General features: G+C 24.1%; 3 protein-coding genes across 3 annotated transcripts; 2 read left to right on the forward strand and 1 right to left on the reverse strand.

The window, feature by feature from the left end:
- The first annotated feature begins 23,900 nt into the window (after window positions 1-23,900).
- LOC145841156 (zinc finger BED domain-containing protein 5-like) lies at window positions 23,901-24,664 on the forward strand. Its single transcript, XM_082948527.1, has 2 exons — window positions 23,901-24,135; window positions 24,252-24,664. Exons 1-2 carry the CDS (start codon window positions 23,901-23,903, stop codon window positions 24,662-24,664), a joined length of 648 nt encoding a protein of 215 aa, XP_082804653.1.
- A 33-nt stretch (window positions 24,665-24,697) lies between these two features.
- LOC145841158 (protein FAM200A-like) lies at window positions 24,698-25,027 on the forward strand. The gene has a single exon (XM_082948528.1). The coding sequence runs from the start codon at window positions 24,698-24,700 to the stop codon at window positions 25,025-25,027; it is 330 nt and encodes a 109-aa protein (XP_082804654.1).
- Window positions 25,028-279,782: 254,755 nt separating this feature from the next.
- LOC145841159 (sentrin-specific protease 1-like) lies at window positions 279,783-280,127 on the reverse strand. The gene has a single exon (XM_082948529.1). It carries the CDS (start codon window positions 280,125-280,127, stop codon window positions 279,783-279,785), a length of 345 nt encoding a protein of 114 aa, XP_082804655.1.
- Window positions 280,128-288,358: the final 8,231 nt, after the last annotated feature.

Consider the following 288,358-nt stretch of genomic DNA (forward strand, 5'->3'; position numbering starts at 1 on the left):
TCTACTACTCTAGCCTTATCAGTATTTGTGGAGTTTACACAACTTTTTTTGATAAAGGTAATGCTGTTTGTGGAGTGTTGTTAGATCTAAGTAAGGTATTTGACTGTGTAGACAGAGAAATTTTATTAAACAAGTTGGAATATTATGGAATTAGGGGGAAGATGCTTAAATTTTTAAAATCGTATCTCACTGAAAGAAAACAATTTGTAGATTTTGTAGGGTACACATCAACTTGTGAAAGTATCAAAGCAGGAGTGCCACAAGGTTTGGTTTTTAGGACCCTTGTTCTTTCTGGTGTACATAAATAACTTACAAAATAATACAACACTAAAAATCATAAACTTTGCTGATGATACTTTGTTATATACAACATTTAAGAAAAACACCCATAAAAAAGATGATGAATACCTAAACTTCCAATTAAAAAACGTATCAAGATGGTTAATGGACAACAGGCTTAGACTAAATGTAAATAAAACAAGATACATGCTCTTCCACTCCGGCGATTAATATTTGAAAAAACATTAACTTAGATATAAAAATTGGTAATTCAAATATATCAAAGGTAAATAATTATAAATATTTGGGTCTTACAATTGACAGTAATCTTAATTGGTCTAACCATATTAAAACATTAAAAACAAAATTATTAAAGACAATAGATATTTTATACAAAACACAGTACTATTTAAATCAAAACTCTTTGTATTACTTTTTTAACTCACTTCTTATGAGTCATGTTAGATATGGATTACTTGTTGGGGTAGAGCAAGCAGAACCAAAATTTCTGAGATCAATAAACTTATAAATAGAGCTGTAATGTGCATACATTTTAAAAGTTGGAATGAAAATATTAGTAGTATAAAAATATCAAAAAAAAATTTAGTTGTTGAAAACAAGTTTTGGTATAAGTTAGGAGTCTTTATGTACAAATTCAAAAAAAGAATGTTGCCTGTTAATTTCAATCCGTACTTTACAACTTTAAACAAGATTCACAACCATTCAACAAGATTTTCAGAGACAAATTACTTTTTTCCTTGAGTAAATAGTCTTTACGGTTCTAAGTCCTTGTCATATCTTGGATGTAAGGTATGGGAGGAAATTCCAAAAAGCTTAAAAGAACAAAACTATCTTATAGCATTGCAATCTGGACTGAAAAATGTATTGCTCAGAAATCAATCAGACAAAAGTCAATCTTAATTTTCAGTTTTCAATAGTATCACATAAAATGATTTCTTAGTTATTATGTTTTACTCTCTATTTATTTCTTTTTCCTGTTTTTTGAAAAAAATCAATGGCAGCTGTGTTGGCTGGGTGTGAGCAGAGTTTATTTGGTTTCGGGTATAGTTTTTGAACAAGCAGTTTTTATTTACTAACTTATTTTTTTCTTTATGTGAGGTTTTAATTAAGTATGATAATTATTTTTAGTTATTTATTACTATTTTTTAAATGTTTTAAAATAATTCTCGAGTTTGTTTTAAAATATAAAGGTTTTTGAACAGGTATAGTTGAAACTTATTTTGTTTGTTTTTATTTCTAAGTGAGATTTATTAACTAATTTTTTATTTACTTAAGTAGTTGTTAAGTTTTTTTCTAATTTTTTGTTTTTTTTTAAACACATTTAGTTTTATAAAAAGAAAATATGTTAGTTATAGCATTTTCACTACTTCTCCCTTTTTGTTCTATTATTGACCTTTTTATTGCATTTTTAAGGGTTGCTCTTGTAAAGAGGGCAACAAGAAAAATGTGAACGTACATGATCATAAAAATTGAAATCTTTGGGAGGAGACTGTGTGGTGCCCATGGTAGACTATGATTTTCATGCTTAATATTGGCAGTAATGGGTTTAAAAAAGGGTGCATAACATTTTTTTTTCCTTTAAGGATTAATTTCTTTAATTAGTTTAAGAAAAAAAATCATACATTTTACTTAAAATTAGATTTTACCAAAGTTTTTAATAAAGCTAATCAAAGTTATTTATACATATATGGTGTGAGGCTCGATGACCGAAAGGTCTTTCTCCACACCAATCAATTGACCATAGTTGTGAGCGTTCACTTTTTTCTTTCTTTCTTTCTTTCTTGTTAACATTTAAAAAGTTTCTGGTACCTTAACATTGACCACAGTTTTCCAATTGTGTCATAAAAATCATTTATTTTTGCTTTTAATTCAACTTTTCCGTTTCTCTAGCCTGAAACTTCAAATATTCAATAAAATTTTGTTTAGTAATTAAAAAAAAAATAGTATGGTGACATTGGAAATTTTCTGAGATCAATGTTTCACAATCAAAACTCACTGGTTGATACATAAATAAGAAAAAGTGAAAAGTTATAGGTTTTTGAATATTAGGTAAAGTAATTGTTAAGCTACTAAGAAAAACTCTATTAAATAAGATCAACTTTTAACAAACACTCTGGAGTGTAGACCCCTTTTGGCTTTAATTCCTGTTTGTTTATAAAGTATGTAGTAAACAAAAAAAAATATATATAAAATTGAAAATTAGTGTATTAGTAGTACTATAAAGGCCATAGCATAGCTGGTCAAAAAAAAAACTATTGAAGCTTATATAAAAGCTTGAAGTGTAAACTACTGGCCAGTTGTTAAAAAATTAAAAAATTTTTTGAAAAAAAAATACCAATAAAAATTGAGTATTAGTTTCATTGTTAATTTTTCTTAAATTTTATCTTTTTATTTTCAAGTCATTGTATTTCTCTGTAACTATAAGTTTTGTATCTAGCTATTTTCTTTTAGAATAAGATTATGAGACTTTTGTAGTTATCTTAAAAAAAGTATATTTAAATTTCAAATTTAATGAGTCAAACTGTCTTTTATACTGTATTTCTCATGATCAAATATTTGACATATTTTTTAATTTTCAACATAAGTATATATTTTAAAATAGCTAACAATAATATTGAAAATAGTTTAAAATTCTCTTCCTGCTATGACATGCAAGTCTATAACAATGTTTTTTTGTTGTTTCTTTTTAGTCTTGCAGATTTATGAAATTTTTAAACTAGCTTTATCGCTGGTTTATCTAATTACTTATGTTAAATCAAAACATGACTCGTTTTTGATTTAAAAACAGATTGATTTGTAACATTCTTTAGTATTAATATTCTATTTTCTAACTTGTTGATTATTTAACCTTTAGAAATTTGAACAATTTATACATATAAAGTAGTATAAGTTACTTAATTGAATGAATAGTTATTGTTTATAATTCAAAAAGCACATATATAAAGAAAATTATGACAATGTTCTTCAGCAATTTTGTTTTACTAAAGAAAAAACTTTAACATTTTACTCTGAAATACTCAAAATGAAATCAGAAAAACATATTAGAAATTTTTGAAAAACATCGATCACCTTGTAGTGAATTACTATTGCTGTTTTTAAAAAGAGTATTTCTCTTATATAAAGAGCTCTAAAATTTTAGCAACCTATCATACTTAAGTTATAAATCTAGTAAACTTATATAAATTAATATAATTCTAAATTAATGTGTGTTGCTTTATTTTAAATTATTAGAGAAAAATTGTTTAATTGTCAAGTTAATCAAAGAAAAAAATTCCGCTAAAATATCTCCTGATAAAAAGATGAAAGTTCTAAAGGAATCAAAAAGTTTAAAGTGTGATGTTTGCTGGAAAATATTTTCATGTAAATCAAAATTAATAAGTCATTACAGAACACATACAGGAGAGAAACCTTTTAATTGTCAAGTTTGTGATAAAAAGTTTTCACAAAAAGGTACACTAGTTCGACATCAAGCTACTCATACAGGAGAAAAATATTTTGCTTGTCAAACTTGTGATAAAAAGTTTGCACATAACAGTAACTTAGTTCGTCATCAAGCTACACATACAGGAGAAAAACCTTTTGCTTGTAAAATTTGTGATAAAAAAATTTCACAAAAAGCTACATTAGTTGAACATCAAGCTACTCACAGTGATGCTAGATATTTCAAATGTTCTTATTGCAAACAAGGTAGATATTTTAAAACAAAGAAAGCTTTACACTTACATATGGTCTACCATTATGAGCCTAAATTTTCTTGTAGCCAATGTGACTATAAGTGTCACACTAAATCTAATTTATCAAGACATGCAAAGATCCATGCCAAAAAGTCTTAAGGTTATTTACATTAGTTTTTGTAAACAAACTGTAACTCTGTAATAACTTGTTTATACAAAGGTAAATAACTGTCAGCTTGAAATATATTGTATATGTCTTTGAGAAAGTATTGTAACATTCTTTTAATTTTTGTTTATCACTAGTATTTTATAATAAAATTTTTATTTTTTTCATAAAATTTAAAGAAAACAAACAAGCTTTTATAAACTAATGCAAATGAGTATGATTGCTTTCAAAATTATGTATTATTATAATTTAAATTAACATATAATGTAGTTAATACTTTTATTTTATTTGTGCTGATAACTTCCTCATATTACTCCTTGATTTTTTTTAGCTAAACTGTTATATTATTTTAGATGTAGTTATACTTCTCATGTTTAAACTGTGCTACATGTAATTACGTTTTGTACATTATTACAAATTAATTTCTTAATACTCAATTAATGTTTTTTTTGCGAATTCACTTGGTTGATTTTTAAAACTATGGTTTGTTTCTAAACAAAAGTATATTGTATGAACTTAAGAGTTTAGATGTTAAGTTTTAAATTAATGATGTATACAAATCATATCAAGTTTTTGTATTTCATTTTAAAATACTAAATTAATTCAGCTAAAACTATAAACTTGTTTCTGATACAAAAATTCCACCACTGGTTAAGTTTTTTATTGCATAGGATTTTGTTTTTTATCTTTTTGTATTCAATTTATCTATTACTTGACAAACACCTCTTTTTTTAACATATATACCAGTCCATTTTCTATGGATGAAGCAGTATATTAACTCGAATAACTATTTGCTCAAACATAATATAAAATTTTCAAAATATGTACAAATAAGTCTTTTGCTGAACATTTAAAATTTTTTAAAACATATTTGGTTCTAATTTATCAATCTTTATCACAGTTTTTATTACTTAAACTACCTTTATTTGATTTTTTTTATTTAAAATAATTTGTATTGAATTATATTTCAAAGGATAATAAAAAGTTTATTAATTATTTAAAAATTGTTTTAAAATACTCAATTTAAATCTTACTTTTATCATAAAAAAAGTTGAACAAAATTCGACTTTATATAGTGATAACACTTATAAAATATTTTATTTTCAGTTTATTTTTTAATAATACTTAAAATGGTTGATTGTTTCATTTTAAAAGTGAAGTATTTTAATTTTGTTTAGTTTTCCAGGTAGTTTATATATACAAATTTCTATTTAAGTAACTTCAAACAAGTCTGTGAAATATTAGATTGAATTGCAATACTAGTTTGATGGAAGCTAAAAGTGAAGTTTCGCTTAGTTATGAATGTTAGTAACTATGTATTATTTTAACAGGATATTTTTTAACATAGTTATATTTTTATAGTTTAAATTTTTACTCATATTTAAAGCTGAATAACTTCAAAGTAAAAGTAATAGTTGAAAAATAATCCATATATTTAATTGCTGTTGTATAAAATTTTTTGACATTAATTTATGTTGGCCTATTGAAAAATATATATATTTAAAATTGTAAAATCTGTAACATACTAACTCAATTTTATACTCCTAAAAAACATTTTTACTTAACTAAAGTGCTAGTTCTAGATTAAGAAAGGTTTTGTTTCAGGTGTTAGATTGCAATAGTTGTATGAGTAAACTTTTGTACACTATTCTTTGTATGGTCGTATCTAAGTTTAATGAAAGATGTTACAAAGATAAATTTTACTTTTAGTTTAACTTATCTTGCTTTACCTTTAACCCTAACCTTAAACTTTTAAAACAGTTAAAAAGATACAAGCTGAAAGAAATCACTTCAAAACTCTGGTTGAAAAGTTACAGATTGAAAAGCACCAACTAATTATTTCGAACATAAATCTTTCAAATAAAGTCAAGTTTCTAGAAGAAAATCAAAAATCAAAATTTATTTTGTAAGTTTAGATTTTTTAAGTATTTATTATTGAGAAATAAACTTATATTAATGCTTTATCTTAAAAATATAGATATATATGTTTAAAAAAATTATTAATGACAATGGAGCTAACTGAACAAATAAATAATATAAGCTTAGCTTTTTTATTCCAGGAAAAGCTCTGACAAAGAAGATAAAATTCAATTTGTACCAGATCAAGTTACATTTTTATCCAATGATGTTGAATTTATACAAAACAGTAGTAATTATCCTGTTCTCAGAAAAAGTAAGTTAAAAAAGTTAAAATACTTGAACTTATTAATAAATAAAGTTCTGAAATAATATAAGGTATACATATAAATACACATATAAACACACATATAACATGAAAACTGATATAAAATTAATTGAGCTATAGTTTAATTATGTTACATCTTCTCCAGCTAATTTTAAGCTTTCTTCCTTTTTATTATTTCTATTACCGTACCTTGGAATACTCCATATTCAAGCTTTCCTGCATTGGTATTTTTAACCTACACAAGGCAGTGACGCCTTATTTTCAATGGGGACTGAAGAAGCAGGAATTTGCTCACTGAACTCATCTCTGTCAATCTCACCTGTTTCATTGGTATTGACGTCTTTAAAGTATTCTGTAATCTTAACAGGAAACTCAGCATGTTGATGACGTTTATTGCCCTTAGTTGAGCTGGGTACATTTTTCTGCCAGCCATTGAAAATTTTTGTTTCAAAATTTGTTGAGACTGGGTTATAAAACCTTAGAAACCTCCTGTTTCTACGCGTCAGTCTCTGTAAGCCATTAATTCTTACTACAAACTGATCATGTGGAAGCACATCCATCTCAACTCATGTCCCATTTACGCTAATGGGCACCACCTTGGTACTGCAGTAAACATCTACTGCTAACATACAGAGATTGCAACTTCAAAGCATTATGCTTGATCGCTTCTGTGCATTTGTAACAAATCTTGTACTTACTGCCTCTAATTGTTTACGTCCTTGTCTTCATACAAGACGCACAGCAGGGTAGGAAATTTAGTGTGTTATGTTTAAAGATGCAAAACCATTTCGCAGCTGATATCCACAAGGTCTTAAACTTTAAGGCACTCTACTCTGTCCTTGTAAAGTATAACTCCATCTCTTAAGTTTAATGCACCATCATATCTAAAATATGCTGACAAAGATTTATAGTGTTTTAAATTCTTCACTACACTTAAAAATCCTTTAAAGTACTTATGACTTTTTCACACATTGATATTATTTCAAATATCTCTAAGTAGGCTAAGAGTTGCTTTTTATTTTATTGTAAAATTCAAATTAGTTTTTGGGATGAGGGTACAAAGTTGGAAGGCTCAATAGGCTTCTTATAAAAGGACCAAAGTAAAAATGCAAAAAAAAGACTATTTCATTAAACATTTTCTCCTACAGTTTACTGCTAAGCTTGTAACTAATGTTCTGTTGTTTAAATTGAATAACTTGCTTATCTACTATTGTTTAAATTTCAGATTTTTTTGTAAACCTCCAAGATTTTTTAACTTGGTAATAGTTTTTGAAACAAATTTAAGTGAATTTCTACATAATGGAAATCATAGTTGAAAATTTGCTAACTAATATAAGTTAGTATTTTTATATGCTTAAGTCAATAATATTTGAGTAATACTTATATTTCTACAACTTGTTTAGTTCAATTTATTATAGACCGTTTGTTCTATTTTTTTTATATTTCCATATTAAAAAGTTTAGTTAAAATTATGTACACATAGATTGTGTTTTTTTATAAGCATAGATTTATAAAAAGATTTTGTTAAAATTTATACTTGTAAATAGAACAACTAAGAAAACATTAGTATTTTTTACAAATTTTCTTAAAACTTCTAAACTCTAAAACCTCTAAAACTTTAAATTTTCAAAACGGTTTTAAAAATTTGAATTATTAACATTTAAATCAGTAAATCTTAAATGCCACTGGTATAAATATATTTTAATTGTTTAGATACTTACAGAAAAAGAACTTATTTGTCAAGTTTGTCATAAAAAATGTTTTGCCAGATATTCTCTTAATCAACACATGAAAGTTCAAGATGATTTTAAAAACTATAAGTGTGATGTTTGATTGAAAGTATTTTCATACAGATCGTTGTTTACAAGACATTACAGAACACGTACTGGAGAAAAACATTTTGTTTGTCAAATATATGACTGAAAGTTGGCCTTAAAAGTAATTAAGTTTAACCTCAATAAACAAGATTTACTAAACATTTATTGTAACTGTAGAGCTTACAATACTATTACTTGTTTAAATTGTTATGAAAATTTTGAAGTGACCAACTTTTTGACATAATTATATTTCCTGCGTTCCTTTACAAAAATACTACGCGTCACCTTGCTTTGAATAGGTTAATAAATAAAATAATTTGAAATTAAATAAAAATTTAAGTATAATTTTTACACAAAACATAAGCTTGTATGTTTGCAACACTTGAGTCTTTTCTATAAAACTTAATCAAACAAAGAAAACTTGATGATAATTAGGGTTTTTTAATTTTGAAGCCCAAGTCATGACAATAAACTATACATTGATTCAAACAGTCAAAACTTTTAGCGTTTGATATGTGTGAAACATTACTTAGGTAAAACCAATGCATTTCTAGAGATAAAATAAGTTGAATTAACAAAACAGTTCACTTGAAAGTTGACACAAACCAAATTTTAAATCGCAAATATTTACTGTAGTTTATCTGATATATTTAACATTGTTTAACTAAAAGTCAGTTATTTCATGAAACATCTTTTAGAATTTTTAAAATTATTTTTTTTTATACATATATTTTGAAATAAGCATTATTATAATATTTAAAGTTTATAGATTTATGGAGATATTTTATAATATTTACACAAAAATTAATCACACAGTTAGTATTTTTTAAGTTTAATATAACAGTTTATGTTCCTGAATATTGTTATAACGTAAAAAAAATGTTTTAAGATTGCTAAATTTTTATAAGAAGATTTTATAAATTGCTACACTAAAATACTAACAAGTAAGAGAAAATACTATAAAAAATTTTACTTTAGTGTGAAAGTATTGATTTTAGATTTGTAAATATAAAGTTCAGTTTATTTGTTTACTTTCGCTTGAAGTTAAAGCAGCTAAAAACTGTTAACAATGTTCCGTTTATACGACAGCTCAACTTTAAATATTTAACTGCAAAGCGTAACGCTGTTAAACCAATATGTGCAAAAACAATTTTTATATAATTAAAAAAATAGTTTAAAATTTAACCAACCTTTAAAGCTTTCAAAGACAAAATCTGCAGCCCGCGAGCTCCTTTTCAGGGGAAAATTTATATTTTTAAAACAACAAAAATTAAGTAGTTTATAATAAATACTTACAGTTAGGCTCTTAATTTTATAAATACTTTTTTATATTGCTCTACTTTTGCTTAGTTAAACATATTTTTTATATAAAATGATAGTATTTTACTGATTAATATAAATTTATCTAAGTAAACTCAAAGATGTTTTTCTAAAAAGTGCGGCCCACGACTAGTTTTTCTAGGAAAATTGGCACGCGAGCTACAAAAGGCTGCCAACCTCTGGTTTAGAGCATGGTTTCCACAGTAGGCCAAATGGCTCCTAAGTGGGCCATGACAAAAACTCAGCGGGCTATGTGCAGCAAAGTAGCCAAAGGGGGGCATGAATAGTTAAGGAGCTACACGGGGGCAATGAGGTATTTATTTGAAACTTACACTGTATATTTTAGAGCTGTTTAAAAAATAAAAAAAAGTCTTAGGTATTTATAATAATAATTTTTAAACCTACACTACATATTCTGTAGTTGTTTATAAAAATCAAAAAAAAAAATTAGGTATTTGATGGTAGTTTTTTGAGTAATCTTGTTGAAGGGGCCAATAGCTTTTTAATTTTTTTAAAAGGGAGTCATTTGAAAAAAAGTTTAGAAAACCCTAGTTTAGAGTATACTGAGTTAATGTTTAAACATTTTAACAATTATAAGTCAAACACTACGTCTTATACTAAAGCTGTGTTTGTATTTAGATTAAAAAAATGGTAACTTTATTGATATTATTAACTTTTAAAATACTGACTATATTATTTTTAATAATTTTTACTTAAGAATAAATAACTTACATCTGATGAGCATTCAAAAAATGACAGGTAATTTTTTATATTGTTAACTTTTTGCTCAATTATTACAATTTTGTGCAAACAGCAAAGTGGTCTATTCGCCTATATAGTTTATTAGGCTAACTCTTAAAACTTTTACGGCTTATATAAAATCAACATTACTTTTTTATATCTTTTTTCCATTTCGTATCAACTTAGTACACAGTAATTACTTTTAGTTATTTTATAAAAGTTAGGAAGTAAACAAAAGGCTGCTGCTTCCATTTTACTGAATTACTTAAACAAAAACCAAGCTGTAAAAAATAAAATATATTTTATTATGATAAAATTCTGAGTATAACTTTAGAACATAGAACAGCATTAAATATACTAAATTAAACGAACACAAAGGTACTTTTGCAAAAAGAAAAATTTTCACGCGGAGACAACATTGCACGAGGGTAAAAAATTGCACGAAGACGATTTTGCACCGTAAATCATTTTTGCAAGATTTACAATTTTGCACGGAGGATAATTTTTGAACGAGAGAAAAAAACAGAAGAAGTATATATGAAAAACAAACTAGATGATAAATTAATGAAAAACAACTAATGACCGAGGGTAAGGTTAGGGGTAACAGTTATAGTAAAAAAAAAAGAGAAATATAAAAAATAAATTCATTAAAAGAAATTAACAAAAAAAAACAAGGTACTGACCAAGAGTAACAGAGATAGTAAAAAAATATAATTAAAAAGATTTAAAAATTAATTAATAGAATAAAATGAGCAAACGACCGAAGGTAAGTGTTAAGGGTAACAGTGATACTAAAAAAAAGTAAAATAAATAGATTTAATCTGTGAAAAAACGTCTCCGTGCAAAATTGTCTGCTCATGCAAAAGTGTCTTCATGTAAAAGTGTCTTTGTATTAAAGTATATTTTTGCAGTTTTGTCCCCTCATGCAATTTTGACAGCTACACACTTTTAAAGTAGGTGAGAAAGTTATCTGAGTAAACCTGATATTAATTTTTAAACTAATATTTAAGTAGACTGTAAAGTTTTAGATATATTGAGAACACAAATAAAATACGTTAGCCATAAGAAGTATTTTACACAGATAAATACCGTACGAAAATGAAGACTTAAGGGAAAATCAAAATGAAAATCTACATAACAAACCTACTATAGTTTCAACCATAGTTGCTATAAATTGTCTGAGACTTTTACTTGAACTTGACGGATAGATAGAAAAAAAAATATTTTAAGTTTTACGATATTTTACTTCTCAGGACAATTTTGGAGGTGAAATTATTTTAAACTTTTAGGCCAAAATTTATTTATTATTATACAATTTAAATTAATTTATATACATTTAAAAAACTTATATAACTTATATATAAGGGAAATCTTAATACGAGTTATGAAATCAATTGAAAACAAACATTTTATCACAAAATATATTTTATTAACATTAAGAAAAAAGCCTAACCTTCGATGTTAAGCAAATTTACACTTGTAATTTTCATTATAATGTGAGAAGCTGAGTCTTTTTTAAAAACTAATTAGTAGATTAAAAAACTTCAAGTTTTTAAAAAACCTAAAAATAAAACAAAAGTGAGAATATTTAACTATAAATAAAAAATAAAAACCAAATATTTAAGCACTGCATATTCTTAAATGTTATTACTAAATAAGTTTCAGAAAAATTTTAAAGCCGATAAACAAGAGTTAAATTTAAGTTAAAAAAATTAATTAAAAAAGTTATTACAAGTTTAACAATACTATTAACCTCTACTTTAAATAAAAATAATTATCTAATAATAGCTTATTGATACCATTAAGTACAAGTTTTACAAATTAGTTGCTTATCTTTAACAAAATTCTATCAGTACAATAGAAATTAAAAGTTAAGTAAAAGTAGTACAATTGTACTATTATAGGAAATTTTTTGAACATATTTATAATTTTACTTGCTATTCTCTAAATTTTGGATTAGTTTAAGCTTATTAAATACTATACTGACTAAAATACAGTATTATGATTGCAGCTTTCAATTCAACTTTGGACTAAAAGCGTTTAATTACGGTCATTACTTTTAAGCAAAAAAAAAAAAAAGATCTCACGCGAAACGCTTCTTGTGACGTAACTATTAAAATGCGATAAAATATCTTACAGAGTGCATATATAAATAAACTGGTTTATATTACACTATTATGGTCTTTCACCACATTTTTGTTTTCACATTTTAAAGCTGTTGTAAATGCAGTTATATATATCATACAAAGTAGGACTTTGTATTGTAAAATTTATAAATTTTGGAAACAATTTATTTCTTGTCTGGTTTACTTAATAAAAAATATTTTTATTCGGTCTTTATTAATGTTAAGCAATTCCAAAACTAATGTTTACTTTTTTAGTTATTTTTACATTGACAGCTTTATTTGTTGAGTTCATAATTGAAAATAAAAACAGAGTAGTTTTTTTCAATCATTAGAAAAATACTTTTCAGTATCTATTAATAAAATTTTATAATTAAACAAGATTTAAAAGTTTTCATTCAGTTATTTAATAAAGTAAACTATAAAATATTATAGTTGATTTACAAAAGTGTGAAAAAAACTTTTTTTAAAAACTTTAATCCATAAACTTAAAAATTATTTTCACTCTACGATACTTTCTTAATTATTACAAGTAGAATTTTTTATTGCGAACAAATAAAAATATGTTTTTTTTTAAACCTAAAAATGTGTTTTATAGTTTAAAACAATTAATTTAATTTTAAAATTTAGGTAGTATTAATCTTAACACTAAACTTTTAGGTACACCGGTGGCTTTGTTTACTACTTTTTAGCTGTGTTTCACCGTTTTAATAAAAAAAAAAACTATTATTTATTTTTAAGAACACTTTCATCCGATTAGAACTGGCGTCTGACCATTACTACTGATAAAGTATTAAAAAAAATTATTGTTCAAACGTCACGTGAATTATTAAAATATTTTTTTTATTGATAAAACAGTTGTTATATTGTTTTTTAATAGCTGACTTCTATGTTTTTTTAAGAATAAATTATGATAAGATCTTTAATTATATATAACAAGACTGTTTTAAATTTTATTAAATATGAATAGCTTTACAAAATGTATAAAAAACAAGCAAAAACAATTAAATAAAGACCATAGTTAAAAAAAGTTTATTATCGATATCCGGCCGACGATTACTCTACCTGTGTTAACTCAAACTTTCTGTACGTGAAACTACTTAAAGTTTATTAAATTTATGTTTACATTGATGATAGTTTATGAATAGTTATGAAATTTAAAAGTTCTTGTACATAATGAAAATATAAATTTTTTTTGTATTATCTCGTATAAGATTTTTAGAAATAGTTGCTGAAAAACTTATTTTTTTTGTATGATTCTTGCAATATTTAAGGACTGTTTTATCATTCAAATAAAATAAACCGTTTTTAAACATTAACTTAAATAACTAGGTAATATGTTTTATTTATGGAAAAGCTCTCAAACCACAAAGACATTTATACCTGAGAAAAAAAATTAAACTAAATTTTGTGAAATAAAAAACTTTTATTATTTATGAAGAATATTTAATTGTACCACAAATTAAAATACATCAACTAAAACAGAAATAGAAAACATTAAACGTATAAAACTTTATAAGAAATAGTTTTACTTTTTTTTTTAATTAATATTTTTTTATGCTTTTAATAACTAATATAAATAATAATAAGCAAACAAATTTAAAACTAAATCAAGTTAATATCTTTACAAACTTAAATTTTTTATGTTATTTAAAGGACAAGTATAAAAAACTAAACTATTTCAATAACTTTAGCTTTAGTATTTTCAAGAAAAATAAACTTTTTATTTTTTTAATATATAACTTGTCTCATTCATAAAAATGTATAAAAGTATAAAACAGTTAAATTAATATTCAAAAACTAAATAAGCTTTGTAATGTCTATGTTTTTATACTAAATTTGTTATTTTAAGATTAAACTAAGTATATAAATTTTTTAAAAACATAAATAATTATAATTAATTTAAAAGAATATGAGTTTTGTTCTATATATTCTTTCCGTATAAAATAAAAATAACTTTATACAAATTATTTTTTACTTTGTTTTCAAGCAATGAGACTTTTCATGTTTTGACAAATTCCCTTTTTTATCAGCTTTAAAAACACAATGACTGCAAGAAATTGTAGGTTCATAATGAAAGACTTGGTGTTTGCTTAATTGTTTTTAGTTTTGAAACATCGACCTTCTGGACAAATGGAACATTTGTAATTTCTAACATAACTGTGAGTAGCTTGATAATGATCTAGGTTACTTTTTCGTGTAAACTTTTAATCACAAACTTGACAAGCTGTAACAAAATTAACATTTTATTTTAACATTTTTAAGCGTGTGGATAAATATGGAACTTTTTGTAACAATAAATGCATTTGATAAGTTTTCTCAAAACTATTTTCCTAATTCCCAAAAAACATTGTTTGTTTTTTCAAAGGAGTTAATTTATTTTTAAAAGAATACGTAAGTAATTGTCCTTTAAATAATGTTCTTTAAACACGTTAGATTTAAGAACTAATTTTTTCATGTGTGTTTAACTGTAGTTTTAGTAAAGCGTGATTTAGTTATAATGTATCTTTGCGTTTTTTTAGTTTATGTAAATAAAAAATAAGTTTTGTTTCGATTGTTGTATTAATCTACTTTACTATTCCCTATTAGCCCTTAAAAACTTCTATTGACGAAATAAAGCAAATGGTTTTGAACTACTGTGAATTGCTTGATCTTTTAGAGCAGCAAATCTTAGCAGGTGACCGTAGGCTAATGGCTAAGTCTGAATAATATGTTGTTAAACTGATCGAGTAAATTGCAGTCATAAACGATGCAACTTGGGTCATTAGAGCAGAACTTATAAGCTTGCATCTAGACCACGATGAACTACTTCAACGATTGCAACCCGTGTTTGTAGCAAAGCAGAAAATTGTGGTTCCACAGTCAGTGAGTGTGAATGTGGAAATAAAAGTGACACGTTATGCGGAAGAAGCAATAAAATACGTGATGCTTGCAACTGTAGGCGACGACGACATTAGAAGAGAAGTTCTTAGAAATGAAAACATTTTGTCTAGATTGTCAGTTGATACAACTTCCTTTTTTGGAAGCAAGGAAATGGGTAGGCATGTAAAAGAGAACTCACGTACTGTATCAGCGGTATCTTCCTTTCAACGTCAAAAAAGCAAAGGTTCAATGAAGGAGATAGGTCTTAGTATGTCTAGGGTTTTTAAAAGTTTTTTTTCTAATAAAAAATAGAAACTCGTAATGTAAACCTTGCAAAAATTGCTTGTGGTGCAACCGGTCAAGAAGGTTATATGCTGTTCAAACCCAAGATAATAATGCTGTTCAAACCCAAAATGATAGTTACTGTTTTATGGATCAGGATACCCAGATAATGTCATTACGTGCTAATGAAGCGAATTATGTTGAACAATACTATATTTAACAATAAAATTTTCATTAAGCCAAATCCTCAGACAATTCAAAGTTGAAATGTATATGAAGAAGTTTAAATCTTTTTGTGAGAAATGTATATATATATTCTTAATTGTTTTCTTTACATTTATTTAAAAAAGGCGAAGCAAGTTTATATGAAAATTTAGGGTTTTTTATTGTAACTTCGAAGAAAAGGCGACATTTATAGATAGACACAATATGAATAAATTCGCTGAAATTAATAATAAGTTTGGTATATACGTTAAAGTTATCTTTTTAGTTATTAACAAGCAAAGCAACAAAGGGTTGATTATGTCGATTCGATCATCAGACGACAAGCTTTCGGTAGACTGAGACCGGTTTCGTCCTTATTAGGAATCAGAAAATGCAAATGCTTACGTCACTTAATTACAAGCAAATGATTACTTTATGTGAAAGCGTGATAAACTGTTTATAGAACGACGGACTATAAGTTTTTCGGTTGTGAGTGACTTATAAGTCCTGATAAGGACTAAACTGGTCTCAGTCTACCGAAAGCTTGTGGTCTAATGATTGAATTGACCAATCCTTTGTTAAACTTGAGCTTGTCTCACGGCAAACGAAAGTCCAGGCTTCTGCTCTGCAGACTTTCACCGTTGTTTAACTAGAGTTAAGACTATATAAAAGTATTGTGAACTCTAAAGAGTTAGTACCAATAGTACATAGTTTGTTTGAATTTTCCACAAACTATAGAACTAAAGAAGACCACGATGAATTACTAGTTTGTGGGAATAAAATACATAGAAATTGTCTTAAGTATACAAATAATCTTTTTATAAAAAAGCGTATTAAAACAACAAACTTATTTTGTTTATGAAGAAACTTCCAACAAAGCAACAGATTGTTTATAAGAATTTAAAGAGCAAACTAGTGTTACAAAACTAAAATTTAAACATTCTTTTATAATGAGTGTATTGTAAAATGGTCGTCAAATTCTATAACTTGTCTTTGTTGCAGAAAGAACTTAGTATTTTGATAATAAACAGACTAAAATATTTTTTTATGTTGAAATTTTGTTAATCATTAAATTTGGTTTTGTAAAAATGCTGCTAATGTTGCGTAGTTTTGTCATTCCTTTAATGTAAAGTTACATAATCAGCTTTTATAGTTCAAAAAACATTTCAACTTAGTTCTTATGGATTAGAATAAAAGTAAAAGAATATAATTGCTACAGCAATTACTTTGACGATTTTACATTTTTATTTACATTTACAATGTGATAAAATTGTAACTAATACTCGTGAAAAACTTTTATTTATGTTAGAAACACATATTTTACCAAGAATTTATTTAGATTATGAATAAGTAAAACAAAATTAGAAACAAGTAAGAAGAGTTAGTGTTTTCAAACTAAATTAATTTAATTTTTTTAACTAGTTTATTGTTAAAAAATTTATATAAAATCTTACAAAAAAAGATTAAATAGTATACACTTCTGTATTAGTATTTCACAACTAGCTACATTAATGGTTTATTAAGTAAATAAAACAACAAAAACAAAATTTTTGTTTAACATGATTTTTTAAGTTGGTGTTCTTCATACGATAAAAATATTTAGTAATCATTTAATTTTCTATTAAAAGTATAGTAAAACATTCATATATCATATACATTGTAACTTTCCTTTTTCAATGGAAGAAAATAGATTATTAACTTATTTATACATTTAAAAACTACTTTAATACTCTTTAAAACTCTTTAAAAGATTAATTATTCATGTTTTAGCTATCTTAAAATAATCGTTTAGTTTATAACTAAAAACAAAAATTGTATTTGTAACTATTTTAACGCATTTAATATTACTATAAAAGCCTCAAATGTGGCTTCTGAAATTGCTAGGTTTACTCATTAATTAATTCCTACTGAAACAAATAATATATATTATGTTAAAACAATCTAATCTGAGTATTATTTAAAAATAATTTACAATTTAATACTTTACATAATCTTAATTTAATCTTAATTAGCATCGGAAAAATTAAAAGTAAAGAATACTTAACAACTAAATTTTAACTTCTTATTCTAGTAATAGTACTTTCTTTAAACCTATATTGTACTTAAAGTAATTAATTTTAATTTTAACACACAGTTAATTTACAAAGTAAAATGTTTTTTATCTTATTTAACAACAAATAAATTTAGAATAACCTAAAAAACAATTAAGATTTAGAAAAACGTATTTTTTATAACTACTTCCTTTAAACTAAAAAATACTAAAAATTACTAAGTTAGTTCAGATACTTAAATAAAAGTATTAATAAGTTAATTTTATGAGAACAAATTGAAAATTATTATATAATGCTGGTTTAAACGTGTTTTAATTAAATACATTAAAATATGATATGCTTTTAAATTTGTATTATGTTCTACTTTTTTTGTTATTTAGTATTAGCAATCCGTAGTTCTTTAAACAAAACTAAAACAATTCTTAATTTTGTAAATACTTTTGGTATTTGCGGTTTTAAATTAGGTCTTTATTATAAGTATTTAGTCTTTAAAAAGTTTAAACCTAACCGCTTAATTGGTTTTTAAGTTTGATATATATACAAATGTTGCAAAAGTTTAGTAGCTAAAAAAAGAGAAGAATGAACACTGAAGAAACTACAGAATTTAATGGCATTAAAAACAGTTTTAAAATAATAGAAACGACGGTTAAGTCTTTTGAAAAAAAAATCAATATACTTTTCCATGATCATTTTAATTATTTAAATTCACTGGCCTCAAATATTTCTTACGATGTTGATGACACTGAAATTTTGAAGTCTAAGTTTGACCGTCATTTGAAATGTTATAAAAGTTTTTGTAAGAAATATTCAAAATTTATCATTTTTACAGAGGCTTGCTTATCACTTTCTTTAGAAGATAAAACAGATTTAAACGAAAAGATGGATTTTGTTTTTAATTATAAAGAAAGTTATGAAATTATAAATAGACATAAAATACACGAGTTCGTCAAAATACTTGATAACTATGGTAAAAGTGCTGTAGTTAATTTTTTTATTACTATTGAATATGAAGAAGATTATGGAAAATTTAAAAATGCTATGAATGAACTAAGTGAAAAACTAAAAAAAGATTGTGTAGACTCTAGTGAATTAAACGAATTAAAACCACTAGTAAAACAATTAGTTGATACTTTTTCTACTTATAAAATTATGAAACGCAGCGATAAGTTAAGAGTCTATGGAACCACTTTAAAAAACAAACAAAAAAGGTTAACAAAAAAATATTTATACCAGTGTGTGTTTAAACAACAAACCAATTTTGTTTATGAGGGAATTCCAAATCAAGCAAATGATTGCGCTGTGTGTTTAGAAGAGTTCAAAAATGGAACTAATGTAACAAAGCTGAAATGTGGACATTTATTTTGCAGTGAATGCATTGTAAAGTGGTTGTCAAATTCTATAATTTGCCCTTATTGCAGGCAGAACCCAAGATTTTGATGTTAATAGAGCTGAAATATAACTTGTACTCAGCAAGTTTTTGTTCAGTAGTTTATTCTATTTTGTTAAAATAGTTCTAATGTATCTTAGATTTACCTTTGTTCTGTAATAAAGTAAAAAAAAAATGTTTTTAATTTAAAAAATTAATCGAGTTTTTATATATTAAAGCAAACGTTTATGTTAAAATACTAAAATAATATAAAAGTCTTGAATTTTTTAAACTTTTAATACCTTAACGTACGTTAACAGCAATATGTTACTTCAGGTTTTATTTAAAACTACCACATAAAATGTCCTAAGTTTTTATGTAGACTATAACCAACTAAAATATTAATAAAATAAAAGGATAACTTACAAGCGCAATTGAGAAAACTATGTATAAAACAATTTAATGAAATATGTAAGAAAACTCGTTGACAACTAATTTTGCAGCATAATCAATACTTACAATTAAAATGTTTATAAAAACTTTTGCACTTAACTTTAAGAAATGTTGATATGTGAAGTTCATGATGATTGTTCCTTGAAGTTTGTAACTTTTTTAAAACGGCGACTAGAATTTTTGATATTTAAAAATATATTTTTAAAATGAAAATGCTAACTAAATACGGCAGCTTCAAAATGAAGTAAGTTTTGGAAAAAAAGTAAATTGGGTTGCTGTTTGTGACGTAATTAAAAACAAGTGTCGTCAGAATATTCTAAAACTACAAGCGTCTAAAAGACTACGTTTTACTTAAAGTACCTCAAGTTTAAAAATTTTTTATAAATATATACATTCAACAGCTGATAAACTTGTGTTTGACTCTTCAAAATGTTTTTTAAGGGTTTATTTTACTATGGCAACAGTACAACACTCGTATATATATGTAGATGTAATAGCTTATCATTTAATTGCATAATTTCGCATAGTGTTTTTTGAACCTATAGAGATTTTTTTATGTATAAAATAATACTGCTTTACGACATAAACTTAACTATTTTTAAACTTTAATAAATTAGTTTAGTGTTTTAAAAATCTTACAAAAGTACATTTGTCAGAAATAAATCTAAATTAGTTTTAAAAATTTAGAATGTTTACTACTTACTTGAAACTAGAATTTAATTTTAACTGTGGCTCTAAGGTATTTTTGGTTATGTAAAAGTTTACTTATTTATCTTTTTACTTAAACATTTTATTAAAAATATATAAACGTATAATTTTAAGATATTTGTTTTTAATACAATATTAATAAAACAAATAGGTTGGCTTTCATTTGATTAAAAATAGTATTTTACCAATAAAAGATGTTAGCTGTAAACTAAACCGCTCGACCAGTAACAACTGTTCATATGAAGTTATGCAATCTGGTTTTGTCATTATTAGGACTTATCAGGTAGACATATTCACTATGAACATTGTATCAGTCAAAAGGAAACTTGCGTAAATGTCTTCGCAATAAAAAAAAATTAATCGTTAGTAGCTTTATACCATTATTTAAAGTAAATATTTTTATAAACTACAAACAGTATCATTATTTTCAAAATTATTTTAACGATATAGTTTTAAAGTTTTATAAAAGGATATTTGTTGTTAAAAACCTTGAAGTTGATACTAAAATAGAACATTTTACAAATGTTTTTTCCCCTTTTTTATGTAAATTTTAAGTTTAAGTTACCCAAGTTTTGATGACTTGGTCCTATGTAGGACAATTAATTTACTTTTATAAAAAATGAATTATGTTATAAACGTTTAAAGTTGCAACAAGTAAGAAGAAAATCACCATAAAGAGCGAAAACAAGTTTTGTAGTGCTTTAGTATATACGCAAATTAATAAAAAGTTTTAAAATGTTTGTAACGGTTTATCAAAATTTTATCTTATTTGTAAAACTAGTATTTTTCTTTGAGTATAAATTTATTATTTACGAGTAAAAATTGAGATAAGGAAATCTACTTACTTTTTAAAAGTCGCTAGGAATTTTCCTTGTAAAATAATTTTATAAATACTTTATAAAAACAATTTTTATGCTTTTTGAAGTATGTGTTAAACTTTAAATGTAATAACGGAATGCATAAAAAAAGCAAAATTAGTTGTCAAAATGAGACCATGATTTACTTAAGTCATGCAAAGTAAAATTATTGTACTATTTTTAGACAAGTTTTTCGTAGCAGTGAATGCGATGAAAGTTTTAAAATATTTGAAAAAAATATTTTTAACAAAATACAATTACAAAAAAAAGTTGCTTATCATAATAAAATATCTTTATGCTTATATAATACAATTTTATTTAAAGATGTTGAGATTGTTTCTAATTTAACCAATATTCTAACTATGTTCTACTTCAACTGTTCTTTTAGTTCCTTTGAGGTTGATTTTGTCAATGGCGGAGCCTCACCAACACAAGCTAGCAAGGTTTTGTAACTTATTACTTGAACCAGTACTAAGTCATTATTCACGTTTTATTGTTTAAAGATTATTTTGAAGTAAATAAGGTGATTAGGAATATTAATCCGGAAAACACATTCTTATCCTCATTTGATGTGAAAAACTCATTACAAATGTACCATTGGATGAGGTTATACAATTTTGTAATAAAGTGTTATACAGCTTAAGAAAACTAAGATAAAGTTAATGAATATAGTTACAAGTGGTATCCAGTTTAACTTTGAAAACGAAATTTACATATAAATAGACGAAGTGGTTAATGGGTCTCCTCTTGGACCAACTCTCTCTTATATCTTTATTGAACACTTAGAGTCTAATTTGGTTGATGAGTTATCGTCCCAAGTTCTTTACCTAAGTAAAATGGATTATTGTCTAGTAATTTCACAAACCAAGAAAATTAACGAGATTTTCCTTTTAGTCAAACGTGTTACGAGAAAAACTTTCAATCACGAAGGACATAGAAATCAACAACCAAATTCATTTTAATTACAAAACGTAAAGCGAAATTCCTTACTAGTATGTATAAAAGCCTTCTTTTACCGAAAAATATTACCATTTTCAATATTTTTGTACCTGAGTAAGAAAAATAAATCTGATAAGAACTTTATACTATCGGCCTTGTAAGAAGTATTATCAAGAATTGCTTCATACTGAAAGAAAAAATATTAAGGAGATTCTAGTGGGTAATGGTAATCCAATAAAGCTGATAAAAAAAGTCATAAAATCACATGATGACAACCATAGGAAGCTTAAATTTTTTGGACCAGATAAATTTACTGCGGTTCTTAAACTACCATAATTGTCACGTTTATTTAGAAGAAGCTGCAAGAACTAACACAGTCAACTTATAACCAAGTATAGCCTAAAGCAGTGCTTCTGAAATGCGGTTCCGCGGAACCCTAGGGTTCCGCGAAGACTCTCAGGGGTTTCGCAAGGCGTTTCGAAATTTAAAAAAGAAATTTAAAAAAAAAAACATAAATCATAAAATTTCAAAAAAAGTGGAACACATACAATTAAAAACATATGTATTTATAGCATTAACTGATCTGCTTAGTGTGTATCTAGCGGTAGGAATTTTAATGGGCATTCATTATTAATAGGTGTCCTGGTTGCGCAAATTTTTGCAAATTTTTTAAATTTCTATATTTAGTGAAGTCATGAAAATACTGGTATTATCACTAAAGCAAATAATGTAGGAGCAATCAAAACAAATTCTAAATGTTTACACAATAAAACGAAATAAAAAATCTTTATCAGAAACTTATTTCTGGTATATTATATTGTCTCAAATGCTGTAAAAATGTTTAAAAAGATGTCTATTAGCTTGATTAAAAATTTAATATGTTTAAAAGCTTATTTTTTGCTAGAAAAAAAATACTATAATTTTAAAAAAATCTGGCCAGACCTATAAAATTTTAACAGAAGCTGAGTTTGAAATAGTTTTTTAGACTAACATAATAAAAAGAAATACTCTAATTTAAAAAAGTTATGGCCAGGTCTTAGAAATTTTAACAAAAATTGAGTTTGAAATTATTTTTTTAATTTACATGATAAAAATGTTTAAATGTCTATGTGTTAGCCAAGTTTTAAAGTTTGTTATTTAAGTCTTATGTGCTTTTTCTCTTTAAATATTATAACTCAATGATATTTTTTTTGATACTCATTTATAACAAAACACCTAAAGAAAACGACAAAAAACTTTTAATATTCAAAAAATTATATTATTTTTTAGTTGATGATTTTAAAATAAAAAGTATAAAATAATGATTTGCTTAATCAAGGTTGTTTTTTTATGTAATTTTAGTTGTAACATTTTTGTTTGTTGAAACATTACTGTTGGTTTAAATTAATGCCAAAAAACACTTCTTAATTTTTACTTTTATTATTAAAAGTTGTTATCTTTTTTAAAATTCAAGCTTCTGATATATATTTAGGACATAGAGGGGTCCATGATTATTATTTACAAAAAATAACATTGATTCTTATATGAAAGCTTTAAGTATAAACTACAGGCCAGTTTTTATAGAATTTAAAAATTCATTTAAGTTATGAGAAATTGTAATTTTTGTTAAAAGTTTCCAATACAAACGTATGGAACGTACATATTTCAAAGTCAATTTTCTCGAAAATTTAAAAATGTGTTTATGAATTTTTACGCTGTTTATTAAGGTTTACTTTTTCTACCTTGGTCAAAACCAACTTTTAAAAATTCGATATTTTAAGTTTTATAATCAGTGTTACAAGTATTCTTATTTTGAAATAACCAAATGGAATGTTTTACTTTTTTCAGACTTTATTTTACATACTTATTTAGCATGTCTAAATTTTTCAAAAGAAAGTATGACGATAGTGAAGATGTTGGTAGAAGTTCATCTAAAGGTAAAACTAGTAAGTTTAATGATGTGTATCTGCAGTATGGTTTTGTGGTGATTGAAAGTGGAGGAGAACAGAAAGGTCAATGTTTTGAAGTTCGTTGTAACAAAGTGTTGGCGAACTCATCATTAGCACCAGCTAAGTTGAGAAGGCACCAAGGTGCATTACATAAGGACAGTAAGTCTAAAAAGTTAAACTATTTTAAAAAGAAGGCACATGCCTTATTCTTGCAAAAGAATGCTTTGAAATCATCCATCAACCCTTCCATCTCAATTTTAAAGGCAAGTTATAAGGGAGCATTCTAATTGGGATATGCAAGAAGGCTTTCACTATTGCTAAGGAGTTTGCCCTTTCTTTCCTTATTGATCTGTGCAAGGAGGTTGCGTCAAAACCAGTTGTTAAAAAAATTAGAACAATTCCTCTGTCTAATGACACCATCCAATCCAGGGTCATGGAGATGGTTAGTGATACAGAGGATCAACTACTGGAGAAACTAAGAGCCAGTCTATTTTATGCTGTGCAACTAGACGAGACCACTGACGTAAGCGGCAAAGCCATGTTACTCGTTTTTGTTAGATATTGTGGGCAGGAAGGGCTCAACGAAGGTATATTATTTTGTGGAGAATTACCCACAAAAACAACTTCTGTTGAAGTAATGAAATGTGTCGAAAATTATTTCATCAGCAAGGTTTTAGAGTGGAATTAATGTGTCGGCATTTGTACTGACGGTGCAGCGTCTATGACTGGGTCCAAAAATGGTGTAGTGAGGAAAATGAAGGATAAAGCAGTTGAAGCTAAATGGATACATTGTTTTTTACATAGAGAAAATTTGGCAACAAAACATCTTTCTTCTTGTTTACAAGAAGTTCTCTCAGCGTCGATTAAAACTGTTAATTTCATAAAGAAAAGTGACACAGAGGCCAGATGTTTCAAAGACCTTTGTAAAGGTTTAGATGCTGACCATCTGCGACTTCTTTATCACAACGAAGTTCGCTGGCTATCGAAGGCGCGGACACTGGTTCGTCTCGTTGAATTAAAGAAGCAGGTGTTCACCTTTTTTAAAGATTAAGGCTCAGAATTAGTGAAGTTCTTTGAAGATGGTGCTTTTTTAGCCAGGCTAGCTTATCTCACCGATATTTTCGAAGAACTAAACGCTATGCAAGGGAAACAAAATTCCATTTTTGTCATGACAGACAAGATTGAGGTGTTTAAAAATAGAATTAACTTTTTGAAGAAAAAGGTTAGCAATGGTAATTTTGTTTCACCGGTTTGAAACCATGAAAAATGCATAGAATTCAACTTCTCTGACGAAATATACAACTACCTTGATCTTTTGTCTATAAAGTTCCAACATTATTTTCCTGAAGATGTTCGCATCATAAATTTATGGATTTTGAATAATTTTATGTGTGATATTGCTTCAGAAAAAGTGAATCTTCCTACAGATACAGAAAACGAATTGCTGCAACTATCTGAAGATAGCAATTTAAAATTAAGTTTCAAAGGAAAGGAGCTTTTAGATTTTTGGATATGTGCAATTTCAGAGTACACCGTCTTAGCAAAGCGTGCAGTAAATTTTCTTTTACCATTCACTACCACTTATCTTTGCGAGTCTGGCTTTTCGCATGTAACAAATATTAAAAAGAAGTAAAGGAACTTTATTCTAACTCTAACCTTATCTGTCTGTTTCCGTCTCAGTCTAACCAAAATCCAGCCGCGCTTACAATTAACATGGTTATTGCTAAGAGACAAGTTAAAGTTTTGCACTAGATGTTTTTTAATCGTTTTTCGTTAGGCATCTTACCCGGTTAATACAGTAATCTATTAAATCGATTAGGTTCATGTTCATTTCGTTAATGTTTGTAGCTCTCATTTTGTTTTTATTATGCAAAGAAACATTTTTATGACGCTGCGATTAATCATGTTTGTTTTCGTTTATTTATTATAGAATCATAAAATACCTATTGCCTCTGGCACACTTTGAGTTTTACTCAACTTAATACTATTTCAATTGGTATGATTCCTTGAAATGATATAGTTTTGCTAAAACATTCGTTTTTCACTTGTAAAATCAAATTTGGGATTCCGCAGAAAAGTTTTTTTTTGAAAAGGGTTCCGCCACTACAAAAAGGTTCAGAAGCACTGGCCTAAAGTTATGGTTTTTTCATCGCAGTTGTTAGATTAAAACTAATGGATTCAATATCCTACCTTGATAAAAGTTGTGTTATTTACAAACTTAATTGCTTCTATAGAAGATGTTTTTTGGGAAAAATTTAGACATCTAAAAATAAAAGTGAATTAACATATACCTAAATGTGTATTAAGCTTTGTAAAAGAAAAGACTAATTAGGAGACAAAAACTGTTATAAATGCGTCAAGAATATCTTCAAAAGCAGAACATCTGATTAATAACGTCGCTTTTGCAAACAACTGTGACTTATCGAGATTTAAGGTTATTAACATTTGTACAAATTCCATTGAATTGGTTATATTTGAAGCAATCTCAATATTTTTAAAATATCTAAACTTATGAAATTTCAATAAACTAAAAATATGCATATTTTAATTAAACTTTCTGATTTTAAAACAAAAAATACCTATTTTTTGATTGTAATTTTTTTAGTATACTATAACTATTTTTTATTGTATACTCACTAATTTTTCTTTACTAGTCAAAGGAAATAGATTATAAAGCAATTGTTAATTTTAATAACCTTTAATTAAGTTCATTTGAGCTCATACAGATTGCCTTTAACAATGTTTTGACTTAATTGAAAAAAAGTACTTATAAGTATTAATATTTTAAATCATTAAATGTTTATATTCAATTTTGAAAAATCTAAAGTTCCTATGTTAAAACTAGTTTTATGCTAAATGGTAGATTAACTCACAGAATCTAGTTATTTCCAGTTGAAACAGGTAAATAAGTATTGTTATTGAAATAAGGCTTATCTTAAATAGCTTTTTACATAAGTAACAAATTAATATTTTTAATAATCGTTAACTTAATTTAAATAGCAGTGGATAAAATTTAAATTAATGAAAACAAAATACTAAAACTTTAGCTTCTTAGTCTTATAAGAGTAATTATAATAGTTCATATAATGTTGAGTATAATTAACTTCCATACAGCTACTTAATACTATTTTATAAAATTATAAGCTATTTAGTCTTATAAACACAAGCAAGTAAAGTAGACTAACTACGCTCGTTTATTAACTACAAGTTATTATATAACAACATAAATATTGTTAATAATTATGTTGTTATATCTCAAACTGTCTTAATAAGGATTTTATATTCTGTTGTGTTCTTTCTGATAATAAGAACTTTTCATTGATAGTTCTTAACAAAATTATTCAACAATAAAAGCCATAGTTTTTACATTTTTTGATATATGTAACAGTCTTCGGACTCTATAAGAAGTACTTAATGTTAAAACATTAAACGTAGTTACTTAATTTATTTAAAAAAATTGGTATTAGTAGAAATAAGTTTACTGAAGTTTGACAAAAAAAAATTAAAGCATGAACAGCATAGAAACTGATGAATTTAATGGTATTAAAAACGTTTCTGAAGGCATAAAATATACATTAAACTCTTTTGAAAAGAAAATTAAAGATATATTTTATAAATCTTTGACCTTTTAAATTTACTGGCATACTATATTTTTTTAAATGTTGGAGATAATAAAATTTTGGAAGCGAATCTTAAAAATTACGTGCAAAAGTATAAGACTTTTTGTAATAAATATGCAAAATTAATAGCTTTTAAAAAATTGTCTGCGTTTCTATCACAAGAAGATAACACAAACTTGAATAAAGACATAGAATTTGTCTTTAAGTATGAAGAAAATGTTGAGATTATAGATAAACACAAATTAAACAAAATCGTCGAAGCGATAAGCAAATATGGTAGAAGTGTTCAAGTTATATATGTGTTTACTATTGAAGCCATCAAAGATTTTGAAAAATTTAAAAATATTGTGATTGAACTAAATGAAAAATGGTCAAAAATCTTGTAGACAATTAGTAAAATAAATAAATTAAGAAAGATAATAAAAGAACTAATCGATTCTTGTTCTAATCACAAATTTTTGGATTACTTCAAAGATTTAGCAAAATTTGGAAACACTTTAAATGACAAAAGTTTAAAGTATATAAAAAGGTACTCACACAAATGTGTATTTGAACAACTAACAAATTTTGTTTATGAGGGAACTGCATATCAAGTAAAGGATTGCGCTGTGTGTTTAGAAGAATTTAAAAACGGAACTAATGTTACAAAACTAAAATGTAGACATTTACATTTTAGTTAATGCATTAAAAATTGCTGTCAAATTCTATAATTTGCTCCTGTTGCAGACAGCATCCAGAGTTTTAATCATCATAAAACTAAAATACATAAAACTATATTCTGTAAAATTTTATTTAGTAGTGTTATTGGTTGTCTTAAAGCAGTTCTTAAGTTGGGCATACCTATTATCTACTTGAGTAATTTGTTAGCTTTTTATAGTTATTAAATAATAAACTTAAATGAGCAGCTTAATGAGTTTAAACTAGTATTATAATCTACAATTTTTTTTAAGTTTTTATAACTTACGCAAAAAACTTAAACTATTTTCAAGCCTAAGAATTTTAAATGTAGCTAGTGTAAAAGTTAAACTAAATTAATGTTCAATTAAATTTTTTACGTTATTTTGTAAGTTATTGCATATTATTTTAATACGATAAAGCATGTATTAAATAAGAAAGAGAATTAATGCTATAGGTCTTTGATGTTTATAAAATATTAAACTTCAGGAAGATAGTCACGTAGACTTAAAATAAAACAGTTAATTAGTAGAATATTTCTAATTTATAACAAAATAAACGAAAAGGATTTATTAGCATTATTACGTTTGAAGTTGTAATACATTTAAAGCAAAATACTAAACACTTTTAGTTATTAATTTGGTGAAATAAAAAAAACAATTAGCGTATTTAACGAAAAACTTACAAAAAAAAAAATTGAAAACCAAAAAAAGTTTGCTAACATTAATATCTTTTTTAAGTTAATAAAATTAAACTAGTTTCTTAAATTGATGAATATTTAACACTATTAAAATAAAGCATAAAGCTAAAGTAAGTAAGTAAAAGTTTTGTGAAAATCAGGGATCGGAAGGCAGTTGGTGCTCGCGGGCCAGATTTCAAGTTTCCAAAATCCTAGCGGGCCGCAGTTTTAGTTTTAGTGACATTTTAATAATGTTTCGGTTTTAGTCTCACTAGAGATAGTTTTACTTTTATTAACTTTATTACTTTTATTGACTATTAGCTACTCATAGAATGTATATTAAAATATAAACATCTATGGGAACAAATTTTACATTGTATAATATACTTAAGTCTTTATAAAATATGTACTTTCTTAAACAATTAATAATCTATTTTTTATTATTTTACTTACGTCTCAATTCGCTATAAAAACCAAGCTTGAAAAACTTTAATTGGCAACTTTTATACACTATTTTACATTATAAACTACCTTTTTATACTTTTGAAGATATTAATTTTTGAAAATAACTTAAGCGTCTTTTGCACTGTATAGAAAAATCATTAATTAGTTAATTAAACAAAAATAATACCTATTTATAATGTAGATAAGCTAAATAAAAATTTTAAACATAATTCTTGCTCGAATATTCTTAAACACCTTATTAGTAATAAATTAGTCTTTTACTAGTTGCTACTTTAAAACCAAAAATGTCTGAGTTATAATAAAAGTTAAAACAGCTAAAACTTTTCTGTTAATCAATCTATACTATATATTAATCTAGGTGGTAATATATTTTTATATATACCGAATATACTGATGCTAAATTTGAAATTTTTATACAAATACTCTTATATCTATTTATGTTTCATATAATTGCTACATTAAGTTGAATATACATGTTTCGTGTTTGTTTTTTAAGATAAAATTTTTCTATAACGTTCTTTTATACCACAGCTGTAAAATCTACGCGCTTTTGATTGGCTAAATTTTTACTTCTATTTGTTATAGGCTTTAATTTAAAAATCTTTTTTGTCTGATTTATATGTTACATGTTTTAGTAAAGTGTTATAGGGGTGAAAATTTAGATTTAAAGTTTTATGCAAAACTTCTTAGGGAAGGGGGTTTAGGTGTTATTAATGAATGGCTGCATTATACTTAACCTCGTTCACATAGGATACTTTTTGTTAAGTGTGACATTTTTACTGATTATATTTAATACAATTTTTATACTAAACATACTGATCAATAACATACTTCGTTCTAGGATTATATATATATATATATATATATATATTTCTTAATACTTTGAAAAAAATAATGTTTATTGACTTAAAAAGTCATATTCAAGTAATTTTTAGTATTCAAATAAATTTGAAATGAGAACCATTTTTTGTATTAGTTATCATATTAATGTTTTATTTTTAGTTTAGAATTGTAAATACTATGACTTTTTACGATAAAATAGTCACACTTTAAGTATGTACAAATTTGGTTAATAAAGAGTTTCAAAACCATTAGATATAAGAAGCTCTAATTAAAGCAACTTTTCTTTAAAAAAGATTACAGTTGACTACGAAATCAGGCCGAATGATAAACATATTCTGTACAAGAATATGTATTATACAACAACTAAGTTGTTCTAATTAAGAATCTTTTGTGTATTAGTTCAATTTAAACTTTTGATACATAGTTTCAAACCAAGCTAATTTATTACTTACAAACTTGAAAGAAGTTATTGGTAAGTTACAAGCTGAAAGAAATCACTTCAAAAATCCCCTTTTTTTATTAAGTTGTAAATACTAAACATTTAGCTATAATGTTTCTTCTAAAATTTGATTTCGAACTTTGGCTAATAAAAAAGTCCCTAATTTGATGCTTTTAATTCATCATTTGAAATATGACGACGACTTTATTAAATTAGGAATCTTAAATAAAGCTTACATTACGTCGAAAATTATGTATGTGCATACTTATTTTATACCTAAATTTTTTGCTTAAAAAAAAAGGTTTAAATCTGTTAATGGCTTAAACAATGCTGTTTAAGCACTGTTTAAATGACACTTAATATCTATATTTAATAATTTAAAATACTCAGTAAAGTAGTCAAACTGTTTAAACATTGCGTTTAATCAAAAGATTGTTTAAATTATTATTAATTTCAGTTCATTTAAAAATATTATTAATACAATTGCTTTATACTTCTAGTTACATACAGACAAAATAAACATTTATAAATTCGTTTTATTTTCTTATATTTATAAGAAAAATTATTTAATAGTTTGATACTTTTATGTACGGTAGATCTAGATAAGAATGAGTGCTGAAACTGTCCTCTTAAAATAAATATGCATATTATTTTTTTCTTTGTTTTTATAATAATACCTTTGTTTCAAAAAAAATTCAAAAAAAGTTTTTTAATAAATTAAATTTATTTTAAATTTTTTTATTCATGCATATAGAGAAAAAAACTATTGATAACTAACTTTAGGCAATTTATAATAATATTTCTCATTACAGTATAGTTTAGGTGTCTTAACTAAACATGCATAACATTTCTTTCCTGCGAATTTAATAGGTTCTTCTGACCATTCATTTTTGTCCGTGTCGTATGTTATCATCTTACCTTTGTATTCTTTCATCAAAAAATTCATCATGTGAATTCTATTTCCTAGCGAAAACGCTTTGCAGCCGTACAAATTACCAGAAGGGCGTTTAATCGAAACAAACTTTCGGCTAAGACCGTCGAATACCTCAAAGTTTTTATAACTAATCACGTACATTTTGTTTTTTACAGTTACTACATCGTGACAGTGGTGAGTGTTAATCATGTTTGGCATCTTAGACCATTCATCAGCTACGTGGTTATAAGCTTCAACAGTGTTTAGATTACCAAATCCTTCCCCGTAACCTCCTGACACAACAATTTTTCCTTCGAAGACTGTGCAAGCAGCACAGCTTCTAGACTCTTTCATGCTCGCCATTTCCTTTTCATTGTAGAGGAAGTCCTTGGTGTCAAAATAAGTGCAATTGTTCAACATATTGTTGGTGATTTCTCTCTCGAAAGCATCCATGCCCCCGAGATTGTAAACCTTGTCGATGAAAGAGCAAACGCAAAAATCTTGCCGCTTTTTTAAGTAGGCCACGTTATTCCATCGATCAGTGGAAAGTGAATATTTTTTGAGGGCAATGACATAATCACGTTTACGAATGTAACTTGCAAGTACAAAAATTTCCCCTTTTGCAGTACACAGCTCCCATAAGTGCATCTAAAAAGGCACCTTTAAAATAAGGAAGCCTTTTACAACTTTTCATATTACTAGCATCAACCATCACACTTCCTATGAGTTCTGTTGTGTTCCTTTGATTTTTTCTACAACTACTTCCAGAAAATACTATATCAAATGAGTTTTGACTGCAGTATCTATTGTTCATAGATCGACTGGAGATGTTAATATTTTTCTTATTCTTTAAAGCTTCATTTACTATTGCAATGCATCCATTATTAGCTTTAAAAAATGAAGTTTCTTCCAAGATTAACTTTAAAGCGTGGTCTGACAACAAATTGAGACGTACTTTTAACAAGAGATCTTTTGCAAACTGTTTTCTTCCGTTGCTGTTAAAATCAATCCACATTTCAAGTGCTTTCAAGACCTCGAGTTCAGAACTTATGTGCAGCTCTGAGCTTGCAAGTATTTTCTTTATAAGTGAGACATCCAACTCTAAAAACATGCGGGTAGCGCAAACCATTGCAAAACAACGTTCTATGTAGCGCATTGTAAGTTTACAGAGGTTTGGCAGTTTGAAAATGTTAGCCAAACAATAGTAAGTTGCTACATTGTTTAAATTCAAATTACTTTCAATTTGACCTCTAGTTTTTCTTTCAAGATGTCTGAAGAAAAGGCCGTTTATTTTTAAAGACTTTATGCTCTGTTGGTTTGTCTTGCCATCTAAAAAACAATTACAGCTCTAATCAAAAAGTTTTAATTACAAGTACATTCTTAAGATAATTAAGAAATGATAATAAACTTTATTTATTTAGTTTTATAATTTTTTTTTTTTTTAATCTAAAGGTGATCTATTTTTTATTTTATTTAACTTTAAAACAATGTTGAGTAGACAATGACGAAAGCTAAGAATTTGTATGTGTATTAATTTTTTTACTTGTCTCCTTAAGGTTTTTCCAGTCTTCTGAACTTCTTATACCCCTTAAAAGGATTGCTTGACATTCATTTCTAAAATATATTTTTGCTCTTTCATCACAATTGAGTAATTTACTTTTACTTGATTCCAATTTGTCACTCATTTTACTACTTATAAGTCGTTTTATATTTGCAGCCCCCTCAATATCTAGAAAGATCTTGTACTGCTATTAGTATTATTTAAGCTGAAAAATAAAATAAGTTTATTTTATTAATTGTAATTAAATATACTTTACACGATACAAACATCATTGAATTTCATATGTGAGTTTTGTGCATGAATAAGTTATTTTATTTTTAGCAGTATCTGTAAATTGGATAAACTAAGCTTTTTTTGTTCTAGTTGTAGGCTACTATACCCTAAAAAATATGTAAAACAAAATATTTAAGAAATTTGGAAAACCTAAAAAAATTGAATAAACGAGGGGCAACCCTGCATTTAGTTTAGGTGGTTGTTGTTTTTTTTTTGTTTAGTTTATGCAAAAATCTTTAAATTTATAAATTCATTTTTACAATGACTATAACAAATTAAATTTACATGTATTCATTTATACAACTTAACTGTTTAGTGTAAGTTAGCTAGGTTTAAGGATAGTGATAAACTGTAAAATTCGCATAACACAATTATCTAAGTAAAAGAAAATCTAAGTAGTTAAACTAAAATGGTAATTTTTGAGTAAGTTTGAAAAACTATTAAAACTGAAATTGCTCAGGTGAGTTATTTATTTCTTAAAGTCAGATTAATTTTAAGTTTTACATTGATGCGACAAAAATGTAAGAAATATGTGTCTAATGAAGTTATCTAAAATATACGAAAATATATTTATCAAAAAATCAACAAAAAAATCGCTCTGTAATATATAACTTTACTTAATTTTCCCAGAAAACAATTAATTTTCTATTATTAATAGTTATTTTAACTTCAGTAAATCAAACAAAACTGTTTTAATGCTTTTCAGAATGTTAATTTTGTTTAGTAACATAAATAAAATAACAAATAAAGTAAGGAACAATATTTTGAAATAAGTTTTTAATTTTTATTACGTTATGAAAGAAATTTTCAAAATTTTTAAATTTAATCTCAACTCAAATCTAAGTTAAAATAAAATTTAATACAACAAAAATGTTTCTTTCAATAAATTTTAAACATATCGTGAACAAAAAATTTTATTAAAAAACAGCAATTATCATGTTTCAAAAATAAAATGGCAAACTAAAAAAAAAATCAAACTTACAAAAAAAAATCATAACAAACCACATACAAAACTGAAAAAACAAAAATTACATTCAATTAACAAAAAAAAATCAAATAAGTGTAATATCTTAAATTTAAGCTGTCTGCTTATATACTGTAATTATTTTATAACATTTTAGTTCTTCAAACCATCCTAAAGGTTTCTTAGGTTTAATTGTTTTAGACAGCAATTAAATATAGTAAATATTTTATAATTAAGAAATATTTAAAATTTGTTATAAATTAAAAAAAAAATTATACTTATTTATTTAAATATTTTTTCAACTTTCAACAGTTTGGTTACTACTAATGCGTAGTACTAAAACTATAAAAAAATCAAAACTAAAATTTTAAGCTAATGCGTTTTCAATTTTAGTCACTAACTTTTACAAAAGAAGTACTAAACTAGGTAAATTTTACTTAGCATCTTGTTTATAAATCATTACTTTGTTCATAATTATTAACCAAAAAATTTATAAAATGTTTACAGAAAAATCAAACTTTTTTTTTTATAACTATTTGATTTTCTGTATGAGTTTATATAACTATTCTTTTTTTAGTAAACACTTATAGTTATTTGTCTTGATTAGAAAAGATTGCTCAATAAACTAAAATGTAAGAAGCTTCTATAAATCAAGCAATATTTTTAGTTAAAACAAACAACTATATTGCAAGGCTCTCAATATAGATTGAGCCACCTTTAATTAAATAAAACAACTTTGGCAGTTTGTAAACACTTGAAATTACGACGCAATAACTATCTATATAATTCTAAATTTGATTTATTAGACAAAATTACAGTCTTTAAACTTTTTTATCATAAAAAAAATTCTGGTTCATGTTGTAAGTTAACACAATCACATAATAATAGATGAGTAAGAAATTAAACTGCTTAAGTATTACCTAATATAGAAGAAACCTACTTAAAGTGAAAATTAAGAAAAAGTACAAATCATAATGTGCATTAAAAAAATTAGTTTGTTTTAACTTGTCATGTTTTTTATTGTAATTAAACATCTGTTTTTTTACATACTAGAAAGAAAAAATTAACAAAGTTATTATTTAAAAATAAGATGGTAATTTTAATCTCATTAGTTTGAACTGATTTAAAACCAAGGTAAATTAATATTTAAGAAAACTATTATAACAACTAAAAACTATAATTTATTTAGAACTGTATATAAAAACAAAAGATTTACTAATAATTTCATTTCAAAAGATATTTAAGTTTTTTGTTAAGTTATCAGATGTTATCAGTAGGCCAACATTATTTTAACAAAAACTTAAACAATAGTTAGACACTAACTATAAAGATGAAGGTTTTGTAAAAAACTTTTCATACTTTCTATAAATTTTAATAATACCTTATTACAAGAGAATCACACAGAGATTAAGGGTTACTTAACTTATTAAACAGTTGTAATGTACTTTAAACCTATATTTGAAGCTATAATAAACAGCTAATAACAATAAACTAACAAATAGTGATATCAATTAGTACTAGAGCTTCTCAATATAAAACTAAACATTAACTATTACATTAATTAATTAAAAGAATTGATAGTTATTCAAAAACTTACTACTAAACGTATAAAAATTGTTAGAATTCCTGGTTTTTTCAGGTTTTTTTTAGTTATTTTGTTCAAAACTCCAGGTTTTTAAACCTTTTTTTTTTGCCTTAGTTGTAAAATTCCAGGTTTTTCAAGGTTTCCAGGTAAAGTGGCAATCCTGTGAATGATAAAAAAATTAACATAATATTTAAAAGGTATGGATATTATTACACTAAAATTATTAATACTACTCATCATAAGTAAATCCTACCTTATTTTATTACTATCTTTTAGTCAGAGTTTTTGCAACTTTTTTTTTAAATGGCCCTCTTTATAGAAATTAAAAAGCTATGGCCTCCTTCAGCAAGATAGCTTAAAAAACACCTAACACCTCATGTTATGACCTCTTGGCCCCCCTGTGGCCCATTTTTGGAGACCATTTTAAAAAGAATAATTTTTATTCTATTTGACTTCATACAAATCTGATAAAAAAGTTTGATCAATGAAATTCTTATAAAAAAGATCCAAATAACATTATTACAAAATATTAGCTACTTTTATTAATAACTTGGAACAAATAAATCTATATAAAAACTTATGTTTTAGTGAAAAATACCTTAAATCTTTAACTAATATGAACTATAAAATGTTAAAGAACAATAAAACAATTAAATATAATAATAATTTTTATACTTATACCATGGAAATACACCAACAAACTTGCATGCAGTTTTTTGCTAAATTCTAAAGGTCTAAATTTTAGTGTTAAGGTCTTATACGAAAACTCTATTTCTAATGGTAATGCTTTTATTAATTGATACACGTCTGGTACTCCTTTATCAACCCTTTTGATACACGTCTGAGATACTTGTGTTCTGGTTGACTGATTTTATTACATTTAGCAGTTAAACATTCAGCATTGTAAGAATTGAAAAGCTTATGAAAGATGCTTTTTATTACATAGTTCAAAAAATCAATATAACTAAATAATTATTATAAAGGGTGAAATTTTGGAATCGCATCAAAATTGCACAAAGAAAAAATTGCAAGATTGGACTATATAACACAAAGACAGTTTTGCATACAATTTTGCACGGAGGGTTGTTTTTGCACGATAGTAAATAAAATAAAGTATTTATAGAAAAACAAAATTGAATAAAAACAAGCGATAGATTAATAAAAAAAAACAAAACGAAAAAAAGCTTCCGATCGAAGGTAATGGTTATGTGAAAAAAAAAAATAAAAACAATAATTTAACCTGTGCAAATATGTTTACTCGTGCAAAATTTTATTTATGCAATTTTATCCCCTCGTGAAGTAGTATTTTCGTGTAATTTTGTGTCGTCGTGAAAATTTCACAGCCATGAATAAAAAAAATTATTCTTTAAAGTTTAATGAAAGAACAAGTTAGTCTGAGTTGTTTAAAAAATCAAACTAGCATGGGTCAGCCTGACGGCAAAGTGTGTCCACAGTATCAGGTAACTTTTTTATAGTTATTGGTAGTCACAACAAATTAATTGTTTATAAATTTGTCACTGAGGATTCTTTATAAACCTTAAATTCTATAAAAATTAACTTTAATTTTTCTAAATAATATTCAAACTATACTGAAGTATAATTACAGTAAAAATACTTAATTCAAGTTGTATATTTCATTTTCATTTATGCTGTAGTAATTTTTTTATTCTAAGCTTAATATACAACGATTCACAATTATGTTAAGTGTTTTAATAAAATACATTAGACTTTTCTAAAAACTACAATTCAGTTTGAAAGTATTAGTTTTCAAATATACTTGTTTTTTTTTATTGTAATCCAGAACAAATTCTACAAATGTTTTACATTGTTGTCACATCAAGTAAATTTAAAAATAATCTGACTTTTAGAAATCAATAACTTAAATGAACAATATCAGTTTTAGTAACTTTTCAAAACTACTCAAAAATTACTATTTTTGTTAAACTACAATGAATTATTCTTTAACTAGGTAATTGTGTTATGCCAATTTTACAATTTCTCACTATCCTTAAACTTAGCTAGCTTGCACTGAACACTTAAGTTGTATAAATGAATATATGTAAAATTATCTTTTTATAATTATTGTAAAAATAAAATTATAAATTCAAAGATTTCTGCAAAAACTAAACAAAAAAAAAAAAAACAACAACCACCGAAACTAAATGCAGGTTTGCCACTCGTTTAATCAAATTTTTTTTCAGGTTGTTCAAATTTTTTTATGTATTTAAATGTAAACATTTTTGGGTCTATTATTAGTTTAAAGTTAAGCTTAAGGTAAGAAACTGTGTTAAATAATATAAAAACATTGAAAAGATACTGTAAAGCTACTATATGTTTTTTACTAAAAAAAAATTTTTGATGATGACAATTTTTTTACTTATATGATAGATTTTTTGAGTCAAATCAAAATTTAACCACTGAATATGTGAAAAATTGATAGAATTCCAGGTTTTTCCAGATTTTTTTTTTCAAAATTTCACAAATTCAAGGTTTTTCCAGTTTTTTTGCCTAATTTGTCAAATTCCAGGTCTTAAAAGGTTTTTTCAAGGTTTCCAGGTAAAGTGGCGACCCTGTAAATGATTAAAAAAATTAACATAATATTTTAAAATATGTGTATTATTACACTTAATTTATTGATACTATCGTCATAAGTAAATCCTATCTTATTTTATTATTATCTTTTAAATCAGGGTTTCCACAACTTTTTCCAAATGACCCCTTTTATAGAAATTAAAAAAGCTATGGCCTCCTTCAGCAAGATTACTTAAAAACACCCAACAACTCTCGGCCCCCCTGTGGCCCATTTTGGGAAATTTTGACATAAATAATAGTATATGTTAAGTTTAATTCATACAAATCTGTTGAGACAGCTTGAACAATGAATCTGTTATATTATAGATCCAAAACCACTACTACAACATATTAGCTATTATTTTTCTATACCTTAGAACAAATAAAACTGTATAAAAAGTTAAGTTAAAGTGAAAAATACTTTGAAACTTAAATTAACATGAACTAAAAAGGTTAAAGAACTCTAAACAATCAATTATAATATCAATTCTTATACTTAAACCACAAAAATACACTAACAACCTTGCATGCAGTTTTTTGCTAAATTGTAAAGGTCTAAATTTTAGTCTTAACGTGTTGTACAAAAACTCTATTTCTAATTATAATACCTATATTAATGAATACACGTCTGAGATACTTGTGTTCTGGTTAACTGATTTTGTTACACTCAGCATTTAAGCATTCAACATTCAAGCATTTATAAAGCTTATGAAAGATACATTTTACTACATAGTTCGAAAAAATCAATATGACTAAATAATTACTATTCGAGATAAAATATTGGAAACGCGTCAAAATTGTACAAAGACAAGATTACGCGAAAAAAATTTTGCACCAATGGTCAATTTTGCACGATAGTTAAAAAAGAAAAGAAAAAAGGAAAAAATAACTAAAAGATAGATTAAAAAAGAAATAGATACCGATTGAATGTAATGGTTTTGTGTAACACTGTAAAAAATAATAATTTAACCTGTGCAAATATGTCTCCGTGCAAAATTGTCTATCCGTGCAAAACTGATCATGCGTGCAATTTTATCCCCTCGTGAAGAAGTATCTTCTTGTATTTTTGTGCCCTCGTGCAAATTTGACAGCCACCTGAAAATTTTGTTTTGAATACTGAAATCCTACTAAAAAGTTAAGTATCGATGAGTTTTATATAACCATTTTCGTATAATGTTTTATTTATGATTGAGGGAAAAAACGTTGCGGTAGTTTATTTACATTTTAGTTACCAGATTTCTAAAAGTAAATCGCAAATAAGTACTCAAGCATGATATTTCCGTTTGAAACATGCTTTTGTTTTATTTTCAACATTAATGAAAATTCTGCTCCTATTTATAGATAGACGAAGTAAAATTAGTTTACATAAAAGTTTACAAAGAGTATTAAAAACCTAACAGTGAAGTTCTTGCTGGAAAATATTTTAACTTCTCATTCTAAGCTAAGAAACTTTTATTGAATATGATTTTTTAACTGAAATAATTTTGCTCTACCTTAAACCATTATATGTTAAAATATATAATTGTTTAAGAAGTTTAAAATATACTTTAAATGTTAAAAGTAATGAATATGATTTTAACTTAAATTTACTGAAAATTAAGTTGGTAAAATAGAAACGTTATTTTTTTCTTAAACTTGATATAAAAACTTTAACTTCATACCTTTTTTTAATGAATTAATACTTTAAATATTCATGTATAGGATATATTAACACTCTAACTATATTTTTGTTTTTTTTATTTACTATCCTAAACAAATATTACTTACATATATTTTTCCACAAGTATTTATTATTTTTATGTTATTCTTAAGCTATTTTACTTCACAGAACGCAACAATAGTTATTATTTCATGACTAAGTTTCTCAACTAAAGATTTATATCAAATTAGTTGATAGTTTTATTTTCTGCCTAAAACAATAGCAAACTGCTTGTTGAAATTTTTTTAAATTATCTATTTAAATTGATTTTTTTTTTACATATTTTTAGTTTAGCAAAATAATTTCGTAGTTACTGGAAGATAATTTTAAAATAAGTGTTGGTTATTTTTGAATTATTTTCACTAGTTTAGAATTAAAACATGTTTCACCAATATCTGAAAATAAAACAAGCTTTTATTATAAACTTTGCCAGCTAATATTTTATGGAGTAAACTTTAAACACGAACTAGTAACAGTCATTTTTCTATTATTAATCAAACATGCTATGATAAAGAAAATTTTATCCATACACAAGAACAAAAGTTATTAAACATATAAGTTATTGTACTCCTTTTTTAGTTGACTCACTCATTACAACAACATTGTGACCGGCAAGCACAAAAACCACTCCTTTCAAACAAACAGCTTTGAAAAATGGTCGATCTTCATTTATTGAAGGAAGGCAATTTAAATATTTTTCAATTTGTTTTTATCAATTTTTTAACCAGTTCTTTCTATAATTTAGGTGAGTTTTTAAACAGCCACAACATATTAGTATGTTTAATTTATTGTTGCTATAATACCTTCTTGATTTGCGCTGTAATGAGTCTTCTAAGAAGACTTTTCTCATCGATAAAGTTTTTTTCTTTACGTTAACACACTCATTTTTACATTAAAAAAAGAATTATTTTTCAATCGATGTTTTAAGATATTTTGTGACAACAACTTAAGATGTACTTTTAGCAACAATTGTTTTGCATATTTAAAACGTTCTTCAGTATTGTATATCAACCAAGTATTTACTGCTTCAAATACTACGATTTTTGAGTGAATTTTAATTCAGAACTTTCAAGTACCTTTTGAACAAGACTAAAATCTATATGTAAAAAGACTATAAATTCAGCTAGCATTTTGAAACAACGTTCTATTTACCTCAAAATAAAATAATAGTTAGGTAACACTAGTTTAGTTGTAATGTCTAGCTAAACTGTAGAAAGTAAAAATAATCTCAGTAGCTATTAGTCTTGTTTTTGATGTGTTGGCTTATTTTATTTTTTTTTCTAAGAGTTTCAGTTTATTTAGTTTTAAAGCTGATAAAAATACTCTTTATTTTACTGTCCCATCGTGAATGAAGACAAATATTAAGGTAAATTTTGTATAAAGACATAATAAATATTAGGTTTGTACATACATTTAAAAATTAAAAACAGCTAATTTTTTTTTTTACTTGATTAGAATTTTATTTCTTATTCTAAAAATTAAAGATTAAATTTAAAACGCGCGGGCCTGATCCGGCTCGCTAACTCAATTTTCTGAAGTAATTTTTATGCTAATACTAATTTTTAAATTGTTGTTTTAACTATTAAAAAAATTTATTGAATAAAATAACAAACTTGAGAATTTTACTGGGAAATTTGACTTACTGACTAAAAATGTGGCCTATCTTAAGATAATTTAATTTCGTTCAAGAAAACGTATTACTAACAACAAGTTAATCCTAAATTCTGTTATTGTGTTAAGGATGGTAAGCCACTTATATAAGTTTAGTTTTATATAATAAATGAATATTAAGTTTTTTTCGCACATAAATCTTTATTAAAAACGTACATATCTTAACACTAAGTTTAAGTATAACTTGTTTTGATAGTTTTAGTTTAAACTTTTATAATCTAATTGAAATAAGAACTTTATTAAACAGTTAAAAACATTATTAAGTTATTTTTTACTTATTTATAAATTATAATTATTTTTATTAAAAACTGATAGTTTCAATTAAAATTATGATAAGGTACACAATTTAAAAAATATTATTAATAACATTTTTTAAAATTACTCGTTTTACTTTTCTTTATAATTGCATCGTGCAATAAAAAGTATTTATAGGCTCTTTGCTATGATTTTAAGCAAAAACAATATTTTTTTTACATGTACTGCAACCACAGTTGCCAGAATTTTATAGCTGTTTTTGCCCTTATATAATTTTTAATGAAAACTTGACATACAAAATATTTTAACCGTTTGGTATCTCCCAAGAGCAAAGTTTGACTTACTTTGAATATCAATGAATGCTTAGCTTACTATTAAAAAGTTATAGTATAGTGCTTTTCTCACAAATTTAAAGTTTATGAAAGTAAACTTTTTCATTACTAAATACTTAAACTAAAGCCTTTGCATCAGAGCAGAGCAAATTCCTATAGTGTTTTTTAGGTGATTGAAAAGCTACTTTCAAAAATTAAAATTTTTTGTTTATAAAACTAATAATTATTTCTAAATGGAGAATTTTGTGAGTTCGCACATTCAGTTAAATGTGCAAGTTATGAGTTTGCACTGCTGCTTAAGTTTGCATTTTAAGAAATTGTGTTAATAGTATTTTTTCTTTTTTTTTTGCTAAGTAAATTAAACTTGAAAACTTTTTTTTAAATGTAGTTATTTTTAATTCATTAACTTCTATTTAATATACTTGAACGAAATATATTTAAAAACATTATGATACAATGCAAAAATTACATTAACATTAAATGGTCTAATCAACAAAAACCATTCGCTAGTTTTAGCGATATTTTAAAACTAAATTTATATAAGTAATGAATACTTAGGCTTATAAAAACAAAAAAAATCCCTAAATACTTTTGTTTCTTTATTAAAAACTTACCTTATTTGTAAAATATATTGCATTCAATGTTTACATTTTTATCAATACCTAAAATATTTTATACTACCTTAAACATTTAAAAGCTCTCAGTAAAAAAAATTAGGCTTTTTCATAGTTAACATTATTATAACATGTGAAAGTCATGAAAAAGCTTTAAATGGTTAACTTTGAAAAAAAATGTAAACTAACCCTATAGACAGAAAAATATATTTAAAAACAACAGTATACATAGAAGAACTTTTATTTAAATTTAAGCTGGTCTTATAATATTTTTTTGTTCATCATAACAATGAAAAATATAAGGATTAAAGCTATTGAAAAAATATACTTTTATTAGTACTTGTTAAAACTGAATCATAGAAAATAGAATTTCCGATTTACGGTTATTTTTTATTGATTATTTTTTATATTTGTAAAAAAATTCAAATGGTATAAGTTGATCTACAAAAAACGCTTTAAAAAAGACTAATAAAAACTAAAGCTTTTTTACAAATAAAAACAAAGAAAAAGTAAATGTCAATATAGTAACTGAAAAAGTTAAGAAACAGTTTATTATTTGTAACTTAGCAAAACTAAAAGTGTGAATACACCCTAAAAACAGTAAAATCTATTAAACAATGAAAGATACATAAAAGCTTTATTTTTAATTTGAAGCTGGTCTTATAATCCTTTATGTTCATCATAAAAATGAGAAAACTTATGGATTAAAGCTATTTTAAAAATTACTTACATTGGTATTTATTAAAATTATAAAAAAAAAATATGTTATTTACATTTTTGTTCTAATAGTTTTATGTCATTAACTAAGTGAAAATAAAAAAAAATCAAACAACATCAGTAAATATACTTTGAAATGTAAAAAAGTTGATTAAGAATAGTATCTACACTGGTAATCATAATAGTTAAATTCTAATCAAAATGTAGAGCTTAAAATTACCCATTTAAAAATTCAATTAAAAACTTTCAGTCTGTAATAAAAAATACTAACTTTTATCCATACTTTTAAAAATAAATAAAATCGATGGGAAGATATAGCTTAAAATACTTTGTACACTCATATAAAATTGAATATCAAAAACTACAAGATTAATTAAAAGATTACACACTTAACCTCCAATGTACAAGGTAAAAAGTGTAATTAGTTTAAAGCTTTCATATATTACCAATGATGATACAAAAAAAAACAGAGATTAAAAAAAAAACAAATTTAATATTAAATGTTTTAAAACATTACATGAGCTTACTTATATACAATAATTAACAATAAGGTATGTTCCTTTAATCTAATTAATTTAAAATTTACTACACAACATTTTTAATCATATAGTATATATGAATTCTGTATTAAAAGTTTCTTCTGAGATAAGAAAAATTAAACTAAATGTTTCAAATAACTTACTACAACTTTCAAATAAGCTTTAAAAAGCATTTTATATTGCAAGCTTGAGTAACTTTGTTTGTTCTACACAAATATGAAAATCAATTAAAACAAAGCATTTTGAAATAAATTTTTAAACATAAACTTAGTTAAACTTAGTTTAATAAAAATAAGTATAAAAAAACACTAAATAATAACCTTTTTGTCGATATTAAAGTTGACTTAAAAAGTAAAGAAACTTTTAATGCAATCAAAAACTAAATTGCTTTAAACAGTTACTTTTTTTTAGAGTCACCTACTTCTTTAAAAAACTTAAAGTAGCATCAAAGTTAAAAGAAAATTCACACAAGAAGGAACTTTCTTTTGAAAATCTTACCTTTTCAACATAAAACTCGTTAAATGTTATATGTTTGATTTGTTATTAACATGTAGAAAACAAAAACAGCAAAAATATTTTTTTTTGTTCAATTTAAAGTAGATTAACACACTCTTATAGTTTAATACAACAAAAAAATAGAATTAAACAGGAGATTTTAAGCACATTTTAAGTATTTGTAGTTTTATCACTCACAGTTTTTTTTTTCTAAAAAGTTAAACTTAATTTATTTTTAAACAAAGAACATGTTCCTCTATTGTTTTATCATTTTATTAGAATTATAGTTTTATCAATCACTGATTTGTGTAAAAATCTTAACAATTAGATAAAGTATTGTTTTTTAACTTAAAATGTGCTTAAAATCTCCTGTTTAATTCTATTTTTTTGTTGTATTAAACTATAAGAGTGTGTTAATCTACTTTAAATTGAACAAAATACTTTATCTATTTGTTAAGATTTTTACACAAATCAGTGATTGATAAAACTATAATTCTAATAAAATGATAAAACAATAGAGGAACATATTCTTTGTTTTAAAATAAATTAAGTTTAACTTTAAAAAAAAAACTGTGAGTGATAAAACTACAAATATGCACTAAACCAATTAATAAAAAACATCTCTAAAAAGTTTTCATTTCTTAAAAACTCAGATGAAATAAAGCATTAAGAACATACTATTTCAATATATCAAGTATACCTAGCTCTGAAGTTTGTGATTTTACATTTATATCTTAATAGAGATTGCTAAACTTCTAGGAAACACAACAACTTGTTCATAATAATACATACTGTTATCTTCAATTACAAGACATGTATAAAGGTAATCTAACTTTTTTTACAGAGTTTAAAATTTCAGCTTAACCATTTAAAAATGCTTTTAGCATTGAAACATATTCTATTAAAACAAGTTTCAAACCTTTTGAATTATATTATTTGGTAGTTGAAGCATCTAATGTGGGTCTGCTGTTTTTTGAATTGAACTTTCAATTTCGGACAAAGAAGCTAATTTGAGGTTTCTATCCAACCGCTTTCATTGGTAGTATTTTTCATATCAACCTACAGAATATAAAAAGTAATTATGCTCCCTTTAATATATATACTTGTTATGAAAAGTGCATGAACAAGGGCATTCAAGTAGACCAACTAAAGTCAAAAATAAAAGTCAAGCTATATACAATTTATTCATATAATTTTAGATTTTGTGATTAAAGAGATTTTTATAATAATGTTTAAATGTTCGAGATGACCAACAGAACTAGAATTGACTATTTTCTAAAATTATTTCATAAGAAAACCGTTACAATTTATATGTATAATTTTCGTAACTTGTTTTACTTAATTTGCTTTAAACAACTTTTACTGCTTTTTAATTTAGGGTAAATTTACAATTTATAATAACAAGCGTTTTTTGTAAAAAAAACTGTTACTTGGTTAAACCCATTCATATTACATAAGACTCTAAAAATAATATTCAAAATGATGACAAATAAATAAAAATTATTTATAGTATTATTACAAATTTAGAAATTAAAAACTGAAAAATTAAATGAAAAATTAAAACATTTCTACTAAATAACTAGAAGAACTTAATTAAAATCTAAAAAAAATAACTCATTACAAGCAGAACCAATATTACATAATGTTAATAAATTTGGTATGTAAAAAATAGTTACAACTTTTGGATGCTTACCAAAATAGCTGATTTCGCCAGCCTTAATAGTAGCCTTGTCAACAAAAAAGGGAATTATAAGTCATCTCCAGTTTTCTTTTTGAGTAATCCTTGCACATGGGCCAAAGGTCATGTTTTATTACAGCTGTGCACTCGGTACGCTTCAAACGAGCAACTCGTACTTTATCATCAAAAATTTAAGCAAGCAGCTGTTTATGCCCAGTATTGCCTCAAGCATCTTAGCTTGAGTTGTAACATTTATGACAGCTATTGTGAATGATGAGGGAGCCGGGTGTAGATTTGTTTTTAAGCTTCCACTACAAATAATTGATTGTAACTTAATAGTAATCATAATTTCAGAAATCTACTCAAATTCTCTTTATTAAAATTTAAAAAGTCATACTACAATAACTTTTGTGACAAAGTCTTATAAGCCAAAAAAAAATCAGTAATTTTAAAAAATGATCTTTGAACTTTTTTCAAGTATACTTATAATTTAGTTAATTTAAATTTAACTTACTTTTTTGAATTTAGTTTTTATATTCTAAGTTTAATTAATTTTGTGTTTACAAATTAAGCAAAAATTACAAGTGTTACATAAATAAGTTACAAAAATATTTTTAGAGTACTTCAAAGTTTTTGTAGGGTGAGGTTTGATTTACATTAAAATTTTGATAAATAAAAATTTATTTATGTCGAATGAACATTCATAGTTAATAACACCATATTACAGAAAGCGCATTTAACTAACGCAGTTTTACAAATGTACAAAAAATAACTTTACATAATAGTTATACTTTTATGAAATGTTTTTAGCTCAAATTAATTTAAACTACTATTTGTTAAATGCTGGCTACTTATAGCATGGTGCATTAGAGTAAAACTTTTAGTATTTCGGTAATATTTAAAACCCATCAATTATTTTGTAAAAATAAATAAATTACATATATAATCTGTCCATACTATTTATATGTTTTGTTTATGTCTCTACAGTTTATTGTTATGTTTATTATATTCTATAACTTTTACTTAAAAAAATAAGTGAACAAACTAAAAAGCATCTAGAAATTTATCAAACTATACAAATATCTGCTGAAAAATATGCATGCAGTTATAAAAATTAAAACAAAACTTTCATGCTCATGCATTTCTCTTTTATCAACATTCATTTCATATAAACCTGCTTGCTTTTGATGTAACAATCAAATTAAAAAAAAAATCAAGAATTTAAACAAATTGTAACATTTCATAGCATAATATTTGTTTCAAATCAACCTGCTTGCTTTTGATGTATCAATTATTTTTTCTTTAAAAAAATTTTGTTTTTTTTATTAAAGAATTTAACAAGTATAACAACAAAAACAACATGCAATTCATAAACAACTTTAACAGGGAAGCTGAATAATGACATATTTGATATCCGTTCTGAATACATTAAGGCAGCTTCTTTATCTTTAGTACTAGAATATTATAAAGTATAAGTAGTTAAAGTGTAAATTAATATATACACATGTAATGTAACTAGCAAATGTCAGTGTTTAATATATGGTAAAAACAGATTTAACACAGGAATATATACAAATTAAAAATTTATTTAAATAAAAATTAAATACAAAACTTTGTAATAAATATTTTTCAGTATAAATGTTTTTATGTTTGACTAATAAACTATTAGATATGAACATAAATAAAAAAATTTAAGTAGTTACTAAACAAATCTTTGAAAATAATAAACAATAAGTTTTTTTTAACTATCTGTTTATCTTGTAACTATCTATATATGAGTAACTACAAAAATTAGCTAAATAACTTTTTTAAGTTGTTTTTTAACAACATTTATAGCCTTGCAAACAAATGATTTTTTAACTCTGATTGCAAAACTACTTTAATATTGGTTTTCACAATCATTCAAAATTAAATTGAAAGAAACTTTAACTACAGAACTAGAAAAGATCATTTGAAAAAAAAAGGACATCAGCTACATATTAAAAAAAAAGAATCACAAAAAATTAACCTGTTCAAAATAAATTTCTTCAAGGTTAGACATCTCTGCAGCAATTTCACATACATTTTCATTGGATTGTGGTGGTTGATCATAAATAGAAGAAGTTCCAATTTTATTAAGATCATCTTCATTCATTATAAAGTTGTGGCAGCATGTACCTTTATATCTTACTACACTTCTGTAGTAACATATACAATTTTAATTAATAACAACTTTGTATAACAATTTTTGATCAGGAAACTTACTTAATCATCAAATTGAGTTTAGCAACTCAATATCCATGCGATTTTGTAAACGATTTTTTGAAACTCCCATTTGGCTGAACAATCTTTCAATTGCAGCATTTGAATGTGGTAATGTAAAGAGCTTTAGGGCAAATTTAGCAAGGTGTTTGTAAGAGCTTGTTTCTCTTTCAGTCAAAATTTAACTCCACTTATTTCATCTAGTAGTATTTAATAATTTCTTAAACTACTAGTACATAGTAAATAAAATGTAGTTTTCTTATATTTTAATAGGAATAAAACATAATGAGTATCTAGTTAAATTAACAATTCTATTTATAGTATTTAACTAAGTTTATTAAAAATGATGCTCTAGAAAATAAATAAACATGATAAGTGACAACCTGTTGCTTCATGAAATTCAGCAGACAAGAAGGACCATTCATTTTCAATGATGTCACGCTCTTGTTGTGAAGTCATATTCTTGACTATTTCATTGTTTAACAATGGACTAATATCAGGCCGAGGAAGCTTAAATACCTATTTTTTACAGTTTAGATCAATATAATTTACAGCTAAATTGTACTAAAAACTAAAAAATGCTCACTTTAATTAGTATTGAGATACTTTTAATTAAGTCCAAACACTTAGGAATACGAGCTTTAAGTTCTTTGACGAGGCTCATAACGTACAACTTGCAAGTAGATCTGATCTATTAATATTCAAATACTTAAGAAACAATATTTTTGTTAAAACTTGCTTGTAAAACAATATGCACACTAAACTAAAAATAGGTTGAAAAACCTGGGAATCTAGAGCTAACCCTAAATGTAATTAGCTGTTAATGTTGAAAAACAATAAAATACTTCACTTTAGAAAACAACAAATGCAAACTACTCTATTCTGCTGGACTACAAATAATTTTGTTATTTCTCGCTCTGCAGGTTGTCTTAGACTTATAGTTGGCCTTAGTTAATTATTAAAAACTAAGTTTGTTAAAGTCAACAATACTTTTAAGGTGGAGTAAAGAAGAATTTTTAAAAATGAACTACTTTTAACTAACCTTATATAAAATTAGCAAAAATGGAGCTATGTCTTGGTTTATATTATTCAAACAAAAGTTTATTGATGAAAACATTTTTAACTGTACTCTATGACTACAAAACTTATTTATTTGTTTTACCTGATGCAGGATCAACATAAATAAACTCAAGGTCCCTTATGCATGTCTCAAGTTGGCTATAAAGGCTCAAAGGAACTATCTCTTCTGATTGAAGAACTTTATTGCACTTATTGACCTTCAAAATACACATATTAAAATAAACTCTGCATTATATTTATTGTTTTTAAATATTCACTTACTTTTTGTAGAATAAGCAGCAGAAAAGAAATGTAGATAAATACCTCTGTATTATTTAGTAAGCTGGCTATTCTATTTGCTTGGGAGCATCTTTCTGTCTCACAAAACTGTTTAAAATTTTTAGTTAATTACAATGTTTTAAATTAAAAAAAAAAAAAACTTGAATGTTTGAAAGCCTTGTTAAATTTATAAACCTCTTCAAAAAACAACTTAAGGTCACTCCAGTACTCAATCAATCTTTGGCTAGCCTCATAAATACTGAGCCAGCGAGTTGACCCAGGAGATATGAGACGTTTGGGAATTCCTCCATGTATCCTTTAGTAATTTTTTTCATATAAAACCCGCCTGTGTGGTGAGCTGGAGAACCAGTTGTATATACTGGATACCAGATCATGAACCTATTATTAAATTAAAGTATTTATATGTATAGCTTTAAAATGTATTTATGTTTAAAATTTAACAAAAAATATGTAACACAATTTTCTAAAGTGTTTAAAATATATTTAGTTGTGAAAAATAAAGCAGCTTAAGTTTTACATTTTATAATAATAAAACAAAACCTCTAAGGGCAAAAAGTTCAGGGCTGACTTTTCACAAGCGTTTTGTATCCCATGGTTGCAGCAATTTATTTGAACCAGGTGTTTGTATTTAGATTTCAAAATTGCATGCAGCCCATTTTGTGTTCCAACCATGGAGGCCGCTCTGTCTGAACCTGATATTAATATAAATGAAGCAAACAGAAACCATGGTTTTATAAAACACTGAATTTAGTTAATAATAATTATAATATCTATTGTTTGATAACGTGTTTTTTCATTAATTTAGTGCTAATATCACAAGGTTACAATTATATTTAGATAAGAAGTTTAACATATTACTATTAGAAATTTAGATTAAGTTTTATTACTATTTAAAAAATTTATAAACAGACAAAGATATAGTAAGATTAATTTACATTCAAACAGTCACACTTACATATGCCAATAAGATTTTCTAGTCTTAGACTATTAATTTTTAGAACGTCTTCAACAGCTTGGGCCATTGCCCGCCCTGTTCCATTTTCTAGATATTTTAAACATAAAATGTGGATTTTAGATTTTTTTCTTTTAAGCTGATGTATCTGATAGCAATACCTAAAATATTTTAATCATTAATTTTTTACTTTTGACTAAAAACTTTTTAAACCAGGAATTTTCAAAATAGGCAACATTGACCCGTGGAGCAAGCATTAACCCTTGGAGTAGGAGGTAAATAATTTGAAAAGGGGTGACTGTTTTAAATTTTTTGTTAAGTTGGGAATTATAAAAAAGAGTTTATAAACTCAGATTTAAACTAATAACTATATAGATAATTTTATATTTTTTAAAGCTAACCAAAGTAGCTGTTGCGACCAGCCTTATCTGTAGCTTCATCAACAAAAATTGAAAAAGGTCTACAGCCAATATCTTCTAACAGTTATTTTTTGCACATTGGCATGAGATCGCTCTTCACAACCACAGTGCATTTTGTTCTTGCAAGATGTGCAGACTGAACGTCCTCATGCCTTAAACAATTTTTTAAACACTTTACCAGGCATGTGCTAGTTGCCATGTTTCCATGTATAGCAAGATGCATGGCAATTCTAGCTTCTATTACAGATGTTTGCAAACACTGTGTAACTGATGTTGAAGAAGTAGAAGGAACCTGTTACAGATGTATTAAGATTTCTTTAAGCAGAAACTTGAAGTATATAAAGACTTTTTTTAATTGGGTCAATTTTTTTTTCCTTGCAACACAGAAATTTAAAGTATACAATTTTTGTATTTAAAAAACAGCAAACGTCAATTTTTGTGATTTAAGAACTGGGCTTTCTAACGCCTTAATGAAAAAGATATGTTAATTTAATATTAAAATATTGTAACAATTTGTTAAAAAATTTCACTTTAAATTTTATATTAGACATTTAACAAAAAATAACTTATTTTTATAAGTGATAAACATTAATTAATGAATATTTTTTTTCAAAAAGTGTTCCTTATATTTAAATATTTAATTATGTTTTTAGTGGTGTACAAAGTGGAACAATAATTATATAACATCTAGATACATCATCTAATCAACTAACATTTGCTAAGTGCTTGGCAGATTTTGCATGAGTTTTTAAGCAATGTGATTTTGCTCTAAGGCGTTTCATGCAAAACTTACATTTTGCAAAATAAATGCTTGTGGGATCCGGTAAAATCCAACCTAGGATGAAAAATAAGTAGAATATGTATATAAAATTTAAATATAGTCAATAATTAAAATTACTTTTAAACTCTGGATTACTTTTCCATTTATTGGAAAATTTTTGCTTTTTAATCCAGCTAGGATCACTTATTTGTACAGTTATCATGTTCCAACTAAAATGAGCTAAAACAAAATAACACTGTAGTTAGTACAAAATATTTAAATTTATATTTAATTTAATCATGATTATTATAGGTTTTAAAGTATAAAATATTAAATTCTACAAATGAGTGGGTCACTAGTTTTTGAGAATTTTCTTCCAGATAATGAAAGTACACAGTCTATTTTTAAACTAAAGTTAAGGTTAAAAACTGTGTTAAGTAGTAAAACATCATTAAAAAGATACTGAGCTACTTCAAATGTGTTAAAAAAAAATTATGAGAGATTCTTCATGTCAAACCAAAATTTTACTACTTAATATGTAAAAATTGTTAACAATTACAGGTTTTCTAGTAATTTGTTTTGAATATTCAAGGTTTTTCCAGGATTCTAGATTTTTTTACCACTCTGTCAAAAGTTTATCTTTATGTTTTACATAATTTCTATAATAATTCATTAGTTGGGTATGTTGTACATTCCATACCACTTGTTAAAATATTTATATTAAACAGGGTAGCCAGTGATTTTTAAAAATTTTCTTCCTGGTTATCTGATTTCGTTCTACATTTTAGTTTTTAAGTACAAGTTTAGTTGTTTTTTCAAGTATAAAATTAAACTGAAGGTAAAAAAATAATGAAAAGATACTATACAGCTACTTGATATAAATGGGTTTTTTATTAAACAAAAATATGAAAAATATTTAAACATAATATCAGTATATAATAGTTCATTTTATAAAGAACTTGTTTAAATTTTTAGTTTAAAATTCAAGGTAAAATGGGGAACTAAATAAGTTTTCTTTTAAAAATTTTTGAGAAAATTTTATAAAGTGTGTTGTACCTTTATAATCAAATTGAAAATTATTTTAAAAAACAGTGTAAAATTAAGTGCAGGAGCACAAATATAGAAAATCAATATAGTATGACAAAGTGTTAGTAGCCTCCTAAAACAGATCAAACTTATTTTTAGTCTGGAACTATTTAAAAAATCATCCAAGTAAATTGTATATATAAAAATATAACAACTAGTCCAACACTATGCAAAATAATTAAATCTATTGTTTCAATCAATATTTTCAAATCACCATATAAAACAACAAACCGAACAAAACAGTTGCAAATGTTTCAAAATGACATTTAAAAATCAAGAAACGATTTTTGTAATTTTTTTGAAAATATTTTAAGGGCATATAATCATAAAACACTTTATTTCACAATTTGATATTATTTTATATCTTTTTACTAAGCTACATAATGCTTTTTACAGCTTTTAAAAATTCAAAATAATTTTTGAGATATAGCCAGTCAAAGTAAGAGGTAAAAATAGGTTCCTTACAGGAGTTGCAGACTAAAACTGCAAAAATAGGCTATTTCACTAAAAATTTATCTTCTCCTACGTTTTTTGAGATTAGTTATTTTAAAAATCTGGGCCAGAGAGAACCTTGTATACACTAAACACATTTAATTTTGATTATAAAAACTAAAATGTGCAATATTGTATCTACAGGTAGAATTTAAAAAACAAATTTACCACTTCTGTATCAAAACAGATCCTTTCTATTTTTTTTTATAAAAATATCCTTTAAAGACTATCCTTTTAAAACAGTTAATATTTTATAATCTTAAACTAATTTATCTACCAAAAATTCAACTTCACAAACTTCATACAAATTTTGTCTTGAATATAAGTCCATTAGCAACCAGAGAAAAAGCACATTTTCAATTTATAACTTAAAATTTATTAAAAAAAGAAAAAGAAAACATGTGAAGCTCACAACTAAGGTCGATGGATTGGTGTGCAGAAGGACCTTTCAGTCATGGGCTGCGCACCATTTGCTTGTGACTAATACTTTGAGCTAAATTTAAAAACAATAATAAGTAAAAAATAAATAAAAAACTTAACAACTATTTATACATACAATAAAAACAATGGTAAGCACTTTTTTTAACCCATTATTGCCAATATTGACCATGGAAACTATAGTCTACCATGGGCCCCACACACACTGTCTCCTACCCTAGATTTTGATTTTTACATCATTTAAATTTTACTTTTCCCTTTCTACAAGAGCAACCAAAAAAATGCAATAAATAACTCAAAAATAAATAAAAGGAAAGAATTGGTAAATTCACTACAATAAAATATTTAGTATAATCATAATACTTAAGAGCACTATGTATTTTAAATATTGTCTAGAAAAGTTTTGTATATGTATGTAGGTAAAAATTTTAAATATTTGCTTAACTGTTTTATTGATTTGTAAACTTGTTTTATTAAATAAAACAATTAACATGTCCAACCAGCATAAAGTTTGTTTTAATTTAAGTAAATTAAATGAAAAACGTAACAAAATGTTTAAGTGCAAAAAAGAGTTAAAAAATTTACTTTTTCACATTGCTTATGTTTATTTATAGGCCAATATTCAAGAAGTTTTAGTTTGAAGTTTATAAAGTTAATTTTTAAGATATAATATGTATAAAATGAAATATAAATATCAAAAGGAATAGACATTTTTTAACTAATATACTATGAATTGAGCTGTTTGATTTTTTTCTATATGGTGAATAACCATCAGCCTCAAACTCTACTCCTTATTTTATTCGAACAATGAAATTATTTTAACTAGCTTAAACTAAACCAAAGTCTTTTCAGCCTTAAAACTTCCAGCCTCAAAAATGAAAAATTTTGCAACTTTTTCGAATGATTTTATTCACATACTCAATTCCTTGACAACCAACTTTTTTACATGATTTTAAGTGCTGACAATTATCAAGGCTCATTGTTCACAAGTAAAGTGTGCTTTTAAGTGAGCCTTCTTTATAAAAAAAAACAAAGGCAACAATTTTTACCGATTGCTAATAAATTACCAAAAAAATATACTAAATTATTTATATATCAAATTTATAATCAATTTTTTATTATTGTAATAAATTATTACCAAATTATTACTTTTTAAATAGTAAGTACTTTATTTTTAAGTATACCGATATACAGCATAAACATTTCAATTAAAAAACTGTATAAACAATGAACTTCACCGCACGATCAACAACAACAGCATCCGAGACAATCCTACGACCGGTTTCGTTCTAATTAGGACTCATCAGGTAGGAATAGTCGCGAGAAACTGCTGTTGTGATCTTACCAAGCGGGCTTTAGTACGAAGAACTGAAGCGACCGTTTGTGGGTAAAGTCCGAAAAATTGACGCAGGCAAATCTTCACAGCCCAACGTCTTAGACATTGTCAGCTTAATGTGAGATTTTACTCTCCACGCTCGTTTTATCAGTTTTAGCCAATATTTATTTCGGCCATCGTCAACAAGTTGAGATGTTTTATGCCATCGAAAATAAACAATGAATTTCACTGCAGAGATGCCATAACTTAAGTACTATGAGCTCGTCATGCTCGAAGAAACCGGTAACTAGAGTAAAATGAGTTATGAGAAAGTAGTTACATAAAGCTTCAAAAAAACTTGATACAATTGAAGTTTTCGCTACTTGTAAACTGCAAGTTTTGGAATACAAAAAAGTTTATAAACAAATACTGACTTGTTAAGTAGAGGTCTATTAACTTATTTACTTAGATTTATTTTACAAATATAACTTTAAAATTAAGTAAAATATATATTTTTTATTGTATGTTACTTTTTTAAATCTTGATTAAATGATTCGTGAAACATGAATGCAAACTGTTTTTTAAATACGCTATTTTTTAATAAATTTATGGACTACAACACATATTGACATGCAAAAATTTCTATTTAAAGCAAACAGTTTTATTGCATAACTTAATATCAAAAATTTAAATTTATCTAGCAGTCTAATTAATTTAATTTTAACCAGTTGGTAAGCTTAGTTAAAAAGTATAAATTAAAAATACTTACGATAAAATGCAATTAAAACTTTTATTTTGAACTTCAAAATATAAAATTACGTTCAATAGTTTAATAAACTATACTTTAAAATAATTGAAGCTCTAGGACACAGAAATAAGAAAAAAAATTTTTGTATCAACTGCAAAATTTATAAACGTTTCAACTTTTAGAAACTTAAGTTTTTAGAATAACCAACAAAGACTATTATAGTTGATCAAAAAAATTACTTAATAATAGCATTATTTTAATTTTTTGCCAACTTTTGTAATGTGTTTTTGTTTATCATATAAATGAAAAACATTTACATTACAGCTTTGAAATTTCGTGCTTTCAATCATACTTATAAATAAAAATCAATCTATAAAACAATTTTTTAAGGTAAATAATTTAAAAGGTTTCATAAAACAAATTAATTAAATAAATCAAAAACGATTAAGCTGTAATTTTATTATTAAACTTAATCGAAGTAAGAAAAAAATATTAAAATTGAAATTGGTGAAAAAAAATTGTTGTGTATAAACCATTCAAGAGCAAAATTAAAATATAGCTTGATTTTGAAACGGAAACAAAATTTAACACAAAACTGGATAGTTATGTAAAAAATAAACTGTTTATTCCTATTTCTCCTAGTTTAAAACAGTTGTTTGTTCTGTTAAAAACAGTGGCGACTCGTGTCTTTTTGTTAGGATTTAGCATGGTCAAGTAAAAAATATCCTAGTTTAATACATTAAGATGAAACTCATAATGGTTTTATAAAGAAAAAGCAAGTTAAGAAATAAACAATTTTTATTTTTCAAGCAAAACTTTCTTGAACATACTAAATTGAATACATCTTAATTAAAACATAAACAAATAAATACATTGAAAAATATTTTTCATGACTTTATATATGAATTTTTAATAATACGCTAAATTTATTTAAAAGTATTTTAATACACGTAAAAATGAAAAAAAATTCAAATGAAGCAAATAAATTATTAGGCTACTAAACATTGTTATAATCATACAGCTTATAAAATAAAAAAATATCATAGATTGAGAAAACAATCTTAGGAATAAATATAACTTAAATTCAAGAACAAAATAAGTATGATTGTGCAAAGTTAACACTATAATACTTTTTACAAACAAATTGAAACTAACATATGTTTCTAAAACCCATAAATCTTTAATTTAGTCTAAAACATTTTTGTTTATATAGTATGTATAAATTATTTTTTGTTAAATACTTTTTTTCGGAGATAAAAAAAAATCAAATTACATGTTATAAATAGTTTACTACCATCCAGTTTCAAAATGAATTAAAAAACTAAGCTTTTAAAAGCATTTTATTAACTATAAGCTTGTTAGAAATTGGTTTATATTACTTAATTATGAAAATCAATCAAAGTTGAACATTAAAAAATCAATGAATGTTTAAACAAACAAAATTTAAGTAGCTATATTTTGGTAAAAATAATGAGAAAAATAAACATCAGTAATAACTTTTTGTAGATATAAAGTTGACTTAAAATGTAAAGAAACTTTTAAAGCAGTTAAAAAAAAACTGCTTTAAACAGTAACTTTTATTTTAAGACACTTAATTTATTTTCAGAAGTTAAAAGTAGCATTCAAAATTGAAAAAATAACACAAGAAGAATACTTAACTGAGATTTTGTTTTAAAATATCTACCTTCTGGACAAACAGAACATTTGAAACTTCTAACATCACTGTGAGTAGCTTGATGTTGAACTAATGTACTTTTTAGTGCAAATTTTCTATTACAAATTTGACAAGCAAATGGTTTTTCTCCAGTATGTGTTCTGTAATGTCTTTTAAACAGTGATTTATCAGAAAATACTTTTTTACAAACATCACACTTGAAACTTTTTGATACGTCATGAATTTTCATGTGTTGATTAAGAGATTGTTTGTTGGAGTACTTTCTATAACAAACTTTGCAATTAAACTGTTTTTCTGTTAGAATGTTTATTTAAAAAAATCAAGAATTAAAAACTAAACATTATGGTTAATACTTATCAGCTTTAATAGATTAAGTAGTCTTAGGTTCAAAACATTATGGAAATATTATCAAAAATTAACTTCTGAGTAAGTTGTGTAATTCAATATATAAACGAAGACAAATAAGTATGATTATAATAATTTAAATATGTGAGTCTTAACTATAAAAGAGAATAAAGTTAGAACTTGTAAGATATAAAAAAAAACTTGATTAAAGAAAACGTATCAAAAATTAATTTAAACACTTACTAAAAAATTTGGAAGAGCTACCAACTTGATCATTAAGGTTGTTCAACTTTTTATTTACAACTTCGGACATGGTACAATCTAAAAAAAATATTCTTTGTGAAGTTTTTTATTATAATAAAGTTAAAATATTTTATGTTACCTCTTTTTTGTAAATCTGAACTAATAATTTGAGGTTTATGCATATTTAGTGAACTTTTGTCTTTAGTTTGAACATTTTTCAGGGATACATTAAAATTATCAATTTTCAGAGATGAACTTACACCTATAGTATAACTTTAGCTTTTTTTGAAGATAAGTTACTGTGAACTAAAGTTAGTATTCAAATATTTAGTAAACAATTTCTTCTTCTAATCTAAATAAAACTGCGCTAACATAAATTAAAGTATCAATAGCAAGTTTAGGAACTTACTGTTTTCACAATTTACTGATTTATTATTACATTGTACAGCATCATTAGATACAAATTTAACTTGGACTGAATTAACTTCATTCTTGTCTTTGTCTTTAGAAGTTTTTCTAGAATGAACAGAACAAGTATAAAAATCATATTAATTAACTAGTGTTTGGATAGCTTTACAAAATCAACAATACCACTTTTCTAAAAATTTAAGTTTAAATATAAAATATGTTTACTTTTAAACAACAATAGCAGAACAAATTTAAACTTACGAAATAGATTTTATATTTTCTTCCAAACAATCAACCTTAATTGACAACATTTCATTTGATTGAATTAACTGTTCCTTTTCGATCAGTAATTTTTCTACTTTGGTTTTGAAATAATTTCTTTCATATTGCAATTTTTCAATTATTTCTTTCAGATTGACAAGTAGTAAATTAGCTTTGTTTAAAACATCTAAGAAAGATTTAACTTGAATAAATACAAGTATTTTCTTTTATTTCTTTTTTAAGTTTATATCTTTCTTTTTCTCTTACTTACAGTTGCTTAAGTTACACAGTTACTTTTAAGGGAACGTGTCAAAACTACCCGGATAAACTAAATTGCACGAACAAAAAATTTCACAAAGATACTTTTGCAATAAGACAAACTTGCACGCGGGGACAAAACACGAAAACGTTTTTGCACCGTAGATTAATTTTGCACGAGTTACAATTTTGAATGGAGGGTCATTTTTGCACGAGAGTAAAAAAACATAAAATTATATATAGAAAGTAAACTAGAAGAAAAGTTAATAAAAAAATAAAATGAAAAAAAAACTAATGACCGAGGGTAAAGGTTAGGGGTAACAGTGATAGTAAAAAATAAATGAAATGAAATAAACAAAAAAAAAAAGTTAATAACTAAGGTTAAGGGGTAAAAAAGATAGTAAAATTAATTAACAAAAAATAAGAAAATCAAAAATTAATTAATAAAAAAATAAGTAACCGAGCTAGGGTAAGGGTTAGGGGTAACAGTGATAATTATTTTTTCTTTAAAGAAATAAGATTAATCTGTGCAAAAACGTCTCTGGCAAAATTGTCTGCTCGTGCAAAGTGTCTTTGTGCAATTTAATCTTTGTGCAGTTTTATCCCTTTATGTCAAAGTGTCTTCGTATAAAAGTATCTTCGTGCAATTTTGTCCCCTCGTACAATTTTATACGGTCGTGCAAATTTGACAGTTACCCACTTTTAAAGTAGGTGAGAAAGTTATCTGAATAAACCTAAGATTAAGTTTTGAACTAATATTTAACTAGACTGTAAAGTTTTTAATATATTGAGATACAAATAAAACACGTTAGCCATAAAAACATATTTTGCAAAGATAAATACCAGTAAAGACTTAAGGAAAAATTGAAACGAAAATCAACATAACAAACATACTATAGTTTCAACCATAGTTGCTATAAATTGTCTGAATTTCTTACTTATTACTTAAACTTGACAGATAATAATAAGAATTTTTTTAATGTTAAATTTAGCGATATTTTAGTTTTCAGGATACTTTTGGCGGTAAAATTTTTTAAAAACTTTTAGGCCAGAATTTACTTGTTTTTTATCTTAAAATTTAAACTAGTTTATATAAATTTAAAAAACTTATAATTTTATACATAAAATAAGGCTTAATACGAGTCTAAAAATAAACTATAAGCTAACATTGTATCACAAAATCCATTTACAAACATTGTATAAAACTACCTAACCTTCAGTACTAACCAAACTTTCACTTTTATTTTCCATTCTAATATGAGTAGTTGAATCTATTTCAAAAACTAATTAGTAGATATAAATACTTTAAGTATACACAAATTCTGAAAATTAAACAAAAGTGAGAATATTTAACTATAAATAAAAAGTAAAAACTAAACATTTGAGCACTATGTATTCTTAAACGTTATTACTAATCAAGTTTCAGAACAATGTTAAAGCCGATAAACAAGAGTTAAATTTTTAAATTACAAAACTCAGTTTAAAACAATATTTACAAGCATAACAATACTATTAACCTCTACTTTAAATATAAATGTTAATCTCATAATAGCTATTGATACAACTGAGTTAGAGTTTTTCAAATTAGTTGCTTATTTTTGACAAAATTTTATCCGAAACAATGAAAATCAAAATTTAAGTAAAAGTAGTACAATGGAAATTTGTAAAACTTAATTAAAAAAAAGTTTTAACAAGTTAATACACATTTAGCTGGAGCTAATAGAAAATGTTTTCCATTTGTTTAAAATATGTTGTAGATTTTTTTTCATGCTATGACCGATAAAAATTTTAACAAAGTAGTGTTAGTGTTCATAAATAAGTTACAGGTGTTATAAAATACAAACATCTTTATTCAAAGTTTAAACATAAGACACATAAATACTTACAACTAAAGAAAAGTTAAAACTGTTATTTACAGATCTAATTTTAAAGTAAGAAATAAACTGTATGTTTTGACAATAGTTATTAAAAGCAAAAAATTCTTTTTACAATCAAGAAAAATACATAATTTAGTTTTATATACATTGAATAACAATTTAAAACAATTTCTAAATACGAAACTTCTATTTAAAGGTAGTAAATTTTATTGTTTACAGTTATACGGAACTTTAAATTCAAAATTCTATCTATAACTACAATAAAAACAATATATTAAATATTTTTACAGTCTACACTTCATATCTGTAATTTATATTAAACAAAACAATTGACTAAAGCAAAAGTAATGACAATCCAGTATTGCTTATTCATTAATTTTTTCGTGCTTCAATAAACCATATGTTGTATAACTTTTATGATCACAATAATTACAAAAATATCTAAGTTCAAATTAAATTTCATATGTTGACTTAACTGATATTTTGTTTTAAGTCTACCTTCTGGGCAAATACAACATTTGTAACTTCTAACATCACTACGAGTAGCTTGATGTTGAACTAATGCAAACTTACGTGAAATTTTTTTGCTACAAATTTGACAAGCAAAAGGTTTTCTCCAGTATGAGTTCTGTAATGTCTTGTTAGCAATGAATTGCTCAGAAATACTTTCAAACAAACATCACACTTGAACTTTTTCGAATTATTTTGTAGGTTTATTTTTTGGTTCAATAATTTATCATTAGAAAATTGATTATGACTAACTTGAAGCTGTTTTTCTGTAAGTGTTAAACAATAAACACTGACATAACAAAAACAAGTATGCAGATATGATAAGTTAGAGCTACTGTTTTAATCTAAGTAGTAAGAATTTATTTAATATATAGAATATTCTAAACAGATTGTTCTTTTTTATTTTTAAAAACTAATAAAGCTCTTTACAGACAAGTTTCCAATTTTTAAAAGTTGAATAAACAAATATTAAAATTTAAGTAACTTTTAATATGTTTGATAGCACTGTATTCATAAATAACACAATATAATATGACGATAAATGTATAACCTTTCAGATTTTTATTGAAATTAATAAAACAAAATGTACTAACTATAGATGTAAAAATTATTGGTTACAAATGTAAAAAAAGATATACTTAACTAAGTCAAAAAATAATATTCTAAAAATGTACTTGTTATGAAGAAAATATTCACTATTACTAGATTTAGAAGAGCTTCTAATTTGGTCACTTAATTTTTTTAAATTTTCTATCTTGGTATAGTTGTTTTGTATATTCTAAAAATAAATTTATTTTTTTAAATATTGTAAGACCAAGTAGAAGTATTGAATTTTTGAACACTGATTTTCTAATTAAAAATTTTATCAGTACTCCTTGAAATTATATCTTTAACAAAAGTTGTCATAAGCATTATTAAATTTCAAAACTCTTAGTACGACGAAAAATATATATAGCACTACTACGTTAGTTTTTAGTGATAAATATCCCATTTTTTTAATTTGTTTACAACTTACTGCTTGTAAAAATAACATTTTTATCGATATGTTAAACAAGTTTAACATTAGTAGATGAAAATTCCCGTTTACCTGATTTAGATTGATTGTTGTACAAATTCTGCCTAAACATATTTCAAAATACTTATTAAATGAATTATATTTATAATGTTTTAAGGTAAATGTAATTGTTTATAATCCAAAATCTACACTATTATTTTAAAGGAATTACATAATTTAAAATGAAAACAAAATTATTTACAAAAAACTAAACTGACGTTTTTTTTTTTGTAATTCATTTTGTAAGGAACAAACTTTGTTTGCAAGACTTATATTTGAAATAACTAGTTTTTTCTTTTCAGACTGTAGTTTTTCTAGTTGAGTTTTAAAGTATTTTTTTTTAGTTTGCAATTTTTCAATTTCTTCTTTTAAATTGACAAGTAGTGAATTAGCTTGATTTGAAACAACTACAAAAATAAAATTAATTACACAATAATTAACTTAAGTCATTCTTAAACTTCATGTTTATACATTGTTGCATTTCATTAAAAGTCAACACATTTTTTTAAGTTATAAAAACTAACTACTGAAACTAATTTGTTAGTAAAATAAAAACCATATATTCTTTTATTAGTAATTTTTTTTATAAATTTTAAGAAAAATTCGTACAAGGCAAAGAACAGTTCTTCAAATACTTTTATATAATTTATTAGGCTACTTAAAAAAAACCATAGTTTTAATTAATTCGAAAAATATATTCAAACTAGTAATCATTTAACTGAAATTACTTCGAGTTTTTAAAATTCAAATAACATGTCACAAGCAGGGTTCGTGCGCGAATTTTTTTTCATTTAGCCTGACTGAGACCAATATAGCCTGACATTATTTTTAAGTAAGGAAAATTCCTTTTGGAAGTCATTTTAGGTATTGGGGGTCTTGAATAGTACTGTTGTAGTCTCCGACTTCAATCAGTTTTATCTTAAAAATATTTTAAGCTTTAAAAATCTGCAAAAATCAACTCATAGCTTCGTTACAACTCAATAAAATAAGACTAATTTTGAAAAAAGTGATTGACTCCCCCCCTATGCCCTTAACAAATTCAGTGATAAGTTTTAAAATAAGTGTTTTATCTAGTCTATCACTAGTGTAATAATTTAATATATATTACTAAACACAACTTTTTAAAATAATTGAGCACTAAGTAAAAACATTATAACCAGAAGATAAAATGAAATTCAAATTCCAACAAAACAGTTAAGTTGTTGAACTAAACTGTAATGTTTAAACTGCATTTTTTTATGAATTTCCATAATTATAACATATATAATCTACTCAAAACAAAATAATAAAGATTCTTAAATTTTTTTTAGAGATTCAACAAAAGGTTTTAAGCATTTATTTTCACAAATACTGACTGTTTATATCTTTAACAACTAAATATTTATTTAGAAATGAATTTACAACTCAGTTTAATCTTAAAAAGATTTCTCAATTTTCTTTATCAAAAAGTTTAAGCATTTTTACAGAGAAAAACTGAGATTTTAAAGTTTTTAAATAAAAATACTGATCTAGCCTGACGTTTTTCAACTTTTTTCAAAAAAACTGATTTAGCCTGACGCGCACGAACCCTGCTAGAGCTTTATCAAACAAAGTATATCAATTACTTTAACACAAGTATATTTGAAATTGTTTTAAACAAATTAAGAAACAAAGCAATTATCTTTACCATATTGGCTTTTAAACTCCATTTTGATGATAAATAGTGTTAAATTCTATTTAAAATTTTAACCTACTTGAATAGAAGCTTTTAAATATTAATTTAAACAAAAAAACACACAATCTTCTTTCAAGAAAAACCCTGAATTATAATTTTTTTTTAACTTTAAGAATATTTTAAAAATAATAGTAGGTTTTAATTGTGCAAATAAATTGAAACTAAAAACAACTTCTACCGTTCATTACAACGAGAAAGAAATATTAATCAAATAAATTGTATTTGAACAATCAGTAAAAAATACAAACACCAAATATAAGGCATAAATGATAACCTTTTGTACAACATAACAACTAATGTTTTTTTTAAAGCCAAGTTTGATTTGGTTCTCTCAAGCTTAATTATTGAACTACATAATAAAAAGAGAGTAAGTAAAAAAAAAACACAATCAATATTTTTGAATAAAACTAACTGTGTATTGTCAAAACCATTCATATAAAATTTAAGTGATTTAAAAACTGTAGCAAAAGTTGTTTTAATTATAACCACATATAACTTACTTCAATAACATATTTTTTCTCACACATACAAATTTACAACATAAGCAGTAGGTAAATTTCTAAGAATTTTTAAACAGAATAGATTTATTAAACTATAGTTTAATACAACTAAGCAAGGGAAACCTATAAAAATTCCAAAAATTTTTACTGATGAAGGACGGTTGTCCGAAATTAATTTGAAGAAAACGTGCAATAAACTGGTAGATTTTTAAACCATCGTTAATTTATTTTTGTATTTACTGATGCAGGGGAAAAAAATCACCAGTAAAAACAATTGACTTGTGTCCTGGACCGATTTGCGAATTATTTATAAATCTATAAAAATTCCGAAATAAATTCAGTAGTTCAGCTAAATGTTTTTTATTGTATCTGTATTTTTTACCTTAGAAGTTATAGTAACAGAAAACAAAATCAAAATAAAAACATAAAACTGAAATAAGTGTTCTTAATTTCTTATAATTCATAAAACGTTTATTTAACATTAATATATGAAATTTTATTAGCTTCTAGCTTCATTTAATCTTAAATATACATATTGACACAAAAAGTTGTTAATTCGTCTGCGTAAAATGAGATTTTTATGTAGTGATAAATTACTTTTGTGTGAGCTTTATAACCACATTGACTGCAAGAAAATTTAGGTTCATAATGATAAACCATGTGAAGACTTAACTGAATTTTTGTTTTGAAATATCTACCTTCTGGACAAATAGAACATTTGAAATTCCTAACATCACTGTGAGTAGCTTGATGTTCAACTAGTGTAAATTTATGTGAAAACTTTTTATAACATAATTGAAAAGCAAATAGTTTTTCTCCAGTATATGTTCTGTAATGTCTTGTAAAGGTATATTTGCTAGAAAAAACTTTCAAACAAACATCACAGTTGAAAACTTTTGATTCGTCATGAACTTTTATCATTTGATTAAGATAAGATTTGGAGGAGTATTTTATATGACAAAATTGACAATTAAATTGTTTTTCTGCAAGTATATACACTTTTTGATTAAATACAATAATTTCAAATGCAACAAAAACTTTATTTTATTAAAGTTCAGAATACTAAGTATAAGATTTGAACCCTAATAAGATAAGTGGTAAAATTTTTTAAAGTTTTGAAAACACACATTTGTCTCCTTTTATAAAAACATCAGCAAAAATTTAATTAAATATAACTTAACTAAACAAGGATGTCAGTAAAATGTTACAAATATCATGAATATAACTCTACAAAACTATATATATGTGTATTTTATGATAAATTATTCTAAAAATACCAAGTTACACATTTTAAATCAAATTTAAATAAAAAAGTAAAAAGCAACAAAACACTTAAAGACTACACACGTATCTTAAATGATTTAAAAAATAAGTTTAAGACTGTTTTGTAAACAAAGTAAGAAAACAAAACTCACCATAAGATTTAGAGAAGCTACCAACCTGATCCTTAAACTTTTGTAATTTTTTATCTTTCACTTAAAATTTGGTGCAATCTAAACAATCAATTGTCAGTAAGATAACTTGTTAAAAATGTTATTTTTACTTTAATGTTCCTTACTTGTTTTCTTTTTTTGAAAAACGTTCATTATACATGTACTATTTTCCTCAGTTTTTACGTCTTTTAAGGAATTGTTAAGCTGACAAATTTTCTTACAAGCAGTTGAAATTAAACCTATAAAAAATAAGAACGTAAATTGGAACTAAATTAAAAAACCACTACATATATCTAGTTTTTTTCAAATATAAACTTGTTTTGAGATAAAATTAACAACCATTTCCCTCCAAAGTATTTTTTAATATAAAATAAAATAACTTACAATTTTAGTATTTACAGATTTATCAGTATTAATATATTTTCCCTTATTTACAACACATTCAACAATACTAGATAAAGATTCAACTTGACCTGAATTAGCTTGATTGTTGTTTTTATCCTTATAATTTTTGTTAAAAAAAAATAATACTATACTTCACTGTCAACTGTTGAAATTAATACAACATCAGCAACCAACACCAACAAATTTGAAGTTTTTTAACTTGAATTTTGAAGTAATTTCTTTTAGCTTGTAACCTACCAATTACTTCTTTAAGATTAATAAGTAATATATTTGCTTGGTTTGAAACATCTGTAAAATATATTTTTTTTAAATGTTTACTTATTCGAAAAAACAAGTGTAAGTATTACTTGTTATAACAAATTAAAGAAATAATAAATAATAAAAAAACAACTCAATTGATAAAAATTTAATTCTGCTAACCTTCATTAAAAGGCAAACTTTCACATGTGACATCCATTATATAAAGATTCTGTCTTTTATTTTGAAAACTTTTTGAAAATTTTTTCAAAAATCTCTAAGTGTAAACAAAACCTAAAATTAAATTATACTAACAGCTGGAATAATTTTATCAAAGAATACAAATACAAAACAATAAAAGAGATAATAACATAATTTTAAAAAACATTGTCACTAAATAAACAACTAATTGACCTTTTAGTTTCACTAAGTTGTAGCTTAAAAGTTTCATAAAACCTATTAACATGGTATCCACAAACTAAACTGTTTCATTACAAATTGTTTAAGTTAAACATTTTGAACAACGTTGCTGCTTTAATAATTTTACAGCTTTATAGCAGTAGTTTATAAAATTAAATCAGGTTTTAATATAAATAACACAATCTAGGTAAACAATATTTTGATTAAATAACTACGTGTTAGAAGTAGTTACAATGTGTGTCTTTTTTATTACTAAATACAACTATGAAACTGTTCTTCATAGGAGTACTTACTTACTTACAAGTATAACACTGTTTGGTTTTACAAATCGTTTAGATAAAAAGTTCTTTAATACATAATGATATAAACTATAACATTGTAAATAAATTAAAAGTATTATTTGTTTATTTGTATCAATTTTTCCGAGTTTTGAAGTAATTTCTTTCATCTTGTAACTTACCAATTATTTTTTGAAGTTAATAAGTAATATATTTGCTTGGTTTAAAATGTCTATAAAAAGAGTAAAGTTTATAAAGTTGTTATCAATAAAAAATACAAATGTAAACAATTTAGTAGGTACAGTAGTTATATTACTTTATAAGCAAGATGAAAATTTATTACTATAGTTAAACTACTGTCTTTTTCCAAGAATTTTAGTATTGCTTGTTTTAACAAATTTGAAATTTAAGTTATGAAACTATAAAATTAGGTTGAAAACATTAAAATTAAATAGAATGTTTGTCAAACAATATACAAAATTAACTAAACTTTTTTAAACAGCAAATTTTCCATTTAAAGAATTCCAGTGAATTCCATTATATATAAACTAAGTTTTATTCTTTCAAAAACTTATTAAAACAATTTCTAAAAAAACTTAATTAAATACGAAACCTATAATTTAAACAAAAGTAAATAGTTTTTTTTTTATTCTAACAATTACTACAAGTACAAAACAACAAAAAGATATAGCAATATAATTTTAACAATATTGTCACTACTTTAAATTCACGCTAGTAGCCAAAACGTTCAAAAACCGAAGTAAAAGTTTTTAACTTATAAAGATATATTTTTGAAGTCTAAAGAACAAAAATTAACTTATTACTAACGTTTTACTTAAAAATGAAACTTAAGTAAATTTTGAAATTTTCATAGCTAAAAGTTTTAAACAACTTCCTGTTTTCATAGTTGTACTATCAAGAAACTTAAATTTTAACAAAAACGTTTTTTATGAATCTATGCTTTAAAATGTTATCAAATTTTAACAACTGAAAAACATAATTTTTTTGTACTTAATTTTGACTAAACTAACAACAATTTGTAGTTACTTTTCTAACTAAACACAAATACTAAAAAGTTTTCTAATAAGGAAACATATTTAAGAGTAAAAAAAAAACTTAACTGTTTAGTTATGACGAATCAAAAACTATTTTATTTTCCCAAATTATCAACTAAAAGTACAAAAAAAAAAACTCAATGAATAAAAAAAAAAACAAACTAGGTATTGTTTTAAATCTAGGCAGAAAAGTTAAAAAATGCAAAACTAAATTCTATAACTACAAGTCAAATACAAATGTTTAATTAAAAGTTTTTGAAGGTTTTTCCCAATCTTTAATATTAGTAATTTCGTTAATCCAAACTAATTAGAATATAATATATAAAACAATTCTCTAGTGCAATAAACAGTAATTTCATACTTTTACATGAGTTTTTTCATGCTTTGCTAAATGAGCCTTAGTATAACTTTTATGATCAAATTTACTGCAAGGATTTTTAAGTTCATAATGATAAACAATGTGTTTATTTAAATGAAACATTGTTTTTAAATATCAAACTTCTGGACAAATAAAACATTTGAAATTTCTAACATCACTGTAAGTAGCTTGGTGAAGAACTAAGTTAGCTTTTTGTGAAATTTTTTTATCACAGATTTGACAAGCAAAAGGTTTTTCTCCTGTATGAATTCTATAATGTCTCGTAAACAATCAATTGCTTGGAAATACTTTTAAACAAACATCACACTTGAAACTTTTTGATTTGTCATGAACTATCATGTGTTGATTAAGAGATTTTTTATTGGTATATTTTCTATGACGAACTTGGCAACCAAATTGTTTTTCTGTAAATGTAACACAAAAAACTTACACCTCAATAAAAACTATATGATTTAAAAAATTTAACAAACTTCTTATTTAAAAAAAATTATTATTTTCATATACACTTTAGTTTTAAGTCATTCATATATTATCACAAAAAAGGACTTCTGATTAAGTTTAAACATTTTAGAATACAACTAATACAACAAGTTCATAAGTAAAATGTTTTAAATCTGTAAATATTAGTTAAAAAAAAGTTTAGATATATTATTATTTTTTTAACTTATTTGAGAAATGTTTAATAAGAAAAAGTAACAAAAAAACTTACGACTAATATTCAAAGATAAACCGACTTGATCAATGATTTTTTTTAAATTTTTCACCTAGAACTTGAGACTTGGTAGATTCTAAAAATTTATTTGTTATAAAATATTTTATTAAACCAAGATACTGTTAATATTGGATGCAAAAAACATGCTCAATTCACACAATGTAAAGAGCTGAATATAATAAAACAAATATTTATGCACTGCTTCGGTTTACTACCTGGTATCGGTGAGCGTTAGCTGACGTTTTCATTAATTAATACCAACATTAATTTTACCCAATTATGCATTTTTCATTAATATTTGACTACTTAATGTCAAGATTTTTTTGTTTATGTTTTTACGCAATATTACAAATCAAAAAAATACTAACTCTTAAATTACTTGGTATTTAGAATTAAAATAAAAACAGTTATTTTATAATTCACGTTTTAGTATATTGTTACAAATATCTGTACATAGCACTCAATAATATTTTTGTTTTTAATAAAATTTTACAAATTGTTGTAAATATCATAAGAGCTATATTGTTACAACTACATATTTATATCAAAAACAATACTTTCATTAAAAGTTATTCAAATATTTAAAAAATATTAAGCTTCTTCACAAAATGTTTTTAGAAGAAAAAATTAAATAATAAGAAAAGGGTTACTTAAAAATACAACTTACCTTGATCTAATTGGATTAAAAATTCCGTATTGACTAACGATGAGCAATTACTATATTTAAAATAATAAATCTGTAACATTTAAACAGAATTAAAACATTGAAACACCAAAATTACCTAAGAAAATAACTAAAATGTTATTTTATTGTATTATATTTAACTTCATAACTAAGTGATATCTTTTATTTGTGATAAAGCTCTTAAATCACAAAATATTTCAGAAGTATTCGTAGGAAAAAAAAAACTAGACTGTGTGAAATAAAACTTTTTTTAAGAAGAATATTTAATTATAGCATAAATCTAAACACGTCAACTAAAAAAGAAGTAGGAAAAACTAAACGTGAAATCTTTATAAGAAACATTTTTACTTTTTTTTCGACTAATATTTTTATATGCTTTTAATAACTAAACTATAAGAATATTAAGCAAACAATTTTTAACTCAACCTAGTTAATATCTTTATAAATTTTAAACTAAATTTTATATGTTATTTCAAGGACAAGAATAACAAACTAAAAAAATTCAATAACTTTATCTTGAATATTTTCAAGAAAAATAACTTTAGTGTTTTTTTATTTAAAACTTGCTTCATTCATAAAAATGTATAAAAGTGTAAAACAATTAAATTAATAATAAAAATAAATAAGCTTTTTTATCAAGTCTCTTTTGCAACATGAAAAGTTAAAACAAAAATTACTTACTGCTGTAAAAATATTTTTGTATTGTCTATGTTTTTATACTAATTTGGTTATAGTAAGATCAAACTTAGTTAAATTTCTTTTTTATTAGTTAATGAAATAAATATAATAAACTTATATACATTTCTTGATTACTGTTGAAATTCAAGGTAAACTTTTTTAAAAGAATATGAGTTTTGTTGCATATATTCTTTCAGTATGAAATAAACATAATTTAAGATAAGTTATTTTTTACTTTGTTTTCAAGCAATGAGACCTTTCATGTTTTGACAAATTACTTTTTGTATGAGTTTTATAACCACAATGGCTGCAAGAAAATTTTGGTTCATAATGAAGGACTTGGTGTTTGCTTAAATGTTGTTTAGTCTTGAAAAATCTTCCTTCAGGACAAATAGAACATTTAAAACTTCTAACATCACTGTGAGTAGCTTGATGTTCATCTAGTGTACTTTTTCGAGCAAATCTTCTGTCACAAACTTGACAAGCAAAAGGTTTTTCTCCTGTATGAATTCTATGATGCCTTGCAAGCTTATATTTGTTTGAAAATACTTTCACACAAACATCACACTTGAAACTTTTTGATTCGTCATGAATTCTTATGTGTTGATTAAGAGAATTTTTAGTGGAATATTTTCTATGACAAACTTGGCAACTAAACTGTTTTCCTGTGATTATTCATAACAAAATTCAAAATAAATATATGCTTTATATATATTTAAAATTGTATTATAGAGTAAATTAATGTTTATTTAACTATACAAATATGCTCAAAATATTTGGTTCAAAGACCAGGTGCACGAAAAAACCTTTCGGTTATCGAGTCGCACACTACTTGGATACCTTTTAACGTCTTGTCCAGGACAAGAAAAAAATACAATTTTTTGGTATATTTTTTGGGTACCTTTAGAACTAAGCTTAAAAGTGATATAAATTTTTAGCTTCTAAAGACTTAAAATATATGTTTATCGTTTTTTAAAAATACCTTAACAATAAAACTTCTTTCAAAACTTAAAACTTAAAAAAATTAATGTCATTACAAATAGAACAAGTTACACTGTCAAGTTTTGAAAATTAATAAAACTCACTATAATTTATTCCAAATAAATTAAAGTAGAACATAAATCATAATTTACACAAAAAGTTAATTTTAATTATCAAGAACACTTCATTTACTTAGTATAAAGGTTACTTTAATAAAACAATACTAACTATTAGATAGAGAAGAGCTGCAAACTTTGTCACTAAGTTTATTAAAATTTTCATCTACAACTTCATAATAGATAAAATTAAAAAAATTTTGTTAGCATATGTTTTAAATGTAATAAGTTTAAACAGTTAAACTACCTTCAATTTGTTTATTTGAATTGTCGTTTCGAGATTCTTGCATTTTAACTGAGGTGTTTTTTTCAATTTTTACCTTGTTAAAGGCTCCTTTAAGCTGACTAATTTTATCAAGAGCAATTGAAGTTTTACCTAAAATAGTAAAGAACTCAAGTATCAGTTCAACAAGAGTATATATATATCTAAATTAACTCTAAATTCTTCTTTAAAATATGACATTAAAACTAAAAAATACAGATCAGTAATTTTTATAAATAATTAAGCGGTTATCTAAAAATGTATTGTATTATAATAGTTTATATAAAAACCTAATAACAAGTTTAGTAACTTACTGTTTCCAGTATTTACAGATTTTTTAGTACTTTTAACATATTTCACATCATTAGATGAAGATTCAACTTGATCTGAATTAACTTCATTGTTGTTTTTGTTTTCGGAAATATTGCTTAAAAAAGTTATTTTAAAGATTGTTTTGTACTATTAATTGGTGTTTATTAAACTACATATACTGCCTTATCAGCTTATTATAAATAGGATTAAAAACTAATTACATTTCTAAATATAAACATTACTAAAATATAAACACAAGAACCTACAAAGCAATTTTCGTTTTTAGTTTTTCTTCGACACAAACTAATCTTTTTGATAGATTTTGATTTAAAACTATTACTTTTTGCTTTTCAATTTGTAATTTTTCAACTTGAGATTTGAAGTAATTTCTTTCAGCTTGTAACTTATCAATTACTTCTTTCAGATTAACAAGTAATACATTTGCTTGGTTTGAAACATCTGTAAATAAATACAGTTAAAACAAAATGTTACCAATGCAAACATACAAATGTAAATAATTACATTAGTCTAGTAGTTGTACTACACATATAAAATTTAGAAAGTTAGATAAATATTTCTCAGATCTTTAAATAATATTAGTCAAATTACTTTCTTTTTTCTCAGAACTATTATATTGCTTGTTACAAAAATTTAAACTTAAACTGCAAAAACAAACAAAAAATAATGTTTAAAAATAGCTATAGTGTTTGTTAGACAAAAAACAAACAATTTACTAACCTTCATTAAATAGCAAATTATCACTTGTGACTTCCATTATATAAAGAATCAGTCTTTAATTTTTTAAAATTGTAAAAAGATTATTTTTTATACCGAAAAAAAATACATAACCTAAAATTCAAACAAAAGTGAACAACTTTTTTAATTTAAACAATAAACACAAGGAATAAGTAACGAAATGAGAAATTAATATTATGTAAAACTTTATTGTTAATACGTTAAAAATTACTAAAGTTACAAAAAACTTAAACAACTTTACGTTTTTAAAATATAAATTTTAAACGTTAAAAAACTCTAACTATTTAAGTGGTATACCCAAACTAAGCTAAAAAGTTTAAAATTTTTTCAGCTAAAAATCTTTAATGATATTCTTGCTTTATAATTTAAATTAAAAAAAAAATTTAACAAAAAACATTTTTATAAACCTCTGCCATCAAACATTTTACATATTTTAAGAGAAAAAACAATATAAATATACTTAGATTAAACAAAAAGTTAAATATAAAAAAGCAGTTCAGCTGATATTTTAATTAAAAAGAAAACTAAAATGTTTTACAAAGGAATACATTTTAGCAAAAAAGTAAAACATGGTTATATATACGCACATACTTAAATTAATGTATACATTTACTAATATAATATTTTATAAGTTATTCTTACACATTTGGTTATAAAAACCTATAAAAATATAAAATTTTTATTAAATAGATGAAAATAATGAATCTTCAAGGAAAACACTAAAAAACTGTAGAGATGTAATAGTTCTTTTCCTGCACCTAAACATACAACAGATTGTTAGTAATATTCCCTGGTGTAGAAAATAATTTGTAATCAGACTAAAATAAATAATTTATTTTACTAAAAAAAAGTATTATTTTATAAAATAAGTTATTATTAAACAACATTATACAAAAAATTTTTAGACCAGCAGAATGACTATTTTTCACTATGAGTTCGTACATGCCTTGATAAATCAGTCTTTGTATAGCTTTTGTGATCACAATGACTGCAAGAATATTTTGGTTCATAATGAAAGACCATGTGTTGACTTAATTGAGACTTTGTTTTAAAAGATCTACCTTCTGGACAAATTGAACATTTGAAATTTCTTACATCACTGTGAGTAGCTTGATGTCGAAGCAAATTACCTTTTAGAGCAAACTTTTGATCACAAATTTGACAAGAAAATGGTTTTTCTCCAGTATGAGTAGCTTGATGTTGAACTAAGTTACTTTTCTTTGCAAATTTTCGGTTACAAATTTGACAAGCAAATGGTTTTTCTCCTGTATGAGTAGCTTGATGCTGAACTAATGTAAATTTACGTGAAAATTTTCTACCGCAAACTTGACAAGCAAATGGTCTTTCTCCTGTATGAGTTCTGTAGTGTCTTATGAGATCAGCATTCCTTGAAAACACTTTTAAACAAACATCACACTTAAAACTTTTTGAATCGTCATGAACTTTCATGTGTTGATCAAAGGAATGTTTACTGGAATATTTTCTATGACAAACTTGGCAACTAAATAGTTTTTCTGTAAGTAATAAATAAAATATATTCAACAACAAAAAAAACTAAAAAACTTTTTTTTTAATTTTTTAAACTCACAGTCAGTAAAGTATGTACTAAGTATAATAGTTTATTATAATTTATGTATTATAACAAAAAAAAAGACTTTTGATTAAGAATAAAAATTTTAAATTATAACTAAGACACGAAATTTATAAGTAAAATATTCAAAATCTATAAATCTTAATTGAGAAAATATTTTCAAATTCATTAGTTTTCTAAAACTTCATTAAGAAACGTTGAGTAGGAAAAACTAAACAAAAAACTTACTACTAGTATTCAATGATACACCTTGGTCAATAAATTTCTTCAATTTTTTATCAAGAACTTGAGACTTAGTAGAATCTAAAAAGTTTAGTTTGTTACTAAACATTTTGTTTAAGTGAGATACTAAAATACTTTACATTACCTTCGTTATATTTATTTAAATTGGTACTTTGAGATTCATGGACTTTAGATGAACTATTTCCTTTAACATCTACTGTTTTTAAGTGTCCTTCATCTTTTTTTTGAAATTCGATACAAACTAAATAATTAATTGTTAGTAAGACTTTTTTTGTCATAGTTTTAACAATATCTTCACGTGAACTATTTTCTTCAATTTTTACGTCTATAAAGGATCTATTAATCTGACCAGTTTTCTTAAAAACAGTTAAAGTTGGACCTATAATAAAGAAGAGGTCATATATGAACTAAATAAAAAAATACATGTATATAGTTCTTACCTAACATAAACTTGGTATAAGGTAAAATTAATAATATCAATTTTCTATAATCAATTATTTCTTTAAATACATTAAAGTTATTCTTAAAATAGAATTGTTTATACAGTAACTTTATATATATATTTTTTTTTAACTTATAGTTTCAGTATTACCAGATTTATCATTATTAGTATATTTCTTATCATTTTCGTCATACTCAACATCTTTAGATAGAGATTCATCTTGATCTGAATTAGCTTCATTGTTGTTTTGGTTTTTAGAACTTTTGCTAAAGAATATAAAATAAATTTTAATATTATCTTCCAAATTTATCTTTTAAGGCTAAAACAACATAAACAACCTAATCAGTTTACTTTTAAAAAATAAATACTTAAAATTAAATTAAGATATAAAGATAACTAATTTGCAAAAACTAGGACTTACAAAGTAATCTTCTTTTCAAGTTTTTCTTTGAGGCAATTTAATTTTTTTGACATATTTTGATTTGAAATAACTAGTTGTTTCTTATCGATTTGTAATTTTTCAACTTGAGTTTTTAAATAATTTCTTTCAGCTTGTAACTTACCAATTACCTCTTTCAAGTTAATAAGTAATAAGTTAGCTTGGTTTGAAACATCTGTAAAAAAGTACAGTTTACTACCTGTGCAAAAATACAAATGTAAATGATTAAATTGGTACAGTAGTTACTTTATATGCAGTTAAAATCTTATGTCATATATTTTTATATTACATTTATTATTATTTTATTTTTTTTCTAAGAATTTCAATATTGATTGTTATAAAAAATTTAAATTTAAGTTATGAAACTAAAACTTTAACTTAAAGAACATCAAAAATAACTAAAATACTTGTTAAACAATAAAAATAGTTTACTAACCTTCATTAAATAGCGAATTATCACTTGTGATTTCCATTATATTACAATACAGTTGTAAATTTTTAAAACTTCTAAAAATATTTTTTTTAAATACTAAAAAATATACAAAACCTAAAGTTTAAACAAAAGTGAACAACTATTATAATTTAAACAATAAACTCAAAGAAAAAGTAATAAAATAAGAAATTAATATTATGTAAAACTTTACCGTAACTATTTATAAAATTACTTAATTTACAAAAAAAAAACAACTTAGTATTATTAAATTCTTTGACTACAAAATTTAAACGTTAAAAAAAACTTACTATGTAAAGTTACATATCCTTACTTAACACTAAACTAAAAGTTTTTTTAATTTATTGAGCTAAACATCTTAAATAATACTCTTGCTTAATAATTTAAATGTTAACAAAAAAAAATTTAACAAAAACTTTTTTCTAAACCTATGTCATCGAAACTAAACATATTTTAATACAAAAAAAAGTCTAAATATAAAAAGATTAAACAAAAAATTAATTTAAAAAAGAATTTCATTTTTTATTTTAACTAAAACAAAAACTGAAATTTTTTAGAAAGGGATATATATTTGCAAAAAAGATAAAACATACTTAAAGTAATATTATATTCAAAGTTTATCTAAAAGACAAATATCTATGAAATACTTAAAAAAATTGTTTATAAAAACCTATATTAATTATCAAACTTGTTTTACATAGATGAAAATAATGAGTCTTCGAAATATAATACTAAACTGTAGAGTTGTAATAGTTCTTTTCCTAAATATACAACAATTCGTTAAGTAACATTTCCTTAATAGTTTGTAATAATTTCGGAAACAATTTGTAGTCAGATTAAAATGAAGCTAATTTATTTAAAAAAAATGTTTATTTTAAAAAATATTTATTTTATTATTTTAATAAACAACGTAAAACCAAAAATTTTTAAACTTGCACAATGACTATTTTTCACTATGAGTTTGAACATGCTTTAATAAATGTGCCTTTGTATAGCTTTTATGATCACAATGACTGCAAGAATATTTTGGTTCATAATGAAAGACCATCTGATGACTTAACTGATCTTTTGTTTTGAAAGATTACCTTCTGAACTAGTATAACATTTGAAATTTATACATCACTGTGAGTAGCTTGATGTTGAACTAGTGTTGATTTACGTGAAAATTTTCTGTTACATATATGACAAGCAAAAAGTTTTACTCCTGTATGAAATCTGTAGTGTCTCATGAGATCAGCATTCCCTGAAAACACTTTTAAACAAACATCACACTTAAAATTTTTAATTTGTCATGAACTTTCATGTGTTGATCAAAGGAATGTTTACTGGAATATTTTCTATGACAAACTTGGCAACTTAATATTTTTTTTTGTAAGTATACCCTAAAGTATTTACATCAAAATAAATTGAAAACTTTTTTGTTTAAGTTTATAAATACACAGTAAATTGTTATATATAATAATTACTATATTTTCATGTAAAATTTAATTTACTAAAGTATTATAATTTGAAAAACTACCAGTTAGGCTAAGCGGGCAACCAATTTGTTCACTAAACTTATGCAAATATTCATCTTTTCTTACTTGTTTTGTATGATCTATAAAAAGAAATTTCAAGTTCTATATTTTACAGCTTTATTAAACTTAAAGCATAAGGGGAGAGTAAAACTCTTTTTTTTACATATTTAGTTTACTGTTTGTTACTTTTTACCCCTTGTTAAAATTCTAAGTAATTTTTGAGATATAAGCAATCAATAGGCCCTTTATGGGAGGTGTAAACTAAAAGGACAAAAATAAACTATTCCACTAAATATCTATTTCTTCCTTTAGTATTGATGAACTTTTTTAAATTTTTATAGCGTAATCTTTGATAAATTAATAACTTGTAAGGAACATTTTTTTTACCTAAAAAAAAATTATAAAAAATTAACAAAGCTTTTTAATTTTGTTTATAAACTTTTTTACTACTTTTTTTATAAAATTCTGCTTTCTAATAAAATTCCGCTTTTGTTTTTATTACTAAAAGGTATATTTCGTTAAAATTTGAATTAAATTACTTTTAAAATGAATGAGGAGATAGATTTTTAGTAAATATTTCAAAACTAGAAATAAAATCGGCCATGCAAATTTTTAATTTTGTAATACTGTACCGGTTTTTTTTTAAACTTTCTATATCTCAAAATTTAATTATAATTTTTTTGTTTAATAAAAAGAATCACATAGTATGTACTCTAAGCTTTGAATTAAAATTCAATGTTATTTTTCGTAAAAAAAACTGTTAGACTCTCCTATGCCTTTTATTACATTTAATTAGACTATATAAAAAAAAAAGACTTAGATTTTTAAATTATAAATCTTTATTTACGTTTAACTGAAACTTTTCTCAGTAGTATTAGAATACTTATATGTATAAGAACAGTGTAATAGTTAATAGTAATTTGTAACTAGAAATAATTTTAACTAACAAATACACAAATCAGTTATATTAGGTTTTTTTGTTAATTTGAAACATATTATATTTTCAATTTGTATTTTACGTTCAGTTATGAGAAGTAAAAGAATTGTTACTACTATCAACAAATTCAAAATCAGTGAATGAAAATTCAATTTGATCTGATTTCGCTCGATTCTTGTGTTTATTCTGACTGTGATAAAACTAAAAAGTAACCTTTATTTCGTACAAAAAATTAAGCTTTATAGACAAAATCTTTACAACGAAATTATACTGCCGTTAAACATTTATAGTCAAAGAATATTTTAAAAGTAAGTAAACTGACTTTAAAGATTTTCTTTGTAAGTCTCTTTCTAAGCAGTAAACTTTATATGAAAGATTTTTATTTGAAATAACTAACTGTTTCTTTTCAGTTTGTAGTTTTTCTACTTGAATTTTGAAGTGATTTTTTTCAGATTACAACTTCTTAATTATTTCTTTTAAATTGACAAGTAACAAATTAGCTCGGTTTGAAAAACCTACAAATTTATAATCAATAACAAATTATCAAAATATAGTCTTTCTCAAACATTGTGTTTCAACACAGTTTGTACAAAAATTAAAAAAAAAATCCAACTAAAATAACTTGATTGACAAAATACAAAAAAAAGTATTTTAATAATAATAACAGCAACAATTTTTTTTTTAATATCTGAGAAGGCAACTAAACATTTGTACTAGTACTTTAACAAAAGTAAAGAAAGTATAATGTTACAATTGTGATTTACATTGGATACAGTACTTTCTGTGAAAATTTGAAAATAGCTATCTCTTTACTAAAAAGTTTTAGTGCTTATTTTTGAAACGAATAGCACAAAGCTTTAAAAACTAAAAATAACAACAACTTTAGTAAAAATATAGCTGTAGTTTTTTTAATTCAATAAAAAAACAACTTGCATAATACACCTTACCTTTATCTAAATGACTTATTAATTCCATTATGATGACTGTTGAACAAAATTTATATTAAAAATTTTAGACCTGTGTTAACGAAAACATTTAAAACTAAATTTCAACACTAAAAATAACAAGCTCTTAAAGAAACATAATAAAATTCATAATAATAATGTAAAAATTTAATTATATAACTTATTAATATGCTTTATTTAATGAAAGTTTTCAAACAACGAAAACTTTAAATGAAATAGTAAATTATCTTTGTACATAAGACTTTAATCTAGTAAAACAATTTGCAGTAAAAAACAAATAGATGTAGATATTTTAAACTTTATACGAAATTTTAATTTAGTGTTTCAGACTAAATTTAATGTTAAAAATTTTATCACAACCTGGTTTAAGCCATATTCCAGTTTTCAAAAATTTTACTAGTTTCAAGTACATGCTCAAAAATATCCTTAAACTTATGCCTAAAAAGTTAAATCAAATATTAAAACAAGAAACAGAATGTACGTAAACAAAACTTATATTAGAAAAGTACATATAAATGTAGCTCAGTTGTTTTAAATGCTTATTTAAACTAATACAAAACTAATTATTATTATTATTATATTGTTTATTGTGCAATGTTGGACTCAGGCATCAAAACCTGAGCCACTTAAACAGGACACACAAAAAGAGAAAAAGAAAATAAACTTATATTCAAAACTTTAAGATAAATTATACATATACATATATACAAACATAATTTAAATGGAAACACAAAGTTAAACACAATATGCTAAACAAATGAACTAAATTGAAAATTCAGTTCAAAAAATTCAAATTTATATATTACTTAGTACACACAGTAAAGAAGTTTGTCTAAAATCATGGCTTATAAAAAAATATTCATAACAACAAAATATATAAGTAAACTAATAGTTTGTAGGGGGGAGGCGTAGGGAAACGAATATTTTTCCTTTTGTTACAGTGGAAAATTAGTTAATTTTACTGGTATTTATCGTATTTAAGTCAAATCTTTTTAGCTTTAAACGAAATTGTTCTACCCTCTCACAAGATACTATATCCTGAGGTAGTCTGTTCCACATAGCTTTTGCTCTGTGAAAAAATGCGCCTTGCCACTGACTGTTTTGAAAATCATGTTTACATTTTATTTTCAAATTATTTCCTCTTAGTTGATATTTATTTTGGGAAAAATTAAAAAACTGGTTAAAAAAACTTTTATATTTGCCATTGATAATTTTGTAAAGAATTAATAAATCAAATTCCCATCTTCTATATTCCAGTGATTTCAATCCAAATTTAATCATTCTATCATTATATGACGTGTAAGATATGTTGCAACGATTACAAATATGACGGGTAAAACTCCTTTGCACAGATTCAATTTTGTTAATATCCTTTTTTAAATGGGGTGACCAAATTTGGGTACTAAACTCAAGTTTAGGGCGAACGTATGTTTTAAATAGTTTTGTCAGAAAAGTTTTGTAGATTAAAAAAGGTAATTATTTTATAAATAAAAGCCTTCAACTATATAGTATTAGCAATATTTTTAGAAACAAAGCACTTTTTTTACAGTGAGAAAATGGAAAAAATAGTACTATCAACCTAATCAACAAAATTTGTTTTATATTGATAAATCTTTTTAACAAAGGCAGAGAAAAATAATTCTTTACTTAGAAAATTCTTCTACTACAGAAAAGAATTTGTTTTTAAATTCTTCGTAAAGTAATATCTAATGATATGTATCAATCAAACTTTAAAAGGCTATTTTTCGTCACAAAAATAAATTAAAATAATTGTAACAAAAATTATAATTTATATAGCCGAAATTCTGTCTACAGGTCAACAGAAAATTTAAGTAGAAATGTTTATAAAAATTTGTCTTCTAACTAAATTATAAGCCAAGTTCTTAAAAGTTACATCTAAAAAACTTGTTTTGAAAAGTAAGTGAAAAAAAATATTGTTTAACAAACTTTTGTAAAACTTATTGTTGAACAAAATATCTTTAAAACTTAGCACAACTATACTATACACAAAAGCTAAAAACGAAGCACTTTTTTAATCTATAAGTGTATAAAACTTAAAAATATTTACTTTTTAAAAAAATTAATTTTCACAAAATAAAAAGTTATCAACAACTGAAATAAACTATTGATAGGAATTTACTTTTGAAAATGTTTTTTAATATGTTTCTCTGAATTGATTTTGGTATGAGCTTATGGTCACAATTAATGCAATAAAATTTAGGTTTATAATGAAAGACCAGATGGTGATTTAACTGTTTTTTTTAAACATCTACCATCTGGGCAAATTGAACATTTAAAATTTCTAACATTACTGTGAGTAGCTTAATGTTGAACTAAATCACCTTTTATGGCAAATTTTTTACCGCATATTTGAAAAGCAAATGGTTTTTCTCCTGTATGTGTTCTGTAATGACTTTCTAATCTAATGCTAAGCTAATCTACCTTCTGGACAAATAGAACATTTGAAACTTCTTATATCAATATGAGTAGCTTGGTGTTCATCTAGTGTACTTTTTCGTTAAAACTTTTTATCACATAATTGACAAGCAAATGGCTTTGAACTACTGTGAGTAGCTTGATGTTGAACTAAATCACCTTTTCTAGCAATTTTTTTATTTGCCATACTTGAAATTACTTAAAACTTTATTGACTTATAAATTCCTTTATTGTGAGTAATGAGCAAAAGCTATATTAATAATTTTAGACCTTTAAAAAAAAACAGCTAAAACAAAATTTAAACCATAAAACACAAACTCCCTAAAAAAATGAAAATCATAAAAGTAATGTAAATGTTTAAATATATAACAAAGTAGTGTGCTTTATTTATCTTAAAGTTTTCAAACTGCAGAAACTTTTACAAACGCAAAAAACATAAAGTTAAGGAAATTATATCAATTTCTGTGACAAAAAACAATTTGGTAAAGAACAAAATAAGCTTTAATTTAGATTAAAATAGCGTCCTTCAAAAAATGAAGTAGAACGACAAACTTTATATTAAACAGCTTTACTTGTCTTTTCATCTAAACTTTTCATTTGTTTTTAATAACTAAAAATTACATATTAAAGTACAAAAAATCAAAACAACAAAGTATAAGACTTAAATTTGTAAAATTACTTAAATGTTAACTAAAAAGATATTCAGGGTGATATTTAAAAACTAAACTAAAACATTAACTATTTTTTGTTAAAAACTTCTAACGGTATTTCTGCTTTCATAGGTGTACTGTTGTAAAGTATAAACTTAGCTTAAAAAATTATATAAAACGTTAACATAGTTAACACAATCTTAGTATACAAATATTTTAACAAAAAGTTACTTATATCAAGTAGCAATTCCTTTTTTTACTAAATAAAATACAAATTCTGTAATGTTCCACATGGAAAATAGTTTTATATGTATCAAAAACATATAGTTATGACGAATTTAAATGTGGACTAATTTTTTCAAATATGAACGAAAAGTATATAAACAATTAATACTATGTATAGAATTAAAAAAGCATTTTTCTAAAGCTATCTTTTCAAGGTAAGCAAAAAAAAAATTAAAAAACTTAAATTCATACTAACAAGTCCGATGAAAATATTTTCTCAATCTTTTATCTCTATTAAATAGTTAATTACAAATTATTTAGAATAACACATATCAAACTAAATACTACTTAAAATAAGAGTAAATTATTTTATAGTTTTAGGTTTTAATGCATAACTAAGTCAATTTTGAATAACTTTGGTGATCACACTGACTGCATTAATATTTAGGTTCATAATAAAACACTATATGATGACTTAAATAAACTTTTGTTTTATAAAACTACTTAAAATTCTACTGGGGAAATAGTACATTTATAATTTCTAATATCACTATGAGTAGCTTGATGTTTAACTAAGTTACTTTTTTGTGTAAATTTTCTGTTACAAACTAGACAAGAAAATGGTTTTTCTCCAGTATGAGTTCTGTAATGTGTTAAAAGAACTGACTTGCTTCGAAATACTTTCAAGCAAACATCACATTTAAAACCTTTTGAATCGTCATGAACTTTCATGTGTAGATAAAGAGAATTTTTGCTGGAGTATTTTCTATTACAAACTTGACAATTAAATTGTTTTTCTGTAAATATTTGGAATAAAATTAAAAACATACAAATTCAGTGAAAACTTAAAACAAATAAACCCATTGAAAATTTTAAAAAAGTGTATAAAATTTAGATAATTTTAAAGCTAAGTTTAACCTTTGAAAAAATAAAAGATACAATTTTTGTAAATTTTCAATTGCACCTCATTATATAAATACTGTTATGTTAAAGTTTTGTTTTAGTTTTGAAACTGAACAGTTTTTTTTTTTCTTTTATAATATATAAAACATACAAATTCAGTGAAAACTTAAAACATATAAACCCATTGAAAATTTTAAAAAAGTGTATAAAATTTAGATAATTTTAAAGCTAAGTTTAACCTTTGAAAAAATAAAAGATACAATTTTTGTAAATTTTCAATTGCACCTCATTATATAAATACTGTTATGTTAAAGTTTTGTTTTAGTTTTGAAACTGAACAGTTTTTTTTTCTTTTATAATACAAGATAACTGGACTAAAATTCTACAAAAACTTATATAAAATTTAACAAAAGATATTACAAATATACTACAATAGATCTTAAAAAATAGTTGTTTACAAAAATGATTAAAATATATGATTAAGGTCATTAAAATATTTTCTCAAAAAATTGACTTTTAACTACGTTTAGAAATGTTATATAAAATTAAGACTAAAAAGTTATGAGTATAACATTCTAAATCCCTAAATGTTTACTTTTATAGAAGAAAAAGTTTGATAAAACTAACATTTAAAGAAATCCTTGACTAAATAATGTTGTATAAGAAATACTAAACAAAAAACTTACTAGTAGTATTAGAAGATACACCAACTTCATCACTAAATTTATTCAAGTTTTTATCTAGAACTTGAGACTTGGTACAATCTAAAAATGTTTTATTTATTATTAAATATTTTTATATAAAATAAGATACTCAAAGTTTTTACATTACCTTGTTTATGTTTAATTAAATTGGTACTTTGAGATTCATTGACTTTAGGTGAACTATTTCCTATAACGTTTTCTGCATTTAAGTTTCCATTAACAGTTTTCTTATGAGCAGTTGAATTTAAACCTATAATATTAATTGATCAATGTTTTCTGTGAGTAAAATCACATGTAATATTTAAATTATTTTAAATATAAACTTTATTAATACAAATTTTAATCTCTACACCTATCTGTTATAAACTCAGTATTCTAAATAAAAAACATTTGTAAATAAAACTAGTATCAAGTTTAGTAACTTACTGTTTATAGTCTTTACAGACTTACAATGCACATATTTAACATCATTAGATAAAAGTTCATCTTGATGTAAATTAACTTCATTTTTGTTTTTATTCTCAGAAGTTTTGCTGACACAGATAAATTAAACTTTAAAATTGTATTTGACTATTAAGTATTCTAAATAAAACTACATAAATAAGTTAATTTTCATTTAAGGTAAATTGTACATTGTACATTTATATCTAATATTAAAAATTAAAAAAATTGAACTTACAAAGCAATTGTCATTTTTAGTTTTTCTTCGAGACAGTTTACTCTTTTTGACAATTTTTGATTTGAGTAAAATAATTGTTGCTTTTCGATTTGTAATTTTTCTACTTGAGTTTTGAAGTAATTTCTTTCGGATTGTAACTTACCGATTACTTCTTTCAAATTTATAAGTAACAAGTTAGCTTGGTTTGAAACATCTGTATCAAAAGTTTTAATTGAAAGAACACATAAAAAGTTCAGACTGAGAAAAATAACTACTTTAAAGATAAATATTACGAAAATTGAGACTAATCTATCATCTTAAAAGTACTATAAGTACTTTTAAAATACTATAAGTAAAACTTAGCATATGACGGTAAAAAGTATAACTAGAATAGAATTTAATTCAGTTAAAATAATCGATCTAACTCACCTTCATTAATGAGCAAATTTTCACTAGTAATCTCCATTATATTTGAGATCAGATGAATATTTTTAAAAATGTTTCCAAAATATTTTAAATTTTTTTAATTGTATACAAAACCTGAAAACCAGATAAAACTAATAAATTTTAACAATAAACATAAAACGAAACAAAATCAGCAAGCTATTATACTTTACACATAATTACTAATATTTTCATTAAACTTTTTCTCTTTATTTAAAGAAATCCTTTAAACCGAAGTACTAGTGTTATACTATTCAACTCATAATAAAGTTATTATAAAGCTTAATATTAAATATTTAACTTAGTACTAAACTTAATTTTATATAAACAAATCATACAAAAGTAACTAATAAAATCAATATAAATATTTATTTATTACTTAGTAAAATTATATTTCTTATTTTAGAATTTTTTTTTTAAATATGATGCATTGATAAATTAACAATAAGGTAAAATAATATAAAACTGTCTTAAACACCAAGTTCAAATTTAATATAAACTTTTAACAATTTACAATAAATATTTTGTTAAAATTATGAAAAAAGAAATCAGCTTTTATAGCAAATATGTAAAAGTATTAACTATAATTTAAAAACAAATTTAAATAAGTAATTTGTTTTTGCTGATAAGACTTTATCAAATAAAACTTAATTCAAACTTTATTATAAATAAGCATACAAGCTGCAGTAGTACTGCTCAAACATTATCTAGTTGAAACTTTAATTCTGCTTGTTTTAAGTCTAACTAACTTTTAAGTTAAAAATTAATATTTAATTTAAAATAAGTATTTGTTTTATATAAACGTAAGGTGGGTTAGGAGTAAGGGGTTAGATTTAAACTTTTGGAAAAATAGGGTAGGGAAAAGGTTTAGTTATCAGTACTGCTGTATCATTTCTGTTTCAAATTTGTATGTATAAGGAGTAAGTAAAAAATTATCAAAACAGCATTACTGAGGTCAATAAAAAAAAATCATTAGGCTAACCCTCAAGAGAACTTCGTTTAAAAGTCTATACTTCTATTTTTTACTTTATTTAAAGCATCTAAAAAGTTTTATATACAACATAAACTTAAAAAAACCAGACTCTTTACTTTGACAACTCTATTACTTCAGAAAATAAATTGTTCTAAAATTCTAAGCAAATAATTTCTAAAGATCTATGTTAATCAAACTTAAAAATGTTATATTTCGTCACAAAAATAAAGTAAAACAATTGTAATAAAGATTTTAGTTTAAATAGCCAAAATTCTATCAACACGTAAAACAAAAAATCTTAGTAGAAATGTTTATGAAAATTTGTCAGCTAACAAAATTACAAGCCAAGTTCTTAATAACTTCATCTAAGAAACTTGTTTTAAAAAGTAATAAAAATATAGTATTGTACCAAATTGTGATAAAACTTATTATTCATTTTTTTTTTACTTAACACAACTAAACTATACACAAAACCTAAAAATAAAGCACTTTTTAAATTTGTATAAAACTTAAAAATATTTACTTTTTAAATACTTAATTTTCACAAAATATTAAGTAATTAACAACTAATACTAACTACTGAAAAAGAATTCACTTTTTAAAATGTGTTTTAATATGTTTCTCCAAACTCATTTTTGTATAAGCCTTATGGTCACAATGACTGCAAGAAAATTTAGGTTCATAATGAAAAACCATGTGTTGTTTTAACTGATTTTTCGTTTTAAAACATCTACCATCTGGGCAAATTGAACATTTGAAATTTCTAACATTACTGTGAGTAGCTTGATGTTCAACCAAATCGCCTTTTCGGGCAAACTTTTTACCATATATTTGACAAACAAATGGTTTTTCACCAGTATGTGTTCTGTAATGACTTGCTAGAATTGCCTTGGCCGGAAATACTTTCGAGCAAAGATCACAAGTAAAAGCTTTTGATTTGTCATAAACTTTCATATGTTTATCAAGAGAACTTTTACTGGAATAATTTCTATGACAAACTAGACAACTAAATGGTTTTACTGTAAATGAATACAAAAAAACAATTACATCACAATATAAACATAAAAATTTATTTCATATGTCTTGTCAAATATTAAAACCAATTTTAGAAAACTAAAATTTTAATTTCCTGAATATTTATAACTTTTTTAATAAGCAGTAGTCTTTAATTAGATCATTTTAAGTATTGTCTAAAAAATATACTTCTGACTACGTTTAGAAATTTTAGACTGAATTAGAACAAAAAAGTTCTCAGTATAACATTTTAAATCTGTAAATGATAACTTTTATAGAAGAATAAAATTAAATTATACTAGAAGTTTCAAAAATACTTGATTAAGATGAGTTGAATAAGAAAAAATTAACAATTAATTTACTTCCAGTTTTAAAAGATACACCAACTTGGTCACTAGATTTCTTCAATTTTTCATGTAGAACTTGAGACTTGGTACAATCTAAAAAAGTTTCATTTGTTATTAAACATTTAAAAAAAATAATAATAGAATATTTTACACTACCTTCGTTATGTTTATTTAAGTTGCTACTTTAAGATTCGTGGATCTTAGGTAGACTATTTTCTTCAACTTTAACTGTTTTTAAATGTCCATTAATCTGACGAGTTTTCTTGTGAGCAGTTGAACTTAAACCTACATTGTTAAAAAAATGAATATACACTATAACTAAAAACTATAAAAAGAATTAAATTATTTCAAATATAAACTCTACGAAAACCAAATTTAATCCTTACACCTATCTGTAATAAAGTTAGTATTTTAAGTATATAAATTCATTTATGTACAAAAACTAGAAGCAAGTTTAGTAACTTACCGTTTTCAGTGTTTAAAGAGCTACAATGCACAGGTTTTACATTTTTAGATGAAAATTCAACTTAATTTGAGCTAACTTCATTGTTATTTTCAATTTCAGAACTTTTGCTACAACTGATAAATACTTTATAATCGTAATTGACTATTTAATAGTATAACTATTAGCACAAAAATTGTTTAATACTTTTAATTTGGTTAAACTTTAACAGTACATTGTTAAGTTATATCTAATTGAGATATAGAACTTACCAAGCAACTGTCTAGTTCTTCTTCAACACAAATTAATCTTTTTGACAAGTTTTGATTAGAAACTAATAGTTGCTGCTTTTCGATTTAAAGTTTTTTTACTTTAGTTTTGAAGTAATTTCTTTTGGATTGTAACTTACCAATTACTTCTTTTAAGTTAATTAGTAATAAGTCTGCTTGGTTTGAAACATCTGTATAAAAAAATTAAATTTAGCTGATATGTTATAATACAGCTTCATTGAGGAAACTTATAATTTTGTAAAAGTTATTAATTATATTTGCCATTACACTTTTATTTCTCAGTCAAATAGAAATTTTTAAACCAGAACCTTTACAAAATAAGCTTTTCTTAATATTGGGTTTTATAACTCATATGTTTTTGTTCTAGGTTCGTGCAGTCTCAACAAATTTTGACCATAGAAATTAAATATAAGAAGTTTAATTCTTTAATAAAACTCTTAATTTATGGCAACTTTAAATAATACGAAGCAAAAAAATCTTAATTTGTATTTATTTCAATTAGAAGTGTTAATGTGTTTTTTACCTATTGTGTTTGTTTCAAACGAACAAATGCAAATGTAAAATATAAAAACCGCTAAACTATAAAAATCTACAGTTGTTATTGGTTTGCTTATAACTTTTGTGGCCCAAATGACATTTTTGATACTAGGTATTTTTTAAATTAAGTTAAAGGTAAGTTGGTATAAGTTAAAGTTAACCTTGAAAATAAACTAAATAAAGGAGATAACTATGCAAGCGTGTCACCAGTATAAAATAATTGTCTTAAAAAAAATATAAGCCATGCAAAAATACAAAGCTAAAAACCAGCATAAATAGTTCCAACAAATACAAAAATGTTTACTAAGAAAAAAGATAAAAAAACTTCAACAATGTAAAAGTTGCAATTAATCATAACATTAAAAAAGTTGTTTTTATCATTATAAAAGTTAATTTTTAATATGAAATTAATAATTAATTTATAAAATTAATTAGAAAACAAAACTTTTCCTTAGTTTGTCCTGAACAAGACATTAAACTGTATCCTGGTGTATGATTCGAAAACCGAAAGGTTTTTTCGTACACCAAGTCCGTGGAGCGCTTTTTTTTTCGTTCAATGAACAATATATATAGTTAAATTAATTAATCTAACTGACCTTCATTTAATAGCAATTTTTCACTTGTAATTTCCATTATATTGTTATTCAGTTGTATAGTTTCCAAAATATTTATTTACACATTAAACCTTGATAAACAAAAAAAAAATAGTAACAAACTTAAAATAAAACGAAATCAACAAACTATAATATTTTACACAGTCTTTTTAATATTTTCAGAAATCTTTTTATTTTTAATTACAGTAAAATTTTGAATTTAAAAACTTGTATTGTATTTTCAACGGGTATAAAACTATTTAATAACTTTATATAATTATTTACCTTTTATTTTAATTAAAAAACATCATCTGGAGGTTAGTAAATAAATCAACATAAATATTTTAAATTATGTTTAACATTGATTTTAAAGTATACATTAGATTCTGTAAAAATCTATTTTCCATTGAAAAATTCAAATAAGTATTTTAAACAATGATATAAAAATCCTAAGATATCAGGGAACTAACTACAAACTAAAAATATAATTATCAATTTTTTAAGTTAAATTTAATAAACAATAATTAAGCTTTCATAGCAAAGTATGCTCAAGTAAATACTGTAATACTAAGTGGTTACTATTAAATAAATTTTATGCTGGTAAAATTTTGTCATTTAAAATCATTTTAAGTGTGAAAATTAAAAAACCTATTAGCTGCAGTAGAACTTAGTAAATTTTATTAACTTTGAACTCGATTTCTGTTTATTTTAAGCTTTATTTACTTTTAAATTAAAGTTGTAAAGATAATATTTGTTATACAAGCATTTAAATTTCGAACAAAACGTGTCAGAAAAAAGGGTTTAAATATTAGTATTTACTGGTTTATACTGTTAAATGTTTGAATAAATAAACAGTAACAAAAAATATACCAAAACAGTATAACTGAGTCGACCTTCAAAAAACACAACCATTCAGCAAATACTGGAGAAAATGTTTTTAAGGCCATAGGGGGGTAGGCCATGTTTTTTACAAGTTGATCTTATTTTATAGAGCTTTTACTAAGCTTCAAGTTGCTTTTTACCGTTTTTAAAAATTCGAATAAGTTTTTGAGATATGACCGGCCAAAGTCGGGCCGCATAACAGGTTCCTTATGGGGAAGGAAAAACTAAAACGGCAAAAAACGACTAATGCATTCAAAATCTATGTCCTCTTTCATTTTTTAAGCAATCTTCTTCAAACTTTTACAGTCTATTCTTTATACAATAACAAAAAAACGTTATTTGTGACTTTAAAAAATTTTAAGTAAAAATACCTTTTTTTTTTTTTTAATTTTTGTCATAAATTTTTTATTTTTTAAAATTATTAAAATTAACAAATAACATTTTTTTTCTCATAATGTAAGGAACATTTCCTGAAAATTTGAAGAAGATTGCTTGAAAAATGAAGGAGAAGATAGATTTTAAAGCCCGTTTTTAAAAACTCGAGAAAAACGGCTTTAAAGTTACCCTTTATATACCCTTTATAAAGACAACCCTTTATATAACCGGTCATAAAAAAAAAGTTACTTAATATTTTTATAATCTGAAAAAAGCATCTGAAAGATTATAAAATTTACTATAATATAAGTCTATATGTTATTTTTGGTCAAAAAATGGCTTCTACCCCCCCCCCCCCTATGGCCTTAATATATATATATAATATACTTCTACTTAATTTTTAACTTTATGAAAAAACTTTTAAAGTTTTACATAAAACATTAATTTTTGAAATCGAAACTGGTTACTTTCACAATCATTATACTTGTCAGAAAAAAAATCATTTAACTTAAGTTAAATAGCATAATAAAAATTAAAGTAATAAACTTTAATTTGGATTAGGTTCAAAACAAAATTAACAAAATTAGATTCAAAACATTTGCAATAAAGTTTAAATTTTTCAAACAACCTATCTTAACGCAAAACAAAAAAAAGGGGAAATAGTTTATCAAAGTTTGTCTGCCAACAAAATTATAAGCTATTTTAGTTAAAATTACACCTATAAAACTTGTATTAAAAATAATTGAAAATTTAACTATGTAATAAAACTATTCTACTTTATATAATTTAACAAAAATATCATAAAACTTACACACAACTGTACTACACACAAGTTAAAAATGAAATATTTTGTAGTCTAACAACACTTAAATTTTTTACTTTTTAAAGTGTGTTTAAATATGTCTTTCTAAACTCATTTTGGTGAAACTTTTATTATTTAAAGTGACTGCTAAAAATTTTAGGTTTTATATGAAACACCATGTGCTGGCTTAGATGTTGTTTTGATTTGTAAAATCTTTTTTCTGGACAAATTGAACATTTGAAACTTCTAACATCACTGTGAGTAGCTTGATGTCGAACTAAGTTACTTTTTTGTGCAAATTGTTTATCACAAATTCGACAAGCAAAAGATTTTTCTTCTGTATGAGTAGCTTGATGTTGAACTAGTGTTGATTTACGTGAAAATTTTTTGTTACATATATGACAAGCAAAAGTTTTTTATCCCGTATGAGAAGCTTGATGTAGAACTAAGCTCTGTTTTACTGAAAATTTTTTATCACAAAGTTGCCAAGCAAAAGGTTTTTCTCCAGTATGAGTTCTGTAATGAGTTATTAACACATCCTTGGCCGGAAACACTTTCAAGCAAACATCGCACTTAAAACTTTTAGATTCATCATGAATTCTCATGTGTTGATAAAGGGCATTCTTACTTGAATATTTTCTATGACAAATTAGACAATCAAACTGTATTTCTGTAAGTATATAAAATTATAGTTAAACACAGATAAAAATATACACTTTAAATTTTATTATCATTTTATATATCAGCACCTAAAAACTAAATATGTAAGATGTAGCATAATTGAACTATAGCTAATTTTACTATATACCAGTATTCATATTTGGTATGTGTATTTATAATTATATTTACTATCGTTTCAAACTACTCATTGTTAATTTATTATTTAAACACAAGATGTTTTTCTTCAAGAAAAATCTTTAAAACTTATAATGGTTGTAGTAAAATTCCCAACTCATAGATGTGACTACGAGATGACAGACCAACCATGTTATGTAGTTTGAAGACTTCTTGACCTGCACAAAGTGGAACATGAGAAGACTTTAGGGTCAATAAGTGCTGCCATGATGCCAAGTGAACCTCAACTGATTCAGCTAATCGTTGACAAGGGTATCAGCTATAAGTAATTCAAAACTATTGCCAACATAAGCAGCCAAAATGCAAGCATACATATTTTTCAATGTAAGCATGAAGAAATAGGGGATCTTATGTTGGCAAGTGATGCTAGGCTAATGGCTAAGTCAGAAGGTTATGTAGCTAAACTGATGGAGTCAATTGCCGTCATAAAAGTTGCAATTTGAAAAGATCTTTAAATGAGCTGGAGGAGATGTAGCATAATTGAATTGCTCATTAAATTTATATCAGCTTTTATATATGTGTGTTTATATTTATAATTAATATTATTTCAGATCTTTAATTGTTTATAAAGTTTCTAAACACAAGGAGTTTATCTTCATATCTAGTTTTTTTTTTAATCAAAAAAAAAATTCAAGAGTTTTAACTTTTGTAACTTACTCTTTCTGATACCAGGATAATTACTACTATTTTGTATAAATTCAACATCAGTGGATAAAAATTGATCTGGTTCAAAGTGATTTTTATTTTCATTGACAGATTTTTTTCTGGAATAAAAATAACTTAAGCTTATAATGTTTATTTAATCATGTGGCTTCAAAGCCATGAACAATTTTTTTAGCATAGCATTTCCAAATTTTCAAAATAAAGCATTAGTACAAATTTAATTCTAAATAAAAAATTACTGAATAAAATTAAACTTACAAAATAAACTTAGATTTTAGATTTTCTTCTAGAAACCTGACTTTATTTAAAAGATTTATGTTTGAAATAATTAGTTGGTGCTTTTTAATCTGTAACTTTTCAACCATAATTTTAAAGTGATTTCTTTCAGCTTGTATCTTTTTAACTGTTTTGAAAGTAATAGGTAGAATTACAAGGTGAAGCAAGAAAAGTTAAACTAAAAGCAAAATTTATTTTTGTAAAGTCTATCATTTAAACATGATACGACCATACAAAGAATACTGTACAAAAGTTGACTCATAAAAATTTGAAGTCAAAAACATAAAAAATATGTTATCTTTCTTAATCTGGAAGTAATTAATACTTTAATTTATTAAAACGTCTTTTAAGCAGTATAAAATTTAGTTAGTATGTTACAAATATCACAGTTTTAATTTTTTTTTAATAACAACATAAATTTATGTCATAAAAGTTTATACAACAGCAATAAAATAGGGAATGTTTTTTTGAATTATTTTCTTTTACTTTGAAGTTAACCAGCTTTAAATATGTGTTAAAGTTTAAACTATAAAAATATAAATATATCAATAAATATCCTGTTAAAATAATGAAAAGTTACTAACACTCATTAATAAGCGAAACTTCACTTTTAGCTTCCATCAAACTAGTACTGCAATTCAACCCAATATTTCACAGACTTGTTTGAAGTTACTTAAATAGAAATTTGTATATTTAAACTATCTGGAAAACTAAACAAAGTTAAAATACTTTACTTTCAAATTCAAACAATTAAACATTTTAAGTGTTAGTAAAAAATGAACTTAAAAACAAAACGTTTTATAAATGTTATCACAATACAAAATCGAGTTTTGTTCAACTTTTTTTATGATAAAAGTAAGATTTGAATTGAGTATTTTAAAACAATTTTAAAATAATTAAAAAACTTTCTGTTATCCTTTGAAATGAAATTCATTACAAATTTTTTTAAATTAAAAAAAATCAAACAAAGGTAGTTTAAGTAATAAAAAAATGAGGTAAGGATTGATAAAATAGAACCAAATATGTTTTAAAAAGTTTTAAATGTTCTGCAAAAGACTTATTTGTACATATTTTGAAAATTTGATATTATGTTCAAGCGTTAAGTCATTCTCGAGTTATTATACTGCTTCATCCATAGAAAATGGACTAGTATAAACGTTAAAAAAGAGGTTTTTGTCAAGTAACAGATAAATTGAATACAAAAAGATAAAAAACAAAATCCTTTGCAATAAAAAACTTAACCAGTAGTGGAATTTTTTTATCAAAAACAAATTTATAGTTTTACCCGAATTAATTTAGTACTTTAAAACGAAATACAAAAACTTGATATGATTTGTATATAGTATTAATTCAAAACTTAACATCTAAACTCTTAAATTCTTACAATGTACTTTTGTTAAGAATCAAACCATACTTTTAAAAATCAACTAACTGAATTCGCAAAAAAAAACTTTAATCAAGTGTTAAGAAATTAATTTTTATTAATGTACAAAACGTATTTACTTGTAGCATGGTTTAAACATAACTATCAACATAAGTACATCTAAAATAATATAACAATTTAGCTGAAAAAATCAAGGAGTAATATGAGGAAGTTATCAGCACAAATAAAATAAAAGTATTAACTACATTATATGTTATTTTAAAATATAATAACACATAGTTTTGAAAGCAACCATACTCATTTGCATTAGTTTATAAAAGCTTCTTGTTTTTCTTTAATTTTTATAGAAAATATAAAACTTTAATTATAATAAACTAGGTATAAACAAATATTAAAGTTTTTTAAAATATTTTAACTTAAAGACATACACAATATATTTTAAACTGACAGTTGTTTATCTTTGTATAAACAAGTTTTTACAGAGTTATAGTTTGTTTACAAAAATTAATTGTAAATAACCTAAAGACTTTTTGGCATGAATCTTTGCATGTTTTGTTAAATTATATTTAGTGTGACATTTATAGTCACAGTGGCTACGAGAAAATTTAGGCTCATAATGGTAGACCATATGTTGGTGTAAAACTTTCTTCGTTTTAAAATATCTACCCTGTTTGCAAAAAGAACATTTGAAATTTCTTACATTACTGTGAGTAGCTTGATGTTCAACTAATGTAGCTTTTTGTGAAAACTTTTTATCACACGTTTGACAAGCAAATGGTTTTTCTCCTGTATGAGTAGATTGATGTCTAATTAGTGCAGCTTTTTGTGAAAATTTTTTATCACAAATTTGACTATTAAAAGGTTTTTTTCCTGTATGAGTAGATTGATGTCTAATTAATGTAGCTTTTTGTGCAAACTTTTTATCACAAATTTGACAATCAAAAGGTTTCTCTCCTGTATGTGTTCTGTAATGACTCGTTAATTTTGATTTACATGAAAATGGTTTCCAGCAAACATCACACTTTAAACTATTTGATTCCTTTAGAATTTTCATCTTTTGATCAGGAGAAATTTTAGTGGAATTTTTTCTTTGATTAACTTGACAATTAAACAGTTTTTCTCTAATAATTAAATATAAAGCAACAAACATTAATTCAGAACTATATTAATTTAGTTTCCAAATTTACTAGATTTATAACTTTAGTACGATAGGTTGCTAAAATTCTAGAGCTTTTTATGAAAAATACAATCTCTTTTATAAAAACAGCAACAGTAATTCACTACAAGGTGATCAATCTTTTTTAAAAATTTCTTATTTATTCTTCTGATTTAATTTTGAGTATTTCAGAGTAAAATGTTTAATTTTTTTCTTTATTAAAATAAAATTACTAAAGAATATTGTTATGCCAACATAAATATTCTTCACATATGTGTTTTTTTTAATTATAAGCAATAGTTATTCATTTAATTATGTAACTTTTACTACTTTATATATACAAAATGTTCAAATTTCTAAACATTAAATAATCATTGAGTTAGAAAATAAAATATTAATACTCAAAAATAATACAAATCAATCTGTTTTTAAATCTAAAACTGTTCATGTTTTGATTCAGCATAAGTAAGTTAGACAAACCAGGGCGTAAGCTAGCTTAAAAATTTCACAATTTTGCAAGACTAAAATGAAATAACAAAAATAACATTGTTATAGACTTGTATGTCATAGCAAGAAGAGAACTTTAAACTGTTCTTAATATTTTCGTTAGCTATTTTGAAATATACACTGATGTTAGAAATTAAAAAACATGTAGAATATTTGAGTATGGGAAATACTGTAAAAAAGACATTTGTTTTCTATATGACTCTTTTAATTTGAAATCTAAATAAAATTTTGTCCATAAAGATAGCTATAAAAGTCTCATAATCTTATTCTAAAAGAAAACAGCTAGGTACAAAACTTATGGTTATAAAGAAATACAAAAAAAATAAAGTAAAAAGATTGCTTGAAAGTCTTAAAAAGTTTTTTTGCTCAAAAAATAAAAGAGATTACAGATTAAGAGCACAGGGGGGTCGGACATTTTTTTTACTAAAATTAGCATTGGATTTTGTATGAAAGGTTAGAGTACAAGCTACAAGCCAGTTATTAAAAAAATAAAAATTATTATATAATTTTTGAGATATTGTAATTTTTATAAAAAGTTTTGGATACAAACGTATGGACTAAAAATTTTTTTGAGTCAATTTTCTCAGAAATTGAAAAAATCACTAAAAATCTATTTAATCCTTCATCTTTTGAGTTATAGACCAAAAACTTTCAGGAAACGTTCCTTTTATAATTTAAAAGACTTTGAATGTAGAAATTTTTAAAATTATAAAAGATAAAAATTTTAGATAAAAAAAAACAATAAAAAGATGGTTATTTTTTAAGTTAGAATTTTAATTTTCAAAAAACAAAAAAAAATCCATTCATTCTTTTTTAAATTTAATAATACACTTTCTGTGAAAACTTGAAGAAGATTGCTTAAAAATAAGAAGGAGATAGATTTTTAGTAAAATAGTCTCTTTTGAGTTTTTAGTTTGTGCCTTCCATTATAAACCTATTGAGGTCACCAACTTTTATCGCTCATATCTCAAAAATTACTTTGAATTTTTTCAAGCAGTTAAAAATTTCTGATAGCTCAGATAAAACTCTATAAAATAAGATCAACTTGTAAAAATCAAAGTTAACCCCACTATGCCATTAATATTGAATTTTTAAATCTAAGAGAAAATTGACAATGTATCTATCACTCAATTTGTATAGGTATTTTTTTTTCTAATTACAAAACATTTTTTAATTTTCTCAAAACTGGCTAGTAGTTAACACTTTAAACTTTTATACAAATTTCAATGGTGTTTTTTTCTTTGACCAGATCTTCTATGGCATTAATAGTTATGCTACTATCACACTAATTGTCAAATTTATATATTCTTTTTTTGTTAACTAGCTTCTTTATAAACAAACAGGAATTAAGGCCAAAAGGGGTCCACACTCCACAGTGTTTTAGAATATTTGACCCATACAAGTTTTTCCTTAACTCTTAGCACTTGAGCAAGAAGTCCCTGAAATAGTTTTGCTAAGAATTATGGGTCATGTGTTAAAAAAACAATAAATAATTGGGAAAAAAATATAATTACATCATGAAACTTAATGGTTATGCTAGACTTTAGTTGAGCACACTTTGATCAATAACTTATTTTCTATTTTTTTTTAATTAATATTATTTTCTTTGTTATTATTTGTATTTTATTTTTACTATCACTGATACCCCTAACCCTTACCCTAGGTCAGTAGCTTTTTTTTTGTTTTAATTATCAATTTTATTAATCATAAGTTACCAACCAAAGCATGCTCACCTAAAGTTTAGCATAACCAACTTAACTATACAAGTCTGTTAAAAATAAAAATTGTTAAAAAAAAAAAAATTTTTGCATAAAAGTCTGTAAACCTAAAAGTCATACAAAATTAGAATTTTTCTCAAAAATTTATTTTATAACATTTATGTTGTAAACAAACTAGAGGTTGTTTATTTTCAAAGCTCATTTTACAGCTAGATTTTATATCAGCTGATCAGGGACACATATGTAGGATTCCAGCCCAAAAATTATTATTTATTAGGTGATATTTTATCATGACATCTTATAAAAAGCACATGTAGTGTATATCTAAATTAAATAGGTTTTTCTAATAAAAAACTAAAGTTTTAATTACACTATTTCTTTTAAAATATAATTTCTAAATTAATTTAGCCTAATATAACAAATATAATTTAGTCAAACCTTACTAATAAAACTATAAAAAACTTTTAAAATACTTTATAAAACTAAAAAACCAATAAAAATGTTGTTGTTTTCAAAATTTTACATACTTATAAAAATACAGTCTTAAAGCTAACAAATTGCTACCTTTCGTTTAATATTAGCTGATTTTTTAATTAAAGATTAATCTCATGTTCTTTTAAGAGCATTAATTTAGCTTGATTAGGTTTTTTGCAGTTTTTAAAAATGTCCAAATTTAGATCAGATTAATTTTCTTTTTTTAATAGCGAACTTAGATTTTTTAATTCCAAAGAACGCTCCTTAGCCTTTAGTTTAAAAAACAATCCATTGGATTGGGTTTTGACTTTTTAGTGGGGCACCTTTAGAAATAAATATATTTTTTGAATATTTTTACTCCAACCGATGTTTTCCCCAGATTTTTTTTAAATTTTTACTTTGCTTTGTTTTCAAAAGTTGGTGTTTTTTTTTAATTCATTTTTTTAATAACTTTCACAAATATACCCAATAGTATGTTTCACATACCCATAGTTTTCAAATGGTCATTGTAGCAAGAATAAAAATTAAAACACTTTATTATGACTATTTTAATTGCTGCACGATTTTTTTTTATCTAAACTCTTTCCATGTAGGACATGAGTCATGCACGTTTTACTAAAACTATTATTAATTTTATATTAACTTTTGTAAAAGTGCATGGGTTGTGTCATGTCTTACATGAAAACAGTTTAGGTTAAAAAAAGAGCACCATTTAAAATCTCTTTATATAAGTTTAAGTAAAGGTTTTGAAGAAGAATACCGAGGCGAGATTCAACTACCCTTCGGACTTGTTATACAAATAAACACGTCTGTTTAAATACTAGTGACTTTTTCCGCTCTAAAAATAAGTAGGAACTTATTAATGATGTGATTTCAAGACGGTCAACCGACGTAACATACTTTTGCAGTTTGTTATAAGACATAACTGTTTTAATAGCTAGGTTATATTTAAAAATCAAGCTTTTCCACTTAATATAACAAAAGTATTTAATATCTCCCAATGTTTGTTTGAATTCCATCTACTTAATAGGCCTATGCAAGTTGTAGAACAATTTGTATAAGTTATTAAGATTAAACTTAAACTAACCTTATATAAAACGTTAATAAGATAATCAGCAATAATACAACATTTACATTGGACTTATAGTGTAGTTTTTAGACCATAATATAAAGATTTTTGTATCTGAATATTACAATTTTAAAGTTATACAATTTAGTATTTACTTATGTTAAGATTATTATAGTCACTTTATTTACAGTAACATCCAACTTAAATATAATCAAGTTTACTTTAAAATTTTACAAAGTAGAATTCAAAATATTGTAATGTAAACAATTTAGTAAATTGTATATGATTAACGAAAAACGTACGTTAAAGTAGATTGAAAAAAACGAAAAAAAAATGAAATAATAAAAATAAATAAAATTTATGTGTAAGATGAAAAATAAAAAAACGAGGTAATAAGACAAATTGAAATTGTATTAAAATAGTACTAAAATTACAACTTAAAATTAAAGTATTTTTTACGTAACACATCAAAAACATTGTTTTTTAAAGTAACTAAAATTTTTTTTTTTTTTTTACTAATTTTATTAAAACTAAATAGTTTTTGCATGAAATCTAGATAAAAAAGTAAAAATAGAATAAACAAGTAAGTGGGCTAGAAACAATCAGGCTAAAAGTGATCGGATTAGAAGTGATCGGGTTACAAATGATCGGGTTAGAAATAATTTGGTTAAATCGAGTTAGAAGTGATTGGGTTAGAAATGATCTTGTTAGAAATGATTTGGTTAGAAGTGATCGGGTTAGAAATGATCAGATTAGAAATGATCGGCTCCGCACAGGCTTTTGTGTAACCTACGAAAAACTTAAGAAACAATAATTAGTTTAGTATACAACAATGCTGAAAATGTAAACACAAAATACTTCATTTTCTGAAGTTTAATTGCCGTTGTTTATTTTAATCTAGTAAATAACTTTTTTAGTGCATTAGTTGCTATAACATTATTACATCAATATTTATTCTTTCAACATGGATCATAAATACATTTCAAATATGCTGTTTAATTTTTTTTCTTAAAAAATATTTGAGACTTATCTAAAACTTATTTAGTGCATTAGTTGCTATAACATTATTACATCAATATTTGTTGTTTCAACATAGGATCATACATATATTTCAAATAATGTTGTTTAATTTTTTTTTTTCCGAAAAAATATTTGAGAATTTTTTTATAAAGTTTATAAAACATTTAAAGCATTAAAGAGAAAACAAAATTTTTTCTCTATATTTCAAAATATTTACCTTTAACATAATTAAAATTGTTTAAGATAGCTTAGATAATTTCCGGCTAGTTCGTAAGACAAAGTTGCCAAAACTTAAGTACTATATTAACATTAACTAAAGTATAATTAGGTTAACACGAATATTTTTATATATTAGTAGTATTCGTGTTCACCTAATTAGAGTTTGGATAATGTTTGTATAACATTAAATGATAATAGTTCAAAGTAAGGTCTTTTAACAAAATTTTTAGATAGTTCTATGAACTTAATCGTATTTTAAAACATTGAGTATTTATTAATTCAAGTAAATGTTTCAGTACTATTAAAAGTAAGGAACATGCTAATTTTAAACTACCTCAAGTACTATTTGAAACAGTTGAGTATTTAAGAAATGTTTTTTTTTTTTGTTTATTGTAAACTGTTAATAAAATTATAAATTAAAACTTAGTAAATATTTAATAACTTAAACCAAAAAAGATGTTTTTTTGACAAATATACCCAAATTAAGTCTAATCATAAAAAAGAAACATTATAAGTTTTTAGAAATTTAAACATAAGTTAAAACAAAGTAAAATATTTTTGGTTGAACTTATTAAAAAATGTTCAAGCGTCACTATATTAATGTAATAGTTGAATCGATTATAAGACATAGTTGTTTTTAACAAAAATATAAAAACAAAAACTGTAAAATAATACAAATTAAAATAAAATGCCAAAAGACAAGCAGAAATCAGCTTTATGAGCAGCCTTAAATCTTTTTCTACAGAAATAAAATAAGTAACCGTTGCTCTAAATAGTTTAACTTTTTACGTAAATAAGTGTAGTTTAATTAAAAAAATTTGCAATTTAAGGTAAAATTTCAAAAGTATTGCAAAACTTTAATTTATTTAGTCAAGTACTCTTTTCTAATAAAAGTTTATATGAAAACTAGTTACGAGTCTGATTACAAACAGGATAACAAATACTATAAATTTATTATAACATCGCAATTTTTTAAGTTTTTTTAAAGGAGTGTCATTTGTTACCAAGGTGGTATAGTACAAAAGTTACTCGTTGTCAAACTATTTGTTATATTTAAAGTTTGAAAAATATTTCAAAAGCACAATAAAATCTACTAAAACGTCTAAAACTCTTTATTAAGTTATGTTTCATTGCTATTTTCTTTTTACTTATTTGGAAATTATAAATATAAATGTTTTTGACAAGACACTAAACTGAACCCAGGGTGTATAACTGGATAGTTAAGGTTTTTTCGTACAATAAGTCCTTGGACTTAAAGTTTTGACCGCTTTTTTTTTAGTTGGATAATAGATAATTTCGTTAGTTTAGAGTTTTTATATAATATTTTAGCAGTTTTGAGCAAATTTATTTGTAAAATTTTAGTAGAAAATACTAAAAGCAGATCAATTAAAATAAAAAAGTTTTAAATTCTGAGAATGTAAATATTAGTAAAAACTGTAATTATACTTTATACATGTTTTTTTTTATGCTTTTCTGTTTCTACTTCATCTAATTTCTTTTAGTTTTTGGCTTGATTTTTTACAACAGTTTTTCTGATTAGTTGTTTACAAATCTAGCTAAAGTCGTAAATATATCAATAAAATAAAGCTATGATATAACGTGCTAACTTTGTCATTAATTTCATTTTATAATATGACACTTACTTTTATAACATTGTCAATTAATGAAAACCTTGGCTTAAAATATAAAGGTAGAACATTCTGATTAAAAAATCTTTAAAAAAAATTTAATAACTTTTTTAACAACAGTTTATATAGTCCCTTTTAATATATTAAAGACAAAAGACTAAATTTTGAACTTTCTTCAAAACTCTTAAAAAAATGGAAATATAATTTAATGAACAACAAAAAATACGCAAAAGTATTTGGTCTTAGGACCTGGTACACGAAAAAACCTTTCGGTTATCGAGTTGCACATTTTATAGTTCGGTTTGGATACCCTTTACTGTCATGTCCAGGACAATATCAAAACATGGACCACACTTTTTTATTTATGTTTCATACTTTGTAATGCTTTTATTTTAAATCAAATACCTATTTTATTAGATATAGACCTTAAATGTTCAAGAAGCATTTTGTTAAGAAAAAAATTAAAAGTGGCGTTACTGTTTTGAAAACACTCTGAGTTGAATGCTGAATTTCACTGGTGAAACATAAACAAAAACATAACAAGTTGTAGTTATCAAATATTGATAAAAATAAAAACAAAAAGAATAAATCTTTTTTTTTTCAAAATTTTACTCTGGCTCAAATTTTTAATAATTTTTCAAAAGTTTTTGCATTGAAATTTATTCATAAATACTAATTAAATAAAAGTATGATAACATAACTAATTATGTACCTATTTTGTTAACATAACAAACCAACTAAATCAATATTTGGATTAATTTAATCATTGTATTTAATCAAGTATAATACTTGCTATTTAAAAAAATACAAAACAAAAACTATACGTAATACACACAAAAAGACAATACAAATAACAAACAAGATTAATTGACTTACTTAAACTAAATAATAGTAACAGTTACCTACGCCTACCCCTTACACTCATTTTATGTCTAATTTATATGGATCTCATAAAATTAACTCCTTTATTAAACTAATTCTTATTTATTTTTAGAGTTTTGTTTTTCAATAGTTTTATACATTATTAACTATACTTTTATGTTTATTTTCTCAAAAAAAAATTACTGTAAGTTTATACTAAAAACCTGCTTGCATTTTTTTTTTACTATTTTTGTTTATATGTGATAAGAATCTCGAATCAAGATGTTTTTTAAGCGTTTTGTGTTACTTTTTATTTAAAATTTTGTTTTCTCTTAGTGTTTTCAATGAAAACAGTTTTAATACAAATAAAAAATATTTTTTAAAAGTACAAACAATTAATAAAATTAATTACTAAACAGGTTATCAACCATTGAGAATTTAAAACAAAGTTTTTGAATGTACGAACCTTGATTTAATTCCTTTGGTAAACCTGTTTACTACATATATTTAACATTCTGTAATTTATGTATTAAAGAGTTATAAGTAGAATTCAAAATGTTTTTAAAGTGTATTCTCGTCTCTTTAAAGGTTAAATTTTATTTATCTATAATCATTTAAAAATTAATCTATATATGACGTTTAAACGATGTTTTATTGTTTATTTAGTATACAAATTTTACTAAATACCATTGTTTTTGTTGAAACTGATTGAGTTATAATATAACGTTTATAGGTTTTCTTCTTTTTTTTTTTAATTTTAACGTAAAAATTTAATCACTTTTGATTATTTTTTATCATTTTACCCAAAAGTACGTTTCTTTTAACTGTTTATTTCAAAATTTACGTAAAATTGGTTTTTTATAGGTATTTATTAAAAAATTTAAATAATACTTAGTGGTTTATAAAAACACTAATTTAATTATTAAAAACTAACTGTTTAATGTTATATTACTTAGATTAGTTATTTTTCAAGTTAAATTAATACATCTAAGTTAAGTTTAAAATATCAGAGCTTTTTTAGATTTTTTATTCATAATATGTTTGCTTTTTTAATGTTATCGGATCATTTTGTCCCTGGTCTCGTAATAATTTTGAAAAATTTAATAATTTTTTTTGCTCTTTAGCGCCACAAATTTTAAACAAATCAGCGACGCATTGGAGGAATATTCAGCAGTTTGAAAATTGACTTAAAAACAGTTAAGCTTTACAAATTTCATTTATGGTTCTAAATACAGTAATAAAAACAAAATATTAAAGTTTTTGTATGTTTTTCAAATTTACAGACAGTGAATTTTTAAAGTTTTACATTAATTATATCATTTATATTTGTTACTAGAAAAAAATTTGCGATTGTCTAAGTTAATGAAAATTTAAATAATTTTAAAAAGTTAACTTATTTTTAAATTTTTCTCAATGAAATATTTAAACTTTTATAGATAAAACAAGTCAAGCAGGTATAAAATTGTAATTACTTTTTAAGTATTTAGAAATTGAAAATTATAAAGTTCAGAAAAAAAAATGAATATATTGTAAAAATTTTCCAACTGTTTGCTTTTATTTAGTGTAGCTTCTGTTTGTTAAGTTATATTTTAAACTCATAAGGTCTCCCAAAGATAGGTGTTAGTTAGATTATTATTGAAAAATGTAAGTTATTTTTTTATTGACAATTTTATAAAACATTTCCGTTTTCATTCAAAGATTGTACAAAAAAATAATTTTAAGTTTTTATACAGAGAAGTTTTAGTTGAAACACTTTATAGTTAATTGATAAATAGTTATTCTTATTTTTATGAATAAGTGACTTGAAATAGCTAAAAAGTTTCATTTTGTTATATATGCATTAAGAATTTAAGAACATAAATAATTTAATAAGCTATAATATTTCTATGGAACTGTTATTTTTGGAAACTAATCTTCAAGGTTTTAACTTCTCTTAAACTTATAGACTTCGTATATGTTTTTATTATCTTAAAAACTGTTTTTAAACTGTTTTGAGACATTTTTTTTAATTTTCACAGAAAGTAGTTGCTATATTAATAACTACTTAAATTACTGAAAAAAAAACATTATAGTGTACTAAAGAAATAGTAAGCTCTATAAATATAGTTATTTACAAATTAAGTAAGTTATGATAAAATCACAATTAGTTTGTTTAAAAGATATTTCAAGTTTATTTTTAGTATTTCTTCCAGTTAATTTTGAGATTTAGTATTTACCTTTTAGAATGCATACTTTATTAATGATCCTCTTGTTCTAAAACTAACTAAAATAATTTAAACATGTTTATAAACTAGTTGTCAAACTTAGTAGTTTGTGTTTTACTTTTAATTTGATTTTAAAAAGTTGAGTAAACACCTGGATAAATAGTTTAATTAAAGTCTAGGTCACCAGAATATACTTAAGATTTTTTATAGAATCTGTTCTTAGTTAATGATTATTTCTTAGGAATTAGATGTTTTATACTGTGTAAAGAAATAAAGTATATTTTGATATAGTACACATCAAAATTCGAAAATTGAACAGATTCAAAACGGAAGCCCAAACTATAAATGCATTTAAAGCTAATTCACTAAAGTCCTCTTACTGTTAAGGCAGATTCTTTTAGGTTTAAATGTCAGGGTTGCCTCTTTACCTGGAAACCTGGTAAAACATTGAATTCCACAATTTAGGCAAAAATAACCTGTAAAACCCTGAAATTTGAGAAATTTTGGAAAAAACCTGGAAAAACCTGGAATTTTGTTCTAAAAACCTAGAATTTTAAACATTTTCAATAGTAAAATTTCAATTTAACACAAGAAATCTATCATATTTGAAATTTTTTGTCATCACCGAAATTTTTTTTATTAAAAAACACATTTTAAGTAACTCTAAATTCTAAAGATCTTTTTTATGTTTTTATACTATTAAACACGGTTTCTTATGAAGAAATAAACTTAAAAGTAAAAATATGACCCAAAAATATATACTTTTATAAAGCTGGAAGAAATTCGGAAAACCTGGAAAAAAATTGAAAAAATGAGTGGCAACCCTGTAATGTTTGCAAAGTTGCTACTCTATGAGTCAAAAAACTATCGTGAGTCATCTTTGATTATTTAAATCCTAAAGTTTAAGTATTTTAAATTGTTTAAAAGCCAAACTGCACATATATTGTAAAAAATGTTAGTTAAAAATGCCTTTGAATATTTATAAAAAAATATTTTTAAGTTAAAACTAGATACACACTTATTTACTTTGTACTAAAATGTTTTTAGTTTCATAAATTAAACAAAATAAAAGTAAAGGAAAAAAGCTATGTCTGCAAAACTCATTCAAAACAAGAGTAAAAAAACTTACTAGAACCAATTGGAAAGGATGTTTGTATAATATCAAAGAGTTGTAGCTATGTCAACAGATATGCTGAGAATATAGCAAAAACCTCTGATAAGAATAAACTAATGAAGTTAATTAACTATTCTCAAGCAGGTATGTAGCTTTATAAATTTTCAACAAAATTAAGACTAAATATTTACAAGCAGGTATAACGTTTTTTAAGTTAATAAAAGAACTAGGATTAATTGGTCTCAAGAAAATACTCTATATAGTATTCATTAACACTAATTATTTACTGAACTAAGTAGACCAAGGCCATGTCTAGATTTTTTATGAAGGGTAGAAAAAATCATTTCTGTTTGTAAATGAAGTTAGTTTTATAGTTTAAGTTTTAATATACCAGTTTATATAATAAAGCAAGTGGTATTTATATCTAACAGAATTTAAAAGTTATAAAGTAAATAAAGTTATCATTTTATAAAATTTATATAAAATGTTTTGGTGACCCATCCTTTTAATTTTATTATAGATGTCTTTCTTCAAGTAAAATTGAGAATACTAGAACTGACAAAATATAGTATATAAAGTCAAAATGGAACTGACAAAATTTAGTCCACAAAGTCAAAATAGATCTCACAAAGTTAAGTCCAAATAGTCGAAGTAAAACTGACAAAATTAGTCCACAAAGGCGAAGTAGAAGTTACAAAGTATTAGTACAAATAAGTCACAAAAAGTTTTGACCAATTTTAAGTCACATAGAGTCATGTTAAATTTTATATAAAGCTCTGAATACCATAATAGAAAAAGACAATATTTATCAATAACTAAGGCAGAAAAGACCAGAAATTGGTAGAAATATTTAGGAACTTGTATCGTAGGGGTTTGTATAGTCTTGTTTATGAGAAATTTATTTTTGTGCTTTTATTATTTATCTGTTATTCGAATTTTTCAATTTTTATAGTAGGTTGTAATGTTTAACACTATTTTTAAAACTTAAAGTGGACTGTTGAAGCTCTAGTAAACACAATAAAAATATTTCGATTATAAAAAATAAAAACGTTTTAGAACAAAACACCATTTGTTTAAAAATTTTTAGTTATTTTTTTATATCTTTAGTATTTTTTTCTAAAAAACCTATAACATTAGTTTTAAAACGAAATAAGTTTTGGTATGTGTTACATTTTTTTGCTTAAAAAAGAAGGGTAGTATTTATTTCTAACAAAAATGCGGCAAAAAAGTAAATTGAAGATTCTCTTCAAAAGTGGAAGGAGAGGAATTGTAACAGTACATCATGTTGAAGTCGTTTTTTGTTTAAGGGGAAACCCCAGAAAAAATGCATTAATACATTAATGCAATTTTAATCCAGCTCAAGTAGGGAGAAAGTTAAGAGAAGACAAGAGATCCTGATGTAATGCTGAACAATGTTAAGCACATTGCTATATAAACCAGCCACAGAGAATTGTGGAGAATTCTAGCTATAGTCTGCTGCAGTAAACATGTAATTCCAGAATAGATGCTTATAATTATTCTTGTGCTGTATTATGTATTTTTTAGCAATATTACTTTTTATAAGTACTTTTTTTAATGTTGAGTACTTAATTCTCATATGTTCTTAAGCTTGTTAGACTGATTTCTGTGTATAAGTTTTAACCACATTTGAAGTATTTTCTAAAGTATTATGGTCTTTGTATATTAGTTAGTTTGTGCAATAGTTTTTTGAAAAATATGCTCATATAATGTCATGCCTAGTTTTAAATAGAGTAGCCTTAAGTATTATTTAGTACAGATAAGGTCTAAATTAGTTATTATTTTTTAGTGTAGTTGTACACTATATTAGAACCTTATATGTTGTTAATATGAACGCCATGTGATCTAATGTCATCGTTATCAAAGAAATAGTGTGCACTTTATTATTTGTATCTGTCTCTATCAACTGTTTATTGAAATAATTGTTGTTCTTACTATTTAGTAAGCCATTGAAACCAAGGAATGTTTGTGACTCAACATCAAAAGGTGCAATTTGGTCTGGTTGATTGTCTAAGGGCAGTCGGTCCTTCTCAGTCCTTACTAGCTTTTCCTATAGGCGGCGTGTCACTCTAGGGGTTTGAGCTCGGATTCTACTGATGGTAATACTTTGTTTTATGATGACTTTTATGATTAAAAGATCTAAGAATTAATTATCATTTTAGATTTTACTTTTCTTGAAGCATCTGTCACTTATATATATTTAATTTTAAAGTTTCGATCATATTTGAATTCATTTTAGTTAAGCTTTCATATAATACTATTATGTGCATGGTTCCTTAATATAATAGTTTACAAACACACAGTTTGATGCTTAGTTTTTATATATTAGTTTAAGTAGCTCCTATCTGTAAGTATCATTTGTTACAAGCTAAATGAAAAATGAACTATGGTTTATAGTTTAGATTTCAGGTATACTATAACCGTACAGTTTTATTAATTTAAGTTACCCGAATCTTTTATCTTCCACAAAGTATAGTTTAACAAGGTTCAAAACTTATAATATATATTTAAACATTCTACGTAAAAACAAAAATATTGAGAACAAAAGAATTGTTTGTTTGTGAACTTGCAATTAATCTTTTTAAAACAAAAATAAAAAACTTTATACAACGATTAGTTTTGTTTTTTTTTAGAAAATTTGTTGTTTAACTTTTCTTTTTTTCAATGTTGTTGGTAAAACTAAACATATCAATTTTTATGCCAATTTTATATTTTTTTCAAACTCAAACTAATTTTGATATTTTTTAAACTAGTTTATGTTTTCAGCCGTCACAAAATCAGATGGCCATGAGTTATGTTGCGTGCTAAAATTTAACAAAATTTTTCTGAATAAAAATGTGGAAAGCCAAGTATGTCAATATGTTGAAAAAATAGTGAATTTAGAGAATGCTGTTGCTATTCACCAGTTAACGAAATATTTCAATTTAATAAATGCTCACAAAACAACACTGAGCCTTATAGAGCGCTGCTTTCCCATGGTAACTGAAGGTAGCGGTTTTTTAGAAATGGACTTCAGCCAAGTTTCAAAAGTGCTCAAAAGTTCCGAACTGTCTGTCACGTCTGAAGTTGAAGTCTACCTTGCTGCTGACAGGTGGTTGAGCCACAACTTGAACGAGCGAGGCAAGTATGCAAAAGATTTGCTTCTAATGGTGAGGCTCAACTTGCTGTCTGATGATGCGTTGGAGTATCTTAAAAATAAAAACTCATCATTCTCCAAAGTACATGGGTGTACTGAAATGTTAGATAGAGCTCAAGAAAGAAAAAGCATGCAAAGTAAAACGTCTCAAGTTAGTAGATATTGTAACCAGAACGAATTTCTGATATTTACTTATGGTGGTTGGGATGGTCAGTCTGAGAAAAAAATTGATAATTTTAGTTGTTTGGAAATCAGTGGTTTAAAATCTGTAAGAAACATCAGCAGCACGAATAAAGGCCGAGCTTTTTCTTTAACAGTTTGTTTGAAAGGTGAAATTTATTTTTTCAGTGGTGAAAATTCTAAAGGCGAACACATAATGTCTGTAGACAAATATTCGCCTCGCACTAATGCATGGAGTAAAGTAATTGACATGTTTGATCGACGTGATGACTTTCAATCGTGTGCATTCGTAGACGAGCTGTTTGTTATCGGAGGTTTGACATATAATAAACCTACTTTTAATTCATGTTTTAAATTTAACATAAGAGACGGTGAATGGAAAGAAGTTGCCGAAATGAGCCAGGAAAGATCACAATTCGGTTGCACAACTTACAAAGAAAGAATCGTGGTTTCTGGTGGGCAAAGCACTGATTCCTCAAATCTAAACACAACCGAATGTTATGACGTGTTTGGGGACGCTTGGAAGCGAATGCCAAGCATGTTGTCGCGCAAATCGGGCCACAGTTTAGTTGCCGTGCAGAACAAGCTGTTTGCAGTTGGGGGAAACGTCGAAAACGGCTGTGAAGTCTTGGACGATGTTTGTAATAAGTTTGTTGATGTCAAATCACCACTTTCTTACAGCGCGCATGCAGCTGTCGCAGTCGGTGGTAATTTTTTTGTTTTTGACAATGCTTCAAGTTCCCCTTTTGTTTATAGATACGACACTAAGAATGAAAAATGGTTTGAAAAGCTGTGTGAAGCATTAGAAGATGTGTTTTATTATTCTTGCGTCGCAGTACCAAAATTCTAATAAATTTAAACTTAAATAAAAATTCATAGTTGTTTGATTATTGTATTACGGTTAAGTATTAATGACTCGGTTTTTCTGATAAACCTTTAGTATTTTGTTAAAATTGATTTCAGTTTAATTTAAAGAATGGTAAACGTTAAACCAAAATTAGGCCAATTAGTGTTTATTTTTATACAAAACGAAAAGAAACAAATTGTGCAAATGACAAATTTATTGCAGCCGAAACTTTTAAAACTAAAAACGTTAATTCTATTACAGTCTTCTATGAAAACAAAAAACACAGATATTTTAGACAAATTTAGTGATTAATAAAAAGGACAATTAATTTTAATGAAAAAATGATAAATAAATAAGAAAAAATTAGTAAAAAAATAAATTTTTATACCTATATTTAATATAACTCTGATTTAATTATTTATTATTTTTATTCTTGTATATAGAATTATTAATTTAACAACTTTTATAAAAAGCGACAAAAAGCTAATTTTGTTTTAAAAATAATACCAATGAAGACTATGTCTAGATTTTAACATTTTTTACAACTAGATATTTTATTAAATTTTAGTATGTTCTTAAAGAGGCGCAATACATTAAAAATTTGAAATAGAAAACAAATATTATTAAGCTTTTTATCAAAAACAAATGGTAAGAAAGCAAAAAGCATTATCGTATTTAAGGCTTCATACATATTTACAAAATTTATCAGTAATTTAATAAATGAAGTTATACAAGTTACTGAAAATTCATTCGATTTTTTTCTTTTTATTTTGATGTCTATAGATAAAAAACTGAAGAAGAGCATTAAGAAGTTTTTTTATAAATATTGTTGTTTTTTTATAAATATTTGATTGAAATACACTAAAGTTGTTTTTAAGTAAAAAAAAGTTAGTTATTTAATAAACGTTTTTTTACTGACATTTTTATCAAAAAAAAAGTTATGCGTTTATCGCTTTTTATCTAGTTAAAAGTAAAAATAGTGAACAGGACGCAGACGGTTTTTAATGCTGTTTTTTTTAAGAATGGTTTTTAAGTACTTCTTACGTTTTAACCCAGGGGTCGGCAAACTGCGGCCCGCGAAGAGTGAATCTGCGGTCCGCGAGTACGTTATTCTTTTGAATGGAATGCGGCCCGGGAAAGAAAATTTTCCGGCCCGCGAGAATTTAAAAGTTGCCCGCTGAGTAAAAATATATTTTAAGATAAACTTGTTTGATTAATTTTTTTTAAAGGTCCTGTCTAACATTTTAAAAGAATTAAATAATTTACTTATTTAGCTTAAAAATGTGAAAAAGCCAGGTTAGCATTCCACCAGGTTTATTTTTCCAACTTCATAATGACTTTCTTCTTTCAAAAGCAAATTATTTTTTTAATAAGAGTGTAAAAGGTGCTTTGAATTAGTAAAATAGTTATATAGTACCTATTTGGTAAAAAATAAATGCAAATGTTTTCAGTTTTGTACAAAAGTAATGAACAGTAATTTACTAAAATTTCATTTCTTTACAGTTTAGTTTTTTTTTACACGTTTTATATACCTAAATTTTTATTACAGATGAATTATTACTAAATGTTATATTCTAATGTGCATAAAAACATTTAAAATAACAATAATAATAAGAAAAAATAATATTAATTTTATTTTGGTTTCGACACCTTTGAATTTTTAGAAGTTTTCTTTGCACTTTGAATTAATTCCTATGCACACCAATTATAATGCTCATATTTTAAACCATTTATTTTTTAATACAAAACGAGATAAAAATTAAATTATGCATAATTTTCTAACATTATTGTTACTACATGTAATATCTAAGTGTGTACAGACACATTTAAATCAATATATATGACAAAATTTAAAAAGTTTTTGTTGGCTACACTTTTTGATTTTTCAAACAATGATTTTGGCAAAAAAAGTTAACTTTTATGCGTTGCAAACTAATATAAACAGTTGCTGTTTTTTGGAACAACCTATTTAATACAAACTAGATTGAGAAATGGTAATTTATTAAGTTTGTTGATTTTTAATCAAAATTGTTCATATTCGATTAAAATGTTAAATAAAAGTTGCCACATACTCAGACTATGACTACTTGAAGACTTTAAAATTCAGGCCAATTTTTTATTTTTCAGTTTTTGACTTGAATTGCTTTTTGTATGCTAAAGTATAAGGCTAGTTTTGGTCACTCGGACTGACTTTTTTGCGTTAAAGATAGGTAAATTAAATTTATGATGTATGTTTTGTTTAATGCACAGTGTTGGTTGTAATTAAAAAATAGATTAGATTTTAAGTCTTGTAGCTAATATAATTTGAATAAATATTTTTATTTATTGAATACATTTAAGTGTTGCCAAAAAATCTCGAAAAAGCTTGGAATTTGACAATCTATGCTTAAAAAATTTGTAAAAGCCTTGAATTTGAGAATTATTGAAAAAACGTTGAATTTTTAACAATTTTTACATGTAAAGTAATGAAATTTCGGTTTGACACAAAAAAATCTACCATATAAACATTTTTTATTTAAAAACACATTTAAAGTAGCTTGACAGTATCTTTTAATTTTTTCTATATTATTTAAGACAGTTTTATTTTACTTTTAACTTAATTACATACTAAAAATAGAAGCAAAATTTGTACTTGTAAAAACTTTATATTGGTGCACTGCACTTTTGCTTTTAAAATGTCTTTACTTATTGTTGTGCTTTGTATTGGAATAAACCTAGAAATTCTTTTAAAATGTCAAAATTAATTAAACCACCTGTAACAAAATTTCTTTAATTTGCAATATCTGTTGTATCAATTCAAACATCTTAACAAATTGATTTAAGTCCTAATTTTGTTTATGCGGCTTTATAGTCTTCCAACGTTTCCTAAACACACCTTCGTGTTGATATTGAAGAAATAAATCACAACACAAACTATTTGAATAAGTTTTCAACTTTAAAAGCTACCTTTTTTATTAATTACTTTTGCTAATTTATAACTTGCCTTAACAGTTTTTTCTGATCAGTCTGTAGTTACTAAAAAACAATCATGTGCGTTGTTGAAACTGACTTAAGCGATTTATTTTATTTTCGTTTCTCGCAATAACTCCAAACTAACGTATTATAGTTCTAATAGCTCGTCTTATAATTCACATTTGCTTTATTTAAATACAATGTTTTTGTTGCAGATAAAGAATTGCTATATGGCTCAATAAGAAATAGGTTTTCTAATTCATTAAAAGCTTTATAAATTGTTATACATTTGTTAAAAATGATTAAAAACTTAATTTTCATTCAGGCTGAACAATAATACTTTTTTATATTTATATAATTAATTCAATATTAATAAACTTCGGTATTTCTTTATTTTGTAAACTTTGTTCTAAACAGGGTTGCAAAAAAAACAAGATAGTTTAAAAATTTATTTTTATAAAACTCAGGTGTATCTGAAACTTTTATTTTAAAGACTTTGAATAAATCTTCAAATTCTCAGAATAGTTTTTATGACTGTAGTGTAGTTTACTAATTGTAATATTTTTTGTGTTCTTGCTTATTCTGCTTTTTTATAATAACTATATTTTAGTTATGTATTTAAGCTTGATTTACAGAAAGTTTTTAGCTATTTTAACTTTCAGTAAACTTTTAATAGAATTCAGAAATTTTTGCTTTGAAAGTGGCAACCGTGTAAAAAACTAATTTATTACTAATAAGGTATTTCACTGAATATTACAGCATCAATTATGTTAAAAAGTTTGATTTAATTTATTTACTATATAAATAGGTACTAATTTTATTTAACTGACTACAGTATACTACCGCTTAAGTACGCACTTTTTTTGGTACGCATCACGCCTTAAGTACGCACTTATCCAGAAAAACAAAGTAAAGGATGTTATATTAAAACTTATAAGAAATTCCAGTTTTTTTGCCTAAATTTTCAATCATCAAGTTTTTCCAGATTATTTTATCTTTCCAGGTAGAATGGCCAACCTGCTGAGTTAGCCTGAGACTTTCACAACTTTTAAACTAGGGTGAGTAATCCTGAGTAGTCTAAAGTAACCTGAGATTGTGACAGTCCTGTTATTAAATGTTAATAAACTAAATACTTATGTATTGGTTGCAGAAAAGTAAAAAGAATAATGATATTTGAGCTGTAATGCTATAAAATAAATAAAGATGACAAAATTAAAAAAACCTACAAATACAAAATAGTTAAGTAATAAATTAATTTAAATGTACATACATCGATGTTTTGAAAATGTTTGGTAAACACAATGTAGTTTGGTACTTTTCCTCTAACAAAACAAAATGTAGCTTAATATATTTTTTTAAATCATTGACTGACATTGACTTTCTATATTAAATGTATGTATTAATTATGTAGAAACTTTTTATAGAAAAAATAAATCATTTTAAAATTTATAAAAAAAATTTACAAATTAGAGTTATGTATTAAATGTTATTTAAAATAAAAAGACTTGTTTGTTTGGCTTAATTATTTGGTGGCTAGTTGTAAGAAAGAAAACAAACAACTAAATTTCATAATATACTATGTCGTCAAAAAGTACGCACTACCCGTGCTAAGTACGCACTTTTTGGTCGGGTTCAATTTGCGTACTTAAGCGGTAGTGTACTGTAGTTACTGAGTTTTCTAATAAATGCAAACTATTTAACACGCAAAAAAATATTTTCTAAAGTTAATATCTTTTAAAGTATGAAAAGGTGGTTCATAATACAAAAAATGAATAAAAGTGATCCAAAAATGTTTTTCAAGCTCGGATTTTATAGAGAGTTAGTTTATAAACAAAACTATAAAACTATTATATTAAGTTTAATTTATTAAATATTTAAGAAAGTACATGTTTTATTATGACTTAAGTATATTAAACAATGTAAATTCTATTCCAATAGAAATATTTATATATTTATAATATATATTAAATAGACATTCTATGTGTAGCTAAAAATCATTTGAAGTAATAAAGTGGATAAAAGTAAAACTATCTGTGGTGTGACCGAAACTAAACCAAAAGATTATTCAAATATTTATAAAACTAAAACTGTGGCCTGCGAAGTTTTTGAATACTTGAAATTTTGCCCACGAGCACCAATTACCTGCCGGCCCCTAAATTAGACCAACTCTAAATAAAAATTAAAAACGCTATAAGCTAAAACGATAAATTTAGTTCTTTACAGTGAATTAACTTGGTTTTATATAATCTTCGAATATTAAGTTATATAAATTAATGATACTTTTATATTGTAACGTTGGTAAATGTATGCGTAGCAGAAAAAATTTAGCTATATTTAGAAATGGAAATATACTAAATCAAAAGTTCTAAGATCAAATGTAAAACATTTTAAGCAGAAGTTTTAAAACTTTAACTATCATGTTTAAGTAGAATTGTCAAGCGAAATACATTTAAACTCACAAGAACAAAAATATTCTTTAAAAAAAATCAACAAAAATATCAAGTCTGCAGAGAAGATGCCTGGACTTTCGTTTGCCGTGAGAAAAGCTCAAGTTTAACAAAGGGTTTTGGTTGTGACTGACTGATGAGTATAATGAGGACGAAACCGGTTTCAGTCTACCGAAGCTTGTGGTCTGATAATCGAAATGGCCTGATCAACCATTTGAATAATAATTAAACTTATTAAAAAATAGAAAACTGGTTAATGTTTTAATTTATTCGCGTATTTGTGTACATTACTATTTATTGTTAAACACCAAGTTTTAAGAATAAATTTAAAAATGTTTTAAGATTTATGGCGACAAATAAGATAATAGTTCAGCTTATCACAAATTAATACTGTATTTACTTTATCAAACATTTTATTGTAGTTTGTACCAACACTTTTTAGTGCAGTATTCTATATTTTTTAAATTTTAACTTTGCATAATTTACACAAAAGAATGAGTTAATCAAAATAGTACAACTTTAAATTTTAATTGACAGTACTTTTGTTATACTTAAAATTTTCTTTTGAATGCTTTTTTTAATATTGACTAATATGCTTGAATTTATATGACTCAAACTACTAAAAAATCTACGGGTTTTTAAACTTTTACATTATTGTGTAATATTTAGTGAAGTTTAAGCTAAATATCCGACTTAACTTTTTCTCATAAAAGTTTTAATAAAACAAAATTTTACAATTTTTTTTCAATTTTTTTTTCTAACAAGTTTGCCATAGGTTTTAAATACTATTAAAAAGCAAAAGTATATTCACCAAATTTTGATATAAACTGTTAGTTACTAGTTTATATTATCTGTTTCAGTTTGAAATTTTAGGTTACAATGCCTTAAAAATAAATATTCAAACTGCATATAACAAAACAATGCAATGATTTAGTTGAGTTTTATATGTTATAAACTATAAAAACAGCTTTAGAAAAAAATATCTGCAAATTACTATAACAATAGGTATAACATTAACACTTTTAACAAAATGCTCACTACTTCAAGTGAACCTTTTTTAAGAGAATAGTTCATGCAACTTTAAGTTTCAACTGAAAAAATAGGTTACAAGTTTCACATAAAAAATTGTTTAACGTGATGTTTATATACTTTACTTATTTATTCAGTTGTTTCAGGTAAAAGTTTAAATTTATATCCTGCTTTCATATTTTACTGTTAGCAAGTATATATTTAAAAAAAAAAATGTTTTTTTATAAATATTAGCCTATAAAGCTGAATCAAACTAAGGCTTATCTACTTATATTCAAATAAAATAAAAATAACACATTTCACAAGTAGTCAATTGCTTGTTCTTCAAAGTTCATACAACAAAACGTTTAACACAAACATATTTATATATACTAGTATACTTGATTATTAAGCTATAACTAACTTAAAAATAAGTTATTTCTTCCTAAAAACAAAAAGTACATAAAACAACTTTATGATTAGAATTTAAGAAACTTATATTATATGTTTTATTACATAGGTAGTAAACCTGAAACTTAAAAATTAAACTTTCAGCAAGGCAATAAAAATATTTAACTGAAATATGTTAAACATTTATTACACCGTTAAATCATTTTGAATAGTTATTTCAGTATATTAACAATATTGTTTATTAAACAAATACTATTGAATAAACAGTAAGTTTATTTTATTTTATGAATTTTTTCAAGCTTTTCTAAATCACACTTTCTATAGCTTTTATGATAACAATGTCTGCAACAATATTTAGGTTCATAATGAAAAACCATGTGTTGACTTAACTGATTCTTCGTTTTAAAACATCTACCGTCTGGACAAATAGAACATTTAAAGTTTCTAACGTCACTGTGAGTAGCTTGACGTTTAACTAAGTGAGCTTTTTGTGAAAATTGTCGATCACAAATATAACAAGCAAAAGGTTTTTCTCCAGTGTGTGTTCTGTAATGTCTTGTAAACTTTGATTTGCTTCGAAATAATTTCAAGCAAACATCACATTTAAAATTGTTGGACAGCAATTTCTCCTTATTAATTTGATTATGACTTACTTGAAGCTGTTTTTCTGTTGGTATTAAAGAAATCAACATTAACATAACAAAAAAAAAATCTTCGATACGTTTTAATCTAAATTCTAAGAATGTATTTATTGTTAGAATTTTTAGAAAGTATCATTCCTTTTAAAATTCAAAAATAATAAGTGTTTATAGGTAAGCTTTAAATTTCAAAGTTTTAATAAACAAACAATCAAATAAAAGTAGTTGTAGTATTTAGACTTGTTTATTAACAATATCTTTTTTAACAATTAAATGTATTACAACAATAAAAGTACAAATACAAGTATCTGAATTGAATTAGTAATTCTAAATACACTAAACAACAAATGTAAACTTTAAAATCACTTTAGTGGTCACAAAATTATTAAGATATATACTTATATAACTCAAAAAACAATATTATTTAATTGTAGCGGTTAATAATTAAATACTTACTACTACTAGATTGATAAGAGCTACCAACTCGGTCACTTAATTTCTTCAATTTTCCATCTTGGTCTTGCCGTTTTGTGTATTCTAAAATATAATTTGTTTTTAAAGTTCTTAATACCGAGTAAACGTATAGATTTTTTAATACTGATTTGGTAATAAAACTTTTTATCAATTTTTAGAACTTATATCTCTAACAAAAAATATCAAAAACTTTAATAAGTTGTAATTGGTATACATATATATATATATATATATATATATACAACTAATATACATAGCATTAAAAATTTAGTTTTTTTTTTTGCAATATTTATCCCATATTTATTTGTTTACAACTTACTGTCTGGAGAAATAGCAGGTTTATCAACAAATTTAACATCAATCGCTGAAAATTCCGTTTCTTCTGATTTAGCTTGATACTTGCACCTATTCTCACTAAACATATATAAAATGTACTTATTTATTTAACCTTATTTGTAACAGTTTAAGAAAGGTGTAATTGTATTTAATATAAAATCTACACAACAACGTTTAAATAATTACATGATTTTTTGATTACATAAATATTTATAAAATAAGTAAACTAACAGTAAATTTTTTCTTTGCAACTTTTTTTGTAATGATTTAACTTTTATTGCAAGACTTTTATTGGAAACAGCTAATTGATGCCTTTCAATTTGTAGTTTTTCTACTTGATTTTTAAAGTGATTTTTTTCAGTTTGCAATGTTTCAATTATTTCTTTCAAATTGACAAGTAATAAGTTAGCTTGCTTAGTAACAGCTAAAAAATTTGAACTCGTTACAACTTTTTAAAACTCAAGTCATTCTTGTATAAACATTTTTAAGCTTCATGTTTTTACATTGTTGCATTTCATTAAAAGTTGTTTAATTTATTTAAATTATAAAAACTAAAAACTGGAAATACTTGGTTATCAACATAAAAACCAAATGTTATTTAATAAGTGAGTTTTATAAATTCAAACAAGGCAACAAACACTTGTTAAAAATAATTGAACAAGAACTTTTTAAATTACTTTTTATAAAAAAAAAACATAATTTATTACTAATTTATTATATTTGTTATGAATAATTATAATAAGAATAGTTTTATTATTTTTAAAACAAAACCAGTAATCATCTAATTGAAACAATGTCTAGTATTTAAAATTCAAATATAATTTATCAACTTATGTTAAATAAAAAATTACAAACACTTTACACAACATAGATTAAATCGTATTTAAAATTAATAAAAAAACTTACATTCTTCAGCTAGGCTTCTAAATTCCATTTTGATAATTTTTGGTATATAATTATGTTTAAAATAATAAATCTATTAGAATAGTAGCTTTTAAATATGAATTTAATCATTTAAAGAAAAAAATCAAAATTCATCAAAAATAAGGGAACCATTAAAATGGTTTTACTTATTTCATAAATATACTTTGACTGTGTATTAACATTTCAACTAAAAAATCATCACTGCGATGACCGAGAGGTCTTTTTGTATACAAGATTCTTGAACTAAAATATTTTTGAACTAAAGCTATTTGCTTTTTTGTTCAATAAAACATATAATATAACCTTTCATTTAAACCAAGTAAAAATATAAATGAAAAAAATTAACACTTTTGTTGAGATGGGAAACACCAAGTAAAGTGGTATAAATGAAAATCACAAAGTAAAAAGGTATAACATAGTTGTTTTGTACGACTAAACAAGTATGTAATAAAACTTAATCTTTTTAACTAAATTTTATTACCTTAATATTCAAACACTTTAAAAAACGATAGTAAATAAAATATACTTAATTAAGAATTTTAAATAAAACTAAATGTTTATTGTCAAAACCATTCATATTAAACTTAAGTAGTTCTAAAACTGTAGCATTGGTTTTTAGTTAAAACCACTTGTTTAAAACACAAGCATTGAGTAAATTTATGAGAAATTTAAAACAAAATAAATTACTTAAATTAAAATTTATAAAACTTAGCTAGGATAACAAAAAAAAACAATTACTACTATAAATTATTTTTTATAATTTATAAACTTTTTTATCAAACAACTTATAATAACAGCAAACAAAGTATAAAAAAATAACAAATAATAGTTTCACAAAGCATGGAATGGAAAAAATTCACTCAATTATATTATTATAGAAAAAATGTTTATTGAAATATATAGATGCATTCGAGTTGTGTTGATAATCGATTTTGTTTTAAATATATATTGCCAGTTTTATCATTTTTTACTTTATTTTCTTACAATGAGAGTTTTCATGTCTTAATAAGTTGTATTTTGTGTGAGTTTTATAACCACAATGACTGCAAACAAACTTAGGTTCATAATGAAAAATCATTTGGTTACTTGACTGATTCTTCGTTTTAAAAAATCTACCATCTGGGCAAATTGAATATTTAAAAACTTTTAGCATCACTGTGAGTAGCTTGATGTTGAACTAAACTACTTTTTCGTGCAAATTCTATCACATACAAGATAAAAGCCTTTTGCTTGTCTAGTATGTGTTCTGTAGTGTCTTGTAAACAATGAATTATGAAGAAATACTTTCAAACAAACATCACAATTAAAATTTTTGATTCGTCATGAACTTTCATGTGTTGATTAAAAGAAACGTTGCTGGAATATTTTCTTTGAGAAACTTGACTATAAAATAGTTTTTCAGTGAATATTTGGAATAATTTTTTTTAAATTATATATCCAGTGAAAATTAAAACTATTCGTATAATAATAGATTAAATTAAATCTAAGATTAACCTTAGAAAAGATAAAATATAAATATTTTTAAACTTTCAAATGCATCACATCATATAAATAAAGGTTTTTTATTGATGTATTAGTTTTTCTGTAATTGATAATAATACTCTGATAATATCAGACTAAATTTCTATAAAAACTTATATAAAACTCAAGAAAACAAAATAAAAATATACTGAAGTAGATCTTCAAAGACTTTCGTTTACAAAACAAAATGATTGCAATAGATTAATTATTTTGTGATAATAAATTTTTAAATATCTATTTTACCTTTAGTTTGTTTATTTGAACTGTAATTTTGAGATAGCTAATTAATTTAATTTGACATAGCTAATTGATTCATTTATATTCGTAGTTTTAATACTTCAGGTTTAAAGTAACTTTTTTTCAACTTTTAATAATTTCTTTCAAATTGACAAGTAGTAATTAGCTTTGTTTGAAACATCTAAAAAATTTACAGTAATTTATAAAATATTTAAACACTATTTCTCTCAAATGTTTTTGTTTTTCATTGATCTAATTTGTCAAAAATCAACACAGTTTTTTTTTTTAATATAAGAAGCTCAAAAAAATTAGACTAGTTTTATAATTATAAAAATAAATAGATTAATTTACTTAATACTTTAAAAATTAAAAACAAAAAAAAATATTTTTTTTTAATTTAAAATTATAAACAAGTAGTACCTTAAAATTTCTAAAAACAACCTATGCTCCTAATTTATATTTAAAATGTATATCTTTTTTTTTTGTGCGAATCAAGTTACAATTTCAACAAACAATGTTTCACATGACTGAAAATAACAATTTATATGAAAACATTTTCAAACAAATATCACACTTATAATTTTTAGAATCATCTTGAACTTTCATGTGTTGATTAAGAGAATATCTAGTAAAACATTTTTTATGACAAACTTGACAAATACGTTCTTTTTCTATAAGTATTTAAATAATTTAAAATATATATATATATCAGTGGCATCTTAAATTTACTGATAGAGTTTAAATTTTAATAATTCAAATTTTTAAAACCTGTTTAAAGAATTTAAAAGTTTAGAGGTTTTAAAATTTAGAAGTTTTAAGAAATGTTTTCAAAACATTTAATGTTTCTTAGTTGCTTTATTAACAAGTGTAAACTTTAACAAAAACTTTTTTATAAATCTATGCTTATAAAAAACACAATATATGTGTACATGATTTTAAGTTAATTGTTTAATACAACATTATAAAAAAAACTTAAAACCAATGGACAATAATAAATTGCTCTAAGCAAGTTGTAGAAATATAAGTATTATAAAATATTATTTAGTAAAAACATATAAAAAATACTAACCATATTTTATTTAGCAAATTTTCAACTATGATGTCCATTATGTAGCAATTTACTTTAATTTTTTCAAATATTATTTATCAAGTTAAAAAATCTTGGAAGTATACGAAAAAATCTTAAACTTTTACAATAGTACATAATCAAATTATTCAATTTAAACAACAAAAAATTAGTAACAAGCTAAACTGTCAAAAATAGAGAGCAACCTATTTTAAAGAAAGCATATTTTATTAAAACTGCTTTATATCTTTTTAGTTTATAGTAAACAAAAAAGATAACAACAGATATATTTAAATCGTCTTTTTTTAAATTTCAACAAAAATTCTTATTTACAGTTCTAAAGTACATGAAAAAAAGGCTTAATTATTAAGCGGAAATTGGTATTTAATAAATAACAAAATGATAAAAAACTTATTCTAATCTTAATGAATTATTTTAAAAACTAAGTAATAATAATAACTTAGTTTATCAATAATAAATTTTTAAAACTTTTGATTACAACTCTAATACAGTTAGTTAACTGAAATAAGACTTGCTATAATCTTTTAGCTTGAACTTCTACTAGCAAATACTAAAAGTAATTACATTAAATAACTTATTAATGTGTTCATTTCTATATTAGAATGTTTGTTTTCATAATGTAATTGTAAATATATTACTTTTAACTTTTTTTGATTGAAAGGTTAAGACTTTTAACACTAATATGAAAACAAAAGATCAGAATAAAAATATTCGAAGTTACTTTTTAACATAAGTTTTTTTATGCTTTGCTAAATCACCTGAGGTATAACTTTTATGATCACAATAACTGCAAGAAAATTTTGGTTCATAATGAAATTTCATGTGCTGACATAAATGTTTATTAGTCTTGAAATATCTACCTTCAGGGCAAATAGAACATTTGATATTTCTTACAACACTGTGAGTAGTTTGACGTTCAACTAATGCAGACCTTCGAGCAAATCTTTTACCACAAACTTGACAAGCAAATGGTTTTGCTCCTGTATGAGTAGCTTGATGTTTAACTAACGTAGACTTATGTGCAAATCTTTTATCACAAATTTGACAAGCAAAAGGTTTTTCTCCAGTATGTGTTCTGTGATGTCTTTTGAGATCAGCATTTCTAGAGAAAACTTTCAAACAAACATCACACTTTAAACTTTTTGATTTGTCATGAACTTTCATGTGTTGACAAAGAGAAACTTTGGTAGAATGTTTTCTATGACATACTTGACAATAAAATAGTTTTTCTGTAAAAATTTGGAATATAATTAAAAACATACATTCCAGTTAAAATAACAATATCGTATATATTATGGATATCATATAACCATTCTTTGTGTTAAAACCGAAATAACAAATTATTAAAAATCGAATCCATGATTATCTTTTTTTATATAAATGCCGTTTATATTAAGGTCATGAAACATTTGATAACTGAACAAGTTTTTGTGTCACTAACTATACTACAATTTGGTCTAATTTAAAATTTACAAAGCTCTATCTAAAATCAAGAATTCACTTAAATAAATATTAAAAAAATAACTTTTACTAAAACTTTGATTGTAATAAATAAAATAAACACTTTATTTAAGGTTTATTTTAAAAACGAAAAATAATAACTGTAAATTTGGAAAAAGTACTAACTCGACCACTAACTTAGATATTTTATTCATAAGCTTAAGATCAGGTATTATCTAAAATAATATTAGCGAAAAAATTTTGTATAACAACTTTTCAACATTTATATCACCTTTATTTGAATTGTTAGTTTGGGATTCATGCACATTGTATGAAACACTATCTTCAGATTTTACTTTTTCAAAAGACCCACTTAAGTGACCAGTTTTCACAAGATTAGTTGAACTTAGACCTATAAAAGTTGAGAATTTGGAGTTATACTAAATTTTAGTAGACCAAAAACATACATTTAATTTTATTAATATAAAGTTTTCAACAATTAGAATTAATACAAAAGTATTTTGTAATTAATCATTTTTACAAATATATCAAAGTTAATCTCTAAATAAAGCTTTTTAAATATTAGTACAAAAACAAGCTAAGTAACTTACAGTTTACACTATTAACTAATTTAAAAATATTTTTTTCATGTTCAACATCATTCACTGAAGATTTAACTAGATCTGAATTAACTTCAGTGGTGACTTCGTTGTCAGAACTTTTTCTAAAATAAATATTTTATTTTTTACTTCTTTAGTTGTTAAGCTTTTAATGCAGAAACATTCTAATGAGGTTGCTACAAACAAAAATCAACACTTAAAACTGGAACTATATTTACATAAATACTTAAATGAAAACACTAGAACTTACAAAGTGATTGTTGTTTTAAGTTTTTCTTCAAGAAAATTCCCTTTTTTTTACAAATTTTTTTTGAAATAACTAGTTGTTGCTTTTCTTTTTGAAGTTTTTTTACTTGAGTTTTGAAATAATTTCTTCCAGCTTGTAATTTACCAATTACTTCTTTAAGATTTGTAAGTAATAGGTTAGCTTGGTTTGAAACATCTGTAAAAAATTACATTTTATAAAAATTTTCACCTGGCATAAATAGAAATGTATAAGCTCGAATTCGTACACTAGTTATATTATTTTATATGCAAGATACTTTATGAGCAAGATGAAAATTTTTGTCACACAATTTTATAGTACATTAGTTGAATTACTATTTTCCAAAGAACTTTAGTATTGCTTGTTATAACAAATTTTAAGTTCTCAAAATAAAAAGTTAGTATTAAAATCATAAAAAATAAACAAATTTTTTGATAAAAAAATAATAATTTACTAACCCTCATTAAGAAGCAAATTTTTTTCATTTGTGAACTCCATTATATAACAATTCAGTTATATATTTTTATAATCTTATTTTAAAAATCTTATAAAATAGCTAAGTAAATTCGAAACCTAAAATTTAAAAAAAATTGAACAACTACTTTATTTTAAAAATAAACACAAAAAAAAAAAAAAAAAGAGATAATAATGTTATGTTAAAAGAGATATTTATTATTTTAAAAAAGCTAATGTAAAACTTCATTGTCTTCATAAAATTTTACTAAGGTTACAGAAAAACTCAAACAACTTTAAGTTTTAAACTTTTCAAAGTGGATCTTTGAAAGTTTTCCCAAAAAATCAACTACAGAAACTGATAATAAAAAACTAAACTAAAAATTTTAAATTTTTTTAGTTTAACATCTTAAAACATACTTCTACCTTCATGTTCAAAAGTTCAAATGTTTAGGAGTAGAATTTTTAACAAAAAGTATTTTTTATTAACCTATGCTTACAAAAACTTAACATAAACCCCACTATAAATATCTAAAAACTAGTTAAATGATACATATAGTAAGTAGTTTATTTGTTATTATAACTAAAAAAACAAACATTAACATGTTTTACAAAAGGATACATGTTTTTAAAAAATTAAAACATAGTTATATTATACCAACAAACATAATTTAGACTTAAAATTTATCTATCAAAGTATTTTATAAGTTATTTTTATATAAGTTATAAAACTGTATGAAATAGAGTGCTCAATATAGAAGAGCTTAATTATTAAAACATTCTTTTAAGTTATTCTTATATAGGTATAAATCTTTTTTAATTGAGATAAATATTATATGAAGTTGTTATTATAAATTCTACTTATAAATACCTATTTAAGAAACATTTAGTTTGTTTAAAATAGATTAAAAAAAGAGTTTAAAAAAAACTACTAAACTGTAGAGTTGTAATAGTTATTTTCCTGAATCTAAATATACAAAAGTTTTTTAGTAACAGTCGTCGGTATGAAATAAAAAACTTTGCTGCACTAAACATTAAAATAAACTAAATTCCTTAAACACTATTAATTTTATAAAGTAAACTTACAAATACCAGAATACCAAAAACGTTTAAATCAGCAGAATGATCTATTTTTCACTATAAGTTTGTACGTGCCTTGCTAAATGAGCCTTTGTATAACTTTTATGATCACAATAACTGCAAGTATATTTTGGTTCATAATGAAAAACCATGAGTCGATTTAAATCTTTCTTTGTTTTGAAATATCGACCTTCTGGACAAATAGAACATTTTAAATTTTTAACATCACTGTGAGTAGGTTGATGTTGCACTAAGTTATTTTTTGTGTAAATTTTCTGTCACATACTTGACAAGCAAAATGTTATTCTCCTGTATAAATTCTGTAATGTCTTGTAAACAATGACTTGCTTGTAAATACTCTCAAACAAACATCACACTTAAAACTTTTTGATTCGTCATGAATGTGTTGATTAAGAGAGTTTTTGCTGAAATATTTTTTATGGCAATTTGACAACTAAACTGTTTTTTTGATAGAAACATAAATACATTTATATATCAAAAAAAAAATAAAATAATTATTTCAAATGTTCTTAAAAATAAAAATTAAGCTTCGAAAGTCAATAAAACAAATTTTTAAGTTTTTATAATTCTTTTAAGTAGGCGGTCATCTTTAAAAGTGACTTTAAAAATTATAACAAAAATAGACTTCTGACCAAGTTTTAAATAGTGTAACTAAGAACAAAAAAGTAATGAGCTTGGTTGAAACAAATCGAGCTGTAAAAAATTTTCTGACTTTTCTAAATCGAATTCTGAATAAATACCGATTATGAGTATATAACTAAAAGCTTGAAAATTTAAAATTTATTCTAATAGTTTAATTAGATACTGAAAACAAAATTAATTTCAAAGGCAAAACTGTTTTGAAATTAACATTAGCAAAATACAGTTTTTAGTGATGATATACTTTCTTAATAAGATTATGTTTATATCAAATATTATGACTTTTTTTTCCATACCCCCACTTTTCCTGACTTTTGGTTTTCTTAATTTTTTCCTGGCTATTTCTGATTTTCCTGACTTAATAGCACACCTAAATGAGCTCTAAATCTGTAAATGCGTAATTTTATAGAAGAATGAAATTTAAATTTTTTTGACATTAAAAAAAACTTGACTAAGAAATGATGAATGAGAAAAATTAAGCAAAAACTTACCATTAGATGATACACCAACTTGTTCAACTAATTTCTTCAATTTTTTATCTACAACTTGAGACTTGGTACAATCTAAAAAGTTTCAATTAATATAAATATTTGTACTAAATAAGTTAATAAAATGTTTTAGATAACTTTTTTTATGTTTATTTAAATTGGTAATTTCAGATTTGTCGAGTAAAAATGAACTATTTTCTTTTACGTTTGCTATTTTTAAGTGTCTATTAAACTGATGGGTATCCTTAGGAGCATTTGAACTTAAACCTATAATTTTAAAGAACTAGTAGTTTCTAAAAGTAAAAGTATTACAAATAATATTTAAATTATTATAAATTTAAACTTTATGTAAATGATATTAAATCCGTACGAGTATCTGTTATAAACTTAGTATTCTAAATAAATATAATTAACATATAAACGAAAACTAGTAGCAAGTTTAGTAACTTACTTTTTTTTTTGTTTACAGATCTACAATGCACAAATTCAACATCATTAGATAAAAATCTATCTTGATCTAAATTAACTTCATTGTTGTTTTTAATTCAAGAAATTTTGCTAAAACAGATAAATATTTTTAAGTTGTAATTGATTGTTAAACAGAGTAACTATAAGTACAAAAATAATTTATTAATTTCAATTTTATTAAAATTTAACAGTACGTTGTAAAGTTGTATTTCATTTTGAAGGTTACTAAAACGGGAAATGAAATAGAACTTATAAAGCAATTGTCGTTTTTAGTTCTTCTTCAACACAAACTAGTCTTTTTGAATTTTTTGATTTGAAATTATTAGATGTTGCTTATAGACAACAACTATATAACTAAAATTTTCTGTCATTAAACATTTATAGTCACAGCATATTTTTAAGTAAGTAAACTGACCTTAAAGATTTTCTTTGTAAGTCTCTTTCTAAGCAGTAAACTTTATATGAAAGATTTTTATTCGAAATAACTAATTGTTTCTTTTCAGTTTGTAGTTTTTCTACTTGAGTTTTGAAGTGATTTTTTTCAGATTGCAACTTTTCAATCATTTCTTTTAAATTGACAAGTAACAGATTAGCTTGGTTTGAAACCTCTGCAAATTTATAATCAATAACAAATTATTTAAATATATTCATTCTCAAACTTAATGTTTTTAACACATTTTGTATATAAATTGTAAAAAAAAACACAAAATTCCAAATTAAATAACTTGATTGACAAAATACAAAAAAAAAATTAATAATAATAACAGTTACGATTATATTTGTTATATCTGTAGGAGACAACTAAACAGTTGTATTTGTGCTTTAACAAAAATAAAAAAAGTATAATGTTACAACTTGTTATTTACACTGGATACAGTACTTTCATTAAAAATTTAAAAATAACTATCTCCTTACTAAAATAGTTTTAGTGCTTAATTTTAAAAAGAAGCACAAAACTTTAAATCTAAAAATAACAACAACTAAAGTTAAAATATAACTGTAGTTTTTTAATTCAATAATAAAACAACTTGCATAAAACACCTTACCTTTATCTAATTCAATCATAGTTTCCATTATGGTGACTGTTGAACAAATTTATATTAAAAATTTAAGACCTGAGTTAACGAAAACATTTAAGACTAAATTTCAACACTAAAAATAATAACTTTTCAGAGAAACAAAATGAAACTCATAATAATAATGTAAAATTTAATAATATAACTTAGTAATATGCTTTATTTATTCAAAGTTTTTAAACTACGAAAACTAAAAATTAAGTAATAAATTGTCTTTGTAAATCAAACTTTAATCTAGTAAAACAAATTGCAGTAAACAAAAAACAAATAGATGTAAATATTTTAAATTTTATACGAAATATTAATTTAGTGTTACTTAAAATCTAAATTCAATATTCCACGTTTCAAAACTTTTACTAACTTAAAGTATATACTCAAAAAAATCTTTAAACTTATGCTAAAAAGTTAAATCAAATGTAAATACAGAAACGCAACGTACGTATACAAAATTTATATTAAAAAATTAAATATGAAATGTAGCTCAGTTGTTTTAAATATTTATTTAAACTAATGCTAAACTGTTTTACAAAAGGGTACTTATTTTATAAATAAAAGCCTTAAACCATATAGTATTGGCAATATTTCTAGAAACAAAACACTTTTTTATATTGAAAAAATGGAGAAAGTAGTACTATCAATTTTTTCAACGAAATTTGTTTTATCTTAATAAAAACTTTTAAACAAAGGCAAAGAAATAAAAGTAAGTAAATTAGAAATCGTACCTACAAGTCAACAGGAAAATGTAGCTGAAATATTTTAACAGTTTACCGTCCTCAATCTTTAATCTTTTATTAGTTTAATCTACAAAACTACTTATAATATAATTTTATGAAACAAAATATTTGGCAAGAAATTGAAAGTTTATTTTTTATATGAGTTTGTACGTACCTAGATAAACCAAACTTTGTATAACTTTTATGATCACAATGACTGTAAAAGTTTTTTAGTTTATAATGATATAACATATGGTTTCTCAACTGAGATTTTGTTTTAAAGAATCTACCTTCTGGACAAACAGAACATTTGAAATTTCTAACATCACTGTGAGTAGTTTGATGTTGAACTAAGGTAAATTTTTGTGAAAATTTCATTTCACATACTTGACAAGCAAAAGGTTTTTCTCCTGTATGTGTTCTGTAATGTGTCTTAAATAATGCCTTGGTCGGAAACACTTTCAAACAAACATCACACTTAAAACTTTTTGATTTGTATGAATTTTCATGTGTTGATTTAGAGACTTTTTGCTAATTATTTTCGATAACATACTTGACAATTAAACTGTTTTTCTGTAAATATTTGAAATAAAATAAAAAATATGCTCATTCAGTATTTTTTTGCATGTTTTTAGTACTTCCCAGTATTTCTTAACAAATTTTAATTGAATTTTTTCAATTTAAAAAACTGTTAATAATAAAGTTATGTATTAATCCTTATATATTTTTATTTAAGATTATTAAGAAATATATTTGCTTGGTTTGAAATATCTATAAAAATTAATTGTTTTATTAAATTTGTTATCCGTGAAAAAATACAAGCGTCAATACTTTTATTAGTAAATTATTTATACTACATTGACAAATTTAAAAATATTTTTATTCTAAACTTTGGACTTTTCTGTTTCAATAGTTAAAAAATTTTATAAATTAAAGTGCTCAAAAACTTTATATTAGTATTGTATATTATACTAGTAAAAATAATTTTTTACCTAAAATTAATTGTTGCTTGTTATAAAATATCTAAACCTAAATTGTAAAAATAAAATATTAAGTTATAGAATAAAAAAAAACATTTTATTTAAGAAAATTTCAAGTTTACTAACCTTTATTAGTTAGCAATCTTTTCTTATGGTTTCCATTATATAAAGATTCAGTTTTTTTTTTTTTAATTTATTGAAAAATCTTAAGGTATAAATAAAACTTAAAATTAACACAAATTTACAGCTATAATAACTTTACTAAAGAATACAAAAACAAAACAATAAAAAAGTGATAATAATAAAATATAAACATTATTGTCCTTAATTGAAGTGATCTTTAGTCAATAAAAATTAAACAATGAAATGACCTTTTTAATTTTCAAAGTATACAATTTCATTAATAAAGTAGTAGTAATAAATAACACAATTTAAATTAATTCAATTATAAAAACTTCGTGTTAGAAGTAGTTCAATTTTATTTTTTATTATTAAAAACAATTACTAAACCGTATTATATAGGAGTACTTACTAACAAGTATAACACATTTTGGTTTTACTAATCGTTTAGAAAAAAGTACTTTAATACATAATAATATAAGCTATAACATTGTAAATAAAATCAGAATTATTATTCGTTTCTTTGTATCAATTTTTCAACATAGTAGTGATATTAAATTTTTAGTAAATTTGACGTTGTATTTTAAAATCACAAAGGATTCTTTTTTGAAATATTTTGACAGTTTATATCATTGTTTTTAAATTTTTAGTAAATTATCAAACTCTAAATAGAGAAAATCAAGTTTATCAACACAAAATATAGTTCAAGGAACAATAAAGTAATCTTTCAACATGAGTTTGTACACGGCTTGATAAATTAGACATTGTATAGTTTTTATGATTGCAATAGCTGTAAGAAAATTTAGGTTCATAATGATAAACCATGTGTGGACTTAAATCTTTTTTGTTTTAAAAAATCTTCCTTCAGGACAAATTGAATATTTATAATTTCTAACATCACTGTGAGTAGCTTGGTGTTGAACTAGGTTACTTTTCCGTGCAAATTTTTTATCACAAAATTGACCAGCAAATAACTTTGAACTACTGTGAATTGCTTGATGTCGAACTAAATCACCTTTTCTGGTAAATTTTTTGTCACATACTTGACATTACTTATTAATTTTATTGACTTATAAATTCCTTTATTGTGAGTAATGAGCAAAAGCTGTATTAATAATTTTAAACCTTTATAAAAAACACTGAAAACCAAATTAAAACCATAAATAACAAACTCCCTAAAAAAATGCAAATCATATAAGAATGTAAATATTTAATTATTTAACTAAGAAGTATGCTTATTTATACCAAAGTTTTCAAACTACAGAAACTTTTACAAACGCAAAAAACATAAATTTAATGAAATTAAATTAATTTGTGTGACAAAAAAACAATTTGGTAAAGAACAAAATAAACTATAATTAAAATTAAAATGCGTCTACAAAAATGAAGTAGAACGACAAACTTTATATAAAACAGTTTTACTTGTCCTTCATCTAAATTTTTTATTTGTTTTTAATAACTAAAAATTACATATCAAACTACAAAAAATCAAAACAACAAAGTATAAGATTTAAACTTGTAAAAGTACAAAGTTGTTATCTAAAAAATATTTTAGGTGATATTTAAAAACTAAACTAAAACATTAAATTATTTATTTGTTTAAAACTTCTAACGGTATTTTTGCTTTCATAGCTGTACTGTTGTAAATTATAATTTCTAAAACACTTATATTAAATAAACTTAGCTTAAAAAACTATTTCAAACGTTAACATAGAAGCGCAGTCTTAGTATACGAAGATTTTAACAAAAAGTTACATATATCATATAGTAATTCTTTTTTTACTAAATAAAATACAACTTATATAATGTTCTAATTAGGAAATACTTTTATATGTAAAAAAAAAAGTATAGTTATGACCAATTTAAATGTTGACCAATTTTTATAAATATGAACGAAAAGTATATAAAACAATTAATACTACGTATAGAATTAAAAAAGTATTTTTCTATAGCTATTTTTTTAAGGTAGGCATTATTACTTAAAAAACTTAAATTTATACCAACAAGTCCGATGAAAATATTTTACTTAACTAAAATAACAAACTATCTTAATCTTTTATATCCACTAAATAATTAATTTCAAATTGTTTAGAATAACACTTATTAAACTAAATACTTCTTCAAATAAGAGTAAATTATTTTTTATAATTATAGGTTTTCATGCACAACTACACTCGATTTTGAATAACTTTGGTGATCACACTGACTGCAATAAAATTTTGGTTCATAATGAAATACCATATGATGACTTAAATAATTTTTTGTTTTAAAAAACTACCGTCTGGACAAACAGAATATTTGAATATTCCAACATCACTGTGAGTAGCTTGATGTTGAACTAAGTTACTTTTCTGTGTAAATTTTCTATCACAAACTAGACAAGAAAATGGTTTTTCTCCTGTATGAGTTCTGTAATGTGTTAAAAGAACTGACTTGCTTCGAAATACTTTCAAACAAACATCGCACTTAAAACCTTTTGAATCATCATGAACTTTCATGTGTAGATTAAGAGAATTTTTGCTGGAGTATTTTCTATTACAAACTTGACAATTAAATTGTTTTTCTGTAAATATTTAGAATAAAATTTAAAACTTACATATCCAGTGAAAATTTAAACAAATTGCATAAAATTTAGAAAATATTAAAGCTAATTTTAACCTTAAAAATGTAAAACATACACTTTTTATAGATTTTCAATTGCACCACATTTTATAATAACCGTTAATATTAAAGTAATGTTTTAGTTTTGAAACTGAAGAGTCTTTTATGTCTTTTAAAATAATATAAGATAATTAGACTAAAATTCTCAAAATTATTATAAAATTTAACAAGAGGTATTACAAATATACTACAATACATCTTCAAAAACAGATGTTTACGAAAAAGATTGTAATCTTTGATTAAGGTCATTTAAAGTATTTTATCAAAAAGTAGACTTCTGACTACTTTTAGATATGTTAGATTAAATTAAGACTAGAAAGTTATTAGTAAAACATTCTAAATCTGTAAATTTTAACTATTGTAGAAGAATAAAGTTAGAATATATCGGACTATTTCAAAAGTACTCAATTAAGAAATAATGTTAAGAAAAATTATACAAAAAACTTACTACTAGTATTAGAAGATACACCGCCTTGGTCACTAAATTTTTTTAAGTTTTTATCTAGAACTTGAGGCTTGTTACAATCTAAAAATGTTTTATTCATTATCAAATATTTTTATATAAAATAAGATACTAAAAAGTTTTACATTACCTTGTTTATGTTTAATTAAATTAATACTTTGAGATTCGTGGACTTTAGGTGAATTATTTCCTTCAACGTTTACTGCGTTTAAGTTTCCATGAGTAGTTTTCTTATGAGCAGTTGAATTTAAACCTATAATAATAAAAAACTATTGTTTACTGTGAGTAAAATCACATGTAATATTAAAATTATTTTAAATATAAACCTTATACAAATTTTAATCTTTATACCTATCTGTTATAAACTCAGTACTCTAAATAAAAAACATTTGTAAATAAACACTAGTAATAAGTTTATAACTTACTGTTTTTAGTGTTTACAGATCTACAATGCACAGATTTAACATCATTAGAAAAAAAATTATCTTGATCTAAACTAACTTCATTGTTGTTTGTATTCTCAGAAGTTTTGCTAAAACAGATAAATTAAACTTTAAAATGGTATTTGACTGTTAAGTTTTCTAAATAAAACTACATAAATAAGTTAATTTTCTTTCAAGTTTAACAGAACATTGGAAATTTATATTTAATATTAAAAATTATGGAATAAAAAAAAATTGAACTTACAAAGCAATAGTAATTTTTAGTTTTTCTTCAAGACAATTTACTCTTTTTGATAGTTTTTGATATGAGTAAACTTATTGTTGCTTTTCGATTTGTAATTTTTTAACTTGAGTTTTGAAGTAATTTCTTTCGGATTGTAACTTACCAATTACTTCTTTCAAATTTATAAGTAACAAGTTAGCTTGGTTTGAAACATCTGTATCAAAAGTTTAAATTGAACGAATACATAACAGTTTCAGACTGAGAAAAATAACTACTTTACAGTTAAATATTACAAAAGTTGAGACTAATCTATCACTTTAAAAGTATCGTTTAAAATAATACAAGTAAAACTTAGCATATTACGGTAAAAAGTATGACTAGAATATAATCTAACTCAGTTAAAATAATCGATCTAACTCACCTTCATTAATGAGTAAATTTTCACTGGTAATCTCCATTATATTAGAGTTCAAATGAATAGTTTTCAAAATTTTACCAAAATATTTTAAAATTTTTTAATTGTATACAAAACCTGAAAACCAGATAAAAATAATAAATTATAACAATAAACATAAAACGAAACAAAATCAGCAAGCTATTATACTTTACACATAATTACTAATATTTTCATTAAACTTTTTCTCTTTATTTAAAGAAATTCTTTAAACCGAAGTACTAGTGTTATACTATTCAACTCATAATAAAGCTATTATAAAGCCTAATATTAAATATTTAACTTAGTACTAAACATTTATGATTTAAATAAATCATATAAAAGTAACTAATGAAATCAATATAAATATTTATTTATTACTTAATAAAATTATATTTTTTATTTTAGAATATTTTTTTTTATTATGATGGATTGATAAATTAAAAATAAGGTAAAATAATATAAAACTGTCTTAAACACCAAATTCAAATTTAATATAAACTTTTAACAATCTACAATAAATATTTTGAATATTTTGTTAAAATTATGAAAAAAGAAATCAGCTTTAATAGCAAATATGTAAAAGTATAAACTATAATTTAAAAACAAATTTAATAAGTAATTTGTTTTTGCTGATAAGACTTTATCAAATAAAACTTAATTCAAACACTATTATAAATAAGCATACAAGCTGCAGTAGTCCTGCTCAAACATTATCTAGTTGAAACTATAATTCTGCTTGTTTTAAGTCTAATTAACTTTTAAGTTAAAATTTAATAATTAATTTAAAATAAGTATTTGTTTTATATCAACGTAAGGTGGGTTAGGAGTAAGGGGTTAAATTTAAACTTTTGGAAAAATAGGGTAGGGAAAAGGTTTAATTATCAGTACTGCTGTATCATATCTGTTTCAAATTTGTATGTATAAGGAGTAAGTAAAAAATTATCAAAACAGCATTACTGAGGTCAATAAAAAAAACAAAATCATTAGGCTAACCCTCAAGAAAACTTTGTTTAAAAGTCTATACTTCTATTTTTTTACTTTATTTAAAGCATCTAAAAAGTTTTATATACAACATAAACTTAAAAAACCAGACTCTTTACTTTGACAACTCTATTACTTCAGAAAATAAATTGTTTTAAAATTCTAAGCAAATAATTTCTAAAGATCTATGTTAATCAAACTTAAAAATGTTATATTTCGTCACAAAAATAAATTAAAACAATTGTAATAAAGATTTTAGTTTAAATAGCCAAAATTCTATCAACACGTAAAACAGAAAATCTAAGTAGAAATGTTTATGAAAATTTTTCAGCTAACAAAATTACAAGCCAAGTTCTTAATAACTTCATCTAAGAAACTTGTTTTAAAAAGTAATAAAAATATAGTATTGTACCTAATTGTGGTAAAACTTATTATTCAAATTTTTTTTTAACTTAACACAACTAAACTATACACAAAACCTAAAAATGAAGCACTTTTTAAATTTGTATAAAACTTAAAAATATTTACTAAATTTTCACAAAATATAAAGTAATTAACAACTAATACTAACTACTGAAAAAGAATTCACTTTTTAAAATGTGTTTTAATATGTTTCTCCAAACTCATTTTTGTATAAGCCTTATGGTCACAATGACTGCAAGAAAATTTAGGTTCATAATGAAAAACCATGTGTTGTTTTAACTGGGATTTCGTTTTGAAATATCTACCTTCCGGACAAATAGAACATTTGAAAATTCTAACACCACTGTGAGTAGCTTGATGTTGAACCAAATCGCCTTTTCGGGCAAACTTTTTACCACATATTTGACAAGCAAATGGTTTTTCACCAGTATGTGTTCTGTAATGACTTGCTAGAATTGCCTTGGCCAGAAATACTTTCAAGCAAACATCACAAGTAAAACCTTTTGATTTGTCATGAACTTTCATATGTTGATCAAGAGAACTTTTACTAGAATACTTTCTATGACAAACTAGACAACTATATGGTTTTACTGTAAATGAATACAAAAATACAATTACATCACAATATAAACATAAAGATTTATTTCATATGTCTTGTCAAATAATAAAACCAATTTTAGAAAACTAAAATTATAATTTCCTGAATAACTATAACTTTTTTCTAAGCAGTAATCTTTAATTAAATCATTTTAAGTATTGTCTAAAAAATATACTTCTGATTACGTTTAGAAATTTTAGACTGAATTAGAACAAAAAAGTTCTCAGTATAACATTTTAAATCTGTAAACGATAACTTTTATAGAAGAATAAAATTAAATTATACTAGAAATTTCAAAAATACTTGATTAAGATGAGTTGAATAAGAAAAAATTAACAATTAACTAACTTCCAGTTTTAAAAGATACACCAACTTGGTCACTAGATTTCTTGAATTTTTCATGTAGAACTTGAGACTTGGTACAATCTAAAAAAGTTTCATTTGTTATTAAACATTGAAAATAAATTATAGAAAATTTTACACTACCTTCGTTATGTTTATTAAAGTTGCTACTTTGAGATTCGTGGATTTTAGGTAGACTATTTTCTTCAACTTTAACTGTTTTTAAATGTCCATTAATCTGACGAGTTTTCTTGTGAGTAGTTGAACTTAAACCTACATTGTTAAAAAAATTAATGTACATTATAAGTAAAAAATAAAAAAAGAATTAAATTATTTCAAATATAAACTCTACGAAAACAAAATTTAATCCTTACACCTATCTGTAATAAAGTTAGTATTTTAAGTATATAAATTCATTTATGTACAAAAACTAGAAGCAAGTTTAGTAATTTACCGTTTTCAGTGTTTAAAGAGCTACAATGCACAGGTTTTACATTTTTATATGAAAATTCAACTTGATTTGAGCTAACTTCATTGTTACTTTCAATTTCAGAGCTTTTGCTACAACTGATAAATACTTTATAATCGTAATTGACTATTAAATAGTTTAACTATTGGTACAAAAATTATTTAATATAACTAATTTTGTATAACTTTAACAGTACATTGTTAAGTTATACCTAATTGAGATTTAGAACTTACAAAGAAACTGTCGTTTTTAGTTCTTCTTCAACACAAACTAATCTTTTTGACAAGTTTTGATTAGAAACTAATAATTGTTGCTTTTCGATTTGAAGTTTTTTTACTTGAGTTTTGAAGTAATTTCTTTCAGATTGTAACTTACCAATTACTTCTTTTAAGTTAATTAGTAATAAGTCTGCTTGGTTTGAAACATCTGTATAAAAAAATTAAATTTAGCTGATATGTTATAATACAGCTTCATTGAGGAAACTTATAATTTTGTAAAAGTTATAATTATATTTTCCATTACACCTTAATTTCTCAGTCAAGTAGACATTTTAAACCAGAACCTTTACAAAATAAGCTTTTATTAATATTGGGTTTTATAACTCATATGTTTTTGTTCTAGGTTCGTGCAGTCTCAACAAACTTTGACCATAGAAATTAAATAAAAGAAGTTTAATTCATAATAAAACTCTTAATTTATGGCAACTTTAAATAATACGAAACAAAAAAATCATAATTTGTATTTATTTCAATTAGAAATGTCAATGCTTTTTTACCTCATGTGTTTGTTTTAAACGAACAAATGCAAATGTAAAATATAAAAACCGCTAAATTATTAAAATCTACAGTTACAACAATTTTACTTATAACTTTTGTGGCCCAAATGACATTTTTGATATAAGGTTTTTTTTTATCATATTATAGGTAAGTTGTTATAAGTTAGAGTTAATCTTGAAAATAAACTAAATAAAGAAGATAACTATGCAAGCGTGTCACCAGTAGAATTTAATTGTCTTAAAAAAATATAAGCCGTGCAAAAATACAAAGTTAAAAACAAGCATAATTTAGTTATAACAAATTTAAAAATGTTTACTGAGAAAAATAATAATTGAAAATTCAACAATATAAAAGTTGCAATTAATTATAACATTAAAAAAGTTGTTTTTATCACTATAAAAAATAATTTTTAAATATAAATTGATAAATAATTTATAAAATTACCTAGATAACAAAAATTTTACTTAGTTTGTCCTGGACATGACATTAAACTGTATCCTGGTGTATGATTCGAAAACCGAAATGTTTTTTCGTACACCAGGTCAATGGTGCGCTTTTTTATTCGTTCAATGAACGATATATACAGTTAAATTAATTAATCTAACTGACCTTCATTTAGTAGCAATTTTTCACTTGTAATTTCCATTATTATCTTATTCAGTTGAATAGTTTCCAAAATATTTATTTACAAATAAAACCTTGATAAACAAAAAAAAAGTAACGAATTTGGACAAAAAACTTGAAATAAAACAAAATCAGCAAGCTGTAATATTTTACATAGTTTTTTACATATTTTAAGCACTTTTTTTTATCTTTTAATACAGTGAAACGAAAAAATAAAAAACTAGTATTATATTTTCAAAGGTTATAAAACTTATTTAAAACTTAATAAAATTATTTACCTTTTATTTTAAGTTAAAAACATCATCTGTAACTTAATAATGAAATCAATATAAATATTTTAAATTATGTTTAACATTGATTTTTCAGTATAAAATATTTCTGTAAAAACCTATTTTGCATTGAAAATTTCAAATGAAAACAGTACAGTAGTATTTTAAACAACGAAATACAAATTCTAAGATTTCAGGGAATTATTTACAGTTAAAAACCAAATAGTACTTTTATAAGTTAGTTTGATAAATAATAATTTAGCTTTCATAGCAAAGTATGCTTAAGTTAATACTGTAATACTAAGTGGTTTCTATTAATAAAGTTTCTGCTGGTAAAATTTTGTCATTTAAAATTATTTAAAGTGCTATCATTTAAAAACCTGCCAGCTGCAGTAGAACTTTCAGTGCTATTTAAGTTTTATCATCTTTGAACTTCATTTCTGTTTATTTTAAATTTATTTATTTTTAAATTAAAGTTGTAAAGACTACTAAATTTTATTAAATTAAAATTATAAATAACTGATTATTTTAAAACTAAAAATAAACAAAATTCTACTTCAAAATTGATAAAATTTAGAAACTTTTATTTAGTTTTAAACTAAAGTTGTAAAAATTAGTATAGAATAAATTTTTCTTATACTTTTGTGTAGCAGTTCAAAGATAAAATTTCGAATAAAGTTGTCAGATAAAAGGGTTTAAGTATAAGTATTGTACAGGTGAATTATTACTGTTTTAAATTTGAATAAATAAAAAGTAACAAAAGAATACCAAAACAGTATAACTGGAGTCGACCTTCAAAAAACACAACCATTCAGCTAATACTAAAGAAAATGTTTTTTTAAATATATATATACTTTTACTTTTTTTGAACTTGAAAAAAAAAGACTTTTTAAGTTTTAAATACTGTATTAGTTATTGAAATCGAAACTAGTTACTTTCACAATCGATATACTTTTCAGAAAAAAATAATTCATAAAACTTAAGTTAAATAGCATAAGAAAAATAACAGTTAAAAACATTAACATTGACACAAAATTAAAATTAAAATATTAATAATAAAGTTTAAATTTCTAAAACAAGCTATCTTAACGCAAACCAAAATACTTATCAAATTTTGTCTATAAAACTATTTTCTATAAAATTACACCAATAAAACTTGTATTAAACACAACTGAAAATATATCTATGTAACAAAACTATTCTACTTTATATTATTTAACAATAATAACATAAAGTTCACACACAAGCTAAAAATGAAACATTTTGTAGTCTATACAACACTCATTAATTTTTCTTTTTAAAGTGTGTTTTAATATGTCTTATTAAACTCAATTTGGTGAAACTTTTATGATTACAGAGACTGCAAGAAAATTTAGATTCATAATGAAACACCATGTGCTGCCTTAGATGTTGTTTTGATTTAAAAAATCTACCTTCTGGACAAATAGAACATTTGAAACTTCTAACATCACTGTGAGTAGCTTGATGTTGAACTAGGTTACTTTTATGTGCAAATTTTTTATCACAAATTTGACAAGCAAAAGGTTTTTCTTCTGTATGAGTAGCTTGATGTAGAATTAAGCTATGTTTTAGTGAAAACTTTTTATCACAAATTTGACAAGCAAAAGGTTTTTCTCCAGTATGAGTTCTGTAATGAATTGATAAGTGTGCTTTCGACAGAAATACTTTCAAGCAAACATCACACTTAAAACTTTTTGATTCATCATGAATTCTCATGTGTTGATTAAGAGAACGTTTATTGGAATACTTTCTATGGCAAACTAGACAGTCAAACTGTATTTCTGTAAATAATATTATATATTATTATATATTAATATTAAAACACAGAAAAAGTATATACTATCTTAAATTTATTATCATTTTATATATCAGCACCTAAAACTAAATATTAATGATGTAGCACAATTGAACTATAGCTAATTTTACTATATACCAGTATTCATATTTGGTATGTGTATTCATACTTATATTTACTATCGTTTCAAACTATTCATTGTTAATAAGGTATTTTAACACAAGATTTTTTTTCTCCATTGATAATATTTAAAACTTATAATGGTTGTAATAAAATTCCCAATTTATAGATGCAACTACGAGACGCCAGACCAACCATGTTATGTAGTTTGAAGACTTCTTGACCTGCACAAAGTGGAACATGAGAAGACTTCAGGGTCAATAAGTGCTGTCATGATGCCAAATGCACCTCAACTGATTCAGCTAATCGTTGACCAGGGTATCAGCCAAGAAGTATGGTTACTTTAAAAGCAGGTAAGAGGCATTCAAAACTATTTCAAAGATGAGCAGCCAAAATGCAATTATACAGCTTTTTCAATATTATTATTATTATTATTATATTGTTTATTGTGCAATGTTGGACTCAGGCATCAAAACATGAGCCACTTAAACAGGACACACAAAAAGAGAAAAAGAAATAAACTTATATTTAAAACTTTAAGATAAATTACATACATACAAACATAATTTAAATGAAAACACAAAGTTAAACACAATATGATAAACAAATGAACTAAATTAAAAATTCAATTCAAAAAATTCAAACTTATATATTACTTAGTACACACAGTAAAGAAGTTTGTCTAAAATCATCGCTTATAAAAAAAAATCATAACTACAAAATAAATAAGTAAACTAATAGTTTGTAGGGGGGAGGCGTAGGGAAATGAATATTTTTTCTTTTGTTTATAGTTGAAAATTAGTGAATTTTACTGGTATTTATTGTATTTAAATCAAATCTTTTTAGCTTTAAACGAAATTGTTCTACCCTCTCATAAGATACTATATCCTGAGGTAGTCTGTTCCACATAGCTTTTGCTCTGTGAAAAAATGCGCCTTGCCACTGACTGTTTTGAAAATCATATTTACATTTTATTTTCAAATTATTTCCTCTTAGTTGATATTTATTTTGGTAAAATTCAAAAACTGGTTAAAAAAACTTTTATAATTGCCATTGATAATTTTGTAAAGAGTTAATAAATCAAATTCCCATCTTCATTATTCCAGTGATTTCAAGCCAAACTTAAACATTCTATCATTATATGACGTGCAAGATATGTTGCAACGACTACAAATATGACGGGTAAAACTCCTTTGCACAGACTCAATTTTGTTAATATCCTTTTTTAAATGGGGTGACCAAATTTGTGTATTAAACTCAAGTTTAGGGCGAACGTATGTTTTAAATAGTTTTGTCAGAATTGGAGCAGAATTAGTTTTAAAACTTTTTAATATTTGATAACATGTAGATTTTGCAATCTTATATAAATAGTTGATATGTTCATTCCATTTCAAATCTTAAGAAATATAAATTCCCAAATCTTTAAAAACTTTAATTTCTGGTAACTTGATGCTATTGATTAAGAGGTTAGTTGGAGAAGATTCTTTTTTGTTAATGGTTAGAATTTTACATTTGCTAGGATTTAAGTTTAGTTTTCTTGTTTTTAACCATATGTAAATATTATCTAAAGATAGTTGTAATGAAGTATTTGACTGACTAAAGATTTTGGCATCATCTGCAAATAAGCTTATCTCACTTTTGATATCAATGTTTGAACAAATATCATTAATATAAATTAAAAAGAGAAGGGGGCCAACTACACCACCTTGTGGTATTCCACTGTAGATTGTTAAAGAGTCAGAAAGCGTATTATTGATGAGTACTCTTTGTGATCTATTATTTAAAAAGTTATCAAACCAATCAATTAAGCTTTCATGTAGCCCATACTGATTTAAAAATTTTAATAATCTTTTGTGTGATACTGAATCAAAGGCTTTTTGAATAACCGTATAAACTACTTTAGTAAAATCATTTTTGAGATAAGGAACTAACCAAGAATGTAAGCATGTTAACAGTTGTATGGTTAATGAGCGGTTTGAAACAAAACCAAACTGTTTGTTAGTTAATAATTTGTTATCAAAGAGGTGATTGAGAATTTTTACAGATACAATATGTTCATAAATTCTTGAAAAGCCACTTGTTAGAGATATTGGTCTGTAATTTAACGCATCGTGTATATTACCTTTCTTCTGCACAGGAATAATAAAAGATGTTTTCCATTGTTTAGGAACATCAGATAGTTCTAGAGAGCATTTAAATATTAATGAAAGTGGAAATATTATTGATTGGATAACATGCTTGATATAATAGGGTGGAATGTTTTCTGACGTTCTTATGATTTTATCTTTTAAGTGGTTAATTGAACTTATAATGTCTTCATAGGTTATGAAAAAATTTTGCATTTTACTACAATTCTTTTGGGGTAGCTTAAAAGATTGGTAACTCTCGTCTTTTTTAAAAACTTTTTGAAAATTTATGTTAAAAAGTGTTGCTATTTCAAAATCTGAGGTTACTGTTTTGTTTTTATCATTATAATATAAGAGATGTATGGATATATTTAACTTAAGTTTAGATTTCACGTAGCTATAAAACTTTTTTAAATTTGGGTTTTTGCAAAATTTGTTTTCATATTCAAAGTTGTATTTTTTAAAAGCTAATTGATATTCTTTAGACTTGTTTTTGTATTTTATCAAAAGTGATTTATTTGTCTTACTTTTTTTGTATAGATTCGCTTTTTCTTTTAATAATTTTTTAATATGAGATGGATATTTTTTACTTTTGTTATTTTTAGAATAAATTGGAACAAAACGTTTGATTGAGATTTGGATTAAGCTAATGAATTGATCGTAAAACTGCTGGAGATTTTCTGAATTTTTAAATAAAGAGGTCCAATTAATTTTTGACAGGAAATCATTGATGCTTTCAAAATCTGCTTTTTTATAGTCATATGAGTCTTCTTTAGCAATAGGCACTATTTTATTTTTAATTTTAATTTTTAGTGAAAGCAAGTTATGGTCACAAGTGTTTGTTAATGGAAAATTAGTTGAGTGTGATATGATTCTATCTAGACCAAAATGATTGCATAATATGAGATCGAGAATGTTACCACTCTTATGGGTTGGATTTTCAATTACTTGGGTTAAAAAATTGTCTGTACAAAAATCAAGAAAACACTCATGGGGTTTATTGAAATCTGTCCTAGGAATCCTCCAATCTATATTTGGCATATTAAAATCACCAAGAACATAAAAAGAACATTCTTTTGGAAAAACCATTTTAATCATTTTAATTACATTTTGAACAGTCAGTGCGCATCTCGCAGACAACGGAGGAAGGTAGACACAACAAAATCTTAATTTCATCTTTTTTAAAATTACATCTACACATAGGTATTCAAAATTGATGTTGCTAGTAGAGATAGAATCGTTTTTAACTTTAATAACTTTAAGCGAATTTTTGAAAAGGATAGCAACACCTCCACCCCTACTAGACCTATCACTTCGGTAAATGTTATAGTTAAAAGGACACACTGTGACATCGTTGACCTTATTAGTCAACCATGTTTCAGTCTAAAAAAAATCAATGTTATTCAAATTTATATAGTTCTCTAAAATATAAAATTTATTTAAAACAGACCTTATATTAGTGAAACAAACATTTAAATAGTTGTTGTTACAATTTATATAGGAAAACTTGTTAGTGTTAAAATTAGTCCTATCACTTACAAAATTTATACCCGTTGACTCACGATTTCTTCCACTAATCCCAGATGTCCTGGGAGCGGTAACGAAAGGGCTGTTTTGTCAGTTCAACTATCTTGTTGTTCCTTATAACATATTTTATGTTCAATTTTTTCTCATCAGCGATGGCTTGCTATTTTAACTTCTTTTCTCAATGTTCTCAAAGCTTCAATTTCCAAGAAAGTTCTGTCAGGGTTGATGTAGATTATTGATTCAATTTCACCATTAAACATTTTCAAATCTCTCAGTCTTAACAGTCTGTGTTTGGATGCTAAATTGTTTAATTTGACTATAATTGGTCTGATTTTATTATCTGCAATTTTACCCACTCGATAAAGTGACTTAAACTCTTCTTTTTTCATTTTATTTTCTCCTAATACTTGTTGAATAATTTTTAGATCAATTTTGCAACTTTCTAGTGCATTATGAGCTGGATTTTTACTTTCTGGAATGTTAAATATTATTACATTTAAAGCCTTTTTTTCTTTCAGTTTTTGTAGGGGTAGGGAGTACTTGGGTGATGTTTGCTAGACTTTTTTTTCTTTTTGATTTAGATGTGTTTTAGCATTTTTAAGAAGAATTTGATATTAAAAAAAAAAAAATTCCCAAAAAAAAAATTCCGAGCCCAAAAATTGATTTTGACCCCAAAAATCACTTATTTTCATGATTTTTGACTTAAATAGTAATAAAATCACTTATACATGTCCTATACTTATAATTTTTAACTTAAATTAAAGTTTACAGTTATAGGCAAACATTTAAAGACATTTTAACTGTTTTTGTAACATTATGACGTCATAATCACACAAAATATGTAAATTTTGACTGTAAGGGTACATTTTATTAAAAAGAGCTAACTTATTCTGCTGTTGTGCTTTTACATTAGTGTAAAGAACTAATGCTTGCATCATTCATTGTTGAACTAAAGAGAATATTTAGACCTTGTTGCAGTTATGAGAAATGAAGTTTAAAATCAATGATGCAACTTTTTATCAGTTTTATTTTATCAGTGCAGTAAAACTGGCTAGTGCAACAAATCATCAATATATTAATTTTGAGTTTTAGATAAAAAGTTAAAGTTAAATTATATGTTATCTGCTTTAATTTAATTATTTTAAAAGTTTAATAGTTATTAAATTTTTTATAGTTTTATTACACACTAGATAGAAATTTATTTAATTTTTAGTTTATTGTTTAAGTGGTTTGAAAAGTATTAGATATCTACAAGATCTTCAAGTGTTTTATAGTTTACTCAAAAAAATTTGATTACTTGCTCAAACTACTGCTTGACTCAGAATTTATTGTTACCGAACTTGAGGCACTTTCTTACTTTACTCACAAGGTAACACTTCCTTTTTTACACTTTGTTGAGGTTAGCTCTCAAGAAAACCTTCTACAAGTATTTCCTGAGCTGTATAAAGATCTTAGCAGTGGAAAAATGAACACTCTGGATGCCTATGTGGTACATTATCCACACAATAAGGTGTTAAAGCCAACTTCTGATCTGTGTTTAAAAATTCTTAACAAGATGTGTCTCCATGCCGCCCAAGTCTTTGATCGCCAAACAGGCAGAGAATATGGATTTGGAAACTTTCGTTTGTCAAATCCATCACGTGCGACTGAGCTCCATTTGTTAACTAATGAAGAACTGGCAGGACTCCCGACCAATAACTTAGAATGTGAAAGACATCTTGCTGGATTTGGAAAGCGTGCAGCAGTGGCAAAATTTAGGAACAAACGCTTTACAGCAAAAGGAATAAGAAATGATTGTACACTACTTATTTCTGATGCTTTTGAAACTAAAAATGAAAAAAAGTTTAATAAAGTTGTAAAATTTTGAATGAGATGGAGCTAAAGTGGGTAGCTGAACAAAAAAAATTAAAGCTCAAGCAAATAAAAGAAAAGGGATCAGTATGTGCAGAAGCGTCTCAAACTGTGTAAAAGCTGGGGTGGGCCTGTGGTAAGCGTTGAAGAGTTGCATACTATCTTAAACTCTCATCCTGATCAAAATGAAGTGATTGTTCGTAATGAGTTAATTTACTTTAGAGAGTCACACAAGTCTGAAGTGTTGTGCAATCCAGAACTTTTTAAAGTAAATGGTAATACCCATGAAGAAAGACTCCTAAATTTATGTGCTCTTATTGCAGAAGATGAGGAGTGCTCTCAGTCTCTGTGTTCATTACCAACTAATGCTGATGCAGCACTAGTTGTAGGGGCTTCTTCCTTCAATATGCAAAAGGAGAAAAATGCAGACATTGAGGTAGGGCATTTTTATGCCACGTTAATTAAAGAAGGGTTGTTAGACACATGGTACATTGCAACATGTGAAGGTAGAAATGGTGATGGAACTTATAAGATGGACCACCTTATGAGAGTTTAAGATGGAAGCAATTTAAAGTGGAAACGCCCAACTAAACCTAATTTGCTTAATTTGCATTCAGAATCTATACTAGACTGTGAAATTGATGGTGAATGGAATGTTTCAAATGAAAGATCAATTACTTTTTCACTGAGAAACCATAATCATATAGAACTTTTAGTAAAACAGATGTCTTTTAAAGAAAGTTAAATGATAGTTTTTGTGTCTTCAACAGCATTATGTCTACCTAACTTTTTTTTTAAATATTCCATAAGATTTTATCATCATGTGACAGTTTTTTTAAACTATTTTTTTAAGTATCAGTCATTTTCCAGTAAAGTCAAGTATTATAACTAAATGGTACAGTTCATTGTTCGTTTATTTTGCAATATTCTTTATTTCTTTATAATAATATAATCATTATTTGCAATCATTAACTTAATTATGTCATAAAAAATTATCTTGCCTATAATACATTATAATTTTTTAATGTTTGGTTATTTATTTTGTTGTTATACTAGTTGAATAATTATCTAAGAGTTTTTTAAACACTTATGACTAAATGAATTATGACATCAAACATCACGCTAATATACATACCAGTACCACATCATTTAAATCTTTAAAGGTAAGTAAGAAGTTTGTTTAAAATGTTAAAGTAACTCTTACTTTTGGAATAAAAAATTTTAAATAGAGCTATGCTTATTAAATTTTTAAAAAGTACTATTTTATCGAAAACATTTACATATTTTTTGTGATTATGACATCATAATGTAACAAAAACAGTTGAAATGTCTTTAAATGTTTGCCTATAACTGTAAACTTTAATTTAAGTTAAAACTATAAGTATAGGACATGTATAAGTGACTTTATTACTATTTAAGTCAAAAATAATGAAAATAAGTGATTTTTGCGATCAAAATCAATTTTTGGGTTCGGAATTTTTTTTTTGGGAATTTTTTTTTTTTAATATCAAATTCTTCTTAATGATGCTAAAACACATCTAGATCAAAAAGAAAAATATAAATTTTACAACATGACCAAAAAAATGTGGTGTACTCCCTACCCCTAGTTTTTTTAGTTATAATAACAAATAAACTACTTGTTATATCTATCATTTAACTAATTTTTAGATATTTATAGTGGGGTTTATGTTAAGTTTTTGTAAGCATAGGTTAATAAAAAATACTTTTTGTTAAAAATTCTACTTCTAAACATTTGAACTATGAAGGTAGAAGTATGTTTTAAGATGTTAAGCTGAAAAAATTTAAAACTTATTAGTTTAGTTTTTTTAATATCAGTTTCTGTAGTTTATTTTTTGGGAAAACTTTCAAAGATCCACTTTGAAAAATATATAACTTAAAGTTGTTTGAGTTTTTTTGTAACCTTAGTAAAATTTTATGAAGACAATGAAGTTTTACATTAGCTTTTTAAAAATAATAAATATCTCTTTTAACATAACATTATTATTATCTCTTTTTTATATTTTTTTATTCTGTTTATTTTTTTAAATGAAGTAGTTGTTCAATTTTGTTTAAATTTTAGGTTTTGTTTTTACTTAGCTATTTTATAAAATTTTTAAAATAAGACTATAAAAATATACAACTGAATTGTTATATAATGGAGTTCACAAATGAAGAAAATTTGCTTCTTAATGAGGGTTAGTAAATTGTTATTATATTATCAAAAAAATTGTTTATTTTTTATGATTTTAATGCTAATTTATTATTTTGACAACTTAAAATTTGTTATAACAAGCAAAACTAAAGTTCTTTGGAAAATAGTAATTCAACTAATGTACTATAAAATTATGTGACAAAAAGTTTTATCTCGCTCATAAAGTATCTTGCATATAAAGTAATATAACTACTGTACGAATTCGAGCTTATACATTTCTATTTATGCACAGGTGACATTTTTTATAAGATGTAATTTTTTACAGATGTTTCAAACCAAGCTAACCTATTACCTATAAATCTTAAAGAAGTAATTGGTAAGTTACAAGTTGAAAGAAATTATTTCAAAACTCAAGTAAAAAACTTCAAAAAGAAAAGCAACAACTAGTTATTTCAAATAAAATTTTTTCAAAAAAAGTAAATTTTCTTGAAGAAAAACTTAAAACAACAATCACTTTGTAAGTTCTAGTGTTTGTATTTTAGTATTTATTTAAATATAGTTCCAGTTTTAAGCGTTGATTTTTGTTTGTAGCAACCTCATTAGAATGTTTCTGCGTTAAAAGCTTAACAATTAACAACGAAGTAAAAAATAAAATGTTTATTTAAAAAAAGGTCTGACAACAAAGTCACCACTGAAGTTAATTCAGATCAAGTTGAATCTTCACTGAATGATGTTGAACATGATAAAAATATTTATAAATTAGTTAATAGTGTAAACTGTAAGTTACTTAACTTGTTTTTGTACTAATATTTAAAAATCTTTATTTAGAGATTAACTTTGATATATTTGTAAAGATGATTAATTACAAAATACTTTTGTACTAATTCTAATTGTTGAAAACTTTATATTAATAAAATTAAATGTATGTTTTTGGTCTGCTAAAGTTCAGTATAACTCCAAATTCTTAACTTTTATAGGTCTAAGTTCAACTAATCTTTTGAAAACTGGTCACTTAAGTGGGTCTTTTGAAAAAGTAAAATCTGAAGAAAATGTTTCATACAATGTGCATGAATCCCAAACTAACAATTTAAATAAAGGTAATATAAATATTTTAAAATTGTTATACAAAATGTTTACGCTAGTATTATTTTAGATAATACCTGATCTTAAGCTTATGAAAAAATATATAAGTTAGTGGTCGAGTTAGTACCTTTCCCAAATTTACAGTTACTATTTTTTTTAAACAGTTACAAATTTTGTTATTAAAATAAACCTTAAATAAAGTATTTATTTTATTTATTACACTCATAGTTTTAGTAAATATTATTTTTTAAGATTTATTTCAGTGTATTCTTAATTTAATATAGAGCTTTGTGAAATTGAAAATAGATTAAATTGTAGTATTATTAGTGACACAAAAACTTGTTCAGTTATAAACTGATTCATAACCTTAGTATAAACGGCATTTATATAAAACGAGATAATCATGCATTTTTTTTTAAATAACTTGTTACTTTTGTTTTAACACAAGCAATAATTTTTGTTTTATTCATAATATATACGATATTGTTATTTTAACTGGATATGTATGATTTAAATCATATTGCAAATTTTTACAGAAAAACAATTTGGTTGTCAAGTATGTCATAGAAAATACTCCACTAAAGTTTCTCTTTATCAACACATGAAAGTTCATGACAAATCGAAAAGTTTAAAGTGTGATGTTTGTTTGAAAGTTTTCTCTAGAAATGCTGATCTCAAAAGACATTACAGAACACATACTGGAGAAAAACCTGTTGCTTGCCAAGTTTGTGATAAAAGATTTGCTCGAAAATCTGTATGAGTTGAACATCAAACTACTCACATGGATATAAGAAATATCAAATATTCTATTTGCCCCGAAGGTAGATATTTCAAGACTAATAAACATTTATGTCAGCACATGAAATTTCATTATGAACCAACATTTTCTTGCAGTCATTGAGGTCATAAAAGTTATACCTCAAGTGATTTAGTAAAGCATAGAAAACTCATCTTCAATTTTTTTAATTTTAATCTTTTGTTTCCTATTAGTGTCAAAAGTCTTAACATTTTAAAGAAAATAAGTTAAAATTTGTCTTTTTACAGTTATATTTATAAAAAAACATTCTAGTATATAAACAAACACATTGATTAGTTATTAAATATAATTACTTTTAGTGTTTGCTAATAGAAGTTCAAGCTAAAAGATTATATCAAGTCTTCTTTTAGTTAACTAACTGTATTTAAGTTGTAAAACAAAGTTCTAAAAACTTATTATTAGTAATGTAACTGTTTATTATTACTTAGTTTTTAAAATAATTTATTAAGATTTGATTAAGTTTTTTTTAGTTTTTTGTTATTTATTAAATACCTATTTCCGCTTTATAGTTAAGCTTTTTTTCATATATTTTAGAACTGTAAATAAGTATTTTTGTTGAATTCAAAAAAAAAAAAACGATTTAAATAATTTTTTTATTATCTTTTTTGTTTAGTTTAGATATAAAAACTGTGAACCAGTTTTACTACAAAAAACCTTTTTTAAAATCATTATTTACTCATTGTTTATGACAGCTCTGCTTGTTACTAATTTTCTGTTGTTTAAATTAAGTAACTTAATTATTTACTATTGTTTAAGTTTCAAATTTTATCGTATACTTACCAGATTTTTTAACTAAATAAATAGTTTTAAAAAAAAAAACCAAGTGAATTACTACATAAGTAATTCATAGTTGAAAACTTGCTAAATAAAATATGGTTAGTCTTTTTTTATGTGTTTTAACTAAATAATATTTCAGTAATACTTATATTTCTACAACTTGCATAGAGCAATTTATTATAGTCCGTTGGTTTTAAGTTTATTTATAATGTTATATTAAACATTTTTTTTAAAATCACATATACTGTGTTATTTTATAAGCGTATATTTATAAAAAAACTATTGTTGAAGGTTAAACTTGTTAATAAAACAACTAGAAAAACATTAGTATTTTTGAAAACATTTCTTAAAACTTCTAAATTCTAAAACCTCTAAACTTTAAAATTCTTAAAATGGGTTTTAAAAATTTAAATTATTAAAGTTTAAACTCTATCAGTAAATTTTAAAAGCCACTGGTAAACATATTTTTTAATTGTTTAAATACTTACTGAAAAAGAACTTATTTTTCAAGTTTGTCATAAAAAAAGTTTTACCAGATATTCTCTTAATCAACACATGTAAGTTTAAGATAATTTTATAAATTATAAAAGTGATGTTTGATTGAAAGTATTTTCATACAGATCATTGTTTACAAGACATCAGAAAACACTTACTGGAGAAAAACCTTTTGCTTGTCAAAGATGTGACAGAAAATTGGCCTTAAAAGTAACAAAGTTTAATCTCAAGCTACTCATAATATAGAAAAACGTTTTGCTTGTCAATCGTTTTGATTGTCAAAATAATGTGATGGAACTTTTTCAGTAAACCTTACTTATTTCGACATCAACCTACTACAAGATTGTTAGAAATTTTAGAAGTTAAATTTGTTTAGATTATTTAATTAAAGGTAGTTCAAGTCAACATATGATCTTCAATAATGGACACAAATTTTATTGAAAAGACTTTTCTCATATATTTTATTTAAATTTAATTTGAAGTTTAAATCAATGTGTTTGCAACTTTTGTTTTAAAGTAAAAATATATAATTTTCCAGTTTTTAAAGACCTAAAAGTAAATTTAAATTATATCCCAATAAGGTTTTTTTAATTATAACCATTTAATTATTTATATAAACTTATTGTTAAACTTTTATTGCGTTACGCCGTTTCCCTGCAGAGCAGTTCATCAGACGCTAAAAAAAGCTGAAAACAAAAGTATACAGGGCGATGAATTGGAAAATAAAAATACACACATAATATATAAATGAAAATAATATTTACATTTGAAATATGAGTTTTAAATAATATGTGGTTTACAAAATATATGACCAAAATGTACCACCAAACGGCAAAGTTCATCAACAGGATGCGATGGAAAGTTTTCTTTCTCGACAGAGACGAAGCAACCCAACCACCTGATGAATTTGCCAATATTTACAACAGCCGAAGATCAGCACCTGAATCAGACAAACTCAAAGCCTTTGAAAACGACCTATACGAAATCATCAGAAACCTCAAGTTCTCAAAATTTAGATCAAAGTACCAAAAGACTCTAAACAAAGACATAAAAAAGCTACTAAATAAGAAAATGATTATAGTCTTTTCAGATAAAACATCAAACTTATACTATATGAATGCAAATAAATACAAGAAGCTAATGAAAAATAGCATAACTAGCGAATATTCAATTGACAACGAAAATACCATTAATGACATTAACAACGAAGCAGCACAAATCCTAAGTAAACAAATGAGCTTAAAGAACAAAAAAGTTCCAAAATATGAAGTCAATGAAGCATTCCTTTCTATCAAAGACCATAAAGCGAACTTTCCACACGATATCAACTGTAGAATAATTAATTCATCTAAAACCCACTTAGGCAAACTGTCAAGAACCATCCTACAAAAACACATAACAACCATAAGAAAAAAATCCATGCTTAGCCAATGGAAAAACTCTGGAGAAGTGATAGATTGGTTCGAAAAAATCAACAACAAAAACCACAAATGCTTCGTTAATTTTGACATTAAGAACTTCTACCCAACTATTAAAAGAAAGCACTTAATAGATGCAATCAACTTTTCCAACTCTTATTCAAGGTTCACAGAGTTTGAGATAGAGACTATTTTACACACATGCAAATCAGTAATGTTTTACGATAATAATATGTGGAAAAAAACCAACTCCAATGACAACTTCGACGTACCTATGGGATCATTTCACGGCGCCGAAATATGTGACCTTGTAGGTTTATACCTATTACACCATCTGTCTACGATTATAAACATTGAGTCAATTGGACTCTACAGAGATGATGGACTTGCCGTTATCAATCAAACAAATAAGAGTAATATTTGCAAAATAAAAAACAAAATTACAAAAAAACTAGCAGACATAGGATTCGACATTACAATTAGTGCAGGTGAAACCTCCACCAACTTCTTAGACATACATTTAAACCTCCTAACTGATGATTATTGCCCATATGTAAAGCCAAACGCAAAGACCATCTATATTGACAAAGATTCTAACCATCCTAGAACAATTAAGAAAAATATACCAAAAATGATCGAAAATAGAATTTCAAAACTAACAAAAAGCAAAGAATCATTTGATAACGCGAAACAAATCTACCAAAACGCTTTAAGCAAAAGCAACTTCCATCATAAGCTCGAATATAACCCAACAACTAATAACAACAAAGCAAAAAACAGAAAAAGAAAATGTATATTTTACAACCCACCTTTCTGTGAATCAGTGAAAACCAAATTCGGAAACCTCTTTTTAAAACTGCTTGACAAGCACTTCCCACAATCAACAGAATTACACAAAATCTTCAATAGAAGTTCCACCAAGATATCATACTGCTGTTCCCCAAACATTAAAGCACTAATAAGTGGACATAATAAGAAACTGCTAGAAAAACCACAAATAGAACCGAAGCTATGCAACTGCAGAAACAGAGAGCAATGTCCAGTAATGAATAAATGTAAATTAGAAAATGTAATATACGAAGCAATCGTCTCATCTGAGAAAAATAAGAGAATGTCATATATTGGATCCACCCGAAGAGCATTCAAAAACAGATTGTACGAACATAGAGTATCATTTCCAAAACCAAACAAGAAGAAACCCGCCAACTGTACACAACTCGCCAACTACATGTGGAAATTATATGAAAAAGGCGAGAAACCCACTATTGAATGGAAAATTCTCCGACAGACAAAAAGCAGATTTAAACCAAACTTCATGTGCTCGATATGTAACCTTGAAAGACTGTTTATAGCAAATGCTAACCAGAGAAAAATACTTAATAAAAGAAATGAACTAGTCACGCAATGCCCTCATTACCCTAAGGAATACTTTTAGTTTATTTTTTATCGCATTAACTTAGTTTATTTAGCTTATTTCATTCTATTTAATTATATTGTTACTTTGTATTTATGTTTGTATTGTATAAAGATTTTGTTTTAAAGTTACAACATTCCCGTAAAAAGACCATTTCTGTTTTCTAAAAATCCCCTACAAATCTTAGTATTTACATTTTTTCAAAATCCTAATATATTAAATGCTTAGTAAATAAATAAATTTTCTAAATATATAAAATCTATAGTTAATAAATTATTTAAACTAAACTTACCTATATTTCATTTTAATTTAACTTAACTTTAAAATTTAACTTTTGTAAACCACATATTATTTAAAACTCATATTTCAAATGTAAATATTATTTTCATTTATATATTATGTGTGTATTTTTATTTTCCAATTCATCGCCCTGTATACTTTTGTTTTCAGCTTTTTTTAGCGTCTGATGAACTGCTCTGCAGGGAAACGGCGTAACGCAATAAAAGTTTAACAATAAGTTTATATAATTCATATCTCCCACCAAGGATTGATAACTCTGTCTAGTTCTGTTTTTGTATCAAAAAAGCCTTTGCTCACTACTGGTTGGAGCACTCTTAAACTGCAGCATGACCCACAGCAGCGATGAATTAATTTTAATCGATTTTAAGCACTCCCTAAAAACCATCCCAATCACCAACAAGACTCTATTCATGACCAAAATGTACCACCAAACGGCAAAGTTCATCAACAGGATGCGATGGAAAGTTTTCTTTCTCGACAGAGACGAAGCAACCCAACCACCTGATGAATTTGCCAATATTTACAACAGCCGAAGATCAGCACCTGAATCAGACAAACTCAAAGCCTTTGAAAACGACCTATACGAAATCATCAGAAACCTCAAGTTCTCAAAATTTAGATCAAAGTACCAAAAGACTCTAAACAAAGACATAAAAAAGCTACTAAATAAGAAAATGATTATAGTCTTTTCAGATAAAACATCAAACTTATACTATATGAATGCAAATAAATACAAGAAGCTAATGAAAAATAGCATAACTAGCGAATATTCAATTGACAACGAAAATACCATTAATGACATTAACAACGAAGCAGCACAAATCCTAAGTAAACAAATGAGCTTAAAGAACAAAAAAGTTCCAAAATATGAAGTCAATGAAGCATTCCTTTCTATCAAAGACCATAAAGCGAACTTTCCACACGATATCAACTGTAGAATAATTAATTCATCTAAAACCCACTTAGGCAAACTGTCAAGAACCATCCTACAAAAACACATAACAACCATAAGAAAAAAATCCATGCTTAGCCAATGGAAAAACTCTGGAGAAGTGATAGATTGGTTCGAAAAAATCAACAACAAAAACCACAAATGCTTCGTTAATTTTGACATTAAGAACTTCTACCCAACTATTAAAAGAAAGCACTTAATAGATGCAATCAACTTTTCCAACTCTTATTCAAGGTTCACAGAGTTTGAGATAGAGACTATTTTACACACATGCAAATCAGTAATGTTTTACGATAATAATATGTGGAAAAAAACCAACTCCAATGACAACTTCGACGTACCTATGGGATCATTTCACGGCGCCGAAATATGTGACCTTGTAGGTTTATACCTATTACACCATCTGTCTACGATTATAAACATTGAGTCAATTGGACTCTACAGAGATGATGGACTTGCCGTTATCAATCAAACAAATAAGAGTAATATTTGCAAAATAAAAAACAAAATTACAAAAAAACTAGCAGACATAGGATTCGACATTACAATTAGTGCAGGTGAAACCTCCACCAACTTCTTAGACATACATTTAAACCTCCTAACTGATGATTATTGCCCATATGTAAAGCCAAACGCAAAGACCATCTATATTGACAAAGATTCTAACCATCCTAGAACAATTAAGAAAAATATACCAAAAATGATCGAAAATAGAATTTCAAAACTAACAAAAAGCAAAGAATCATTTGATAACGCGAAACAAATCTACCAAAACGCTTTAAGCAAAAGCAACTTCCATCATAAGCTCGAATATAACCCAACAACTAATAACAACAAAGCAAAAAACAGAAAAAGAAAATGTATATTTTACAACCCACCTTTCTGTGAATCAGTGAAAACCAAATTCGGAAACCTCTTTTTAAAACTGCTTGACAAGCACTTCCCACAATCAACAGAATTACACAAAATCTTCAATAGAAGTTCCACCAAGATATCATACTGCTGTTCCCCAAACATTAAAGCACTAATAAGTGGACATAATAAGAAACTGCTAGAAAAACCACAAATAGAACCGAAGCTATGCAACTGCAGAAACAGAGAGCAATGTCCAGTAATGAATAAATGTAAATTAGAAAATGTAATATACGAAGCAATCGTCTCATCTGAGAAAAATAAGAGAATGTCATATATTGGATCCACCCGAAGAGCATTCAAAAACAGATTGTACGAACATAGAGTATCATTTCCAAAACCAAACAAGAAGAAACCCGCCAACTGTACACAACTCGCCAACTACATGTGGAAATTATATGAAAAAGGCGAGAAACCCACTATTGAATGGAAAATTCTCCGACAGACAAAAAGCAGATTTAAACCAAACTTCATGTGCTCGATATGTAACCTTGAAAGACTGTTTATAGCAAATGCTAACCAGAGAAAAATACTTAATAAAAGAAATGAACTAGTCACGCAATGCCCTCATTACCCTAAGGAATACTTTTAGTTTATTTTTTATCGCATTAACTTAGTTTATTTAGCTTATTTCATTCTATTTAATTATATTGTTACTTTGTATTTATGTTTGTATTGTATAAAGATTTTGTTTTAAAGTTACAACATTCCCGTAAAAAGACCATTTCTGTTTTCTAAAAATCCCCTACAAATCTTAGTATTTACATTTTTTCAAAATCCTAATATATTAAATGCTTAGTAAATAAATAAATTTTCTAAATATATAAAATCTATAGTTAATAAATTATTTAAACTAAACTTACCTATATTTCATTTTAATTTAACTTAACTTTAAAATTTAACTTTTGTAAACCACATATTATTTAAAACTCATATTTCAAATGTAAATATTATTTTCATTTATATATTATGTGTGTATTTTTATTTTCCAATTCATCGCCCTGTATACTTTTGTTTTCAGCTTTTTTTAGCGTCTGATGAACTGCTCTGCAGGGAAACGGCGTAACGCAATAAAAGTTTAACAATAAGTTTATATAATTCATATCTCCCACCAAGGATTGATAACTCTGTCTAGTTCTGTTTTTGTATCAAAAAAGCCTTTGCTCACTACTGGTTGGAGCACTCTTAAACTGCAGCATGACCCACAGCAGCGATGAATTAATTTTAATCGATTTTAAGCACTCCCTAAAAACCATCCCAATCACCAACAAGACTCTATTCATGACCAAAATGTACCACCAAACGGCAAAGTTCATCAACAGGATGCGATGGAAAGTTTTCTTTCTCGACAGAGACGAAGCAACCCAACCACCTGATGAATTTGCCAATATTTACAACAGCCGAAGATCAGCACCTGAATCAGACAAACTCAAAGCCTTTGAAAACGACCTATACGAAATCATCAGAAACCTCAAGTTCTCAAAATTTAGATCAAAGTACCAAAAGACTCTAAACAAAGACATAAAAAAGCTACTAAATAAGAAAATGATTATAGTCTTTTCAGATAAAACATCAAACTTATACTATATGAATGCAAATAAATACAAGAAGCTAATGAAAAATAGCATAACTAGCGAATATTCAATTGACAACGAAAATACCATTAATGACATTAACAACGAAGCAGCACAAATCTTAAGTAAACAAATGAGCTTAAAGAACAAAAAAGTTCCAAAATATGAAGTCAATGAAGCATTCCTTTCTATCAAAGACCATAAAGCGAACTTTCCACACGATATCAACTGTAGAATAATTAATTCATCTAAAACCCACTTAGGCAAACTGTCAAGAACCATCCTACAAAAACACATAACAACCATAAGAAAAAAATCCATGCTTAGCCAATGGAAAAACTCTGGAGAAGTGATAGATTGGTTCGAAAAAATCAACAACAAAAACCACAAATGCTTCGTTAATTTTGACATTAAGAACTTCTACCCAACTATTAAAAGAAAGCACTTAATAGATGCAATCAACTTTTCCAACTCTTATTCAAGGTTCACAGAGTTTGAGATAGAGACTATTTTACACACATGCAAATCAGTAATGTTTTACGATAATAATATGTGGAAAAAAACCAACTCCAATGACAACTTCGACGTACCTATGGGATCATTTCACGGCGCCGAAATATGTGACCTTGTAGGTTTATACCTATTACACCATCTGTCTACGATTATAAACATTGAGTCAATTGGACTCTACAGAGATGATGGACTTGCCGTTATCAATCAAACAAATAAGAGTAATATTTGCAAAATAAAAAACAAAATTACAAAAAAACTAGCAGACATAGGATTCGACATTACAATTAGTGCAGGTGAAACCTCCACCAATTTCTTAGACATACATTTAAACCTCCTAACTGATGATTATTGCCCATATGTAAAGCCAAACGCAAAGACCATCTATATTGACAAAGATTCTAACCATCCTAGAACAATTAAGAAAAATATACCAAAAATGATCGAAAATAGAATTTCAAAACTAACAAAAAGCAAAGAATCATTTGATAACGCGAAACAAATCTACCAAAACGCTTTAAGCAAAAGCAACTTCCATCATAAGCTCGAATATAACCCAACAACTAATAACAACAAAGCAAAAAACAGAAAAAGAAAATGTATATTTTACAACCCACCTTTCTGTGAATCAGTGAAAACCAAATTCGGAAACCTCTTTTTAAAACTGCTTGACAAGCACTTCCCACAATCAACAGAATTACACAAAATCTTCAATAGAAGTTCCACCAAGATATCATACTGCTGTTCCCCAAACATTAAAGCACTAATAAGTGGACATAATAAGAAACTGCTAGAAAAACCACAAATAGAACCGAAGCTATGCAACTGCAGAAACAGAGAGCAATGTCCAGTAATGAATAAATGTAAATTAGAAAATGTAATATACGAAGCAATCGTCTCATCTGAGAAAAATAAGAGAATGTCATATATTGGATCCACCCGAAGAGCATTCAAAAACAGATTGTACGAACATAGAGTATCATTTCCAAAACCAAACAAGAAGAAACCCGCCAACTGTACACAACTCGCCAACTACATGTGGAAATTATATGAAAAAGGCGAGAAACCCACTATTGAATGGAAAATTCTCCGACAGACAAAAAGCAGATTTAAACCAAACTTCATGTGCTCGATATGTAACCTTGAAAGACTGTTTATAGCAAATGCTAACCAGAGAAAAATACTTAATAAAAGAAATGAACTAGTCACGCAATGCCCTCATTACCCTAAGGAATACTTTTAGTTTATTTTTTATCGCATTAACTTAGTTTATTTAGCTTATTTCATTCTATTTAATTATATTGTTACTTTGTATTTATGTTTGTATTGTATAAAGATTTTGTTTTAAAGTTACAACATTCCCGTAAAAAGACCATTTCTGTTTTCTAAAAATCCCCTACAAATCTTAGTATTTACATTTTTTCAAAATCCTAATATATTAAATGCTTAGTAAATAAATAAATTTTCTAAATATATAAAATCTATAGTTAATAAATTATTTAAACTAAACTTACCTATATTTCATTTTAATTTAACTTAACTTTAAAATTTAACTTTTGTAAACCACATATTATTTAAAACTCATATTTCAAATGTAAATATTATTTTCATTTATATATTATGTGTGTATTTTTATTTTCCAATTCATCGCCCTGTATACTTTTGTTTTCAGCTTTTTTTAGCGTCTGATGAACTGCTCTGCAGGGAAACGGCGTAACGCAATAAAAGTTTAACAATAAGTTTATATAATTCATATCTCCCACCAAGGATTGATAACTCTGTCTAGTTCTGTTTTTGTATCAAAAAAGCATTTAATTATTTCATAAAATCAAATATTTTGACTTAAAAAATATTTAATAATTTTGCTAAATCTGTCATAGGAAAAAAAATGCTAAGTAATTTTTGTGACATTATGTTCTTTTTTATTCTAAAGCTGAAGTAAGTGAACTTGTTATTTCTTAATTGTATTAAAATAAACATTTTTGACCCATAACAAAAATCTAGATAAATTAATAAAGTTTTAAAAAATGATATTTTATTTTTTTTAAACATTATTTGTTGTTATTGTAATTTGATTCGTACAAAGGAGATATAAATTTTGAATATAACTCAGCAGCATAAATTGTTATTTTAGAATTTTCAAGATACCATTTGTTTATAATTTTAAATAAAAAAAAGATTTTTTTAATAGTTTTTAATTTTTGAAGTATTTAGTAAATTATTCTATTCATAATTATAGTCAAATATTTCTTGATCCATAACAAAAACATTACAAAATTAGTCAAACTTTATAATTTTTTTTTGAAGCTTGATAGATTTTATCTTTTTGTACAAGACATTGTTCAGCTCAAAATTAAATTGTAGATATTTTAAGATAATTTAGAAGCAGGAGTTAAATTCTTCCTGTATTTTGGAAATATCCTTGTTTTAAAATCTTAATAAAAAATTTATTATAAAAAATTATTAGTTTTGAAAACTTGGTAAGTTGTTCTGCAGTTATGTTATTAATTGGTCTGAATAAGAAAATTGTATAATTATTTGTTATGTTATGACACAAGAACTTAAAAGTTAGTTGAACGGGATTAGTAAAAATTATTATTAAACTATTTTCACTTAATATTACTTGTACTACATATATGTTTGAGTTGTTTGAGTTTTTTATTGAAGACTTTTAAATTACTTAGTAAGTTTGTTTAAAAAGTTTGAACGTATTAATTATTTTTGTATTATTTTTTATTAGTCTGTTATCTTAAACAGAAGAACATTCAACCAAGTAGTAAATAAAAACTTGTTAAGTAATAAAGTTTTAAAGCATTTTTCTAATAACAAAATGTTCATGTAATTTATTTATTCTAAAGCAATTTAATAATAGTGTAAAATCAATTTGAGTTAGTAGTTTTTTTTTTATCTCAACAAATTTGTTTCATTTTATTTAATTGAATTTTACTAACTTGTTAAAGTTATACTGTTGTAGTAATTTTTATAGTGTAAAACTGCACGATAAATAATGTATAGGTATTAGGTTTTAAGTTAAAAATTATAAAACAATATAGATTTTTTTTAATTTGTAAGTAATTTGTTTTTTTTTTAAGTTAATATTAAAAGTTTATTTTTAATAGGTTTATAATTTAAATATAGTATATCTTCAACTGTCAACATTATGGAATTTATAAACAATCTAGATAAAGGCAAGTTTCCTTATACAAGTTTTTATTTCTAATTTGTCATATATAAAACTGATTAAAGCTGTAATGTTATTATAGTAGTTGCTTTTTATATTTATTACGATTTATGAAAAAGTTAGTTTTAAAACAGCAGCTATTGTTTTAATAAAGTTTTAAAGTTTTAGTTAAATGTTATAATAGTTTTGAATTTATTATAATTAGAAAAAGATGTGTAGTCTTTTGATAAACTTAATCAATGTAAAAACAAAAAGTTTTAGAACAACTATTGATTAATTATTTTATAAATTACTTATAATTTTTATAGATGTTTCTAACAAAGCTAATTTACTACTTTCCAATTTGAAAGAGATATTTGAGAAATTGCAATATGAAAAAAACTACTTCAAAACTCAAGTAGAAAAACTGCACTATGAGAAGAATCAATTAGCTATTTCAAATAAAAGTCTTTCAAAAAAAGTTGATTCACTTCAAAAAGAGTTAAAAAGAAAAACTTTTCCGTTAGTATATATTGTTTATTGAACCATTTAACAGCGCTCAAACATTTTGGTCTAAGGACTTGGTGTACTAAGAAACCTTTCGGTTATCAAGTAGTACACCGCAATATAATTATTTTATAAATAAATTTATGATCATGAGTACATGTAATTCTTAGAACATTAATATGTGTATTTTAAACTAAAAACAATTAGGTTTTTCTTACGTTATGAAAAATAAAGTTCAATTATAAAATGATTCAATATATATTTTTAGTGAGAATAAATACAATAACCAAGTTAAATCAGATAAAACGGAGTTTTTATCTACTAATGTTGAGTTTGTTGATATTTTTGACAAACCTGTTATTTCTCCAAGCAGTAAGTTGTAAACTAATAAATTAAATGAGATATTTAATTTTATTTAAACTAAATTATTAGTGTCAATTGTTTGTTTAAGTAACTATTTTTACAGTTTATTTTTTTTTTGTTACAGAAATAATCCTCGGAAGGACTGACAAAATTTTAACAAAATAATATTAATAAAAATTTTAATTGTGTTTATAAACTCCTAATTATTATAAACCTATCTTTAGTTATAAAAGTAAATTTAATAAAACATTCAGTAATACTGATTGGTCTTAAAATCTTGAAAAACAATTTACTTCGCAGAATATACAAAACAACAAAACCAAAATAGAAAATTGATGAAATCTAGTGACCAACTTGGAAGCTCTTCTCAATCTAATAGTAGTGAGTATGTTTCTAAAACGATCACTGTTTAACAACTGTTTTCTTAGTTTATAAAGTATATATTTTAAAACATTTTTGATCACTAAAGTATACCAAATTATTTAGTATATTTTAAATTACTAGTTTTAGTTATAAGTTGAAATTTTGTTCCTTCCATTTTATTCTACATTGTGTTAATTATATTACTACTAAACAAATTTTGAATAATTAAACGACTTTAATTTTATATTACTGATTGTTTATTAAACTTTTAAATTAGAACTATATCTATAAACCATTATTATTTTTTAAATATAAAAGAAAAAATTTTTTTAAGAACTTAAATTTCTAATGCATTCTTAGAATTTAGATTAAAACGATAGTTATAACTTATCAGAACTTGATACTTTTTTTGCTATGTTAGTGTTGATTTTTTATTTCAATACAACAGAAAAACATTTTCAAGTAGGTCATGATCACCTTTATAATGAGAATTTGCTGAACAAACAAATTAATGAACAAATAAATCGAAAAGTTTTAAATGCGATGTTTGTTTAAAAGTATTTCCAAGCAAATCAAAGTTAACACAACATTATAGAGTTCATACTGGAGAAAAACCATTTACTTGTCAAATTTGTGATAAAAAATTTGCACGAAAATCTCACTTAGTTCAACATCAAGCTACTCACAGTGATGTTAAAAAATTTAAATGTTCTATTTGTCCAGAAGGTAGATTTTTTAAAACAAAATATCAATTAATCACATGGTTTATCATTATGAACCTAAATATTCTTGCAGTCATTGTGATCATAAAAGCTATAGAAAGTGTGATTTATCAAAGCATGAAAAACTCATGCACAAAATTAAGTCTTACCGCTAAATAAAATACTTTATGAATCAAACTACTGGTTAAATACTTCTTTTATAAAATAAAACTAATATTATTAGACTTCATTCAAGTATGGCTGCATTAAAGTAATGTTCATCAGTGATTCTTATTAGCAGAACTAGTATGTATTTAAAAAAAAAATTAATACTACTATACAACTTACTACTTTACTGCTAACACTTTTTACTTTTATCAATTTAAGATAAATTGGATGTGTGCTTTAAGTTCTTATGAATTAAAGGTGTGAAAAGAATATTATATATAGACATATATACATATAATACTTATATAACATATATAACTTTATGAAGAAACATATATACATATATTTCTTCATAAAGTTTTTTTTTTAAGTTTTATTTATGCACAAATAATTAATTAAGTTCTATCTTTTGCACTTAAAACGTTTGGATTTATTAAATTTTATTGCAGAAATATTATTTTGAAAAGTTTCTAGTTAAAATAACTTTTAAACTTTTAAACAGTTTGTTTCATTATTTATTTATTCATTTAATATTTCTTTTTTTCTGAATTATAACTACTAGTTTTTATTTTGATTAAACACAATTTCTTAAATGTACGTTTGAATAGGTTACTTTTTGATCTTAATAAAAGTGCTTGATTTTTTTATGCACACAAATAATTTTACTTGTTGAGGACTATGTACAGAAACATTTATTTCTTTTATTGAAAAGAGTTTGTGTGTTTTGTTGTTTTAATTTAATTTAGAGAGTTTCAATTATAGATCTTACTAATAATAAATTATTTCACTCAACAATAATCAATAATGTATTTTGTAAGTCAATTAGATTAAAGTAAGCTTTATTATTCGATTTATTTTGAAGTTTTTGTTAATATTTTAAAATTAAAAAATTAAAATTATTTATACTTGTCAATTTCACTTTAATTTTAAAGCTTTTTACATAAAATAACTAACATGTACAAATTTTGATTTTTTAAGAACTTAAACGTTTTCTGTTTTAGAACTGTTTTTTTTTTATTAATCTTTATGCCATTGTTAGAAAGATGTTAAATCGAAAAATTATAGTTTAAGATAGCAATGTAGATGTGTTTTTAATACGTATATATTTTTTTAATTGTCAAGTGTTTACTGCTAACACAAAATTTAATTGTAAAAAATATTCAAAGTCATTAGATTCAGAAATATTTCAAATAGATAATTAAAATATAGTATGAAAATATTTAATATCAACGTATAAATATTTAACAAATACTTTTAATTGTTTAAAATTTTTTTTTAGTTATGCAGATTATTAACGTCAAACTATTTTGATACTTAGAAATTTGAAAGGATTAATTGAGAATATACAATAAAATGTATATTAACCTGAAAAAACTAGTAGGAACATAACAAAATAAAAGTAAATACTTTACTATCTCTGATAAAACACTTTTTTATTTAATTATTGCAGAAAAATATAATTGAAATATCTTGGTATATAAAGTATAAACTTTGAAATAACATCGATTTAGATTTATTTCTCTAAACACTGTCGTTGTAAAATATTAAATTTTTAAACAATAAGAAAGTTTTTAATTTTGTATAAAATAATTACAAATATGTTTTAAATACAGTTTATATTTATCCTTTAAAGCAAAAGAACTCAAATTAAAAAGTCGATTCAAAATTGTTTATCACAAGTTCATTTCATATTAAAGTATCATTTACGAATGCAGAATATGAACAAAATTGTGAAAATATAAAAAGGTACTTTTTTTAAGTTTAATCAGTGAATTAAAGTTTATTTTTTGTAGAAATGTTAACTTTTAAAAATAAGTACAACCCATATTATTGTTACAGTTTTTTATATAATGCACAATAGTTTTTCAAAACTTTTTTTCATATAGATTTGTTATTGTCCTCTATCACTATAGTTATTATGTTTATGTTTTATAACTTTATTTTAAATCTAAAAGTTTCTTTCCTTGGAGTTGTTTAAAATTTATCAAGGATCACTCTGAAAACGTTTTAAAACAATTGCTCAAAAGCTGAAAGAGGAGATATATATTAGTGTATTAGTCTACTTTAGCCCTTTTAGTTTCCGCTTCCCATAAAGGGCCAGTTAAATGCTTTAAATTCAATTGCTTATATTTCAAAAATTACTATGAGTTTAACAAGAAGTAAAAAGTAACAAAAAGCTTATCTAGTTATGTAAAAATAAATCTAAGTTTAAAAAAGTGTTTACTCTCTCCATATGCCCTGGTTAGCTCAAGCTAATAGATATAAAATTAAAAAAAAAATCATAGAACAAACAAAACAAAAAAAAAATATTGGATAAGTTTAGTGAATAAATTGGTTGCTTGTCTGACAGTATAGTAATTGTTTCTAAATATACAGTTCTTTAAATAAAGGGTAGTGTTCTAGCACTTATGTTAGTTTTAGTAAAAAAAAAAATTGTTTGTTAATAACTGCTAAGCTAGTATTTAATATACATTTTAAAGTTAGTTTTTACTTTGAGTTTTAATTGCTTTTTTAAAGTTTTTGTTAGAATTGGTTTTATACTTTGTAAATCTTAGATAGATGGTATGATATAAATTAATTTATATAAAAGTTCAGAAAAGTTTATACATGAATAAAAAACTAGAATATAAAAGCAAATAAAATGAACAATCTTTTTTTAAAAAATGAAGGTAAAATTATATAATATAAATTTAATATAAAAAAGTTATCTGCTTTGAATTAAAACTTGTTTTAGTTGTTCTACATCTTAAGTTTTAATTGAAATATTAAGTTAATATACAGATCTAAATTTAGCTCTAACTCAACCTAAGAGTAAGTATTTTGTTTATTGCAATATATTTTGTATATATATTTAACAATTTTAACCACAAGTTCAACTATCTAGTTTAATACCTTTGAACTTACTTAGTTTTGATTACAGTAGTAAAAATTTCACATTTTTTGTATTACCCAAATTTGTTACTAATAATGAGATTACTACTTTTAATGTTTTAGATTACAAGATTTATTTAAGTTTTAAAAGGTATGCTGTATTTTAAAATGTTCAATACGTTATTAGTTTTAAATGAAAAGGTTAGCAATAATATATCAAGAATTAAATACATATTTTGCTTTGTTAGTGTCATTTTTTAATACTTAGAGAAAACCAATTTAAGTTTTAAACAAGTCAAAATGAATATTCTAGTGAAAAAATGCTGATCAAATAAACGATAGTTCAAAATTTTCAAATGTTTTGAGTTTGAAAGTGTTTCGGATCAAATCATTGCTTACAAGACATTACAGAGCACATACTAGAGAAAAAAATTTTGCTTGTCAAATATGTGACAGTAAGTTTGCACAAAAATTTACATTAGTTCGACATCAAGCTACTACTCATACCGGGGAAAAACCTTTTGCTTGTCAAGTTTGTGATAAAATGTTTTCATTGTAAAGTAGTTTAGTTCGACATCAAACCATTTGCTTGTCAAATCTGTGACAAAACATTTGCCAAAAAGTATACATTATTTAAACACCACGCTACTCATACAGGAAACAAAAAAAATTGCTTGTCAATTTTGTGACAAAAAATTTGCACAAAAAAATTACATTAGTTCGGTATCAAGCTACTCATACATGAGAAAAACCATTTTGCTGGTTTAAAAAAACATTGGTTTTATGCCATTTATAAATAACTTATTTTTTTTGAAGGAAAACGTTTTGAAAGATAATAAGTTTTATTTTAATATGAATGCAGCAAAATATTTCAAAACTGGGAATGTTAACAAACTATTGTATATTCAGATACAATTAATGTTTTTATTTTTATTTTTTCAAGTATATTTAAATACTAAAAGAAGTATTATAAGTCTACAGTTTAATATTATTCTTTTAAGACACTTTATTTTTTATCTATTTAAAACAAATTAAGTATTTGTGTAAAGGTTATAAGTTTTGTAAGTAAAATTTATAAGAAAAAAAATTGAGATACGTTTCATTAAAAAATCAAGTTTATTTATATACTATTTTTTTTTTGGAGAATATGTACTACTTTGTAAAAAATTTTAGTGTTAGTTTTATTGTTTAGTTAAAATAACAAATTAACTGTTCGTTTGTATGTAACTTTTTACTTTATCTTCGTATATTTAGATTGTGTTCTTTATGTTGACATATGTTAAATTTTGTAAGCATATTTAAAAAAAAATCCTTAAACTTGGTTCTTGTTAACATGTTAATTATAAAGGCCTAAATATTTTTTAAGGTGTTTAGCTAAAAAAATTAGTTTTAGTTTTGTGTATATATAAAGTTATACAGTTAGCTTATTTTTAACATTCAAGTTTTCTACTTAAAAAACTTTAAAATTTAAAATTGTTAAAATTTTTAATTAATTTTATAAATTTCTAAAGTAGTAATAATTAAGTTTTACATATTATTAATATCTCATTTTGTTACTTTTTCTTTGTTTTTTTTTTAAATTAAAGTAGTTGTTCATTTTTGTTTAAATTTTAGATTTTGTTTATACTTGGGTATTTTAATAATAATTTAATTAAATTTTAAAAAACTACAACTAATTTGTCATATAATGGAAATCACAAGTGATTGTTTGCCATTTAATGAAGGTTAGTAGATTTTTTTTTTGTTAAAAAAAAAAAAATATTTTTGATGTTTTTGTACATGATTTTTTAGATTCATAACTTAAGTTTAAATTTGCCATAACAATCAATGTTGAAATTTTTAGTATTAAAAAAGTAATTTAACAAATGTCTTATTGAAATCTATAACATAAAATTTTAACTGGTTATAAAAGTAATATGATTACTTTAGCAATTAAATCGTTTACATACGTATTTTGGCACGGGTAACAAATTTCATTTACTGTACTTATTTACAGATGTTTCAAACCAAGCAAATGTATTACTTGTTAATCTAAAAGAAGTAGTTGGTAAGTTACAAGCTGAAAGAAATTACTTCAAAACTCAAGTAGAAAAACTTAAAATTGAAAAGCAAAAAGTAATAGTTTCATATAAAAATTTGTCAAAACGATTAGTTTGTTTTGAAGAAAAACTAAAAACGATAATTGCTTTGTAAGTTCTAGTGTTTGTATTTTAATAAATATTTAAACATAGTTTCAGTTTTTAATATTAGTTATTTTTTGTAGCAACCTAATTAGAATGATTCTGTATTTTAACTTAACAACAAACAAATAAGAAGAAAATCAAAGTAATTATTTTAGCAAAAGGTCTGGCAACGAAGTAAAAAATAAAATATTAATTTAAAAAAAGTTCTGACAACGAAGTCACCACTGAAGTTAATTCATATCAAGTTGAATCTTCACTGAATGATGTTGAACATGATAAAAATATTTATAAATTAGTTAATAGTGTAAACTGTAAGCTACTTAGCTTGTTTTTGTACTAATATTTAAAAAGCTTTATTTAGAGATTAACTTTGATATATTTGTAAAAATGATTAATTACAAAATACTTTTGAAGCAACTCTAGTTTTTAAAAACTATACATTAATAAAATAAAATATATCTTTTTCGTCTATTTTTATTCAGTATAACTCAAAAATCTTAACTTTTAAATGTTTAAGTTCAACTAATCTTGTAAAGACTGGTTACTTAAGTGGATCTTTTGAAAAAGTAAAAACTGAAGAAAATGTTTCATACAATTTGCATAAATCCCAAACTAACAATTCAAATAAAGGTAGTATAATTTTTGCAAAGTTGTTATACAATAGATTTTTGCTAAGATATTTTAGATAATACCTGATCTTAAGCTTATGAAAAAATCTCTAAGTTAGTGGTCGATTTAGTACTTTTCCCAAATTTACAGTTACTATTTTTTGTTGTTAAAATGAACCTTAAATAAAGTTTTTATTTTGGCTATTATAATCATAGTTTTAGTAAAATTATTTTTTTCAAGATTTATTTCTTATTATGAATTCTTAATATTGTGTATTCTTAATTTTATATAGAGTTTTGTAATTTTGAAATTAGATTAAATTGTAGTATTATAATCGACACAAAAAATTGTTTGGTTATCGAATGTTTCATGACCTTAATATAAACGGCATTTATATAAAACGAGATAATCATGCATTTTTTTTAAATAATTTGTTATTTTTGTTTTAACACAAAGAATAGTTTTGTGTTATCCATAAGATATACGATACTGTTATTTTAACTAGGTATGTATGTTTTAAATTATATTCCAAATTTTTGCAGAAAAACAATTTGATTGTCAAGTATGTGATAGAAAATACTCCACCAAAGTTTCTCTTTATCAACACATGAAAGTTCATGACGAATCGAAAAGTTTAAAGTGTGATGTTTGTTTGAAATTTTTCTCTAGAAATGCTGATCTCAAAAGACATTACAGAACACATACTGGAGAAAAACCTTTTGCTTGTCAAGTTTGTGATAAAAGATTTGCTCGAAAATCTACATTAGTTGAACATCAAACTACTCACAGTGATGTAAGAAAAATCAAATGTTCTATTTGTCCCGAAGGTATATATTTCAAAACAAAAAAAGATTTAAATCGACACATGGTTTTTCATTATGAACCAAAATTTTCTTGCAGTCATTGTGATCATAAAAGTTATACCTCAAGTGGTTTAGCAAAGCATAAAAAAACTCATGTTAAGAAATAACTTAGAATTTATTATTCTAATCTATTGTTTACTTATTAGTGTCAAAAGTCTTAACTTTATAATGAAAATATGTTAAAATTTGTCTATTTACAGTTACATTAATAAAACAAACATTCTAGTATATAAACAAACACATTGATTAGTTATTAAATATAATTACTTTTAGTCTTTGCTAATAGAAGTTCAAGCTAAAAGATTATATCAAGTCTTCTTTTAGTTAACTTACTGTATTAAAGTTGTAAAACAAAGTTCTAAAAGCTTATTATTAATAATGTAACTGTTTATTATTACTTAGTTTTTAAAATAATTCATTAACATTAGAATAAGTTTTTTTTTATTTTTTGTTATTTATTTAATACCTATTTCCGCTTTATAGTTAAGCTTTTTTTCATGTATTTTAGAACTATAAATAAGTTTTTTTGTTGAAAAAAAAAAAACGATTTAACTAAATTTGTTATTATCTTTTTTGTTTATTTTAAGATTAAAAACTATAAAGCAGTTTTACTACAAAAAACCTTTTTTAAAATCATTATTTATGACAGCTCTGCTTGTTACTAATTTTCTGTTGACTAAATTGAGTAACTTGATTATTTACTATTGTTTAAGCTTCAAATTTTATCGTATACTTCTAAGATTTTTTAACTAAATAAATAGTTTTTGAAAAAAAATCAAGTGAATTACTACATAATGCAATTCATAGTTGAAAACTTGCTAAATAAAATATCGTTAGTATTTTTTATATGTTTTAACTCAATAATATTTCAGTAATACTTATATTTCTACAATTTATTATAATCTGTTGGTTTTAAGTTTATTTATAATGTTATATTAAACATTTTATTTAAAATCACATATATTGTGTTATTTTATAAGCGTATATTTATTTAAAAAAATTTTTGTTGAAGGTTACACTTCTTAATAAAACCACTAAAAAAACATGAGTATTTTTTAAAACTTTTCTTAAAACTTCTAAATTCTCAAACCTCTAAATTTTTAAATTCTTAAAACATGTTTGTTATTATTTTAAATTGAATTTTAATTATTAAACTTTAAACTCTATCGGTAAATTTTAAAAGCCACAGGTAAACATATTTTTTAATTGTTTAAATACTTACTGAACAAGAACTTATTTTTCAAGTTTGTCATAAAAAATGTTTTACCAGATATTCTCTTAATCAACACATGAAAGTTCAAGATGATTCTAAAAGTTGTAAGTGTGATGTTTGTTTGAAAATGTTTTAATACATATTGTTGTATAAAAGACATTACAGAACACGTACTGGAGGAAAATATTTTGCTTGTCAAAGATGTGACAGAACATTGGGCTTAAAAGTAACTAAGTTTATCCTCAAGCTACTCATATTAAAGAAAAACGTTTTACTTGTCAATCGTTTTGATTGTCAAAATTATGTGATGGAACTTTTTCAGTAAATCTTACTTATTTCGACATCAAGCCAGCTACAAGATTGTTAGAAATTTTAGAAGTTTTATTTGTTTAGATTATTTAATTAAAGGTAGTTCAAGTCAACATATGATCTTCAATAATGGACACAAATTTTCTAAAAGACTGCTCTCACATATTTTATTTAAATTTAACTTAAGTATTTAAGTCAATGTGTTTGCAACTTTTGTTTTAAAGTAAAAACATATAATTTTCCAGTTTTTAAAGACCTAATAGTTAAATTTTAATTATAATCCCAATAAGTTTTTTTTAATTATAACCATTTAATTATTTCATAAAATCAAATATTTTGACTTAAAAAAACTTTAATAATTATGCTAAATCTGTCATAGGAAAAAATATTGCTAAGTAATTTTTGTGACATTATGTTCATTTTTATTCTAAAGCTGAAGTAAGTTAATTTGTTATTTCTATTAAAATAAATATTTTTGACCCATAACAAAAATCTAGATAAATTAATAAAGTTTTAAAAATTGTTATTTTCATTTTTTTAAACATTATTTGTTGTTATTGTTATTTGATTCGTACAAAGGAGATATAAATTTTGAATATAACTCAGCAGCATAAATTGTTTTTTTTTAGAATTTTCAAATAACAATTTGTTTATAATTTCAAATAAAAAAAAAGGATTTTTTTAATAGTTTTTAATTTTGAAGTATTTAGTAAATTATTCTATCCATATTTATAGTCAAATATTTCTTTATCCATAAAAAAAACATTACAGAATTAGTCTAATATTTTTTTTTTTTTGAAGCTTGATAGATTTTATCTTTTTGTACAAGACATTGTTCAGCTCAAAATTAAATTGTAGATATTTTAAGATAATTTAGAAGCAGAAGTTAAATTTTTCCTGTATTTTGGAAACATCCTTGATTTAAAATCTTAATAAAAAAACTCATAAAAAATTATGAGTTTTGAAAACTTGGTAAGTTGTTCTGCATTTATGTTATTAATTGGTCTGAATGAGAAAATTGTATAATTATTGTTATGTTATGACACAAGAACTTTAAAGTTAGTTTAACGGGATTAGTAAAAATTACTATTAAATCATTTTCACTTAATATTACTTGTACTTCATATAAAGAGTTGTTTGAGTTTTTTATTGATGACTTTTAAATTACTTAGTAAGTTTGTTTAAAAAGTTTGAACGTAACAATTAATTTTGTATTTTTTTTATTAGTCTGTTTTCTTAAACAGAAGAACATTCAACCAAGTAGTAAATAAAAGCTTGTTAAGTAATAAAGTTTTAAAGCATTTTTCTAATAAAAAAATGTTCATGTATTTTACTAATTCCAAGGCAATTTTATAAAATGTAAAATCAATTTGAGTTAGTAGTTTTTTTTTTTATCTCAAAAAATTTGTTTCATTTTATTAATTGAATTTTTAACTTGTTTTAGTTAAACTGTTGTAGTAAATTTTATAGTGTAAAACTGCACGACAAATAATGTATAGGTATTAGGTTTTAAGTTAAAAATATAAAACAATATAGTTTTTTTTTAATTTGTAAGTAATTTGTTTTGTTGTTTAAGTTAATTTTAAAAACTCGTTTTTAACAGGTTTATAGTTTAAATATAGTATATCTTCAACTGTCATCATCATTATGGAATTCGTAAATGAAGGCAAGTTTCCTTATACAAGTTTTTATTTTTAATTTGTCATATATGAAGTTGATTAAAGCTGTAATGTTATTATAGTAGTTGCTTTTTACATTTATTATGATTTATGAAAAAGTTAGTTATAAAACGGCAGCTGTTGTTAAAAATTAAAAATATTTATGTAATTTTTTGAATTCAATGTATTTAGAAAAAGCTGTGTTGTCTTTCGATAAATTTAATCAATGTAAAAACAAAAAGTTTTAGAACAGCTAGTGATTTATTATTTTATAAATTACTTTTAATTTTTGTAGATGTTTCTAACAAAGCTAAATTACTACTTTCGAATTTGAAAGAGATATTTGAGAAATTGCAATATGAAAAAAACTACTTTAAAACTCAAGTAGAAAAACTACACTATGAAAAGAATCAATTAGCTATTTCAAATAAAAGTCTTTCAAAAAAAGTTGATTCACTTCAAAAAGAGTTACAAAGAAAAACTTTTCCGTTAGTATATATTGTTTATTGAACGATTAAAAGCGCTCAAAAATTTTGGTCTAAGGACTTGGTGTAAAAAGGAACCTTTCGGTTATCGAGTAGTACACCACAATATATTTGTTTTATAAATAAATTTATGATCATGAGTACATTTAATTCTTAGAACATTAATGTGTGTATTTTAAACTAAAAACAATTAAGTTTTTCTTACGTTCTGAAAAATAAAGTTCAATTATAAAATGATTCAATATATTTTTAGTGAGAATAAATACAATAACCAAGTTAAACCAGATAAAACGGAGTTGTTATCTACTAATGTTGAGTTTGTTGATATTTTTGATAAACCTGTTATTTCTCCAAGCAGTAAGTTGTAAACTAATAAATTAAATGAGATATTTAATTTATTCAAACTTAATTATTAGTGTCAATTGTTTGGTTAAGTAATTATTTTTACAGTTTTTTTTTTACAGAACTAATTTTCGGAAGAACTGATAAAATTTTAACAAAATAATATTAATAAAAATTTTAAATGTGTTTGTAAACTCCTAATTTTTTTAAACCATTCTTTAATTATAAAAGTAAAATAAAAAAAACATTCAGTAATACTGCATGGTCTTAAAAACTTGAAAAACAATTTACTTCTCAGAATATACAAAACAACAAAACCAAAATAGAAAATTGAAGAAATCTAGTGACCAACTTGGAAGCTCTTCTCAATCTAGTAGTAGTGAGTATATTTCTTAAACAATAACTGTTTAACAACTGTTTTGAAAGTTTATAAAGTATATATTTTTTAACATTCGTGATCACTAAAGTAAACCAATTTGTTTAGTATATTTTAAATTACTAGTTTTAGTTATAAGTTGAAATTTTGCATATTCTTTTTTATACTACATTGTGTTAATTATATTACTACTAAACAAGTTTTGAATAATTAAACGACTTTAATTTTATATTACCGATTGTTTATTTAACTTTGAAATTAGAACTATATCTATAAACAGTTATTATTTTTTGAATATAAAAGAACATTTTTTTTTAAGAATTCTAAATTTTTAATACATTCTTAGAATTTAGATTAAAACGATAGTTATAACTTATCAGAACTTGATATTTTTTTTGCTATGTAAGTGTTGACTTTTTATTTCAATACTACAGAAAAACATCTTCAAGCAAGTCATGATCACCTTTATAATGAGAATTTGCTGAACCAACAAATGAATGTACAAAAAAAATCGAAAAGTTTTAAATGCGATGTTTGTTTAAAAGTATTTCCAAGAAAATCAAACTTAACACAACATTACAGAGTTCATACTGGAGAAAAACCATTTGCTTGTCAAATTTGTGATAAAAAATTTGCACGAAAATCTCACTTAGTTCAACATCAAGCTACTCACAGTGATTTAAAAAATTTTAAATGTTCTATTTGTCCAGAAGGTAGATTTTTTAAAACAAAAGATCAATTAAGTACTCACATGGTTTATCATTATGAACCTAAATATTCTTGCAGTCATTGCGATCATAAAAGCTATAGAAAGTGTGATTTATCAAAGCATGAAAAAACTCATGCACAAAATTAAGTCTTACCACTAAATAAAATACTTTATGAATCTAACTTTTGGTTAATTATTTCTTTTATAAAATAAAACTAATTTTATTAGGCTTCATTCAAGTAAGAATTCAGTAAAGTAATTTTTCATCAGTGACTTTAATTTGCAGAACTAGTATGTATTTTAAGAAAATAATTATTACTACTATTCAGTTTACTACTTTACTTGTAACACTTTTTACTTTTAGCAATTTAAGATGAATTGGAATGTGCTTTAAGTTCTTATGAATTAAGGGTGTGAAAAAAAAATGTAACATATATTTCTTCATAAAGTTTTTTTTTAAGTTTTATTTGTGCACACATAATTAATTAAGTTCTATCTTTTGCACTTAAAACGTTTATTTTTATTAAATTTTTTTTTGCAGAAATATTATTTTGAAAATTTTCTAGTTTAAATAACTTTTAAACTTTTAAATAGTTTGTTTCATTAGTTATAAATTCAATAAATATTTTTTATATCGAGGATTCAAATTGTTTCGTACAAATAAGAAGATTTAAAACCAATTTTTTGTTCAAATCTTTTATTTACTAGTCATAACTAGTTTTTATTTTGATTAAACACAGTTTCTTAAATGTACGTTTGAATTGCTTGTTTTTTGATCTTAATAAAAATGCAAGATTTTTGTTATGCACACAAATAATTTTATTTGTTGAGAACTATGTACAGAAAACATTTATTTGCTTTATTGAAAAGAGTATGTATGTTTTATTGTTTTAATTTAATTTAAAGAGTTTCAATTATAGATCTTACTGTTAATAAATTATTTCACTCAACAATAATCATAATGTATTTTGCAAGTCAATTAGATTAAAGTAAGCTCTATTATTCGATTTATTTTGAAGTTTTTGTTAATATTTTTAAAATTAAAAAGATGAAAATTATCTATACTTATCAATTTCACTTTATTTTTAAAACTTTTTACATAAAATAACTAACATGTACAAATTTTAACTTTTGAAGAATTTAAACGTTTTCTGTTTTAGAACTGGCATATTTTCTTTATTAAATTTAAATTATAATGTTGCAGGAAGCTTTATTAAACTATAAATAGCCATTATTAGAAAGAAATTAAATCGAAAATTTATACTTTAAGATAGTAATGTAGATGTTTTTTTTTCAAATCTATATATTTTTCAATTGTCAAGTATTTACTGCTAACACGAAATTTAGTTGTTAAAAGTATTCAGTGTCATTAGCATCAGAAATATTTAAAACAAATAATAAAAATATAGTATGAAAATGTTTAATATCAGCGTATAAATATTTAACAAAAACTTTAATGATTTTGTCAACTAACTTTTTAAAACTTTTTTTGAAGTTGTGCAGATTGTTAACGTTGAACTATTTTTATACCTAGAAACTTGAAAGGATTAATAGATAAAATACAAAAAAAGTATATTAACTTGAAAAAACTAGTAGGAACATAACAAAATAAAAATAAATACTTTACTATCTCTGATAAAACTCTTTTTTTTTAATTATTGGAGAAAAATAATATTGAAAAATCTTGATAAATAAAGTATAAACTTTGAAATAACATCGATTTAGATTTATTTCTCTAAACATTGTCGTTGTAAAATATTAAATTTTTAAACAATAAGAAAGTTTTCATTTTTAATTTTGTATAAAGTAATTACAAATTTGTTTTAAATATAGTTTATATTTATCCTTTAAAGCAAAAGAACATAAATTAAAAATTCGATTCAAAATTGTTTATCACAAGTTCATTTCATATTCAAGTATCAATTACAAACGCAGAATATGAACAAAATTGTAGAAAATATAAAAAGGTTTTTTTTAAGTTTAATCAGTGAATTCAAGTTAATTTTTTGTAAAAATGTAAAATTTTTAATATAAATACAACCCATTTTATGGTTATAGTTTTCTATATAATGCACAAAAGTTTTTCAAAACTTTTTTTTCATATAGATTTACAGTAAAATTTAATCCAAAACTGCAATCAACTGTGTAAGAATTCAAAAGAAGTAAGACGCAAAAAATGTTTAAATTATTTAGTTTCTTTGTTTTATATTTTTACAATTAAAAGTATTCTTTTTACAATAAAAAAATCATTGTGTTGTTATTTTGTATTGTAGCAGTATTGCATGCTTCACTGTTTTCTTAATTATATAAGAGAAGAGATTGCAAAAAAGATTAATTTCTCAATGCTTAAATATAATAGTTTTCAATAAATGTTTCTTTTTGTAGAATGGTGAACCAAAGTCACCTGTAGACTCTTGTTTAAGCTGAGTATTATTTAATCTACTATTATGTTAATTAATTCTTTATAGTGGAAATTTACTTTGTATATATTGTATTGTGTAATAGATTATAAAACCATTTGAACAGTACTTAGGTTAATATATCAAAGAGATATTATTTAGAATGTATTAGCATGGTTAGCGTTTTATAGTAATATTTAGTTTATATAATGAGCCTTCAGGTCCTCTATCACTATAGTTAATAGTATGTTTTGTTTTAAAGTTAGTGAAAATAGTTTTATACTGTCTAAAATTTTTTACTTTTTGTAAAATAGCAGACTGCAATTTTCAAGCTGTTTGTAGTTTTTTATAAACTGTATTTCAAACTGAATATTTTAACATAAATAAAAACCAAATGAGTTATTTATAATTCTTTTAAAATAAGAGAAACTAGTGCTTATTAAATACAAAACATTTAATAAAAAATTGAATCAATCTTTAAATTAAAAATTTTTGAATAATTAATCAAAGTTTAATTTTTCAACTTCACTAAATCATAGTCTCCTATTTTTCAAATAGTTTTGTATTTTTTTATAGTGTATTTTTTAATACATTTATAGTTTCAAACATACTAAAAAAATAGATAGATAAACATAACAACCTCTGGGACGTTCTGCCGATATTCGCACCATCACAGATATTTGCACCATCCACATTTAAACTTACAAATTACTTTACTTATTTCTAGATCGGCAGCGATACTTACAAATTCTATTTAAACGTGTCAAATGCCACTGTGATAGTGTGTATATCGGAAGAACGTTCAAAAGATTCCACATTAGAAGAGACCAACATGTTTAAAAATCCCTAAGATGTTTGATGAACATTGGTTTGAAAAACCATCTAACAGGTCTTCGGCAATTGCCGAACACTTATTAAACAACTCTGATTGTGCAAATAATTATAGTGGCACTTATTTTTTAAATATAAGTAAAGCACGTAATAATTATTATCTAAGTGATTTAGAATCGTTATTTGTAAAAAGGTTTGAAAAATGATTTATGCAAGCAACTATTCATTTATAAATATAATCTTTATAAGATGTTAAGATTGTTGTTAGTCGCTTGTTTTTTTATTTTTTTATGTTGTTTTTAACATTTATATGTTTGCTTATCTTAGTAAATTACTAAATAATTTTATATAATTATGTAGTTATAAACTATTAACTAATCTCCTATTAATTATGCTTAATTGTGCTAATTAGTATTAGTTTAACATTTTCTGTTTATTTACTTAAAATTTAATTTTAAAACTTTATCTAAAGTTTTTTTTGCAATTTCAAACAGTACCAGTCATTAGATATTTAAGGGTTTTCTTAGATTTGAAATTCAAGTTATTCTTTTTAGTACTGTTGCTTTTTTTTTTGTTAGTTATAGATAACAACATTGTTAAGTTGACTGACTTTTTTGTATTCACATTTAGTATAATTCTTCTCTTTAAAATTTTGTCAATTTTTGTTTTATATCAAATGCTTATCTATATTAAATAAAATTACAGAAAAATATTTGTTAACTATGTTTCTAAATAGTTAAAATACGCATTGTTTTATTTATTAGATAATTTTTACTCATATGTTTTAACTGGAGGTAAGTAAACTAACCTATCATTTAACCTAATACTAGTCTGAAAATCAACAATTTAAATTTTTAAACTTGAGATTTAGTATAAATAAAAAAATAACCCAATAACGTATTTTAGTTTATTGCTAAAAATACAATTACAAACAAACTGAAAATGCATTGTTAAGCTAAAATATTGGTTTTTAAAATTATAAATCAGCTAATAACCTAGTTCCTTCGACTGATAAAGGAAAACTATTAAGTATGTTAAATAAAAATAAGTTTAAACAATACAAAATATTAGTGTTTTTCTGTTTTAGAACTACCAAGTAAAGTTAAAGTGTACATATCTTCCTTTAGCTCAAAATGATTTATTAAAAGTATTGTAAAATGAAAATGTTTTTTTAATACTTATGTATACCAAATTTACTTTGTTTATTATTATCAAAGTTTTATCGTTTTTATTTCTACAAATTACTTATCTGACAATTAATTATGTCATTAATGACAAAAAATAATTTAGAATGAAGTTTATTTAATGTAAGTTAAAAAAATCTTAGTTTTCTTTTTTGACAAATAATGTTGCTTTTTTTTATATGTTCCTTAAATAAATTTTTAGTATTACACATGTTTAAGCACACTAAAAACTTTAGATTCAATAATATATTTATGCAACATAAAAAAAAAACTTCATGGATCTTTTTAAAAGTTTTTTTTTCTTTTCCTCAATATTTACTGGAATATTATAGACTTAAATTTAAAGTAAAATAAAAATTCAATTAAGATAAAATTTTAGTAAAACGTTGAAAACATTTAAAAACTTGTTGTTAACTTACTTACAAACTGAAGTACTTAAAAATACATATTCAACTAAATTTTCTGTATGGAAATTACGATATTTGTTGTTAAAACTTTAAACCTTTCTAATGTTAACTTTTATGACTATTTTTTCAGAAACAAACGTTTTTAAAATTTTTGGTTTATAATAATACTTGCGTACAACAAAAGATTTCAAGTTATCATACGTTTATATTATTTAAGTGTTAAAGATCTTAGGCAAGTTTAGTCCGACCGATACAGTGATTCAAAATGCCTAATGAGAACAAAATATGGGCAAATAAATTCATAAGGACTGTTTTTGATGTTCCAGCAGTTTATTTTATGGGTTTTACTTTTTTACTACTAAACAATAATAGGTTTATTTTATCAAAAATTTATTTAAATGTCAACATCCAAGCATTAACTGTATAATAATAATTAAGAAAATATTGAAGGTTAAAAAATTTAAGTAAACAAAATTCTATATAAAAAAACTTTAGAGACAATTCTTTAATGACTTTCAAATTAAAATAACGTTTTAAAACAGGAAACATTTTCAAATAGAAAACTAGTTTAATTTTTCTTGCATACTTTTTTTTAGATTTTAAAATCATAAGTTAATTTAACATGAATTATGCCGTACAGAAAACCTATTTATATGCATAAAAAACCTTAAAAGAATTAAGAAAACTATTAAGCTGAGAGTATTCAACTACCTGATCAACCAGTACATGTTTATATGTATACAAAAGTTTGATTGTTGCTCATATTAAGATAAACATTGAAAACACTTTTAAAAGTCAAACATAAAACAATGCGTATATGAGTTTTTAGTTGCTTATATTCAGAAAAAATTTGTTAACTTAAGGTGAGTTAAATAAAACGTAATCTTTTACACCCTAAGTAACTTTCACCTTCTTTTAAAGACACATATCTTTAATTTCACTACAATTAACTACCAGTTTTCAATTTTTTCAATGACTCCATTTCGAAACGGTCGTATTTTGTAAGCATTTCCTAGTTTAAAATAAAACAATACTAGTGGCTGTTTAAAATAAGTCAGAAATGTTTCACATAAAACAAATTTGACCCTATAGGCTATTAAATATCTTACAGGTTCTCTAATGTTAGATTTTTAATAAAAACATTAATTGTAAGTATAGATTATCTTGCTTGGGTTGTGGTTGAGGGATTTATCTACAGATTACCATAATGTTTTTTACATAATTTTCTCAGCTGCGTTCGCAAGTTTGTTCTTACTTGGTTTTTTATTATAGTTATTTATAATCTACATAAATACTATGGATGTTATATATTTTAAATTAAAATAAAAACTTAGCTTAAGTATTATATTATTAATACTTTTTATCAAATGGTTAGCTTGTTAAATTACCTAAAGGCGGGTAGCTGTCTAAATTTCACGAGCCTACAAAAGTGCACGAAAGGACAAAATTGCACGGAGACATTTTTGCACGGGTTAATTTCTTTTTTATATTGATTGCTATTTTTTTATTAATTTTATGAATTTTTTTTTATAATTGGTTTTTATCATCACTGTTACCCCCAACCCTTACCCTCAGTCGTAGCTTTTTTTTCCTATTATTTTTTTTTTTAATCATTGACTTTATTAATCATTTTTTACTTTTATTTTTTTCTATCACTGTTGTCCCTAATTCTACCCTCGGTCAGTAACTTTTTTTTTATTAAATAATTGTTATATATTTTTTACTTTTTTTTTATTTTTCTTTATTTTCAACTCTCCTGCAAAAATGTATCTTGTGTAAAATTGACCCTTGGTGCAAAATCAACTTCGTGCATTTTTGCATTTTTTGCCCTCGTGCAAGTTTGGCTTCGTGCAAATTTGGCTTTGTGCAATTTTGTGCACTCGTGCAAATTTGGCTTTGTGGAGTTCATACCCGTTCCCCCTCAAGGCATTAAAAGTATTAAAATAATTTTAGTAGTTAAACATAAATTTTTGCTTTAGTGTATAATAACTCATTTTATTTTATTAAAAAACATTGTTACTCATATTTTATTAACACAGTAGCAAATCAACGCAACATTAGTACTGCTTATAACATTAAATACTGAACTTGCTGATTACAAGTTATATTTCAGTTTTATTATCACCAAAATCTTGGGTTCTGTCTGCAACAGGGACAAGTTATAGAAATTGACAACCATTTTTTAATGCATTTTTTGCAAAATAAATGTCCACATTTCAGCTTTGTAACATTATTTCCATTTTTAAACTTTTCTAAACACACAGCACAATCCTTTTCTTCTTTTGAAGTTTCCTCATATACAAAACTAGTTTGCTGTTTTAAAACGCACTGATAGAAATAACTATTTGTAAACTTAAATTGTTTGTTTTTTAAAGTGTTTCTGCAGACTCTTAAATCATCGCAGTGTTTCATGATTTTATAATTATTAAAAGTATCAACTAACTGTTTTACTGCTGGTTTTAATTTGTTTAATTCACTAGAGTCTACACAATCCTTTTTTAATTTTCACTTAGTTTATCCATATTCTTTTTAAATTTTCCATAGTCTTCTTCATATTCAATAGTAAATAAAAAATCAACTCTAGCATTTGTACCAAAATTATCAAGTTTTTTGACGAACTTGTTTATTTTATGTCTATCTAAAATTTCGTAATTTTCTTTATGATTAAAAAAAAAATCAAATTTTTCTTTTAAATCCGTTTTATCTTCTGAAAAAAGCAACAAGCAAGCTTCTTTGAAAACTATAAATTTTGAATATTTCTCACAAAAACTTTTATAATTTTTCATGTATTTATCAAACTCAGCCTTCAAAACAATTTCAGTGTCATCAACATTGTAAAAAATATAATAGGCCAGTGAGTTTAATAAATCAAAGTGATTATGGGAAAGTATGTTGATTTTGTATTCAAAAGACTTAACAGTCCTTTCTATTTTTTCAAAAACATTTTTGATATCATTGAGTTCTGTAGTTTCTTTAGTGTTCATTCTCATTTTTTGTTACTAAACTTTATCAACTTAGTATTTATATCAAACTTGTAAATCAGTTGAACACTTACGTTTAGTTTTTTTAAGACTAAGTAATTACAAATAAATCCTAAGATTATATTACAAGTACCAAAAGTATCTACTAAAATATGATTTTTCTCGTTGTAGTTTCTTTTGAAGAACTATCGATTATAAAAACTGAATACCAGAGCCTTTTGTTATACTCATACGAATTTATTTGAATTTTATTCTAAAGTAAAAACTGCTACGGTAGCTTTACTATAACACAATAAAAAATCTGTTGAACTTTAGCACTACTTTAACAAAATCATACTCAACGATGAACAAAATTTTGCAAAGTTCAAGTAATATTTTAAATATTTTTGTATCAATTAATAATTTGTTTAAGTACTAAAGGCATTAAAAGTTTGAATAATTTGAAAATCCTTGTATTAGTTATAAAGTTTAACATAATTTTGCTTGACTCTATAATAAAAACAGGAGGGGATACTTGAGCTTTTATAAACCTTTTTAAAGAGATACACATTACAAATTCATAGTATGTTTCATGTCGACGATTCGACTTTTCAGTCATGATTAAAAACAAAAACTGATTGTTAAACACTAATTTTTAATTGCCTTGCATAGTGTTTTTAGTGATAATGACTTAGGAAAAGTCGAAACGGCGTCTAAATGAAATAACTTATGAGTTTACATTGTGCATCTATTTAAAATGGTTTTTAAATATATAACAACTCATTTTCTTTAATTAGACACAATGTTACTGTAACTTTATTTTAAGAAAATGTTTAGTCTACCCAACTTTAGTAACATTAACCGTAATTGTATCTTATAGTGATTAAAAACTTGATAAAAGCAACTTATATGTCAGTTTTATTATCATCAAAATTCTAGGTTTTGTCTGCAACAGGGACAAGTTATAGAATTTGACAACCATTTTTCAATACATTCACTGCAAAATGAATGTCCACATTTCAGCTTTGTAACATTAGTTCCATTTTTAAACTCTTCTAAGCACACAGCGCAATCCTTTGCTTGATTAGGAGTTTCCTCATAAACAAAACTGGTTTGCTGTTTTAATACGCATTTGTATAGATACTTATTTGTGTACTTGAGATGCTTTTTATTTATAATACTCCCACAAACAATTAACTTATCGAGGTGCTTCTTAGGTCTATAGGTTGTAGAAAACTCAAACAAACTATGCACTATTGGTTCTAACCCTTTAGAGTCAACATAATCATTTTTTAGTCTTTCTTTTAGTTTTTCCAAGTCGTTCTTAACTTTTTTAAAGTCTTGGTTTTGCTCAATAGTAAATGAAAATTTAACTTTAACATATCTACCAAATTTGTTAATAATTTCAGCGAATTTATTCATACTATGTCTATCTATAAATGTCCCGTTTTCTTCGTAATTGCAAACAAACTCTATGTTTTCATTTAAATTTTCTTCACCTTCTTTAAACAAATTTAAAGAAAACTTTTTAAAGACTAAAATTTTAGTATATTTTTCGCAGAAACATTTAAACTTTTTCATATACTTTTCATACTTCAACTCTAAAGTTGTAGTGTCTTCAACATTATTATAAATATAATATATCAGTGAATTTAAAAAATCAAAATTGTCGTAGAAAACATTTTTGATGGTCCTTTCAAACAATTTTATCGCTTTTAATAGACGTTTTGAAGCACGTCTAACTTTTTTCAGTTCTTTAGTTTCGATTTTATTCATTTTATGATCTACTATTAAACTTTTGCGAATAAAGTATTTATATCATTTTGCTTATAATTGCAAAACTACGTTTAAAGATAAAAAACTTAGGACTTTGTTTAAGTCCAAAGAATATTACCAGATATCAGAAAAAAAAGGCTATTCTTATCAAGTTTTGTATCTAAGCAGTTTTGATGTTACATACAAATTGTAAAATAATTAGAAACACAAAACAAAGTACATAAAATTTTAAGCTTTACTTAAACTAATTAAAGAATTTTCAAACGACTAGTTAATAGTTTTATAAAATTAAGCTTTATTATATTACAACAACATTAGTTTTAATATTTTTTAAGTTAAAAGGAACTACAAGTATCATATAAATTAATTTGTATTTTTAAGTATTCTTCTCTTTTCAGGTTAGCTAAAACTTATTTGATTTAAAATAAGATTAGATGAAATTTTATTTCTATTGTTTTTCATTAAATTCTAACTATTAAGCAGTCTTAAAATTATTAATTTTTAAATCTGTTTTATACAGAATTAACGAAGTTTCGTAAACTAATCTAACATCTAATGCAATACTTATGTTTTATATTTTATATTTTAGACTAAACAAGATTTTAGAACAATAGTATTCAAAAAAAAAAATTACATAGTTTATAATTTAAACGATAATTACAAGCTTAACTAGTACATTGTACACTACAATGTAAAGTGATTTGAAAACTAATTAAAAGCTAGAATATCATACATTTAATAGTGTTACTCGTTTAACTATCAATTAAAGATCACTTAGTAAACAACTTTAAAAAATTGTTTGTATTGTTAAAATTTTAACAATAAAAAGCTTTCATCTGTTTTATATCTACAAAACTCACTTATAATATTAAATCATCCAAGGTTTTTTTAATTAAAAACTGTTGTCAAAATTTCCTAGTACAGTTATCTTTATATTTTCGTTATATATGTTTGACATGTTTACTTTTTTCATATAACATTTATCTTTTATCGGACTTTGTTGTTACAAAATCTAAATGTATAAACATAATGTAATTTTGAACTGAAGTTTAATTTGTATAACTTTTAAAAAATTTGTTCTTCTTTTTATTAAGTAATTCTCTACATATTCTATAAATTTTTTTTTTGTTTGATACGAATTTTGTGCCACATAAGCTTATGCAAACTTTATTTATTTTATTTATTACTAGTTTTAGATAGTTATTCAAAATCATCTTTAAGAAAAATTATTATAAAATTTGTAAATACCAAATAAAACTACTAAAAATACACAAAACTCATTATTTTTTTTCAAATAAACTAGTTTGATAGTGTTAATTAACCTGACTAAACCATTTTATTTCTCAATATGGAAAAGTTATTACGGCGATTGGTTTTAATTTTAATAACTAGTTGAAAATCTAGGTAAGTAAAGTTAAATCTTTAAATTAACATTGATTAAAATTTAATTTTCTAAACAGTCACTGTCGTTGTATAATATAAAATTTTTCAACAATAGAAAAGTTTTTTTAATATCTTCTAAAGTAATTGCAAGTTTTTGAAACTATAATGTTCAATGAGTAATAAGAAAATATACTATTTTAACTATAAAAAACACTATTTGCACGTAAAAACTTTATTAGCATAAGTGCACCTTGGTTTAAAATTTACAGAAAAAATTAAGAATGTAAGTTAATAATAATATAGAGTACTGTGGTAAATTTCGTAACGGGATTGACCAATGAGAAAGAAATAACTTTTTCTTTTTTAACAACTATAAACAATGAACTTCACCGCAAGATCTACAACAACAGCTTCTGAGACAATCCTACGACCGGTTTCGTCCTAATTAGGACTCATCAGGCAGGAATAGTCGTGAGAAACCACTGTTGTGATCTTAACCAAGCGGGCCTAAGTACAATATACTAAAGCGACCGTTTGTGGATGAAGTTGAAAAAGCTGACACAGCTTAATCATTCACAGCCCAACGTCTTAGACATTGTCAACTTATTGTGAGATTACAGTCTGTGCTCGTTTGATTAGTTTTAGCCAGTTTTTTTTTTGGCCATCATCAACAAAGTTGAGATTTTTTATGCCAGCGATAATAAACAATAAACTTCACCGCAAGATCTACAACAACAGCATCCGAGACAATCCTACGACCGGTTTTGTCCTAATTAGGACTCATCAGGCAGTAATAGTCGTGAGAAACCACTGTTGTGATCTTTACCAAGCGGGCTTAAGTACAAAGTACTGAAGTTACCGTTCGTGGGTAAAGTTGAAAAAGCTTAATCATTCACAGCCCATAACTAAACATAGCCGTAAACAAGGGATCGGAAAATTGCGGACAACATCATACTATTAAGTATAAATTCACAGCTCTTGAGAATGTTATTATATAAATAGTATGAGGCCCGCGAATATGTAAACTGAAGTTACAATTAACATTCTGAATTTTATTGTAAAAAACAATACTTAACATTAATTGTAAAAAGTTTTAATTTACAACTTACATAAGATTTGAAAATAAAAGGTGACTTTTCGACTAAAAATGCTCGCGAATATTTTTAATTTTAACCAAAGTTACAAAATTCCTGCTGACCCCTAAAATTTCAAACATTTAACTAATTTTTAGTCATTGATTTTAGTTACTAAATGCTTTTTTTGTATTATAATTACACTTTGCTACCTTAAAAGTAGTAGAGTTGCCGCTGAATTAACATGTAACTTTTATTATCGATTTGTTTTCATTCGCAAGTTAACTTTTATTTTACCTCAGATTTATCTCAAGTTTATCGTAAATATATGTAAAAATACTTATATGTATTGTTAATCTTGAACTGTATGTTTTTATTAAAATGCTACTATAATGTATATTCGAAAATATATAATTTAAAAACTATCTAAAACAGAGGACTGTCTAGAATTTTTTCAGTAGGGTTACGCAACTTTTTTGTTCAATAAAAGAGTGTTATGGTGGTCGCTTTTATTAACACTTTAGAAAATTACAAAAATATCAAAAAAATTTAGGTACATAACATGTTTTAACTTTAAACATTTCAAAATACCACTGAATCAGAATGCAAAATCATGATAAGTAATTCTGTTCTATAATTTCTATTAAATTGATTTAAATGTAAACCTAAGTCTTGCTTTATTTACAATGTTAAATTTTTACTTTACATGGAGAAACTAATATTTAAAAAATAAGAAACTAAAAATAAGTCATTAATTAAAACTAGTAATAAAGATGTCTTAATATTCAAGAAATGTATTCAATGGTATGTAAATAAATTACTTGAAAAAAAGTCCCGGATAAATTAATTTAGATAAAAAAAATTAACAAAAATAATGTTTTTTTAAACAAGCTTATAAATGGTGTAAACAGTTATTTTGTAATTTAATTAAGAAACATGAAACTATAGTTTATCTAACATTGTAAAAAAAAACATTATCCAACTATTTTAAAAATTTTAAAAGTTAAAATGAAACCCTTCGTGTTGTAAAATTGTTCAAAAAGTGTTTTTTTAAAACACTTGGATGACTGATTTTGATAAAAATAAATTATTTTTAAAGCGTAAAACTTTTATATTTACACAATTTCTTTATGGATTATATATTTTTTTCTTCAATATTTTATATAATACACGTAGTTTTTGACGTAGTTCTTTAAAGAATACGAATAAACTAAACTTGATATAAAAAAATAATATAAAGATATTATATAATATAAATATATATATATATATATACAAATATTATTAATATTTATTAATAGTTGCCTCAAACGTGCTTATTCTTATTTTGTTGAAGCCTGAAGAGATTGACTATCTGTCTTTCGAAACAGCTGTTGTTAAACAAAATAAACTTTAGCACTCTATTTGTATTTGTATATACAAATACTATAAAAATTGTATAAAGATATTAGTTTTTAGTAAAATATATTTTTTGAAAAAAATGTATTAAATCGCTTTTTTATTGCATTTATTCCAGTTTTTTCAGGGATCGCACATGAAACCAGTCAATACACGCCTCTAATCTAAAGTATTGGTTACTGTTGACATTAAAAATTAATTGTTTTTTAGAATTTTTTAAACTAACTTGTACTTAAAATTGACAAAAACACAATTTTAAAAGCAGAAAGTTTCTTTTGAGCAAGTGCATAATTAAATATAAGATATTTACAAAACATTTTATTTTCAAAATTTATTTACTAGTATTAAATATCCTTTAACTATATCAGTTATTTGATTGGAAAAATACCTAGATAAATTTGTACTAATATAGTGTATCATAAGTATTATAGTCTATAAAGTATAAAAAGTAATAATGAAAAAAAATGCATTTTTTACACAGCATTTGTCGTGTAAAAAGTGCGTACCACACCGGCACTTCGTACCTAGTAAGTGCGAACCTAATTGGCAGGTTACTGTATCAAACTTTAGATATGTATTATTACTAAGATTACATTAAATAAATATAATTTGCATAAAGTAAAAAAAAAGATCAGCTGCACAATTTTCTAAATAGATTATGTAGTAGATTTCTAAAATATAAACGCATAAAAGTTTTGCAATTAAAATATAAAATATAACTTATGTAAAATAGTATAACTTTTACTCATAGCTACCTATAGTCTGTTGCTACTCATTAAAATTTGTTTACTTTTAACTTAAAATAGCGATTCAATTACTCACTTAAATAGTAAACTTGTACAATTTTAACACTATTTACAGAACCAAAATAAATAAAAAATCATGTAACACAAAACTTATTTGTTCTTTATATTTTATAGAAATTCTGGGTTCTGTTTGCAACAGGGACAAGTTATAAAATTTGACAACCATTTTTCAATGCATTCACTGCAATATAAATGTCCACATTTCAGCTTTGTAACATTATTTCCATTTTTGAATTCTTCTAAACATACAGCACAATCATTTGCTTGATTTTCAGATCCCTCATAAACAAAATTGGTTAGTTGTTTTAATACGCATTTGTATAAATAGTTTTTTGTATACTTTAAACTTTTGTCATTTTAAGTGTTTCCACAGGCTCTTAATTCAGTGTAGTAATCCATAATTTTGTAACTAAGAAAGCAATTAATTATTTTTTTTGCTATTTTTTTTAATTCATGTAATTCAGAAGAGTCTACATTTTCCTGATTTATTTTCTCATTTAGTGAATTAGCATCATTTTTTATTTTTTCAAAGTCCTTGTTGGCTACAATAGTAAAATTATATCTAATTGTTACACTTCTACCATACTTGCTTAATATTTCTACAATTTTGTTTATTTTTTGTCTATTTATAATTTCACTATTTTCTTCATAATTAAAAATAAGCTCTATGTCTTCATTCAAATCTGTGTTATCTTCTTGTGAAAGAAATACAGAAAGTTTTTTTTTAATTTTTTAACTGTAAACTAACCATTAAACATAATCTAACAGCTTTAAAATCACATGGTGTTTACACAATGATAAACCTTGATCAGTTGTTTGCTAATGGTTTATATCACAACATGGCGAGAATAAACATAAAAGTTTACAAAGATGAACTTTAATGTTCATTGCCATTTAATTGCAGTGAATAAGTACTATTTAAATCTGGTTTGCTTTAGTAATAAATGTATTTAAGAAACAGTTTACTAGACTGTTCTAGTTTACTAGTAAGTACTAGTACTCAGTTTAGAGCTCAGTAAAGAGTACTCAGTTTATATGAAAAGTTAAAATTAAGCTTTACCTGATAACAACTTTAATTGTATTTTATTTCACTACTGCATAAACTAAATTATATTTATACCTAATTTTTATACATTTATATCAAATAATGCTTTAGTAAAAAAAATCTTTTTTTATTGCTGTAGATTGTGATTTAGAATTTTTTTGAAGTAATTGCGTGAAAAAGCATGAAGTAGTTTAATAAACTTTTAAATGCTTATTTATAAAAACGTACCACGCAACTTAAGGGGAGTTTTAATGTATAAAGTTGAAAAAATAAAACTAATATTTTTATCAGTTTTGTGTGTATTAGGTATACAAAAGCTTTTCATCCTACCTTTTATTTCCAATAAGAAGCTTAATGTATACATTTTAAAAATAATCTACATTAATATTATCTTCTATTTTAAAAAGTTGATGAATCAACTTTTATTACTTTTGTCTATTTTTACAAAGTAAAAGTTTTATTTTGGTGTGTTAACCACTAGTAATTTTTGTTAATTATATTAAATTATTTATTAAAAAAGTACTGTTATGGCCCAGGATACTAAAACTTAAGACAACGATTACTTGATAAGTACTAACTTAAATATCATAATTGATAAATTATCCAAATTAAAAGGATTTCAAATGCTTGGCTCGCCAAAGACTTTTTTTTTATTGTCTTCGACTAAAAGCTTGCCAACCCCTATAGAAAAATTTAAAAATAAGTATAAAGTACTTAATTTTTGAAGAAAAATACAAACACAAAAATTAATTTGATTATCCTACGTAAATCAGTTGGTAAATTTTTTTTTTTAATTAAAAATAAAACAATTATAAAATTGTTTTAGAAAAATACGTATAACTCTGATAAAAACATCAGTAAAGTTTTAGACTTTGAAACAATATATAAAATACTAAAATTATACAGGGTTGCCACTCTTTGAGTGAAAAATTCTTCCCTGAGTGACCAGAAACTTCCCTGAGTAACCTTAAACTTCTCTCAGTTTCCCTGAGTTTTTTTTTCAAATACTTAACATTTTTATTATTCATTAAAAAGTTGAAATGTTTATTCTAAGAATATTTAAGAACTGGCCGCAAGGCTAATAAAAATGCTAAATAAGCACTTAAAAAGGAATAAAATTAATTTTGTTGCACAAAATATTGAAACTGGATTGACTCTAAATCTCATTCGAAATCTAAAAAAAAATTTCCCTGAGATTATTTTAAAAAACCATAACAAGACCCTAAAAAGTGAAGCTCTGCTAATCAAATAGTCAATTTTAAATAAAGAATTTACTAATAGTTTTTGATTAGTTAGATATATATTAGATTAACAATGTGTAAATATTTATGTAATATGCTATTTTATTGTAGTTTTTAGTTTTTAATAATAAATAGTAATATATTGTATTACTTAAAATGTGTATATTTAGTTGTTAAACATTAATTTATAGTTATTTTACACAGAATTTTGTTGATAATGCCTGATGAAAAGTCGAAACGTCGTCGGCGAATAAATTTTAAACTGAAAATGTGTTTAAAATTAATATTTTAAAAACTTCAGTATTCCCATCTATTTTTTAAATGTAAAAGGTAAAATATTTAATAAATGAAGTAGCCATAAGCATAACGTTTTTTATTTTTACTTCTTTATAAGCTGTAATTAGAAAGTTATTATGATAATTTATCTTCCGTTAGATGTACCGAGATTAGTAAAATTAGTTTAGTAACTATATAACACATAAGCTACAATACAGTTAATTTGTTATGAAAGTTGTAATTATAGTTAAAAATAAGTTAACTTTTTAAAAGCAGCTTTATTAAAAAACTACACATTTATTTAAAGTTTACTAGACGGTTTTAGTACGTAATAGATTAATAATTAAATAATTGTGTTGTAACAGAAGTTTTTTTTTATTCAGCTTTTATTCTAAAGATCATTTAGTATTAAGCTGTTTATAACAATATTATTAGTTGAGATTTATGAGAGTTAAATATCATTTCTTTTTAAAAACTTAAACGATTTGAAGCTTTAGGTATGAAGTAAAGTATTTTTTTTAAGTCAAAATGCAAAAAACTAGCACTATTTTGTAATTGTAATGTATTTAAGTCAAAATATACTTTTCTAAAATTATATATACTTTTCTTATGGAGTATTTGTTAAAAATCTGTTAATTTAACTATTAATATTTTTCTATAAACTAAAATAAAGACACACAGTATAACATAAAATGAATTAGAACTTAAAATGACTAAACTTATAGTGTTTTAATTTATTACTTAAAGCTTTCTAACTTGTACTCAGTTCTTTGTCAAAGTAAAATGAGAAAAAAAAACTGTATAAAAAACTATAAATTTAAACTACAGTAGACTACCGCTTAAGTGCGCACTTTTGCCTAAATTTTCAATCATCAAGTTTTTCCAGATTGTTTTATGTTTCGAGGTAGAATGGCTAACCTGCTGAGTTAGACATTGAAACTAAATACTTATGTAGTGCTTGCAGAAAAGTTAAAGGAATAATGATATTTGAGCTGTAATGCTATAAAATAAATAAATCTAGATGAGAAAATTTAAAAAGCCTACAAATACAACATAGTTAAATTATAATTTAATTTAAATGTACGCACATTGATGTTCTGAAAATGTTTGGTAAACACAAAGTAGTTTGGTACTTTCACTCTAACAAAACAAAATATGGAAAATATGGCTTAATATTCTTTTTTATATCATTGACTGACATTGACTTTCTATATTAAATGTGTGTATTATGTAATTATGTAGAAACTTTTTTTTAGAAATAATAAATTATTTTAAAATCTATTAAATAATTTTGCAGATTAGAATTATGTATTAAATGTTATTCAGAATAAAAAGACTTAGTTATTTTTCTTAATCATTTGGTTGCTAGTTGTAAGAAAGAAAACAAACAACTAAATTTCATATTATACTATGTCGTAAAAAAGTACGCACTTTTTTGTCGGGTACAATTTACGTACTTAAGCGGTAGTCTACTGTAATTTAACGAACTATGCAATGTTAAAAATAACAGCTTAACGTATTAGATTTAAACAATTTTAGTTTGATTTAATTTTTGACATAGTATTGTGTAAATTTCTATTATTAATTTTGTTAATATAAAAATTTAGTTTTATCAAATAGAAAAAGATTTTTGAATACTTTAAAATTGTTTCCTACATTAAATATTTAATATATTTCTACAAAAAACGGTTGATTTTTATTTGTTGTTTTGATATTGAAGAGTACATTTTGCAACTTAAGATTAGTTTGAAATATAAGTTTGATAAAAAATTAAACCTTTTTTCAGAAACTGTATCAAAAGTTTAAACAAAAACGTAGAAGATTACATTTTTAGAAAAAGTTGTCGCATTGCAACTTGAAAATTACTGATTGAAAATACTATCTCAAATGAATTAGCCTAAAATCTATAAACGTCTATCGATTACATATCCATGAAAATCTAAATAAATTTATTTAATTAAAGAAGCTAATGTACTAAAAAATAAATAAACAAAACAAAAAAAACCATAAAATCAAAGCTATTTGGTTCAAAAATTAGGAGCTTAGAGGAGTTAAGTTTGTTACAAATCTACTTTGCCTCAATTTTGTTATTTTTTTACAAACTTATTTCATTATTACAAAAAATGCAAAAAAAAAAGAATGAAAACAATCTTTAAAACACGTACTTTTTAAACTAAATAAGTTTACAGTAAATATTTTCTTATTTTTCGTCTTATAATTTTTGTATAACATTTTATATATTTTAAAACCTGATTATCAAATGAGCTTCTTAATTTTTGACGGTATTAAGTACGGTTTTAAGTAAAAAAAAAATTGCTAAAAGATTTTTGAAAATTTTATTCTAAATTTAATTTTCTATTTAACGTATGGTCAAACATGTTTCACCCTAAAAGTTGACTCTTTCATAGTTATCTTAACCAATTAAAATGTGATGTTTTTAAAAACTATGTTAATAAACAAAAGTGTTGCAACATTCTTGCATTAGCCAAATGAAGTTCACTCGATAAATCTACTGATCTTTTTCTCTACTTGAGGCGAGTGGAAAGTTACTCGGTAAGTTTTAGAAACCGATATGAAATCTATTTCGGTATTTCTATGTGGCTTCAGGCTACTTTAGTAGGAATTATTATAAACAAAAATTCGATAGATTAGATGTTTGAAATTTTTATAGCTGACTTTTCCTGTTTTCAGAAGTAAATTAAATTTTTCCGGTCAGCATTAAAAAAATTAAAAATTCAACGAATAGATTAAAACACTTCTTAATTCGAAATAATGAATTTTATTAGTGAATATTATACTCTGTTGAGTTTAAATCTTAAGAGTAATTAATTTAAGAAACTAAAAGAGTAGACAAATTTCATGAACTTTTTATCAAATACAAAACTTTTAGATATTTACAAAATGTTTAGTAATTAAGCACTACTGTTTATTTATAACAAAATTAATAACTGATTGTAAGTAGATATTGCATTAAAACTTTAATTGGTTTTTACAACTTATTTTAAAGCCAAAAGTACGTCACATACCAAATAATTTCAAACCTTTACTTAAGCTAGAAAGCTACACTGACTACCAACAGTCTAATTAATGTTTATAGAAAATTTATAAATCATTAAAATTAAAACCACCCAGGTCTCTCAACTAACATGCTCTCAAGGTGTTAAACTTTATTTATTTTATTATCAAACATAATTCTAAATAAAATTTGTATTATTTACTACATTTTTTCTAAATATGTAGCAACTTACCCATAAGTCATAACAAAAAATATTGCATTAGAACTTTTTGATTTTTCCAATTCTAAAATTATTTTCAAAAAAACTAGCTAAAAAGCTAGCAAAAGCTACTAAAACAGTACAAGTTTCTTAAAAATGTAAAATACTACAAGAATACTTAAATAATCACCCAAACTGTTTCTGCAGGGGAGGAAAATCAACTAACATGTTTAACCTTAATTAATATTACCATAAAACTTGTTTAACAACTTGATAATTACTAAGCAAGTTACACTTATACAAACAGTCTAATTAATATTTATATAAATTTTAGAAAAGTTATAATTCATTAAAACTAATACCAACCAGGACCCTCAGCTAACATGCTCTCAAGGTGTTCTTCCTTTAACAAAACCACTCCCAGCGTTCTTTTCTATTCCCCGAGGTCCCTGCTTAGTTTTTTTCCACATGGTTCTACTATACTCGTAGCAGCATGGATCAGGTTAATGTGCTTATTGAAAGCACTGAAGTAAACTACACATTTGCAACTATCGTGATAATAAAAAGTTTTATACATTTTTGTGATAGTAATAAGATAATATACAAAATCTTAAACTAAACTGTGGGAAAATTCAAAAACAAATATTGATATGATTTATTATTATAAAACTAAATTTTTTTGAGGCTTACAATATATAAAACTTTAGAATAGTAACAGAATTACTTTATAAAAACATAAAATATAATTAAACACATATTTTAATGGAAACGAATAGCTAAAGGTTAAATTATTAAGAATAATTTGATTTCTTATCAAAACAACAAATAAAAAATATACCGTTTTTGTAAAAATATTCTAATCATCTTAATGTAGGAAACAATTTTAAAGTACTTAATTCTCTTCGATAAAACTATACTTTTTAATTTAATAAAATTAATTTTTGAAGGTTTTCGAAATTTACTCAAAGCTATGTCAAAAATTGAATTAAAAGTAAAACTGTTTAAATCTTATTTACATCAAACTGTTATTTTTAACATTGCATAATTCGTCATAGTTAGTTTAAATTTGTATTTTCTTATACAGTTTTTTTGCTCCTATTATTTTGACAAAGAACTGAGTACAATTTCAAAAGCTTTAAGTAATAAATTAAAACACGAAAAGTTTAATCATTTTAAGTTCTAATTCATTTAATGTTATACTGTGTGTCTTTATTTTACTTTATAGAAAAATATTGAAAGTTAAATGAACATATTTTTAACAAAGACTCTATAAGCAAACCATACATAATTTTATTAAATATACATGTGACTAGAATACTTTACAATTACAAAATAGTGCAAGCTCTTGCATTTTGACTTAAAAAAATAATACTTTACTTTATACCTAAAGCTGCAAATCGTTTAAGTTTTTGAAAAGAAATAATATTTAATTCTCATAAATCTCAACTAATAATATTGTTATAAACAGCTTAATACTAAATAATCTTTAGAACAAAAGCTGAATATAAAAAAAATTATGTTAGACCACAACTATTTTTAATTTAATACGTACTAAAACCGTCTAGTAAACTTTAAAGAAAAGTGTAGTTTTTTAATAAAGCTTCTTTTAAAAAGCTAACTTCTTTTTTATTATAATTACAACTTTCATCACAAATTAACTGTATTGTAGCATATATATTATTCAGTTACTAAACTAATTTCACTAACCTAAGTACATCTAACGGAAGATAATTTATCAAAATAACTTTCTTATAACAGCTTATAAAAGAAGTAAAAATATCGTTATGTTTATGGCTACTTCATTTAGAAAATGTTGTACATTTTACATTTAAAAAACAGGTGGGGATACTGGAGCTTTTTAATACCAATTTAATGAGAAACACATCCTAAGTTTATAATTTGTTAGCAGACGACATTTCGACTTTTCATCAGTCATTATCAACAAAATACTGTGAAAAATAACTAAAAATTAGTGTTTAACAACTAAGTATACAAAAACTTATGTAATACAACATATAAACATTTATAAATTAAAATTATAAACTACAATAAAATAACATGTTATATAAATATTTACACATTCTTAAACCTATATATATCTAACTAATCAAAAATTCATAGTGTCTTGGTAGTACCCGGCTTATTTAATCGTTTATTTAAAATTGGATTATAACGTTTTATTAGAAGAGCTCGACCTATCAGGGTCTCAAATTTATTTCTACACTTTTTCAAAATTCCAAAAGTATTAACAGTTATTTTTTCATTATTACAAACATTACAATTGCTTAAGTAGTCAGATACAGCTGTTTTTCCTTAAAATGCTCTTTAAATCTTTCTACTAATGGTCTTGAAGTGAATTCAATATACTGGATACTCATATCATAAGAGCATTTATACTCATAGACCACGTTGGATTTTAGTTCATGGGGTATCTTATCTTTATTACTGAAGTAATTGGGTAAATAAAAATTGCTTTAATCAAAAAGACAATTTACACATAACCTAAAATATGGATTTAATGGACTAACAAGAATATTTCTCAATAAAAATAAACAACTTCGTCAAACTACAAAAATCAAGAATTCCACAAAACTCTATTTAATCTGTAAAATAAGACAAATATAAAAATTGTTAAATACGAAAAAGGTAACGGAATTTGCTTAATGTCTAAAGATGATTATCTAAATGGACATAATACTATATTGAAGATGAGACTAAATTAAAATTAGTAGAAAAGGACAAAAGAAAAATTTCCAGACACCCCCAATTAACAATAATAGAACGTATAAGAGAAATGATAAAACAAAACCTTCAACCTCAAATAGAGAAAAAAAAACATATAACATTCTAATTACAGATAGTAACTCGACGGGCAAGTTATATGGCACATGTAAAGTCCATAAAAAAGATTACCCATTGAAACCTATTGTATTAAAGCTAACTACACACTGATATATATTAGCTAAATACCTTGATGTAATAATCCATCATCATATCCCAAAACAATATTGAAAGAAAACAATAAAGAGTTTTTATAAAAACTTTCTAAATATGAACGTAAAGACGGTGACTACTGTATTAGTTTTGACGTAGTCTCACTATATACCATTGTACCACTGAATGAAACACTACAGACGATTGTAAATGGTGTACGTAATAGTACCATACCACAATCAAACATGTTAAATCTTTTGAAGTCTGTTACTGGAGGTTTATTCAAATATAATAAGAAATTATATACACAAATAGATGGTATAAGCATGGAAAACCTGCTAGCGCCTACTATAGCAAATTACTTCATGGGAACATTAGAAAAAAATCTCTTTAACACTGAAGATAAGAATAATCCAGTTTTATACCTTCGATATGTCAATTTTTTTTGAAAAGACTGTTCTCACATATCTTATATTAAAATCAACTTAAAAATTTAAGTCAATTTGTTTGCATCATTTGTTTTTAAAAAAATTCATAAAATGTTTCAGTTTTTAAAGACCTAATAGTAAAATTAAATTATTTTCCCAATTATTTTTTTAATAATTACCATTTAATTACTTCATAAAATCAATTACTTTGACTTATAGAAAATTTAAAGATAATGCTAAATCTGTCGTGGGAAAAAAAGTTGCTAAGTAATTTTTGTGACTTTATGTTCATTTTGTTCTAAAGCTGAAGTAAGTTAATTTTGTATCTTATATATATTAAAATAAACATTTTTAATCCATAACAGAAATCTAAATAAATTAATCAAGCTTTGTAAATAGTTATTTTCATTTTTTTAAACATTTTTTGTTTTTATTGTAACTTGATTCGTACAAATAGTGTATACAGTTTAAATATAACTTGACAGCATAATTTTTTTTTTTAATTTTCAAGATACAATTTGATAATAATTTTAAATAAAGAAGGATTTTTTAAATTGTTTTTAGTTTTTGAAGTATTTAGTAAACTATTCTATACATATTTTATAGTATAAAATTTCTTGATCCATAACAAAAAAGTTGCAATATAATCTATTTTTTTTAATTAATTTTTTCAAAGCTTGATAAATTTTATTTTTTGTACTAAACATTGCTCAGCTCAAAAATTATATTGTAGATATTTCAAGTATAATTTAGAAGCAGTAGCTTAATTTTTCTCGTGTTTTAAAATCTTAATAAAAACTATCACTAAAAAAAGTATGAGTTTTGAAAACTTGGTTAGTTTTTCTGTAGTTGTGTTTTTAATTGGTCTAAATAAGAAAATTGTATAATCATTTGTGGTGTTATGACACAAGAACTTAATAGTTAGTTGAACGGGATTAGAAAAGTTAGAATTAACTTATTTTCACTTAAAATTACTTATGCTAAATTTATAGAGTTGTTTGAGTTTTTTATTGATGACTATGAAATTACTTAGTAAATTTGATTAAAAATGTTTGAACATATTAATTAATTGCGTTTTTTTTTCTTATTACTGTGTTTTTTAAACAGAATAACATTCAACCAGATAAAAAATATAAGCTTGTAAAGTATAAAAGTTTTAAACCATTTTCTAATAATAAAATTTTCATGTACTTTCTTTATTCCAAAACAATTTCATAACAATGTAAAATCTGTGTTAGTAGTTTTTTTATCTTAACAAATTTATTTAATTTTATTTAATTGATTTATACTTAGTTATTTTAGTTATAATGTTGTAGTAATTTTTTAATTTAAAACTGCTTGATAAATAATGTATAGGTATTAGGTTTTAAGTTAAAAATACAAAACAATCTATTTTTTTTTTCTAAGTTGTTTGTTTTATTGTTTAAATTAATTTCAAAAAATTCTTTTTAATAGGTTTATAGTTTAAACATTGTGCATATTCAACTGTCAACAAAGTGGAATTTATAAACAAATTAGGTAAAGGCAAATTACGTTATACAACTTTTTTTAGAAGTTTTTGATATATGAAAATGAACAAAGCGGTAATTTTATTATAGTAGTTGCTTTTCATATTTGTTACAACCTATGAATAGGTTAGTTATAAACAACAGTTGTAGTCAAAGTTCCTACAAAAATCCTGTAATTTTTTAAACTTCTTAAATTAAAAAAAAAAACTTTGATGTCTTTTAATAAATTAGATCAATATAAAAACGAAAGTTTCTATATAAGTAGTGTATAAATATTTATTTTCATAACAATTAGTTCATGCTTCTTTCGTCAGTTGTGTACTAAGCATTAAAAATAAAATTTCAAATTTAGCTTATATAGTGAAAATGCAATCAACATAATTAATAATAATAAAGCAAAGAGTAATTAACCTTACATAAGTACTTCTAATTACAATTCAACTAAAAGAATAATAAAACAGAGCAACATTATATAAAACAATTTAAGAAAACAACAAAACAGTATAATCAAAGTCTTTATGTTCACACAACTTAGGTTTTCTTAACAAAATACAAATAGCCTCAAGTTTAGTTAAATCAGAAATGTGAAAATTTTTTTTAATAATTTTCAAACATTTCAAATTATAATCACTAGCACAATCAAGGTTATTTCTTAAGTGTTCAGCAATAGCAGATCTTTTTGAAGCATTTACTACTCTAATAGATTTAGTTTTCTTATTACTTATACAAAATTCATCGATACTTATTTGAATATGTACCTTTATTCTTTTGCCAAATTTAAAAACAAGCTAAGTACAAGTAAAGTTTAAAAATACTTTAAAGTTTTAAATTCCGTGCAAAATAATTGTTTAATTCAAAAACAAAGTTAGCAAATGGATCAACTAATCATTCTTGTGATGGAGTTAATATATGACAAAATGACTAATAATCGCTAGTAAAGTTTAAAAAAATGCCTATTTATAAGTAAGGCCCCTAAAAACTATAACCAAAAAAACTTGCATTTTAACTGCAGCTTAAAAGTTGCAATTTGCAAACAATTTAAGTTTCTACTACCTTTTACAACAACAATGATTTTTTAAAAAAATGAGTAGGTTTGTTACTGTATTTAAATAATTTATCAGCAACTTGCCTTCCTTGGCTGGCAACATGTTCGGGGAACTCCTGTCATCGAGGTGCTCAACAACAAAAATTTTGTTTGAAGCGCTCAAGAAAGGCGTTAGCTCCCTGATGGTTCCGTGCAAGCTGTCATGGTCGAGCAACTTTGATTGCTCGATCAGGATGACTATCATTGCCTGTCTGGAAAAACCTGGTACACGAAACCCTCTTTCTTCAAGTTTCACATCGTTGTATGTTTTACCAACTGTTTGCACGGTGTTGTTTTTCAAACGCTGCTTGGCCAACAGGATCCTTCCGAGCCTCCGTTGTGTTTTGTCTTGCAGGCATATGCTGAAAGTCATGTTTAAATTAAGGTGCCTGGAAATTGTTATGTTTAGTTTTGCTTTGTGTAATGATACAACAGTATTTAGTTAAGGTAGAGCTAATTAAAACTTGTTCAGCTGCTCTTAATACATTTACTTTTAGTTTACAAAGTTTTACATCAAAAATTACAGTTTAAACATAATGTATTAAAGAATAGTACATTTAAAAAAAATAGTAAAACAACTTTAACTTAAAATAGAAAACTTTTGAGAGAGTTAGCAATGAGAAACTAACTCCAATTTCTTAGTGAAAAAGTGAGAACAGATAATTATCTGAGCATGACGAAAGTGTGTAACTTTTTTAACTTTTTCACCAACACGTGACCTTTTCACAGCTGGGTAGGAACAATAAACATTCCGCAGTAAGATAATATTTTAGTCTCTGTTGTTTCAAGTATGTTTTTAATTTCCAGGGCTGAAAGCGTAAAATTTTTGGTATCTATAATTTTTTATTTTTTGAATTTAATAACTTATTCATTTTTAAAAAATATATACTTGTCATTTTCAAACATTACTTAATGTCAGAGTATTTTTTCATAGATCGTCAATTAGGCACGGGTGTCTAATTAGCTGGGTAAAAGTTTATAGAAGATGAAAGTTTTGTACAATACGTATCTAATATTAACCTTTTAATGTTTAAATTTGTAGTTACATATTAAGAGAAAAAGCAATAAACAGTTCAATTGCTACACAACCTATTTGTTATTGTGTTCCTAGTTTTTATTTAACTTGTAAACAATTTTTTAACAATATTTAACGTTAAATTTAAGGCACAAAATGATGTAATAACAACAAAACAATAAAATAAAACTAAAACATCTTATGATTATTGTTTAAGGTATTTGAAATAGTTTTGAAGGTAAACTACCTGAGCTCTCAAAAAAGTTCTCAAAAAATACTTCTAAAATTAAAAAAAAGTAGCTTGCAATAAATAGTATTTTGTTTTAGTTTTTTTGTTTTTTATTTGAACATATAAGTACTTTTTTATTTTGTACTGTTTAAATACAAACACTTCAATCGTGGCGAAAAATAAAAAAACTTTACTTATTATAATTTTATAAACCTTTGAAACTTTAAGATAATTTTTTTTAAGTAATACTTAATACCGTCCAACTTATATTTATATTTTGAATATTCAATGCTGTTCTATGTTCTAATGTTAAACTGAGCATTTTATTATACTAAAAAACATTTTATTTTTTATAGTTTGTTTTTTGTTTAAGTAATTCATTAAAATGGATACAGCAGTCATTTGTTTACTTCCTAACTTTAAAAAAATAACTAAAAGTAATTACTGTGTACTAAGTTCATACCAAATGGAAAAAAGGTATAAAATATATTGTTAGTTTTATATAAGTCATATTAAGTTTGAAGAGTTTGGCCAAATAAACTGTATAAAAAGGTTAATAAACAATTTTAATGTTTGCAAGAATGGAGTAATAATTGAGCAAAAAGTTTATCAAAATATAACATTAACTCTCATTTTTTAATACTCATTAGATGTTAGTTGTTTATTTTTAAGTAACAGTTATAAAAAATAAAATAGACAGTACTTTAAAAGCTGGTAAAATTAATAAAAAATTTTAAAGTATAGTTATCATTGTGTTAATTCAAATACAAACATAGCTTAAGTATAAGGCGCATTGTTTGACTTAAAACTGTAAAAATGTTTAAACATTAACTCAGTATTACTCTAAACTAGAGATTTCTAAACTATTTTTTAAATGATGTCTTTAAAAAATTTAAAAGCTATAAACCTCTCCAACAAGATTACTCATAAAACTACCATCTAAAGCACCTAATACCTTTTTTTTTTGAAAAACTACAGAATATGTAGTGTAGGTTTCAAAATTATCATTAAAATTCCTAATACTTTTTTTTCTTTTTTTCAACAACTCGAAAATATCAGGTGTAAATTTCAAATAATTACCTCATTGCCCCACTGCGGCTCCTTAACTACACATGCCTTTATTTGGCTCCTTTACTGCTCATAGCCCGCCTTGTTTTCTGTCATGGCCCCCTAAAGAGCCACTTGGCCTACTGTGCTTTAAACCAGAGGTCGGCAGCCTATTGTAGCTCGCGGGCATATTTTTCTAGAAAAATTGCTCGTGGTTCGCACTTTTTAGAAAAATATCTATGAGGGCGGCATGTACTTAGATAAAGTCATAGTAATCAGTAAAAAAGTATTGTTTAATATCAAAAATATGTTAAAATAAGCAGAAGTAGAGCAATAGTAAAAAGTATTTATTAAGTTAAGAGTCTAGCTGTAAGTATTTATTATAAAATATTTAATTTTTTTTGTTTTAAAAATGTAAAATTTCGGCTGAAAAGGAGTTCGCGGGCTGCATAATTTATCTTTGAGGGCTTTAAACTAAACTAAATGTTGCTGAACTTTAATTTTTTTTTAAATAGTAAAACAAATGTTTTTGCACAGATTGGTGTAACAGCGTTACCCTTTCCAGTTAAATATTTAAAGTTCAGCTGTCGTATAAACAAATTATTATTAATAGTTTATAGCTGCTTTAGATCTAAGCGACTATAGAGTAAACAAATAAACTAAACTTTATATTTATAAATCTAAAATCATTACTTTCAAATCAAAGTAAAGTTTTTTATAATATTTCCTCTTTTTTGTTTTTTAGCGTAGAAATATATAAAAGCTTCTTAAAAAAGAATTATCAATCTTAAAACATTTATCTTAAGTTAAAACATTATTTAGGAACATAAACTATTATATTGACCTTAAGAAATACTAACTGTGTGTTTCATTTTTTTGTAAATTATATAAAAATATCTTCATAAATCTATAAACTTTAAATTTATTATTATATTATTGTTATTTTCAATTATATTAATGCTTATTTCTTAATACATAAATTAAAAAAAAAAAATATTTTAAAATTGTTAAAAGATATTCCACACAAAAATAATTGACTTTTATTTAAATAATTTTTAATATATCAGATGAACTGTAGTAAATACTTGCGATTTAAAATTTGGTTTGTCTTAACTTTCAAGTGTTTTTTTTGTTATTTTAATTTATTTTATCTCTACTGATGCATTGTTTTACCCAAGTATAGTTTCACACATATTAAACGCTAAAAGTTTTGACTGTGTGAAGCAATGTATACTTTACTCTCATGACTTGGGCTTCAAAATTTAAATAATCTAATTATCATCCAGTTTTTTGTGTTTGACTAAGTTTTATAGCAAAAACTTATGTGTTGCAATCATACAAGCTTATGTTTTGTGTAAAAATTTTACTAATTTTTTAATATTTAATTTCAAATTAATTAAAAAAATAAACCTATTTAAAGCAAGGTGACGCGTAGTACTTTTGTTGAAGAACGCGTAAAGTATAATTATGTCAAAAAGTTGGTCAAATTTTCATAACAATCTAAACAAGTATTGTAAGCACTGCAGTTACAATAAGTTTTAAATAAATCTTGTTTATGAAAAGTCATATGAGAATGTATAGCAACACATTTGTAAAAATAATTTTTAAAGAATTACAACAACTTCAGGATTTAAAATAGAAAATATCAGACTCATCTATACTTGCACACTATAAAGTTTCATGTCATAAAAATAATCATATACTAATAGAATGTTTTTAAATGGGACTATTTTGTAAAGGTAAGTTGTTTTAGAAACAGGTTTAACTACAAAAACACAAGTTTAAAACTCATTTACTTATAACACTAGCTGTAAAACTAAATATATTTCAAAATTGAAATAACTCTTTTGTTTTAATTAAGGAAGATTAAGTTCTACATATTAATTTGTTGTTTAATCTCGTATGTATTTTTATAATAATTTGCCTAGAGTCTTCTCCATTACAAATGTTTATTATTTAGGTAAAATCAAAATGAGAAATTTTAAGAACAAATTCTTAAAATCTTTTTTTTTTTTTTGATTTTTTAGAATGGTAATTTAATGAGAAACTTATTGAAACCTTCGGTTATTTTGCATCTAAAAACTGGAAAGAACCAACTATTAGCTTATAAAGATCATTAAATATGGCAACTAGAAATAAAAGAGCCTTACCCACTATTTCCTTAGTACCACTGTAACTTTTTTGTTTATTACTTATAATATATTATTATGGAAGCTTATATGAAAGTTAAACTACTATTTTATTAAATAATTTTTTTTTCGAACGATATGTAATTTGATGTATTTTTGGTAAATGTGAAAGCAAATGTAAACAGAAATAACGCTATGCAGTTAAACCCATGTTAAAAGTAAATTTTAATCTAATAAATTATTGTATGTATTCGTTAAAGTTTTAACTTATCAACAATAAAAATTTATAAAATATTTTTACAAGTACGATTAATTTATTCTATAATAATTGTTTCAACTTTCGAAAAATCTCTTTTCAATCAGTTTATGCATTTTATTATACGAATAAAACACATAAAACAAAAAACAACACATAATAAAAGTTTTTTATTTCAGCGTTAAACCTTAGAAGTTCACGATTTCAAACAGTCGCTTTTTCTTTGCCGAGTTCTCCGTTAAAAAGCTCACAGTATATTCGCTTTCTATAAAACTTCATGTCGTGTTGAGAAAATGATAATTTCTCATTCCTCGAAATTAGTTCTGCCGTTACTATTGCGAATACGCCGCAATCGTAATTGTTGCTTTGCTGCGGAGAATTCTTACCTCGACAATTAAATTTCCAGCCAGAAAGGTCAAACTTGGTTTTCCGCTTGTCCAAGGACTCCTGATTGAGATAAGTGGCAACGCGAAACAAGAGGTTGTAATCGTTGCCGCCCAAGGAGTCGTAGTAGGTGATCGTTTTCTTGTTCAAGTCGACAGCGACCAGTGTCCAGTGATTATTTGAAAGATGACGAGGAACGATTAAAATATCTTTTTGGAAAATGTTGACTTTTTTAGTCCACCTTCTCACTCCACCGTATCCTTTGCTCTCCAGTTTCGAATAGAAATTCGTGTTGAAACAATGTACTTGCGGCAGGTTCGGAATATCTTCCGATCGCTGTTGAATGAGGTCCAAGTAAGAGTTGAACACAACGTCGTTTATCAAAGAAGGGCCGACCAGTGTTGCAAGGTCACCTTTGTTAATACTGACTTTGTTGCGTTTGTTTTCCAAAAGTTTTGAATCATTTAAATCGCGAAAAGACTTTAATTGTGTAGATTTAACAACACTGCTTCTTGACATTGTTTCTTCAAAGCCAGAATCTTTACTCATGTTTGATACTCTAGAACAATCGTTAACAACTTTAATCCGAATTTGATTTTCTTCTAGTATAGATAAGGAAGGTTTACTTGAAATTTCAGCTTCTGAATCAACTATTTGAGGTTTGATAGCATCAATTTTATGTACAACACATTTGCTCCTCAAAGATTTAGAAACCTGTGTTTCTACTTTAGCAATAGTAAACCTGTTCAACAACTTAGTTGTCTTTTTAAAAATTGGATTTTTGGTAACATTTAAAACTTCAATGTTTTGGCTTGATAACTTTTGTTTTTTAATTTCCACATCGCTTTTATTCTCATGGCCGAAGTTTCTTTTTGCCAACAACTTTTTTTGTTTAAGTTCAAAAGCAGGTTTTTGTTTATGTGTTAAAATTCCTGACACCTAAAAATTTGATTAAACTTATAAAAAAGTGTTTAATAAAACTTATATTTTCTGCTATAAAATTTAAGTATAATAGTGAAATAATAATCATAATTCTAAATGTTATTATATTTAATATAAACTGTTTAATAGTTGGAAGGTCTACTAAGAGTTTTAATACTATAAATTAATAAATATTATTAATTATAAAAAAAACTTACAAGTTTTGTAGAAATTTTTCGATTTGCATACATATTTTTTAATTCAACTTGATTTTCAGTTATTTCTACATTCTTTGATATTTTTTGATACCTTGTGGCTGAAGTAGGCAAATAATCTTTGTAAAGTAGATCCTTTGAAGGGTTGTTATTATGTGTTTTATCACTGAGGTAAGAAGGGATTTTCTTCTTTTTAATCGTATTAATAACTTTGTCCACAGGTTTCAGTAGGTTTTTGTTTGGTTGTGGATTTATGTATATTTTTATTCCACTGCTCGGCAAAGTCACATAGCTTTGCTGTTGTTGGTCATCAGAGCTTACAGTTGAATCTTTTTCATCTTTGAATTTAACACTAAATGTAAATTGAGGTGTTTGTTTAACACTGTACTTTTCATCTAACTTGTTTTGCTTTATAAAGCTATTTAACCAAGTTCTGGTTATTGCAAAGTCAGGTTTTGGTACGTAATATCTGAAGCAGTCATTTGCGCAGTTGCACACAATAGCTTGTAGAGTTTCAATTGATACTTTAACAGACGATTGTGCAAACTTTCTTTCGACAAGATCCAAAATTTTAGGTGTGTATAAACATCTTGTTTCTGTAAATAACGATATTGTGTTAAACAAAAAGTAATTGAAATAGTAATAAAAGAGACATTTATTAATCAAAATCTAGTTAGGGACATAAGGGAGGAGGGTCCAACATTTTTTTTGACAAAAATTAACAACGGCTCTTATTTCTAAACTTAGAGTATAAACTTTGAGATACTTTTCTTAGAATAAAAATATGTTTAACTTATTTATTATTTAAAACATTAATAAAAGCGACATTGATATATATAAAACTAATAAAAGGTATAGATGCGAAGTATCCATTATTTTTTTACAAAAGTTAACAATGGCTCTTATTTCAAAACTTAGATGGTATTTTGCAAGAAACTTCTTAAAAAAAAATTTTTTGATTAACCTTTGAAATATAAAAAGTTTTGCCAAAAAATTCTGATACAACCGTTCAAGTTTAAATTTTTCTGGAATTTAGAAAGTTTCACTAAAAATCTAACCCCTATATTTTTTAAGCATTTTAATTCAACTTTTTAGAAAATCTACTATTAAATATTAATACAATTTAAAGGAAGATAATTTTTAAAAAGGCCAAAAAAATAATTTTTTTACTAAATTCAAAAAAAAGTCTTAATGTTTTTCTTTATTTTTAATAGTTTTTTATTACAAAATTTAAAGATCTGTTTAGAAAAAAAAAAGATGACTCTGAAGAACTTTTTAAATTAAAATACAGTTAAAATAAAATACTTTTAAATTTTTTAAAATAAAAAATAAATTTTTAATTTGAAGTAATACCGTCTATTTATGCGGTTTTAGTTTGCGCATCCTATAAAAAACCAATTAAACACTTTAACTTTAATTTATCGCTTATATCAAAAACTAGACTTTAAATTCTAACAAATGGTCGAATTAACAAGTAGCTCATCTATTTATGTAAAAGTAGAACAAGTTTGTAAAAAAGCTTTATTCCCCATATGCCCTTGAAATATTTTAGTTACTATGTAAGTTGATTGTAAGTAAAATAATCAATTTTAAGTTCATCAATAGTTACTGACTTTTATTTTCTCTTATCACTTTACTTAAATTTATACTTGGAAAAAATTTCTTGTTAAGGAAACCTTAATTAAGACTTTGAAGTTAGTAAAACACAAACTTTTCTGATTTGAAATGATTTGTAAAAACAATGAGAAAGACTACACACAAAATGGATTATACACCACAAAAAACTATTAAAGGTAGGTTTAAGTAATGTGAAATATGCATATTTATTTATATTTTCTTAAAAGAAATACCTTGCAGTAGTTCTTACAATCAAAAACTAAAAGGGCAATTAGTTATATTAAATATATATTGTTTTTATAATAGTCACTTCATAGGTTATACAAAAATTAACCACTTTGACAAAAAGCATAACCTACTAATAAAAATTAAGCTTAGTGAACAGTTATATTTATTAAATATAGTTCAAGGGTTATTTTACTTATTTGCTAGAAAAACTTCTGATATTTTTCTAAACTTAGATTAGAATAACCTAACTTTTGTTTTAAAAACTACAAAGATTTTTATTATTAAAAAATACCTTTAATGAAATTCAATTGTTGCAAGTATGAAATATGTCAAAGTACTAAATTACCGTTTTTTATAACTAAAATATAAAATTCTCATTGTACATTGAGTGCTAATTATTACTAATGTATCTATTTTTGAAAAATATGTATTTATTGCAACAACAGAAAAAAAAAGAAAGTAAATTTAATTGAACACCTACAGTTCATGCAATTTTAACTATTAAAAGTATAACTTAAAAAAAACTATTATTTTTATGAAATCATAGCCCTACTGTTTTTGCTTGCTACACATTCCTATATTTAATAAAAACTTATAGCGAGGCTATTATTAGAAAAAAAATTATTCTTAAGCTTGACTTATTAAATATATATACATAAATCTACCTACATATATATAAATTTTACCTGTTAAACTGCAGTTTTCTGACTTGGAATACAAATTTTCTGAAGCCATTTTTTTTGCACTTAGTTCTTATCAGTCTTGCGATTTCTTAAGAATGAAGATTTTATTAAGTGAGAGTTTATACAGTTTTTTATTTAGAGTCCCATAATGGATTTTTCTCTAGATTTTTCATAGGACCAATTATTTTGAGCGTATCAGGGACAAAAATTTAAATTGTATATGATATTTAAAATAATTTAGATGTTTACTTAAACTTAAATAATATTTCCAAAATTGATTTGTTTTAATAATTTTAACATTTTTTTATAAATCTGCAATATTAATGCCATTGTTGACATGTTTTTCCTAACTTTGCCATACTTTGCATCAAATACAATAAATATATGCCATAGCTGCCAAAAATGCCATATTTTAAGATATTTTTTGAAGTTAGTGATGTTTGCTAAATAATAATATTTTTAGTTTTTATTTTTATGAAAATATTGTTTCTAACATATACAAATAAAGTATTTGTCCCTGATAATATAGTTTAAACTTATTAACTATATTAGAGGTGAAAAATTTACAAGGGAAAGGGTCATTAATTCTAGCTTTTTTTTTCCCAAGGGAATTTATCTAAGTATGATGTTATTAAATTTTATGATAATGTATACTGTTTTAAACTTTTTTTAATAAATACTCATTTTAATATTAATCAGTTAGTAAGGACGTTTAATCCTTAGGAATGAACAAAGCTAAAAAAAATTAAATAATTTGTTAAACATAATCAATTTAATTTTAAAACCTTAATATCTTAACAAACAAAGTTTGATTTATACTTGGTTGCTAAACACTCAAGGAAACTCTGGTTAATTTAAAATTTTTTAAAATATTTTGAAGATTTGGAAAACTCAGGGTTTTCAATTTTTTCTTAAAGTCAGTGTGACTCAAAGCAGTTTTAATGTTTTATAAAATCTCAAGGTATTTAAAAAATTTATTTAAAACAAATTTTTTTTATAGAATTTAAATTATGTTTATTTAAAGTAGTTTGAGTTTTTTGTTTTTTATGACCATTTTTGTTAAAGAACTTCATTTTTATTGAATTTGAAATATTTCTAAGTTTTTTCTAGTGTTTTCAATAATGACTTAGGGCAGTATTTTGTCACTCAAACTAGTTTTTTTCGACTTAAGGAGTGGCAACCCTGTATATACCTATGAAAATTCATTAATTCACAGCAAGTTATCACAAAATTCAAAAGGATATCTTTTACTGCATATATAAACAATTTATTTCAAAAATTAAATATATTTACTTTATTTTATTACAAACAATTAGTTTAAGTATGGTGCATTTTCAAAACAAAATACTAAAAATTTAAAATCAAAATCATTTTTGTTTATATTATATCTAAGATTAGACGGAAAACGTTTTATTTTAGCTTTACAAAATCTATAGAAAAAAAGAAATATTAAGTTAAATAGTGTATTTTAATTTTTATTGGTGTTTCCCATAAAGAAATTACAAAGTTTTTTTTTCAATTGTTTATCTCAAAATTTACTTTAAACAAAGAAAAATTATGCAATATATAATTCTAAAAAGGATAACCCTCTAGACTTTTTCGAATCAATTAATTTTTGAAGATAAAGTTGTATTTAATTAGTTTTGATAATATTAAATGCAGACTTTGGGCTGCAGTTTACTGATCTCTGAATCAGGTAAATAATACTTTCAACAATTTCTTTAAGTATATATTTTAATGACATTAAGTTTCATGCCAAGTTATTTACTTAAGAAGTTAAACTATTACTATTATGTGCATTTTTTATGTGTTAAAGAATTTTTTAACAAAAAAAAAAAATTAAATTTAGAGCTTTATAGGGCAAAAAATTATTTTGTTAATAAGTTTTTAAAATTCAAATGTTTCAACTAATTTCCTTTTATTTAATTTGAGAACTTAATATGTTGATCAAAAACAAAAGAAATCATTTAAAATATTATATACTCAAAAATGTCATGCACTTTTTTAAACCTGGAGAATTTTAACTATAAGTCAGGGTTGCCACTTTACCTGGAAAGTTAGAATTTGACAATTTAGACAAAAAAATGGACAAAGCTGGAAATAAAAAAAATAATTAGTAAAGTTAAAGTATTGTAGAAAAATTTTGATTTGAAATAAAAAGTCTAGCATACAAATAATAGTTTTTTGTCATTATCAATTGTTTTTTATTAAAAAACATATTTTGAGTATCTTTACAGTATTTTTTTATTTTTTTTTATACCATTTAACACCGTTTTATACTTGAAACTTAACTTTAAACTAAAACTAGACCCAAAAATGTGTACTTTTGAAAACTTGGAAGAAATTTTGAAACCTGAAAAAATTTTGAAAAAACCTGATGAGTGTTTAAAGCTAAAAAAATGTATATTTTTTCAAAATTTATAAGCTTAAATTAATAACAGCCAAATAAAGTTACAAGAAAATTATCTCAGTATATACATTATCTAGGAATGTCAAAAAAAACCAACCTAGCTTTTTTTAAAATACTTAAAATTAGTTTAGTTTTTGTTGACAAAATACAAGTTTAAAACTCTATGTAGTAAAATTTCATAACACATTAATTGTATCATATAATAAAATTAACTTTAATTGTTATATATACACCTGGATTTCCCTTCATTCTGGTCATTGTTTGTTCATTTTAATAATTAATAGTGCTTATATAACTATAACCAGTAAAGTTTGAAACTCCTGTAGTTGTAAAGGCTTTCATACCTTTAGAATTTTTTTAAATAGTTGAAAGACAAATTGGTTTTACAGAGTCTAGATTGGTATATTTTATTTAACCTCTAGCTATTCGTTTTCATTAAAATATGTGTTTGATTATATTTTATGTTTTTATAAAGTAATTCTGTTACTATTTTGAAGTTTTATATATTGTAAGCGTAATAAAAAGTAGATTTTTAATAATAAATCATACGAATTTTTAGTTTTAAATTTTCCCAGAGTTTAGTTTTAGATTTTGTAAATTACCTTATTACTATCACAAAAATGTATAAAACTTCTTATTATCAAGATGGTTGCAAATTTGTAGTTTACTTCAGTGGTTTCAATAAGCACATTAACCTGATCCTTGCAGCTACGAGTATAGAAGAACTATGTGGAAAAAAGTTAAGCAGGGACATCGAGGAATAGAGAAGAACGCTAGGAATGGTTTTGTTAAAGGAAGAACAACTTGAGAGCATGTTAGCTGAGGGACCTGGTTGGTATTAGTTTTAATGATTTATAAATTTTCTAATTTTTTTATAAACATTATTAAGACTGTTGGTAGTCAGTGTAGCTTTCTAGCTTAAGTAAAGGTTTGGAATTATTTGGTATGTGACGTATTTTTGGCTTTAAAATAAGTTGTAAAAATCAATTAAAGTTTTAACTTTTGCAATATTTACTTACAATCCGTTATCAATTTTGTTATAAATAAACAGTAGTGCTTAATTACTAAACATTTTGTAAATATCTAAAAGTTTGGTATTTGATAGAAAGTTCATGAAATTTGTCAATTTTTTCAGTTTCTTAAATGTATCACTCTGAAGATTTGAACTCAAAATAGTATAATTTTCACTAATAAAGTTCATTATTTTAAATTGATAAGAGTTGTAATATATTCGTTGAATTTTTAATTTTCTTAATGTTAACCCGGAAAAATTCTCAAAACAGCAAAAGTCAGCTATAAAAATTTCAAACATTTAATCTGTCGAACTTTTGTTCATAATATGTTCTACTAAAGGGGCCTGAAGCAACATCAAAATATCGAAATAAATTTCATATCCGGTTTCTAAAACTTACCGAGTAATTTTCCATTCGCCTCAAGTAGAGAAAAAGATTGAGTGAGCTTGATTTGGCTGATGCAAGAATGTTGCAACACTTTTGTTTATTAACATACTTTTTAAAAATATTAAGTTTTAATTGGTTAAGATAACTATGGAAACAGTCAACTTTTAGGGTAAAACATATTTAACCATACGTTAAATAAAAAATTAAATTTAGTACAAAGTTTTCAAAAAGCTGTTAGAATTTTTTTTTGCTTTACTTAAAATCTCACTAAACACCGTCAAAGGTTAAGAGACTCATTTGAAAATCAGGTTTTTAAATTTATATAATGTTATACAAAAATTATAAAACGAAAAATAAGAAAATGTTTACTGTAAACTTATTAGTTTTTAAATAAGTACGAGTTTTATAGATTGTTTCCATTCTTTTTTTTTTTGCAATAATGAAATTTATTGGTAAAAAATAGCAAAATTGAATCAAAGTAGTTTTGTAACAAACTTAATTCCTCTAAACTCCTAATTTTTAAACCAAATAGCTTTAATTTTATGGATTTTTTTTGTTTATTTTTTTTTTAGTGCTTTAGCTTCTTCACTTAAATAAATTTACTTAAATTTTTATGGATATGTAATTAATAGACAGCTATAGTTTTTAGGCTAATTCATTTGAGATAATATTTTCAATCAGTCATTTTTAATTTTAAATGCGACAGCTTTTTATTAATAAAATATAATCTTCTATGTTTTTGATTAAATTTTTAAAAAAGTTTCTGAAAATAGTTTTAATTTTTTATCCAAATTTTTATTTCTAACTAATCTTAAGTTGCAAAATCTACTCTTCAATATCAAAACAACAAATGAAAAATCAACTGTTTTTGTAGTAATATTCTAAATATCTTAATGTAGGAAACAATTTTTTAGTATTCAAAAACCATTTTCTCTTTAAAAAAACTATACTTTTTATTTTAATAAAATTAATAATTGAAGTTTATCGATACTTACTCAATGCTATGTCAAAAATTAAATTGAATTTAAAATTGTTTAAAATATAATTTACGTTAAACTGTTGTTTTTAGCATTGCATTATTCGTCATAATTAGTTTAAATTTACAATTTCTTATACAGTTTTTTATTCTCATTTAACTTCAACAAAGAACTGAGAACAAGTTTAAATCTTTAAGTAATAAATTTAAACACGAAAAGTTTAGTCATTTTAAGTTCAAATTAATTTTATGTTATATAGTGTGCCTTTATTTTAGTTAATAGAAAATTATTAACAGTTAAATTAACATATTTTTAGTAAATACTTCAGAAGCAAACTATATAGAATTTTAGAAAAGTATATTTGTGACTAGAGTTATTTACCATTACAAATTAGTGCCAGTTATTTGCATTTTGATTTAAAAAATCATACTTAACTTCATACTTAAAGCTGCAAATCGTTTAAGTTTTTGAAAGGAAATAATACTTAATTCTCTTAAATCATAACTAATAATATTGTTAAAAACAGCTTTATACTAAACAATGTTTAGAATAAAAGCTGAACAAAAAAAACTTCTGTTAGAACACAATTATTTTTAATCTATTACGTACTAAAGCCGTCTAGTAAACTTTAAATAAAAGTTTAGTTTTTTGTTATAGCTACTTCATTTAAAAAATGTTGTACATTTTACATTTAAAAAACAGGTGGGTATACTCGAGTTTTTAAATACTAAATTAAAGAGAAACACATTTTAAGTTTAAAATTTATTCGCAGACGACGTTTCGACTTCTCATCAGTCATTATCAACAAATTACTGTGCAAAATAACTAAAAATTAGTGTTATACATCTAATTATACAAAAATCTATGGAATAATATTAGTAAACATTTATTAATTAAAATTATAAACTACAATAAAACAACATGTTACATAAATGTTTACACATTCTTAAACTAATATATATCTAACTAATCAAAAATTCATAGTGTCTTGGTAATACCCGGCTTAGTTATTTGTTCATTTAAAATTGGATTATAACGCTTACTAGCAGAGCTTCACCTATCAGGATCTCAAACTTATTTCTACATTCTTTCAAAATTCCGAAATTGTTAAAAATAATTTTTCCATTATTACAATTAAAACAATTGCTAATGTGGTCAGATAGAGCTGTTTTGCCTTTTAAATGTTCTTGAACTCATTCTACTCAAAGTCTTGAAGTGAATCCAATATACTTGATACTCTTATCATAAGAGCATTTATACTCATTCGCCACGTTTAATTTTAATTCATAGGGTATCTTATTTTTATTACTGAAGTAATTGGGTAATTTTAAATACTTTAATCAAAAAGACAATTTACAAGATAACCTAAAATATGGATTTGACGGTTTAACAAGAATATTTCTTAATAAAAGTAAACAAATTCGTCGAAGTACAAAAATCAAGAATTCCAGAATCAAATCTAAACTTAACTGCTGGAGAAATTTTTCGAAAGTCAAAAGACCTGTTTCCACTTGCGGAAAAGCCCCTGGTAGTACTGGAGTTGTTTTACGTAAAAATACAAGCTTAGAAGCTTTTTTATCTTTGTCGCGTTAAAACCAAATAGTTGTTATATGCCGTGTGTATGCTTAAAGTTTATGTCAAATTGTTTATAAATTTCTCTTAGCCTTAGTTTGTTGATGTGTTTTGAAACTTAGAGTGCTTTATCAAAGTAGCCCGGTTGTATAAGTTTTTGTTTTAGTATTATAAACAACACCGTTTAATTAATCCGATTTTAAAATTTTGATTTTAAAAAAGTATTTTGTTTATAATTTCATGCAATAAATGTTCATAAAAAAATAAACTGTTATTTGTATTTATAAAGATCTAACTTATTAACAACAATATGAATGAAAATAGATGTGATTGCACTATAGCTTAAACAGAAGTTTAAATGATCCATAGAATGAACGTTGATATTAAGTAATACATTTTAAAAATTGAACAAGATACTAAGCTTCAACACTATTAATGTTATCATAATTAGAACTTCCATACTGAATTCATTATTTACTAAAATCTATTTTATCATGTATTCCAAAACATTAATAGTTGTGAAAAAGCTTTATGACTTAAAAAAAGTTAATTGAACAAAAAATTTAAACTTTATTCTGGTAAACTACCAATAATTATCAACATAAAAAACTAATAAGTTGTAATAAACAGTATGCTTTTTTATTTAGATTTTCTAGGTTTTTATTAAGTATCATGCTTTATTATAGTTTGTAATTTTCTAAATGTAATATATTTAAAATATTTTAAAGTAAAAATTAATGTTAGAAACGAACTAACAAAAAGATGGAATAAAATTATTTTTAAAAGACTCATACCAGGGACAAAAAAATTAAATTATTTAGAAACTAAAAAGAAAATACTTTAAGTGAAATTAATTGCTCTAGTTTATTTTGAATATTATATATAAGTCGACAACTATGCTTTTTTATATACTTTAGCATACGATTACAAGTTTATTGCCCATATGATGGACTTAGGCATCAAAACTAGACCACTTAAACTGAAAGAAACATACAGAAAAAATAAAATTAACATAAAATTCTATTTATTAAACCAAAGATAAGAACATAATTTAATATAAAACTTTTAGGTTAACATAAAAAGCAGAACGTTTAAATATAAACTTATATTTATTTACGCTTTTATGCAGAACGATCAACATTAAACATTTAAATGCAATGACTAAAAACAAAAATCTAACGCTTTAAGGACATTAACAATAGATTGGCTGGAAGAATAATCATTAAACACAATGAAAAAGGACTCATCATTAATATAGTAGAGGTGCTGCTAATAAAATTGAACTATAAACTAAGCTAAATCTTAAAATTAAATCAACGATTGGTAAAATAATTTATTAATTTTACTAACAAAAAATTAATTAATAAATATATTTTTTTAAGATTAACCGAAATTCTTTAAATTTTTTGCAAGAAACTAATTCATTTGGAAGTTTGATCTTTATTTCAACAGACTGATAAAAAAAAGAATTACAAATACCTCATTCTTAAATTAATTTTTGCATACAATTTTTTTGCTATTTTCTCTCAGTAAATAATTAGTTCTATAAGGTTCAAAAATTGATTGTATATTTATTGTAGTTTCATCGTTATCTAGTTTAAAAAAAATAAAAATAATAAGGTCAAATTCAAGTGTTTTGTATTCTAATGATTTAATAAAAAGTTTAGTTAGTCTATTAAGGTAAGACATATCAGAAGTATTGCAGCGGTTGAAGACTTATATGGTATATTTTTTTAAACATATTCTATATGTTTAATATCTTTTATTAATAATGAAGACCAGATTTGTGTGTAATATTCTAATTGATACGAATTTATACGAGAAAAATCTTATTATTATTATTATTATTATTATTATTATTATTGATATTATATTCACTAAGATTACATTTAACACGCACCTTATACACGACATTTTTAATTAAGCAGTAACCATGTAACGGACAGTTTAGTTTATTCGATTTACGATAGTTACAATTTTTACTTATATTATTCTAGAATTTAAAACCACTTTTAACTACATATTATTGTTGTTACTAACATTATTATGAAATTTTTTATTATTATCATTATTCATAATACTAGTAATGATAAAAATAATAATGATAATAATAAATGTAGTAACCTGAATAATATCAATATCAGTAATATTAATAACAATGAAGTAATTAAACGTTGTTTTAAATTCAAGAACAATATAAGTAAAAATTGTAACTAACGTAAATCGAATAAACTAAACTGTCCGTTACGTGGTTACTGCCTAATTAAAAAAATCGTGTATAAGAAGCGTGTTAAATGTAATGTTAAATGTAATCTTAGTGAAGATTATAACAAAAATAATAATAATAATAACAATAATAATATTAAGGATAAATTGTATTCTGGTTCGACAGGAGGTCATTTTAAAGTATCACCGGGCATAAGTGAACTTTTAAGCATGTAAGTAAAAAGAATAGCACAAGAATCTCAGATTTCGTTTGGCAGTATTTTAACAGGTATGATACCAAACCTAAAACGGAAAGGAGCATCCTTTACCACGCCAACAATAACATCAGTAGCGCGAACAAGATCTGTCAAATATGCAACCTTGAACGAATGGCAATTTTAGCAGAAAATGTAAATAATTACTAAATAAAAGACGCAAACGACATTGTAATTATTATTGAATTAAATCTTTTATTAACAATAAAATCTATAATTGAAACTTTTCAAATTAAATTAAAACAAAAAAAACATACAAACTCTTTCAATAAAACAAATACATAGTTTTTGTACATAGTTCTCAACAAATAAAATAAATTTTGTCCATACAAAACAAATCAAGCATTTTTATTAAGGTCAAAAGATAACCAATTCAAGTATACTATTAAGAATTTGTTTTATTTATCAAAATAAAAACTAGTTTAACTAGTAGTTACAACAAGTTAATAAAAATTTAAATAAAAATTTCTTTTAATTTCAAGTTTCATATTTCTACTGACCAGTTTAAATACTCACTAAATACGAAAATAAATAATTATTAAATATTTAAAAACTTAAACCAAATTTTTTTAAATTCTGAAATCATTTTGATTAAATTTTTTTTAAATAATATTTTGCTAAAAAAACTGCTGAAAACGTTTTAGTGCAAACCAAAACTCAGTTAAATTATTTATTATATTAACTAAACTCCATAGCAAAACTTTCTAATAAAATATATGTTACATTATCTTTTCACATATTAAATTCATGAAAAACTAGTTAAATAACTAACTAGTCTAATAAAAATAACTTAATTCATACATTTAATTTATAAAAAATTGATAGAAATAAAAATTAATGCTATTAAAAATCTAAAAAGAAACTTTTATTTTTTTTTTCTAGTTGCTTTGAATAAATGCTATTTTTACAAGTAATAGTCACAGATGGAAAGATTATTTACTGCATTCACACTTGAATAAAGCTTAATTTTATAAAAAAAAGTTACTAATAAGTATTTTGAAAATAAAATATTTTGAATTAAAAGTAAGACTTAATTTTCTACATGAGTTTTTTCATGCTTTGATATATCACACTTTCTATAACTCTTATGGTCACAATAACTGTAAAAATATTTAGGTTCATAATGATATTTCATGTGAGTACTTAATTGAGATTTCGTTTTAAAAAATCTACCATCTGGACAAATAGAACACTTGAAGTTTCTAACATCACTGTGAGTAGCTTGATGTTGAACTAAGTTACTTTTTTGTGTAAATTTTTTATCACAAGTTTGACAAGCAAATGGTTTTTCTCCAGTATGAGTTCTGTAATGTCTTGTCAGCTTTGATACTCTTGGAAATACTTTTAAACAAACATCGCATTTAAAATTTTTCGATTTTTTTTGTACATTTATTTGTTGGTTCAGCAATTTCTCATTATAAAGGTGATCATGACTTACCTGAAGCTGTTTTTCTGTATGTATTGAAATGAATTATCAACACTTACATAGAAATAACATTATCAAGTTCTGATAAGTTATAGCAATCGTTTAAACCTAAATTCTAAGAATTTATTAAAAATTAGAAATTTTTTAAAGGTAATCTTCTATTTATATTTAAAAAATAATAATTGTTTTTAGATATACTTCCAATTTCAAAGTTAAATAAACAATCAATGAAGTAAAATTAAAGTCGTTTAATGGTTTTAAACTTGTTTAATAGCAATGTCTTTAAAAATTGTACAATTTAGTATGAAACTAAATGTACTAAATTTAAAACTAAAATTAATAGTTCAAAAGATACTAAAAAAAATAGAGGTCACAAATTCATAAAAAAACGCACTTTATAAACTAAAAAATAATATTATTAAACATTGGTTATTTTAAAAGTATACTCACTACTACTAGATTGAGAAGAGCTACAGACTTCATTACTTAATTTATTCAACTTTCTATCTTGGTTTTGTCGTTTGGTATATTCTGAGAGATAAATACTTTTGAGACTTTATAAGACCATGTTAGTTGTAAAATTTTTATAATGTTTAGTCTTGTAGTCAAAAAAAAAGATTTTAAAAGATGGTAAGTTTTCAAACCTTTATATTATAAGTTTTATTAGTACTTCCAAAAATAATATCCTTTACAAAATGTATCAAAAACATTGGTTAATTGTAGGAATAATTGGCTCAACAAACAAAAAAACATGGAATTAACAAGTTTGCTTTTAATGATGCATGTCCCATATTTTATTTATAAGCTTACACTTACTGATTGGAGAAATGACAGTTTTATCAATACATTCAACAAATTCAACATCAGTAAATAAAAATTCCGTTTCATCTGATTTAACTTGATTATAGTATTTGTTCTCACTAAAAATATATTATAAGTACGTTTTATTTAACCTTGTTTATAATAGTTCAAGAATAATGAAATTGTATTTGTTCCAAAACTTACACAACAACTTTTTAATAATTACATACTTTTATTACATGATTACAAAAGTATTTATAAAATAATTAAATTAACGGTAAAGTTTTTCTTTGTAACTCTTTTTGTAATAAATCAACTTTATTTATAAGACTTTTATTTGAAATAGCTAATTGTATCTTTTCAATTTGTAGTTTTTCTACTTCAGTTTTGTAGTAATTTTTGTCAGTTTGCAGTTTTTCAATTATTTCTTTTAGATTGGCAAATAATAAGCTGGCTTGGCTAGTAACATCTACAAAATAAAAATCAGTTACAACAGTTTGAATTTAAGTCATTCTTAAACTTGATGTTTTATATTTTTGCATTTCATTAAAATTTAAAACAGTTTGCTTATATTATAAAACCTAACTACTGGAACTACTTGGTTAGTAAAAATAAAACAAAATATTTTTTTATGTCAAGTTCAAATAAATTAAAACAAAATGTTTTTTTTTTATGTCAAGTTCAAATAAATTAAAACAAAATGTTTTTTTTTGTGTCAAGTTCAAATAAATTGAAACAAGTATATTCAAAAGGCAACGAACTGTTGTATAAAAACTTAAAAAAAAATTTATTGATTTTTTGTTTAATATAACAAAATATAGTTTATTATCAGTTTAACTAAGTTTATTTTCAATAAATATAATAAGAATAGTTTAAATACTTTCAAAAAAAAATAGTAATTATCTAACCAAAGTAATGTCTAGTATTTAAAATTCAAATATACTGTATTAACCTATATTAAATAACAAATTACAATTACTTTAAAACTAATATGGATAAAATTTATTAACAATATTATAGAAGCAAGATGAAACATCTTACCTTCATCAGTTTGGCTCTTAAATTCCATTTTGATGATTGTTCATACAAAATTATAATCTAAAAGTTTAACCTGTAAGCTTTTAAATATGAATTTAAACAACAAAACATAAAATCTCATTTCAAGAAAAAAACATGAACTATTTTAATATATTTCAATTTAAACAATATTTCATAAACAGTAGGGTTTAAGGTACAAAAAAAATTAATCAACAAAGTTGTTATTACCGTTCACTTAACACAAGTGAAAAAAGTATATAAACAAATTGAAATAAATCAATTGTGTTGAGATGTGAAAAATTACAAACCTAAATTGTCCAACATTGCATAATAAACAATATAATAATAAAATATAAGGAAAAAATAAGAACTTTTTGTAAAACAAAACAACTATGCTTTATATTTTTTTTTTAAACTAAATTTGATATTTGGTTCTAACTCACTTAAAAAATCAAATATTTAATGAAAATGTAGTAATTAAAACAAAAAACACAATTAAATGTTAAAAATAAGTAAATATGTATTGTTGACCATCCATATAAATTAAAATAATTTAAAAACTGATGCATGGTATTTTAATTAAAACCACTTATAACTTAATTTAATTTTTCTCATTTTTACAAAACTCAACATAGGCATTAAGTAAATTCACGAGCAAGGGTAACCCACAAAGATACAAAAAAAATCAATTACTGCTGCTAAATGTCTATAAATTTTATCAAACAAGTTATTATAACAGCAAACATAATATAACAAATAGTGGTTTTATAAAACTTAAATTGGACAAAATTTCTTGACTCCTTTTATCATTCAAAAAAGTGTTTATTTAAACTAATTAAATATATTTTAGTTGTTTTGTTTTTAATTCCAAATGTACATATTGTAATTTGTATTAATTTTTTACTTCATTTTCTTACAATGAGATTTTTCATGTTGTGACAAATTATTTTTTGTGTGAGCTTTAAAACCACAATTACTGCAAGCAAATTTAGGTTCATAATGATAAACTATGTGGTTACTTAACTGAGATTTTGTTTTAAAATATCTACCTTCTGGACAAATAGAACATTTGAAATTTCTAACATCACTGTGAGTAGCTTGATGTTGAACTAATGTACCTTTCTGTGCAAACTTTTTATCACATATTTGACAAGCAAAAGGTTTTGCTCCAGTATGTGTTCTGTAGTGTCTTGTAAACAATGATTTATGAAGAAATACTTTCAAACAAACATCACACTTAAAATTTTTCGAATCTTCATGAATTTTCATGTGTTGATTAAGAGATTGATTGTTGGAATACTTTCTATGACAAACCTTGCAATTAAACTGTTTTTCTGTTTAAATGTTCACATGAAAAATTAAGACTTTACAAAAATAGTAAAATAACTGGGTTTTAACACTAAAAATAACATTAAATACTTATAAGCTTTAACAGATAAAGTAGTCTGTGAGTCAAAACATTATAGAAATGTTATCAAAAAAAAACTTCTGAGTAAGTTTTGTAATTCAAATTAAAATAAAAGCACAAAAGTATGAGTATAAAATTTTAAATTTGTGAATCTTAATTATAAAAGAGAATGAAGTAAGAATTTGTATGATATATATAAAAAAACTTGATTAAAGAAATAAAATACATAAATTAATTAAAAACACTTACTACTAAATTTGAAAGAGCTACCAACTTGATCATTAAATTTGTTCAACTTTTTATTTACAACTTCGGACTTGGTACAATCTAAAAAAAAAATTCTTTGTGAAGTTTTTTATTATAATAAAATTAAATTATCTCATTTTACCTCTTTTTTGTGAACTTGAACTAATAATTTGAGGTTTATGCACATCCAGTGAATTTTTTTCTTCAGTTTGAACATTTTTCAGGGATCTATTATCAGTTTTCAGAAACGACCTTATATCTACAATATAACTTAAGCTTTTTATTGAAGATAAGTTACTGTGAACTAGTGTTAGTATTCAAATATTTAGTAAACAATTTCTTCTTCTGATTTAAATAAAACTGGGCTTAAATAAAATATAGTATTAATAGCAAGTTTAGGAACTTACTGTTTTCACAATTTACTGATTTATTATTACATTGTACAGCATCATTAGATACAAATTTAACTTGTTCTGAATTAACTTCATTGTTGTTTTTGTCTTTAGAAGTTTTTCTTGAATGAACAGAACAAATATTAATATCAAGTTTAATAACTAGTGTTTGAATAGCTTTACATAATCAATAGTTTTTTTAAAATTAAAGTTTAAATATAAAGTATGTTTAGTTTTAAAACATTAATAAAAAAATGAATTTAAACTTACGAAATGGATTTTATGTTTTCTTCCAAACATTCAACCTTATTTGACAACAATTCGTTTGATTTAACTAACTGCTCCTTTTCGATTCGTAATTTTTCAACTTTAGTTTTGAAGTAATTTCTTTCATATTGCAATTTTTCAATTATTTCTTTCAGATTGACAAGTAGTAAATTAGCTTTGTTTGAAACGTCTAAGAAAGATTTAACTTATTTAAATATAAATATTTTCTTTTATTTATTTTTAAGGTAATCTCATACTTTTGTCTTACTTACAGTTGCTTAAGTTACACAGTTACTTTTAAGGGAACGGGTCAAAACCACCCGCGCAAACTAAATTGCACGAGCACAAAATTTCACCAAGATACTTTTGCAATAAGACAAACTTGCACGCGGGGACAAAATTGCACGAAGACGATTTTGCACCGTAGATTATTTTTGCACGAGTTACAATTTTGCACGGAGGTACATTTTTGCACGAGAGTAAAACAACAGAAAAAGTATTTAAAAAAATAAACTTGAAGACAAATTAATAAAAAAATGAAAAAAAAACCAATGCCGAGGGTAAAGGTTAAGGGTAACAGTAATAGTAAAAAAATAAATACAATCAAACAAACAAAAAAACAAGTCAATGACCAAGGGTAAGGGGTAACAGTTATAGTAAAATTAATAAAGAAAAAAATTTGAAAATTAATAAATAAAAGAAATAAGTAACCGACCGAGGGTAAGGTTCAGGGTAAACAGTGATACTAAAAGATTTTTTTTTCTTAATTAATGAATTTAAGTTCAATCTGTGCAAAAACGTCTCCGTGCAAAAGTGTCTTCGTATAAAAGTATCTTTGTGCAATTTTGTCTTCTCGTGCAATTTTGTTCCTCGTACAATTTTGTACGCTCGTGCAAATTCGACAGCTACTCACTTTCAAAGTAGGTGAGAAAGTTATCTGAATAAACCTAAGATTAAGTTTTGAACTAATATTTAACTAGACTGTAAAATTTTTATTATTTTATAAATAAATAAATAAAACACGTTAGCCATAAATTTTCTTTTGCAAAGATAAATACCATACGACAGTGAAGATTTAAGGAAAAATTAAAACGAAAATCTCCATATTAAACATACTGTAGTTTTAACCACAAATGCTATAAGTTGTCTAAATTTTTTACTTATAACTTGAACTTGACGGATAGTTATAAAATTTTTCTATTAATTATATGCTTGACGATGTTTTAGTTTTCAGAATACTTTTGGCAGTGAAACTTTTTAAAAACTTTAAGGCCAAAATTGACTTGTTTTTTATATAACAATTTAAAATAATTTATATACACTTTAAAAACTTATAATTTTATATATAAGGAAAGTCTTAATACGAGTCTAAAACACATGAGTTTAAAAATAAACTGAAAGTTAACATTTATCACAAAATACATTTTGTTAATATTAAAAAAAACTACCTAACCTTCGGTGTTAATCAAGTTATCACTTGCAATTTCCATTATAATGTGAGTAGCTGAGTCTTTTTCAAAAACTTATTAGTAGTTTTAAAACTTTAAGTATACACAAAATCTAAAAATTAAACAAAAGTGAAAAAAAAGTTATACTATAAATAAAAAATAAAATTCAAACAGTTAAGCACGATATATTACTTAATGTTATTACTAAACAAGTTTCAGAAAACTTTCAAAGCCGATGAACAAGAATTAAATTTTTATATAACAAAACTCAGTTTAAAACAATTTTTACAAGCTTAGCAGTACTATTAACCTCTACTTTAAATATAAATAATACTCTCATAATAGCTTATTAATACAATTGGGTAAGAGGTTTACAAATTAGTTGCTTATTTTTAACAAAATTCTCTCAAAAGCAATGAAAATTAAAACTTAAGTAAAAATAGTACAATGGTATTTTGAAAAACTTAATTTAAAAAAAAGTTTTAACAAGCTATTACACATTTAGCTGGAGCTAATAGAAAATTTTTACCATTGGTTTAAAATATGTTACAGATTTTTTTCTTGCTATGACCGAAAAAACTTTAACAAAGTAGTGTTAGTGTTTATAAAAATTAGTATCCGAAAAATAAGTTATAGGTGATATAAAACACAAGCATATTCTTTTAAATTTAAACATAAGACACAAAAATACTCACAACAAAACAAAAGTTTGAACTGTTATCTACAGATCTAATTTCAAAGTAAAAAAATAAACTATGTGTTTTGACAATATTTATTAAAAGCAAAAAATTCTTTTTACAATCAAGAAAAAATACATAATTGAGTATTCTATACATTGAATAACAATTAAAAACATTTTTTTAAATAAGAAACTTTTTTTTAAAGGTAGTAAATTTTGTAATTTACAGTTTTACAGAACTTTAAGTTCCAAATTTATCTATAATTATAGTAGAACAATATATATATTATTTAATTTACAGTCTATTTTCACAGTCTACACTTCATCTCTGTAAGTTAATATTCAACAAAACAATTGACTAAAGCAAAAATAATGAAAATCCAGTATTGCTTATTAATTAACGTAAGTTTTTTCATGCTTTAATAAATCAGATTTTGTATAACTTTTATGCTCACAATAACGGCATGAATATCTAAGTTCATAATGAGTTTACATGTGTTGACTTATCTGATATTTTGTTTAAAAAAATCTACCTTCTGGGCAAATACAACATTTGTAATTTCTAACATCACTATGAATAGCTTGATGTTGAATTAATGCAAATTTACGAGAAGTTTTTTTATTACAAATTTGACAAGCAAAAAGTTTTTCTCCAGTATGAGTTCTGTGATATCTTAAAAGCAATGAATTTCTCAGAAATACTTTCAAACATACATTACATTTGAAACTTTTCGAATTATTTTGTACGTTTATTTTTTGGTTCAGTAATATGTCATTAGAAAATTGATTATGACTTACTTGAAGCTGTTTTTCTGTAAGTATTAAAAAATAAACACTGACATAACAAAAATAAGTATGCAGATATGATAAGTTAGAGCTACTGTTTTAATCCAAGTACTAAGAATTTATTTAATATATAGAATATTTGAAATAGATTATTCTTTTTAATTTTTAAAAACTAATAAAGCTCTTTACAGAAAAGTTTTCAATTTTAAAAGTTGAATAAACAAACATTTAAATTAAAGTAACTTTTAACATGTTTGATAGCATTGTATTCATAATTAATACAATATAATATGACGATAAATGTATAACATTTCAGATTTTAATTGAAGTTAATAAAACAAAATGTACTAACTACAGATGTAAACTTTAGTGGTTACAAATGTAAAAAAAGATATACTTAACTAAGTCAAAAAATAATATTCTAAAAGTGTACTTGTTATGAAGAAAATATTCACTATTACTAGATTTAGAAGAGCATCTAATTTGGTCACTTAATTTTTTTAATTTTTTTATCTTGGCTTAGTTGTTTTGTATATTCTAAAACGAAATTTAATTTTTTAAATATTGTAAGACCAAGTAGAAGTATTGAATTTTTGAACACTGATTTTCTAATTAAAAATTTTATCAGTACTCTTTGAAATTATATCTTTAACAAAAGTTGTCATAAGCATTATTAAATTTCAAAAACTCTTATTACAACAAAAAAATATATATGGCACTACTACGTTAGTTTTTAGTGATAAATATCCCATTTTTATAATTTGTTTACAACTTACTGCTTGTAGAAATAACATTTTTATCGATACATTCAACAAGTTTAACATTAGTAGATGAAAATTCCCGTTTACCTAATTTAGGTTGATTGTTGTACAAACTCTGCCTAAACATATTTCAAAATACTTATTAAATGAATCATATTTATAATGTTTTAAGGTAAATGTAATTGTTTATAATCCAAAATCTACACTATTATTTTATAGGAATTACATATATTAATGAAAACAAAATTATTTACAAAAAACTAAACTGACGTTTTTTTTTTCTTTATAATTATTTTGTAACGAACAAACTTTGTTTGCAAGACTTAGCTTTTTCTTTTCAGACTGTAGTTTATCTACTTGAGTTTTGAATTTTTTTTTTTGAGTTTGTAATTTTTCAATTACTTCTTTTAAATTGACAAGTAGTGCTTTAGCTTGGTTTGAAACATCTACAAAAATAAAATTAATTATACAATAGTTAACTTTAGTCATTCTTAAACTTCATGTTTATACATTGTTGCAATTCATTAAAAGTTAACACAACTTTTAAGTTCTAAAAACTAACTACTAAAACTATTTGGTTAATAAGATAAAAACCAAATGTTATTTTACAAGTAAAGTTTTAATAAACTGAAACAAATATCTATACAAGGTATCTTATTCAAAAATATCAAACTAGTAATCATTTAACTGAAATTACTTCGAGTTTTTAAAATTAAAAAAACATGTAACAAGCTTTACCAAACAAAATATATTAATTATTTTAACACAAGTATGTTGGAAATTTTTTTAAACAAATTAAGAAACAAAAAGACTTATCTTTACCATATTGGCTTTTGAATTCATTTTTAATAATAAGTGATGTTAAATTTTATTTAAAATTTTAACCTACTTCAATAGAAGATTTTAAACATTAATTTAAACAATAAAGCACACAATCTTCTTTTAAGAAAAACCCTAAACTATTAAAACGTTTGAAACTTAAAAAAATATTTTAAAAATAATAGGTTTTAATTGTGCAAATAAATTAAAACTAAAAATAATTAAACCGTTCATTACAACAAGTAAGGAATATTTATCAAATAAATTGTTATTGAACAACCAGTAAAAAATACAAACACCAAATATAAGGCATAAATGATAACCTTTTGTACAACATAACAACTAATGTTTTTTTTAAAGCCAAGTTTGATTTGGTTCTCTTAAGCTTAATTATTGAACTACATAACAAAAAGAGAGCAAGTAAAAAAAACACAATCAATAGTTTTGAATAAAATTAACTGTGTATTGTCAAAACCATTTATATAAAATTAAGTGATTTAAAAACTGTAGCAAAAGTTTTTTGTTTATAACCACATACAACTTATTTCAATAACGTATTTGTTCTCACACATACAAATTTACAACATAAGCAGTAGGTAAATTTCTAAGACTTTTGAAACAGAATAGATATACTAAACTATAGTTTAATACAACTAAGCGAGGGAAACCTATAAAAATTCCAAAATAAAATCAGTAGTTCAGCTAAATGTTTTTCATTGTATCTGTATTTTTTACAAAAGAAGTTATAGTAACAGAAAACAAAATCAAAAAAAAAATCACAAAACTGAAATAAGTGTTCTTAATTACTAATGGTTCATAAAACGTTTATTTAACATTAATATATGAAATTTTATTAGCTTCTAGCTTCATTTAATCTTAAGTATGCATATTGACACAAAAAAATTGTTAATTCGTCTGCGTGAAATGAGATTTTTATGTCGTGATAAATTACTTTTGTGTGAGCTTTATTACCACAATGACTGCAGAAAATTTAGGTTCATAATGATAAACCATGTGATGACTTAACTGAGATTTTGTTTTAAACAATCTACCTTCTGGACAAACAGAACATTTGAAACTTCTAACATCACTGTGAATAGCTTGATGTTCAACTTGTGTAAAAACTTTTTATGACATAATTGACGAGCAAATGGTTTTTCTCCAGTATGTGTTCTGTAATGTCTTGTAAAGGTATATTTGCTATAAAAAACTTTCAAACAAACATCACAGTTGAAACATTTTGATTCGTCATGAACTTTCATGTGTTGATTAAGATAAGATTTGGAAGAGTATTTTCTATGACAAACTTGACAATTAAATTGTTTTTCTGCAAGTGTATATATTTTTTTATTTAATACAACAATTTCAAATACAACAAAAACTTCATTTTATTAAACTTAAGAATACTAAGTATAAAATTTGAACCCTGAAAAGATAAGTGGTAAAAATTTTTAAAGTTTTGAAAACACACATTTGTCTCCTTTTATAACAACATCATTAAAAATTGAGTTAAATATAAGTAAACTAAACAAGGATGTCAGTAAAAAAATACAAATATTGTAAATATAATATGTGTACTTTACGATAAATTATTCTAAAAATACTAAGTTACACAACTTAAATCAAATTTAAATAAAAAAGTAAAAAGCAACAAAATACTTAAAGATTACATTTAACGTTTCTTAAATGATATAAAAAATAAACTTAAGACTGTTTTGTAAACAAAGTAAAAAAACAAAACTCACCATTAGATTTAGAGAAGCTACCAACGTGATCCTTAAACTTTTGTAATTTTTATCTTTCACTTGAAATTTGGTGCAATCTAAACAATCAATTGTTAGTAAGATTTCTTGTTATAACAGTTTTAAAAATATTATTTTTACTTTAATGTTCCTTACTTGTATTCTATTTTTTGAAAAATATTCATTATACATGTACTATTTTCCTCAGTTTTTACGTCTTTAAGGATCTGTTAAGCTGACAAATTTTCTTACAAGCAGTTGAAAGTAAACCTATAAAAAATAAGAACGTAAATTGGAACTAAATTAAAAAACCACTACATATATCTAGTTTTTATCAAATATAAACTTGTTTTAAGATAAAATTAACAACCATTTCCCTCCAAAGTATTTTTAATCTAAACAGTAAGTTAATATAAAATATAATAACTTACAATTTTAGTATTTAAAGATTTATCAGTATTAATATATTTTCCCTTATTTTCAACACATTCAACAATACTAGATAAAGATTCAACTTGATCTGAATAAGCTTGATTGTTGTTTTTATCCTTATAATTTTAGTTAAAAAAAATAATACTATACTTCACTGTCAACTGTTGAAACCAATACAACATCAGCAACCAACACCAACAAATTTGAAGTTTTTCAATTTGAATTTTGAAGTTATTTTTTTCAGCTTGTAACCTACCAATTACTTCTTTAAGATTAATAAGTAATATATTTGCTTGGTTTAAAACATCTGTAAAATATATTTTTTTTAAATGTTTACTCATTCGAAAAAACAAGTGTAAGTATTACTTGTTATAACAAATTAAAGAAATCATAAATAATAAAAAAACAACTCAATTGATAAAAATTTAATTCTGCTAACCTTCATTAAAAGGCAAACTTTCACATGTGACATCCATTATATAGAGATTATGTCTTTTATTTTTAAAACTTATTGAAAAATTTTTCAAAAATCTCTAAGTGTAAACAAAACCTAAAATTAAATTATACTAACAGCTGGAATAATTTTATCAAAGAATACAAATACAAAACAATAAAAGTGATAATAACATAGTTTTAAAAAACATTGTCACTAAGTAAACAACTAATTGACCTTTTAGTTTCACAAAGTTGAAAGCTTAAAAGTTTCATAAAACCTATTAACATGGTACCACAAGCTAAACTGTTTCATTACAAATTGTTTAAATTAAACATTTTGAACAACGTTGCTGCTTTAATAATTTTACAGCTTTATAGCAGTAGTTTACAAAATTAAATCAGCTTTTAATAAAAATAACACAATCTAGGTAAACAATATTTTGATTAAATAACTACGTGTTAGAAGTAGTTAAAATGTGTGTCATTTTTATTATTAAATACAACTATGAAACTGTTCTTCATAGGAGTACTTACTTACAAGTATAACACTGTTTGGTTTTACAAATCGTTTAGATAAAAAGTTCTTTAATACATAATGATATAAGCTATAACATTGTAAATAAATTAAAAGTATTATTTGTTTATTTGTATCAATTTTTCCGAGTTTTGAAGTAATTTCTTTCATCTTGTAACTTACCAATTAATTCTTTGAAGTTAATAAGTAATATATTTGCTTGGTTTAAAATGTTTATAAAAAGTGTAAAGTTTATAAAGTTGTGATCAATAAAAAAATACATATGTAAAAGATTTAGTTGGTACAGTAGTTATATTACTTTATAAGCAAGATGAAAATTTATGTCACAGATTTTTTATTACAATAGTTAAACTACTGTCTTTTTCCAAGAATTTTAGTATTGCTTGTTTTAAAAAATTTTAAATTTAAGTTATGAAATTATAAAATTAGGTTGAAAACATAAAATTAAATAGAATGTTTTTCAAACAATATACAAAATTAACTAACTTTATTAAACAGCAAATTTTCCATTTAAAGAATTCCAGTGAATTCCATTATATATAAACTAAGTTTTGTTCTTTCAAAAACTTATTAAAACGATTTCTAAAAAACTTAATTAAATTCGAAACCTATAATTTAAACAAAAGTAAATAGTTTTATTTTATTTTAACAATTACTACAAGTACAAAACAACAAAAAGATATAGCAATATAATTTTAACAATATTGTCACTACTTTAAATTCACGCTAGTAGCCAAAACGTTCAAAAAACGAAGTAAAAGTTTTTAACCTATAAAGATATATTTTTGAAGTCTAAAGAACAAAAATTAACTTATTACTAACGTTTTACTTAAAAATGAAACTTAAGTAAATTTTGAAATTTTCATAGCTAAAAGTTTTAAACAACTTCCTGTTTTCATAGTTGTACTATCAAGAAACTTAAATTTCAACAAAAACGTTTTTTATGAATCTATGCTTAAAAATGTTATCAAATTTTAACAACTGAAAAACATAATCTATTTGTACTTAATTTTGACTAAAATAACAACAATATGTAGTTTCTTTTTTAACTAAACGCAAATACTAAAAAGTTTCACATAAGGAAACATATTTAAGAGTAAAAAAAAACTTAACTGTTTAATTATGACGAATCAAAAACTATTTTATTTTCCCTAATTATCAACTAAAAGTACAAAAAAAAAACTTAATGAATAAAAAAAAAAAAACAAACTAGGTATTTTTTAAAATTTAGGCAGAAAAGTTAGAAAATGCAAAACCAAAATTCTATAACTACAAGTTAATACAAATGTTTAATTAAAAGTTTTTGAAGGTTTTTCCCAATCTTAATACTAGTAATTTCGTTAATCCAAACTTTTGAGAATACAATATATAAAATGATAGTCTACTGCAAGTAACAGTAAATTTATACTTCTACATTAGTTTTTTCATGCTTTGCTAAATGAGCCTTAATATAACTTTTATGATCACAATTACTGCAAGTATTTTTAAGTTCATAATGATAAACCATGTTACTTAAATGAAACATTGTTTTTAAATATCAAACTTCTAGACAAATAGAACATTTGAAATTTCTAACATCACTGTGAGTAGCTTGGTGAAGAACTAAGTTAGGTTTTTGTGTAAATTTTCTGTCACAAATTTGACAAGCAAAAAGTTTTTCTCCTGTATGAATTCTGTAGTTTCTTGTAAACAATAAATTGCTTGGAAATACTTTTAAACAAACATCACACTTGAAACTTTTTGATTTGTCATGAACTATCATGTGCTGTTCAAGAGATTTTTTATTGGTATATTTTCTATGACGAACTTGGCAACTAAATTGTTTTTCTGTAAATATAACACAAAAAACTTACACCACAATAAAAACTATATGATTTAAAAAATTAATAAACTTCTTAGTTAAAAAAAAATATTATTTTCATATACATTTTAATTTTAAGTCATTCATATATTATCACAAAAAAGGACTTCTGATTAAGCTTAAACATTTTAGAATACAACTAATACAACAAGTTCATAAGTAAAATGTTTTAAATCTGTAAATATTAGTTAAAAAAAAGTTTAGATATACTATTATTTTTTTAACTTATTTGAGAAATGTTTCATAACAAAAAGTAACAAAAAAACTTACGACTAATATTCAAAGATACACCGACTTGATCAATGATTTTTTTTAAATTTTTACCTATAACTTGAGACTTGGTAGATTCTAAAAATTTTATTTGTTATAAAATATTTTATTAAACCAAGATACTATTAATATTGGCTGCAAAAAAGATGCTCAATTCACACAGTGTTATGAGCTAAATATAATAAAACAAATGTTTATGCACCACTTTGGTTTACTACCTGGTATCGGTGAGCGTTAGCTGACGTTTTCATTAATTAATACCAACATTAATTTTACCCAATTATGCATTTTTCATTAATATTTGACTACTTAATGTCAAGATTCTTTTGTTTATGTTTTTACGCAATATTACAAATAAAATAAATACTTACTATTAAATTACTTGGTATTTAGAATTAAAATAAAAACAGTTATTTTATAATTCACGTTTTAGTATATTGTTACAAATATCTGTAAATAGCACTCAATAATATTTTTGTTTTTAATAAAATTTTACAAATTATTGTAAATATCATAACAGCTATATTGTTACAACTACATATTTATATCAAAAACAATACTTTCATTAAAAGTTATTTAAATATTTAAAAAATATTAAGCTTCTCCACAAAATGTTTTTAGAAGAAAAAATTAAATAATAAGAAAAGGGTTACTTAAAAATACAACTTACCTTGATCTAATTGGATTAAAAATTCCGTATTGACTATCGATGAGCAATTACTATATTTAAAATAATAAATCTGTAACATTTAAACAGAATTAAAACATTGAAACACCAAAACTACCTAAGAAAATAACTAAAATGTTATATTATTGTATTATATTTAACTTCATAACTAAGTGATATCTTTTATTTGTGATAAAGCTCTTAAATCACAAAATATTTCAAAAGTATTCGTAGGAAAAAAAAACTAGACTGTGTGAAATAAAACTTTTTTTTAAGAAGAATATTTAATTATAGCATAAATCTAAACACTTCAACTAAAAAAGAAGTAGGAAAAACTAAACGTGAAATCTTTATAAGAAACAGTTTTACTTTTTTTTCGACTAATATTTTTATATGCTTTTAATAACTAAAATATAAGAATAATAAGCAAACAATTTTTAACTAAACCAAGTTAATATCTTTATAAATTTTAAACTAAATTTTATATGTTATTTCAAGGACAAGTATAACAAACTAAATAAACTCAATAACTTTATCTTAAATATTTTCAAGAAAAATAACTTTAGTGTTTTTTTATTTAAAACTTGCTTCATTCATAAAAATGTATAAATGTGTAAAACAATTAAATTAATAATAAAAATAAATAAGCTTTTTTATCAAGTCTCTTTTGCAACATGAAAAGTTAAAATAAAAATTATTTACTGCTGTAAAAATATTTTTGTAATTTCTATGTTTTTATACTAAATTGGTTATAGTAAGATCAAACTTAGTTAAATTTCTTTTTTATTAGTTAATGAAATAAATATAATAAACTTATATACATTTCTTGATTACTGTTGAAATTTAAGGTAAACTTTTTTAAAAGAATATGAGTTTTGTTGCATATATTCTTTCAGTATGAAATAAACATAATTTAAGATAAGTTATTTTTTACTTTGTTTTCAAGCAATGAGACCTTTCATGTTTTGACAAATTACTTTTTGTATGAGTTTTATAACCACAATGGCTGCAAGAAAATTTTGGTTCATTATGAAGGACTTGGTGTTTGCTTAAATGTTTTTTAGTCTTGAAAAATCTTCCTTCAGGACAAATAGAACATTTAAAATTTCTAACATCACTGTGAGTAGCTTGATGTTCATCTAGTGTACTTTTTCGTGCAAATCTTCTGTCACAAACTTGACAAGCAAAAGGTTTTTCTCCTATATGAATTCTATGAAGCCTTGCAAGCTTATATTTGTTTAGAAATACTTTCACACAAACATCACACTTGAAACTTTTTGATTCGTCATGAATTCTTATATGTTGATTAAGAGAATTTTTAGTGGAATATTTTCTATGACAAACTTGGCAACTAAACTGTTTTCCTGTGATTATTCATAATAAAATTCAAAATATATATATGCTTTACATATATTTAAACTTGTATTATAGAGTAAATTAATGTTTATTTAACTATATAAATACGCTCAAAATATTTGGTTCAAAGACCAGGTGCACGAAAAAACCTTTCGGTTATCGAGTCGCACACTACTTGGATACCTTTTAATGTCTTGTCCAGGACAAGAAAAAATTACAATTTTTTTGTATATTTTTTGGGTATCTTTAGAACTAAGCTTAAAAAAGATATAAATTTTTAGCTTCTAAAGATTTAAAATATATGTTTATCGTTTTTTAAAATACCTTAACAATAAAACTACTTTCAAAACTTAAAACTTAAAAAAAATAATGTTATTACAATAAGAACAAGTTACACTGTCAAATTTTGAAAATTAATAAAACTCACTATAATTTATTCCAAATAAATTAAAGTAGAACATAAAACATAAATTTACACAAAAATTTAATTTTTATCAAGAACACTTCATTTACTTAGTATAAAGGTTACTTTAATAAAAACAATACTAACTATTAGATAGAGAGGAGCTGCAAACTTTGTCACTAAGTTTATTAAAATTTTTATCTAATACTTCATAATAGATAAAATTTAAAAATTTTTGTTAGCATATGTTTTAAATGTAATAAGTTAAAACAGTTAAATTACCTTCAATTTGTTTATTTAAATTGTCATTTCGAGATTCTTGCATTTTAACTGAGGTGTTTTTTTTCAAATTTTACCTTGTTAAAGGCTCCTTTAAACTGACTAGTTTTATCAAGAGCAATTGAAGTTTTACCTAAAATAGTAAAGAACTTAAGTATCAGTTCAACAAGAGTATATATATATCTAAATTAACTCTAAATTCTTCTTTAAAATATGACATTAAAACTAAAAAATACAGATCAGTAATTTTTATAAATAATTAAGCGGTTATCTAAAATTGTATTGTATTATAATAGTTTATATAAACACCTAATAACAAGTTTAGTAACTTACTGTTTCCAGTATTTAGAGATTTTTTAGTACTTTTAACATATTTCACATCATTAGATGAAGATTCAACTTGATCTGAATTAACTTCATTGTTGTTTTTGTTTTCGGAAATATTGCTTAAAAAAGTTATTTTAAAGATTGTTTTGTATTATTAATTGGTGTTTCTTAAACTACATATACTGCCTTATCAGCTTATTATAAATAGGATTAAAAACTAATTACATTTCTAAATATAAATATTACTAAAATATAAACACAAGAACCTACAAAGCAATTTTCGTTTTTAGTTTTTCTTCAACACAAACTAATCTTTTTGACAGATTTCGATTTGAAACTATTACTTTTTGCTTTTCAATTTGTAATTTTTCTACTTGAGATATGAAGTAATTTCTTTCAGCTTGTAACTTATCAACTACTTCTTTCAGATTAATAAGTAACACATTTGCCTGGTTTAAAATATCTGTAAATAAACACAATTAAAACAAAATGTTACCTATGCAAACAAACATATGTAAATAATTACATTAGTCTAGTAGTTGTATTACACATATAAAACTTAGAAAGTTAGATAAATATTTCTTAGAATTTTAAATAACATTAGTCAATTTACTTTCTTTTTTCTCAGAAATATTATATTGCTTGTTACAAAAGTTAAACTTAAATTGCAAAAACTAACAAATAATAATGTTTAAGAATAGCTATAATATTTGTTAAACAAAAAACAAACAATTTACCAACCTTCATTTAATAGCGAATTATCACTTGTGACTTCCATTATACAACAATTCAGTTGTAATTTTTTTAAACTTGTAAAAAGATTATTTTCAATACCAAATAATATACATAACCTAAAATTCAAACAAAAGTGAACAACTTTTTTAATTTAAACAATAAACACAAAGTAAAAGTAACGAAATGCGAAGTTAATATTATGTAAAACTTTATTGTTACTATTTTAAGAATTACTAAAGTTACTTAAAAATTTAAACAACTTTAAAATTTTAAAGTACAAAGTTTAAACGTTTAAAAACTTGAACTATTTAAAGTGGTATATCCAAACTAAACTAAAAAGTTTAAAATTTTTTCATTTTAAAATCTTTAATAATATTCTTGTTTTATAATTTAAATTTTTTTAAAGAAATTTTAACAAAAAACATTTTTATAAACCTTTGACATCAAACATTTTATATTACATTCATATTATACGCACAAACTTAATTTAATGTAAACAAATACTAATATAATATTTTATAAGCTTTTTTTACAAATTGTGTTATAAGAACTTATAAAAATATAAAATAAGTCTTCGAGAAAAAAAACAAAACTGTAGAGTTGTAATAGTTCTTTTCCTGTACCTAAATATCCAACAGATTATTAGTAATATTACCCGGTGTAAAAAATAAATTGTAATCAGATTAAATTAAATAACTTATTTTATAAAATAAGTTATTATTAAACAACATAACACCAAAACCATCAAAATGACTATTTTTCACTATGAGTTTGTACATGCTTTGTTAAATCAGCCTTTGTATAGCTTTTGTGATCACAATGACTGCAAGAATATTTTGGTTCATAATGAAAGACCATGTGTTGACTTAATTGAGACTTTGTTTTAAAAGATCTACCTTCTGGACAAATTGAACATTTGAAATTTCTTACATCACTGTGAGTAGCATGATGTCGCACTAAATTACTTTTCTTAGCAAATTTTCTGTTACATATATGACAAGCAAATGGTTTTTCTCCTGTATGAGTTCTGTAGTGTCTTATGAGATCAGCACTTCTTGAAAACACTTTCAAACAAACATCACACTTTAAACTTTTTGATTCGTCATGAATTTTCATGTGTTGATCAATAGAATGTTTATTGGAATATTTTCTATGACAAACTTGGCAACTAAATAGTTTTTCTGTAAGCAATAAATTGACCACAATAAAAACTTTTTTTTTATTTTTCAAATTCACAGAGAGTAAAGTATTTTATATATTATAACAAAAAAAAAGACTTTTGACTAAGAATAAAAATTTTGAATTATAACTAAGACAAAAAATTCATAAGTAAAATATTCAAAATCTATAAATCTTAATTTAAAAAATAAGTTCAAATTTATTAGTTTTCTAAAACTTCATTAAGATAGGTTGAGTAGGTAAAACTAAACAAAAATACTTACTACTAGTATTCAATGATACACCTTGGTCAAAAATTCTCCTCAGTTTTTTATTTAGAACTTGAGACTTGGTAGAATCTAAAAAGTTTAGTTTGTTACTAAACAATTTTTTTTAATAAAATGCTAATATACTTTACATTACCTTCGTTATATTTAATTAAATTGGTACTTTGAGATGCGTTGACTTTAGATGAACTATTTCCTTTAACATTAACTGTTTTTAATTGTCTTTTAAACTGTTGAGTTTTCTTAGGAGCATTTGAACTTAAACCTATAATATTAAAGAACTAATGTATTACGTAAGTATAAACTACCACGAATAATATTTTAATTATAATAAACATAAACTTTATTTAAATCATATTCCTAAACGTATCTGTTATAAACTCAATATTCTAAATAGGTAAATTTTCCTTTAAGTAAACACTAGTAATAATAATGTATCTTACTGTTTTTAGTGTTTACAGATCTACTGTGCACAAATTTAACATCATTATATAAAAATTCATCTTGACTTGAACTAACTTCATTGTTGTTTTTATTTTCAGAACTTTTCCTAAAATGTATGAAATAAACTTTTAAATCGTATTTAACTGTCGTCAAATAAATTAAGTAAAACTACATAAAATACTTTTATCCAAATAACGTAGCTAATTCAATAGTACATTGTTAAATTATAATAAAAATAACAAAATCAAACAAAATAGATCTTACAAAGCAATTGTCGTTTTTAGTTCTTCTTCAAGACATACTATCCTTTTTGACAGATTTTGATTTGAAATAACAAGTTGTTGCTTTTCGATTTGAAGTTTTTCTACTCGAGTTTTGGAGTAATTTCTTTCAGCTTGTAACTTACTAATTACTTCTTTCAGATTAATAAGTAAAATATTTGCTTGGTTTGAAAAATCTGTAAAAAGAGTTAAAATTGAACTAATACATAACAGTTTTTTAATTAGCACTATTTAAATTTTTCTATAAACATATTATTGTACAGATTATGATTATCATTTAACTGCCTAGATTTCTTACTAAAACATCCACTTGATTCATACAGTTTAAACCAAGGTTCCCAAAGTGTGAAACTGGTATTACAGAAATTTAGAGAGCCATAAGTAACAAAGAGGCAAAGGGGGGCCATGAGTAGTAAAGGGCCACAGGGGTGCCATGAGGTTATAATTTGAAACTTACACTTGATACTCTGTAGTAATGATAAATAGCAAATAAAAAAGTCTTACGCGTTTTTTTATGAGAAATCTTGTAGGAGGGTCCATAGTTTTTGTAAATTCTGAAAAATTGGGCCTTTTGAAAAAAAAGTTTTTGAAATCCTAGTCTAAACAAATACAATTGTAAATTGGCATTTAAATTTATATATAAAAAACTAAATGTATTATTACTCAAAACATACAATAAAATTACATTATTAAATTTTTTATTTTGATAATTCTAAAATGCGTAACCAAACAAGTGCGTAGATTCGCAATAAGTGACTGTAAACAAATATATCGGTTATGCAATAGTGTCACGTGTAGAAATGAATTGTCTTAAAATTTTTTACCCATGCAAATATCATAGTCTAAAGACTTGCATATATAGTGAAAACAATAAAAATCAAACATGTTTTACTGAGAAAAAAAAAACTCTAAAATTCAATATTACAAAAGTTGCGACTAATCTATGATGTTAAATATGTTATATTATAATATTAAAATCTATTATGATAAATATGTTAAATTATAATAATAAAATAAGATTAGCACATACAGTTTAAAAGTATAACTAGAATAGAATTTAACTCAGTGAAAATAATTGATCTAGCTTACCTTCATTAATGAGCAAATTTACACTTTTAACTTCCATTATATTTGAGTTCAGATGGGTAGTTAAATGTTTACTAAGTATTTGAAATCTTTAATTGTATACAAATCCTGAAAGCTATTAAAAAAATATTAAATTTAAACAATAAACATTAATTAAAACAAAATCAGCAAGCTATTATATTTTACACATTCTTAATATTTTTAGTAAAATAATATTAGTCACACTTCAAAAGACTATATTTCGTCAAATATATGAACTTATAACGTGTAACAAAGTTCCAAACTAGAGACAGCTTAAATTCTATCTAAACATATAACAGAAAAACCAAGTAGAAACATTTATGAAAATTTGTTTGCTGAGGAAAATATAAGCAAAATTAATAATAAATCGAGAAAAATTGTTATAAAAAGTAAATAAAAGAAATAGTTCTGTGATCTAATTTTTTGTAGAACTTACTAACTCAACGAAAACACTTTTTAAAGTGAACACAATTTTACTAGACACGAAAGATAAAAAAGAAGCACATATTTAATTTGTATACAACTTCAAAATATTTACCTTTTAACAATTCGATTTTCCCAAATTTTTTAGTAATTTACAATTTAAAATTATACTACTGAGAAAGTATTCATTTTTTAAAATGTGTTTCTCTAAACTCTTTCTTATATAACTTTTATGATCACAATGAATGCAAAAAAATTTAGGTTCATAATGAAAGACCATGTGATGACTTAACTGAGATTTTGATTTAAAATATCTACCATCTGGACAAATAGAACATTTGAAATTTCTAACAATACTGTGTGAAGCTTGATGTTGAACTAATTTAAATTTACGTGAATATTTTATGGCACAGATTGGACAAGCAAATGGTTTTTCTCCAGTATGAGTTCTGTAATGTCTTGTAAACAATGATTTATGAGAAAATACTTTCAAACAAACATCACACTTAAAACCTTTTGATTCGTTATGAACTTTCATGTGTTGATTAAGAGAAAGTTTACTTAAATATTTTCCATGAGAAACTTGACAATTAAACTGTTTTTCTGTTAGAACAATAAAAATATTTACATAACAATAACAAATAAAAATTTATTTCAAATGTCATTACAAATAAAAATTAAGCTTAAAAAATTAACGCTCAATTTTTTTTTAAATATAGTTCTTTAAGTAAGCAGCAATCTGATATTAAAGTGAATTATAGTATTTTAACAAAAAATAGGTCCCTGGGTAAATTTTAAAACTTAAGATTGAAACTTGAAGTTAAAAACAAAAAATTAATGAGCAGGGTTGCCTAAGATCTAGCTGAAAAATTTTCTGACTTTTCTTAATCAAGTTCTTGATAAAAATCAATTTATAAGTACATAATCAAAGACTTGAAATATTACAATTTATTCCAAAAACTCAACTAGACACTGAAAAAAGATGAATTAATTTTGACAGCTAAATTTTTATAAAATAACATTAGCAAAATATTTTATTAAGAATGATAAATTTTCTTAACAAGATCATGTTTACATCATTTATTCTGTCTTTTCCTGACTTTATTTTAAAAACCCCCATTTTTTAATGACCCTTCCTGATATTTCACACTTTCCTGTCTTTGTGACAACCCTGATGATTATAACATTTTAATTATGTAAATGTAAATATTTCTAGAGCAATAAAGATAAAACTTATTTAATAAGTTAAAAAATTAAAAAAAAAAAGATTAAGAAATGTTGAATAGGAAAAATTAAACAAAAAACTTACTACTAGTTTTAGTAGATACACCAACTTGGTCACTGACTTCTTTAAATTAAAGTCTAAAACTAAAGATCTAAAACTTGAGATCTCCCACAATCTGAAAAAAAGTTTTTTTTTTTTGCTTGCAGATACTTTTATTAAAAAAGTAAGAAAACATTTTAATTTACAATTTTTATGTTTAAATAAATTTGTATGATGAGATTCTTAAACTTTAACTTTTCCTTCAATTTTAAGTGTTTTCAAGCATCCATAGACATTTATATTAGTAAAACTGACAACTAAAATGTTGAAGAACTAATGTATATTGTAAGTAAAAAACTGGCACAAATTATAATTAGGTATTTTTTTTTTATTTATATAAAATGTCAATGAGATTTCATTCTTACACGTATCTTTTATGAACTCAACGTTCTAAATACTTAATTTTTTTATATATTACAACTAGTATTAAGTTTAGTAACTTACTGTTTTCAGTGTTCAAAGATCTACAATGCTCAAATTTAACATCATTAGATAAAAATTCATCTTGATCTGAATTAACTTCATTTTTGTTTATATTCTTAGAATTTTCGCTGAAACGGCTAAAATAAACTTTAAAACTGTATTTGACTGTAAGTATTCTAACTAAAACTTAATAGTTAATCTATTAAATTATTGTTGATATAAGTTCAACAGTACATTGTAAAGCAATATTAAATATTGAAGATTACAAAATTTGAACAAAATAGAGCTTACAAAGCAGTTGTCGTTTTTAGTTCTTTTTCAACATAATCTAATTTTTTTGACAGATTTTGATTTGAAACTATTAGTTTTTGCTTTTCGATTTGAAGCTTTTCTACTTGAATTTTGAAGTAATTTGTTTCAGCTTGTAACTTACCAATTACTTCTTTTAGATTATTAAGTAACAAGTTAGCTTGGTTTGAAAAATTTGTATCAAAAGTTTAAATTTAACTAATTCATTACAGTTTATTACTGAGAAAAATATACTTTAAAGATAAATATTACAAAAGTTGCAACTAATTTATCATCTTGAAAATATTATATTATAATAACTGAAGTTAAACTAAACAAATGACGTTTAAAAATATGACTAGAATAGAATTTAACTCAGTTTAAAATCCGACTCACCTACATTGATGAGCAAATTTTCACTTGTAATTTCCATTATACTTGAGTTCAGATGGATAGTTTTAAAAGTTTTACTGAAATATTTTTAAATCTTAAATTTTATACAAAACCTGAAAACCGAATAAAAATCATGAATTTAAACAATAAACATAAAATGTATCAAAATCAGCAACCTTTACACATTATTACTAATATTTCTAGTAAACTTTTTCTCTTAGTTTAGAGATTTTTTTTAACCGAAATACTAGTATTAAACTTTCCAATTCATAATAAAGTTATTATAAAGCTTAATATTAAATACCCAACTTAATACTAAAATATATTTATTTAACGTGAAAAGTTAACTTAAAAGAAGCTAATGGAACCAATATAAATATATTTTTATTTTTTAATAAAATCATTCTTTCTACTTTAGAATAATTTTTTTTTTTAACATGACGCATTAATAATTTAACAATAAGGTAAAACAGTATAAAATTATCAAATACCGAATTTAAATTTAATATAAACTTTTAACAATTTACAATAAATATTTTGATTTTTTTCGTTAAAATTATAAAATAAGAATTCAGCTTTTATAGCAATTATGTAAAAGTATAAACTATAATTTAAAAACAAATTTAAATAAGTAAATATTCTGCTGGTAAAACTTTATCAAATAAAACTTGATTTAAAAACCATTATAAATAAACAGACAAGCTGCAGTAGAACTGCTAAAACCTTTTTAATTTGAATTTTATTTCTGCTTTTTTTAAGTCTAATTAACTTTAAAATTAAATAATTACTTTAAAATAAATATTTTTTTCATATCAACGTAAGGAGGGTTAGGAATAAAGGGCTAGATTTAAAATTTTGGAATAATAGGGTAGAGAAAGGGTTTAATTATCAGTACTGCTGTATCATTACTGTTTCAAATTTGCATATATAAGGAGTAAGGAAAAAATTATCATAACAGTATTACTGCAGTCGATAAAAAAAAATACAATTATTTGGATAACCCTCAAGAAAACTTTTTTTTAAAGTCTAAACTTCTATTTTTTACTTTATTTTAAGCATCTGAAAAGTTTTATATACAACATAAACTTACAGTAACTAGACTTTTTACTTTGACAATTCTATTACTTTAGAAAAGAAATAATTCTTAAAATCTAAGCAAATAATTTCTAAAGATCTATGTTAATCAAACTTTTTATCGCTATATTTCGTCACAAAACTAAATTAAAACAATCGTAACAAATATTATAATTTAAATAACCAAAATTCTGTCTACACGTAAAACAGAAAATCTAAGAAGAAATGTTTATGAAAATTTGTCTTCTAAGAAAATTACAAGCTAAGTTCATATTAATTTCATCTAAGAAACTTGTTTTAAAAAGTAATAAAAATGTAGTATTGTATAGTATTGTACCAAATTGTGGTAAAACTTATTATTCAAATTTTTTTTTTAACTTAACACAACTAAACTATATACAAAACCTAAAAATGAAGCACTTTTTTAATCTGTATAAAACTTAAAGATTAACTTTTTAAAAAACTTAATTTTCACAAAATATTAAGTAATTAACAACTAATACTAAACTACTGAAAAGAATTGACTTTTTAAAATGTGTTTTGATATGTTTCTCCAAATTCATTTTTGTATAAGCCTTATGGTCACAATGAATGCAAGAAAATTTAGGTTTATAATGAAAAACCATGTGTTGACTTAACTGATTTTTCGTTTTAAAACATCTACCATCTGGAAAAATTGAACATTTGAAATTTCTAACATTACTGTGAGTTGCTTGACGTTGAACCAAATCATCTTTTCTGACACACTTTTTACCACATATTTGACAAGCAAATGGTTTTTCACGAGTATGTGTTCTGTAATGACTTGCTAACATTGCCTTGGCCAGAAATACTTTCAAGCAAACATCACAATTAAAACATTTTGATTCATCATAAACTTTTGTATGTTAGAAAACTAAAATTATAATTACCTGAATAATTATAACTTTTTTAATAAGCAGTAATCTTTAATTAAATCATTAAAGTATTGTCTCTAAAATATACTTCTGATTACGTTTAGAAATTTTGGACTGAATTAAAACAAAAAAGTTTTCCGTATAACATTTTAAATCTGTAAATGATAACTTTTCTAGAAGAATAAAATTAAATTATATTAGAAATTTCAAAAAATACTTGATTAAGATGAGTTGAATAAGAAAAACTTTACAATTAACTTACTTCCAGTTTTAAAACATACACCAACTTGGTCACTAGATTTCTTCAATTTTTCATGTAGAACTTGAGACTTGGTGCAATCTAAAAAAGTTTCATTTGTTATTAAACATTTTTATTAACAAAATAATAAAATATTTGACACTACATTTGTTATGTTTAATTAAGTTGGTACTTTCAAATTAATAGACTTTAGGTGAACTTTGTTCTTTGTTTTTATGTGCTCATTAAACTGATGGGTTTTCTTATGCGCAGTTGAATTTAAATAAATAATATTAAAAAATAAATGTATATTATAAGTAAAACTTTTGAAAATAATTAAATTATTTCAAATATAAACTCTACGAAAACTAAATTTAATCATTACACCTATCTGTTATAAAGTCAGTATTCTAAGTATATAAACTGTATGTACAAAAACTAGAAGCAAGTTAAGTAACTAATTATTTATTTAAGACTTATATTTACTTAAAAAATTAAGATTAAATCTTAAAATAATAAGTTTAAATAGTTTTAGAATATGTTAAATGCATATGTGCTTCCTTTTATAACAAAATGACTATAAACTAGTCTAATTGTAGTTTAAAAGCTGAGTAAACTGTAATGAAAGTAAAATAAATGATAGTTTTTCAAATATTATTCTACAAACTTTTGTATAAAATTCAAGAGAAATTATTATAATTATATTTAAAAACATCTTCCTAAAATTCATTTAAACTAAGATCAAATACATTTTAAGAAAATTATTTTTATATAACATTTTTTCAACAAAAAAAAGTCAAATACTTATCTTTTTTATTATTAAAGTATTACTTATTTAAAATTTTTTAATGGTACTATATGACTTTTGAAAATTTTTTAAGGAAAACTTCATGAATTTTCTATAATGAGAAAATTGACAAAGAAAAATGTTTTTACGTACATTTGTACTAGAAAACTTTAACAAAATTAACTAAATTTTATATGTCTTTTAAGATAAATTTGTTACTATTTTGCCTCTAATAAAACTTTTATCAGTACTTCTAAAAAATGTATCTTTTAAAAAAGTTATCAAATACATGAACTAATTTTAAGAACACTTATAAAAACAAAAAATATACATGACATTAATAAGTTAGTTTTTAGTGATAAATAACCCATTTTATTTTTTCATTTACAACTTACAGCTTGTAGAAATAACATTTTTGTCGTTACATTCAAAAAATTCAACATTAGTAGATGAAAATTCTCTTTTACCTGATTGTTGTACAAATTCTACCCATTCATATTACATATTTTTATGAATACAAAATTATTTACAAAAAACTCAACTGATGGTTTTTTTCTTTGTAATTCTTTTTGTAAAAAATAAACCTTGTTTGCAAGAATTTTATTTAAAATAGCTATTTTTTTCTTTTCAGACTGTAGTTTTTCCACTTGAGTTTTGAAGTAATTTTTTTCAGTTTGCAATTTTTAAATAACTTCTTTTAAATTGACAAGTAGTGAATTAGCTTGGTTTGAAACATCTACAAAAATAAAATTAGTTATAAAATTAGTCACTCTACTTTTTATGTTTATACATTGTTGCATTTCATTAAAATTTAACACAATTTGTTTAAATTATAAAAACCAAATACTGGAACTACTTGGTTAGTAAATTAAAAACCAAATGTTATTTTACAAGAGAAGTTTAATAAATTGTAACAAAAATATCTACAAGGCAACGAACAGTTCTACAAATGCTTTAACATTAACTTATTAGGCTACTAAAAAAAACCATAGTTTATAACTAGTTTATTATTATCATATTAAATTATTTTATTAGGAATAATTTTAATATTTTCAAAACAAAACTAGTAAGCATCTTACCGAAATAATGTCGTCTAGTATTTACAATTCAAGTAAAATGTAACAAACTCTATTAGATAAATTTCATCAATTTTATTTAACACAGATATAGAACAAATAGTTTTAAACAATTTAACAAAAAAACAAAACAACATACTATCACTATATTGGCTTTTAAACACCATTTTGATGATTGTTGATGTAAAATGTTATTTAGAATTTTTAACCTATATAAACAAAAGCTTTCAAACTTAAATTTTAACAATAAAACACACCAACTTGTTTTAAGAAAAAAAAAACATGAACTATCAAAATATTTTTTTAACAATGCTTTATAAACAACAGGCTTTAATTGGCAAAAGAATTAAATTAAAAAAATTATTAATACCGTTCACTTAAAACAAGAAAGAAAAAATAATAAAATAAATTGAAATAAAACAGTCGTGTTTTGATGTGAAAAATATAAAAATTAATAAAAGGAATAAATGATAACTTTTTGTAAAACAAAAAAAATCTGTTTTAAATTTTAATTTAAAAAAACTGAAATTGAAATATGGTTCTTACTAACTTAAAAATTCAAATATTTAAAGAAAATGTAGTAAGTATAACAAAATACACGATTAAATGCTAAAAAACAAAATTTTTATTGTTTACCATCCATATAAAAGAAATCAATTAAAAATGATGCATGGTTTTTTAAGTAAAACCACTTATAATTTAGTTCAAATTTTCTCATTTTTACAAATTTCCAACATAGGAATTAAGTAAACTCATGAGAATTCTAAAACAAAATGGACTTAATAAACTAAATTAAATTAAAACTAAACAAGGGTAACCCAAATGAAAAATGAAAAAAAAAAAATCAATTACTGCTGCTAAACGTTTTAATATGTCTATAGTTTATATCAAACAAGTTATAATAACAGCAAACATAATATATAAAAAAAACAAATAGTTGTTTTATAAAACTTTTTTCGAACATATTTTCTTGAATCCTATTTTCATTTTAAAAATGTTTATTTAAATTAATAAAATAGTTTGAATTGTTTTGTTTTTTAATATCAAATATACATATTGTCATTTGTATTTATTTTTTATTTCACTTCTTACAACGAGATTTTCCATGTTGTGACAAAATATTTTTTGTGTGAGCTTTATAATCACAATGACTGCATGAAAATTTTGGTTTATAATGATAAACCATGTGATGACTTATCTGAGCTTTTTTTTGAAATATTTACCTTCTGAATAAATAGAACATTTGAAACTTTTAATATTACTCTGAGTAGCTTGATGTTCAACTAATGTAGTTATTTGTGCAATTTTTTTACCACAAATTTGACAAGCAAATGATTTTTCTCCAGTATGTATTTTTTTAATCTTTTGTAAACAATGATTTATGAGGAAATACTTTGAAACAAAGATAACATTGATAACATTGATAACTTTTTGAATCGTCATGAACTTTCATGTGTTGATTAAGAAAATGTTTGTTGGAATTATGACAAACCTTGCAATTAAACTGATTTACTGTCAGATTGTTTACATAAAAATATTAAGACTTTACAAAAATAGTAAAAAATCAGGGTTTTAAAACTAAAAATAATATTTATTACTTATAAGCTTTAATAGATAAAGTAGTCTGTAAATCAAAACATTATAGAAATATTATCAAAAATAAACTTCTGAGTAAGTTTTGTTATTCAAATTAAAATTAAGACAAAAAAGTATGATATGACATATGAAATTTGTGAATCTTAATTATATAAGAGAATAAAGTTAGAATTTGTAAGATATATAAAAAAAAACCCGATTAAAGAAATAAATTACTTAAATTAATTAAAAACACTTACTACTAAATTTGGAAGAGCTACCAACTTGATCATTAAATTTATTCAACTTTTTTTCTACAATTTCGGACTTTGTACAATCTGAAAAAAAAAATCGTTAAGTCTTTTATTATTATAAAATTTAAATATCTCAGGTTACCTCTTTTTTGTAAATTTGAACTAGTAATTTGAGGTTTATGCACATTTAGTGAATTTTTTTCTTCAGTTTGAACATTTTTCAGGGATCTATTTTCAGTTTTCAGAGACGACCTTACACCTACAATATAACTTAAGCTGTTTTTGAAAATAAGTTACTGTGAGCTAGTGTTAGTATTCAAATATTTTGTAAACAAATTCTTCTTCTGATTAAAATAAAACTGGTATCACATAAATTAAAGTATCAATCAATAGCAAGTTTAGGAACTTACTGTTTTCACAATTTACTTATTAAAATTACACTGTACAGCATCATTAGATAAAAAATTAACTTGGTCTGTATTAACTTCATTGTTGTCTTTGTCTTTAGAAGATTTTCTTGAATGAACATAACAAATATTAAAATCAAGTTTATTAATAGTGTTTGAATAGCTTTACATTGTAACAAACACTAACCCTGACTTGCGGATTTTGTGTTTGTTATGAAACATGAACATTTCACGTGGCAATTTTAGTGCAGTCAAGCGTGACTATAGACAAATACATTGTAATTAATGTTAGTATATATATTGTTTTTCCTAACAAAATTTATATATTCTGGTTGCTTTTTCAGTATCAGCTGCATTATTGAATTGTGATTGGCAGCTTATAACTCTTTAGTAGAATTAACTTAGTTAATCTATTGTGTTTTAGATAAACTAATCTATAAAGAGTTGTACATTATAGTCTGACTATTGTATTTTGTATTTCAAGTATTTTAAATTATTGGGTGTTTATAAACATATTAACTACTTGTTCAGTTTTACACCTTCCAGGTGTTTTGTTAGTAAGTATATTTTTATTAAATAGTGTCGCAGTATTATTTGTGTGTTTTTATTTTGTATACAAATAGTACCATTTTCAACTTCCTGTCTGTTCTTATATTAAATAATTATGAGTAAAAATAACCTAAGCAGTAATAACGAGCCCCTTGTTAAGCTATCCCCCAAGCGCAAGCGGACTAGGGCCTCTGCACGTTTACAGCAGGTACATGAGGAAAAAGGTCAGGTTGACAATACGCCCTCTGGCGGTCGGCCTGATCTCTCTGAACCTTTGGGCCATGAGGCACCAACATCCACTGCTTACAACATTATCAAAAATACCGGTTTTATAAAAATCAAAGTTTAAATATAAAATATTTCTAGTTTTAAACAATAATAGCAAAATGGATTTAAACTTAGGAAATGGATTTTATGTTTTCTTCCAAATAATCAACTTTTTTTGACAACATTTCATTTGATTTAATTAACTGTTCCTTTTCGATTAATAACTTTTCTACTTTGGTTTTGAAGTAATTTCTTTCATATTGCATTTTTTCAATTATTTCTTTCAGATTAACAAGTAGTAAATTAGCTTTGTTTGAAACATCTAAGAAACATTTAACTTATTTAGATATAAATAATTTCTTTTATTTATTTTTAAATTAATCTCTCACACTTCGTCTGACTTTGTTACACAGTTACATTTAAGGGAATGGGCCAAAATTTCCCGAGCAAACTAAATCGCAGGAACATGAAATTACTCGAAGATACTTTTGCAATAAGACAAACTTGCATGCGGGAATAAAATTGCACAAGTAAAACAAAACTACACGAAGATGATTTTGCACGGAGGCTTATTTTAGCGAGAGAAAAAAAACAGAAAAAATAAACTAGAACAGTGGTCGTCTAGCTAATCAAATTCTGTGTACACTAAGCTGCAAAAAAAATCGGTGCACCCCAAGATCTAATTTTAATAAGCGCCGCTAGTGGTAGGACTACGTAAACACTTTTATTAGTGCATTTCTCCCTAAAAGTCATAACTTAAATTATATTTACATGCAAACCATGTAACAACTGAAGCTGAATATTTTTATTTCATCTTCTTTGTGATTGACCTCTTTGTTTGTTTTACCTTATTTTTATAATGATATTATAGTTATATGGCTTTGTCTTACATACTTATTAATTGAACCCTTCTCTGCAATTATTACAAAAAAATTCCCATTTCAGTATTCTTTAAATACTTTAATAAATAGTAACTACATACTTAATATAACTCTATGTATTTTTTGTGAATTCTTAAAATTTCGTGCACCCCTAAATGAGTTTCGTGTACCCTAAAAATTCGTGCACCCAAAAAAAAGTTTCAAGTACACTAGAGTGCACCAGTGTACACGTTGGTGACCACTGAACTAGAAGGTAAATTAATAAAAAACAAAATGAAAAAAAAAAATACTGAGGGTAAGGCTTAGGGTAACTGTGATAGTAAACAATAATAAAACAAATATAAAAACTAAAAATAAATTAACAAAAAAAAAGTTACTGACTAAGGGTAAGGCGTAACAGTAATACTAAAAAATAATAAGTAATTAAAAAAAATTCAATCTGCGTAAAAACGTCTCTGTGCAAAATTGTCTGCTCGTGCAAAAGTGTCTTCATGCAATTTAATCTTTGTGTAGTTTTATCCCCTCTTGTAAAATTGTCTTCGTATAAAAGTATCTTCGTGCAATTTTGTCCCCTCTTGCAATTTTGTGCGTTCGTGCGAATTTGACAGCTATTTACTTTTAAAGTAGGAGATAAAGTTATCTGAATAAACCTGAGATTAAGTTATGAACTAAAATTTAACTTGACTGTAAAGTTGTTAATATATTGAGGACACGAATAAAACACGTTAGTCATAAAAAAATATTTTCAAAAAAAAAATACCGTACGAAAGTGAAGACTTAAGGAAGTAAAAGGAAAATCTACATAACAAACCTACTATAGTTTCACCCATAGTTGCTATAAATTGTCTGAACTTTTTTACTTATTACTTGAACTTGACGGATAGATATAAGAAGTTATTTTTTATGTTAAATTTGACGAATTTTACTTCTCATAATACTTTTAGGCAAAAATTTACTTGATTTTTTATCTTACAATTTAAACTAATTTATATACATTTGAAAAACTTTGAATTTTTATGTATAAAAGATATCCTAACACGAGTTTTAAAGTAAATTTTATCACAAAACACATTTTATTAATATTAAAAAATTGCCTAACCTTCGATGTTAAGCAAACTTTCAGTTGTATTTTCCATTATAATGTGGGTAGCTGAGTCTTTTTCAAAAACTAACTAGTAGATTTAAAAACTTCAAGTATATACAAAATCTAAAATTTAAACAAAAGTGAGAATATTGAGCTATAAATAAAAAATAAAAACCAAACATTCAAGCAATATATATTCTTAAATGTTATTACTAATCAAGTTTCAAAAATAATTTAAAGCCGATAAACAAGAGTTCAACTTAAGTTAAAAAAATCAATTTAAAAAATGATTACAAGCTTTACAATACTATTAACCTCTGTTTTGAAAATAAATGATTACCTATTAGCTTATCGATACAACTGAGTACATAAGAGTTTTAAAAATTAAGTTCATGACGATTCAAAAAGTTATCAATGTTATCAATGTTATCTTTGTTTCAAAGTATTTCCTCATAAATCATTGTTTACAAAAGATTAAAAAAATACATACTGGAGAAAAATCATTTGCTTGTCAAATTTGTGGTAAAAAAATTGCACAAAAAACTACATTAGTTGAACATCAAGCTACTCAGAGTAATATTAAAAGTTTAAAAAGTTCTATTTATTCAGAAGGTAAATATTTCAAAAAAAAGCTCAGATAAGTCATCACATGGTTTATAATTATGAACCTAAATTTGCTTGCAGTCATTGTGATTATAAAGCTCACACAAAAAATATTTTGTCACAACATGGAAAATCTCGTTGTAAAAAAGTAAAATAAAAAAATAATACAAATGACAATATGTATATTTGAAATTAAAAAACAAAACAAATCAAATTTTTTTATTAACTTAAATAAACATTTTTAAAATGAAAATAGGATTCAAGAAAATATGTTCGAAAAAAGTTTTATAAAACAACTATTTGTTTTTTTATATATTATGTTTGCTGTTATTATAACTTGTTTGATAAAAACGATAGACATATTAAAACATTTAGCAGCAGTAATTGATTTTTTTATAAATTTTTGGATGTTTGACTATTACTATGTTATAAAAATTACTTTGTTTAGTTTTTAAGAACAACAGAAAATTACTGTTGTTAAAAATACAAGGTTTTATTTCAGCAATTTAAAAACACATGTTTTAAATTAATATTATTTAAATGTCCTTAATAATAAAAATAACTATTAAATAACAACATTTAAGTACAAAACATACAAACTAATGTTTAATTTAAGTGTAAGTTTAGTTAAGTTTTGTTATTAATTTACAGAAAATTTAAGCTTTAAAATGCTGAACAACTTTTTTTCAATAAAATTGGTCATACAACTCATGAAAGTTTAAGCTGTTTAAAAGGGGAGTTAAGTTCTTACTTTTATGAAATCTTCTGTTATCGATTGCTGGTGAAACTTAATTTTTCGTTCTATTTTTGAATTATCGATTGCTTTAAGTGAATAATCTTTTTTTTAAAGCTATGAACACAAAAGATTTAAATGTCTGTATTTTTTTTGTGAAACATAATTTGAAAAAATTAAATAACCATAAAGCAGATTATTTCTAATTTAAATTCATTTTAAAATTAAAAGTATTATTAAAGTTTACATAATAATAAGAATCATATTTAGTATATGTTAAAAACATTTAAAATATTTATCTATATCTTGTTTTTACTTAATACTTATATGTTACTTATAATTCAAAAATATTTTTTAAACACGATTATATAACGACTTTAGCAAATTAGCTTATAACATGATAATAATTTTAGTTCTATAAGAAATACAATATATGAAATTCTTACATATACTATAAATTAAACACTTTCACATAAAATACATTCACAAACTATTGCAAGCACTTTTACAATTAATCTTTTAACTATTTTTAGTTTAATGTACAGTAAACAAAATTGTATCGTTGTTTTTTTAACGGTATTTTGCCGCATACAAACTAAAATGAGTTTACAAAGGTTTATTTAAGCAATGAATTCAAAAAGATCATGACTAAATAGACTTGTTTATAAAATTTATAAATAACTGATACAATAATAATTTTTTTAAAAGCTTTGTAAACTTAATAAGATATTTTTTTAAAGTTAATATTATAATAAAGTACTTTTATACTTAAATTATTGGTATAACAAGATGCAAAAATAGAGACTAAATTAGAAGATAAATTTTGTTTAAATGAACAACATTTATACTTAAAAACAAAACTAAATAAGCACCTGGGAAAAGAAAGTATCTTTAAACAAAGTTATCTGTTATTATGATATTGGTTTGTTATAATAAATAAAGGTTTTTATATTATCAAAATCATTTTATAAAAAAAAAACGTTTTATTTATAATGTTGAGTGTTATATTTACATATCAAATGTGTCAGTTGATAGATGTTATTAATTTTTTATTGTACGAAACTAATAACTTTACTATAAAAATTAACACTTCTATATTTAAAAATAATAAAACAAACGTAACAACATAATTCATTTTTTAACAAGTGCTTATAAAGACTTCAAAATTTTATTTTTTAGCATCTAAAAGAAAAAGTAATAAATTTATGGTGTCTGTGTTGAAGAAGCAGTAAGATAAATAAAAAAATATTTTTTTTAAATAAAATTTATTCTAAAAGACTAGGACGAAAGTTTTTTAAATAAAAACTAAATCATTGTACATCCATCAACAACACAATACTAATAACTTATTTTATAAATGTCATGTATTTACTTCTTTTTAGCTTTCTCAGATAAGATAAAACAGTTTGTTGTAAAGCAATGGTTATAAAGTTTTTTAGGTAATCGTTTTCAATGCGATTCTGTTTTTAAATAATAAAATATTCATAATTTTACTTGTACTTTTGTTGCCCTTTTATTGAAATATGTTGTATACTTTTAATTTAGTTTATGTGTAACAATCAAAGATTTTACCTTTCATGCAAAGAAACAAAAAAAAGTCGTTTTGTATTTTTTGTTTATACAAGTTGAAAGTACTATGCTTAATAAATTTAGATTTAAACAACAGAACATTTGACAAGATTTTTCATTGTTTTGGCAATAACTACAAAGAAAAGTTTTTCTTTATCTTATTTACTAGCTAATAAGTCCTTTATATATGTTTTAGTAAAAATATTAGTTATGATTGAACTTTTTATGAAAAAGTACCAATAAAAATATAAATTAACACCGACACCAGTTATTATCAAACCCGGTAGTAATAAGTTTAAATTTAAGGTATGAAGATGATAAGAACATAAACTTAAAAGCTTGCATCATGTAAAATAATTAATAATTAATTTATAAAATCACTAGCAGAATATTAGTTTTTTTAATTTTTCTTCAGACTAAAAAAGTTTAAATATACAAGCTTTAAACATTTATAATAAAATGTTGATAAACTTATAACTTAAATGTTAAATAAGTGGTTATATAACAAACCCAGCCTGGTTAGGGTTGTTACCTTCAGGGGTATTAGCTTTGCTTCTTTTCTTAGCAATACGTTTTGAGCGTTTAACTCTACAAGTATCTGAGTCACTCATACTATAACTACTATTACAATTATTTATGGTTATTTACAGCAAAAATTATATAACAAATTCTAACAATATCTGTGATCAAATGTACTATGAAAATAACACTCAATATATAACATACAGTAACTCAACTTATAACAACTGATAACAAAAATAAAGCAAACAAAATTACTCCTTAGCGCCAAGTTAGAAATTACTGATGTAAAAATTAAAATATAAAATAAAAAAAGACAGTTTCTTTAAACTTACCTCCTTAAATCCTCTAACTGAAGACCATTTAAGTGGTTTTTAAATTTTTTTTACTGAAGATAAACTTAAAGTATAAAATTAAATACCTTATACTAGGGATCTACCAAATCCAAAATTCAGACTCGGATTCGGAAGAATCCAGCTTTTTTGGACTCCGATTCGAATTTGGCCGAATCCTAATTTCAAAAAAAGACTAGGATTCGAATTCGGACGATTCCTCAATTTCAAAATAGGATTCCGATCGGCCAAATCCGAAATTTTGGACTCGGTTAACCACTTTAAACTTTTTGGATTTTACTTAATTGTTTGTAAAAAGTTAAATTAAATCTAAAACTAGTTAAGGAATTCACGCTTGAGTGGATAATAGACACTCAAAGACACATTAAAGAACTTTTTTTTAACTTTTATTAAATAGACAACTAAATTCTTAAGATTATACAAATTTTATTTTTCAAATCTAAATTTTTAAAACTTTATAAATGATCATGAAACTGCTAGTAAATTTTTACAGTTCAATTTAATTAAAAATTTAAAAGTTGTTGTTGCTTTTATAAAAACGATTTACTAAAAAACGGTAAAATAATATAGTAATACGTTTATAAAACTGTTCAATATTAATAATAATTTATCAATACATAGAAAATGAACTAAAATACCATTGTTTTCAAGTATTTCACTTTAGATATCTACATTAAAAGTTTAAAAAGAAAATAGTCAAAAAAAGTTTAGTATTTTTAAAAGCAATATTAACCACAACAAACCATAATTGAATATTTAAATAGGTTTTCATCAACCATTTTTACAAATGATAGATAATTAAAACAATAAAATGTTAGTTTAAATGTTCAAGTTAATTAAAGTCATAAAATAAACAATTTCAAAGTTATAAACGCTACGTTTTGCAAAAAATTACGACAAAGTATTTACATATCATGCGCGCCTTTTTAGAGCTTATTTTAAACTTTTTGTAATTTATTTTACCTAAATAACGACTCTTAAAGAAACAAACTTGCAAATATTTTTTAGACATGTTGGTTTTATGAACCTACAATGAACGTTAAGAAAAAAAAAACAAATTTTAGTTTTAACTTGCAGTGAAGTTTACAAATGTAATTACGAAGTAATAAATATGTTTTCTATTTATTTACAAATCATTTATAATAAAACATAACGTTTTTTAATGATATTTAACTGTTTTTTTATCTTACTTATGTATTTATTTGAGCGGCAAACAGCCGTTTTAAATTCATTTTGTTACACTAAGGACAGATATTTATTAGAAAATTAAGATTATTCAAAAAGATAAACTGTTTTCTTCCATTTGTTGTAAAAAAATGTTTTAGCTTTAGTAGTTTTAAAGTGCAATACTTTAAAATGTGAAAAAATATAATTTTTTCTACGAGATTTACAGTTTTGTAACTTTACTTCACTTTTACTAGACTGTTTGAAAATTTTTATAATTATAAAGCATGTAATTCTGAAAAATTTAAGTCAAAAATGCAAAACAAGCACTTTTTAAAATTTATCACCTAAGTTAAATTTATATATGTTATAGTCATTAAGCAAAAAAAAAACGTTTTTTATTTAATGGCTCACTTTTGTTTATTCAGTTAATAAGATAATCTTAAAATACTAATTAAATACTCAGATATCTATATTTAATTTTATTATTATTGTTTATAACTTTACAACTATAGCTTTTATAAAACATCTTATCTAAAAATTTACACAATTAACTAAAAAACATGTCTTAAATTAGGTTCAAATATGAAATAAACATTGAAAATTCAAACACATAAAACTAAAAACTGCATTAATTTTTGCTTATAACTATAGAATATTGATTTTTAATTTTATGGTGAAACATGTTACAAAACTATTCAAAGTTTATTTTCTATTGAATTGTAACTATCTTATGTAACTAAAAAAAATATTTAGTTGACTTCTAACCATTAAATACTTATAATACTAAAAAGGAAGAAACAAAATTAGTAAAAGTTTAACAGTAACATAATCAAACTATTCTTAATAAAAAAAAAAAGCTATGTACATAAATACAAGTTTACAGCTTTAAAATTTTTTTAAGGGGTTGTAACATTTTGAAAGCATATTTTCTTTTACATTATAGAAGGTTTGCTAAAATAGTATTTATTTAAAGAGTTATAAATATCTGGAAGTTACTCTATTTGAAAAAATCAAAAATTATTCAAGTTATCAGTAGATTAAGATTTATACAAAATAATGTTTTAAAGCTATACTAAAAAAAAATTACTATGATAATTGATCTAAGAGATACGATGGTGAAGTAAAAAATTAACTCCCTTTAATGAAATATTCTCAGCTACTGTTGTTTTAAAAGATTATAAAACTTCAGTAACAGAGTAACTGCTTGTTTTTTATAAGTTCTATTTGGCGCTTATAGTAAGAAGAAATATTTTTTTTAATTTTTGTAAGAGATTTTTCTAACTATTTAAAGTTAATGTTTTTTTTTCTTTTGTAATTTATTTCTTTTTTTTTTTTGAATATCAAATATATTTGAAAGTATTTTTTTTTTAATAAAACGAAGAAATATTATTTTTTTTTGTTTTCATAAGCAACAGTAAAACTATTGTTATAATTTTACTTTATGCAAAATTAATAAATCACATGATCTACTCATTTTCATTACTAATTCAAACTGTTTTTCCGATTATATAAAAAAATTATAAAAATCAAATTAAAATAGCACTTAAATCTAATTACAGTTTATTAACCAAGTTTTAATTTTTCAACGTGTAAATTGAAAACTATAGAAGTACATATTTCCCAGTTGAAGTGTGTTGATTCGTTGACAAACAGAAACATATGTTGGTAGAATAAAGGAAGATTACTGTATAGTTTGTTTTCAATATACAACTTTTTAACAACATTTAAACTTAAAAATTATTAGTAGAGTTTTAAAATATAGTTGATACAAAAGTCAAGACTTTTTACTAAGAAACATAATTGACAATTAGTTATATTAGAAGCTTACGCTCGACTATAACACTAAATAGCTTTTAACACAACCACAAACACTAGCTAACGTTTTAACTATAAATAAACTATATACTTGTTCAGATATGATACGCATACTGGTACTCCAAACTTTTAGCTATTTGAACGGCACTTAGCCTTAAACTTTTATTTAAAAAAATTTTGCTTTCGTAACAAGAAAAATGTTTAAGATAAGGTTTAATAATTTGTAATATTTCCATAAAATGCGCTCATTATATTATGTAGTTACTGTTTAAAACCTCAAAAAACATCCCAAACGTTTGCAAATAAAAAAAATTAAAACATACCAAAACAATATTTAGTTTTATTAAATTAATGTTTTAAAAAAGTAATTGATTGCAAAAAACATAAAAAAAAGTTACATTTTTATTTTTATTTAATACCAGCTACTGATCTTATTAAAGATAGAAGAAAATAACCACCAAGTTAAAGAGTAATTTCAGGTTTAAATAAATTGTATATTTTTGGCGCTGTTTTTAGGTGGAACTTTTTTCAAAACATGCTTACATTTCTTAAGTAAGTTTACCATTATTTACACAAAATATAAGAATCAGTTTATTTTGTAATAAGTTAAGTTCCTTTAATTAAAGCCTGTAAGTTAATTCTGAAATATATAGTTAAAAAACTAGAAAAAAATATCACTAGGTATATCAAGACATCGATTTAAGTTCTAAAACATCGGTTAAATGAATAAGAATAGTTTAAAACAAATATATTTCTTACCCCAATCAATTATCTTTCTAGAAATATTTTACTAGTGATCTAATCTCTTTCCGGGTACAACTACATTAAAACATTAAAAATACGTTGTAAATCTTTCAACAGTACAATGCCGATAATAACAAAGACTTTGTCAGTGATTATTTTAAAAGACTTATACTCTTTAAATAAAAATTTGTATAAACACTGACGAGGTCTTGACCAAAATTGAGTTTGCATTAAAAAGTTTTGAAAGAATTAAATAAATATATATTAGTTTTTCACTAGAAGTTGAGATCTTTTTATTTGATTTTTAAAGGTCAAAACATAAAGTATTTGATCTACATTAAGTGTAGTTTTTTGTAAATTTATCCTGTTCTATTTTTGGTTCTAAAGTAGACATAGCATGCAGTATAAGTATATACCTTTTTTTTATATCTAAACAATTAAATGACAAAATTAAAATACTTAATATACACGCTTAAAATAAATCTAATCATAAATGGATATTTTTTTATTATTTTTTCAAACGTATTGAAAGTATAATGTTAATTTATCTGAAATTATTTAATCATCTAAATGTTTTTGTATTGTACATATTTACGCGACTAAATACCGTACAAAAATACGTCCATCAAAAAATCACAACTTAATTTTCGTCAAATTCCAAATTGAATTTTCAAATTGTTAGTGTACGTTTATGGCCTTAAATAAAAGTATTTTTTGTTATAAATTTTAATAAGATCTTTTTTTAGAGACATATGGTTTAAATAAAAAATTTTGACATCGACAAGAATTTTTGATAAGTTATATAAATAGTTATTACTCATAAATATTGACTAATACTAATGTTAGTGTAAAATAACTATCCTTTTATATTTATCAAGTAAACTTAAATAACATTTTTTAACTTTATGTCTGCAATTTTGTTATTTAAGTTTGAAAATATCTTTAAACTTTTTTTCTTTAAAATATATTACATTCTATAAAGACCAAAAGTTAATCGAGACTTTTATGATATTATTTTATTTAAATCTGTTAAACTAAAAATTGTACTTGGAATTTTTTATGATTTTTTTTTAATTTGATATTTATTCTGCTTCAAAAATTATGATTTTAACAATGTGTGATAACAGTATTAAAACTGTCATAATGATTAATAACTATCTTTAAATTTTATAAAACATTTAAAAAATTTAGCTAATTAGCAAGATGTTTTAGTTTTCGTTTTAAGTTCTCAATTTTGAAAACTAATCGGTCATTGATGAGTGAAAGAGAAAGAAGAAAAAACTATCTGATAACAATATTTTTTAATTTTTTTTCTTTACATAAAGCTTGATAATCAAAATTGATAAAAATATAAAATAAAATTTTGCTTATCTTTACGTGATAAACAAATTACAAATATTATTAATTATTTATTATCATGCGATGCTTTTAGGAAATTTTATGTTTTATATCAAAACTTGATTGCTATATCTGTTTCTTCTGTAATAAATTTGAATATATTTATAAGCATGTTAGTACACAATCTGTAAAAAATCTTTGTATAAACTTTATTGATAAAATCGAGCTAATTTTTACAAGTCTTTTAAAAAAGAAACAACCACGACTACCTAGTTTTTATATTAAAAAACTAACAAATGTATTTTTCGTGTTGAGTAAAACAAGTACTGGTTTTTGAAGTTGTATGAAAATTTTAATCTAAATCTTATCACCATTAAGTGACACAAACATTTCTTCATAAAAAAAATTGTTTTTACATATTTTTTTTAAATGAATAATGATAAACTTACACATATACTGAACTGTAGCTACTTACAATAACTTAATTTTTAGTAAAAGCTAAGTTTTTTATTAAAAGAATTTAAAACTAGATAAACATGTGAATTTGGAAAGTTAAATCATTTTTTATCTATACTTAAAAAACCTTAAATGTTTTATTTCTATCTGCTTTTATCTAATATATATTAATTAAAAAAAAAAACAAACACTTTATTTGAATTAATTTAATTTCTTAAAGTTTTTATAACTTAAAAACGTTTAGGCTTTTTTATAACTTAACATGAGCTGTATTATGCAAACAAATAAAACAATTTAGTTTTAAATTACACTGACCTTCTAAATGTCTTCCTTTGAACGGCGTTAAGGCGCAAAAAAAAAGTAGAAAAAATATTTTAAAACAAAACTATTTTAAACATATAAAAAAATTAAATTCAGTTTTTCGTAGTATAATAATATAATCTTGCAAAACTTTTCTTATATAAACAAAAATACTTTAATTTCTTTACAATATTTTCAGTAATGATTGTATCCTTGTTTATTTGACAAAATTCATTTTTAAATAAAAAGTTTTTTCAACAAGTAACTATAATTAGTTGTTCACAATTATTTTCATTAAATTAAAAAAAGTTTTTTATTAAACTAAACGGTTAAATAAATAAGAAAAGTTAACTGAGTAAGCCTTTTTGATAGAAAACAAACAAAATCCAAAAATAATTAGTTAGTATTTAATAAAACAAACCTTAAAATTATGAGAGTATATTTTTTTTAATTTTATGACTATGATGAGCTAAAGTAGTAGTAAAAAGTTACTTATAATAAATTAATGCAAAAACTAATGATAAAAAAAATGCTTAATTAATGTCATATTGACTACAATCAAATATAGTCATACAAAGCTAGTAAATTTTATTTTTTTTATAACTTATATTGACACTTTACAATAAAATAAATTGATAAAAAACTTAAAAGAAATAGAGTAACAGATAAACCATGTAATTTTTGTAGTTTTTTATAAGCAAATTAGTTCTAATAAAAATAGGTATTATTCAAACAAGACTTAGTTTTTGTTCAAATGTTGAAATATTAAGTTGAAAGTTAAAAAAAAATATTGATACATAAAAATATCATAACATTGAAAAAAGGAGTGCAAAACGATAAGAAGTTATAAACTCGCATTTGCTTGTAACAGTCTCTTATCTAATGTAAGTCGTGTAAAAGATATAATTAAAAAGGAGTTAGTCGGGTTACAGGAAATTTTCTTAGCAGTATGCTGTTGTTTGATCATAATGTTTAAACTAAACGTGATTAAAGCACCCTTGTTGTTCAGTAGTAAATAAAATTAAATAAACTTCAGTTTATTAATTATTTTTATTTACTTCTTAAATGCACGATTAATTTAAATTTAGTAAAATATATAAAAAGAACGAAAATTTTAAAGTCTATGAAAAACTAAAATTTTTAAAAGTCTACTTTATAAACATATTAATAAAAACATTCAATGATAAAGTTTGGGATAATGAATAATTTAGTAAAGTGTAAGTAAATAACGATCGAGTACTGTTCAAAATTTATTACTAAAAAACAATTTTAACGAAGTAGGTAACAGCAGTTATTCGGTTCTAGACGTATTTTAAACAGCGAAGCGCCACAACAGAATACTTTTAACTTGAATATTTGAACTATTTTGACGCTTATAGACTGCTGAGAGAAGATTATCTTACAAGTAAATGCTGAAGATCAAAGTTTTAATATTACTTGCTAAGCTCTTTAACTCCTTGAATTATTTCTTAAAGTTTTACCGATGGTGTGGGAACTCTTAATAATAATCTATTTAAAATGGGAATCATAAGTAATAAATATTTTATGATTTTAGGGCGTGGGAATATTTTGTAAAAACAATGCATTTCGATAAGCTTTCCCACATTAAAGTTATTTATTTGAGAGAAATAATGGGTTTTTTAAAGCACATAGAAGTGTTTTTTTAAAAATAAGGTTACCTTTTTTAATAACTTTTGGTTTATACGGCATTACGGAATTTGACTCTATTCTACTTGTGTGCAAAATTAACGAAATCGTTTCTATCAATCTAGTCGTAAAATCCACTTAAACGCTGCGACGAAGAATTTAACGATCAACACGTTGTAAAGCAGAGTTCAAAAGGATTTCTATCGTGAATCGTTAGTATTTACTTGTATTATGTAATTGTGTGTCACTCTTACTTATTGTAGTTTTAAAACCACTACTTCATTTTTTCACACTTGAAGTTTATATTAACTTACCAGTAAGTATTTAAGTAAATCAACTAAATGCCCAACAACCCATCCCGTTCTAAGGCCTCAAAGTCAAAGAAACTCTCCGTTCAAGGAATTCTTACAAGGTCTACAAAAAAGGGCAAGGAAGTCATAAAGAAACAGATGGCCGACACAGGTATAAAGTTATTAAACATTTAATAACAAATCTTCTTTGTTATTAAATTTGTAGCTATAAGCAAATTCAGATTGAATCTATCCATTATTATTTTAAAGAAATTATACAAATTTTTAATTTTCTACGTAACTTTAAATTAAACACGTAACCCAACTTTAATTAAAAAAAAAAGTTTAAATATTTCTAATTTTGTTGTTTACTTTTTGAAAATTTTTCTAGCTTACTCAAAAAATATTTTTTCAAAGTTTTTTTAATTTTATATAATAAAAAATAAATTTATTAAAAAAAACAAAATTTAAATTTTTGATTGTTTTTTATTCTCATTTAATTGTATATAATTAGCATTAAACGTTACACTTTCAAGTATAAAAGTTGTAAATTAACTTATGTCTTCATACTTTATCTTATTTTTAATGTTATTCACGATATAATTTTTTGTTCTCGTCCAATTTATAGTATATATATTATTTTGTTATTAGTTATTGTATTTATCTTCATTTGTACGAAAATAAACTAAAATCACTTTCATTTAACTTTCTTTTGTTTAAATATGTAACAAAAATTTGATTTAAAAAACTTTTTAATCATTTTTTTTTTTTAAAGTCTAGCTGTAATTAAACTATTTATGTAGTTTAAATATTCATTTTTAGGAGTTAACGATTAATAAATAATAAAGAATATAATAGTAGTTATTTAAACAAAAAAACACATCAAAAGTCTTATAATCAAATGGTAAAAAAAATCACTGTTCAAAATTAATTCTGTATTAAACAGACAAAATTAAAAAAAAAAAGTATTAACTTAAAATGTATTTATGTAAAACATGCGAAAATTGTTAGTTTAAACAAGTTTGTAATTTAATTTTTATGTATATTAAGGAGTTAATATTTTATATTCAAAAAATATTCACAACTATACAATAAAAGCACATTAAATTTCATATATGATACTGTTTTCTCGAAGAATTATACAATTAAGTATTATTGGCAATTAACGTACATAAAGAATTAATCTTTAAAAATTTCAATTTTGAACAGAGAAATGACTTTTAGAGAGTAAATAGATTAAAAATATCTCAAATAGTTACGATTGTATTGATTTAAAGTATCTTTTATATAAACTATTTTAAGGTTTTAATAAGAAAATACCATTGTGTTTTCTATTGTATTTTTTTTATTGTATCGTAAATTTACTGCTGATGTTTTACGACATTTATTGGTTTGGCAATTAGAAAAAATGTTGTACAATATTTATCGCACATCACCAACAGTTGTTTTTGTAGTGTTGTTGATATTTCAGTTAATTTACTTTTTGTTTGATCGGCATTTCGCCTTTCTTCAAAAAACAAAACTATTGTATATTTTAAATTCTAACTATTTACTAGCATTAACTATTAAAAGAATTTTTGTCGCATTTCCTGAATTCTTATTACATAATACCATTGACTATTCAAAAGTAAATTCAATTGTTGCATTTTTTGAATTCTTTCTAAATAGTTGCATTAAGTGTTTAATAAAACTTCTGTCGCTTTTTTCGCTTTTAAGTATAAAAAGTACAAACAATTTTTTTATTTTTTTAACCATAAATCACTACTTTATTTATAAATATGTTTTAAAATCTAAACTAATTTTTTTATATAACTTTTAACTTATTCTTTGTACCCTTCAACCATAAAGTTCTAATGCCTACATTATATTATTCAAATATTTACTAAGAACTTAGGTAGATTTTCAATCAGTTTTAATGTTAAAATACTGTATTTAATTATTTTTTGTTTAATTAAAAGTGAGTGAGCGGTTTTATGCCGCTTCTAAACAATCGTTAGAAAGGGAACAATAGTTTGCGTGTTCTATCATTATAAAAACCTTTTTATCTATAATGTTGAGTTCTCTGCAGGCGTTTGTTGTTTTTTGCGGATTACGTCGCAAGAGTTTTTATTGCTCAAGTATAAATAATACCATCATGTTTTATTTTTATAATATTTCTTTCATTTACTTATTTTTATTCTCGCTTTACAAATAAACATGGTAAAAATGTCACTAAAAACTTTATATCAAACAGAGTTTATTTTAAACTTAAGAAGTATTTATTTTAGTTTTCAATCAATATAAACTTTAAAAAATGAAAAATTTTGCTTTTATATTTTTACTTAAGTCATTAAAATATTTCAAGTTTACATAAACTTAGCTTTTTTACAATCTTGAATTATCGAACTGTTATTCAATAAAAACACTAATAATTCAATTTTAAACAAGTATTTTTAATCCAAACTAATCAAGCTACACAGATTTAATTTTATTTTAATGAAAAAAAGTCTAAATTTTGCTTTATTGTTTAGAAAGTCAAACAGAAAACACCTGAAGATTCCTTATAAGCTTACCTGATTTAAAACTTTAAAATAAATATACTAATCTGTTAACAAAAGCATGCAAGTTAATGAAATATTAGCAAACGATGCAACTACTCTGCTATTTAACTGTTGAAAATAAAATAACGTTTCTTATCTGATTAATATAATAAAAATTAAAAATTTAAATTTATACTTAACTAAAGTCAAATAAAGCCATACAATGTTTAAAAAAAATGTTTGTACTATGTATACTTATTATTGTTTTTAAGGGGATATAAACGCTAATAGTTATTAACAAGCAGGTTGAAAATATTTATGACATTTTAAGAAGTAATAAAGTTGCAAAATTATATTAGTACTTTAAATAAAACTCAGTTGGTTAAAACAGTAATAAAATTGTAAAATATGTGATAGTTTATTTAATAATAAGGTGTTTACAATACAGAATAACTTTTACTTTATATATAGCAGTATAATAACATTAAATAAATAAATTCATGCGTATTAATGAACTAGTAAGGCATAAGTCACCAAAGATAAAGTATATTTAAAATATTATTTATAAAAGTGTGTCTTTTCCGTTCATAATTTTTTTAAACGGCAAAACACCACAACAAAATACTTTTATAAAAATTTAAAATTAGTTTAACGCTTATAAACTGTTGGGTGAAGATTTATTATAATAAAATTCTATTAAAATTTCAATGGTAATATCCTAATTATTAAATTTTTAAGTTGTGTTTGTTTTATAGTGATAAAACTTTCTTTTTTTTAGTGGCGAGCAATAAAGAAATGAGATTGCAGCTAGTTAATTTTGTTTTAAACTATGATTATTTTTTATTAGTTTTCCAACTTAACATAAACTTTTACCACTTTTCTATAATGAAGTTTTTAAAACAGCTTTACAATTGTTATATTTTTAAAAGAAAAAGCTAAACATAAAATAAAAATCGTCAAAAAAGGGACTTTTGGATTTTGAGTAGAAAGTTTATATTAACATAAAAAAAGTCTTATAATAATTAGTTCACAAAAACAAAACAATTTTACAATAATAATAATTAACACTTTTCAACAACAACGAATTGCTTGTTTACAAGATAATAGTTTGTAGAAAAATTTATTTTTTTTTGCGATGTGAATTTACTTTTTGCAATGTGAATATAATTTTGTGATGAGAAGTTTAAATAACAGACTTAAACTACAGACTTAAGCATAGACTGATATAGAAGCAGAAATTTGCAAATGGTTAAGTTGTTTTTACGTTCTTAATGAAGTTTAATAGCTGTTTACACATTTTTGTAGTAAATAATACACACCCATACAAAATTTCAATCTGCATAAAACTGCAGTAAAATATTTTATTTTACTGTTTATAAGTGTTCAACTGTTAAGCGTTTTACCTAACTCTAAAAAATGTTGTTATATTTCTATGCTGTGGTACTGATATTTGTTAGTTCCGATAACTTTAATTTTTTGAACTTAAATATTTTAAACTTATGTTCAATATTTTATACAAAAACTTATTTGTATATAAAATAGGTTAATAAAAACCAAAAAGTGTTATTATTGGAGACTTAAGTATAACTTTATTTTATTTTTTTTCCAATAAGATAAAGTTTACTCGTTAATTATAATTAATAAAATTGTATATATAAATCAAAATCAGTATCTGCAAATTTCATTAAAAAAAAATGTATAACGTAAAATAAAATAAGCAATTAATGTTTTTTTTTTTAACATAATAAATGCAAGCAGTATATTATCATCCATTATCGCATATTTTCTTATATTTGTAAACACATTGTGTGTGTGTTTTTTACCAATATCATGTAAATACTATAAGATAAATTATATCTGTAAATTTGACTTAAAAATTGTTACAAACAAAGCTACGTGAAACACTTAACACCATCAATAACTAAGTTTTATTTAATATTATTGTTTTAGAAATAACAAACCGAAATAAATTTACTTCCATGCATCATTACATGTTATTTGCACAGAGCATACTCAACATATGATAACTTTTATTTGCGATGCAAAATTATGTAATAACAAAAAACTGGGCAGTTTGTTTAAAGCTTATATCAAAACAATTTTTAGCGGTTGTGTGTTTTGAATGAATATCTTGCATATCTTTTTGGACTTTTAAAACTGAAACAAAGTGCAGTAATATTATTTTTTAAATTGTTCAACGAAAGTTAATGGAAGCAAGTATGCTACAATTACTTATGTACAAAAACAAAAATACATTGGTGTTATACTACTGTTTAGAAAAAAAACATGTTTTGCACTAAGGCAAAAACTTAAAAAAAAAATTTTCTGCGTTATATTTTTTTTACTCGCATAACCAGCAAAAGTTAAAATTTATATAATAAAAAACTATCAGTTTGTTTGAAACCAACGGGTGTTGGTGACCCAACATCCTAAGGCTTATTTCCCTAATACGTTTACGCTTGAGGCTTAATCTGAATGTAACTTTACTTTTAGGATTTGACATAATTATTACTCTACTCTAGACTTATTATTACTAGATATCAAAACTACTATAAATAACCAGGCACAACAATTGAGTGGGTTTCTCTATTAAACAAACTTCAATGAACACAAAACCCATTGTAAAAATTACAAGAACTATTAAATATGTAATTTGTGTACTAAAATACTGTATATTCACTTTATAAAAAACTCAATGATATTTAAAAAAATACTTAATATTAAATGCAAAACCAAGTGTTGTAAACTACAAAAAATAAAAAGTATGTCACATATGTGAAAAATGATTTATATTAATCCACTGTAAAAAATTATTTTAATAAATCACTTGGTGAAGATCAAAGGAGCTATAAAAATGTACAGTAAGAGAATTAAAAAAACTTACTTTAAATAACAACCTTAAAATCTAACAAATACAATTAAAGTTACATATACTAAAACTCTATAAAACTATTCAATACCAATATTCAATTGTCTTTCTTGTAAACAGTTGCTGCAACTCCTGGCGGTTATCAATATAACTCAGTCCGGCCTATCAGCTTCTGACCAAAAAATTATATAAAACATTTCATCAGTCAGTTTTGATAATACGTTATAAAAGAGAAATGCGCTCTTATTCTCTTTTATTCTCTTCACGTCATAAAAGAAAAATACGCTCTCATTCTCTTTATTCTTTTTCTCACTTTTGTTACTTCAGACTTGCCCGGGCAAGAATTGTAATTGCTATAAACTATTAATTTTCTCATAAGAACAAAACGGTTTTCGAGTGAAACTTGGAATAGCGTTACATGTTTATAATATAAATTTTTAGCTTATTTAAGTTAATTATATTTTTAGTGGTAAAACTATATATATATATATATATTGTAGGTATTTAAAATTTTTCAGAGGCAAATTAAAAAAAAAAAAATATTTTTCATATTTTTAAAATTCTAACTGTTCAACTACTTTAAAAATGAAGAAATAATTTATTATAGCACTTTTCAGATAAAATATTGCAAAAAAAAAAGTATTATAATTTATTTTAAAAAACCTAAATTATTTTTTTAAAGTTAATTTTATGCATACTTATGTAAAACGAAGTGTTAACTATTTGAAAAAATTGAACAAAACCTTCATTTATTACTTATTTAAAGATACGTAATCGTTTCTAGATTAGTGAATTTTATAACTATTTAGACGGTAATGCGCTGCATATAAAAAGTTTCAAACACTAAGTAAATGATTGTATGCTCTTGTCGCATTTTGTTCCCAGACTTGCTGTTTTATATATATAAAATTAACTTTAATTATACAAGTCTACTGTAGTACATGTTTAGAAACGTAAGTTTAGCGGTTTTAATATTAAAACGTTAAATATATAACGCATTTATAGTTTTATTACATGTTGGAAAATAATTTTGCGAAAAGCTACATTTTTGTTAACAAAAATGTTTTTTATGAAAAGTTCTTGTCGCATTTTGCTTCGTGACTGCTGGTTTCGGTTTATAACTCACAATTATTCCGAAACACTTTTTCAATATTTTGAAGCCTATTAATTTTATGTTTAGTAGTTTTGAAATTACTAAGATATTGATAAAAGTATCAATTCAAACTGTCTTAAAACATGTTTTTAGTTATTTTAGTATTATAAATAAAAGTTCATAAAAACTGTCTGTGTTTATTTCTTCCTACAGATTTTAAACTTTACTTTGATGAAAAAGCAAATAGTTCATTTTATCTTATAATTGAAATAAAAAAATAAAATAAAAGCTATTCTAAATGGTATAAGTTTAAATATTTTAAAAATGCTTATCAAAATTTAAATATATTTAAAATAGTAATATTGATATCTATAAAAAAAAGAGTGATAATTTCGTGTATACTAAAATATAGATATAGTTTTCCCTAATTTATATTTTTCTTTAAACTATTCCGATTTTAGATATTTCAAAAGTTTTTTAAGTATACGAATTAATTTTCTTTTAGTTCTTTCTTGTTATAAAGTATGTACTTTGCAGTATCAATTATTTTGTAGTAAGTTTTAAAACTATTCTAGTAATTCTAAACAATAGTAAGCACTTACATGTAATCATTTTACTCACGTGTATGTTTTTCAAAGTAGAATGTCCATTTATAAAACAACTTCGAATAAGAAAATGTAATACAAAGAAGCATAATGATTATTTGCAATTTTACTAAACATATTTCATCTTGATGTAATACAAAAAAAGCAAGAGACAGAATGTGACGAGAAACGAGTTTAAGTTTTAACGAGAACGATACGATATAAAAATGTGATTTGAAGCTTTTAAAAAATAAAAACAAAGAACGATTAAGAAATTTAATATTTTTTATGAATGCTTATAGTACTTTAAAGATAGATATGGTTTTTACTCAAAGTCATACTGTTCGTAACTGTTATCTTTTTTGAAACATTAGATATATTTTACTGTTCTTTTTTGTGAGTACTAACTTTTATCACATCAGTTAAATATTAAGATAGCTGATCATTCATTGAAAAAATTCGTAAAGATTAAGTATATATGGTGTTATTTTTAGATTAAAAGTTACAGGTAATTTCGTTAGCTTTGAAATAGTTAAAATAGTTTGAATCATATTTAAGCTGTACTTAACTCATTAACATACGGTATTTGTTACTTGAACATTTAAACTTAAACATACTTGTAGTTTGTTGCTTTTTTACTTTGTTCTTTACATGCATCAACGATAGATGGTTTTCATCAGTCCGTTTCTCATCATTTATGCTTAACAACACGAGATGCATTGTTGATAGTGTTTCTCTTTGTTTAAGCTTTATTTATTTAGGTTTTTTGACATAATAACTAAAATTTACTAAAAGTTAATTTACACTAAAAGTATTCAAACTAGATAAATTATAATTAATTTTACTATAATATAGTACAAGTAAAGAACATGTAAGAAACAGTTTAGAATAAAACTACATTTATAACTTGTAAAAAGCATAATTTTTTTTTAATTTTTAATTGAACACCCCTATTTTTTTAATTAACAAACAATACGATAATATCAATACTGACAAAAACCAGTAATATAAATACTAATATTAAACTAAATAACAACTTCCACTGTTCAAACTCATATATAATTAATTCACAACTAACTTTAAAATATTCAAGGTAGTATATAGTGTTATATAAAGCGTTTGTTCAATACAATGTTCTTCATTGCTCAATTTTTACGACTAGTCGCAACTTAGTAGTTCATTGGTCTTCCTTGCTGGGCATTCGGAGTAAGCTGAAGCTTCCTCCCCAATACGAGTTTATCGCCGCCTAGTGACCAAGACGACGTCATGACGTCCATCAGCTGATTGACGTCATAGTGACGGAGGTTGTACTCCATGCAGCTGTAATGCCAAGCGCGGTGCACCTCCTTGTGCCAAAACTTGCCTTCCTTGGCTGGCAACATGTTCGAGGAACTCCCATCATCGAGTAGCTCAACAACAAAAATTGTGTTTTTCAAGAAAGGCGTTAGCTCCCTGATGGTTCTGTTCAAACTGTCATGGTCGAGCAACTTTGAGTTTTCGATCAGGCAGGATGACTATCATTGCCTGTCTGGCAAAACCTGGTACACGAAACCCTCTTTCTTTAAGTTTTACATCGTTGTATGTTTTACTAACTGTTTGCACGGTGTTGTTGTTCAAATGCTGCTTGGCCAACAGGATCCTTCCGAGCCTCCGTTGCGTTTTGTCTTGCAGGCATATGCTGAAAGTCAAGTTTAATATAAGGTACCTGGAAAATGATGTAATAACAACAAAACAATAAAATCAAAACCAAACATCTTATGATTATGATTTAAGGTATTTAAAATTGTTTTAAAATTACCTGAGCAATAAGTTCTCTAAAAGTATTAAAGTTATAAAAAAATTAGCTTGCAGTAAACAGTATCTTGTTTTTTATTTGAACATGTAGGTACTTTATAATTTTGTATTGTTCAAACTAAAATCATTTCATTGTTGGCGAAAATTTAAAAGGTTTTACTTATTGTAATTTTATAAAACTTTGAAATTTTTACATAAATTTATTAAGTAATATTTAAAACCGTTCAACTTATATTTATATTTTAAATATTTAATGCTGTTCTATGTACTTAAGTTAAACTTAGAATTTTATAATATTATAAAATGTTTTATTCTTTACAGTTTGGTTTTTGTTTAAGTAATTTAGTAAAATGGAAGCAGCCGCCATTTGTTTACTTCCTAACTTTAAAAAAATAATTAAAAGTAATTACTGTGTACTAAGTTCATACAAAATGGAAAAAGGGTATAAAAAAGTATTGTTGATTTTATATAAGGCAAAATAAGTTTTAAGAGTTTGGCCAAATAAACTATATATAAAGGCTTCTAAAACAATTTGCTGTTGGCACAAAATGCTGTAATAGTTGAGCAAAAAGTTTATCGAAATATAACATTAACTAACACTTTTTGAATACTCATCAGATGTTAGTTGTTTATTTTTAAATAACAGCTATTAGAAATTAAATTTTAAGTATTTTAAAAGTCGGTAAAAATGATATAAATCTCCAAAATATAGTTATCATTGTCTTAATTTCATGACAAAAATAGCTTTAGTATAAGTCGTAGTGTATGAATTAAACTGTAAAAATGTTTAAATATTAACTCAGTATACTTTAAACTAGGGTTTTCTAAACTTTTTTTCAAATGACCCCTTTTAAAAAATAATAAAAAGCTTTGGGCCCCTCCAACAAAATTAATCAAAAAACTACCATCAAAATTCACCTAATACCTTTTTTTTTATCTTTATAAACAACTACAGAATATGTAGTCTAGGTTTCAAAATTATTATTAAAAATACCGAAGACTTGTTTTTCTTTTTTTCAACAACTCGAGAATATCCTGTGTAAGTTTAAAATAATGACCTCATTGCCCTACTGCGGCTCCTTAACTACACATTCCCTCACTTTGGCTCCTTTGCTGCTCATAATTAACATAGCCCGCTGAGTTTCTGTCATGGCCCCCTAAGGAGCCACTTGGCCTACTGTGGAAACCATGCTCTAAACCAGAGGTCGGCAGCCTATTGTAGCTCGTAGGCGAATTTTCTTAGAAAAATTGCTCCAGGGCCGCATTTACTTAGACAAAGTTCTAGTAATCAGTATAAAAGTATTATTTTATATCAAAAATATGTTTAACTAAGCAGAAGTAGAGCAATAGTAAAAAGTTTTTATTAAATTAAGAGCCTAGCTGTAAGTATTTATTATAAACTATTTAATTTTTGTTGTTTTAAAATGTAAATTTTCGGCTGAAAAGGGCCTTACAGGCTGCAGTTTTTGTCTTTGGTGGCTCTTAACTAAACTAATGGTTGGCTAAGTTTTAATCTATTTTTTTAATTATAAAAAAATTGTTTTTGCACAGATTGGTTTAACAGCGTTACACTTTACATTTAAGTATATAAAGTTGATAGTCGTATAAACAAATATTAGTAATAGTTTTTAGCTGCTTTAGTTTTAAGCGACTATAAAATAAACAAATAAACTAAACTTTATTTTTACAAATCTGAAGTTACTACTTTCAAATTAAAATAAAGTTTTTTATAGTATATTCTCTTTTTTGTTAATATTTAATACTTTAGCGTAGCAATTTATATAATTTTCTTATAAAAGAATTAGCAATCTTAAAACATCTTTTTTACGTCAAAACATTATTCAGGAACATAAACTTTTATTCTGAACTTAAGAAATACTAACTGTGTGATTCATTTTTTGTAAATATTATGAAAATATCTCCACAAATCTATAAACTTTATATATTATATTAATGTTCATTTCAAAATACATAAAATAAAAAAAAAACGATTTTAAAAATGTTAAAAGATATTCCACATGAAAATAATTGACTTTTTGTTAAAGAATTTTAAATGTATTAGATTAACTGCAGTAAATATTTGCGATTTAAAATTTTGTTTGTCTTAACTTTCAAGTAATTTATTTGCTATTTTAATTTGTTTTATCTCCACTGATACATTGTTTTACCAAAGTATTGTTTCACACATATCAAACGCTAAAAGTTTTGACTGTTTGAATCAATGTATACTCAATGGTCTTGACTTGGGCTTCAAAGTTTAAAAAATCTAATTATCATCAAATATTTTTTGTTTGCTAAAGTTTTATTGAAAAAGATTTATGTGTTGCAAATATACAAGCTTATGTTTTGTGTAAAAATTTTACTAAAACTTTTTATTTAATTTCAAATTAATCTTTTCAATAAACCTATTCAAAGCAATGTGACGTGTAGTATTTTTGTAAAGGAACACGGAAAATATAATAATGTCAAAAAGTTGGTCACTTCAAAATTTTCAGAACAATGTAAAGAAGTAACAGTATGGTAAGCACTGCAGTTACAATAAAAATTTTAAAAATCTTGTTTATGAAAAAACCATATGCGAATGTACAACAACACATGTGTAAAAATATTTTTTTAAGAATTTAAACGACTTCACGATGTAAAATAGAAAATATCAGACTCATCTCCACTCGCACACTATAAAGTTTCATGTCATAAAAATAATCATATACTAACAAAATATTTTTAAATGGGAATATTTTGTATTGGTAAGTTGTTTTGCAAACAGGGTTAACTACAAAAAATAAAATTTAAAACTCATTTAGATATAAACACTAGCTGTAGAACTAAATATGTTTCAAAATTGAAATAACATTTTTGTTTAAATTCAAGAATATTAAGTTCGACATATTAATTTGTTGTATAATTTGTATGTTATTGTTTAAAAAATGGCTCAGAGTCTTCTCCATTACAAATGTTTATTAATTAGCTGATTATAAAATAAGAAAAATCAAGAACAAATTCTTAATGACTTTATTTTTTTTTTTTTGATATTTTAGAATGTCAATTTTAAGAGAAACCTATTGAAAACGTTCGATTAGTTTGCATTTAAAAACTGGTAAGAACCAACTATTAGCTTTATAAAGATTATTAAACATGGTAACTAGAAAGAAAAGAGCCCTACCCACTATACCCTTAGTACCAAAGAAACTTTTTTGTTTATTACTTATAATATATTATTATGGAAGCTTATAAGAAAATTAAACTCTATTTTATTAAATAATTTTTTTTTTCGAAAGGTATGTAATTTGATGTATTTTTGGTATATGTGAAAGCAAATGTAAACAAAAATAACGCTATGCAGTTAAACCCATGTTAATAGTAAATTTTAATTTTAATAAAATGTTTTTATGTATTCGTTAAAGTTTTAACTTATAAACCATAAAAGTTTATAAAATATTTTTTACAAGTACGATAAATTATTCTATAATAATTGTTTCAACTTTTGAAAAATCTCTTTTCAATTAGTTTACGCATTTTATTATACGAATAAAACACATAAAACAATAAACAACACATAATAAAATTTTTTTATCAGCGTTAAACCTTGGAATTTCACGATTTCAAACAGTCGCTTTTTCTTTGCAGAGTTCTCCGTAAAAAAGCTCACAGTAAATTCGCTTTCTAAAAAACTCCATATCATGTTGAGAAAATGATAATTTCTCATTCCTCGAAATTAGTTCTGCCGTTACTATTGCGAATACGCCGCAATCGTAATTGTTGCTTTGCTGCGGAGAATTCTTACCTCGACAATTAAATTTCCAGCCAGAAAGGTCAAACTTGGTTTTCCGCTTGTCCAAGGACTCCTGATTGAGATAAGTGGCAACGCGAAACAAGAAGGTGTAATCGTTGCCGCCTAAGGAGTCGTAGTAGGTGATCGTTCTCTCATTAAAGTCGACAGCGGCCATTGTCCAGTGATTATTTGAAAGATGACGAGGAACGATTAAAATGTCTTTTTGGAAAATGTTGACTTTTTTAGTCCACCTTCTTACTCCACCGTATCATTTGCTCTCAAGTTTCGAATAGTAATTCGTGTTAAAACAATGTATTTGCGGCAGGTTCGGAATATCTTCCGATCGCTGTTGAATGAGGTCCAAGTAATGAAATATTCTAATTTTCCAAAAATATTTAAACTTGAAAATTTTTAATTCGATACAGTTGTATCAGAATTTTTTGGCAAACTTTTTCAAAAGAAATTGACCAATTTTTTTCTATAAAAAGTTTCTTACACTATACCATCTAAAATGTGATATAATAGCCATTGTTAATTTACTTTAAACAGTAATGGACACCTATGCCTATGCCCTTGATTAGTTTAATATAAATTAATGCCGCTTTTATTAATGTTTTAAAAAATAAATAAGTTAAACATTTTTATTCTAAGAAAAGTATCTTACAGTATATACTCTAAGCTTTGAAATAAGAGTCATTGTTAATTTTTTTCAAAATAAAATGTTGGATCTTCCTCCCCTATGTCCCTAACTAGTTTTTGATTAATAAACGTCTCTTTTATTACTATTTCAATTACTTTCTAATTAACACAATAACTTATTTACAGAAACAAGATGTTTCTACACACCTATTATTTTGGATCTTGTCGAAAAAAAATTTGCACAATCGTCTGTTAAAGTATCAAGTGAAACTCTACAAACTATTGTGTGCAACTGCGCAAATGACTGCTTCAGATATTACGTACCAAAACCTGATTTCGCAATAACCAGAACTTGGTTGAATACCTTCATAAAGCAAAACAAGTTAGATGAAAAGTACAGTGTAAAACAAACACCTCAATTTACGTTTAGTGTTAAATTCAAAGATGAAAAAGATTCAACTGTAAGTTCTGATAACCAACAACAGCAAAGCTATGTGACTTTGCTGTGCAGTGGAATAAAAATATACATAAATCCACAATCAAACAAAAATCTACTGAAATCTGTAGACAATGTTATTGATACGATTAAAAAGAACGAAATCCCTTCTTACCTCAGTGATAAAGGACATAATTACAACCCTTCAAAGGATCTACTTTACCAAGATTGTTTGCCTACTTCAGCCACAAGGTATAAAAAAATACCAAAGGATGTAGAAATAACTGAAAATCCAGTTGTATTAAAAAATATGTATGCAAATCGAGAAATTTCTACAAAACTTGTAAGTTTTTTATACTTAATTATAGTATTAAAACTCTCAGTAATACTACTATTTAACAGTTTATTTTAAATATAGTAATATGTAGAACTACAGTTATTATTTTACAATATAGTTAAAATTTAATGCAACAAATATAAAATATATTAAACACTTTTTTATAAATTTCATCAATTTTTTAGGTGTCAGGAATTTTAACACATAAAATAAAATCTGCTTTCGAACTTAAACAAAAAAAGTTGGTGGCAAAAAGAAACTTCGGCAATGAAAATAAAAGCGAAGTGAAAATTAAAAAACAAAAGTTATCAAGCCAAAACATTGAAGTTTTGAATGTTACAAAAAATCCAATTTTAAACAAGACAACTAAGTTGTTGAACATGTTTACTATTGCTAAAGTAGAAACACAGGTTTCTAAACCTTTGAAAACCGAAAGTGTTGTACATAATATTGATGCTATAAAACCTCAAAATGTTGATATAGAAGCTGAAGTTTCACGTGAACCTTCCTTATCTATAGTAGAAGAAAATCAATTTCAGACTAAAGTTGTTAACAATTGTTCTAGAGTATCAAACGTGAGTAAAGATTCTGGCTTTGAAGAAACAATTTCAAGAAGCAGTGTTGTGAAATCTACACCAATAGAGTTTTTCCGCGGTTTAAATGTTTCAAAACTTTTGGAAAACAAACGCAAGAAAGTCCACATTAACAAAAGTGACCTTGCAACACTGGTCGGCCCTTCTTTGATAAACGACGTTGTGTTCAACTCTTACTTGGATCTAATTCAACAGCGATCGGAAGATATTCCGAACCTGCCGCAAGTACACTGTTTCAACACGAATTTCTATTCGAAACTGGAGAGCAAAGGATACGGTGGAGTGAGAAGGTGGACTAAAAAAGTCAACATTTTCCAAAAAGACTTTTTAATCGTTCCTCGTCATCTTTCAAATAACCACTAGACACTGGCCGCTGTCGACTTTAACAAGAAAACGATCACCTACTACGACTCCTTGGGCGGCAACGATTACAACCTCTTGTTTTGCGTTTCCACCTATCTCAATCAGGAGTCCTTGGACAAGCGGAAAACCAAGTTTGACCTTTCTGGCTGGCTATTTAATTGTCGAGGTAAGAATTCTCCGCAGCAAAGCAACAATTACGATTGCGGTGTTTTCGCAATGGTGACGGCAGAACTAATTTCGAGGAAGGAGAAATTATCATTTTCTCAAGACGACATAAAGTTTTATAGAAAACGAATTTACTGTGAGCTTTTTAACGGAGAACTCTGCAAAGAAAAAGCGACTGTTTGAAATCGTTAACTTCCAAGATTAACGCTGAAAAAAAAAACTTTTATTCGAAGTTGTTTTTTGTTTTATGTGACTTATTCGTATAATAAAATGCGTAATTTGATTGAAGCGAGAATTTTCGAAAATTGAAACAATTATTAAAGACTAAATTATTTGTACTTGTAAAAAATATTTAAAAAATTTTAATGGTTGTTAAGTTAAAACTTTAACGAGTAGATACAAACATTTTAATAGAAATAAAAATTGAAATTTACTATTAACATCAGTTTAACTGCATAACGTTATTTTTGTTTACATCTGCTTTCACATGTACAGAAAATACACTAAATTACATATCTTTCGATAAAAAAAAGTTATTGAACAAAATAGTGATTTGATTTTCATAAAGGCATCTTTAATATTATATTATAAGTTATAAATAAAAAAGTTACAGTGGCATTAAAGAAAAAGTGGGAAAGGCTCTTTTATTTCTAGTTGCCTTATCTAATGATCTTTATAAAGCTAATATTTGGTTCTTACTAGTTTTTAAATGCAGATTAATCGAAAGTTTCTTATAAAATTACCACTCTAAAAAATTAAAAAAATCAAAAAATTAAAGTCATTAAGAATTTGTTCTTAATTTTTCTCATTTTAATCTCACTTAAATAATAAACATTTGTAATTAAGAATACTCTGAGGAAATTATTAAGAAATAACATACAAATTATACAACAAACTAGTATGTAAAACTTAATCTTCCTGAATTTAAACAAAATAGTTTTTTAAATTTCGAATTATATTTAGTTCTTCAGCTAGTGTTTATAACTAATTGAGTTTTAAATTTTAGTTTTTGTAGTTAACCCTGTTTGAAAAACAACATACCTTTACATAATATTCCCATTTAAAAATGTTTTATTAGAATATGATAATTTTTATGACATGAAACTTTATAGTGTTCGAGTGAAGATAAGTCTGATATTTTTTATTTTAAATCGTGAAGTTGTTGAAATTCTTTAAAAATTATTTTTACAAATGTGATGTTGTACATTTGCATATAGTTTTTTCATAAACAAGACTTATAAAACATTTATTGTAGCTGCAGTGCTTACCATACTATTACTTGTTTAGATTGTTTAAAATTTTGAAGTGACCAACTTTTTGAAATAATTATATTTTCCGCGTTCTTTTACAAAAATACTTCGCGTCACCTTGCTTTGAGTAGGTTTGTTAAATAAATTAATTTGAAATTAAATAAAAAAAAAAGTAAAATTTTTACACAAAACATTAGCTTGTATATTTGCAACACAAAACTGAACAAGCTTTAGATGAGTAACAAATTTAAGCTTTACTTAAAACTAAGACAAAAGTATATTTAAAAACTTTTAATTTGTTTTAATATTTCGTATTAGACGAAAATATTTTGATGCTTTTACTTTAAAGTTTTCGACATTAAACTATTTTAATAAAGCTAGTAATAAGTATAAGCTTTAAGATTATTAAAACTTTTAAATGTTTTAATTAATTCTAATAAGACTAAACTTTAAGCCTTAGTCTAAATAAAAAGTGAGAAATATAAAGATCAAAAACTTTCTTATTTAGTTTTAAGCCCATAGTAAAAACTTTATTTATAATTTTTTTAGGGCGATATTTATAAAAGTATTAGAGCTAGTTTTCATAATTGTTTGTGAATTAAGTTAATTATTCTAGATAATCAAACATTATATATACAAACATTTTAAAAGATTTAAAATTTTTACCTGCAAAAATGTCAATCCGTGCTTAAGTGACACTCCGTGCTAAAGTATTATTCTGTGCTAAAGTTACGCCGTGCTAAAGTGTCACTCCGTGCTAAAGTGTCACCCCGTGCTAAAGTGACGCTGTGCTAAAGTCTCACTCCGTGCCAAACTGACGCTGTGCTTTTCTGAAACCTACCCCATACAGGGTTGCCACTCTTTAAGTCAAAAAAAAACTATTTTGAGTTACAAAAAACTGCCCTAAGTTATTTTTCAAAATGTTTGAAAAACTAAGAAACTTTTTAAGAATAAAAATCAAGTTATTTAACGAAATTGGTAATAAATAACATAAAGCTGAAAATAAATCAACTAACTTAATTTGAAATCTAAAATACAAAACTGGCCTTAAGTTAATTTTTCAAATACTATGAGATTTTTATAAAACATTGAAACTGTTTTAACTCACCCTGAGTTAAAAAAAAACTCAAAATAGCCTGAGCTTCTCTAAATCTTCCTAAGATTTTCTAAAATTTGAAATTAACCAGAGTTTCCTTTAGTGTGTGGCATCGAAGTATATAAAATTATATTTATTAAGATATTAAAACTAAACTGATTATGTTGAACAAACTAGTTATTTTTTTTAGTTCTGTTTATTCCTGAGGATTAGACAGCCTCAATAAATGAAAAATATTAAACCGTAAAGTAATTTTGGGAGAGTAAGTTTAAAAGTTGTTTTGCAGACGCACGACAAGGGCAGACGCGAGACGCGGGGAGACGACTACAACAACGCAGAGACGAGTGAAGCCGGCAAAGCGAATCATGCACATTGAAGAAAGCGTTTTGTAATTAAAAATTTTACATCGTCGAGGCTGTTTTTTGGGAATGGTATTGTATAGTCAAAAGAATATTTATTGCTTAGTTATCGTGTCTAGAAGACTCAATTAAGCAGTTGTTGGTAGCGTTTTTATAGCACCTTGTTATCTTTCAAATACTTAACATTTTGCTATGTTTTTTGTATAAAATTCACGTTCACTAATGACCAGTTTTATAATATTAATTTACTAGTTATTTGTAATTAAAAAATTTAAGTTTAATTTACTTGATTTACAATAAAAGTAAAAACAAACGTTCTGTTTAGACATGTTTTATTTTTATTTATTTTTTAAAATAAACTAGTCTCATCAAACACCTTTAATTAATATTAGTTTTAGTTTAATTAATTTTTCAATAATAGAAAACACCTGCTAATACTTTAATGAATTTTTTTATCTAAGATTTGTTTCTAATAAGAGTTAAGATTAAATGTTTTTTAGAAAAAATTACACCTATCAATAAAAGGTTTTAAATAATTAAACTACTTCTATGACTTTTTTGTTAAACAGGTTTTAAATGTAAGTTTTCACAGACAGCAAAATAAGCTAAATTGCTTAAGTATAATAAGACACATCAAAAAGTTATTGTTATTAATTTTTAATAGTGTTGTTTAGTTTATACTTTTTGTTATTTAATAACAAACTTTTAAGAACACCATTTGTACAATGCAATCAATCATTATGATATTAAAAAATACCCCAATAATTGCAAATTGATATAAAAATTTTCAATGCTTATACAAGTTAATAAAAAAGTTTATATGAATATATCATTATGCTACAATTTTTAAACTACGAAACAATTTAGATATAATATAGATACTTAAAACTTTAACTAACATAACCTTATATTATATATACAGAAAAAATTCAAGGTTTAAGCACTATATAGCTTAGGAGTGATAAAAGTACCATCTGCGGAATGGATATCCGTCAAGCAGAAGTATCCAGCCAGGTATTTTATTCTAAGGTATGAAACAAACTAGCAAAACAACTAAAATTGAACTTTAATAACACGTTTTAGATATGCTACTAAGTTATAGTTTAAGTGTACAGTATTGCTCATTATACAGATATTTCTTTCAACTTTTAAACATTTTTAAAGCTAATAATTAACTAGTTTTTGCTTGATATTATACATGTGTGTTTTGATTAGTTGTTTTAAAATCTAGCTAAAATCGTATATACAGCAGTAAATCAAAGTTATTTGAAAACGTGCTTAATTTTGTTTTGTGTAAGTTTAATTGTTTTCATAACATGATATGCCAACTATTATTATAACTCTGCAAAATAATAAAATTTCAAGCATAATAAATTGGAAAGCTAGATACTCCAATCAAAACTCCTAAAATAAACTTGATAAACTTTTTAACAACAGTTTTACCAACTCTAAATGTTTATAAAATATTTTTTTAAAGAATACAAAAATAAATTTTAAGCTTTGAAACTAAAAAGTAAAAAAAAAAAGATAAATTTAAATTTTTATTTATGTCTTAAATTTTATAATGTTTTACTTTTATATGAGTTATTATGTGTTTTTATCAGTGATCTCAAATGTTTATGAAGCGTTTTGTTAATAAATGAAATTAAAAGTGACATGATGGCTTTAAAAACACTCTGAGTTGAATGCTGAAACTTAATGGTGAAACATAAACAAAAACATGACAAGTTGTAGTTATCAAATATTGATAAAAATAAGTACAAAAGAGGATAAAACTTTTTTTTTAAATTGCACTGGCTCAAATTTGAAAGTTTACATGAGATACGTTTGTAGAACTAAAAAATCAATTTTGTTTTAAGATATAAGCAGTTTCATTAAAAAATTAGTACAACCATATGAAGTCATAAAATTCTAGCTATATTTATTAGAACTTCCAAAATTAGGAAATTTACTTCAATTTGAAGAAATGTTCTTTTAATCTTACAACCAAATTGTAAGAAGAATATTTTTGAAAAGAAAAAAATTATGAATAAAATTAATTTAAATAAAATTGTTTTTTATTTAATTTTTTTTACAAAAAAAATCTGTTATTTATAAGTTGTTTGAAATTCAACCTAAATTCAAGACATTAAACTGAGTAGGATTTAAAAAAAGTTGCTCAAAAACTGATGGAAGAGATAGATTCTTAAGAATTAGTCTATTTTTGCCTTTCTAGTTTGTTACTCCCCTAAATAACATATTAAACTTTTAAACTTGAATCAATTAATATCTCAAAAGTTAATTTAAGTTAAAAAAACGGGTAAAAAGTGACTGGTAGCTTTATATTTTATGTAAAAAATAAGACTGAGTTTCAAAAAAAAATTATTCTTCTATGCCTTTAGTTGTTAGGTAGATAAGATAAACTTAACAAATTATAGTAACTTGTAAACAATTAGACCCCCTTTGGCTTTAATGCTTGTTTGTAAATACTATGAAATAGTGAACAAACGAAAAAGTTATATAAAAAACTGCAATTAGTTAGTATTACTACTTTTCATAGAGGAGGTAGGTCCACTATTTTTTTTTACAAATTGGCATAGATGCTTATTATGAACTATAAAATTTAATTTAAACTAAAGTTAGAAATACAATATATGAAATTTTATTGCTATTAAAATCACATATATTTTTAAATTTTGTTATATTGTAAAAAATGAAATAAAATGTTCTGACAAATATATACTGCAACGCAAATTAATCTCTGTCAATTTTCTCTAAAAAAATATTTAATCCTTCATTTTTTGAGCTAGAGAGTTTTTTTTAAACTAGACTTTTTAAAAACAGACATTTTTCCTTAGTCATTGGTTTTTATTAAAACAATAAATTAATTTTAGCTCTACAACTATTTGAACAAAATCTTAAGTTTTTTGTACTTATTTGAAATGAAAGGTTTTAAATTTTTACATTGGTGGGAAGAGCAAAATAAACTGTCTTTTATACAGTTGTTTGTCCTATTTCAACATTAATTTATTTGTAATATTGAACATAAGTGAGTGCTTTCAAATATTTAGCAATAATAATTAAATTGCTCTGTCCCTGATGTTTTTTTGCTGTTTTTTTCAATCTTTGTAGAAATGTAGCATTTTTAAAGTAACTATGGCCCTGATTAGTACTACTTATGTTAAATTG

Source organism: Thalia democratica, chromosome 7, assembly GCF_965202585.1.
Source record: "Thalia democratica chromosome 7, ktThaDemo2.hap1.1, whole genome shotgun sequence".
Classification (NCBI taxonomy): domain Eukaryota; kingdom Metazoa; phylum Chordata; class Thaliacea; order Salpida; family Salpidae; genus Thalia; species Thalia democratica.

What these genes read in the sequence shown, in the direction of transcription:
- LOC145841156 (XM_082948527.1), top strand. Translation starts at nt 23,901, where the DNA reads ATGTCTAAATTTTTCAAAAGAAAGTATGACGATAGTGAAGATGTTGGT. An exon ending in AGGTGCATTACATAAGGACA is followed by an intron (nt 24,136 to 24,251) that starts GTAAGTCTAAAA and finishes GCAAGTTATAAG; the next exon opens with GGAGCATTCTAATTGGGATA.
- LOC145841159 (XM_082948529.1), bottom strand. Translation starts at nt 280,127, where the DNA reads ATGGCCGCTGTCGACTTTAATGAGAGAACGATCACCTACTACGACTCC.
- LOC145841158 (XM_082948528.1), top strand. Translation starts at nt 24,698, where the DNA reads ATGACTGGGTCCAAAAATGGTGTAGTGAGGAAAATGAAGGATAAAGCA.